This window comes from Kogia breviceps, chromosome 1 (genome assembly GCF_026419965.1).
Source record: "Kogia breviceps isolate mKogBre1 chromosome 1, mKogBre1 haplotype 1, whole genome shotgun sequence".
Lineage (NCBI taxonomy): Eukaryota > Metazoa > Chordata > Mammalia > Artiodactyla > Physeteridae > Kogia > Kogia breviceps.
This window is the reverse complement of record NC_081310.1, coordinates 92,298,354-92,553,440: the sequence shown is the minus strand read 5'-3', so window position 1 is coordinate 92,553,440 and position 255,087 is coordinate 92,298,354. Positions and strand designations below refer to the sequence as shown.

Here is a 255,087-nt window from a genome sequence, read left to right as displayed (position 1 = left end):
CAACAAAAAGAATAAAATATCTAGGAATAAACCTACCTAAGGAGACAAAAGACCTATATGCAGAAAACTATAAGACATTGATGAAAGAAATTAATGATGATACAAATAGGTGGAGAAATATACCATGTTCTTGGATTGGAAGAATCAACATTCGGAAAATGACTCTACTACCCAAAGTAATCTACAGATTCAATGCAATCCCTGTCAAATTACCACTGGCATATTTTACAGGACTAGAACAAAAAAATTTCACAATTTGTATGGAAACACAAAACACCCCGAATAGCCAAAGCAATCTTGAGAACGAAAAATGGATGTGGAGGAATCAGGCTCCCTGACTTCAGACTATACTACAAAGCTACAGTAATCAAGACAGTATGATACTGGCACAAAAACAGAAACACAGATAAATGGAACAGGATAGAAAGCCCAGAGATAAACCCACACACATATGGTCACCTTATCTTTGATAAAGGACAGAAGGATATACAGTGGAGAAAAGACAGCCTCTTCAATAAGTGGTGCTGGGAAAACTGGACAGCTAAATGTTAAAGTATGAAATTAGAACACTCCCTAACACCATACACAAAAATAAACTCAAAATGGGTTAAAGACCTAAATGTGAGGCCAGACACTAACAAACTCTTAGAGGAAAACATAGGCAGAACACTCTATGATATAAATCACAGCAAGATCCTTTTTGACCCACCTCTTAAGGAAATGGAAATGTAAACACACACACACAAAAAAAACAACAAATGAGACCTAATGAAACTTAAAAGCTTTAGCACAGCAAAGGATACCATAAACAAGACCAAAAGACAACCCTCAGAATGGGAGAAAATATTTGCAAAGGAAGCAACTGACAAAAGATTAACCTCCAAAATTTACAAGCAACTCATGCAGCTCAATAACAAAAAACAAACAATCCAATCCAAAAATGGGCAGAAGACCTAAATAGACATTTCTTCAAAGAAGATATACAGATTGACAACAAACACATGCAAGGATGCTCAACATTACTAACCATTACAGGAATCCAAATCAAAACTACAGTGAGATATCGCCTCTCACCGGTCAGAATGGCCATCATCAAAAGGTCTACAAACAATGAATGCTGGAGAGGGTGTGGAAAAAAGGGAACCCTCTTGCACTGTTGGTGGGAATTTAAATTGATACAGCCATTATGGAGAACAGTATGGAGGTTCCTTAAAATACTAAAAATAGAAGTACCATATGACCCAGCAATCCCACTACTGGGCGTATACCCTGAGAAAACCATAATTCCAAAAGAGACATGTACCACAATGTTCATTGAAGCACTATTTACAATAGCCAGGACATGGAAGCAACCTACGTGTCCATCGCCAGATGAATGGATAAAGATGTGGCACATATATGCAATGGAATATTACTCTGCCATAAAAAGAAACGAAATTGAGTTATTTGTAGTGAGGTGGATGAACCTAGAGTCTGTCGTACAGCATGAAGTAAGTCAGAAAGAGAGAAACAAATACCGTATGCTAACACATATCTATGGAATCTAAAAAAAAAAAAAAAAAAAGATTCTGATGAACCTAGGAGCAGGACAGGAATAAAGCTGCAGACATAGAGAATGGACTTGAGGACATGGGGAGGAGGAAGGGTAGTTGGGACAAAGTGAGAGAGTAGCATTGACATTTATTCACTACCAAATGTAAAATAGACAGCTAGTGGGAAGAAGCTGCATAGAACAGGGAGATCAGCTCGGTGCTTTGTCACCATCTAGAGGGGTGGGATAGGAGGGTGGAAGGGAGATGAAAGAGGGAGGAGATATGAAGATATATGTATACATATAGATGATTCATTTTGTTATACAGCAGAAACTAACACAACATTGTAAAGCAACTATACTCCAATAAAGACATTAAATATATATATATATACTTGAAGCAAATAAAAGAAATATTATTAACCTTCAAAAAAAGCAATGTACGTAACTTAATTTAAAAATATTTTATTGCTAAAAATAGTCAAGGTATTATAATAGTAACATCAAAGATCACTGATAATAGATCACCCTAACAAATATAATAATAATGAAAAAGTCTGAAATATTATAAGAATTGCCAAAATGTGACACAGACATAGGAAGTAAACAAATGAACCCATAGACTTGCTCAACGCAGAGTTGCCACAAACTTTCAATTTGTAAAGATGCAGTATCTGCAAAGCACAATAAAGTGAAACAATAAAATGAGGTATATCTGTACAAGGAATGCAAGTATTTATCATATGGTCCTCACCTCAAATATGGCTTGAGATATGGCCCCCTTGAGATTTATAGGAGGAAAGATTTTACCTAATTAGATGTAATATGAACTATACTCCAATATTCCCAACTTCCCACCACTTGTTTTTGTTCATGTGTTGCTGCTCTGTGTACTAAGAGTAGGCATCAATCAATTAGAAACTATAAATGAAATGTAATATAATTAGTTCAGTTAGTTTGAACTGCTCATGTTTAATTCCATTAAAGATGTACCATGAAACTGGTAATAAAGAAACCTTCCCGGTGAAAGAAGAACACATAACAAATATACACAAAGACTCCAAACACGCTTAACACATGTTGCTTGGAATCAAAACCAATACCAGGGGTTTCCCTGGTGGTGCAGTGGTTAAGAATCCACCTGCCAATGCAGGGGACACGAGTTAGGGCCCTGGTCCGGGAAGATCTCACATGCTGCAGAGCAGTTAAGCCTGTACACCACAACTACTGAGCCTGCGCTCTGGAGCCCGCAAGCCACAACTACTGCGCTCACATGCCACAACTACTGAAGCCTGCATGCCTAGAGCCCGTGCTCTGCAACAAGAGAAGCCACGACAATGAGAAGCCCGTACACTGCAAGCAGAGAAAGCCTGTGCACAGAAGACACAACACAGCCTTAAATAAATAAATAAATACCAGCATGAACTCTCTTAGCTCAAAATTATTATTAATAAAATATTATTTCAAAAATGTATGTTAAAGAGAAAATGTATGCAAGCTACATAAAAAGATATTTAGTTATGCAATTCACGACTGGGAAATTTTTGAACACTTTTGCTGAGGACTATTTGTTCATATCAAGGCAAAAGAAATGAGACAAAGGGCATAGACAATGTGTTCTAAAGCAAAGCACAAAAGCTAGCACTGCTAAAACGAGTGACTGAAATGTCTTACAGTGGTGGTGAGAGCAACAGAAGCAGACAAGCACGTGCCTGCAGAGCCATCCCTAAGTCCTCAGCCTGTTTCCCTCTTACCTTGAGCTCCAGCAAATAGGATAGTATGAAAAGAATCACTAGTGATTCCAATCATTATTTTGATTATTTTGCATAGATAATTAATCTCTTTTCTAATTGAAGTATAGTTAATTTAAAATGTTGTTTTAGTTTCAAGTGTACAACAAAGTGATACAGTTATACATATATATTCTTTTTCAGATTCTTTTCCATTATAGGTTATTACAAGATATTGAGTATAGTTCCCTGTGCTATACTCAGGTCCTTGTTGTTTACCTATTATATATATGAGTGTGTATATATTAATCCCAAACTCCTAATTTATCCCCACCTTTCCCTTTGATAACCATAAATTGTTTTCTATGTGAGTCTATTTCTGTTTTGTAAATAAGTTCAATTGTATCATTTTTAGATTCCACAAATAAGTAATATCATATGATATTTGACTTTGTCTGATTTACTTCATTTAGTATGATAATCTCTAGGTCCATCCATGTTGCTGCAAATGGCATTATTTCATTCTTTTTATGGCTGAATAATATTCCATTGTATATATAAACCATATCTTCTTTATCCATTTATCTGTTAATGGACATTTAGGTTGCTTTCATGTCTTGGCTATTGTAAATAGTGCTGCAATGAACACTGCATGTATCTTTTTGAAGTAGAGTTTTCTCTGGATATATGCCTAGGAGTGGGATTGCAGGATCATATTATTTTAATATTATTAAATAAAAGATCAGATAGACTTTTGTAGAATATGTATAAGCATTCATATTTGAATGATATTTTTCTTAAAGGATTTCCCTCATTTTCTTTAGGGGTTACACAACACACAAACACACACAGTAGTTTCCTCAAAAACTGGCTATGAAAGGTAGGTGCCCCCATGTTCTCAGATGATGGTTCACCACAAATGTTCACACCCACAATGTAGCAGCTCTCAGGATATGAGTGGGAGGTTATCATGTTTCAGAAAGCTCCATCTCCAGCTTAGATGTGAATAGTTGCCATAATATGTTTTTCAAGTTCCAGCAAATTTGGTACAATTTTTCAGTAGTGTATTCATCCAGGTCCATCTGGAAATAAAAGCAAAACTAAATATAATTTGGGTCTTAAAATTAAAGGAAAATTAGATTTTTAAAATTTGGATTAAGAGACATTTAACATGCATAGCAAGAAGATTAAAAGTTAAGGATGGAAAGAGACTAGCAAGATAGGGCTTCTCCGGGAACTGCTGGGAATGTGAGGACATGTTATCTCATAGTCCAAACTATGCCTTACCAAGTCTATGGAAAGCTAACAGATCAAGTTTTGCTGGCTCCTAATACTACTGTCCTTGTAGCAGAAGCACTAACTACTAGTGTCATGACCAAATAACAAACAAGTACATGCATTAAAAACAGAACAAGGACCTCAATTCTAAAATCAAGACTCTTTCGTAATTATCTGTGCAGCCATAAGATGAGTAGCTTTTTTTCTCCTATTGTAACAACTAATTCCCCAGGGATATTCCTTCATTATAGAAAATAATGAATGATTATTCATCCATACCTAACCTTACTTTTACCTCATAGCCAACCTTACAGAGATTGCAAATAATTCACATTCAGGAGAATATCCTCTCTGAAATCTGGTTCAGAGTGTTCAGAATCTCTAGGTTAAAGAGTTCTAGAGCTTACCCCTACTTTACCATTTCATCCTAACTATCACTAAAAAATAAGCAAGCCTGTTTTTAGTAATATGGAAATAACCATCTTGTTTATATTAGTCATCTCAGAGTTTTTCTGCAAGATATTTGAGATGATAAAGGCTTTAGGGATTAACAAGTTCAGCCTCAAAGTGTGAAATGACTTCTTCAAAACATCGGTAAATGAAAACACTTGTTTTCAGTGAGTTCCCACGATTGATGTTGGTTTAGACGTTGAAAGTTTGTTCACCCTGTGTAAACCAATGACCCTCCTTAGTGGTGAAGATGGGAGGTCCTAGCAAGTAACCTTGAGAGCAAAGAGATTAGTTATGAACCTAAATTTCCCAAAGGGTATTCCAAAAGACATTGCTAAGTGCTATAGGAAAGAAAGATTCTGGGCTAAAACAAGTTTGGAGAAATCTGGGCTAAAAACGGAAAACAAATTACTATGGGACCCCTCTAAGTCTTTAATATGCTAAAGTTGTAGTGAATGTATACAGGGAAATTATGTCATGCTGAATTTCCCTAAATGAGATGACCCTGAAAACTTTGTCCATAAATCATCTTCAGGGACTATGATGATTCACTAAGCACACCTTAGAAACACTCTCTTGGAATAGAAACTAGATTAAGATAAGTTTTATCTCATATAGGTCAAATAATCAGCAAAGGTCTTACAAATTCCAGATGGTGATAGCAGGAATGGCATTTTTCTTAGAGGGCATTTTCCTTATAGGTTCCCCACATGCACATAGATACACACATTCACACGTGCACATATACACACACAAACAGGCAACAGCCTCACAAGAATTCTTGGGGTAAAATGACAGAAATAGTAAGAAGATGAGGAAATATTTGTGGCTGTTCAGCTGCTTTATATATGTTATATGTGTTATCAGGAGGTAATCTTTTCTTCATTTGACAGATGAGAAATGTGAAGTTTAGACATCCAAATGCAGCTGGATCCTGCAGAGACAAGTACGGAGTTGGAGTCAAGGTTGTTTCTTGAGCAATCTCCAAAGCCTGTGTTTTCCCCACTGCATTATACCACCTTGTTTTCTTCCATCCAAAAGTTCAATAACAAAACAATTGACAAACAAATCAATAACAAAAATTACTAATGCCAAGCACTGTGCTAGGAGCTTCAGTAGAGTTCCTGACCTCAAGGAGTTTGAGTCTAGTGGAATAAATACACCCAAAGAAAAAGTCAATTAAAATTGATGTTGCAGTCACAACTGTTGTCTATTTCCTAACATCTATTCCACCCCAACAGATCAAACAAATCCATGAAGGCAATTCTGTTCTGCTTACAAGTGACTCATTTAGGAAAGGGCATGTGACTCAATACTTGCCAATTACACATGAAGGGAGGTAAACCGTGGTGTTCTGGGAAAAGTATTCCTATTCTCAAGAAATCAACACAGAGAAAATAGTTGCTTGCACCATTTATGCACTGTCATATCCAGATGTGATTCCCTGAAGTGCTGTCATCATCTTGCTGCAGGAAGTGCAGCAAGAGGGAGTGATGAGCAGGAGATAGAGCTGGAGAGGTAGATAGCAATCAGATTTTCATAAAGGGCTTTATATTTAGGGTGACTATACAATTTACCATCCAAATTGAAACACTTCTGAGAGTGAAAAGGGATGCTACTAAAAAATAAGCTGGGACAAGAAGCATAAAATAAATGAATCTACTTACATAACATGCTAAGGAGTTTGGGCTTTTCTGGGTCTAGCTACTTCATGAGTTTTAAAGAAAGAAAGGATGTAGCCCATCCATATTTTAGATACATCTTTCTGGCCACAATGGAGAGAAAGAATTCATAGGGGCAGAAGTAGAATCAGAGGATGAAACAGGAGGCATGGTCCATATGAGGGAGGTTGAGGGACTAAGTAAGGGAGGGCAGTGAAGATAAAGAAGAGAGATAGATTTGAAAAATGTTGAAGAGGCAAATAATTAAGAGGACCTGGTGACTGATTAGGTTCTGAAGGGAGAAGGTAAGATGGGATTCTGAGAGAGACTCAGGTTCCTGTTTTGGATATCTGCCAGAAAGATGTTGCCATTTCCCAGGACTGGGAACACATGAAAAGCATTATCTTCACCTCATCCTGGGAACACCTAGGCAACTGAAAATCTAAGACTTGGGGAAGCTAAGCTCACTTGAATCTGCTGAGTGGGCTTGTACATGAGATGCTGTCTTGATGGGAATCACAGAAAGTAAATTAGCGGTGGGAGAGATCATTAGTTCTCCTCTCAATCTCTCTGGCAAAGATTAAGAATGAGAGAAAAATTTGAAGGCAGAGAATCATTTAGTGGCTAGAGGCACAGAACAGGTAAAGGAGACAAAACCTCACCCTTGTCTGCAGGAGCTCCTTCATGCCTGGATTCTAGACAACAGCCATGCTGTAGCTCTAGTCAAATCATTCCCTTCCTTCCAATAATCGAGCTCTCCCTCATTTTACCTCCTTACTATTTTATCAGTTTTAATATAATTAGGGGGCCTGACTTTTATTATGCATTCAAATACATGGCTAAGATAGTATTTAAGATATGGTGGCTGCCAGCCAGGGAATAAAACATCCACTGTCCTATTGTTTGAGAATTCATTCATTCATTCATTTATTCATTCATTCATCCAAAAAATATCTTAAATGAGCACAATTAAGTGATAGATGTTATCCTTTTATTCCAGAGGAGACAAAAAGTAAGGCATGATCAGCGCATGGACAGCCAACTTCATGGCTATTTATTCATGTCTGTGAATCTAATCTAATAAAGACATCTGATAGTCTAGTCTGTCAGGAAAACACACCACTCTCTCTCCCCTCCCAACTTCCCCTTGATGACTTCATCATATACCTTTACAAGAGCCAAAAGAGCAAAAAATGAGGAAGCTTACCTGAAGTAAGCTCTGAATGTGACCAAGATTAAATCATACACAGTTTCTGTAGGTTAAAAATGAGTTTTCTCCTTTCTTGTTATAGAACTATTTTGGAGAAGATTGCTCTCAGTCTTAGAAGACTTTCTTTCTGTGCTCCAACTTCAGTGCCTTCAAAACAACAGTATTTATTACAAACTTATAGTTGGTAATGATCAAAGTGAGCATGGCCTTAGGATGACTTAAAAAGTAGTTAATCTCTTAAGGGAAAACTACCTTCAGTTAATACAGAACTCTCCTTTATTTTGTCATTCATTCATTGCATATTTATTGGGTACTCTATCCAAAGTCCCCATCTCAGGTGCGGGGAACACTGAAAATGTGCATATAAAACCCTCCCTCTTGGAGCATTTACTCTGGCAGGGGAGCCAAACAATAAGAAAGTAATTATTCTATTAATTTGTAATCACGTTTATGATGAGTGTTAGAAAGAAGTACAGGTGCTAAGAAAGCCTAAAGCATATGTGCTTACCTAGTCTGGAGAGTCGAGGAGGCTTCTAAGAGGGCAGATGATCAAGCTGAGATCTGATGGGAAGGAGAAATCGGCCAGGGAAAAGGAGGGGTGAGGTAGAGAGTTTCCGGAAGGAAGAAGAACCTGCGTGAAGGACTTTAGGAGAGAAGCTGTGTGGGGTGATGGGGGTCCTGAAAGAAGAGCAGTAAGGTTGGAGCTTAGAAAGAGAAAGGGAGGGGCTGGGAATGAGCTGAAAAGGTTTGTAGAGAAGGCAGGGGCCTCGCTACTGAAAGTTTTCAGTTAAGCAATATTAAAATAACATACTCTGGGATAGTTATATAATTATTTCCAAGGCTCAAGACTCCACGCTTCCAATGCAGGGGGCAGGGGTTTGATCCCTGGTCAGGGAACTAAGATCCCTCATGCTGTGTGGCCAGAAAAAAAAAAAAGAAAGAAAGAAAGAAAGAAAGCCAACAGACTCTTCAGAAAGGAATATTCTATCATTAACTTATTCCCAGTTTATAGAACACTGAGTCTCAAACGTCCTTTGGCAACTGTGGCTTAAGTAAAAGTCCAGATACCCTCCAGGACAGAGAATGAATAACATTTTCTGACCTCAACCAGCACAAGCCCAGTTTGTACAGGCTAAGCAAGAGTGACTGAAATCAAAAAAACTGACCAGAGAAAGAAAGGGAAACAAATGAAAATGACACCACCACCACCCACTTCAAGCTACAGAGAGTCTATTATACGTGCATGTAGGAGAACTAAACCTTAAAGACTGTGAACAGCAGTGCTAGATAATTACACAAAATGGAGATAGATCTGAAAGGAAGATCAGCATAAAAAAAAAAGCATCAATAGGCAAATTTTAAGGTGACAATAACTGGAGATGGTGATATTATTACAGTATATACCTTGAAGGAATATGCTTAGGAACGTACAAGGAGGATGAAATATATTGAAGAGGAGGCACAGAAGCCAACAGACTGGTCCAGGACTGGTTAGGTGTTGGAAAGACCCAGCTCACAGACATGAAGGTGGAAAGATTAGTTGGAACAGGTAAGTAGCTTGTGGCAGACCCAGGACTCACTGCTCTTATATCTTACTAGAAGGGACCCCATGAGATAAAATCTAGAGAAGCATGTCAAGAAAACAAATATCTGGCCCTGAAAGCAAACAGAAAATAAGGCACTAAGATCCTACAAATAGTGTTAGTTCTACATGTGGTGAAGGAAAGGGACAAAAATCGGGAAACAGGCTAAAATTTTAAAAGCTCAGCAGAGCCGCCTAGGAACAGTAAAACCTCAAAGTAAATATAACATTTACTAGCATAAATTATACAAAGCTTCCAACATGCAAACAATGAGAAAGGGTAGTTTGAGGAATGCTTGGCAGAACAAGAATTGGTTTTCACTGGGTCCCCTGAAGCCAGAATCTGGAAGCACTAAGAGCAGCTTCAGTTCAGGTATATGTTAAGGATGATTTTCTAGCTGAGATAAATCTATGACAAGGGGGAAACTCTCCCTAGGATGAAGTTTACATAGGGCTAAAGAAATTCCAGAGCAAGAGACAGTGGCAAAGGCCACCATGGCATCAGGCTAAAAATGTCTTGAACCCTTTTGGGATGGAGAAACCCAAAGGAAGAGCAAGAGATCAGGACTTGGAGAAGGCCAGACAATTAGCTGGGTGCTTGGGACACACCTACCACAAATATGTCACTAGACAGAGCCCAATGTAACAGTGCAGCTGGGGACGCAGCACTTAAGGGGAAAAAGAAGTGAAAAGGTCTTAAATAGGCACAGAAGGAAAAGAGGGAGTTTCAAGCAAAGGCCAGGTGACTGGCCACTATTGTAAACTTTTTAATTTGCAAGATTAAATGCTTCAAATGCTCCTCTCTGACAAAATATGCTTAGGTGCATTTTCCTCCATATATGGTGAAATGTCTTAATGAAGCTCATGACAGGTTATTTCTTCCATAAGTTAAACTCCAGATAGCTGACAGAAAGCCCAGCATCCGGTGAAGTTGAAAACTACAAGATTTTCTCTACTTTCATTTTTTCACTGTCTACTCTATTCTCCCCATTTACTACCAAGTCCTCTGCTACAATCTTTGGTGGGAAAAGCAATGTGGGTCCTGATGTTTGTTTAGGATGGTTGTGACAGGGGCTCAGGATTTGTTTGTAGTTTCTAAAGTGTTTCAATAGGGTGGAAATGATCAACTGTGCTAACTGCTACTAATGGATCAAGTAAGATGAGGATCATTGCAAGTAGCAATGAAGGTCATGTTGTCCATGATAAGAACTGTTTTGGTAAAGGGGTGAAAGTGAAAGTCTGACTGAAGTAGATTTAAGAGAGGAAGAGAGGTGAGGCATTGGAGACAGAGACTAAAGACAGGTCTGAGTCTTTCTACAAAGAAGAGCAAATAAATAGAATAGTAAGTTGCTTAGGGAAATGGGATAACAAAGAGTTTATTGTTTGATTGATTTTTTTGTAAAGAAGGAAGACACTGACACATTCATTCATTCCAGGAATTACTAATTTCCTATTCCATCCTGAAAAACAATCCAATTTTTGTAGTGTCCTCGAGACTTTGAATCCCATTAAAACATCCATGTCTAGCAGCATTTCTCATAGTAGAAATTGTCCTTTCATATTATGGCAATACCTATACCTACTTATTCACCCTGTCCAACATCCCCTCCCTTTTATCACCATTATTTCCTAAGTCAAGGACAAAACTAGGCCATAAAATGAAGACTTTAACTCCAATGAATACATCTAGAATACAAAAGTTATCTTGAAAAGAGGTCAGGAAAAAATGTTTCATATTCGGCAGAGGATTAAACATGATTCCAGCATTTAGATATGCAGTCTGATCTCCTAAAACTGTAAGTGAAAAATAAACATGGTATTGTTAGCTACAGCTAGAAAGTCATCCAAGATTATGACAACAACAACAAAAAAGAAACAGCATTCTTCATTTCAAAAGAAGATAGCCAAAGGAATTGAAATACAGTATCATCAGGTTGTAATAGGGAAGAAACTTTGTATTCTATTACAAGTTAATCACTAAAAAGATGTTGCCTATAAGCTTAAATTATACATAATGGCCCATCTCTGTGAACCCTGTCTCCCAGGTAATGAGTATTAAGCTCAAATACTTTTCTTTGTCTCACAGAAAACCTCCTGTGAGGCCCACCTGTGACTGGCTGCAGGATGAGCAAAATTAACACAGCCCCTCCCCTGTTAGTAGAAAAGAAGCCTGACTTCTAACTTAGGGAGGATGGTTGTTTGAGACACGAACACTTTCTCAGTCTGCTGGCTTTCCAAATAAAGTCTCCATTTTTGGCCCCAGCAACTCGTCTCTCAGTCTATTGGCCTGTTGTGCAGAGAGTAGTATGAGCCTGGACTCTGTAACAAATTGAGGTGAAGCCAGCCAGGAACCTTGCTGCCCATGGCTGGCCAGCCCTAGTCAGGGAATTTTGGGGTAAGGCCCTAGCAGCAGCTGCCAGGACCACTTGTCTTGAGGATCTTCCTCTCAAAGTTCCCCCGAAGTAGCACCGGCCGCCCCAGCACCTGGCAGTAGAAGAAAGGAATCGATGTTTGGGAGCCGACGGGCTCCATACAGCAGGGTAAGTCGCTCTGGTGTGGACAACCAGAAACTTTACTCCTCTCTGAGGCTTTTTTCTCCAGAATAAGCCAATTTGTTTTGTATTTGAGTGACATACCCTGTTGGAGAGAGGAAAGTACTTTTACCCTATTTGTGAACCAGTTTGTTACATTGGTTGCTAGCATTTGTGTGTACCATTTGGGTTTTGTCTTTGTGTTTCTGTTTTTTAAAAATGAGGAATGTGGGGCTTCCCTGGTGGCGCAGTGGTTGAGAGTCCTCCTGCCGATGCAGGGGATGCGGGTTCGTACCCCAGTTCGCAAAGATCCCACACGCCGTGGAGCGACTGGGCCCGTGAGCCATGGCCGCTGAGCCTGCGCGTCCGGAGCCTGTGCTCCGCAACGGGAGAGGCCACAGCAGTGAGAGGCCCGCGTACTGCAAAAAAAAAAAAAAAAAAAAAAAAAAAAGAGGAATGTTTCAACTATCCCTAAAGAAATTCTTCTGAGGCTCATTTGGGATCAGTGGTCTGATTACATCTAGGAACCCATGACTAAGAGGAAGATGAACATGTGTTGGCCACAGTTCATGTTAGGATCTCCACAAAGGGTTTAGGCAGGGTTAACCTGGGACCCCGTGTACCACGTACTGCCACTGCTGCTGTGCTAATTACATTGTTTGTAGTCTCCTGTGTTGTTGGTATATGTAAAACCCCAAGACCAAACTTGAGGGTTTATTTCAGGTTTTATGGGGTTTCTTGTTTGTTTGTTTCATTTTGTTTTGGTACTATTTCTCCAGTTACAGCCAAATCAGTTTTGTGATTTTTAAAACCTTTACTGATGTCAGATGGAGGAAATGAGCAGAAAAAAAACTCTGTTCTTGTCTGAGAGTGGGACATGCCCAGAGAGAAAAGTCCCATTTGGTTCCTAAAATCACCAAAAACCCCAGCCCAGAATTCAGCACAGTTGGTTGATGCCAAGACAAAATGGTTAGAGAGGATCAGTTGCTACCTGTGGTTTTACAATAAAGCACTGAGGAATGGTGGCCTTTGAATGGCTCTAAACAATCCTGCAATTAGAGCTAGTCTGTGAAAAAGCAGGGAAGAATGATAAAATCCACTGTGTGCAAGCATATGTGCTGTTACATCAGGGAACAAGAGTGAGGATATGTTGCTTCAAACCTTAACTCCTAAGGCTGAGCTAGCTGTCACAGCTGCTCCGGCTGTTATGCCAACATATCCAGCCCCTTCCACCACCTCCCGTTTCCTGTTCAGCCCCAATTCCCAACACTGGGGCTCAGGAAGTGTTCAGACTGACTCCCTTCCTTATAAGGGTCAATCAGAAAATCCTGTTAGTTCCTGGAACAGAGGGACATGGTCTGGTATCATCATCTAAGACTCAACAGGGCACCCAGTTGGGGCGAGGAGCCCCTCCTGGGGCAGGGCAGTTTCCCTTATGCCATTATCCCATAGGAGGCCTAAATGCAAACTGACAGCCAGCTGGGATTCTATGGATGCATAGTTCTTTCTCCACCTCAGACGTTTAATTGGGAAGATCACAACCCTCCTTATAGAGAGGCTCCCCTCTGAATTGTTCACTTCTATTTTTGCTACCCACCACACTTTATGGGCAGACATACACATTCTTAGTAATATGATGCTTACAAGAGACAAAAGGAAAATGGTCATTGATAAGGCCAGGAGAGAAGTGTACCAGCTCCACCTAACAGACCCAAATGGTACACCTGAAACTTGGCAGCACCCACAGCTGAACCAAACTGGGGTCCCAATGAGGGAGAAATGAACTACTGTAAGTGCATCTTGGCAGGGCTTTCAAAAGGGGAAATGAAGTAAAAGAATTTGAACAAAATTCAAATTCAGCAAAAGCCAAATGAAGACCCCTCTGGATTTTTGGAAAGGACCTATCAGGCCTACACACATTATACTGATTCAGATCCCAAAGCCCCTGAAAATACTAGAATGATAAATCTGAACTTTTTGGGACAAAGCACCTCCGATATCCCTAGAAACTTGAAAAACATTTGATGGTACATTTGGAACAAACTCTTCTCAATTGGTAGATGTTGCTTTTAAAGTATTCAACAACAGGGAACAATGACAGAAGAAAGGCAATGCAAAATGAAATGCCGTTTTGCTGGCAGTGGCATTAGATTCCCAGAAGGTAAGTAACATGAAGAGGTAAGCCACCATTGGGGAAGGAATGATGCACTTACTGTAAGGAGGAAAAGCATTGGAAAAAATAATGCCCTAGGCTTAATAGAAAAGAAAGCAATAAAAGAAAAACAGGAGCCTCTCATATGGTAGAAAGAGAGGAACACTGATGATAAATGAAGAGGCCCGCAGACTTCCTTGGACTTAAGGCACCCAATTCCAATTTCCCCACAGGAGCCCCAGGTAAAATTGACAGTGGGAAATGAGCTTCTTGACTGATTGGTATGGGTGCATCATACCATAAACACCAAGGTGGCACAGAAAACATCTCAGTCCATGCCGGTCACAGGAGTCTCTGGAGAAGTACAAAATCGTTTGTTCTTAAAGAGGACCAAATAGTGGGGTTTCACTCTTTTCTGAATTTTTAATTGAGATATAATTCACATACCATAAATTTTTCCTTTTTAAAGTACACAATTCAAGGTTTTTTAGTGTATGCACAAAATTCACTATTTAAATTTAGAATATTTTTATCACCCCGCAAAGAAACCCTGTACCCATTAGCAGTCATTTCCTATTCCTCCATTCCAACAAGCCCTGGAAACCAGTATTCTACTTTCTGTCTCAATGGATTTACCTGTTTTGAACATTCCATATAAATGGTATCATAAATGTGGCCTTTTGTATCTGGTTTATTTCACTTAGCATCTTTTCAAGGTTCATCCATGTTACAGCAAGAATTAGAACTTCATTCCTTTTTTTATTGACGTATAGTTGATTTACAGTACTGTGTTAGATCTGGTATACAGCAAAGTGATTCAGTTATATATATTTTCCATTATAATTTATTATAAGATATTGAATATGCCTCCCTGTGCTGTATAGCATATCCTTGTTTTTTATCTATTTTATATATAGTAATATGTATCTGTTAATCTCAAACTCATTTGCTCCTTCCCAACCCTTTCCCTTTTGGCAACCATAAGTTTGATTTCTATGTCTGTGAGTCCTTCTGTTTTGTAAATAAGTTCATTTGTATCATATTTGAGATTTCACATATGAATGATATCATATGATATTTGTCTTTCTTACTTCACTTAGTATGAGAATCTCTAGGTCCATCCTCGTTGCTGCAAACAGCATTATTTCATTCTTTTTTACGACTGAGTAATATTGTGTATATATACACCACATCTTCTTTATCCATTCATCTGTTGATGGACATTTAGGTTGCTTCTGTGTCTTGGCTGTTGTAAACAGTGCTGCTATGAACATGGGGTGTATGTATCTTTTTGAATTCAGTTTTTCAGCTTTTCTGGGTTTATTCCCAGGAGTGGGATTGCTGGATCACATGGTAGCTCTATTTTTAGTTTTGTAAGGAACCTCCATACTGTCTTCCATACTGACTGTACCAATTTACATTTCCACCAATGGGGTAGGAGGATTCCCTTTTCTCCACACCCTCCACAGCATTTATTGTTTGTAGACTTTTTGACAATGGTCATTCTGACTGGTGTGAGGTAGTTTTAATTTACATTCCTCTAAAAATTAGTGATGTCCAGCATCTTTTCATGTGACTTTTGGCCATCTGTATGTCTTTTTTGGAGAAATGTCTATCCAAACTATTTTGAGTAAAAGTGGCAAGAGTGAGCATTCTTGTCTTGTTCCATATCTTAAAGGGAATGTTTTCAGCTTTTCACCATTTAGTATGATGTTAGCTGTGGGTTTGTCATATATGGCCTTTATTATGTTGAAGTATGTTCCTTCTATGCCCACTCTGGAGAGTATTTATCATAAATGGGTGTTGAATTTTATCACAAGTTTTCTGCATCTGTTAACATGATCATATGATTTTTATTCAATTGTTAATGTGGTGTATCACAATGAATTTGCAGATATTGAAAAATCCTTGCATCCTTGGGATAAATACTTGATCATACGGTATGATCTTTATTTTTTTTTTACATCTTTATTGGAGTATAATTGCTTAACAATGTTGTTAGTTTCTGCTGTATAACAAAGTGAATCAGCTATATGTACACATATATCCCCATATCCACTCCATCCTGCATCTTCCTCCCACCCTCCTATCCTACCCCTCTAGGTGGTCACAAAGCACTGAGCTGATCTCCCTGTGTTATGCAGCTGCTTCCCACTAGCTGTCTATTTTACATTTGGTAGTGTATAAATGTCAGCTACTGTCTCACTTTGTCCCAGCTTACCCTTCCCCCTCCCCGTGTCCTCAAGTCCATTCTCTATGTCTGTGTCTTTATGCCTGTCCTACTCCTATGTTCATCAGAACCATTTTTTTATATTCCATATATATGTGTTAGCATACGGTATTTGTTTTTCTCTTTCTGACTTACTTCACTCTGTACGACAGACTCTAGGTCCATCCACCTCACTACAAATAACTCAATTTCGTTTCTTTTTATGGCTGAGTAATATTCCATTGTATATATGTGCCGCATCTTTATCCATTCATCTGTCAATGGACACTTAGGTTGCTTCCATATCCTGGCCATTGTAAATAGAGCTGCAATGAACATTGTGGTACATGACTCTTTTTGAATTATGGTTTTCTCAGGGTATATGCCTAGTAGTGGGATTACTGGGTCATATGGTAGTTCTGCATTTAGTTTTTTAAGGAACCTCCATGCTGTTCTCCATAGTGACTGTATCAATTTACATTCCCACCAGCAGTGCAAGAGTGTTCCATTTTCTCCACACCCTCTCCAGCATTTATTGTTTCTAGAGTTTTTGACGATGGCCATTCTGACCAGTGTGAGATGATATCTCACTGTAGCTTTGATTTGCATTTCTCTAATGATTAATGATGTTGAGCATTCTTTCATGTGTTTGTTGGCAATCTGTATATCTTCTTTGGAGAAATGTCTATTTAATACTTCTTCCCATTTTTGGATTGTGTTGTTTGTTTTTATGTTATTCAGCTGCATGAGTTGCTTATAAATTTTGGAGATTAGTCCTTTGTCAGTTGCTTCATTTGCAAATATTTTCTCCCATTCTGAGGGTTATCTTTTCATCTTGTTTATGGTTTCCTTTGCTGTGCAAATGCTTTTAAGTTTCATTAGATCACATTTGTTAATTTCTGTTTTTATGTCCAGTTCTCTAAGAGGTGGGTCAAAAAAGATCTTGCTGTGATTTATGTCATAGAGTGTTCTGCCTATGTTTTCCTTTAAGAGTTTTATAATGTCTGGCCTTACATTTAGGTCTTTAATCCATTTTGAGTTTATTTTTGTGTATGGTATTAGGAAGTGTTCTAATTTCATTCTTTTACATGTAGCTGTCCAGTTTTCTCAGCACCACTTATTGAAGAGGCTGTCTTTTCTCCATTGTATATTCTTGCCTCCTTTGTCAAAGATAAGATTACCATATTTATGTGGGTTTATCTCTGTGCTTTCTATCCTGTTCCATTGATTTATCTTTCTGTATTTGTGCCAGTACCATACTGCCTTGATTACTGTAGCTTTGTAGTGTAGTCTGAGTCAGGGAGCCTGATTCCTCCAGCTTCATTTTTCTTTCTCAAGATTGCTTTGGTTATTCAGGATCTTTTGTGTTTCCATACAGATTGTGAAATTTTTTGTTCTAGTTCTGTGAAATATGCCATTGGTAGTCTGATAGGGATTGCACTAAATCTGTAGATGGCTTTGTGTAATATATTCATTTTCATAACGTTGATTCTTCCAATCCAAGAGCATGGTATATCTCTTCATCTATCTATATTGTCTTTAGTTTCTTTTATCAGTGTCTTATAGTTTTCTGCATACAGGTCTTTTGTCTCCTTAGGTAGGTTTATTCCTAGGTAGTTTATTCTTTTTGTTGCAGTGGTAAATGGGAGTGTTTCCTTAATTTCTCTTTCAGATATTTCATTGTTCATGTATAAGAATGCAAGAGATTTCTGTGCATTAATTTTGTATACTGCTACTTTACCAGATTCACTGATTAGCTCTAGTAGTTTTCTGGTAGCATCTTTAGGCTTCTCTAGGTATAATATCATGTCATCTGCAAACAGTGACAGTTTTACTTCTTTTCTGATTTGGATTCCTTTTATTTTTCTTCTCTGATTGTCATGGCTAAAACTTCGAAAACTATGTTGAATAATAGTGGTAAGAGTGGACAACCTTGTCTTAGAGGAAATGGTTCCTGATCTAAGAGGAAATGGTTTCAGTTTTTTTACCATTGGGAACACTGTTGGCTGTGGGTTTGGCACATATGACCTTTATTATGTTAAGGTAGCTTACCTCTATGCCTACTTTCTGGAGAGTTTTTATCATAAATGGGTTTAAAACTTGTCAAAAGCTTTTTCTGCATCTATTGAGACTATCATATGGTTTTTATCCTTCAGTTTGTTAATATGGTGTATCATACTGATTTGTGTATATTGAAGAATCATTGCATTCTGGGGATAAACCCCACTTAATCGTGGTGTATGATCTTTTTAATGTGCTGCTGGATTCTGTTTGCTAGTATTTTGTTGAGGATTTTTTCATCTATGTTCATCAGTGATATTGACCTGTAGGGTTTTTTTGTGTGTGACATCTTTGTCTGCTTTTGGTATCAGGGTGAAGGTGGTCTCATAGACTCAGTTTGGGAGTGTGCCTCCCTCTGCTATATTTTGGAAGAGTTTGAGAAGGATAGGTGTTAGCTCTTCTCTAAATGTTTGATAGAATTCACCTGTGAAGCCATCTGGTCCTGAGCTTTTGTTTGTTGGAAGGTACATGGGCCTCTCACTGCTGTGGCCTCTCCCGTTGTGGAGCACAGGCTCATTACCTGTCTGGAGCCTGTCACAGGCTCAGCAGCCATGGCTCACGGGCCCAGCCGCTCTGCGGCATGTGGGATCTTCCCGGACCAGGGCACGAACCCGTGTCCCCTGCATCGGCAGGCAGACTCTCAACCACTGTGCCACCAGGGAAGCCCTGTTGGAAGATTTTTAATCACAGTTTCAATTTCAGTGCTTGTGATTGGTCTGTTTATATTTTCTACTTCTTCATGGTTCAGTCTTGGAAGGTTGTGCTTTTCTAAGAATTTTTCCATTTCTTCCAGGTTGTCTATTTTATTGGCATATAGTTGCTTGTAGTAGTCTCTCATGATTCTTTGTATTTCTGCAGTGTCAGTTGTTACTTCTTTTTCATTTCTAATTATGTTGATTTGAGTCTTCCTCTTTTTTTGATGAGTCTGGCTAACGGTTTATTAATTTTGTTTATCTTCTCAAAGAACCACCTTTTAATTTTATTGTTATTTCCTATTGTTTCCTTCATTTCTTTTTCATTTATTTCTGATCTGATCTTTGTTTTCTTTCTTTCTGCTAACTTTGGGGGTTTTTTGTTCTTTCTCTAATTGCTTTAGGTGTAAGTTTAGGTTGTTTATTTGAGATTTTTCTTGTTTGAGGTAGGATTGTATTGCTATAAACTTCCCTCTTAGAACTGCTTTCGCTCTATCCCATAGGTATTGGGTCTTCGTGTTTTCATTGTCATTTGTTTCTCGGTATTTTTTGATTTCCTCTTTGATTTCTTCAGTGATCTCTGGGTTATTTAGTAGTGTATTGTTTAACGTCCATGTGTTTGTATTTTTCACAGTTTTATTTTCTGTAATATCTAATCTCATAGCCTCATGGTTGGAAAAGATACTTGATACAATTTCAATTGTCTTAAATTTACCAACTCTTGATCTGTGACCCAATTTATGATCTATCCTGGAGAATGTTCCATGAGCACTTGAGAATAAAGTGTTTTCTGTTGTTTTGGGATGGAATTTCCTATAAATATCAATCAAGTCCATTTGGTCTAATGTGTCATTTAAAGCTTGTGTTTCCTTATTTATTTTCATTTTGGATGATCTGTCCATTGGTGAAAGTGGGGTGTTAAAGTCCCCTACTATGATTGTGTTACTGTCAATTTCCCCTTTTATGGCTGTTAGCATTTGCCTTATGTATTGAGGTGCTCCTATGTTGGGTGCATAAATATTTACAGTTGTTATATCTTCTTTTTGGATTGATCCCTTAATCATTACCTAGTGTCCTTCTTTGTCTCTTGTAAAAGTCTTTATTTTAAAGTCTATTTTTTCTGACATGAGTATTGTTACTCCAGCTTTCTTTTGATTTCCATTTGCATGGAATATCTTTTTCTATCCCCTCACTTTCAGTCAGTATGTGTCCCTAAGTCTGAAGTGGTTCTCTTGTAGACAACATATATATGGGTCTTGTTTTTGTATCCATTCAGCCAGTCTGTGTCCTTTGGTTGGAGCATTTACTCTGTTTACATTTAAGGTAATTATTAATACATATATTCCTTTTGTAATTTTGTTAATTGTTTTGGATTTGTTTTTGTAGGTCTATTTTTATCCTTGTGTTCTCTTCTCTGTGATTTTTCGACTATCTTTAGTGTTATGTTAGGATTCCTTTTTCTTTTTTTGTGTGTATATCTATTATAGATATTTGGTTTGTGGTTACCATGAGGGTTTTGTAAAGCAGTCTATGTATATATGTGATTGTTTTAAGTTGCTGATCTTTTAATTTTGAGTGCAGTTTAAATACCCTGCATTTGCACTCTCCTCCCTTCATAATTACTATTTTTGGCATCATATTTTACATCTAATTGTCTTGTGTATCCCTTATATGCTTACTGAGGATACAGACGATTCTACTACTTTTGTCTTTTAACCTCCCTAATAGCTTTGTGTTTGGATGATTTCTTACATTGACTGTCTGTTTTCCTTTACTGGTGAGCTTTCCCATTTCATAATTTTCTTGTTTCTAGTTGTAACCTTTTTTTCCACCTAGAGAAGTTCATATAACATTTGTAGTAAAGCAATGGTGCTGAATCCTTTTAGTTTTGTTTTTCTGTAAAGCTTTTAATTTCTCCATCAAATCTGAATGAGAGCCTTGCTGGGTAGAGTATGCTTGGTAGGCTTTTGCCATTGTTAACTTTTAAAATATCATGTGACTCCCTTCTGGCCTGCAGAGTTTGTGCTGAAAAATCAGCTGATAACCTTATGGGAGTTCCTTTTTATGTTGTTTGTTGCTTTTCCCTTGCTGCTTTTCGTATTCTCTGATTTTTGTCATTTTGATCACAATGTGTCTTGGTGTGTTCCTCTTTGGGTTAGTCCTTTTATAGAACTCTCTGCACTTCCTGGACTTGGGTGACTGTTTCCTTTCCCAGATTATGGAGGTTTTCAGCTATTATCTCTTCAAATATTTCCCCATGCCCTTTCTTTCTTCTCCTTATGGGACCCCTATAATTTGAATATTAGCGTGCATGATGTTGTCCCAGAGATCTCTTAAACGGTACTCTTTTCTTTTCATTCTCTTTTCTTCTTTCTGCTCAGTGGCAGTAATTTCCATTACTTTCTTCCAGCTCACTGATGCATTCTCATATAGTCTACTATATTTCCAGTGTATTTTTTCATTTCAGTTATTGTAATCTTCATCTCTTTGGTTGTTCTTTATATTTTCTAAGTCTGTTAAAAACTTCTAAGTTCTCATTCTGTGCATCCATTCTCCTTCCAAGTTCTCTGATCATCTTTACTATCACTACTCTAAACCCTTTCTCAGGTAGATTGCTCATCTCCACATCACATAGTTCTTCTGGTGTTTTATCTTGCTCCTTAGTCTGGAACATATTCCTCTGCTACCTCATTTTGTCTCAGTTGCTATTTGTATGTTTATGTATGCGGTAAGTTAGTTACATTTCTTGACCTTGGAGATGTGGACCTCTGTAGGAGGTGTCCTATGCATCCCAGCAGGATAGTCCCCTCTTGTCACCCAAGCTATATGCTCTAAGAGTTCCTCCTAAGAGAGCTGCATGCATCAGTCTGTTATGGTGGGATATGTGGACAATCTGTTAAGTTTGGTTGGCCCTTAGTCTGGTTTGTTGCCAGGCCCTGCCTTGTGTGGATGTTGCTGGCTGCTGTTCAGTGGAACCTAGTCACCAGGTGGTTGGTTGCAGAAACATAGGGGGCCCCAGGGCTAGTGCTGGTGCAATAGTGGGCGGAGTCAGGATCCCAAAGACTCTGGGACTGTTGCCCACCAGCTGGCAGGTGAACCAGATCCTGGGGTTACTGCCAGACTACTAGCAGGCACAGCTGGCTCCTGGAGTCTTTCTGCAGGGCCCAGGGACCCCAGAGCTTATTTCAGATTGTTGGGGGGGTGTGTGTGATTCCTGATAGAGTTGGGAATGGGATCCAGGGTATCCAGAAGATTGTGTTTGCCTGCTAGTAGGCAGGGACAGGGCGCAACTTGTCCCAGGGTAGTGTCTGGCCTGCATCACAAGATCATAATTTTCTTGCTTCTGGCATCTGCCCCTGGTGGGTGAGGCTGGTTTAGAGGCTTGTTCAGGCTTCCTGGTGGGAGGGGCCGGTGCCTATCCACTGGTGGGTGGAGCTGGGTCTTGGCCTTCTGGTGGGCTGGACTGTGTCTAGGGACTGTGTCCATAATGGCCCATCTCTAGTTACCCTGTGTCCCAGGTAATGAGCATAAAGATGGCTGCAGGCTCTTTAGTCTTTAAGCAGCCTGTCTGCTGACGGGTGGGGCTGTGTCCCTGCTCAGTCAGTTATTTGGCCTCAAACTTCCCATTGCTGGAGCATACAGGCTGTTGGGTGGGGCCAGGTCTTGGTACTAATGATCCAAGATGTCAGCTGCCAGGAGTATTAACACAGCTGAATGTTCCCCAGTATACCTGCCACCAGTGTTTATGTCCTCAGGGTGAGCTGCAGCTACCCACCACCTCTCCAGGAGACTACAAGACTAGTAGGTAGGTCTGACCAAGGCTCCTATCAAATCACTACATTTTCCCTGGGTCCCAGTGCACATGAGATTTTGTGTGTGCCCTTTAAGAGTGAAGTCTATTTCTTCCAGTCCTATGGGGCTCCTGCAATTAAGCTCCACTGGCTTTCAAATCTAAATGCTTTCAAGGCTCATCTTCCTGGTGCTGGAAGCCTGGGATGGGGACCCTGACATGGGGCTCAGAACTCTTACTCCTGTGGCAGAACCTCTGCAATATAATTATTCTCTAGTTTGTGGGTCACCCAACCCGGAGGTTTGAGATTTGATTATGTTGTAAGTCTGCCCCTCCTAACCATCTCATTGTAGTTCCTTCTTTATGTTTTTACCCAGAGAAGATCTTTTCTAGTAGGTTCCAGTCTTTTTCATTGATTTCTCTTCTGCAGATAGTTGTGATTTTGGTGTGCTCATGAGAGAAGTTGAGCTCAGGGTCTTTCTACTCAGCTGTGGTGCCTGCTTTCCTCTATTTGTTTGATTTGTTCAAGTAAACAGCACAGGAATTTATTATCTATATTGGGAACTAGAACAAAATCCCAAGTTCATCTACAAATTAGACAACAAAATGCTAAGGAGTTTCATCAGGTTTAAACAGTTGTAGATAAAAGGGAAAGAGGACTGTACTATTAAAAGATTCTGAGGAATATTTCCTGTATAAGGCTGACTGATTCCAGTCTAAAATCACCTCTTCATCACTCCATTGCTTCATTGTTCTGCAGGAAGTACTCAGAGCAGTCTTCATCTCTTTTCCCACAGGATAGTGGAATGGATCATTGACAATGAGAAATTGTAATAGGGAAGAACCTTAGTATTCTATTACAAGTTAATCACTCAAGGAATGTAACCTGTAAGGTTAAATTATACATAATGGCCCATCTCTAGTTACCCTGCCTCCCAGGTAATGAGCATTAACTGAAATACCTTTGTTTAGCTCACTGGAAACCACCTGACCAAGCCCACCTGTGAATGGCTGCAGGAAGGACAGAATTAACACATCTTCTCCAGAGTCTGGCCAGAACCAGGACTTTACCCCCTCCTCTTTTAAATAGTATAAAGGAAGGCTGAATTCTAACTTGGGGAAGATGGTTCTTTGAGACACTAGTCCACCATCTTCTCATTCTACTCACTTTCCAAATAAAGTCATTATTCCTTGTCCTAACCACATGTCTCGATTTATTGGCCTGTTGTACAATGAGCAATATGAGCTTGGACTCAGTAACAAGGTTTTCTGTTTGCCTTTTGTCCAGATAAATTTACAATATCTGGCTGAAGGGACCTCCCCAGAAGGGAAGACCCTTCCAGAACTTCTAATCAATGTATTTGTTACCACCTTTCCATGGCTCACACTCCACATGTCCTCACTGCCTCCCTTACCCAGGTGAGATTCCATGATTTATCATAACCTTTCCCATTTGACTGCTCACTCTCCCCATCACTTAACACCCTCACTTTGGGATGCTGTCAGGTAGGGGTATTTCTCTCAGGTTCAGAAAACTGACCATTTTGGCTCTAATCAGTAGCCCAAGGAGATTTTTTTTATTTTAAAAATTATTTCATTCAAGGGAGGAGGGAGACCATACTGTCATCAAATGAGAGTTGCTCTTTTCCTTTTCTCTATCAAGTTTATCTTGAGGTAAATTATCCTGCACATACTATGCAACTGATACCTGTGTGTGATTAAAACCACCAATGGCAGATGTTAAAGACAGCAGGCTCATTAACCAGTTTTTAAGTTCTTTGGGACAAATACAGTATCATCATTAAGTGTAATCAATGCAGTTAGGAACAAACAGCAAATATTTTCTGCATGAATTACTGATTGAATTAATTTTTACTATTCAGTATGAGGAAATACCTAACAGAAAAAGGGAGTCTGGTGTAGGAAAGTATGTGTTTGGTTTTGTGACACTGTATTTCCTTGAACAAATTAGAAGTTTAGAAGGAAGAGTAGAGGAAATACAAAATAGAGACCAGGAAGGAGAAACTAGGAAGAGTAGGATATGCAAGGATACAGGTGTTCAAAGGAAGCCAGGTCTTCAGAGGAAGAAAACAGGACTGTGTATTTAAAAGACAACAAGGGCTTCCCTGGTGGCGCAGTGGTTGAGAATCCGCCTGCCGATGCAGGAGACACGGGTTCGTGCCCTGGTCTGGGAAGATCCCACATGCCGCGGAGCAACTAAGCCCGTGAGCCGTGGCCGCTGGGCCTGCGCGTCCGGAGCCTGTGCTCCGCAATGGGAGAGGCCACAACAGTGAGAGGCCCACGTACTGCAAAAAAATAAAAAAATTAAAAAAAAAAAAAATAAAATAAAAGACAACAACCCTGACCTCTCATTGAATGTCTTTGCTGTCTCCCTCCCACACGGTGACAAAATGTTTCAAACGTGTTCTACAATGTGTTCTGAAGTATAACCTTAAGCAGCTGTCCTAAAAGCACAGAACTGAATACCTTCATTGTGTATTCTTCCTTCACTGAGAAAGATTGTCTTGCCTTATTTTTACATACATTCACACACACACAGAGAGGTTGGGGTGAGAATGGGAGGGAGAGAGATTGAGAATGCACATACTGTGACCTTGTGAGACAATTTTAGTGTAGTAGTTATGAGTACAGAATCTAGAACTAGATGGTTAAGTTTGAGTCCTGACTATTGCTTGCTAGCTCTGAGCCTTAGGCAAGTTACTTAACCTTTTTGCCTCATATATAAAATGAGGATAATAATTGTGCCTGCCCATAGCATGAAGATTACATGAAAAACATAATACACTTAGATCAGTGCCTGGCACCCAGTTAGTGCTATTTAATTTTTTAACGTAGTTTAATAACAAGATTCTATCTTGTGTGCATTATCTAGGCACTGCTGGGTGGAAAGATCTATTGCAGGAATTATTAAGGAGATAGATGAAAAGGGAAATGGTGAAGATTCACTGGGCATGGCAAAGCTTAACTCAAGCACCTAAAAATCTATTTCAGTTAATAGAGAGTGTAGGTAAATACCATCAATGCTATGTAATTTTAATTGAGACCTTTAAATCTAGTGCCAGCATAGACTATAAATGCAGATTCCAAAAGTAGCAAAAGGGGTTTGTTAATGTCTACAGCCATTTCTTTCCATGCCCCTGCACTAGAAAGGCAAATAAAGTGAAATATCCAGAAACAGAGTCAGTATGCTGAGACATGGAGAGTTCCGGTTGTCTTTGATCCTTCCCATATTCAAAAGGAAAATGATTCTTCCTTCCAATGGGTTAGTCATCAAATAAGAATTGACAGATGCTATCATTCGGTCACCACAAGCTCTGAGGGGAGGTTGCCCAGTTCCTATTCTGCATGGTAATTATATTTGGTTGGGAGAAAGGCTCTACACACATCAAACAACTAGAACCATTACATGGACATATGGGTCAGGACCACCGGCTCTGAGTGGGGTTAGGGACAGTTGGTTGCTTTTGCCCATCACACTTGTATCTGTGTGATGGCAGGACTCCAGTTCCTGGAGTCTGGCTTGATTCAGTTGTGCATTCCCCATGCATTCAGGGAGGGGAGCTGAAAGTGACAGGACCTCAGCCCTGGCAGGTGATGCAGCCACTGGTTACAGGGTCCCCCGACTCAGTTGGTGCTTCCTTTGAGGTCCAGGAGAAGACGCTCACCTCCTCCCTGATGACCACAACCGCCTTCACATCAGCGTGGTGGTTATGAAAACCAAGCACCCAGCAGCAGGACCACAGACCACAGTTTACTGAATAGTACTTATTTCTGCACCCTGACTGACCCTGTGGTCCGGCCTGTGGCTCAGTCCTTCATCCTTGCCACACCTGAATTGGCAGGACAGGTAACATGGGCTGCGGGCCCCCTCCACTCTCCTGCTGCCCACTGCACCTGTTCAGCCCCATGCTCACTGCTCAACACCTGGCCTGGTGGCTGCCCCAGGAGAGAGGCCCTGGTTGACCATGAGGCAGTGCAGGGCTCAGGACCTGCCACCTGTCACCCTGGACTCCACATGGTTCCATGTAGTTCCTCCATTGTTTCCATGCACATCTTCCACCACAGGCTTGAACTATTTCTAAAGCTTTTTCCCAGGAGCTACAATGTTGAATCATTATTCCACTTGTTCTCTTATCTCATTTTGAATGCAAAGATCAGCCCACTATGTCATTTGAGTTCACATTCCAATCCTTCATTTCGTCTTCTCTCCCTCTGTTGCCATTACACTACTAGTCATGACATCTTAGAGAAAATTCTTCATTTGTCTTGATTTATTTGTTTACAGGCTGAAGCAGAAAGTCGATTTTGATAAGGAATTGTATGTACTATCACAATATATATAATTTCATGGTGTGGAAGAGGTCATTCACTTCAACTGCCTATGCATAAAACTGAACATCCATAAAATATTTTGATTGGTTTCTCTTTTTATCCACCTCTCTGAACCATCTTGCTAAATATCCACCATCAAGGGAAGTGACAACTTCATCGTAGGAGGCCTGGAGACAGAACTAAATATAAACCAATCATTTAATATCCTAGAGATTTTTTTCTTTTGGAGCAATATGCACTGGAAAATAAAACAAAATATATAAACTAAAAAATTCAGTACAAGGGGAATGCAAAAACAGAAGCCTATGACCACTCTTCTTGTCTAGTTAATCTTCAAAGGACAGCCAGTTACCCTCACAAAACCCAGGTTTTTTATAGGTCCTTCCAGAGATTGTGTGCATGTGTGTGTAATACAAATGAAAACAAAGTGTACATACTTCACAGTATCTTGTTTTTATTCACTTTGATAATAATTTGATAGAGATCATATTAAATCTGTAGATTGCTTTGGATAATATGGTCATTTTAACAAGACCAATTCTTCCAGTAAAAGACCATGTGCTATCTTCCCATTTCTTTGAATCATTTTCAGTTTCATTTATCAATGTTTTATAGTTCCCAGGATATAAATCTTTTAAACTTGTGGTCAAGTTTATTCCTAAGAAATTTTTTGATGCAATTTTTAAAAGGATTGTTTTTGAAAAAGATATTGCTGTGATTTATGTCAAAAAGTGTTCTGCATATGTTTTCCTCTAGGAGTTTTATACTACCTGGTATAACATTTAGGTCTTTAATCTATTTTGAGTTTATTTTTGTGTATGGTGCTAGAGAATATTCTACTTTCATTCTTTTACATGTAGTTGTCCAGTTTTCCCAGCACCATTTATTGAAGAGACTGTTATATAGTCTTGCCTCTTTTATCATAGATTTTCTCCATTATACAGTCTTGTCTCTTTTGTCATAGATTAATTGCCCATAAGTGCATCGGTTTATTTCTGGGCTTTGTATCCTTTTCCATTGATCTGTATTTCTGTTTTTGTGTCAGTACCATACTGTTTTGATGACTGTAGCTTTGTAGTATAGTCTGAAGTCAGGGAGACTGATTCCTCCAGCTCTGTTCTTCTTTCTCAATATTGCTTTGGCTATTTGGGGTCCTTTGTGTCTCCAAACAAGTTTAAAATTTTTTTGTTCTAGTTCTGTGAAAAATACCACTGGTAATTTGATAGGAATTGCATTGAATCTGTAGATTGTCTGAGGTAGAATAATCATTTTGGCAGTATTGATTCTTCCAATCCAAGAACATGGTATATCTTTCCATCTGTTTGTGACATCTTCAATATCTTTCATCAGTGTCTTATAGTTTTTGGAGTACAGGACTTTTGCCTCCTTAAGTAGGTTTATTCCTTGATATTTCATTCTTTTTGATGTGAGGGTAAATGTGATAATTTCCTTAATTTCTCTTATCTTTAATTATTAATGTACAGAAATGCAACAGATTTCTGAGTTTTAATTTTATAACCTGCAAATTACCAAATTCATTGATGAACTCTAGTAATTTTCTGGTAGTGTCTTGAGGATTTTCTATGTATAGTATCATGTCATCTGCAAGCAGAGACAGTTTTACTTCTTCCTTTCCAATTTGGATTCGTTTCCTTTCTTTTTTTTTTCTTTTTCTTCTCTGATTGATGGGGCTAGGACCTCCAAAACTATTTTGAATAAAAGTGACAAGAGTGGGCATCCTTGTCTTACTCCTGATCTTAGAATGCATTCAGCTTTTCATCATTGAGTATGATTGTTAGCTGTGGGTTTGTCATATATGGCCTTTATTTTTGTTATGTTCCCACTATGCCCACTTCCTGGAGAGTTTTTATCATAAGTGGATGTTGAATTTTATCAAAAGACTTTTATGCATCTATTAAGATGATCTTATAGTTTTTATTCTTCAGTTTGTTAATGTGGTATATCAGGTTGATTTGTGGATATTGAAAAAACCTTGCATCCTGGGGATAAGTTCCACTTGATCATGGTGTATGATCCCTTTAATGTATTGTTGGATTCAGTTTTCTTATGTTTTCTTGAGGATCTTTGCATCTATGTTCATCAGTGATATTGGCCTATAATTTTCCTTTTTTGTGTGTGATATTTTCATCTGGTTTTGGCAGCAGGGTGATGGTGGCCTCATAGAATGAGTTTGGAAGTGCTCCTTCCTCTGTAAGTTTTTAGAGTAGTTTCAGAAGGACAGGTGTTAACTCTTCTCTAAATGTTTGGTAGAACTCTCCTGTGAAGCCATCTGGTCCTGGACTTTAGTTTGCTGGGAGTTTTAAATCACAGATTTAATTTGAGTATTTGTAATTGGTCTGTTCATATTTTCTATTTTTTCCTGGTTCAGTCTTGGGATATTGCACCTAAGAATTTGTCCATTTCTTCTAGGTTGTCAATTTTATTGGCCTGTAGTTTCCTGTAGTAATCTTTTATGGTTCTTTGTATTTCTGTGGTGTCGGTAGTAACTTCTTTTTCATTTACAATTTTACTGATTTGCATCCTTCCCCCTGCCCTTTTTTTTTGATAAATCTAAGGGTTTATCCAGAAAAAAAAATCTAAGGGTTTATCAATTTTATTTATCTTTTTAAAGAACCAGCTTATAGTTTCATATTTTCTATTGTCTTCTTAGTCTCTATTTCATTTTTTTCTGCTCTGTCCATTATGATTTCTTTCTTTCTACTAACATTGGGTTTTACTTCTTTCACTAGTTGCATTAAGTGTAAGGTTAGGTTGTTTATTTAAGATTTTTCATGTTTCCAGAGTTAAGCTTGTATTGCTATAAACTTTCCTTTTAGAACTCTTTTGCTGCATCCTGTTCGTTTTGGTTCATTGTGCTTTTATTTTCATTTGTCTCCAGGTATTATTTTAATTTATTCTTTGATTTCTTCAGTGATCCATTGGTTGTTTAGTAGCATATTGTTTAGCCTCCACATGTTTTTTGTTTTTTGCAGTTTTTTTCTCATATTTGATTTCTAGTCTCATAGAACTGGGGTAGGAAAAGATGCTTATATGATTTCAATTTTCTTAAATTTACCAAGGCTTGTTTTGTGGCCCAGCATATGATCCATCCTGGATATTGTTCCGTGTGCACTTGAAATGAATGTGTATTCTGCTGCTTTTGGATGGAAAGCTCTTAAATGATCGTAAAGATCAATTAAGTCCTTTGGTCTAAAGTGTCATTTAAGGCCTGTGTTTCCTTGCTGATTCTCTGTCTAGATGATCTGTCCATTGATGAAAGAGCATTAAAATCCCCTATTATTACTGTGTCATTGTTAATTTCTCCTTTTATGCCTGTTAACATTTGCCTTATATACTGAATTGCTCCTGGGTTGGGTGTATATATATATATATATTTAAATTTGTTATATCTTCTTCTTGGATTGATTCCTTGATCATTATGTTGTGTCCTTTGTCTCTGGTAACATTCTTTTTTTAAAGTCTATTTTGTCTGATATGAGTACTGCTACTCCAACTTTCATCTGATTTCCTTTTGCATGGAATAACTTTTTCCATCCTCTCACTTTAAGTCTGTATGTGTCTCTAGATCTGAAATGGGTCTCTTGTAGACAGCATATATACTGTTCTTATTTTTGTATCCATTCAGCCAGTCTGTGTCTTTTGGTTGGGGCATTTAATCCATCTAAATTTAATGTAATTATTGATATGTATGTTCTTATTGCCATTTTGTTAATTGTTTTGGATTTGTTTTTATGGGTCTTTTCTCTTTTGTTCTCCTCTCTTGTCATTTGATGTTTATCTTTAGTGCTGTGTTTGAATTCCTTTTTTTCTTTTTTGTCTATATATCTATTATAGATTTTTGGTTACCATGAGGTTTTGATATAGTGGTGTCTCTCTCCCCATATATATATATATATATATATATATATATATACACACACACACGCATGACTGTTTTAAGTTGCTGATGTCCTAAGTTCAAATGCATTTCAAATATCCTGCATTTGTACTATCCTCCTCTCACAATTACTCATTTAGATATAATATTTGTGTGTGGATGATTTTCTACCTTTACTGTATATTTGCCTTTGCCACTGAGCTTTTTCCTTTCATAATTTTCTCTTTTCTAGTTGTGGCCATTTATTTTCCACCTAGAGAAGTTCCTTTTAGCATTTGTTGTAAAGCTGGTTTGGTGATGCTGAACTTTTTAAACTTTTGCTTGTCTGTAAAGCTTTTTATTTCTCCATCAAATCTGAATAAAAGCCTTGCTGAGTAGAATATTCACGGTTGTAGGTTTTTCCCTTTCATCACTTGAAACATATCTTGCCACTCCCATTGGCTTGCAGAATTTCTGCTGAAAAATCATCTTATAACCTCATGGGGATTCCCTTGTGTTATCTGTTGCTTTTCCATTGTTGCTTTTAATATTTTCTCTTTATCTTTAATTATTGTCAGTTTGATTACTATGTGTCTCTGTATGTTCCTCCTTGGGTTAATCCTGTATGGAACTCTCTGCACTTCTTGGACTTGGGTGACGGTTTCCTTTCCCATGTTAGGGAAGTTTTCAGCTATTATCTTTTCAAATATTTTCTCAGACCCTTTCTCTCTCTCTTCTCCTTCTGAGACCCCTATAATGCAGATATTGATGTGTTTCACTTTGTCCCAGAGGTCTCTTAAATTGTCCTTATTTCTTTTCATTCTTTTTTCTTTATTCTGTTCCATGACAATGATTTCTACCACTCTGTCTTCTAGCTCACTTATTCATTCTTCTGACTCATTTTTTCTGCTGTTGATTCCTTCTAGTGTGTTTTTCATTTCAGTTATTGTATTCTTGAGCTGTGTTTGGTTGTTCTTTATATTTTCTAACTCTTTGTTAAAACTTCTGGTAACTTCTCATTCTGTGCATCCATTCTTTTCCTGAGTTCTTGGATCATCTTTATGATCATTACTTTGAACTCTTCCTCAGGTAGATTGCCTATCTACATGTCACTTACTTGCTCTTCTGGGGGTTTATCTTGTTCCTTCGTCTGGAACATATTCTGCTGCCAACTCATTTTGTCTAAATTTATTTGGATTTTCATGTATGTGGAAGGTTAGATTTTTCTCAAGCTTGAAGAAGTGACCCTCTGTATGGGATGTCCTACTTGCCCCAGCAGTACACTCCCCTCTCATCAACCAAGGACCAGGCACCAGCTGGTCCCAGGGTACTTTCTGATCTACATTTGCAGCCTTGTTCATTAGGCTGCAGGATTGTAGTTTTCTTGCTTCTGTTTCTGCCCCAAGGTAAGTGAGGTTGGTCTAGAGGCTTGTGGAGGCTTCCTTCTTGGAGGGGCTGGTGCCTGCCCACTGGTGGGTACAGCTGAGTCTTGGCTCTCTGGTGAGCAGGACCATTGTCAAGGGGGATGTCTAGAGGCAGCTGTGGGCTCAGGAAGTTTTTAGGCAGCCTGTCTGTTGATGTGTGGAGCTGTGTTCTTGCCCTGTTGGTTGGTTGGGCTGAGGTGTCACTGGAGCCTACAGGCTGTTGGGTGGGGCCTGGTCTTGGTGCCAAAATGATGGCTCCAGGAGACCTCATGCCAATGTATACTCCCTGGTACCTCCACCAGCAGTGTCCTTGTCCCCACAGTGAGCCACAACCATCTTCCAACTCCTCGGGAGACCCTTGAAGGCCAGGAGGTAGGTCTGGTCTAATCTCCTATGAAGTCACTGCTTTTGCCCTGAGTCCCAGTGTGCATGAGAACTTGTGTTCTCCCTCCAAGAGTGGAGTCTCTGTTTCCTCCAGTCTTGTGGAGCTCCTGCACTCCAGCCTCACTGGCCTTCAAAGCCAAATGCTCTGGGGGTTTCTCCTTCCAATCCAGAATGCCAGGCTGGGGTGCCTGCAATGGGGCTCAGAACTCTCACTCCTGTGTGAGAACTTCTGTGATATAATTGTTCTCCAGTTTGTGCATCACCCACCCAGGGGGTGTGAGATTTGATTATATCACAACTGTGTCGCTCTTCCCATGTCATATCTATTATTTTCAAATGCCCGTACATCCATCTTGGCTTAGAACTAATGTGTGAGATAGGATTTTTTTAATAATATTGTTTTACATGATAAGTAGTGAATTCTTACTCATAGGCCCCAAAGAAAACATATTTTTTTTTCTTTCTAAAAGTTTCAGAAGTGAGAAAATGAGTGTTTATAACTATGCTTTTTTTCTAAATACAGAATGTAAATGATAGCCATAAATGGAAATCATTTTGCAATCAGAGAGAAAATATAGCACCATTACAGCTACTAAATAGAATAAAGTGGAATAGAGTTACTTCCTTGCCCAGAAAAGAAAAGAAATCTAAACATTGCCTATAGCTAAAATTGTATTTATAGCACCTATCCACATTTAAACCCATTCATGTGTCACTACCAAAGAAAAATGTGTGTTTCTTGAACACCAAGAGTCTCGGGGATTTTTCTTTTCCACTACAAATCCTCCAGAAAACCTCTTAGAATTCCTGTCCTTGAATAAGGAGTCGAATTAGACACTGAGAAATAACCCTCAATGAAGGTGAGATGGGGCCTCTCTAATCTAATGGTTTACTGTCCATTTCTAAAGTACCTGTCTCTATTCTCATAGCTATAAAAAATGAGATTTATCAGATAAAGAAAATCATTCAGATTTTCAGGTGCCAGATAAGAAACATGGTTATTCTCTGGAGTTTCTTTACTAGGAATAAAACTAGTATTACTAGGAAAGACTAATTTCTTTACTAGGAATAAGACTCATTCTACATTCTGGTGGTTCTCAGTAATTTTTATTTGTTTTCCATGAGAAGGAATTGTATGTATCAGAACAAGGCAGTCTTCTGAGATGATGGTAACAGCAGACAGAGTCTCAATAAACTCTGGCTTGGTACTCCCAACACCATTCTAAATTAAGAGCATGACATTGTCATACAGAAATTTTTTTCTTTTTTTAAAAAATAAATCAAGTAAGGCTATAAAACAGACATATCAAAGAGCAAGATATTTTTATTCAAATAAACCTGTTTAATGAATTGCTCAGATATTTATTTATGCAACAAGTATGTATTCAAGAAACTTCTATATGCCAAACATTGATTTAGTGGTGGGGATACAATAATGAACAATGAAAAAAAACCCCACACAAGTCCCAACCCTTTTGGAGTGCATTCTTTGGTAGGGTTGACAGGCAATAAACGAGGTAAATAAGTGAAAAACACATGATAGTAATACGTGGTAAAAGAAAAAAAATGTAGATGAGAAAACTTGAGGGCCATGATGAAATTTTAGATTAGGTGATCAGAGAGGACCTCATTGAAAAGTGAAGAAAATGAAATGAGAATCAAAACACTTCAGCTAACTTCATAATTACCCCCTCTCCCACCTTCAAGGAAACAATTGCAAGGGAGAAGAAAACTATAACACAACATACTAATTTGAACTATGCACATGTGTGCACAATCCAACTTAAGAAATAAAAGCTTACAGATACTAATATAAAATCCCATATAATTAATGTTCTATCACTGTTTTATCCCACATTAAAAAGTAACCAGTATTCTTAATTTGATGTTTATCACATCTATAAGTTTTACTTTTTCTACATAGGATTGTATTTCTAAACCACGAGTGAAATCAAACTGTATGCATCCTTCTGAAACTTGTCTTTATTGAACATTACATATTTTCAGGCTTATCTCTATCGACAAAAATATTTCTAAGTCATTAATTTTAAACTGCTCTATAGAATTTTGTGGAATGACCATCTATTCTCTTGTTAGTTAATGGTCATTTAACTGTTTCTTTCTGATATAGAGAGTGCAGTTGACTTACTTGGAAAGGTAATATGTATATCTACCTTATTGATCATTTTAATTTTCAGTATAGACAATCATGTCATCTACAATACTTTGTTACTTCCTTTCTGATCATTAGACATTTTATTTATCTGTCATGTTTTACTCTTCTGGCTAAAACTTCCAGTACATTATTGAAAAGAAATGGACATAACAGTCATACATGTTTTGTTCCTATCTTTAAAAGAAATGCTTCAATATTTCATCATGTGATGCTATGGTTATTTGCTAGTTATATTTGGTTTAGGAAGTTCTCTTTTTTGAATTGAAGTATAGTTGGTTTACAATGTTGTGTTAATTTCTGCTGTACAGCAAAGTGACTCAGATTATATATATATATATAATTTTTCATATATTTTTTCCATTATGGTTTATCACAGGATATCAAATATAGTTCCCTGTGCTATACAGTAGGACCTTGTTGTTTATCCATCCTATGTATAATAGTTTGAATCTGTGAACCCCAAACTCCCAATTCATCCCTGCCCCAGAACCCCCTTGACAACCTCAAGTCTGTTCTCCATGTCTGTGAATTTTTTTCTGTTTCATAGATAGGTTCATTTGTGTCATATTTAGGTTCCACATATAAGTGATATCATATGGTATTTATCTTTCTCTGACTTATTTCACTTAGTATGATAATCTCTATGTCTATCCACATTGCTGCAAATGGTATTATTTCATTCTTTTTTATGTCTGGGTAGTATTCCATTGTATACAGATACTGCATCTTCTTTATCTATTCATCTGTTGATGGACATGTGGGTTGTTTCCATGTCTTGCCTATTGTAAATAGTGCTGCTATGAACATTGGGGTGCATGTATCTTTTGAATTATAGTTTTATCCAGATATATGCCCAGGAGTGGGATTGCTGGATCATATGGCAACTCTATTTTTAGTTTTTTAAGGAACCGACATACTGTTTTTTATAGTGGCTGCACCATCTTACATACCCACCAACAGTGTAGGAGGGTTCCCTTTTCTCCACACCCTCTCCAGCATTTGTTATTTGTAGACTTTTAAATTATGGCATTCTGACTGGTGTGAAGTATTACCTCATTGTAGTTTTGATTTGCATGTCTCTAATAATTAGTAATGTTGAGCATCTTTTCGTGTGCCTATTGGCCATCTGTATGTCTTCTTTGGAGAAATGTCTATTTAGGTCTTCTGACCTTTTTATTTTTATTTTTTTGATTCAGTTGTTTGATTTTTGCTATTGTTGAGTTGTATGAGCCTTTTGCATGTTTTGGAAATTAAGCCATTTTCAACTGCATCATTTGCAAATATTTTCTCCCTGTCTATAAGTTATGTTTTCATTTTGTTTATAGTTTCCTTTGCTGTGCAAAATGTTGTTTAATTATGTCCCATTTGTTTATTTTTGCTTTTGTTTCTATTACCTTGGGAGACTGACCTAAGAAAACATTGCTATGATTTATGTCAGAGAATGTTTTCCCTATGTTCTCTTGTACGAGTTTTATGGTGTCGTGCCTTATATTTAAGTCTTTAAGCCATTTTGAGTTGTGTGTGTGTGTGTGTGTGTGTGTGTGTGTGTGTGTGTATGGTGTGAGGGTGTTCTAACTTCATTAATTTATGTGGGGTTCTCCAGCTTTCCTACCACTACTTGCTGAAGAGAATTTTTTCCCATAGTATATTCTTGCCTCCTCTGTCAAATGTGAACTGACCCTATGTGTGTTGGTTTATTTCTGGACTCTATTCTGTTCCATTAATTCCTATGTCTGTTTTTGTGCCAATACCATTCTGCTTTACTTAGTGTAGTTTTACAGCATTGTCTGAAGTATGGGAGGGTTATGCCTCCTGCTTTGTGCTTTATCCTCAGGATTGACTTGGCAATTCTGGGTCTTTTATGGTTCCATATAAATGTTAGGATTATTTGTTCTAGCTCTGTAGAAAAACATCATGGTTAATTTCATAGGGATTGCATTAAATCTGTAGATTGCTTTGGGTAGTACGACCATGTTAATGTTGTTAATTCTTCCTATCCAAGAAAGTAGAATATCTTTCCATTTCTTTGAATCATCTTCAATTTCCTGTATTAACGTTTTATCATTATCAGATCTTTCACCTCCTTGGTCAGGTTTATTCTTAAGTATTTAATTTTTGGATGTGATTTTAAAAAGGATTGTTATTTTTCATTCCCTTTCTGATATTTCATTGTTAGTGTAAAGAAATGCAATCAACTTCTGTATGTTAATCTTGTATCCTGCTACCTTTTTGAATTTGTTTATCAGTTCTAGTGGTTTTAGTTTGGACTCTTTAGGGTTTTCTTTATATAGTAACATGTCATCTGCATATAATGACAATTTTACCTCTTCCCTTCCTATTTGGATAAATTTTATTTCTTTTTCTTGTCTGATTGCTGTGTCTCAGACTTCCAATACTATGTTGAATAGAAGTGGTGAGAGTGGGTATCCTTGCCTTGTTTCAGATTTTAGCAGGAAGGCTTTCAGCTTTTCACCATTGACTATTATGTTGGCTGTAGGTTTGTCATAAATAGCTTTTATTATGTTGAGATATGTTCTCTCTATACCTACTTTGGTAAGAGTTTTTTTTTTTTTTTTATCATGAATGGATGTTCGATTTTATCAAATGCTTTCTCTGCCTCTACTGAGATTATTGTGTGGTTTTTGTCTTGTCTTGATGTGGTTCATCACATTGATTGATTTGCATATGTTGAACCATCCTTGTGACACTGGGATGAATCCAACTTGGTTGTGGTGTATGATCTTTTTTATATGTTGTTGGATTCAGTTTGCTAATATTTTGAGGATTTTTGTATCTATATTCATCAAAGATATTGGCCTGTAATTTTCTTTTTTGATAGTGTCTTTGTCTGATTTTGGTATCAGGGTGAAGGTGGCTTCACAGAATGTTTTTGGAAGTGTTCCCTCCACTTTAACCTTTTGGAAAAATTTGAGAAAGGTCAATATAAGTTCTTTTTTATCTGTTTGGTAGAATTCGCTTTTGAAGATATCTGGTCCTGTACTTTTGTTTGTAAGGAGTTTATTTTTTTATTACAGATCCTGTTTTACTTCTAGTGATTGGTCTGTTCACATTATCTATTTCTTCTTGATTCAGTTTCGGTGGGCTCTTATGTTTCTAGAAAATTGTCCATTTCTTCTAGGTTGTCAAATTTGTTGGCATTAATTGCTCATAATATTCTCTTATTTTTTTTGTATTTCTGTGATATTGGTTGTTATTTCTCCTTTTTCATTTCTTTTGTTTATTTGGGTCCTCTCTCTTTTCTTCTTGTTGAGCCTGGAGAGAGTTTTGTCAATTTTGTTTACTCTTTCAAAGAATGAGCTTTTGGTTTTATTGATTTTTTTCTATTGTTTTTTAAAACTCTATTTTACTTATTTCCTCTCTGATGTTTATTTCCTTCCTTCTGCTGACTTTAGGTTTTGTTTATTCTTCTTTTTCCAATTCTTTTAGGTGGTTGTTATTTGGCCTGTGTCACTATGGACTTCTCTCTAAGAACTGTCTTTGCTGAAACCCATACATAGAGTTTGTATGGTTCTGTTTTCATTGTCATTTGTCTCAAGGTAATTTTTAATTTCCTCTTTGATTTCGTCGTTTACCCACTGGTTTTTTACTGACATGTTGTTTAGTCTCTATGTAATCATTTTTTTATCATTTCTTTTTCTGTGGTTGATTTCTAGTTTCATGCAATTCTGGTCAGAAAAGACGATTGAAATAATTTCTATAGTCTTAAATTTATTGAGGCATGTTTTATGTCCTAGTTTGTTGTCAATCCTAAAAAATATTCCATGTTCACTTGAAAAGAAAGGGTATGCTGGGGTTTTATTGTGTGTGTGTGTGGTGGGGGTGTGGATGTGATGTCCTGAAAACATCAATTAAGTCTAACTTCTATTGTGTCATTTAGGATCTCTGTTGCCTTACTGATTTTCTGTCCAGAAGATCTCTCCATTGATGTGAGCAGGGTGTTAAAGTCTCCTACTATCATTGTATTCCCATAAATTTTTTCCTTTATGTCTGTTAGTATTTGCTTTACTTATTTTGGTGCTCCTATATTGGGTGCACATATGTTGACAATGGTAATATTCTCTTTTTGTATTGATCCTTTTATCATTATACAGTGTGCTTCTTTATCTTTCTTTATGGCCTTTCTTTTAAAGTCTACTTTGTCTGAGTATTGCAACTCCCACTTTCTTGTCATTTCCTTTTTATGAAATATCTTTTTCCAACCCCTAATTTTCAATCTATGCATGTCATTTGTCCTAAATGGAGTATCTTTTAGGCAGCATATTGTAGGCTCTTTTTTTTTAAATCCAGTCTGCCACTCTTTGTCTTTTTTTTTTTTTAACATCTTTATTGGAGTATAACTGTTTTACAATGGTGTGTTAGTTTCTGCTTTACAACAAAGTGCATCAGTTATACAAATACATATGTTCCCATATCTCTTCCCTCTTGTGTCTCCCTCCCTCCCAACCTCCCTATCCTACCCCTCTAGGTGGTCACAAGGCACAGAGCTGATCTCCCTGTGCTATGTGGCTGCTTCCCACTAGCTATCTATTTAACATTTGGTAGTGTATATATGTCCATGTCACTCTCTCACATCGTCACAGCTTACCCTTCCCTGTCTCCATATCCTCAAATCCATGCTCTAGTAGGTCTGTGCTTTATTCCTGTCCTACCACTAATCTCTTCATGACATTTTTTTTCTTAGATTCCATATATATGTGTTAGCATACAGTATTCGTTTTTCTCCTTCTAACTTACTTCACTCTGTATGACAGACTCCAGGTCTATCCACCTCATTACAAATAACTCAATTTCATTTCTTTTTATGGCTGAGTAATATTCCATTACATATATGTGCCACATCTTCTTTATGCATTCATCTGTTGATGGACACTTTGGTTGCTTCCATGTCCTGGCTATTGTAAATAGAGCTGCAATGAACATTTTGGTGCACGACTCTTTTGGAATTATGGTTTTCTCAGGGTATACGCCCAGTAGTGGGATTGAGGGGTCATATGGTAGTTCTATTTGTAGGAACCTCCATACTGTTCTCCATAGTGGCTGTACCAATTTACATTCCCACCAGCAGTGCAAGAGTGTTCCATTTTCTCCACACCCTCTGCAGCATTTATTGTTTCTAGAGTTTTTGACGATGGCCATTCTGACCAGTGTGAGATGATATCTCACTGTAGCTTTGATTTGCATTTCTCTAATGATTAATGATGTTGAGCATTCTTTCATGTGTTTGTTGGCAATCTGTATATCTTCTTTGGAGAAATGTCTATTTAATACTTCTTCCCATTTTTGGATTGGGTTGTTTGTTTTTATGTTATTCAGCTGCATGAGTTGCTTATAAATTTTGGAGATTAGTCCTTTGTCAGTTGCTTCATTTGCAAATATTTTCTCCCATTCTGAGGGTTGTCTTTTGGTCTTGTTTATGGTATCCTTTGCCATGCTAAAGCTTTTAAGTTTCATTAGGTCTCATTTGTTTTTTTTTGTTTGTTTGTTTTCATTTCCATTTCTCTAGGAGATGGGTCAAAAAGGATCTTGCTGTGATTTATGTCATAGAGTGTTCTGCCTATGTTTTCCTCTAAGAGTTTGATAGTGTCTGGCCTTACATTTAGGTCTTTAACCCATTTTGAGTTTATTTTTGTGTATGGTGTTAGGGAGTGTTCTAATTTCATACTTTTACATGTAGCTGTCCAGTTTTCGAAGCACCACTTATTGAAGAGGCTGTCATTTCTCCACTGTATGTCCTTCCCTCCTTTATCAAAGATAAGGTGACCATATGTATGTGCATTTATCTCTGGGCATTCTATCCTATTCCATTGATCTATATTTCTGTTTTTGTGCCAGTAACATACTGTCTTGATTACTGTAGCTTTGTAGTATAGTCTGAAGTCAGGGAGCCTGATTCCTCCAGCTCGATTTTTTGTTTTCAAGAATGCTTTGACTATTCGGTGTCTTTTGTGTTTCCATACAAATTGTGAAACTTTTTGTTCTAGTTCTGTAAAAAATGCCAGTGTTAGTTTGATAGGGATTGCATTGAATCTGTAGATTGCTTGGGTAGTAGAGTCATTTTCCCAATCTTGATTCTTCCAATCCAAGAACATGGTGTATTTCACCACCCATTTGTATCATCTTTAATTTCTTTCATCAGTGTCTTATAGTTTTCTGCATACAGGTCTTTTGTCTCCTTAGGTAGGTTTATTCCTAGATATTTTATTCTTCTTGTTGCAGTGGTAAATGGGAGTGTTTTCTTAATTTCACTCTCAGATTTTTCATCATTAGTGTATAAGAATGCCAGAGATTTCTGTGCATTAATTTTGTATCCTGCTACTTTACCAAATTCATTGATTAGCTCTAGTAGTTTTCTGGTAGCATCCTCAGGATTCTCTATGTATAGTATCATGTCATCTTCAAACACTGACAGCTTTACTTCTTTTTCGATTTGGATTCTTTTTATTTCTTTTTCTTCTCTGATTGCTGTGGCTAGAACTTCCAAAACTATGTTGAATAAGAGTGGTGAGAGTGGGCAACCTTGTCTTGTTCTTGATCTTAATGGAAATGGTTTCAGTTTTTCACCATTGAGGACGATTTTGGCTGTGGGTTTGTCATATATGGCCTTTATTATGTTGAGGAAAGTTCACTCTATGCCTACTTTCTGCAGCATTTTTATCATAAATGGGTGTTGAATTTTGTCAAAAGCTTTCTCTGCATCTATTGAGATGATCATATGGTTTTTCTCCTTCAGTTTGTTGATATGGTGTATCATGTTGATTGATTTGCGTATATTGAAGAATCCTTGCATTCCTGGGATAAACCCCACTGGATCATGGTGTATGATCCTTCTAATGTGCTGTTGGATTCTTTTTGCTAGTATTTTGTTGAGCATTTTTGCATCTATGTTCAACAGTGTTATCGGTCTCTAGTTTTATTTCTTTGTGACATCTTTTTCTGGTTTTGGTATTAGGGTGATGGTGACCTCATAGAATGAGTTTGGGAGTGTTCCTCCCTCTGCTATCTTTTGGAAGAGTTTGAGAAGGATAGGTGTTAGCTCTTCTCTAAATTTTTGATAGAATTCGCCTATGAAGCCATCTGGTCCTGGGCTTTTGTTTGTTGGAAGATTTTTAATCACAGTTTCAATTTCAGTGCTTGTGATTGGTCTGTTCATATTTTCTATTTCTTCCTGTTTCAGTCTCGGCAGTTGTGCATTTCTAAGAATTTGTCCATTTCTTCCAGGTTGTCCATTTTATTGGCATACAGTTTCTTGTAGTAATCTCTAATAATCTTTTGTATTTCTGCAGTGTCAGTAGTTACATCTCCTTTTTCATTTCTAATTCTATAGATTTGAGTCTTCTCCCTTTTTTTCTTGATGAGTCTGGCTAATGGTTTATCAATTTTATTTATCTTCTCAAAGAACCAGCTTTTACTTTTATTGATTTTTGCTATCATTTCCTTCATTGCTTTTTCATTTATTTCTGATCTGATCTTTATGATTTCTTTCCTTGTGCTAAATTTGGGGTTTTTTTGTTCTTCTTTCTCTAACTTCTTTAGGTGCAAAGTTAGGTTGTTTATTCGAGATGTTTCCTGTTTCTTAAGGTAGGACTGTATTGCTGTAAACTTCCCTCTTAGAACTGCTTTTGCTGCATCCCATAGGTTTTGGGGCATCGTGTCTCCATTGTCATTTGTTTCTACGTATTTTTTGATTTCCTCTTTGATTTCTTCAGTGATCACTTCGTTATTAAGTAGTGTATTGTTTAACCTCCATGTGTTTGTATTTTTTACAGATCTTTCCTGTAATTGATATCTAGTCTCATAGCGTTGTGGTCGGAAAAGATACTTGATACAATTTCAATTTTCTTAAATTTACCAAGGCTAGATTTGTGACACAATATGTGATCTATCCTGGAGAATGTTCCATGGACACGAGAAAAATGTGTATTCTGTTGTTTTTGGATGGAATATCCTATAAATATCAATTAATTCCATCTTGTGTAATATATCATTTAAAGCTTGTGTTTCCTTATTTATTTTCATTTTGGATGATCTGTCCATTGGTGAAAGTGGGGTGTTAAAGTCCCCGACTATGATTGTGTTACTGTCGATTTCCCCTTTTATGGCTGTTAGTATTTGCATTATGTGTTGAGCTGCTCCTATGTTGGGTGCATAAATATTTACAATTGTTATATCTTCTTCATGGATCAATCCCTTGATCATTATGTAGTGTCCTTCTTTGTCTCTTATAATAGTTTTTATTTTAAAGCCTATTTTGTCTGATATGAGAATTGCTACTCCAGCTTTCTTCTGATTTCCATTTGCATGGAATATCTTTTTCCATCCCCTCACTTTCAGTCTGTATGTGTCCCTAGGTCTGAAGTGGGTCTCTTGTAGACAGCATATATATGGGTCTTGTTTTTGTATCCATTCAGCCAGTCTGTGTCTTTTGGTGGGAGCATTTAATCCATTTACATTTAAGGTAATTATCGATATGTATGTTCCTATTACCATTTACTTAATTGTTTTGGGTTTGTTCTTGTAGGTCTTTTCCTTCTCTTGTGTTTCTTGCCTAGAGAAGTTCCTTTAGCATTTGTTGTAAAGCTGGTTTGGTGGTGCTGAACTCTCTCAGCTTTTGCTTGTCTGTAAAGGTTTTGATTTCTCCATCAAATCTGAATGAGATCCTTGCTGGGTAGAGTAATCTTGGTTGTAGGGTTTTTTCCTTCATCACTTTAAATATGTCCCACCACTCCCTTCTGGCTTGCAGATTTTCTGCTGAAAGATCAGATATTAACCTTATGGGGATTCCCTTATGTGTTATTTGTTGTTTTTCCCTTGCTGCTTTTAATATGTTTTCTTTGTGTTTAATTTTTGACAGTTTGATTATATGTGTCTTGGCATGTTTCTCCTTGGATTTATCCTGTATGGGACTCTCTGTGCTTCCTGGACTTGATTGACTATTTCCTTTCCTATGTTAGGGAAGTTTTCAACTATAATCTCTTCAAATATTGTCTCAGTCCCCTTCTTTTTCTCTTCTTCTTGGACCCCTATAATTCGAATGTTGGTGCATTTAATGTTGTCCCAGAGGTCTCTGACACTGTCCTCAGTTCTTTTCATTCTTTTTTCTTTATTCTGCTCTGCAGTAATTATTTCCACTATTTTATCTTCCAGGTCACTTATCCATTCTTCTGCCTCAGTTATTCTGCTATTGATCCCATGTTAAATATTTTTAATTTCATTTGTTGTGTTGCTCATTGTTGCTTGCTTCCTCTTTATTTCTTCTAGGTTCTTCTAGGTCTGTTAAATGTTTCTTGCAATTTGTCTATTCTATTTTCAAGATTTTGGATCATCTTTACTATCATTATTCTGAATTCTTTTTCAGGTAGACTGCCTATTTCCTCTTTATTTGTTAGGTCTGGTGTGCTTTTATTTTGCTCCTTCCACTGCTGTGTGTTTTTCTGTCTTTCCATTTTGCTTACTTTGTTTGGGGTCTCGTTTTCACAGGCTGCAGGTTCGTAGTTCCCATTGTTTTTGGTGACTGTCCCCAGTGGCTAAGGTTGGTTCAGTGGGTTGAGTAGGTTTCCCGGTTGGGGGGACTAGTGCCTATTTTCTGGTGGATGACACTGGATCGTGTCTTTCTGGTGGGCAGGTCCACGTCTGGTGGTGTGTTTTGGGATGTTGGTAGCCTTATTATTTTAGGCAGCCTCTCTGCTAATGGATTGGGCTGTAGTCCTGTCTTGCTATTTGTTGGGCATAGGATGTCCAGCACTGTACTTTGCTGGTCCTTGAGTGAAGCTGGGCCTTGGTGTTGAGATGGAGATCTCTGGGAGATTTTTTCCGTTTGATATTGCATGGAGCTGGGAGGTCTCTTGTGTACCAGTGTCCTGAGGTTGGTTCTCCCACCTCAGAGACACAGCCCTGACACCTGGCTGGAGTGCCAAGAGCCTTTAATCCACACAGCTCAAAATAAAAGGGAGGTAAAAATAGAAAGAAAGGAAGGAAGGAAGGAAGGGAAGAAGGAAGAAAGGAAGGAAGGAAGAAATGAAGAAAGGAAGAAAGCAAGAGAGGAAAGGAGGAAAGAAGGGAGGAAGGAAGGGAAGAAGGGGGAAAGGAAGGAGGGAAGCAAGGAGGGAAGAAAGGAAGAAGACAAAATAAAGGAGGATAAAATATAGTTATTAAAATAAAAAATAATTATTAAGAAGAAAAATTTTATTAAAAAAAAAAAAACAAAAAAAACGGGTCGGTCAGAACCCTAGGACAAATGGTGTAAGCAAATCTATACAGACAAAATCTCAGACAGCAGCACACACATACACACTCACAAAAAGAAAAAAGGGAAAATAATAATATATCTTCCTCCCAAAGTCCACCTCCTCAACTTGGGATATTTTGCTGTCTATTCAGGTTTTCCACAGATGCAGGGCACTTCAAGTTGATTGTGGAGCTTTAATCCGCTGCTTCTGAGGCTGCTGGAAAGACCTCCCCCTCTCCTCTTTGTTGGCACAGCTCCTGGGGTTCAGCTTTGGACTTGGCCCCGCCTCTGCGTGTAGGTCGTCCGAGGGCGTCTGCTCTTCACTCAGACAGGAAGGGGGTTAAAGAAGCAGCTGATTCGGGGGCTCTGGCACAGGCCGTGGGGAGGGAGGTGCACAAATGTGGGGCAAGCCTGCAGAGGCAAGAGGCCGGCGTGACACTGCACTAGCCCGAGGCACGCCGCGCGTTCTCCCTGGGAAGCTGTCCATGGATCCCGGGACCCCGGCAGTGGCGGGATGCACAGGCTCCTGGGAGGGCAGGTGTATTGAGTGACCCGTGCTCACACACAGGCCTCTTGGTGGGGGCAGCAGCAACCTTAGCATCCCACACCCGTCTCTGGTGTCTGCGCCGACAGCCGCAGCTCGTGCCCATTTCTGGAGCTCCTTTATGCTGTGTGCTTAATCCCCTCTCCTCGTGCCCCAAGAAGCAAAGAGGCAAGAAAACGTGTCCTGTCTCTTTGGCAGCTCCGCGCACGTTTCTGGAGCTCCTTTACGTGGTGCGCTTAATCCCCTCTCCTCTCGCACCAGGAAACAGAGGCAAGAAAAAGTCTCTTGTCTCTTCGGCAGCTCCGCGTCCATTTCTGGAGCTCCTTTAAGCGGCACGTTTAAACCCCTCTCCTTGCGCACCAGGAAGCAAAGAGGGAAGAAAAGATCTCTTGCCTCTTCTGCAGCTCCAGACTTCTCCCAGACTCCCTCCCGGCTAGCTGTGGTGCACTAACCCCTTCAGGCTGTTTTCACACTGCCAACTCCAGACCTCTCCCTGGGATCCAACCAAAGCACGAGGCTCAGCTTCCAGCCCCCGCCCACCCCGGCGGGTGAGCAGACAAGCCTCTCGGGCTGGTGAGTGCCAGTCGGCACAGATCCTCTGTGCGGGAATCTCTCCACTTTGCCCTCCGCACCCTGTTACTGCGCTCTCCTCCTCAGCTCCAAAGCTTCCCCCCCATCCGCCACCTGCAGTCTCCTCCCGTGAAGGGGCTTCTAGTGTGTGGGAACCTTTCCTCCTTCACAGCTCCTTCCTGCTGGTGCAGGTCCCATCCCTATTCTTTTGTCTCTGTTTATTCTTTTTTCTTTTGCCCTACCCAGGTACGTGGGGGTGTTTCTTGCCTTTTGGGAGGTCTGAGGTCTTCTGCCAGCATTCAGTGGGTGTTCTATAGGAGAAGTTCTACGTTTAGATATATTTCTGATGTATCTGTGAGTAGGAAGGTGATCTCTGCATCTTACTCTTCTGCCATCTTCTCTCTTCCCCCACTCTTTGTCTTTTGATTGAAGCATTTAGTCCACTGACATTTGAGGTAATTATCAATAGATATGTATTTGTTGCCATTTTATACCTTGTTTTCCAGTTGATTCTCTATTTCTACTTCTATCCCTTTTGTTTTTCCATTTGTGTTTTAATGACTTCCTTTTGTATTATGCTTGTGTGCTCTTCTTTTTGGTTTTTGTGAATCTGTTATATGTTTTTGATTTGTGGTTATGCTATTTTTCAAGTATGCTAACCACTTCCTATTTCTACTGGCTTTAAATTAGTCACTTAGGCTCAAACGCATTCTAAAAAAAAGAAGAAAAAAAATCTACATTTTCTTACTATCTTCCTCCAGATTATATTATCTTGATGTCTTGTTTTACATTTTCATGTTTATCCTTTTGCTGTTCATTGTGATCATCATTGCTTTCAAAAAATAAATTTATTTAAGAAAAATCTGTATACTGGCTTATTTAAGAGATTTACTTTCCAATTGTGATTGTCTCTTTCCTATAGCTTCTTGCTTCTTTTCTGTTTAGAGAAGACCTTTCATTATTTCTTTTAGGATAGGTTTAGTATTGCTGTATTCTTTTCATTTTTGCTTGGCTGAGAAATTCTTTATCTCTCCTTCTATTCTAAATGATAATCTTCCTGAGTAGAGTATCTAAGTTGCAGATTTTTTTCCTTTCAGGCCTTTGAATATATCTTGCCACTCCCTTCTGGCCTGCAACATTTCTGTAGAGGAATCAGCTGATAACCTTATGGGGGGGGGTGCCTTTTAATTAACTCTTATCTCTTGTTGACTTTAGAATCCTCTCTTTGTAACTTTTGCCATTTTAATTATAGCACATCTTGGTGTAGGTCTGTTTGGGTTCATTTTGTTTGGGACCCTCTGTGCTTCTTGTCCCTGGATATCTGTTTCCTTCTTTAGGTTTGTGGGTTTTCAGCCATAATTTCTTCAAATACATTTTCAATCCCCTTTTCTCTTCTCCTTCTGGAATTCCTATTACACACAGATTGACCCACTTTATATTATCCCATAGTCTCCTACGTTGCTTTTTTTTTTGGCTTTCTGTCTGCTGTGATTGGGTGATTTCCATTATTCTATATTCCATATCACTTATTCATTCTTCTGCATTATTCATTCTGCTATTCATTGCCTTTAGCTCAGCTTTCATTTCATCTCAGCAAGAGTTTTCTAATTCTTCTTTGCTCCTCTTTATAGTTTCTAGTTCCTTTTTATAATAATCTGCATTTCTATTGATAGTCTTTCTTAATTCCTTCAATATTTTCATTATCTCCTTTTCAAACTTGGTGTCTAGCAGACTAAAAAGGTCTGTTTCATTGTATTTTTCAAGGGAGTTCTCTTGACCTTTTAACTTGGAGTGGTTCCTCTAATTCTTCATTTTACTTATTTCTCTCACTCTGTGATTTTAAGAGAAATGGTTATCTACTGTGGTCTTAGAGGGCTATTTATATGTGGGAGCATCCCTGTGTAGCCTCTGTTGGTTTAATATTTTGGTGCAAGGGCTGTTTTTAGTATGGTTTTAGTATGGTTGCTTTCAGTATGGTTGCCATCTCTTTCCTCAGTGTGTCATGGCCATTATCCCCTTGATAAGGGGGTATGACTGGTGTTGTGGTGACCAGAGCCTACACTAGATGTTGATCAGGTCATTCTCTTTGCTCTGTCGTTTTCACAGCCCTGTCTCAGGCAGGGTCTGCTCCCTAATTGTTGGAGTAGAACCCCCCAGATTCATTTCTGAGCTGTGTTTCTGATCTGCAGTGTGAGGTAAGTGGTATTGGAGGGCTCCCACTGGGAAAGAAACCACTGAATATTCCTCCACCGGAGCTGTCCACTGGGGAGTGCACTCTGCTGTGCCACCTGTCACGAAGTACAATGTTGGTACTGACCTTAGCCCCTCCTCAACTGTGGGAATGCCAACAGTTAGCCCTGGTGTCACTCAGGTATTGTTTTCACAAGGCCGCCAGTGAAGATCCGCTGATGTCAAGTCCCTGGACTGCAGTCGTCGTGCACCTGGACCCACTATGGGAGCTATGGAAGCAGCTCAGACCCTGGCCCAGCCCAGCCCCCATGTGCACACACCCACAGTGTCCACACCTGCTAAGGCCAAATCCATCTTAGCCACAGGAGCACATTTTGTCTGCTCTGATGCCCCACAGGCACCGAGTTCACAAAGCCAGTGGTGGCTCACACAGCTGTGGGGAGAGATTTCAGTTCTGCTTCCTAAATTGTGTGGCCCCTGGGACTCAGCTATGATTTCATCCCAGCCTCTCTGTGTGGGCCACCCGCTACCACCTGCTTCAGGAGCCCGCTGAGGCGGCAGCTGGCACACACACTCCCAGAGCCCACTGAGGTGGCGACTGGTGTGCAAAGAGGCTGCTGTCATGGGCTCCACCCCTCCCTTCATGTACCACTTAACAGTGGTGCTTCATTTCTGTTGCAGGCCCTGGCTTCTTCCGTGTACACCCCTGGTTGCAGCCATACCATGCTCCAGCCTCTTCAGGCTGTCTCCGTGCAGCCAACCCCAGTCCTCTCCCTGGGTCTGTCCTCTAAACCCCAAGTTTCAGCACCCAGGCCCTGCCCTTACCAAGTGGATGCACATCTGGTGTTGGGAGCACAGGAGAGTGGCACAGACCATCTGTGCAGGTCTCTCTTGTTCTGCCTTCTGCAAACTGGTTGTTGTGCTCTCTGCTGAGCCTCTGAAGCTCTCCCTCTGTCCTGGTTGATCTCCCTGCCAGTGAGGGAACTTCTCAGTGATTGGGAAACTTTCCTCTTTCTCAGCTCCCTCACAGGGGAGCAATACCCATCCTGCTTCCTTTTTCTTTTCTTTCATCCTATCCAGTTATGTGGAGACCTTTCTTGTCCTTTCAAGTTTGTAACGTCTTCTGCCTGTGTTCAGTAGGTATTCTGTGAGAATTATTCCATATGTAGATGTATTTTTCATGTATTTGTGGGAGGAGGCGCGTTCCACATCCTTCTACTCTATCATCTTGATTTCAATGCTGGGAGTTTCCTTCTATTACTGATTTGTTAAGGTGATTTTTATTATACATGAATGTAGAATCTTATTAAATGTATGTCTGCATATACCAAAAGGATCACATTACTTTTCTTCCTTATTCTTTCAACATAATAAATTATATTATTAGCTCTTCTGGTGCTGAGTTATCCTTGCATTTTTAGTACAACTTGGTCATGTTTAGTTGTGTTTGTTAATATATTGCTATATTCAGCTATGAGACTTTGTATTAAGTAAATTTAGCCTACAGATTTCTTTTAAAGTATTATATTTGTCTGGTTTTGATATAAAAGTTATGCAAACTTCATAAAATGATCTTGGAAAAAGTTACTCCTTTAAAAATGTCTGGAATAGTTTGTGCAGGATTGAGATGGTCTGTTTTTGATGTTTGGAGGAACTAATCAATAATTCTGACATTTGGTGATGATGTATATATTTTAATTGAAATTTTTATTGAGATAATTGTAAGGTTGTAGGAAGGAGTAAGAAACAGTAGAGATCCCAGATACTCTTCTTCCAGTTTCCCCCACTGATAACATCTTGCAAAACTATAAATCAATATCAACCATAATATTGACATTGATACAATCTTTTTCAGATTTCCTGTTTTGCTTGTATGCATTTATAAGCCCGTCTGTGTATGTCTATGTGTTTTTTTGTTCTACAGACAATTTATCATATTTATAGGTCTTATGTACCCACCACAATAGTCTAGATACAGAACAGTCCCATAATCACAAGGATCTCTTGTATTGCCCTTTTATAACCACACAGAATATGAGTGTATTCTTAAAGCATGGTATTTCTTTAATGGTTGTAGGTCTATTCAGGTTTCCTATTTCTGCTTGTGTCCATTTTGGAAGAATACATTTTTTTCTAGGAAACATTTTCCAAATATTCCAAACAGTTGTATGTTTTTCATAGTTTCCTCTCATTTTAAAAACCTCTACTTCTGTAGTTATGTTCCCCTTTTGGACTTAAATTGTTATTAGTGCCTATTCTTTTTTCATATATCCATCTCACCAGAAGAGTGCCTATTTTTCTTCAAGTGATTCAATTCTCATTTAGTTCTTCTCTTTTCTAATTCATTATCTTCTGCTTTTTATATTTTCATTCCTTCTACTTGTTTTGAATTTGTTCTTTTCTCTAACTTGAGTAGAATGAAGTCAATTTTCAGTCTTTTTTCTAAGCTATTCATGTAAAAAATTTCTCTTAGTCATTCTCAGGTGAGTTTCACTCATTAATATGTAGAATTTTCATTGTTGTTTAGTTGCTAATATTTTCTAATTTTCAATATTAACCCTCCCTGGACCCATGAATTAAAAAGTGGTAAAACAGGAGGTTTCATTATCACTTTTTTTTCTTTTGGTTACCTTTTCAGAAATGATCTGTGGTCAGAGAAGATGGTGTGAATAATACACATTCTTTAATACTTGTTGAGACTTACTTTGAGGCCTAGTATTCTATTAGTTCATAAATTGTTCCATGATAATTTGAAAATAATATGGTTATCCAACTGGTGACTTGTGGCTACATATTCATCAGATCAAGCTTATTAACTGTGTTCTTATCTTCCATATGCTTACCAATATTTGTGTGATTAATAAAACAATAAGTGATGTCTATTACCTATTAAAATTGTGGAATTGTCCACTTCCGCCTTATAATTCTGTAAACTGCTTTTTATATTCTAAGCATTAAAGGTACATATGAATTTATAGCTATAATACCTTCACGGTGTTTTTTTCCTTGTCATTTAGTCCTTAAAAATGCTTTTGCATTTTATCTGGTATCACTATTGCTATACAAGCCTATTGACTTTCATTAATATTTGCCAAGTGTATATTTTCTTATCCTTTTACTTTCAACCTTTACATATCCTCATGTTTTAGTAGTTGGCCATGTATAAAAAAAAAATTTAACCAGCTCTAGTAATTCTTCCTTTAACTAGTTTATTCCATTTATATTCATCTTGGTCTATTTGAATATATATGTATATATTTTTTACATTCTTGTAGCTTTTTTTAAAAGTTGAGGCTATTGTTGTACAGTATTATGTTTCTGGTATACAGTATAGTGAGTCATAATTTTTAAAGGTTATGTTTCATTTATAGTTATTATAAAATATTGGCTGTATTCTCTGTTGTACAGATCTCCTTGTAGCTTATTTTATACATAGTAGTTTGTTCTCTTAATCCTCTACCTCTATCTTGACCCTGCCCCTTCCTTCTCCTCACTGGTAACTACTAAAACTAGCAGTTCCATATCCGTGAGTCTGTTGTTATAATCACTAGCTGCTTTTTTTTTTTAGATTCCATATATAAGTGATATATTGTATTTGTTTTTCTCTGTATGACTTATTTCATGTAGTATAATACCCTCTAAGTCCATCCATGTTGTTACAAATGGCAAATTCTCATTCTTTTTTATGACTGAGTAGTATTCCATTGTATATATAGCCACATCTTCCTTATCCATTCATCTGTTGATGGACACTTAGGTGGCTGCAATATTTTGGCAACTGTAAATAATACTGCTATGAACATTGGAGGTGTAGTATCTTTTTGAATTAGTGTATTGGGTTTTTTAGGTATTTACCCAGGAGTAGAAATGCTGGGTCATATGGTAGTTCTATTTTCAGATTTTTGAGAATATTTGAATATATTTTAAAAATCAAATTGGGGGATTTTTATTTATCTGTATTTTTCTATCATCATCTGCTTCTCCTCTCCATTTTATTTTTTTGGATGGCTTGGGTATTTTTTTATACCTCTGTTGGTTTCAAAATTGTATATTTTACTTCTGTATTGTAATGTTATGATTAAAAATGTAATAAGTACATCAGATATGTTAATGTCTAAAGGGGCTATGATTTGTTCTCTATTTTAGGGAAATTGGATGAAATGACTCAGAAAATATATAGAGCACCAACCTACTGACACATCATAAATGACTTGAAATCAGGATTTAGTTCATGTTTAAAATCTCCTTTTGTGTACTTCATGTGGGACAGAATTAAATAATATATTAACTGAGTACATTAGGCTATAATATCACAATTCTGCAAGGTAAGCATCAGTATTTTTTATAATTAAGTTGAGGTATAAATTGAAGCAACTTGCCTGAACTCATGCTAGTTAATGGCTAAAATTTGATTCAATGTCTGCCCAGTCCCAGAGCCCACACTCTTCCCCTCACACGCTCATACTTGACCTGATGCTGCTCCTAGGTGATGACTCAATATTCGGAAAACAGAGTCGGGAGAGTGGCCACGATGGAAGAATACAGAAAGAACCTGAGCTCACTTCCTCTCACAAGCACACCAAAATCACAACTATATGCAGAATAACCATCAGTGAAAAAGACAAGCACCTACCAGAAAAGATATTCTATAACTAAAGACATAAAGAAGGAACCACAATGAGACAGGTAAGAAGCACAAGCTCGCAATGTAATCAAATCACATAATGCCTGGGTGGATGACTCACAAACTGTAGAATTATATTGCAGAGGTTCTCCCACAGAAGTAATAGTTCTGAGCCCCACATTAAGCTCCCCAGGCCAGGGTTCTGGCACCAGAAAGATGAGCCCCCAGAGCATTTGGCTTTGAAGGCCAGCGCAGTTTAATTGCAGGAGCTCCACAGGACTGGGGGAAATAGATACTTCACTCTTAAAGGGCACACACAAAATCCAGCAAGCACTGGGACCCAGGGCAAAAGCAGTAATTTGATAGGAGCCTGGGTCAGACCTGCCTGCTGGTCTTGGAGAGTCCTGGAGAGGGAGGGGGTAGCTGTGGCTCATCCTGGGGACACAGACACTGGTGGCAGCCATACTGAGGAGCATTCAGCCACATTAACACTCCTGGCAGCTGACATCTTGGATCATTAGTGCCAAGACCTGACCCCGCCCAAAAGCCTATAGGTTCCAGTGCTGGGACGCTTCAGAGAAAAACAACTAACTGGGCAGGGACCCAGTCCCAGCCATCAGCAGACAGGGTGTGTTAAGACTAAAGAGTCCACAGCAACCTCTGGACATGCCCCTAGACACAGCCCAGCCCATCAGAGGGCCAAGACCCAGCTCTACCCACCAGTGGACAGGTACAGGTCTGTCCTGCCAGGAAGCCTGCACAAGCCTCTAGACCAGCCTCAACCACCAGGGGGCAGACATCAGAAACAAAACTATGATACCACAATGCAGGCCCTACCCTACCCTGGGACCAGCTGGACCTGCCCACTAGCAGGCCAAAGCAAACTTCCAGACATCCTGCTGCATCAGGAACATCCTCTCCCTGCAACAATCTGAAAAAAGCTCTGGGATCCCTGGGACCTGCAGCCAGACTCCAGAAACCAACTCTGCCTGCTAGTGGTCTGGCACTAACCCTAGGATCTGGCTTCACCTGCCAGTGGATTGGCAACAGCATCAGAGTCTTTGGGACCCTGCCTCGCCCACCAGTGAGCCAGCACTAGCTCCATGGCCCCCTAAGATTTCACAGCTAGTCACATCATGACCAGACCCCCACTAAACAACAGCCAGCAGCACCTGCACAAGGCAGGTCCTGGAAACGAACAAGACTAGGGGCCAACCAAGCCTACCAGACTGCCCACAAAGTCAGCTGCCACAACAGAAGGACCCATGCAGACCTCTTAGGGGGAACCCCCAGAGCATATAGCTTGGGTGACAAGAGGGGAGTGCACTGCTGGGACTCAAAGGATGCCTCCTACAGAAGACCACATCTCCAAGGTCGAGAAACATAACTACCTTACCACATACATAAAAAACAACTTAGACAAAATGAGGAAGGAATGAAGATAGAACTCCAGAAGAACTACATGGAGATGGGCAATCTACCTGAGAAAGAGTTCAGAGTAATGATCGTAAAGATGATCAAAGAACTTGGGAGGAGAATAGATGCATGGAGTGAGAAGTTAGAAGTTTTAAAAGAAGAGTTAGAAAATATAAAGAACAACCAGAGATGAAGAATACAATAACAAATGAAAAATAAATAAACTAGAAGGAATCAATAGTAGACGAAATGATTCAGAAGAAAGAATATGTGACCTGGAAGACAGAGAAGTGGAAATCACTGCCACTGAAAAGAAAAAAATGAAATGAGGGCAATTTGAGACCTCTAGGACAACATCAAGTACACTAATATTTACATTAGAGAGTCCCAGAAGGAGAAGAGAGAGAGAAAGGGCCTAAGAAAATATTTGAAGACATAACAGCTGAACACCTCCTTATCCTGGGAAAGGAAACAGTCACCCAAGCCCAGAAGTGCAGAGTCCCATAGAGGAACACACAAAGACACATTGTAATCAAAATAACAAAGATTAAAGATAAAGAGAGAATACTAAAAGCTTCAAGGGAGAACAACAAATTACAGGGCAACTCATAAGGCCAGAACAAAATCTACAGGCCAGAAGAGAGTGGCATGATATACTTAAGGTGATAAAAGGGAAAAACCTACAATCAAGAATACTTACCCTGGGCTTCCCTGGTGGCACAGTGGTTGAGAGTCCGCCTGCCGATGCAGGGGACACGGGTTCATGCCCTGGTCCAGGAAGATCCCACATGCTGTGGAGAGGCTGGGCCCGTGAGCCGTGGCCGCTGAGCCTGCGTGTCCGGAGCCTGCGCTCCGCAACAGGAGAGGCCACAACAGTGAGAGGCCCGCGTACCATGGAAAAAAAAAAAAAAAAAAAAAAAAAAAAAACTTACCCAGCAAGGCTCTCATTCAGATTTGATGGAGAAATCAGAAGGTTTACAGACAAGCAAAAGCTAGAAGAATTCAGTACCACAAAACCACTTTACAAAAAATGCTAAAGGAACTTTTCTATGTGGAAAAGACAACATCACAGCTAGAAACAAGAAAATTAGGGAAGGAAAAAGCTCACCAGTAAAGGCAAACATACAGTCAAGGTATGAAATCATCCACACACAAAACTAGTAGTGAGGTTCAAAGACAAAAGTAGTAAAATCTGTATCAACAAGCAGTTATGGGATACATGAAACAATTAGATGTAAAATATGATATCAAAACAGTAATAGTGAGGGCAGGAGAATACAAATGTAGGGTATTTAAAACATCTTTGAAATGAACAGACCAGCAACTTAAAAACAATCACATATATAGAGACTGCTATATAAAAACCTCATCGTTAACTACAAACCAAAAATATGATATATAGAAAACAAAAAGGAATCCAAGCATAACACTAAAGTTAATCAACAAATCACAAAAGAGAACACAAGAAAAGGGAAAAAAGATCTACAAAAACAAATCCAAAACAATTAACAAAATGGCAATAGAAATATACATATCGATAATTACCTTAAATATAAATGGACTAAATGTTCCAACCAAAAGACATAGACTGGCTGAATGGATACAAAAACAAGACCTGTAAATATGCTGCCTACAAGAGACTCACTTCAGATCTAGAGACACATACAGATGGAAAGTGAGGGGATGGAAAAAGGTATTCCACACAAATGGAAATGAAAAGAAAGCCGGAAGAGCAATACTTATATCAGACAAAATAGACTTTAACATGAAAACTTACAAGACAGATGGAAGAACACTACATAATGATCAAAGGATGAATCCAAGAAGACATAACAATTATAAATATATATGGACCCAACATATATATTTACATATAGGTCCTTCTGGGACTCTCTAATGTGAATATTAGTACACTTGATGTTGTCCCAGAAGTCTCAAACTGTCCTCATTTCTTTTCATTCTTTTTATCTGTTCAGTGGCGTGCACCTTAACACACAAGGCAAATATTAACAGATATAAAAGGAGAAATTGACAATAAGACAATAATAGGGGCCTTTAAAACCCACTTACATCAATGGACAGATCATCTAGCCAGAAAATCAATAAGGAAATGCAGGCCTTAAATGACACATTAGGCCAAAGAAGTTAATTGATATTTACAGAGCATTACACCAGAAAGCAGCAGATTACACATTCTTTTCAAATGCATGTGGAACATTCTCCAGGATAGATCACAAGCTAGGACATAAAGCAAGCCTCAGTGAATTTAAGAAAATTGAAATCATATCAAGCATCTTTTCTGACCAAAACACTATGATTCTAGAAATCAACTACAAGAATAAAACTGCAAAAAAAAAAAAAACCCTAAGAACACATGGAGACTAAGCAATATGCTACTAAACAACCAACAGATCACTTAAGAAATCAAAGAGGAAATAAAAAAATACTTAGAAATAAATGAAAATACTACAATCCAAAACCTATGAGATGCAGCAAAAGCAGTTCTAAGAGGGAAGTTTATAGCGATATGAGCTTACCTCAGGAAACAAGACAAATCTCAAACAATCTAACCTTATACTTAAAGAAACTAGAGAAAGAAGAACAAACGAAACCCAAAGTTAGTACAAGGAAAGAAATCATAAAGATCAGAGCAGAAATAAATAAAACAGTGACTGAAAAACAATAGTAAACATGAGTGGCATTAAAAGCTGTTTCTTTGAAAAGAAACAAAATTCATAAACCTTTATCCAGACTCAACAAGAAAAAAAAGAGGGCCAAAATCAACAAAATCAGAAATGAAAAAGTTACAAATGGACATAAGAGACTACTTCAAGAAATTATGCCAATAAAATGGATAACCTAGAAGAAATGGAAAAATTCTTAGAAATGTACAATCTCCCAAGACTGAACTAGAAAGAAATCAAAAACATGAACAGACCAATTACCAGTAATGAAATTGAATCGGTAATTAAACTCCTAACAAACAAAAGTCCAGGACCAGATACCTTCATAGGTGAATTCTACCAATCATTTAGAGAAGAGGTACCACCTGTCCTTCTGAAACTATTCTAAAAAAAACTTCAGAGGAAGAAACACTTTCAAACTCATTCTGAGGCCACCATCACCCTGATACCAAAACCAGACAAAGATGCCACAAAGAAAATTACAGGCCAATATCACTGATGAATATAGATGGCAAAAATCCTCAACAAAATATAAGCAAACTGAATCCAACAATACATTAAAAGGATCATACACCATGATCAGGTGGGATTTATCCCCAGGATGCAAGGATTTTTCAATATCTGCAAATCAATCAACCTGATATACCACATTATCATATGGTTTTTATCCTTCAATTTGTTAATCTCAATAGACACAGAAAAAGCTTTCGATAAAATTCACCATCCTTTTACAATAAAAACTCTCCAGGAAGTGGGCATAGAGGTAATATACCTTAACATAATAAAGGACATATATGACAAACCCACAGCTAACATCATACTCAACTGTGAAAAGCTAGACGCATTCCCTTTAAGATCAGGAATAAGATGATGCCCACTCTTGCCACTTTTATTCAAAATAGTTTCGGAAGTCCAAGCCACATCAATCAGAGAAGAAAAAGGAATAAAAGGAATACAAATTGGAAAGGAAGAAGTAAAACTGTCTCTGTTTGCAGATGACATGATATTATATATAGAAAATCCTAAAGATGCTACCAGAAAACTACTAGAGTTCATCAATGAATTCGGTAGAATTACAGGATACAGAATTAATACACAGAAATCTGTTGCATTTCTACACACTAATAATGAAATATCAGAAAGAGTAATTAAGGAAACAATCCTATTTACTATTGCATGAAAAAGAATAGAATACCTAGGAATAAACCTACCTAAGGAGGCAAAAGTCCTGTACTCCAAAAACTATAAGATGCCGATGAAAGAAATTGAGAATGACACAAACGGAAAGATATAATGTGTTCTTGGATTGGAAGAATCAATATTGTAAAAATGACCATACTTCCCAAGGCAGTCTACAGATTCAATGCAATCCCTAGCAAATTACCAATGGTATTTTTCACAGAACTGAAACAAAAATTTTTTTTAATTTGTGTGGAAACATAAAACCCTGAAATGCCAAAGGAATCTTGAGAAAGAAAAACGGAGCTGGAGGAATCAGGCTCACTGACTACAGACCATACTACAAAGCTATAGTCATCAAAACAGTATGGTACTGACACAAAAACAGACACATAGATCAAGGAACAGGATAGAAAGCCCAGAAATAAACCCACGCAGCTATGGTCAATTAATCTATGACAAAGGAGGCAAGAATAAACAATGGAGAAAAGACAGTCTCTTCAATAAGTGGTGCTGGGAAAACAGGACAGCTACATGTAAAATAATGAAATTATAACATTTTCTAATACCCTATACACACACAAAAAAACTCAAAATGGATTAAATGCCTAAGTGTAAGAGTGGATACTATAAAACTCCTAGAGGAAAATATAGGCAGAACACATAAATTGCAGCAATACTTTTTTGTATCCATCTCCTAAAGTAAAAAATAAATAAAAGCAAAAATAAACAAATGACACCTAATTAAACTTAAAAGCTTAAAAGCAAAGGGAACCATCAATAAAATGAAAAGACAACCTACAGAATGGGAGAAAATATTTACAAACGATGTGATTGACAAAGGGTTAATTTCTAAAATATACAAATAGCTTATACCGCTCAATGTTGAAACAAAAACCAAATGCCCCAATCAAAAAAAATAAACAGAAGACCTAAACAGACATTTCTCCACAGAAGACATACAGATGGCCAAAAAGCACATGAAAAGATGCTCAACATTGCTAATTATTAGAGAAATGCACATCAAAACTACAATAGGTATCACCTCACACCGGTCAGAATGGTCATCATCAAAAAGTCTACAAATAGGGACTTCCCTGGTGGCGCAGTGGTTAAGAATCCGCCTGCAAATGCAGGGGACATGGGTTCGATCCCTAGTCTGGGAAGATCCCACATGCCATGGAGAAACTAAGCCTATGCGCCACAACTACTGAGCCTGCGTGCCACAACTACTGGAGCCTGTGCTATGCAACGAGAAGCCACCGTAGTGAAAAGCCCACACACCGCAACAAGGAGTAGCTCCCGCTCGCCACAACTAGAGAAAGCCTACGCACACAGCAATGAAGACCCAATACAGCCAAAACAAATTAAAAACAAATGTCTACAAATAGTAAATGCTGGAGAGGGTGTGGAGAAAAGGGAACCCTCCTATGCTGTAGGTTGGAATGTAAATTGGTAGAGCCACTATGGAGAACAGTCTGGAGGTTCCTTAAAAATGTAAAAACAGGGCTTCCCTGGTGGCGCAGCGGTTGAGAGTCCGCCTGCCGATGCAGGGGACACGGGTTCGTGCCCCGGTCCGGGAAGATCCCACGTGCCGTGGAGCGGCTGGGCCCGTGAGCCGTGGCCGCTGCGCCTGCGCGTCCAGAGCCTGTGCTCCGCAGCGGGAGAGGCCGCGGCAGTGAGAGGCCCGCGTACCACAAAAAAAAAAAAAAAAAAAAATGTAAAAACAGTTACCATATGATCCAGCAATCCCACTCCTGGGTATATAGCTGGAAAAGATGAAACCTCCGGCTGGAAAAGATACAAGCACCCCTATGTTCATAGCAGCACTATTCACAATAGCCAAGACATGGAAGCCACCTAAATGTCCATAAACAAATGAATGGATAAAGAATACATGATACACAGACACAGACACAGACACAGACACACACACACACACACACACACACACACACACACACAAAATATATAATGGAATACTACTCAGCCATAAAAAAGAATGAAATAACGCCATTTGCACCAACGTGGATGGACCTAGGGATTATCACACTAAGTGAAGTAAGTCAGACAGAAAGACAAATATCACATGATATCACTTATACTTGGATTCTAAAAATATGATATAAACGAACTTATTTATAAAACAAATAGACTCACAAAACAAGCTTATGGTTACCAAAGGGGATAGCAGGGCTGGGGGAGATAAATTAGGAGTTTGGGATTAACAGATACATGCTACTATGTGTAAAATAAACAAGGAACTACTGTATGGCACAGGGAACTATATTCAATATCTTGTAATACCTATAATGGAATAGAATCTGAAATATACATATATATAAATAACTGAATCACTTTGCTGTACATCTGAAACACTAAGTCAACTGTACTTCAATTTAAAACAAAACATTCAGGAAACAGAACCAACTCTCAGTCAGATGGGACGTGGTCACTCAGTGCCTTACACAGTAATATTTCAACTATGACACTCTGGCTTATTAATCTCTAATAAAAACTTTGTAGTCATCACTCTCAAAAAATGCTCTTTATTCATTCACATATATTATTGCATTTAATTCTCACTTCATACCCATGAACAGAGGAAGTAGAAAGATAATTCCTTCACAGATGAAGAGTTTGAGATCCATAACAGTCTTTCTTCCCAATTAACAGCGAGTGAACAGAAGATCAAAAACTAGCTCTGCTTTCAGCTCTCCAACTTTACCCTTCTTAACTTTACCCTTCTTTCTTGAAGACAGTGGAGTGTTCAGCCCTCATTTTCAGGTTTATTGTTATTAAAAATATCTTTAGCAACAAACTTAAAGTATAACCAAAAATCCATACTTTAAAATGTAAAGAAATTCTATTTACATATAATTTTTCACATTAACTCATTCAAACTGTAACTGTTATATTACAGGTGTTGGTTGAAACATCTAGGCATCTTAGCATTTTGTCTCATATCATGTAAACTAAGTCCTAACCACTTTCGACTACTACTGATACCAGGAGACATTCCACCAGTAATTATTCAATTGGAAAATTTCATTGAAACAATCTGAATAAATCATTTTTGCTGCAAGATTACATCCACTAAAATGTCATGAAAACAAGTGGGTCAGTAATAAACAAATTTGCAAATTGTGTTAAAGGTCAGGCCCACTATTAACATGGACTAAATCAATCTCAATAAAAGACATTTTTAAAATAAGAAACAAATAATTCAAGTGGCCCCAATACATATACTTTTGTTACTGTGATTAATTACACAGGAATCTGTATTAGGATTGGTAAAAGCAGCATGTGGAAGAAGAAATAAGGTACAAGACCTAGGAAAACTACTCAAAAGGAACAAGGCTAAGATGGTCACTCAGAGAATGGGCAGTATTTCCTCCTGCTGGGGCAGGTGAAAAGGAGAACCAGTGTGTGTCTGTGTCATGATTATTCAAGTCTACACCTCATCCTATGAAGTGTAGCTTGGGCTGCAGTTCGCAGAATAAACAAATTGTGACTAGCACAATTTTGATATAACACCATTCTTAAGAATATATGATATTTAACAATCTTTTTCTCACGTGCACAAACACATGCACAGTCATAGAGGTAATTCTGAAACAAAGAGACAATCAGAGCTCACAGTTTACCACAAATGCACATCATCCAACTCAGTAGAAACCCACGTGCTCCAGAATCCACAGAAGGCATGAAAATGGTGCTCAGAGAGCACCATTTTCAGCTCTGGTTTTTGGTTTTTTGCATGGTGACCCTAATATCCTTCTCCAATTCCAGTAAGTTTTGGTAAAATTTTTCAGCAGTGTCTTCATCTAGGTCTATCTAGAAAAGAAACAAAGATAGGGATGACTACGAAGGAAAAATGAAATGAATAGTATTTGAATAAAAGGGATCCATTTAAATAACAAAGGTAAGAGAACCCAAAATAGGGCCAGTTGGAATGGGCTGTGGTGGCAGCCATGTGGGGAATGCTAGGAATCTTGAGGACACATTAACTCTCCATCCAAACTCCAACACTCACCAAGCCTACTGATGCTTCCCTTAAATAGCAAGACTGAAAGATCTGAGCTTTGCTGTCTCCCCTAACTGCTGTGTACCTAGTAACAGAAGACACCAAACATCTGTGATATAAAAAATGGCCAAAAGAAGAAAATCAAGAAATTTTTAAAAAAATTCCAACTGCTACTTACTTCCTAATATCTACCTTCTTTAGTAAAAGAGCCCTGATCTTAGCTGAGCTCACTGCCCTGCAGATGAAAGACTACATTTCCAGCCTCCACTGAAGTTAGTGGTACCAGGTGACTGTGTTCTGGCCAATGAGATGCAAGTGGAAGTGTTGTGTGGTACCTACCCAGGACTCTATTTAAAAGGAATGGGGCACCCCTTTCTCCCTTCTTCCATGCTGCTCCCCTGAGCTATAAGGATGAGGGACACACCTCAGGGATGACAGAAGGAACCTGGGTACCTGACAATTTGCAGAGCTGCCAGGCCAGCCTAAGATGGCCTCTCCAAACTGCTTTACATGCGAGAAACCTAAGCTTTTATCTTGTTTAATCCACTATTATTTTACACTCTTCTGTTTTATGTAGAAAATCTAATTTTAACATACACACTGTATGTAAAAGCAAACTTTCAGCCCCCATAAAGTGTTATCTCTTTCCAAGTCAACACAGAGCCTAAACTTAAAAAAAAGGCTCTTTCTTTATGAAGCTAAAGGGCTAAAAAATGAAAGAAAACTTTATAACTTTTGGAAAAAATATTTATATTCATTCAATCATATTAGTGTTTTTTCATGTTGTAACCGGAAGAGACATTATAGGCCTCTTTAGTTCAACCCAACCTTTAAACAGAGCAGAGAGCTGACTTCCCCAAATTAATAAAAGGTTAAAACATATACTGCAATGCATTTCCATGAAATGCTAATAAAATACTTTGGTTTATAGAATTAAACATTTTCTTCCCTTGGTAAACCAATCATTCCTTCGAGATCAATAGATAATAAGTCCAAACAAATTCTGAGGGCCTAAAAGTAAGCTCATTAGTTTACAATAGAGTTCCCAAAGTGTGTTCTTTGGGATGATGTTAAGCATTATGTAAAATTTAAAGAGAAAAGAAAAAGTTGTACAGTCAAGAACAGCTTGCAAACAGCAGGATGAAACATGTCACACATATTTCTTAACTGTATCGACTTCTCAAAGCCTTTACTGGGCTAATGTGCATTGTGCATGTCTCTGAAAGAGGGAAATATAATATGAAGCATTTCTCAAACTTACTTGGCTGACAAACTGCTTTCTGCAAATCTTCTCAAGGATCTATCCCACAAAAGGTATTTTGGAAAACACTGGAGGTTCATTTTCAGTAAACATATACCACGGGAAGCAGAGAGCCTGGTTCCCCTTAGACCTCAAGCTACTGATATAGACAAGATCACTGACAATTTTGACTCTGACTTAGCTAACTTATTTGCTTCAATCTAATTTTATTTTATGCCGATTCCTCCTCACAATAAGATAGGCAGTGAAAAATGAGAGGCTAAATTAAACCTTACTCATGACAAAAATACAACAAAATTAGGACTTCCCTGGTGGCGCACTGGTTAAGAATCCGCCTACCAATCCACCTACCAATACAAGGGACATGGATTCAAGCCCTGGTCCAGGAAGATCCCACATGCCTCAAAGCAACTAAAGCCGTGCGCCACAGCTACTGAGTCTGTGCTCTACAGCCCATGAGCCACAGCTACTGAGGCCCGTGCACCTGGAGCCCGTGCTCTGCAACAAGAGAAGCCACCGCAATAAGAAGCCCGTGCACTGCAAGGAAGAGTAGACCCCGCTCACCGCCAACTACAGAAAGCCCGCGTGCAGCAACGAAGACCCAATGCAGACAAAAAACAACAACAACAATAAAATTAATCCTTACAGGTTCAAAATAAATATTTTTTCATTTTTCTAATATGTAACTATGTTTATTTTTATTATTTATCTGGCTGTGGCAGGTCTTGGTTGCAGCAGACAGAATCTTCGTTGCCACGTGTGGGACCTTTAGGTGTAGCATGCGGGATCATTTTTAGTTGTGGCATGCGAGATCTAGTTCCCTGACCAGGGATCGAACCCGGACCCCCCTGCATTGGGAGTGCTGAGTCTTAACCACTGCACCACCAGGGAAGTCTCCTGTAACTATGTTTAATTTCATTTTAGGTTACACAGAGTCTACAAAACACAGCATTCATTTATTTTCCAAACTCCATCCCGTACCTCTTCAAAACACCAGTCTATGAAAGCTAATAGTTGTCATAAGCGGAACTGAACACTCAAAGGGAAGCTAACTTCACTTAGAAGGATGCTTTATACTTCATCCAACTTGTGACACATTTCTTGAGCACCTGCCATGTGCAAGGGAGCATGCTAGGAAAGGGGGTGCAATCCCCCCCACTCATGGAGCTTATCCTTGGACAAGGGAGCCCGCTACTGAATGAATACTACACAGAACTGGCATAAGAGGTCAAAAAAGCCTAGCACGAAAGCATCTGACCTGATGTAAAAGGTCACATGAAAGCTGTGATCTTAAGGATAAACAGTAGAAATGAATCAGTAGAAAGAAGAAGGGTAAGAGCAGTTTAGGTGGAGAGAAGGTGTGCCATGGCTGAGAGGCAGGAGAGAGCAGAAAGAAATGAAAACAGGCCCATGTGATGCCAGAGAGCGGAGACAGGAGAGCCCCAGGAGAGAGAAGCTGGGCAGTTGGTAGGGCTGCTCAGGAACGCAGCAGCAACCTCTTCAATGAAACAAAGGAAAGATTTACCTTTTCGGACGTTACGTAATTGCTTCCAAAGCCAGTGGTGGCACTCAGATATTTCACCAGAGGATTGAGAGACTCGGGCTTTTGGTGGAAAAGCCAGACCTGGAAAAGAAGAGGGTGTCAATGATTCTTCTCTTCTGCCCAAGGTGAATGAGGCTGGAGGGGATGTACAATCAGCACTTTACAGAGCCCCAAATTCTAAAAGTCCTCCTGAACAGCATCAGCTAATTGTGATGCCTTCACGAACCACTAATGTAATTCGAAGGAAGACAGTACGGCAGCCTGCTTAATAGCATCCTGTGAAAATTTTATTTAAAGCAAAAAACCATACTTTAGCTGTCTCTTTTCTTCATCCCCAAATTAAAGTTCATGGCATGTGATCTTGAGCTTATTCAGAGTGGATACTCAGCTCACGCCACAGTAAAGTATGGGTCAAAGATGTGATATTTTATTAATAGATAAGCACACACACATACAACTTTCAAAAGATGTACATGGTAAAAAGTCTTCCTCCCCAATTTTCTAGCCACCCAGTTCTCCTCTCTGGAAGCAAACACTCATGCTAGTGTTTTGTATATTCTTCTAAGAAAATCTATTTGCTTAAAAACATATATATCCATTTCTCTTATGCAAATGGAAGCAAAATATACACACTACTCCACACTTTGCATTTTTCACTTGAACAGGCCTTGGAAATACTTTCAAATCAGTATATGAAAATTTTATTCTTGTTTAAAGTAACACAGTATTCCATTTCATGGATGTGCCATACTTTATATAATCAGTTTTCAACTGCTAGACCTAGAGGTTCTTTCCAGTTTTTGCTATTACAAACCTCACTGTGATGAATGATGAATACATCATTCCATATAAGTTTGAGTACATCTATAAGATAAATATCAAAGATGGAATTGCTGGGTTAAGGGTATGTGTGTTTATTATTTTGAATGATCTTGTCAAAGATCATTGATAGAGGCTATATCAGTCTCTCCCCCAGCAATGTAGAAGAGTGCTTACTTCCCTAGACCTCTGCCAATGTAGTACATTATCAAACTTTCTAATCTTTGCTAATCAGAGTTGAAAAACAATTTTTCATTATAGTTTTAATTTGCATTTCTCTTAGTAGTACTAAGATTAGGCATCTTTTCATATGATTAAAACAGTTTCAAAACTCTCTGTTCATGTCCTTTGCCTACTGTTCCAATAGGTTGTTTTTCTTGATTTGTTGAAGCTCCTTAAATATTAAGAAAATGTAACCCTTTATCTATGGTATGAGTAGCAGGCGTTTTTCTTCCATTTTGTGGTTACTCTTTCGAGTATATGTGTAGTGAGAATTTTAGTCATGTAAAATTTTTTTACCTTTATTTAATCAAAATTTTCAGTCTTTTCTTTTATGTTTACTGGGAGTAGCTAAGCCTCCACACTCTTAAATTATTTTATAACTTCCTCATTTTTGGTTTTTTTTTTTTGGCAGCACCAAGCAGCTTGTAGGATCTTAGTACCTGCCCGCCCCATATTTTTTTCTAGTAACTATATATTTTAATTTGTATGGATAAATCTTTCAAATTACCTAGAATTTTATTTGACTGTAAGGTATGAAGAAAAGATCCTATTCTATTATTTTCTGAATAAGCCATCTTTTCCCCATTGTTTTGGAAGGCCATCATTATCATATACCAAATCCCTGTATGCTATGGGCCTATTCTCAACTTTCTATTCTGTTCCATTGATCTGTCAGTTCACATGCCAGAACTGTACTTTTTTCATTAAGATGGTCTTCTTTAAAATCTTAAATGTTGAAATACACAGAATCCTTTACAATAAGCCTTCTCTCATTTACTCCTATAACTCCTATTTTATAGTTAACAGTAAAAGGCTTATTAGATGAGTGAAAAAAATGTGCCCAAGGGTTCTCAGGCAGAAACTGGAGAAATGGAATTTGAACAGACTTACTATAATTCTATAATAACAGAATTATATATAGCACATTCTTAACCACTGTGCTTTAGGCCACTCAGGTTCAAACCGTTTAAGGAGGTAAAACTTATCCAAAGATGGAAGAGATTCTTGCTACACATGTGGTGTGCTCAAACCCTCATCTGTATCCACCAGCATATGTAGCCATCACTAAGTGGTAATTACATCCTACCCATCCACACTGAAGGAAATTACAGCAGGGTCACAACAAACTTTTTAAACTGTGACTCTGGGGTCATGCTGCTCATCTCATCCAAATGCAACCTATCCTTCAGAGCCAGGATTAAGCCTGACTCAGCAAGCAAAGCCTCCTCCAACTAGTCCAGCCCCACTGTGATCCTCCTTTCTGATTACTCCTACAGTACATACCTCCAGATGACAGAATGTCCTACTTTCTTGTCTATTTTCTCTATTCATTCTTTTTCTCTAAACATGACTCTAACCTCCTTAGTAACTTCTAACTATTTTGACTTCTAACTAGATTTTGACTTCTATTTCCACACCACCGACACTCAATATATACTTGACCTCTAGACTTGATTTTCAGTGACATAAATGTGCGGAATGAGTACCTTAAAGGACTATTCATTATCTTAAATAGTTTGACATATACATTAAGAAATAATTAAAATTAGTTTAAAAGTACTTGCTTCTACTATGTTTGTGTCTCTACAATAAATGCATTTGTTTCTGCAATGTTTACCAAAAGAAGAGTGCCAAGTCAATTCCCTTAACGTTTGCCTTAATTTTAATTCAGCTATGACTTAAGAATCTGTTCAGTATGAGCGCTACAGTGCTAGGCTCTTGGGTTTTCAGGATGCCTAGCAAAAATCCTGAGGGAGCTAAGTGGAGTGAGGGAGACACACACACACAGAACTGACTTTAATACAACAGAATTTCAACCAGATGGTGTAAAGCACAGAGGACAAATAAATTTCATCTTGTATGACGATTCTGATCCATTAGTAGTGGATGTCTTGGGGCCTTGAGTTGAAAAACACTCAGAGACATCATTTATGCAAACAGAACAGAGTATTATGATCCGTTAGTAATGTCTGCCATTGATGAGGAAACACATGCAATCCACACATGTGCGATTTAAGGAAACGAACTTGTTTTCTAATAAAGTAACAACTCGATTCTCGAATATTAACAGAGAAAAGAGAATCTTCCCATAAGGAAATGGAGCTGGACTTCGTTGCCTCTACTCTTGACCCATGAAACACACCTTCTCCACAGGAAATCTCACACTGACTGCCCAGCCACCATCTTGCTTTGCCTGCCGCTGCAGTATTCCACGCTGTGCTCTCCTCTGGCTGCTCATGTATTTTGCTTCTACAGAAGTGCTGTCCCCACAACCATGGTATCCAGTGCCATGAAACATACTAAACTTTCAAAGTTCACTCTTAATGCTCAGAACTTAGTCCTAAACAGGACCTTGATTATTCAGAGCTTGTTCTCTTATCTTTTCTGTTAAGATTGTTTCTAAACCAGTGAACTTACAGTCTACATCTGCGAAGTGAATACAATATGTTAAAACTCTAGTAACATACCAGTGCTTCTGCTCCATTGTATGGTGTCAACGTGAAAGCATTTGCAAAAAAGCGTAACTAAGAGAAAGAAAACCATAGTCATTTCGTAGTGGTTTAGAGTCACAAAAGCATTATTCATTTAAATATTTAAAAAGACAACCTGCATTTATTATAGAGCATTTTTGTAAGTTTCAAAAAAAAAAAAAAGAAAGAAATCTAAATAAGAAATATCACTTAATCTCCATTACTCCAATCAACCACTTTTAACATGAAGGCATATTTCCTTCTCATCTTTTTTCTCTGCCTGCTATAATGGAGGGATATTTTTTCCTGAGCTCTACAAGGGAGGGCCATTTCCTAAAAGCAACATTTTCTAATGTGTGCTGGAGGACACTGGTCCTGCAAGATGTTCAAAATACAAAACAAACAAGCAAAAACATGATTCTATGATCATACAATGCAAATCATACACTTTTGGGGAACTTTTAATGCATCTGACTACATCAAAAGCTCAGAAAAATCCAGTTTGAAATCGTTTAACTCGTTATTGACCAGGGGATTTTTGCAGAAACTAATGCCTATAGCCGGTAATTTGTTATGTGAATGATATTGAAACGTCTCCAGTCAATAACGTTTGAGTAACAAAAGACATATTAATACGCCTTTGAGACATATATATTATTGAGACATAATATACGTCTCAATAATATGTGAACACAGGTTTCCCACAATTATATAATCATAGAACTCTTGGGATCTATGGTGCATGATCAAAGAAACATTCCCTTAAAGAAATGTGGACACTCAGATGGTGGTACAGTCAGAATATCAGGTAGTATGAAGCAGAGATTACATACTAAGTAACGTCAAAACGCTTGAAGGAAATGGAATTCTGCCACCTTCAGATTCAAATTCTTATTTCCCAACCCTTAAACACACTTTTTGGTTCCAACTCAAACAGCTTAAGTAAACTAAGACAAGAAGTATTCATCACTTACCAGCCATATGATTGGCATGATCAGTGTCCACACAAAGGGAGGTATAATTCCATATGTCAAATTGGTCAACACCGTACCTGGGCACGCTACACTGGAATACAGACCCTGGGAACACAGAGAGGGGTAGCAATTAATTTTAACTCAATATACTTTGAGTCACCTATGTGCTAGTTAGTTAATAAAGGAGATACACAAATGAGCCAGCAAGCCAGGGCATCAAGGATTTATGTATGCTCTAAGTTGTCCTTAAAGCTGGGCAGACCATTTCAGTTTAAGAATCATGTACCGAGAACTCACTATGAGAGGCACTCAGGATGCAAAAAAATAGTAAGATAAAGTCTCTATTCTCAAGAAACTTAGAGAACAAAGGATAACCAAGCTTGAAGCTGGATGAGAAAAGCAGGACCCGGTTACCTGAGTTTTCCATGTTATTGGCTTAACTGAAGATCAGTTGACCAATCAAAATAAGCAGTTAAGATAAAAAAAGACATACACAGTAAATTCTTTGCCTGCAAGAAGTTTCTGATCTAGTAAATACAGACAACTAAACCTCAACTGTGTCTCTGTTTCCCTGCAGGTATATAAGGTCCATATCTCTAGCTTGAGTTGGGAGCTCCTGGCATCAGAGAGGAATGAGGGCTGTGTGTGGTTCCACAAACTCCTCCTCCAACTGAATATCTCTAAATCAGGTTCTTAGCCCAGGACTCATCATTTTAGAAAGATTTGTTCTATAAAGAGAGCCGCAGTTAACATACGGCACATATTGGTAATAGAAGAAGCCCTGGGTGGTCTTTAGTAATCCTTGGATCACTGGGATTTGTTTTACTAGTTTATTTGGTTTAATTTTCACTGCATTTTACCTTATTTTGATGTTGACCATTTTAATTATTTTTATTACTTTTAATCTTATTATTTTTCTTTTAAGCAAAAATAGAAAATGCCAGTGTAGCACAGTCAGTTCAGTGGACAGAAAGCACCCTGAGCATCAAAAGGTGGAAGGTCTTCTTCCTTTATTCAGTGCTGCAAGGGCCTGGAGGTGCGTGACACGGATAATCCAGCCCCCGAGAGTCCCCCTGATTTACCAACAGTCCTCTGAAAAAAGTCAGGAGTCCAAGAGACTAAAAATTCTTCCCAAGAATATTTTGCCCCAAAGATAGCTAAGGAAAATTTCTTATTCTGGGAACTAACCAGGAACAGTTAGGGCCTTTTCAGCCCTAAATGAAGACATCTGTGAACTAAAATCCAGGGCTTCCAACACATACAACTTTCTGACATTAAGCAACAAAAGAAACAAGCAAGGAGGCCGTCTTATCCAAGACTACAGTCACCCCACATGTTTAATCCTAGGGAATGAGTGTAACAAAGCTGAGTACTTCCACAAGGCCTGTGTGAGGGGTCATTCATGGATGGTTAGTCTTTCAGGTATCTTGTACAGACCTAACAACATTTCCAGTCATACAAGTCTTCAAAGGGAGGTAGTTCTTTATTAGCTTCTCTATTCATAAAAGCCAAGGAGAAAAATCACAGGCTGCAAAACAATCACACAGATTTTAGAAGCCAGCAGCATTAACTAAATCTCCCTTTTCTGTAAAAGATGAAATCCCAAAACTTATTTGACAATTGAGACAACCAAAATCCCAGAGCTTATTATGAAAAGAGAAGCTAATCCACTCTGACCTTACCCTTAAAAGGGAGTTTCCAGAGGACAAGCAGTTGTGACAAGTTTTTAAACACCTCAAGAAATCTCAGGAGGAGGCTCACAACTGGACCAACACATTGAGCTCAAATAATAACAAGAAGAACAGTCAACACACAAACACACATAAGCACATGCACACACAGGTGCAGACCACATGACCACAGACACCCATACCCAAGCACACATACCACATATACAATCACATTCATATACATATGCACACACCCAAAAAACCCACACATGTGCATGTGGATAGGCACACTCACGTATGTATGCATGCACATAAGCACACACCCTCCCACCCATTCACACCCATGTGTGCAGACACATGCACGCACGCATGCGCGCGCACGCGTGCACACACACACACACACACACACACACACACATTCTGAGCACAAAGCATGGCTGTGACTGCTTCGTACCAATCCCATCATTCAAGCCTCCCAACAAATCTATGAGGCAGGCACTATTATTATCCCTGTTTCTCAGATAAGGAAACTGAAGTACAAGGAGATTAAATAATTTGTCCAAGTTTACAAAGCTGGTGACAAAGCAAGGATTCAAATGCGTTTCTAGAGAATATGCTCATAGCTTCTACTTTTATACCACCCTCTTCATTAAGAGGCTTGATTCTAAGAGCCAGTTCTCAGAAGTGAGAATTCCACCTGATGAAGGTCTCCATTGCAGAATCAACCAGGTCTAGACAATTACATAAGGCTTAGATTGCTGTACCTGAAGTGTGATCAAAGAACGTCCCTTAAGGGCAGAGAGTTTCTGCACTGTCTTTTTATTTTTCCTTCCTCCTCGATTCTAAGCCTGAGCCAGTACACTAAAAATGGTCAGTCTTTTGTAAATATTAGTGGAATTAAATTTCTACCCAGTCCCACACTCAAAAAACACAGTCAAAGCAAAGGAAAATGCCCATGGGAGAGACCGGAGATTTCCAGTTAAGATTTTGGACCTGGGCAAGAGACACACACAAAGAAGCACTAAGCTCCAGACCACAGAGGACACAAGGAGCCAGCATGACTGACAACAGCTGCTCTCAAAATCCAGGTCCTCACAGAGACAGAACTCTGCAGCCTCACCAAAGGTCACCACTCTCCAAAAGGCTTTCTAAGTACCAACTGTCCTATAACATCAGATATAATAAACACTGGGTAGCAGCATGGCTTAGTGGGAAAAATCCAAGCTATGAAGTTAGCCATGGGTTCAACTCTGAGCTCTACCCTTTACTAGCTAAGTGACTTCTGGGTAAATGACTTAAGGGCTCCAATCTTTCGTGTCCTCATATGAAAGTGGGAATACTCAGACCTACCTCACTATGATGGGAAAGGTATTAAATGACATACATAGATAAAAAGGACAGCACCTAAAACATAGCAAATGCTTAAAAGTAACTACTGACATTGTTAGTAGTATCATTGTTATATAAAATATAGCTCTTGAAGAGCTATGGAATGGTGAGTGAACCCCCCATATATCTAAAAGGTCAAGAGCTAATTATCCCGGCCCTAAAACTTTCCTATACACCAACTATCTGTCTTCATCATATCTTATCTTGTCCTCATAGCAATCCTGCTCAAGAAACAATATTTCATCTTCTAAACTACAATAGTTAATAGAAAGCCAACCATCTTACTAGGAAATCAATGGTAGTTCAGAAATCACTGCCCTGCCATTTCCATATCACTGAGACAGGCCTCACCCGCTGGTTGAAGTTCCTGTTCAAAGCCACACTCAGAAGGTCGATAGCATATTTGGAAGAGCTGTAGGGCTCCTGGCCTTTGCTGTGCTGGATGTCCTCAAGGCTGAAATTAGATTTCACTGCATTACGAGATGATGTCCAGATGAGCTGAGATGGACTGTCACTATGACACAGGAGAGATTCCAGTTCCCGAATCTGAATGAGGAATAAAAGAAACAAAAAAATTATCAAAATATACTGGGGGAGTACAAGATAACAATTTTGAAATCAATATAAATGTACACTAGAATTGAACAGGTACATCATTGGTAGAGTGGGACACAGGTATGCAAGAGAAGGAGACTAGACTGATCTATGTGGTAAGGGATTAGAGTCAGAGACATCAATGTGAACTCATGATTAGCTTAATAAAGATTCAGATGGTTACATACAAAATATTTACAGATATTTATACATAAATGGGTTAGTATGCACATAGATACATCCTTGCTCTGTTAGCTGAGACAGCCTAGAAGTAAATACTATCTCAACAGCAATAAGCAGCCAGACCTTGGTTTCTAATACCATTCTCCAATAAAAGGAAACAGATCTCCTTCGGAAAATGGCTGATTCTAAGACTGGGATAGGAAATACATAAGATGAGTCTTAAATATCATGTGCTGCCAGAAAGGATGTGCTCGAAACAAAACCAGAAAGCCATAATGATGAGGGTATGTCAAAGATATAGAGGTTCCACAGGACAGAAAGCCTAGAAATAAACCCACGCAGCTATAGTCAATTAATCTACGACAAAGGAGGCAAGAATATACAATGGAGAAAAGACAGTCTCTTCAATAAGTGGTGAGGGAAAAACTGGACAGCTACATGTAAAAGAATGAAATTAGAACATTCTTTAACACCATACACAAAAATAAACTCAAAGTGGATTAAAGACCTAAATGTAAGACCAGATAGTATAAAACTCCTAGAGGAAAACATAGGCAGAACATTCTCTGACATAAATTGCAGCAATATCTTTTTGGATCCACCTCCTAGAGTAATAAAAATGAAAACAAAAATAAACAAATGGGACCTAATTAAACTTAAAAGCTTTTGCAAAGCAAAGGAAACCGTAAACAAAACAAAAATACAACCTACAGAATGGGAGAAAATATTTGCAAATGATGCAACCAAAAGGATTAATTTCCAAAATATACAAACAGCTCATACAGCTCAATATCAAAAAAAACAAACAACCCAGTCAAAAAATGGGCAGAAGATCTAAATAGACATTTCTCCAAAGAAGACATACAGATGGCCAAGAGGCACATGAAAAGATGCTCAATATCGCTAATTATTAGAGAAATGCAAATCAAAACTACGATGAGGTGTCACCTCATACCAGACTACAAATAATAAATGCTGGGGAGGGTATGGAGAAAAGGGAACCCTCCTACACTGTTGATGGGAATGTAAACTGGTACAGCCACTATGGAGGAGCTCTACTAAAAATAGAGCTACCATATGATCCTGCAATCCCACTCTTGGGCATCTGGAGAAAACCATACTGCAAAAACATACATGCACCCCAATGTTCACTGAAGTACTATTTACAATACCCAAGACATGGAAGCAATCTAAGTGTCCATCGACAGATAAATGGATAAAGAAGGTGTGGTGTACATATATATATATATATATATATATATATATATATCACAATGGAATATTATTCAGCCATAAAAGAGAATGAAATAATACCATTTGCAGCAACATGGATGAACCTATCATACTAAGTGAAGTAAGTCAGAGAAAGACAAATATCATATGATATCACTTATATGTGAAATCTAAAAAAGTGATACAAATGAACTTATTTATGAAACAGACTCACAGACATAGAAAACAAACTTATGGTTACCAAAGAGGAAAGGGTCAGAGGGAGGGATAAATTAGGAATTGGGGAATAACATATACACACTACCATATAAAAAATAGATAACCAACAAGTATAGCACAGGGAACTATACTCAATATTTTGTAATAATCTATATGGGAAAATAATCTGAAAAAAAAAAGATGTGTGTACGTATAACTGAATCACTTTGCTGTACACCTGAAACTAACACAACATTGTAAATCAATTGTAATTCAATAAAATTTTTAATAAATAAATTGTTAAAAAGATACAGAGGTTCCAACTGAAAGAGCTCCCAATGGCTCAAACTAAAGTAATTTGAGCAAGAAAATAAAGTAGTATTTATAATACAAAGGAGAAAATATATATCCATGAATCTGCATGGATATGACAAATGATTTTTTTCAGTTTTACTGAGGAATAATAGGCCAATAAATAAGTGATTGAATAAAGATTTAAGTAGAGGAGAATAGACAAATCTCCCTTGCAGAAAAATTCCAAATGATTCATATAGCTAGCTACTCTACTCTTAAGTAGGTCAAGCACAACCCCTTAAGTGTGGGCTACACATAGTGACTCTCTTCCAAAGAGTACAGTATGTAAAGGGAGAAAGAAACAAGTAACTTAATAGTGGAAAAACCTGACAAACACTGATTCAAGTCAGAGGATCAAAAAGAACATCAATATACCTAGAGTCTGTCATACAGAGTGAAGTAAGTCAGAAATAGAAAAACAAATACTGTATGCTAACACATATATATGGAATCTAAAAAAAAAAAAGGTTCTGATGAACCTAAGGGCAGGACAGGAATAAAGACGCAGACGGGGCTTCCCTGGTGGTGCAGTGGTTGACAATCCGCCTGCCGATGCAGGGGACACGGGTTCATGCCCCGGTCCGGGAAGATCCCACATGCCGCAGAGCGGCTGGGCCCGTGAGCCATGGCTGCTGAGCCTGCGCGTCCGGAGCCTGTGCTCCGCAAAGGGAGAGACCACAACAGTGAGAGGCCCGCCTACCACACAAAAAAAAAAAAAAAAAAATAGACGCAGACGTAGAGAATAGACTTGAGGACACGGGAGGGGGAAGGGTAAGCTGGGACAAAGTGAGAGAGTAGCACTGACATATATACACTACCAAATGTAAAATAGCTAGCTAGTGGGAAGCAGCTGCATAACACAGGGAGATCAGCTCAGTGCTTTACAACCACCTTAGAGGGGTGGGATAAGGAGGGTGGGAGGGAGACGCAAGAGGGAGGGGATATGGGGATATACGTATGCATATAGCTGATTCACTTTGTTATACAGCAGAAAGTAACACAACACTGTAAAGCAATTATACTCCAATAAAGATGTTAAAAAAAAAAATCAATACTGATAAAACATATTGATTGGATGTGTGATGAGAATGGCACTCCATCTCTTTGGTCTTCTTCCTAAAAACACATTTTCTCAAATCTAAACATGAGGAAAACAGACAAATCCCAATCAAGGGACCATGTACAAATACCTGAGCAGTAATCCCCAAACTGTCAACGTCTTCAAAAACAAGGAAAGTGTGAGAAACTATCACAACCAAGAAGAGCCTAAGGAGATTTGACTATTAAATGTAATGTGGTATCCTAGAAGGGATGCTAGAACTGAAAAGGGACATCACACAAAACTAAAGAGTTCTGAATAATGTATGGACTTTCATTAATAGTAATGTATCAATATTGGTTCACTAATTGTGACAAATCTACCATACTAATGTAAGATGTCAATAATAGAGGAAACTGGGCATAGTGTATGCAGGAACTCTCTTTGCAATAATTCTATAAATCTAAAATTATCCTAAAACTAAAATTTTATTAAAGAAAAATCTAGGAAAGCTTCCAGATGTGCAATGAACATGTACATCAAACACAATCAAGAGAACTCATGAACATGAGATTAAATCAGTTACTTGGTTCCACAACTGTAATACTGCACTGTGCCTGGAACTTTACAGAATTTCTCTCTACTCTTTTAACAGCCCTAAAAGTTTGGTCATTTATAATCAAGCTGGGGATGGATCCATTTATATAATGCATTTACATCTGGACATAGAATCCAAGTTTGTGATCCATAAAAAGTTGTAAGATTCCTAAAACTAATTTGGAGAGAGTGGAAGGCATCATAAACCTTCCTATCATTTTGTTTGATAAATCAATCCCAAAACCCCTGCTGATAGGCCTACCTATATAAGGATACACAAGGATAAGTCATGTCACAAGGACACCTGTAATAACTGTGCCTTTGGCCACAACTCTCCTCTGCCGTTCCCCCAACCTGGATTACCCCAATACTAGATTTCCTTAACTTAATTTTTTAAACAATAGATTCATCAAAAAATTAACAGACTATTAACAGCAACAATTAACTTACCCTCTATCATTGCCAATTAATTTAATAATTTGAAAAAAGAGCAAAGAGGAGAGGATTATGAAAAGATAAAGGAAATATGAGATAATGAATCCCTGTAGAGTTATAAAACATGACCATATAAGAATTCAATCCCATCCTGAACTTGGCACCCCAGTTCAAAGGTATCCACTGTTCCCAATTTCATCTGTATCATTCTAGAAATAGTATATACGTGTATATACAATGTGTAAAGATATATATTTTTCTGTTTGTTTATACAAATGAGATCACACTATACATATTACAACCTATTTCTTCTCAATAATGAAATACTAGAGGCTATCCCATGTAAGTGTAAAATATTTCTTATTTCTTTTCATGATTTCATAATATTCCAATGTTTATGTATATCTTAAATTATGTATATACAGGCTAGTCCTCAAGGAGGTCCAATTTTGAGGGAAATTAGGTTTAAGGTGAAAAAAGTGACCATGAATATAAAAGTGTCAGAGATACAAGTTCTATGCAAACAAACCCAGCATTAGAAGGAGTTCTTCTAGCACCAAGGAATTAAAAGCAACTGGCAACAGATCTGGCCATTACTTAATCTAGATATTAAGGCTGTCCTATGAGATTAAACCTGAGGCAAAAGCACAGAACAACCTAGACAAGTTACACATCCCTTGCTTAACTTTATAGTTGCCTGAAATTGTCACACACCAGACCGTATGCTTAAAAAAATCACAAATCAAGATAGTAAAAGATTAACCATGAAGTACTGTTTAATAATGCCTTCCCTGTCACCGCATCCTATCTGATGCAAAGCCCAGTTTCAAAGACCATTTAGAACAGTACAGGTGCACTTTCTCAGTTCTGTACATTGTTTCTGAAGGTGCTTGTGTTTATACCTTACTTTCTCTCTGATCTCTAAAGCTGATGTCAAAAGAAAAAATATACCAGTAGGCTGCTTTAAGCAATGTCTTCAAAGAGTGGAGTCATCACCCTATTTAAACACGCAAAGATTTAATGCTAGCCATAAACTAATGAGCTTAACAAAACAGCACTGTGATCTAACTGTGCAAGTGTTTAGGATCACAGTACTAAGTGTTGGCTTATTAAGCCCGAAGCCTTTTTACCAGGATAAAGTGGCCAAAGACATTGGTTTCAAACACCTCCTGGAGGCCATCGGCAGTAATCTTTTCACTCTGGGTCAGCACTCCTTCAGCTGTGGAGAATATATGAATCGCTTTTCTGAAACAGCAGAAGACAATTGCATGACTTTTTAAAGCTTCTTTAACTGAAGATACTAAACAGACACCCCCTCCTGCCTTCCCCCACCCCAAAACTACATTTTCCTTGATTCTGTAATAACAGGAACAAAAATATCTATTTCTCAGAGTAGGTTATCATGAGTACTAAATCAAATGCAAAAATGCTTTCTTGCCCCAATTCACAGAAGGACTTACTTAGTTATAGCTCATACTACCAATAGGAACCTGAGTCTCTCAAAAACCTGCTGCAAAAACTCTCATCACCTCTTTCCAAATCAGATTACAAGTCAACCGCCCTGGGGGAATAATAGGTACACCAAGAAGAAAAAGTCTTCCCCTGAACACTGATGTTTAACTGCTGAACAAAGTTAAACAGGCTGTTTTATTATCAGGAATTCTTGAAGCATCGAATATACTAATTGATTTGCTGTGAGATCTATGTCGTAGGTCAAGGCCAGCGTGGAATTTTGTGTGCAGGGCTGTGTTTAATGGCAGAGAAGTAAAACAAAAGTAGCAGCATAGGAAATAGCATGCAGTGAGAGTAATATCTTTTTATGAATAAGTACCCTGGGTCACAAAATAAGATTTATTTCTTACTGTAGGCTGTAGTTAAACATTTTTGGAAGCCACTATAATAATGCATATAGAGAATCTCCCAGGAAGGTATTTAGGTCTGTACATTTCCCGAGCCTACTGGTCAGGACACCTGACATACAGCTGAGAAATGCTTCTAAAGTTGCCTTCCTGGGTGTTAGAGTCTCACTGACAACTCTGCCTAGTTCTGAAATGTTCTTGCTAACAGACACAGTCAGGCAGACCAAAATTGACCTGCCAAAATGTCCAACCACTCAGAATGTCCTGGGGACCAAGAATACAATAAGAATCACGACTTGCAACATTCCTCACAAAGATGAAACCTTCTTTCATGACATGGCTGCAACACGCCCTTTCTGTCTTCATTCTTCTCAACACCCCCTCATCTCCTCAAGTTATCCTACTGGGGGCAAAACTAGGCAAAATAATAAACACCTTCCTTCTAATCAGTTCACCTAGAAGATGGAAATTACCTTGAAAAGAGGCCACAGAAAAGTGCTTTGATATTTAGCTGTGGATTAGGCATGATCCCAGCATTTAGATATACATAGTCAAATCTCTGAAACCTGCAAGGAAAACCAAGAAAAGATTGTTAGTTATCTCTCTGAGCAACTAGAATAAAGAAGGCCTATGAAGGACAGAAAGTACTTTCTGAACCAAAAAGATAGCCATAGCAAGCTAAAGCATCAGTATTACTTTCTCACCAGTTTTTCTTTAGCCATGGTAAATATTTGAGTATTCTTTTTTTTTTAATGGTGGCTTCAAACAGAATTTGGAGAGCTATAACGGGCTTTGAAGTCAAATCTCTCTGATCAATACTCCCTCCAGCTTAGTCCTCCCAACAAGGCACTGAAGCAACTTTCTATTAAACCCACAGTCCTTCTGGTCTTAGAAAGATTTTTGCGTTTTTTTTAAATTCACATCTTCCCTCATTGACAAGTAAAATCTATATAATCTGATCTATCAGTGCTGGAATCTGAATGCCAAGATATCCACTAGAGCATTAGATCCATGTGGAAACCTCTCCTTGTTCATGGTCAGGTGCTCTGTATCATAAAATGATGAAAGCTCACAAGAATACACTGAGATTATAGAAGCTGAATGGGGGTAAGGTGCTCGCGATAGGCTCCCTCCAGGACACGTGTGAAATGCTGACTTGCGAAGCCTTTTTTACCAACATAAACCTTGATCTAAGTGTATTCTTTTTGAACTAGGTTCAAGGTAAGTAGAGCCTGTGCTCATTATACTTACAGACACCATGAATATTCAAAATGTCGCCTAGAATTCTGTGCACCACACTGTCTCTATGTCCTCAGTATAACCCAGGACAACAAGGGCCACAGCTACTAAAGCTGGTACCTCAGGATCATACATGGTTACCAATACACACCACACACGACATTTCCTGATCATCCTATAAGTACTCAACAGCCACATGGTTCTAATTATAAACTGTTTAAATTGCTCATATTGATTCAGGTTATCCATGTAAGAGCCTCAAAGACAGTATGGGTCCAGCTATTGCTAGTTGTTCCATTATCTAACTTGCAAACTTTCATCTATGTATACTAACAAATCTCGCTGGGAATGGAGAGGGAATATTTAGCACAGAGTGGAAATGGCAAATTTCCAAATTCAGGTCTGGCTGCAATGAAATGGCATAGTACCCTTGAAAGCTTAAATGATTGACACAATTGCTCTATTCTGGATAAAACGGAACCACTATTCCTTATCAGTTTTCAGCGGCACAAATCTAATAGAACAGAGTATCACAGGTGGAAAGACCAGCATCAGGAATGGTTCTGCTTCAGCCAACTGGAAAGGGCCCTTCTCAAGCTCTCTTCACCTCTAAATTTAGGTCCATAGTCGAAGATATCCATTTGGGCCATTAAGTTCAAGACATCCTTCGTATAAGCAAGAGATCTATCTGGACACTGTCACATATTCCCAAATTTGTCAGTATCACTACAACCATCATTTCCTAAATTCAGATAATACAACCCACCTCAAAGAGAGCTGTTTTGAGGATTAAATAAATACATCAACACTGCACTTAAATGCTGACAGGCAGCTGGGACAACTCATCATCTTAGTGCTGCCTTCTTCCCCACAGCCTCCCCCCTTACGTTTGGGTCGAATTACTAAATATCTTACTAAATACTAAATTACTAAAACTGTGATAACCTATCCTGAGCCTTTGAAGGCAGTTGAGAATAGTCAGTACTATGAATGTCGCAACTTGAAATCTCAAAACTGTACTGAAATGGGCTACAACTGAGGATGAAGGTTCTATTCTGCTAAATAAGGAAATAACTAAATCTATACAAAACAGGATGAGAGAGCCAACTGGCTGAGAAGGTTTGGGGATAGAAAGCCTGCAAACATGACTTGAAACTCATAACTGCTCTCCCGACTTGAGGGTTTTAAAATCAGTAAGGACACTGTACAGTTTCACAGACTTGGAGACAAGTTATGGAAAAGTAGATGTGAAACCTAGAAAAGCTCAGTTTTTAGAAAGATAATGTGACAGAAAATTCTAGGAGCTCAGCAGTAGAGAGCAAACCCTCATTTACAAAGGGCTAAGGCTGCAGGGAAAACTGTGGTGAAGAAAACCAGTTTCACTTTTAACTTGTACATGTGGAACAGGGTAATGCAAATTGCTATCAATAAACATATATAAAATGCAAACTATTATTCTTCAGCCAACGCTTTAAACAAGAAGGCCTTCCTTATGTATACTGAAGTTCATTTTATTGTCCAAGGAAATAAAGAAGCTCTTGCTTTGTAAGGGCCTCAATTACAAAAATGTAATTAATAATTTATTGATTAAATTAAATGACTGATTAAATTTAATTATTCCAGATATTGCTAGGACTCAGCATGGACTAGTGCAGGGTTCTTGACTTTTTGATCATAAATTCCTCTTAGAATTTAATAAAAAGCATGCCCTCTCTCTCTCCAGAAAAATGCATTGTGCACCCATATGCAATTTATTGTATACACTTTCTGGGAATTTATACATCCAAGGACTCTATCCCTTCATATACTAAATATTTATCAAAAGTTTATTACATGCCAATTACTGTCCAGGTATGAACAAATTTTTAGTGGCCTGGGGAAGTTTCTTCACTTGTCAGTACCTGCCCTACCACTTAATGAAGTTCTTATGTGAAGGAAAGATGCAAAAAATGCATTCAAACATCAAAGGAGTTGCACTAACATAAAGCTTCACAACTGACCACACGTCAAAATACACTGATAATTAATCTTCATGGAATGGTCATGATTATGACTGAGAATGAAATGTTGGTACTGAGGCAAGGCAATAATGGGTCACTCTATACAGATTTCCTCAGCGTAACTTCTTTTTATACTGCACCTATTTCTTTTTTAGGTTTTCCTATCCTTTCTTATTCTATTAGCTGTTGTGTTGCACAATCACATGAGAGAAAAGCCATCCACAAGAGGCATACCTTTGCTTGAGCTCCTTGGAGGCCTGGAACACTGAAGGCAGGCTGCTGACATCCACCTGCACGGTGGAGACCTCGGCAGTGGGGTGGGAGGCCAGCAGAGCAGTGCGGACGGCTTCCGCTTTGCTCATGTTCCTGCACGCCAAGCACAGGTGAAGCTCATGGTCTTCCTCCAGCAACCGCCTGCAGAGGGCTAGGCCAACGCCACTGAAAGGACAATTCAGATATAGAAAATGCATTAAATGAGATGGTGCCAAACAGAAGCATTTCTCCCTGGCTCAGAAGACTGATTTTGTCAACTTGAGCCCCAACCAGGAGCCCAGGTAGACAGAAAGAATTCAAAAATCATGTAAAGGGGGAACCCTCCAACTCTAATAGTCACTGGCTCAGGATGCTGTCCCGTTTGTGTTTCTTTCATTCTGCAAAAGCTTGATGACCCAAATAACTCGACTGCAAATCAGAGTTCTCCTTTAGCATGTCTTTTAAGACAGAGTTTATCCTGCCAGTGGTTTTCATTTTACACTGATTATGACACTCATGAAAGTGATTCAGTACATCACCAGCAAATGTGGAAAAGAACATCTTATTAGTGTTTTCTGGTGTGCATGTTTTACTCTGCTGTCTAAGTTCCTCGAGGGCAAGGGCTCTACTATCTGTTGGTATCATGGCCACTATCAGAAGCACCAGAAATTCCTGATAAGGAATAGATGAATCTTTCAAGGAAAGGTATAAGTCACATGGCAGGAGATACAAGTCCCTCTCAACTACTACGATTGAATAACCAACAGGAAGAGAAAGAACTCAACATGATTAAGTAGAAGATAGGAATGGGACATATAAGATGGGTACCAGGAGAGAGAAGCAGGAATGAGTACAAGTGTCAAAGATAAATGACCTCCTTCAGAAACAGCATTGTGAAACCACATAATGGAGACAGCATCCAGACCAGGTTGGCTGATAACAATGAAAACCTGGCTAAATGGGTTTTCTTCTAAGACTTAAGCTGATTCCAGGCAAAGAGCCTAGTACCATCAGTAACCTGAGCATCGAATATAGTTATGTTTATTCATCCCCACTTGAGAATAGGCCTTTACTATAAATATACAATTGCACGTATCACAATATTTGTAAAAGAAACAAACACACAAAATCAAGTCTGACTTATTTAAGCAACTTCCACATAGGAAGCACCGAACCAGTTGTTAAAGTTACTCAGGTGAGGGCACGCTAAAATTCTGCCCATTACAGACATCTGCCAGGTTTGACTTAGGTAACATGTACATGGCCAGATAACTGAAAGTGAACTAATGTTAAATGACATTTAACATATCCTCAGTCTTAATCCCCCCAAAACTCTAAATGAAACAATTAGAAAAATGGTTTGGTTACTTTCATCCTCCACACACTGTTCACTTAATAGCAAATGAGAAGTAAAACAGGCACTAGAAAAGGCTGAATCCAAATGCCCAACCCTGGAGTATTACTCATTGGCAGTATGGTTACTTGCACTCCTCCCATGCCTTAACAGGAAAAAGTTGCTTTTCTCTGAGTTTCTGAAGAGTATATATATATATATATATATATATATATATATATATATATATATATATATATATATATATACACACTAGGTGTCTAGCACTGTGTTACATGGAATGAGATTTTCCCCCCAGTGTTCTAACGCTCATGGACGCTGAAATTTACCTAGGGCCATAAGTCTAGCACAGAAAAAACAGCTGGAGTACAAAATATGACGACCTGGTCACGATTAAATTACCAGTGATGAAAAAGTCAAAGACGGGAAGGAGGCGAGGTCTGCGTGGGAAGAGCCCTTTCCCTGGATACAGACAGTATCGTCACGGAGACACTCATCTCTTAGTGGCGCTCTAGTTTTCTTTCCGCTGTCATGTTTAATTCAAAGTACCAGTTACTGAGCCCCTCACTGGGCCGACAAGTCCGGTACCTCGCGCAGTGGGGGATCCAGGGAAGAGCGGGCCAGGGTCTCGGTCATAGTCCCCATCGAGGCAGGGCCAGCGACGGGAGCTCCCGGGGTCAGTCGGTGGCAGGTCGTCCTGGCCCGGTACTTCCTGCTCCCTCGGACCCCCGCCCCGCCGTCGCCAGTATCGCGATGGAGCCCTCACCTGCTCGCCCCGGTGATCAAAACCACTTTCCGCATGGTCGCGCACCCTATCACCACGCACCCTGAAGCAGGTACCGCGCAAGACTTCTCACGAGTATTATACTCTGACCCGTATCCCCGCCCCGGCCGCGCCCCCAGCCCTTCAATCAGGGCCCGGCGGGGCCCCGCCTCCCTTTTGCGTCATCTACTTCGCGCTGGGCCCTTCCTCCATCGCAGCCTGCCTTCCGCTCGCGGCGCCGGGGCGGGGATGGAGTGAGATAGGCCGAGGGGCGGAGCCGCATTTCGCCCAAGGCCCAAGCCAATCCGGGCTCTCCCCGCCCCTCGGCGGAGCAGGTGTCCCGCCCCAGACCCTGCGAGCGCCGGTGGTGCAAGGCGTTTGTCTTGTTTGGGCTGTGCTCCCAGGAGAGCGCTAGGGTTCGGGCTTCGTGGTATACACAGGGTCGATACCCTGGCGCCTCCGATTGGCGCTTCACTGCAGGAAGACCTCAGGATATTTGTACTAGAGCTCCTTATTTTAGAGGAATCTAGGAACTGAAGTTTGGGAACTATCATCTACTTAGTTTTCCGTCCAGGCACTGTGCCACTTAACAGCCCAGCTTCTGGTCCCAGAACTCCTCCTCCTCTAAAAAAATCATCTTCGCTAAAATGAACATTTGTTTTATTAAGAACTTTACGTAGAATCATGAATGAAGTACCAATTTTCAAAACTTGGGATATGGTATGTAACCAGAGAACCTCAGAACTCTGTAGGACGCAATGGGTCGTCGTGTACTGTAACCTATTTCAGTGTGTTTCAAACTCTTTGTGGTAAAAGACCCGCTTTGTTTTTCAAAGCCATCCCAGATGGGTACTTTTGTAATATACAATAAAAATAAATTACTAGAAAAATGAAATAAAATGCAAAAAGCATACAAGCCCCAATTTTTTAAATTAGCTTCAACAGATGAGTACTCTGCCAAACTGCTGTAAAAAGCGTACTTTAGGTTTCTGGATTATTGTGGACTGGTAACAATGTGACCATCACCAGTCCCGGTCCACACTAAGGAATACTGTGTATCGTGTATCAAACTCTGTGGAGCATACTTTATTTCATACCTTCTTTCAAAGTTTTAGTTATTTATGAACAGCAAAGATCTCTGAAAGATATGACTGAGATTATTTATATTGGCTTTTGAATACCCTAGAGGTTTTGATTAATTTGCTATCAGTTTAGTATGAGATAAATCTTATACCAATAAAATTAGACTGAAAGAATAAATGTGATTATTAAAGATTCGATTCCTAAATTATCAATTCTTCTTTATTATTTGGGTGAAACTCAGCTCCTATCCTTAATCCCACTTTCAACTATCTAAGAGGCCACAATTTAATAATGTTTTCTCAAAGTCCTGGGGTAAAATTAACCCCATGTTGGGATGCACTCTGCAGTCTTGCAGTCCTTGCAACTGCCCAGTCGCTAGACCAGAGAAAGAACTGGAAGTCAGCTACAGAGATATCAATGATTTATTGCACAGGGAACCTTACAAGTCAGAGGCAATGATCCTGGAGTGACACCCCACTGTGTATGGCCAACAGCAGGCAGGACAAGGCAGCAATCTTCGCTACACAGTGGAGGAGAAGGTTATCAGTAATAGGGGATTTGACATCGAAAGAGCTCCTCGATTGCCATGGGGACTGCTGGAAGGTCTTCTTCTTTGGGTTAGCAACCATTGCAAGGGCCTGATTTTCTTGCGGATGATCAAACATACTGGAGTCATTCTGGTCCTCCAGCTAGAACAATAGTTAGCTAGGGGTTGGGCTGATCATAGAGGTAGTTACTAATTAAACTTTCAGCTTAGGAGAAGGAGGCAGTCATGTACATAAGGTAAGGGTAAGGTAGGGCCAGGTAGGGCAGGGCTGTACAGAGAGCAAGAGAGTGGCCATCTTATAAGGCCTGACGGTACACCCCAAATTTTAGAATCTAGACCCAAAGTCTCCTTTTAGAGTGTCCTAGAGCTCAGAGATGACTTGGAAAACGAATAAGAGAGGGGACACAAGGGTTGTGTGACTATCCTACGAAAAACTCATTCCTACAAATAAGGTGAAGATGCAGCATCTTCACAATCTTAGGCTGACAACCAGTGTAGGACTGACTGTGACTTAAGTGAAGGCCTGAAGACTTCAGAGCAAGACCAACAGTCTCTCCTTCCACCATGATGTCCATCCAAGCCAAGTGAGGAAACCTCGGTCTCCTCTTCCTTCTTTCAAATAAAGTTGCTACTTTCAAGGTTCTGCAACCTTTGAAAGACAGGCTGAACTGCTAGGGGTGCCAGAGAGACAAAGAGAATAGAACTCTGTTGATGACAGATATTTAATTTTGTATTTTAAAAATATTTTAACACATGTAGGATACTACTCAATAAGAGTCATGATGCATTTTTATTTACAAGTAAATGTAATTTTTTGTATCATATCAAACTAGTCACCTTGAGTTTGTATTGTTCATGGACTATTTTCCTGGAAATACCAGAAGGAAACATGGTACACAGTGATCCCATTTATCCCAATCCTTGGCCCCATGATTGGAAGAGTAAATGTAGCCACTTTACCTTTGACTGTCTATTCACTACTTCATATAATAAATCTGCCTTTACCCTAAACCCTGAAACTGATCTCTGATTTCTTTTATCGTGCCTGAAATAGCTCTTAAATAGATAAAGATGAGTAAAGTTATCTTTAGCCTCCATAACAGAGCTCTGTTCTGGGCCCTTATAATTCTCTCCCCAGAACTAACTTCCCTCTGGTTTGCAAACAGGGGCAAAAGAACAGCTGCCAGTGGGGTCATGTGACTTTTCTTGTAGATATCTTTCATCTCTTTTTTTCTTCAAATCACTATACAACCAGCCTGGTGCAAAACTACTTTGAGAGTGGGATTTTACCCATTTCATTAGATAGTAAAAGGTCATATGTTGCTTATACATAAGAAGCTATTGTTCTGGAGGACTCAAGGACCAGAAGATATTATAAGTGTATACATTACTTTTTCAAATACAAATGAGTATAAAATTATAAATGGAGATATATCAGTTTTCTAGTTCTTAGCACTTGAAAAATGCAGTGCCCTTCAAGTTGTTAGTTAAAATGTTAAAGAGCAGACATAATCTCCATCCTCAGTAACAAATTATATTTTCAGATATGTGCATAATATGTATCTATGGCCTATCACGTATGGACGCAAATGCATCACTCATGTCTACCTTTAAACTTAGGCAATAGATGTTGAGAATAGAATTGTACCTCTTTGAGCATCTCTGCTGTTCCTGTTTATTTTTTTTCTCCTTCAACCCCAATATCCCACTCTCACTACACAGATACTTGAACATCTGGCCTTTAGTCCTGGAATCAAACCCGATACTCTGGTGGTCAGAGAGTACATTCATGAGTCCTCTGGTTATTCTCTGGGAATTTAAATCCATTCCCTTACCTACTATGGCTGTCACCGAAAAAATAATAAGTTCATATTACTCAGATTATTAAAAGTATAAATGTATTCTTCAGGGACCAGGTAAGACGTATGTTATTTTGGGTGGTTCCATCCTACTCTCTATTATGAAGACTGAGTCTATATTCTGGTTGTTCATAGTTTTTTGTTGCTTTTTGTATGTGTGAGCAGTCTTGAGACAGACAATATTTGGATTTAGAAGGGATTTCTATGTATCAAACAAGACAACTTTGTAACAACAATAATAAAGGATCCCTAATTCTGGACTAGATTCCCTAGAACTGGACCAATGTGAAAACATAAAATCCCAATCTCTAGTATGTTTGGATATGCCAGGGATCAAGGTGATTTTCTTCCAATAAACAATCAACGAATATATGCGAGGCCTACATAAATAACCCTCTGTTGGATAACCCTCAACAAACAGGCATCCACACCACATACACTCCTCAACTGTGTCTCCACCCCCCATCACTTCTCCAAAAAGGATGTAAGGGAGTAAGGAGTTAAGGGTAATAAAACCCAGAAACAGTGCTATTTTCACAGAAAAAAGGATCCATCAGTAGCATATTTCTTTAATCATCGTTATTTACAATTTATCATCTGACAGACTTACAGAGAATAAATAAAGAAAAGACAATATACAATTGGTATATCTCATTTCTTTTTCTAATACAGAGAATTTTTATGCATTCTATTTTGGAATGACTAAGATAGTTTTAAGCAAAAATTAAATCAGTTTGCTATTTACCCCTTGACAAGACACATCATCCTCCAAAGCCTGCAGAATAAAGCCCAGATGTTTCCTCCTCATAGGAAGAGTGCACCACATTGCTTCAGAAAGTCAATCCTCAGAAAAAGTTACCAGACAACGGGGTAGAAGAATAGGATATCATGAATAGTAAAGGACATAAAATGAATAGGCTAGATTACAAACTCTTGGTGCGTTTGTAGGAATCCACTCAACTTTCAATTATTTTCAAGCCTCTTTTCAAGAAAACAGTTTTTCACTGCAAGTGATTACCTTATCCCTTTGTGCTTTCCCTTGAGTCTCTTTGCAAATTCCTTTACATGCAATTGTGAATGTGGGTAAGCATGGGCTAGCTTGGGACTCCCATCTTTCTCCTTTAGAGGCCCGTGAAATTGTTGACAAGGTGTTTGCAAGAGAAACTAAAAATCTTGTTCCAAAAGAGCTGGGTTTGGGGCCAGGGTCGCTCCCTGCTCTTGATGGGGTGCCATGTAGACAAATACCTTGCATTTCTGTCTAAATACCTCAAAGAATAAGACATTTCCATAGATCGATTTCACCATCAGTAAACCTAGAAATGGAGAATGTAACTTATAGGTACAAGTCTGGGCACTTTTTCCTCTTTCCGCCTTTGAAAATAAGCCCTCTACATTACAGCAAAGCAATTTTCCCTAAATTCACCAGCTATGCCGGATGACAAGTTTCTGCTTCTACCTTCTTTCATTCAAAAAACAACATTCGGCAAATATATGTGGTATTCTCACTCTGTGTTAGGAACTTTACAGGACATGGGGTATACAGAGGTGAACTCAGGTATAATATTGTGACCCTTAAACAGGGCAGCTTAAAAATGCCATCACAAAACTCAAAGCTGTAAAATCCACAAAACCAGAATTTCAACTCCCCTATCCCCTCCGAACCTCTGGGCCAGGTTGCAGCTGTGTTTGCATTTGATTTGGTCCAATGTGGTTACTATTCCATTTAAGAATAGACTTTTAGGCAAATGAAACTTCTCTACTATTCTGAGAATAGTGTTTTGCTACTCACTAAGGGTCTCTACCATTGTACTCTATTCCTTCCAAAAGCTCTCCCTGGTGCCATTAATGAAGTGCCACCTTAGCTCTTGACCAAAACACTGATTTATTCTGAAGTCATCTCCTTGCCATCATACAAATCCTACTCGTAGGAACTGCAGAAACCACCTATAATTAATTTCCTTCTATCCTAGCTAGTGAGCTGTGGGTGTCTTACTGTCCTTTGTGTTGCCTGATTTTTCCAAGCTGTTCTTGTATTGTTTCAGATGCTGAATAGCCAAACTAGTCAGAAAATGTGGAAACAGTCTAGGTAGGATATTGCTTATTGATAAAGGAACAGATTAATTTGTTATATTCTCTTTAGGATTTTATAGAATTGTATCCAGACAATGTCCTTCCTGATGCAACCAAGAAGACCAGGTTACAAATCAGCAAGGCTTAAAACTATCCAGAAATGAAATGTGTACATGTGAAGAACTGGTGAAATCTGAGTAAGGTCTGTAGTTTAGTTAATGGTATTATACCAATGTCAATTTTCTGGTTTTGAAACTGGACTATGGTTATGTAAGATGTTATCAATGGGAAAGCCTGGTGTTAGGGAAAGTCCACTCTGTACTATTTTCTTGTGAGTTTTAAAGCATTTCAAAATGACAAGTTGAAAGAAAAAAAAGGATACAGCAACTAAACAAATTACCCACCATGGTCTGAGCCAAGCAATGTAGCTAATTGTAGCAGAGAACTCAAAATGCCAGAAATCCAATAAACATTAACCATTCCAGTCTCTTTCCATCTCAGTTTAGCATTCCAAGACATTTACCAAGTGGAAAAGATATTCATCTGTTTCTATAAAAATGTTAAATTTAAATTCAGAAGAAATTCCAGCATAGATCTGGATCTGTGTCTTCCAGAAACCTACCATATGCACTGCCAGAGGTCAGAGGTCTTACTGAAAAAACTAAGATGGCAAATTCCAGGTCTATAAACTCAATTTAGAATCAAAGCCTTACTACCTCTATACTGAGAGTAATTTAAGGCTTAACTGTAATTTTCTTCATTTTTTAAAATATATTTGGGCAAAACAGATGCTATTCTGTTTTAGACTATTTCCTTGGAACATCTTCATCTCTTTCGCCTTCTTCAGTTCTCCTTTACTCAAAACATACGGCTTAGCCCCACATCATGGCTTTCTTGTAGGAAGTCTGGATGAGACTAGAAAAACACATGGTTCCAACATGGCATGTACCTCTGTGCAGATATCAAACAAGATTTAGTCTAGTTTAACTTATGCCTGTTGTTCCAATGTTTCCCTGTGGCCTTTCTAGGCACAACAGTGATGAGCATTATTTTAAACGGATTTCATTAACAGAAGCAAAGCAGGGAACACAAAGTCTCATGAGCTAACATAAATTCCCCATCTCTGGGTCTTCATTTCCAAAGCAGCACTGGGAAAGCCACGTCCTGTTCAGACTAAGAGTTGATTTCTTCTCACCACCATTAAACCCCAGTACCTGAGGTGGTCTAGAACACACGTGTTCAAACTGCCTCCCTGTCCCACTTCCTGTGAGATGAAAAGGGCATTCCCTGGTGGTTACTTGTGTGTTTTTATGTTCATGCTGGGCTTCCCTTTTCTTAAATCTTGGAAAAGCTCCCTTCCATGTCATACTCGGCATCTGACTTTTCATTTTTTAAATAAATATTTTTATAATCTCTATCATCCAGAATTTCTTCTCTCTCCATATACATCTATCTTTTATTTCAACACACTTACTTTCTGTCCTCTCTCGGCTCTCTCTTCAGAGAGATCTGCTTTCATGCTTCAGAATGGATTCTCAACAGCACCCCCTGTGTCTATCTTGCTTGCCCTGACCTCCCCCGTCCTTCTCATGCACTCTCCATTATCCTTTATTATGTAGCCTTCTTTCTAACTCCCACGTGCCCCGTCCAGTCACATGCACGTTCATTTATTCATCCTTTGCTCCACTTCCATACAATGCCCTTTGTCATATAGTCTTATACATTTGCAAGTGATCCTTCCATAGCATTAAAACCACATTTCCCCCTCGGGGGCCTCTTTCTACTCCAGATCTTTTCTTAGCACGTATGTGTCTGGACAGCACATCAAGATTTGGACTTAGCTATCAGCACATTCACCAGCAAAAATATACATTTAAATCTGACTACCCCAAAACCACAATCTGGACATAAAATATTTCACATATATCATGAAGAGGATAACTTCCTAGAAAGGTAACAAGGCCCCACAGTTTCTCATCCCTTTTTCTATCTCCTTTTCTACATAATTCCTAGCTTCATTCTTCTAATTTGGATTCCAGCTACCTTTAAAGACTACATACTAAGCCTTAGCCATTGCGCCCTGTTGGGTCTCTCAGATTTGTGCTGCTAAACTCAATGGGTCTGTCTAAGGGAGAAGTTAAAACTGTATCTGTAGTACCAAAGCCTCAGTGCCAGAAAATGGTGCCTTCCTCATCTCAGAAAAAGATACCTGTACCTGACAATACACATTTGCCAGCTGCTTGGAATAGATTACCTCTATGACTCAAGGCCAGAAAAATCCAGACATACTAAGTTCATTTTAAATATGATTTTTTATGGGATCATGAAATGCAGTGTATTGACACAGAATTGTAAAAAGAAGTAAGTGGAGAGATATTAGGCGAAGGAAGGGGAAATTATGTCTCTCCTCTTGCCACACAGGAAGTTATGGCCTGGTCTGGATGTACTCCTGCCAGAAGTACGTGGATAAAGGAGAATAAGCTACAGGCCCTGATTTCAAGTCCCTGTGAGTCTACTGAAATGGAATGATTAACGTGTCAACTTGACTGGGACATGTGGCACTCAGATTAAACATTATTTCTGGGTGTTTCTGTGAGGGTGTTTCTGGATGAGATTAGCATTTGAATTGGTGAACTGAGTAAGGCAGATTGCCCTCTCCAATGTGGGTGGGCATCATCCAACCCAGTGAAGCCCTGAATAGAAGAAGAAAGTAATGGGGAGTTTGCCCTCTCTGCCTGACTGCTTGAGCTGACACATCAGTCTTCTCCTGCCCTCAGCTGGGACTTATACCATTGGCCTTCAGGTTCGCAGAACTACACCACCAGCAGCTTTCCTGGATCTCCAGATTGCAGATGTCAGATTGTGGGACTTCTCAGCCTCCATAATTGTGTAAGCCAACCCCCAAATTCCATATACATATATAGTCTGTTAGTTCTGGTCCTCTGGAGAACTCTGAATAATACATGAAGTTAACACAGATCCTGGAAACGTAGAGAGTGTGGCAGGTCCCAAGTATAAAAGAACATGTCTGGCCCTGCATATATCAAATGAGATAATGTATGTGGTACACTACATGGTAAACTTTAAAGCACTGAACAAATGACAGGTGTTACTATTACTACTATTATAGTGGCTTCCCTACATGATCTCTTTTGCTGACCCCGATCTTCAGAGCAGGAGATGATCAGATAACTGAGTCTGCATCAATTGTAGATCCAGTTATCCAATGAGCACTGAACATATCAGAACTGGAAGAGACTTCAAGACCATCTCATCTAACTTGTTCCAATAAAGAAACAAATGTCCAGAGAGGCAAAGTGACTTGTCCAAGATGATACACTTGGCTTGAGGCAGAAATAGGGTCAAAGCTCCTAAATGATGTTCTCTCCAAAGTTAGTCCTGGGAGACACTGAAGACCAGACTCACCAGACAACCATGGGGAAAGGGTATTTTCTAGGGGAAGGAAGATGACCCTCAAAATGAATCTTGGGGATTGGGGATTTATGCTTCTGCTGTGGCCTGGAGCAACGCTGAAGGCTGGACAGGGGGAAACACTCAAGTTCCTGAGAGACTGTGTAGAAGGTGAGCTGGGTGAAGGCAACAGAAGCAGACCCAAGGGGTCAAGTCTATTTCTTCTAAGTTTGGGAAGCTTATATTGTGATCTTTTCTTGTTTCTCCTCAGAGGGAATTGAGGGTTCTCTTTTCCTGTTTCCTACTGAATCTGAGGATCTGTGGAGTGTGAAAGCTCAGAATCTGTTCTGAGGGGACTCTTATTTGACAGTGTTATCAGTATCCATGGATTCTGAAACCAGAGCCTCAAACTTTCTTTTTCTGCTGGTCATACCATCTCCAAGGCAAGAGTGTGAACACCAAGCAGCAGCAGCAGATAATGACTCCTCCATGCTCAACCTGCTCCTCTCAAGGGACTCCTAGGGTTAAAAGGACATTAAACATCATCTCCCACAACCACTTATGTTTGAAACCCTATTGACAAAAGGACAGTGACAAAGGACTCCCCATCTCTGGAGGCAGCCCATTCATCCTTGCATGTTCTACCTCTGGTTATGTTTTCCCCAATAAGGAGTGGAAATCAATCTCCCTGTAACTTCCCCTCATTGGTCCTCAGTCAACCCTTTGGGAACGCTCAGCACATATCTATTCCCTATTGTATGTGACCTTCAGATTTATGCCTGAGAAATTCAATCACCAGCCCTTGGGTTCCATTGGGTATTCATCCATGAAAAGAGTTGGAAGATTTGGAGAAGATGAAACAAAAGGCCTAGGATCAAGATATCAAAAAACAACAGTTAACAGTTTGTACTGACTCAAAATCAGGCTCTCACTAAAACACACACCTGAAAATGTCTGAACAAGACAAGAGGAGGACCCTCTGCAGAAATGAATATCACATCTGTTACCTGTCCTCCACAGGTCTCTTTTCCTGTGTCCATTCTCTATTCAAGAATACTTCCATTAACGAGGCTTTTTTTTTTTTTTTTCCAAATGACGATTCCTGTTCATATAGCCTTGCAGTAGATATTCTTTCCTATGTACATCATCTGTATTTCATATGCATATAGATCTCAACCCTGATCCCTGCCCATGAACAAACAAAACACCCATTCCAAGAAGCTGGGTTTTTTCAAGCATATTAACATCTACTTTGCCAGGAGAGGAAAATGCAGAGTTCAGGACATGTTTACAAGTCAAATTAGGAAATTAAACCATTGGTGACTAGTTACTGAACACCATTTCATCAGATTCTCCACACTTACCAAGTATTTTCCTTAAGTCTAATCTCATGTTTCCTAAGACATTACTATTCTTCAAGTTTTTCTTTCTGAAACCATTTTTTTAAAAGATAACATGGAAAACATATTGTAGAATTTGCACATTCATAAACACAAGCATATTTAACCTTTATAAATTATCTCAATTATCTAGCCTTTGTTATCCAACTTTTTTAGTATATCAAGTAAGATTCTTTACTAGATTTTATCTGCCCTATTCTGCCCTAGGCTTTTTTTTTTCTTTTTTAGTTCTTTAATGTAAAAAAAGTATATATGTGTTGGGGTAGAGAGTGGGGGAGTGGAGTGGAGGGAGATGAGGGACAGAAAGAGATAAAGGCAAACAAGCCTCTGTCTCTCAGGTCCATTCAATGTCCAAATGGAGTGGCTTTGGCGTGGGTGAGTGGTAGGTCTTGTGAGGAGGACCTGTTGCCAGGCATTGACAGCATCACTCGTCCCCTTGCTGAAGAAGCAGAAGGTGGATTTCCTGGAATGAGGGACGGTGCTTGGTGTCTCTTCTCCAGCAGCTGAGCATCAGCTTATACACAGAGTCAGGGCAAATGGCAGGCTGGGGGAGGTAAGTCTTTGGAAAGAAAAATGAACAAAAAAATGAGAATATTAAGAAAAGCACAGAGAAAGGAAGAGCAGTTGCATCATAGTATGATTTGCCCACTCCCCATTTTCTTAGACTTGGAAAGTGAAATGAGTGGGGTGTCTATACTTCCTATTCATGAGAATTCTAAATCCCATCAGTCCCTTTTCCATTCCTTTTGTCTTTTCCAGTTCTCTGGAGCAGAATTTCCTGATGAGCCATCCTGTGGTCCCTACCATCATGCAAAAGATGAAACTGAAACACGAAGACATCTTAGATTGGAAAGCAAGTGATTCGAACACCAAATCCTCTATTTATAGCCTAGCCACAATGAGGTTTATTCTGATTGAGCCAATCACGGCAAGGGCAGAAAGTATATTAGTTGCCTCAGCTCCTTTATTGGAATAAAATCCTAGTCACTGAGATGTGGGATATATCCATGTAGCTCCTAACCATAACCTTCTCTGTGCTCCCTCTCTCCTGTACTGGCCCAGGGAGAGAAGATTGGATTTCTTCTTTACATTATTCACCAATATTTGTACATTTACCCCCTCTACAGCCCTTCCCTGAATTCCAGCCTAGAGTTGTATTTGGCTCTACTCCCAAAGCACCAGTTACTGACTGTTTCCACCAGCAAGATGCCACTCTACTGACTCCAGGTCATCTTCTGCTTGCCTGTAATCTGTTGCTGTCATTTCCTTACCTATGTTTTTTAACACCTTGGTATATTGACATATTCCTGAAGCAAACCTAAATTTCTCAAGCTCTTTGAAACATGGGTCCAACATTTGCAGCTGGTAAATCATTAACTATTTCCATCTTGCCTTCTCCCACACCAACACCAGCTTATGTCAGGCATCATAGGATCATAACATAGCTCTATCTTTAATTTTTTGAGGAACCTCCACACTGTTTTCCACTGCACCAATTTACATTCCCACCAACAGTGCACGAGGGTTCCCTTTTCTCCACATTCTCACTAGCACTTGCTGTTTCTTGTCTTTTTGATAACAGCCATTCTAAAGTTGTGAGATGATATCTTATGATGGTTTTGAGCATTCATTTTTTAAATTTAAACTTTATTTATTTATTTATTTATCCATTCATTTATTTTTGGCTGCATTGGGTCTACGTTGCTGTGCGTGGGCTTTACTCTAGTGGCGAGCGGGGTCTACTCTTCGTTATGGGGCGTGGGCTTCTCGTTGTGGTGGCTTCTCTTGTTGCAGAGCATGGGCTCTAGGCGTGCGGGCTTCAGTAGTTGTGGCTCGTGGGCTCAGTAGTTGTGGCGCACGAGCTTAGTTGCTCCACGGCATGTGGGATCTTCCCAGACTAGGGCATGAACTTGTGTCCCCTGCACTGGCAGGCAGGTTCTTAACCATTGCACCACCAGGGAAGTCCCAGTTTTTAATTATTTAATTCCATTTAGACCATGAGCTTTTAAGAAAAGTGCTATCTGAGAATTCTTTACAGTTTGTAAAAATAAATTGAAAACAAAAATGTCAAATACATTTTAAAATTATTGAAATTATTGTTATAGACTTCCAATTGAATACAAAAGATTTAAGATTTGCTTAAGCTGTGATCCCTAAGTATAAGATTCTTTCTAGAATTTGTGATACTGAAAAGTTTTCTTCTGCATTATATCTGCTATGTACAACAAGTTGGTGACATTGTGCCATTTGAAAACAAATTAGATCACACATGTGTAGTCTAGAGACCATAAAATCCATCTAGCAGCTGATAGTGTTGAGAAATTACTGTCCTTAATTCTAATGTCAAACTTTTAAAATTTGAATACTGAAATTTTAATAAAATTTAGGGCTTCCGTGGTGGCGCAGTGGTTGCGAGTCCGCCTGCCGATGCACGGGACATGGATTCGTGCCCCGGTCTGGGAAGATCCCACATGCCGCACAGCGGCTGGGCCAGTGAGCCATGGCCACTGAGCCTGCGCATCCGGAGCCTGTGCTCCGCAACGGGAGAGGCCACAACAGTGAGAAGCCCGCGTACCGCAAAAAAAAAAAAAAAAAATTAAAGTAATTAAATTTTGTAAATTGTAATAAAATACAAATTTAATAAATTATGTTTAGTAAGTTCATATGTTAAATTAAATAAACTTTTATCAAAAATTTAAACTTATAGATGAGAAGCTTACTCAGCATATAATGGTCATATTTGGCTTTGGCCTTTGCTTCAGTCAAATATTTGACTTTACTATTCAAATGCAAAGCAGACAGTGGACATAAAGTGGGGGGAGGGGAAGCATGCCTTTCTTGCCTGAATGTTTGATACTTCAATTTTGCCTCGTGTAAATTTTTTTTTTTTTCCATGTGGGATTTCAGTCACTGAATAATAAGATGAGGGAAACTGAAAGGTTTAAAATATTCCTCCCGGGCTTCCCTGATGGCGCAGTGGTTGAGAGTCCGCCTGCCGATGCAGGGGACACGGGTTCGTGCCCCGGTCCAGGAGGATCCCACATGCTGTGGAGCAGCTGGGCCCGTGAGCCATGGGCACTGAGCCTGTGCGTCTGGAGCCTGTGCTCCGCAACGGGAGAGGCCACAACAGTGAGAGGCCCGCGTACCACAAAAAAATAAAAAATAAAATAAAATAAAATAAAATACTCCTCCCTTTGCCTACAGTTCTAGGATGTACTCAAGTTAGAATCATTATGATAATAAAATTACACTTTCTAATTGAATGCACCACCTTTAATTGGCCACAAGAATCTAGTGGGTCAACCAGGTGGCCACAATGTGCTACTAGTCCAGGAGAAAAAACATTTTCCTTGGTCTACTCTCTTATCTCACGCACACCAGAGTAAATCTGCCCTTTGCCGAGGTAAGAAGGCAATTACCTCATAATCGAGATAGATAATTTAGATCTCCTGCTACCAAAATATCTGCAGAGTATCAAGATAAAATTCTAGGACCCCTCCTTCCTATTTTTAAGCTGCATATTGTACAATCTCTAGTCATTCCCTTATCTTTTGCTTGCTTTGATCTATTTAAGCCACAGAGGATCTACTTTTAATCTTCTGCAAGAGCCTTCTCCCTCTCCTCAACTGTTCTCATCTTCCTGCCTGAGATGCTACACTCCAAGAGTATGCTGTAGCCAGACCATTCTGGGGGCTCAGTGCTCCCACCACCAGTGAGCTTTCAATCCCACGTCTCACAGGAACCTTAAACTCTGAGTCATCCAAAGGAATCTTGTAGTATCTTAACTAGGAATTGGGGCCCTTGTAAGCTAAGAAGCCCAGCTTTTCCTGAGTCCTGAGATGCCACAGCAGCTGGGCCCAGAGGTGCCTTCCAAGAACAGCAAGGCCAGGATGCACCTGAAGGTCTCTGGACATGTAAGTCGAGAAACATTTCTAGACAGTCCAAACCAAATTTTTAACGAATGCTAATAAATCCCTTCTTCACTTTTAAGCTTACGTTTTTGTTCCTATGTTTCTCAACCAGGAAGACAAACCATACAGCCTAGACCAGGAAATAGATCAAACATGAGAGATAGGATTTTATTTTCTGGTATCTTTGAGTTGGGGAGCAGCCTGAGGGGACCCCTCATGTTCTCCAACGACCAATGGGTTGACACATGGATAAAGCAGAGTGTATGGATGCCTAGGGAGGACCTTGGTCTTTCACATCACCTGGAGAATTAGTGACAAAATTCTTGGTCTTTTACATTAGCTGGATGATTAGTGACAAACAACTATGATCCAGGTAGCCCATTTCCCAGCTCAGACCTATCCTGTTAAGTCAGAACTTTTCTTTCTCTCTCCTTCAAGAGCACCCAAGGCCACATCTCTCCACCCCCAACAGTTCTCACCTGCCTCCCTTGGTCTCGGAAGAACTCTCCAGTATTCTCGATGACCTGTTCATCTGACAGCTGGGAATAGGGCTGTTCCTGGCAAAAGGTGAAGGTCTCCCACAGAGTCACCCCGAAGGCCCACACATCACTTGCCGTGGTGAATTTGCCCTGTTTAAATAAGAAAAAGAATAATCTGTGCACAACAAGAGCTAATTAGGTTTTCATAATCTGGAGTTCTGCCACTTTTACAACACAGGGCAAGGAATACTGGGACTGCCAAGATACTCATGGGCGATCTGGAAACAACAATAGGAAGTTGTTTTGATGCCAAGCTACAGGCCCTTTTCTCACCCTCAGGATCTCTGCTGAGGTCTACTTCTCTTGGAGATGAAATCCAAGAGCTGAAAAGGATGCAGCCATAAGCTATCTGACTCTCCCAGTGCATGTTAGAAGGTCAAACTCTAGGATCTAGGGTAGCCTTGGAGAAATGCCCAGGGGAAGGCAAAATTAGAATGTGAAGCAATTGTTTCTATGTGAGAGATACAGAAATCTAGTGTAAGTGCCCAGAGTCGTCCTTGTTCGATGATCGTCACAGTCTCGAAGGATAGACTAATGAGTGACCGAGTGACAGCAATGAGATTCAGTTGCAATCAGCATGTATTAAATACTTGCATATGTTCTAGTCAATAAATACAGTGCTGACATAGATGATATTATTTAGCCTTATTTTTCAGATCAGAAAAGTGAGACAAGAGGTTTACTAAAATACCCTGGTTAACAAGACCATTAATAATGGAAAAACTGAGACTTGGACCAAAACCCTCTGAATATTGGTCTAATAATCTTTCACAACACCACACAATACCTTTAAAGGGAACAAAACTTAATAATCGCATTAGAAATGAGTAAAATATGTGATTCATCTATATAGATGATAAAGATCTTTATAAGGATTTACATAAAATGATATATATCATAGCATCATTTATAATTGAAGGAAATTGGAAAGTACTTAAATATCAAATTATAGTGACATTATTAAATTATAGGATATATCCACACAATAGAATATTATGGAGCAATTCAAATCATGTTTTTGCAGAATATTTACTGCCAGTGAGAGAGAATTGTATGTGCATAGTATCATCCCAATACGTAAAATAATTATATATATAATACATATATGCAGAGAAATACATGTATAGAAAAATTCTCAAAGGAAATACACTAAAATATTAATATTAATAGTGGTTATCTTGGTGAGAGGAAGAGGATAACTATACATTTCTTATTTCAACATTAATTATGAACCCTATAAGATATGAATAAGAAACAAACAGATTAATAACAAATTAACAAAACTAGATTGCTATCAGGCTTTTCTCTGCAATATTAAATGACGAAAGACAAAATTACACATATACAGCATTGTCGGAAGTAAAAGTTTAAAGTCTAATAATTGTGTAAATCAGCTAAGTGGTATAAAATCAACAGTAAATTGTCCCAAATATGCATGGTCAGAAGATATATTTCTAAGAGGCATTTGGAAAAAACGTATTCACTTGTGGTCCAGAATACCATGAGCTGGATAAAAATTATAAAGCAAAGAATGAGGACCTTAAAAAGTAAATGGTGAAAATCATTAAAATACAAATATAGAGATCAGTCTAAATAATTAATTAGAAACATGGTTATGAAATTAATACAGAAGAAAAATATTTTGTGGGGATAATAGTTCTTTAAATGACAAGATTTTAATACTCTAAATTAATTAAGATCAGTCAGTAGGTGGAAAGGGTAGAGATTTTAAAAATCTAGTAGATTTTTTAGTAGTAGTAGATTTAGTAGTAGATTTTTTAGTACTCTAGTAGACTTAGAATACTAAGTCTCTTGTCATTATGGGTATATTTTTAACCTTTTTCTCCAAACTTTCTACAGTAAGCATGTTATATTTTATCAGCAGAAACAGGCAAGTATTAAAAATAATAATTAGTACACAAAGTAAATCATCTCAAGTCAGAGAAAATATCAAAGTCTATTTATTGTCTGCCTCCCTCTGTCTCAGGTGCACCCCTACATGCCATCTGCATCTGCCTACATGCCAGTTGCTAGGGTAGAGCTCAAAAACACAGGAAACTCACCAGCAAGATGCTCTCCCAAGACATCCAGCGGATCGGGAGCACTGCCCGGCCCTGGATTCGGTAGTAGTCACCACTGTACAGGTTTCTGCTCATTCCAAAGTCAGCTATCTTGATGGTATAGTTCTTACCCACTAAGCAGTTTCGTGTGGCCAGATCTCGATGAACAAAATTAAGCGAGGAAAGGTACTTCATGCCAGATGCAATCTGGGTAGCCATAAACTTCAGGTTGGCATAACTGAGGAAATATAAAGGAAGAGAGAAAGTAGCCTCTGGAAAGAGGAAGCTGTGAAAGGTACACACCCTATAGTTGGTACCAACAAACTAGGGCTCCAACCTCAACATCCTTTCTCTATTCTTTATGAATCTCTTTGCTTTCCCCTAAAGGGCAACTGCTTTATTATTCCCTGCATACAAACCTCCCCAACCATTCAGAGCAATGATGAACTTTAAGGCTCACTGCTCCCCACCTTCAGATCCCAGCTTAGTCTCATGAACACAGGGAAGAGACAGAGGATCCGGCATATTTACCTGACAGTGGGTACGTTGCTGAAGGAAGAACTGGGGGGCTCATGGCGGGAAAGAAACTGATTGAGATCTCCATTCTCCATGTACTCAGTGATCATGCAGAGAGGATCGTCAGTGATACACACAGCTAAGAGACGGATGATGTTTGGGTCCTTGAGCCGGGACATGATCTTTATCTCCTTAAGAAAATCATTCCTTTGGAGGACAGAGACATAGATAAACCCAGAGGTTGCCAGAGTTAGAATCAAGAGGGGAAAGAAGACACAGCGAAATCTAGTCCTAACCATTATACTGAGTCTTGTTTCCCTTTGGATAACCTTTGAGAGAACAGAGAAATTGGTACCTGGAAACTGTCTCATTCTACTCATCCTGGAATGCGATGCACCCTTATTCAACTATAATTTGGTGGGGGGAACATGGACCATGACATTCACATTTGCATCCCTAGTATCCTACAGAAGGCCTGCCACATAGAAAGTGATTAATATTTGCTAAATCAAATATATGTTGCTAAAAACTAGTCTTAAAAATAAAACCTTCAACTGAAAGTCATATCTTAAGTGCACTGGGGTCTTTACCTTTTTTAAAAGCCATGGAGGGACTTCCCTGGTGGCGCAGTGGTTAAGAATCTGCCTGCGAACGCGGAGGACACAGGTTCGAGCCCTGGTCCGGGAAGATCCCGCATGCCACGGAGCAACTAAGCCTGTGCGCCACAACTACTGAAGCCTGCGTTCTAGAGCCCGCAAGCCACAACTACTGAGCCTGCGTACCACAACTACTGAAGCCTGCGCTCTAGAGCCCGTGCTCCACAACAAGAGAAGCCACCACAACAAGAAGCGCACTCACTGCAGCGAAGAGTAGCACCAGCTCGCCACAACTAGAGAAAGCCCACGTGCAGCAACAAAGACCCAATGCAGCACCCCCCCAAAAAAGAAAAACAAACAAAAAGCCGTGGGCTCACTCTATAAGTAAAGTGAAGGCACTTTTTATAAAGTGAATAACCACCCTCTGGGTTAATCTGATAATTTTTTTATTTCCTCATACTGGCTTCTTTTAATGTAGGGTGCACCAGCAGTCAGTCACAACACATATTTAGTAGCCTGTTCAAAAGAGCTGTTTAAAGTTCACGGTGGTAATGCAGCATCATTTCAAAAGAAGTACTCACTTGGCCGAAACTAATAACTGTGTGAATAGATGGTGACAACCACCCTTGAGTCACAAAGTGGGCTATAACCTTCCAAGTAGTGATATTTGGGTTAGTGAGACCACTAGCCCACATTCTCAAAACTATTGAAGCAGACCTGTTATAAGTCTCCTGTGAGTTTTCTAGGAATCCTGGGCTGGAAGTCATACTATGTCAATATAAAATCCTTGAAATCAGTGTGGTCCTCATACAGCACCTCTCCTCTTTCATTACCCCTTCAATCTCAAACCCGGTGGGGGGTCCATGGCTTGGGAGAGCTCAGAGCCTAAGCCATCCATCATTGCTAAATTGGAGTGGGCACAGGTGGGACACCAAACGTCACCAAAAAAAACAATGGGCAAAGGCTTTGTCACATCCCATAGTTTTTTTCTTTCATCTTGCCACCTTCTCCAATCACGTGCTAAGATTAATATCAGGAATATTCTATCTCTCTATGGGACCCAGAGGATGTCCCTTTTCACTCATACTAGTATCCTTAAGATTGAAATTCTCACAGTTAAAATTCCAAAACCTCCACAGTTCTGTTCCCTTGCCTTTCTTTCTTCTTCATGCCATATCCTGTCAATTGCAAGACTTTTAATAAAACCCTATCACCATTCTTGGAATTTATGATAATTTAAGGAATAGGGATCATAAACTTTCTCTAAATTTGAATATCAATGAGACACATCAAGCCAACACAAATGGGGAAATACATATGTTATCCAGATGTGCAGATTTCTCTGAGACACATACAACCAGCTTTCAACCAGCATGCCTCTCTGGGTGAGGATTAACTCACCATTACTGTAATGGAAAGGCTGTCAGACAACGGAGTGTGGCTGGAAACTGCAATTTATGTAGTAAAGGATCCAAGAGATTATTAGCCAGTTTGGGAAACTGCTAAAGGACTGTGGATCCTTTTGCTTTGAGGTCCATGGATACTTTTCCAAGTAGAGGTAGCTTCTCATTTGGGGGGTGCTGGACATAGAAGAAAAGGAGCATAAAAGAGAAAAAAGGGGATGAGAAAGTAAATAGAGATGTGGGGAAAAAAGGAGAATGGGAGAAACTTAGCAAGAAAGATGTGTGTGATTGTGAAGTCTGCAAGGGGAGGTAATGACATTCAGGAGTGTGTGTATAAGGATTGAAGAGGTACGTATTCAAACTTTAGTGTACGTTGGGGTGTACACTGCTGTGCAAAAGGGGTTAGGAAGTAAATGTGTAGCATATCCAACAGAAAATGTACATTTGTTTTTGAGAGAGATAAGAATGAAGCTGAGGACTACTGGTCCATCAGAAAAACAAACCACAACAATGGAAATGTGAGGTAGCTCACAGACCTTCCCATCTCAAAAGAAACAAATTGCTCAGAAGTTTCCAGGAGGGTTCCTGATCCTGAAGATGAAACACATAAAGGAAAATTTAAAATGCAGACCACAGACCTGGCATTCTTGTTGGCATCTGCTCGGAGCATTTTCACGGCCACCAGGACAGGCTGGTTGGCACTGACATCTAGGGCAAAATCTTTGTCTTTGAATTTTTCCATTCCCTCCACTTCACAGAGATGAACCTAGACAAAAGTCATCTAGTCTCAGCATCATCATTTCTCCTGAAGATGTCTCAGTACTCTTGCTGGGCATTTCCTGGAGATAAACTAACTCTTACAACTCAGGCAAAATAATCAAAAAGACCAGTAAGAAGATATGTGTAACACATCTTTGACTCAAATAACTGATTTAAGAAAATGGTAAGGAACCCAGCTAATGTCATATGTTACTGCTTTATACAAGAAATAAATTGATTGGAACATTAAATAAGTGAATGAATCTATAACATGGTATTTTATTGCAGCATAGCCCACTATAAAATGTCATTCGGTATAAATACTTGAACTTTGATTCAAGGAAGTTTAGTTATGGGATCGTGCAAAACATAAGGCAATTTCTTCTCTAAGGTAAGCCCTTAGCATGGGATTAGCATTATCAGGGACCTCTAGGCATTAGTAACTGTATAACAAGCCTGTGTTTTCAACCCAGGATACAGAATGAGTGTATATAACACCACAGACAGATGCCATGGACCCTTCTGCCTCCACCACCACCAAACCTACCCAAGGTTAAAGCATGCCACCCATGCTGGAAACCAATAACATATTCTTATGAAACCAAATTACATTTGGAATTTAGATGGTGGTGTTGAAGAGCTTCTGTTGCCACTTAAATCATTGCTTTGAATTCTCAGAAGGCTCATGTGACTGATGTAAGAGTGAAAAGTCAAATATTACATGCATCACTCTGAGGGCAATTGAGAAGTGTGTTCCTCCTTATCTTGGTTAGTGATTAATTCCCTAGTGGCTGGTTCTGGGACCAAAGGCAGGGGCGAGGTTGTTTTTGACCATTTTACATGTAACTCCAATTAAAAGGGAAAAAACAAAGTGGCTATCCAATAGCAGGATGTTCTTGGACAGTTTATAAAAGATGATCACATCTTATGGGTCCCCACCCTTTGTAACCTGTTGTAAAAATTTTTGAAAATATTAATGTTTTTTGGAATATCTAAGTCTAGTGACTTTCCTGCTTTAAAAACTCTTATATAGAAATCAGAATTCCCAGGATTTCCACAGCTATTTGACAAAGAGGAGGCTGACCAATACTAGTCTTCTAGACAACAATGCAAGGAGAGACAAGTGGAGGAGACATTTGGTGTGAATCCACTTTGGATGGGACACTTTGCTCTACTGACCATTTTTATTCAACCACTTCCTTTGAACTACCAAGGACTGGAGGCCCCACTCAAAGAATCAGCTCACCTCCCCAAACTGGCCTTCTCCCAGCTTCTCCTTGAAAGTTAAGAGTTTCCTGGGGAACTCTTCCACAGCCACGTCTTTCCCCGAGAGCAGGTCCATGGTAACAGCAGGTACGGAGTAGGTGTTGCCTCCAGTCACCCCCTGGAGGTTCACAATGTCAGCCTCTGCATAGTGGGGCACACCCTCAGGCCCACTGGGCTGGACTGGCTTCACAATGCCGCTGCAGCCTGCGAAGACAAGGACAATGGGTCTCATTCCAAGGGTCCTCTTTGGAGATATCTTCAAGAAAGGAAATCTGAGAGGAGAGCTAAAACATGCCGCCAAGACAGCCTAACCTACGCCATGACATTCTTACTTGGAGAATGGTTCCTCTGGAGATTCTTTCTTGTGGCCTCCAGAACGTAGGCACCATTTTATCTCTTATCTTCTCCTCATAACTACGTGATCATTAATAACCTCCTTGGTTAATCTTGTGGAATCGTGGGGAAGCTCCAGGAAGGCTCGCTATACTAGTTAGGGTAGGAGTATTAAAATTTTTGGATTTAATGGCATATTTCCTGGATTTTAAGATATAATCTCTGATTTTAATAACCTATTTCAGGGATTAAAAACTGTGATTAAATTTATATGATCTAGCTTAAGACACATCCTAACTTTAAAAAATATTAAAATATGAGGGGGGATGTTTTAGACTTCAGAAAGTAGGTAGATCACTTTGGTTCGGCCTAAGAAATAAATTACATCCCTATTCTTGCTGTCTCTGTAAAATTCCCGTAGTTCAATATGCTCCTTCAATGTTTGCTATCCAATGAGTGGTAAATACACATTAGTTTCCTTTCTTCCTTTGGAAGGACTCCAGTGAAAAGCCTCTGCTCTCATGGTTAGTCCTGCTACATGCTACTTCTCCAATCAGCTCTCCCCTGAACACCATCAGTCCTCTTCCACTGATTGGGGTCCCTCCTCGGATGCTGACATTATGGACAGAAAAGCTGCTCTGAGCCTCAGCGATGACCCCAGCTTCCCCTCTGATGTCACTCTGCAGCCCTTTTTTAAAAGACACTGGGATGTGAATCAATTGGCACCGTTTTACTGAAGCAACGTTTTATTGAGAAAAGACAAGAAATATTTGCTCTCATAATAAAATCTTGTATTAGTCAAGTAAATTTTCACCAAAGAGAAATGAACAAAAGTTAAATAACTCAATTATCTAGGTGACTAAAACCCGGGAATTCTAGGATCTCTTTAGCATCGTTTTTTTCTCCAAGTGAAATTCTAGTCCTGAATTTACCCGTATTGGTGTTTGATGTTGGGTGAGTACCTTATCTGGGACTTCTCACTTTCCTTCTATGAAAAATGAGAAGGTTGGATTAGTTGTACTGTTTAGGTTCTTCTGGTGTTAATACCTTAGTCACGCATTTTATTTATTTTTCTTCTTCTGACATGGGGCTCTCTCCAAACATCTGCTACATGCAATAGCAAAGGAGAGATGGCCAGATTCAATTAGGAACAACAGTAGACCAAATCTAGAAAGACAGTGTGGACTTCCCAGGAGAAGGTGGACTTCTCTAGGCTAAAATTAGACTTGGTTGAGTAGGAGTAACAGTGTCACACCTTCATAAATCTTGTCCCTCAATTTTCTGCTCACTGTTTCATCCTCACCTGATTCTTCCTCTCCTGGAGCAAATTCTGGGAGTTTCCGTATCAGCCTGGATGGCTCCTGGTAGTCAGGGCGAAGCGGAAAGATGCGATCGTAAGTGGAGTTGGACTCCTGCTCACTTGGTGATGAGGAGCGGTTATTGTTGAACATGCTGGACTCGCTTGGCAGGGAAAGGCTGACTGTCATTTCATCATCCAGCATCCTCCGGGAAGCCTGAAAGAGAAGGACAGGGGAGAAAGGCATGTTGACACCAAAGGGATCATCACTCCCTCCTCTTCTTAAAGCCAGCTCTTCCACTCAGATGAAATAACTCTTTAATACTCAAACTCCAGAAGCAAGGCAAGTGACAGGGGTTCAGTCTGGTTCCACAGATGCCTGTGTTGTAGAAACTCAGAATCATCTTTCATTGCTTCAAGGCAGAATTTGACTTCCAAATTTCTGCACTGCCAACGTTAATTAACTTCCATTGAAACACTTACAAGCATTATTCACGTGACACCATTAGAACATATCAGTAGCAAATCAAAGAATTTCTCAGTCTTAGAGTTTTCAATGTTCTGTTAAATAATGGGTTTTCCTGACACCACTCAACTGACTGATTTTTAGGCATAAATTAAAATGCTTATTAATGCAACAAATGTGCTGTAACATGATGAATCTGTAGTTCACCTGACTGCTCTGGCATTGTAGATTAGGGTAATACCCCCTTGACCCCGCATTTTTATTAACCAAAAATAAAATGGCTACAAAATAAGAAAGGAAAGCCCTAGGTGCTAGGGATACTAACATGAATTATACCTAACACAGGATTAAGAAGAATAAAACAGCTAATTGTTCCGTCATTCTATTTAATATGACCTGCCTGCTCCTTCAAAAGGAAAATCTCATAATCTAAGTATATGTTACTATTTGGATTTAAACACATGAAACGTTCTATTCCAACAAACACACTTTGGGTGCTCAGTGGAGAAACTTAGATGTCTGCTCCATACCCTAGACTGAGAGTTCCTTTGTTGCAGTAATATCCTCAATACCAAGCATGGAGCCCAGCACATAGTAGGCACTCAAGAAATATCTCTTGACTCTCTCAAAGAGAGAATTCTGAGGACACCACTGTAAGTATCCTGCAGATAATGCTACAGCATAAGGCTATTTTGAGCAATGTATTTGGAATACATAGGTATGCTTAAGTGTCTTCTACAAAAAAATTCTTTCCCCCAGAAGAAATCCTGTGTCATTCCAGAGCATCTTGAGTTATCTTACTCAGGATGTACAGGGACAGAAAGAATTTCTTGAAGGACCAAGTTAAATATTCAAGGGCAAAATTTTTGTTCTCCCTTTTACCTGGAGAGTCTCCAATCCAAAATTCTTCTCCCAGCCCATGAATATATTCCAGTGGGACTCAGAAGAAAGACTCAAAGAGTGGTAAATTCTGGCTCAAATGAAGAGAAAAATAGCTCACAGAGTAGAGAACACAGACTCTCCCCTCTCAACTAAAATGCAGTCATAACAGACTGTTCAGTAAGAACATAGCTTCAAGATGTCCAATGAACCATCAGATCATCAGCTGCTACCACCACCACTCTTTGCTACCCTGCATCCTGGAATTTAGATACCAAGTGTGTTCTAGCATTCTAAAAGACAAAAGGTTTTGATGTTGCCTCATTATGCCACTGGGTGGGCTCTCTGTGGATTCTGCCTTTCAACCTTCAGCCACTATTTATGGATTGAAAGCTTTAATTTAATTTTTAGACTAATGTTAGAAGTCTCTATGGGAAGCAAAGAGACCCTCTCTTCTGTGAAATATTCCTGCCTAAAGTCCTTAAAATAAACCTCGATCATCTCAGAACTTGAATGTGTAACAGATCAGAAGGAATTGCATGCTACTTGTCTGGGTCATTCCCCTCACTTCTCTGATTTCAGCACCTTCCTCTTGTCCTACTCACAAAGAGTTCAGAAGGTTCCAGTCCATTCTCACAGTGCCCTTTCCCCTCTTCTGGTATGTACTCTACATAGGCACTGGTCTCCTCTAAGATCCCATCCCCAAATACATAAGCTATAAACACAATCAGCCTATACCCTCCCTCCTGTTCCCTGCCCTCGGTGGGCACCTCAAAGCCTCACAGCCCAGAGTATCTATGATCTCTCACAGTCCACATGCATTTGAGCTCATTGACCAGGGATAACGTCCGTGACCAAAGGTAGAAACACTTTAGCATCAGCAAACCCCAAGAGTATCACACATTTAGCAGCAGTGCCCAGAATTGCTATCTGGCCTAAGACACCAAGAAAAGTCATAGATATTCCATCCGTGGTGAAAGATATATATTTTCAAAGAAAAGAAGTCAACAAATTTCAAGACTATCATAGAAAGCAGGATATTAACTGTATGACCTTGAGCACATCACATTTTCTCATCAGCAAAACAATTAAATATAACTACTCTGCCCAACTCACAATTATTCAATGAGGTTCAAGTAAAATCAAGGAAGAAGTCTTTGCTGACTGTAAAGTGTTAGACAAATGTAATAGAAATTATATAGATCATTTGGTCTAGACTAAAAGAATCTGAGGAGGCACTCAGAAGGATGCATAACCATAACTTTCTTTTTTTTTCCGCCCGTACCACATGGCATGCAGGATCTTAGTTCCCCAACCAGGGGGAAGCATGTGCCCCCTGCAGTGGAAGCACGGATTCCTAACCACTGGACTGGCAGGTTCTCCCCAACCATAACTTTCAAGTACAAAAAGAAGTAGGAATAGAATTGTGAGAAACTTGGCTTGGATATTAATGAAGCAGCACGGGAAAGGATGGAGCAGCTTCCTACTCCATGATTGTCCTGCACTTCCTCACCTTCTCCAGCATTTTCTGCCAGAACTGCCTCCAGAGGATAATGACAATGATAGCCAGGAGGATGAAGATTATGGCCACTAAGCAGCCAATCAGGATTCGAGTGTTGCTGTCATCAACTTTAAGCATTGGATCTGTAACCAGGAAAAGAAGGACGAAGAATATTATCATCTCAAGGGGCAAGGAAAAGCATAAGGGCTTGGACTAGAGATAAGAAGGCAGAACCTATTCCTTCAGGATAATTCCACAAGATGCCACTTAACACTTGGTCTTGCTACTCTTGTATTACTGTGTTCCTATATCCTACAAGTCCTCATCCATGGGACAGTAGCTTCCTCTTCCTCATGTATGAGACTGGATAATGGAGAGGTTTTCCATTCCTTCCAAAATTTTACTCCCTTTATACCATGGCCCCTAATCACACCTCATGAAAAACAGGTGAAGAATCAGTTTCAGTCTGCATTGAGACATGCCAAGGCAGCTGAGAGTCCTCTTTGGAGACACTTGATCACGTGTTTCCCAGATTGCTGACTTATACAGCCAGTGACTGTTTGAAGCAATGCATTCACTTTTCCATATTTCTCTCCAATTGGAGAGACTAGCTTTGTGTTCCATTCATTCATTGAGATCCCTACAATGGGTCTCACCTAGAAATATCCCTTTCCCTGTTTTTCCTCCAAGCTTCCCAAACTTCTAAGAAGCAGTTGGAACAGCTCCACACTCTGCCTCAGCAGAAGAATCACATGGACCAGCAGGGAAGAGAGTGAGGTTGGGCCCTTAACTTTGGAGGTGGACTGTCATCTCTTTCCAGAGCTACTCTTCATTGAAAGCCACCTGGTATCAAGCCTGCTACCCAGTCAAGCCTTTGCAAATCTCCACCCTTCTTCATCCTCCAGGAGGTCCCTTCAACTTAATTTTTATAACCAAGAAGCATACATACCATAGGTTGTTGGTGCCACAGGCGATGTAGGCAGGGCTCCAGAGTTGTTGTACATAGCAGCATCTGTCACAAAACAAGAGTTATAGAGCTGGGGAGGATACAGCTCGGTAGTGGCTTTTCTGAAGGCAGGTTCTAAGCTAGCACTTTGTGAAATCGATTTACTGGGTTGCTACAAGCCTTTCTTAGAAATGAAATCATATAATATATTAAGTAAAAAATATCGCCATTCATCTAAATAGTAAGGGTAACTTTTCTTTTGTAAAAATTTTGTTTCAATTATTACCTACTAAGTGTCATGGTACAAAAAAGTTAAAGAGAGTGATCAGAGGGCTGTGACCACACATTATCATAAATCATGCATAGGAAGTGAGATCCAAATTCAATAAAATGTAGAGAGAATACAATGGGTAAGTAGACATAGGACAGACATAGGGTTAAGATGTGCTTTCCCTTCAAGGAAATTACTGTGTTTTACAAAAGAGTTTTCACTATGCCTCATAGTCCTAGCTCTTTAATTTATAAATTAAGACTTCATCCTTAGAAATAAGTTAGAGTATCCTTTACAGTGATGTTGAAGCTTCTAGGACTAGCTCCCCAAAGTGTATATGACAGATTGATGTTGGTAACTAATTTTTCCCTCTGACTTGTCTAATAAAGGGGGTCAAGAATTAGAATATGCAAAGTCTATCAGTAATAATAAATAACAATTAGTCAGCAATAATAAGTTATTGGAGTATTTGTTACAGTAGCCTACCCTACCCCAAATAATATACTCCTGCCTCAGTCTGATTTGGATTTACTTCTTCTTTGGCTCCGTAGTACCCAGTGCGTATATCATTAGTACATACCACAGTGTTTCATATTTTACGTTTACTCATCCGTCTTCTATGAAACATTGGGCACCTTTAGGTCAAAGGACATTATCTTATTTGTCATTGTAACCTAATAACTAACACAGTGCATGGTACCTAGTAGATGCTCAATAATGTTTTATGCATGAATGCACACATGTTCATTGTAAGTAGTATATGGTATAAAGAGGAAGTAACAGTGAAGGAGATATACAAGGAACAATCAGATAAGTGCTGTAAAGTCAGACCCTTAAGACTGAGATTCAAGACAGTGTCTAAAAGGACTCTGGTCAGTAGAATAAAAAAGAAGAGGTTCTCAGGAAGAAACTGTATTGAATTAAGTAATTATATTCCTCTTTGAGATGTACCATTGACCCTTGAACAACGTGCAGGTTAGGGGCACTGAGTACTCTGCGCAGTGGAAAATCTGCATATAAGTTAAAATCAGCCCTCCATACACATGGTTCTTCCATATACAAGGTTCTGCATCCATGGATTCAACCAACTGTGGATCATGTAGTACTGTAATATTTACTATGGAAAAAATCCATATATAGATAGACCTATGAAGTTCAAACCCATGTTGTTCACGGGTCAACTGTACATAGGATACTTAGTGACTTCTATTTTGAATAAGAGATGGACGCTTATCTAAGGCAGGTAAAGAATCCTGTCATAAGATTTAAATCCTCAGAGAGGGAACTTCCCTGGGGCACAGTGGATAAGACTCCACACTCCCAATGCAGGGGGCCTGGGTTCGATCCCTGGTCAGGGAACTAGATCCCGCATGTATGCTGCAACTAAGAGTTCACATGCCGCAACTAAGGAACACATGTGCTGCAACCAAGGAGCTGGCGAGCCACCACTAAGAAGCCTGCAAGCTGCAACTAAGGAGCCTGCCTGCTGCAACTAAGACCCAGCACAACCAAATAAGTAATTTTTTTTTAAATCCTTTTTTTAACACACCTCTAAAAATGTGTCCTCTTTAATGTTAGTGAGGATGAAAAACAAAATAAAGTCTATTAGATACCACTGAAGGTTGCTAGAGCATTGACTCATTACTCTAAATTGATGAAAAATTAATTATGTATGCTGCCCTTCCAACATGAACTGAATTTCAGGGTTAACAAGCATATGGGGAATAGTTCTCCTATTCAGAAGAAATTCAGCTAATAAATGCAGTAGGAATAAAATAATTAGAAAATCACCATTTAGCAACTCCTAATGAAATAATTTAAGCAGTGGTCATCAATGGAGGATAAAACCTAAGGAGAAAGTTCATTGGGAACTTTTCCATGAAAGGATAACCACCTGAGCCCAGAGATCAATCTAAGCATCACTAAAAGTAAGAGATTCTAACATAACATTCCCATGATGAGGTTCAGCATAGAGTACACAGAACTATCCATGAAAAATCCTTGGCAAAAATGAAAATTGAATTTGAATCAAATTCACCTGTAGATATAACCACCAGTCTACAGGATGACAGAGGATAGAAGCTCCAGCAAAATTACGCCACAGAAAGTAATCAGCCAAACCAGAATGGAATTTTTTTTAAAAACTGTTTTAGGTTAAAAGAGATACCACCTAGTAATATAATAAAGGAAATACTACAAGAGGGGCTAATTAGTTGGATCCTAATTCAATCAAGCCAACTGTAGTAAGACACTATTAGACAATCAGGGATACTTGAATGTACACTGGTTATTTATTAAGGAATTATTTATTAATAAAATTTGTTAGATGTTATAATGGCATTATTATGAAGGTAATGTTATTTTCTCAGGTGTATTCTAAAATTTTAGTAGTGAAATCAAATAATGTCTCAGATTTGCTTCAAAATACTATACCAAAAAGGGAGGAATAAATGAAACAAGCATGACAAGAAAAAAATCAATGGTTAGTAAAGCTAGGTGATGGATGGGGGTTCATTGTTCTCTTTACTTTTATTTAGACATCTTCATTTAAATATTTTAATAATGTTTAGGTGCACTTCCCCTTAACTGGCTTGATTTACATAAAGGTTTTAACACATTGTACTCATTTTCTTTCATCCTTTATCTTACGTCTCTTTTAGACAAATGTGTGTGAGAGCCAAGTAAACAGTCTGTCCACTTCCACATCCTCATCCCTACCCTTCCACAACTACACTAGTCGCAGAAAAGAGTCCCTCTATCTACCCATGAGAAGCCACCTGTACAACCGCCCTCCTTTCAGACACCCACCAGTGAGAAGCTCTGGACACCGCCTTCCTCCTTCACCACCCTACTCCCAGTTCCCTAAAGGACTCCCAAGCTCCCAACCTGATTGGAAGGTGATCTCACTGAACATCATCCAGGTGTCAGCAAAATGGTATTGGCACTTGATGGCACTGGCCATGCGGTGGTGGAGGGGCACCGTGACGAACCGAGCACTGGGGTTGACGTCATCCAGGACAAGGGGGAAGGAGACAGCATTAGGTTCCCATTCATTGGCTTCAGAGCGAAAGTAGCACTGTACCTCCTTAAAAATCTTCACACCTTTAGCAAACATGTTGTTGCAGTGGACCTGGAAGAGAAAGAGGCATGTGAGTGACAGGGTGAACCTGTTGGGTGGCACTGGGGACACAGTGCAACCTAACCCAATAAGACCTTAGACCTGCCAAATTTCTCTGAGCACCACCCTTGGTGAATAACTGGTGCTCTGCCGTCTTGCGTTTTTCCCTTCTAGGAATCTCACGCTGGCAGTGATACCTTATAAAACCTGGGCTGCTACCCCAGTCACCTCTTTGCAATTGTGCTCCCCTGGCTACCTCACTGCATGCTGCTGGGAGTAGTGTCCTTATCTGTTAAATGAGGGCTGGACCAGCATCCTCTCAGTTCCTTCCTTGCCCTGAACACTCTCTGCTCTATAACCCAACCACTCCAGTCCTCTCAACCACGGTTGCTATCTGCCCAGAATGGAGCTATTCTGAACTACTTTCTCCTATGTACATTCCAAAGCCAGTCCACTTCTTTCAACAGGTTTAGATGAGAAACCTGAAACAATACACAATCCAATATAATTTCATCTTTCTCTTTAGAAATCTCATTTCGACGCCGGGTATTAGCATTTGTCAGCCAGAGACACAAAACTTAATTATCTCTCTTAATTAAATTCAGTTTAGGCAAAGCCATTCTGATGAGAGCCTCAAATCTTCCTCATAGATATTTCCTGAGATGAGAAAAGAAGGACTTTAGGAAGGTAGTTTTTTTGTTGTACCTTCCTTGGGATGAATTAACAGTTCTAGTTTATTAAACACAAGTAAATGGAACAAGGCTGAGAACAAAATCAAAGAAATACCAACTACAGCTTCAATACATTTTTCAGATGTTTTGAAATCTGCAAAGTGTTGGATAAGTAGCCTGTGGGGAAGGTAATAATCTTTCCTATAGATGTTTTGGTAATCCTTCTAGAATGCAAGTAAATAGCATAGGATTTCATTCTCCTGTGGACTTAACATATTTATGTAATAAATAGAATATATTTTAAAATGCATTTATATATACTTTTCAGAATCTCTTTCTTTCCATTTATTTTTTCTTGATTTGTATAATAAAATTTTTTCTATTTTATATTTTTCCAAAGAATAAGCTCTTGGATTTATGATCATTTCTATAGTTTTCTGACTTTAATTAATTGGTTTATGCATTTATCTTTGATGTTAGACTGATGGACCTAGTGGCAGGGGAGGAATAAAGATGTAGACATAGAGAATGGACTTGAGGACATGGGGTAGGGGGGAAGGGGGAAACTGGGGCAAAGTGAGAGTAGCATCGACATATATACACTACCGAACATAAAATAGACAGCTAGTGGGAAGCAGCAACATAGCACAGGGAGATCAGCTCAGTGCTTTGCAATGACCTAGAGAGGTGGGATGGGAGGGTAGGAGCAAGGCTAAAGAGGGAGGGGATATGGGGATATATGTACACATATGGCTGATTCACTTTGTTGTACAACAGAAACTAACACAGTATTGTGAAGCAATTACACTCCAATAAAGATTTAAAAAATAATAATGAAGAACGTATTCAGTACCATGAATTTTATTCAGTGTGGTTTTATATGTATCTCATTTGTTTTGATATATGTAATTTTTCATTTTCTAAATGCTCTGTGGATTTGATTTTCTTTTAAATGCTGTATTTTAACTATAATCAGGGCAGGGAGGGAAATAGGCAGTACTTTGCCTAAGAAGCAAAAAACTACGCTCTAGAAGACTTCAGTGACCTGAAAGTCATCTTTTACTTTTCATTTGTCTCAGAAAACTTAAAATATGGTAGACACCTGCTTGGCCTGTAGTCCTGAGAAGACTAGCTCTGAGTCAGCTCCTGAGAGGTTTCTGGCACCTTCTAAATGCAGACATATGCTTTTGAATAATTTTGATCTGTGATAAACTAGTTAAACAGGAGCTGCTGGGTACTCAGGAAGATCAAAGTCAATTGAGCAAATATTATAACTTTATGGGGAACTTAAAATACATTTTATTATTTGTGTGACTAGAAATTCTCCCAATGATATATAATGAATTGATACACACGTTCATAGGTACATATTGGGTATACACATTACTCAGCAATACAAATGAATTTTTCCTTGAAGCATACATAGTTTTGTTACTGTGCATATTTCCCTCCACCCCCCCATAAACCTGTAAAGAATCATGTGTTAACACACAATTGCACACACATTTTACAACTTCCCAAGAGCCATTTATGAGCAACACACAGGCAGCTTGGGAATGTGATGATCCTTCTATTCTCATCATTTAACTAATAGCTATTAATCCAATGAGGAGAGATCATCATCTTAACATGTGAGAGTGATATACTAGACATGCATTTTCTTTTTGACTCCAGGTTTGTGCCAAGAATAACAAATTTTAATTTACTGGGAACGATACAGTTTCCTTTCTTCAGGGTCCCCATGTCATTCTACATACCTTCTTTTGCAAATAAATAGTGTCTTCCCCCACTGAACTGCAAATTGCCCCAAGGTAGGGACCATTTCTTATTCATCTGTTTACCCCCAGAACCTAGAATTCAGGTTTAACATCCAATCTGGTCACTTTTTGCATGGACTTTTCTTCCATTCCTTTCTCTCTGAAACATACTTGGGATTGAGTAAGAGAAAAGGAAAAACGATCGTTTGAGCTAAGTATCAGGAAACTCACCATACCAACAGAGAGGTCCTCAACCCTTACATCCAGGGTAGGCTCTCCTGAAAGGCCCTACCCCAGAGAAAATGGAAATCAGGCCTTAAGTCCCCTCCTCCAGTTCTTCTCATGGTCTGCACTTAACTCTCCCCAGAGCACACCCAATCTGGGCTTTTCCCAGGTCTTTCAGCTTCCATCCAAGTACTCAATGAAATTTACCTACTCACTCTTAACTACTCTGTAATAATTAACTGATAAAATAACTTCTGCTATTGCATTTAAGACAGTGATTTTTTGTTGTTGTTGTTTTACACTCTCTGAGGTAAAATACTTGCATTTTAATACAGACTTCTGGGTGATGGTGTTTCAGAAAAAACAAACAAAAAACCTAATAATTTACATTTGAGGCCTTAGAAAAACCACCTCTCCTTACCCTTGAATCTCACTCATTGGATAACCAACTCCTCTGACTGGGCAAAGAGTCTCGGAGGTCCCACAGAGAAGACAAACTGAAACCCTGGCCCTGAGGTCTAGAATCCGGATCGTGGCCCAGCCAGGGGTCACAGAGATTCCTCCTGCCTGGCCCCAGTCCTTCTTCAAGTTTCTGTTTATAGTTAGGAAAATACTATTATATTTTCAGTGTCTTATTGATGTTCACCATATCTCCTCCTCCTTCTACCCCAGGTGGCAGAGATATTTATAAACATAAATGGCTAGAGTAGGCAATAAAGGATACATTCGTTCACTTGCAAACATTTATTGAGCCTGTATATATTATGTGCCAGGCGCTTGGGTACAAAGATCAGAAAACAGAGTCTGAGAAGGAGCTTGAGGTCTAGTAAAAGAACCAGACACATAGACAGATAAATGATAATAGATAGGAAACAAAGAACTCTGGGAACAGAACAGTATGGGATCTTCTATCATGATTTCTTAGTGCTGTGGGCATGGAGAAAACACTCAGGAGTGGGAAGTGGTTCAAAATACAAAGCTCCTTCTTCTTCCATTGAGAATCAGAGCTGCAATGAGACACCCTTACTGATAAGAGTGTGTCCCCTCCCTGAAGAGCGCTGGGCAGGGCTATGGAATGACTTCCAAGGGCCCTCATCACTACCACCTTTGTGGATCACTCCCTCCACAAAAAAATATGTTAAAATTATATTTTACAGCTGTTTTGTTAAAAAGGTAATAACTATTGACGTTTTAAAGCTCATTTCTTTTATTCTGACAGTAAAAGAAGTTAAACCATTTCCATGGGCCTTACAAGTATCATGGGTCCCAGACACTGTGCCCACTTTGCATAATGGATATGTCCACTCTGGTTTTTTTTGTTTTTGTTTTTGTTTTCCACTCTGGTTTTGAGACAACAACAACAGCCAAATACATTGTGAAACAGTGACCTAATCTAACATCCTTATTTACAAGTGAAGAAACAAGCCCAGAGAGATGAAGTGACTCCAGAAATGCATGCAGCTAATTAGCAGCAGAATATGTACTTGAATGTCATTCTGCTGGCACCACCCTAGGGTTCTTTCCAGTATGCTTTTTCCCTACACCATGATTTTGGCTTCTACACCTAACTCCACTGACCTTCATAGTAGTAAAATTCCTGATGCGGTCAAACTCAAACATGATCTCGATGTAACCATTGGTGGCACTCTCATTTCTCCAGCCCACGTAGTCATAGCCTGGCCACACATGGTACTCATGGGTCTGGGTGAAATCATCCAGGCCAGACACCCCATCGGTCAATTGGCCCAGCCCTTCAGTCATGCTGCTCAAGCCAAAAGAGGAGGAGGAAAAGGGAGAGAGGAACCTGGAGTTAATTACATATTCATGGAAGAGCTTTTACCCAGTTTCTTCACCCCAGGTTTTGTAAGAGCTGATTATCTTGGAGGTTGAAGAATTATGAAAAATCCAATATATTTAGTAGCACTGACTCATTTATCCTGCATCAGTGGAGAACTAAGAATTTCATATAAATAAATTTTACAAAATATTTGATGCTTAACTCTACAATAGCAAAGCTTTTAAACACCTTTTTTAAAATGATTTTATATGAAAATCTTTCTATGATCTATTGTATCCTTACCTGTTCTTATATACTTAACATAACAAGTCTTTATATAATGATTCAATATTATCAAATGCATTTGACTAATTCATCCATTAATGAGTAAATGAATGAATGCATTGAACAAATACTACAGCAGATGGTGGCACGTGCTCATCACTAAATAAATGGTCCCAGAGCTGGTTGGAAACTTTTCTGACTCTCCTTTGACTGCATGTTGTCATTGTTCAGTGAATCAAATCCAGGGAAGCCAGTCATGCCTTCTTCTACCCCACATCTCCAACAACTTGATTCGATATCGAACAAAAGGGGGAAAAAGTAACTTCTAACAAATTTAAATACTGATTTATATTTAACTTTAATTACATTTGCAGAATACTAGACTCATGGAGTAAGATGCATGGACCACATGAGAGTCTCAGGCACTGGATTTCGCTTTATTTTCTAGCTTGGCAGCCTCTTCACTTCCGAGTGTAAGGCTCTGTTTGAATGGCTGAGTTTGCCAGAAGCCTGACTGCTGGGTGGGATGGATGTGTATTGATGTTAATTTGACTATGTGAAGAACATAAAGAGACCTCCTTCCTTCTGTTTATGGAGGGACAGAACAAGAACCCATTGTGTGGAACTTCTCTCTCCTCAAGCTCTGGAAAATATGTCAAGAGTCTCCCAAATGAAGAGATTGGGATATTCACACTCAAGCAATAATCCATGTGACCCATGAGGTTATAGGCAGACCAATGTTATGTAAAATTTGTGAATTACCAAAAAAAAAAAAAAAAAAAGGATTAAGAGTGATTATGCCAGCCTTACAGGTACATTTTAAAATATATTTGTTCATTGAAAAATGTTTGGCAAATTATAAAATTTGACTGGCCTTATCCACAGTGACCAGAGCCTGGATCTCCCTTCCAAGGTTTTGCCATCTTTTTCTTCTCTCTACAGATCAGAAGGCTAGGAGAACATAAGTTTACTTGCAATGAATATATTTCCCATTATCCCCAGAAAAATAAATCCCCATGAAAATCTTCAGAAAAGCAGTACAAATTAAAAGGAATGCTTATTCAATTTCTCTTTCATCAAAATTTAATCAATAAGGAGAGAAACTTTCCCTGTTTACTTCATATACTTTAGAATTGTTAGAATTTCTACAACAGTATATATTACTTTTAGAATTTTTTTAAACTTAAATAAGTAACTTTTGCTACTATGACTATTTATTTCCTGAGAGCTTGAATTAGGTAACTCTGTATCTCATCACTTAGCCACCCCACAGCTAGATAGCTCATGACCTCAATTATTAGGTGGAAGCTGACTGTGTCTAAATCTCTGTGATTATTTTGTTATCTTTCCTCTGGGGTTCATCCAGAGCCATATTTCCAGTTACCTGCCTTATTTCTCTATTTGAATGTGCTGTCAGTCCCTTGAATTTATATTCCAAACTGAATCCATCATCATCACTCTCTAAACGAAGTCCTTCACCTAGGTCTCCCACTTCTGTCAATTATACTTCTCTTCCATATCCACTAAGAGTCCCTGGCACATGATAAGCATTCAAAATATGTTTGTTGAATGAATAAATGTCATCTCCATTGTTTTAGACTATTGTTTCATCTAACTCTTTTTCTCACATTACTGTCTTGCCCTCTGTATCCAATCAGACTAGAAATGTTCCCTAAATGAGTATCTTTCTCATTCCCATTCCCACAGTCAGCATTATGGCCTGGGTCATTTATTCTTTTCATCTGACAGAATTTGGAATTAGAAAATGTCCCCCTCATTTCCTCCCTTCCTATTCAAATCTAACCTTTGAATGCAGCTTGATTAATCTGTCTGAAGCACAGCTCCTATCATGTTCTTCCCCAGCTTTAAAAACCTTCAGTGACACATTGTGTTGATGATGTTGGTAAAGAAGAACAACTCCTCCTCCTCCCCTATTCTTCCTGGCCCCTGACATTCAAGTTGCTCCAAAATATGACAAAATCCGCCTTGCTATGCTTCTAATCTACTGCCTTGCTACATAAATATGGCCCATAGTTAATTAAACTGCTGATCTTTCCCAGACATTCCCCTAAACTTTACAACCATGATTCTTTTGTCATCATGGTATGCCCTCTGCCTAAAATGCCATTTCAAGATTCTTTGCCTGTGAAAGTTCTACCCATCCTTTGGGGTCATTTCAGATTTCATCTATTCTATTATGTTTTAACTGGTCCTCCAATCAGATAATAACTTACATGTATATAGTACTTTATCTCTACAAAATGCTTTTCTTATATACTTTTTTATCACTTCAGCCTCATAGCAAACAGAAATAATTTTATAACATGAATCCAGGTGTTTTCACTCCAAATGCTCTGTTTTCCTTCTATAGCTTCCTTGTTTCTTTGAATCCCAAAGCACTCATTGTGTATCTCTTACTCTTATGCTTGTATCATAGTAATTTATATCCTGGTTTAGTCTCCACAGTTAGTCTCCTAACTGTGAGCTTCTTAAAGGTAGGACCAATGACTTTATTAAATTTGAATCCCTACCAAATTCCTTGCACATAGTAAGAGTTGATTAGCAAAGACTTACTAAACTCAACTGAATTCAATTGAACTCTGATTTCCTCTGTGCCTCGAGTTGATGGCAGTTGGGTGTGGCTAAGTGAAATGATGCCAAGACAGATCATGTAAAAGGGGAAGAACAGTGACTAAGTAGATGGAAAGGAAGTGATTAGTAATAGAAGACTGGATGAGTCGGGCATGGAAGCTTCACACAAGGCATGGAAGCTGGAAGGCAGTAGTTTATTCTTCACACCCAAGACAATGGAGGTGCTGTAATTCCACACTCCTCTTCCTGAGACTCACTAATCTCTCTCTCAACCACCAGCAACCTCCATCATCTGGTGTGGACTTCACTGTGGTCTAACCTCTCTGCCAGGCTCAATCTTTGCAGACAAAGATTAACCTAAGAGAGAAAAGTGTTGAAGTGGGGTAGAAGAAGAACGGCAAGACTTGGAGTGAATTGGGGTAGGTGGGAACATCTCTTATCCAACCCTAAATTCATTCTGTATCTGAACATACTTCACCATGGCCCTCCCTTTGGTTCATTTCAAGTATCCATTGGTCTTCTACTGTTCCCAGTTCTAGCTTCTGCTATAGTCAGGCTATTCTGGTCATCATCCCTGACTCCCTTCCTCTGCTCCCCTCTACCTACCTCCTCTGCTCCAATTATCGTCTCATCCTAGAATCTTTCCTTGTCTATTGTAAGCCTTAATAGTCTCCTTCTTTTCACAATGTCTAAAGCATTTACATTTCTGGGGTTCATTCTTTCTGAACTTCTTTATCTGTCCAGTTTATTATACTTGTAACTTCAAATCTTCTCTCCCTTTGTCTCCATAAGTAGGCTATTATTTGTGTCAGACCACACATCTTGTCTTGAGGGTCAAAAATTATGGCTACCGTACTTAGAGCCATATCACAAAGTTTAGCCCTTACTTTGTATAATTTGTTGTTTTCCTTCTGATTACTTTGTCTTCCCAAACCAGACTCTTAGTTCCTTCCAAATAAAGACTACATATTTTACTTCATCTAAATGTATCTCACAATGCCTAGTATAAGGGCTACATAAACATTGGCTAGTTGACTGATTGAGTCATTGATTATTGTGCCCAGGCCATAATGAAATATTATTCTCTTATGGTGGCCATTGCCCCACTCTGATGATTAAAGTTTCCCAGAATTTACCTGTACCCAACAGCCCCATCATAGACAGAATCGTTCAGATAAATGATGGAGCCTCCTGGTAGTACAAACTGCTGTCCAGCTGGAGCATTATAAGACACCAAGCCATCTGCCAAAGGAAACACAGATGTGTCAATGCCTTTGGGAAGGAGATGCACCTGCTGCTCAGAACAACTATCCCAGGGAACTACCTGAGGCTTCAAGACTGCAATCTTGAGCAATGTGTCCACCTAAGACTCAATCTGGGCACACAGCGAGTACTCCTCAGCAGCAGTCAGCAAAGTGACTTGGAATGCAGTATGCCAGGTGTGGGGCACCAAGCCCTGGGTGGATGAATAATATTCCTTTCTTTACTCTAACCAAGAAGGGATCATTTCTTGGTGATTAGTAATTCTGGTGAAATTCTTGGTGTAAGTAATTCCTCTTTCTGATTTGATTACCTTTATTTCCCAGGGGCTGGGGTTTTTAATAAGGTCTACATTCTCTCTCTAGAGACCTACCTAGCCAGACACAGCCATAAAGCTCCACCCTCATGCACACATTCATGGAGTGATCAGTGACTGGGATAAAGCGGACAAATCTGGCCACAATGGGTGGCTCCAAGTCCTTTAGGAAAATGTCATAGGGGTTACTATTTCCATCCAGCACCTGAGGAGAGATAAAAGAAAGAGTGAGAAGATGTTATGAAGTTATGCTGACTCTTCTTCATTCCCCAAGTCATTATCTCTTTGATGGAAACTCTCCTTTTAATTCAAGGAGCAGAATGTATCCACTCAGCAGCCTTGATATCCCTATGTGTGCCCCCCACCCCACCCTCCTTCATCTTGGGTCACACATTTACAGGGGCATCCCAGGTCTGCGGACACACATACCTAGATAGACAACCTGTGTACTTCCTCTTCTAGCCTAAGTCAAAATATGGTCTCGGACATCCCAGGGTCTGGATGTGTCTTCTTCTCACCTGTTTCCCATGCCGGTTCCGCCAAGAGATCCAGCGAGTGCCATCCCGACTGTAATTGATCTTGTACATGGGGGCAAACTCAATGCCATGGCCCCCTGCATGGCGCCCCTGGGTCCCCACCAGAGTGATAAAGTGCAGGGTGTGCAAGTCAATCTGCAGAAACTCCTTCAGGTCATCAGGTTCCACTGGAATCTCAGGACACCAGGCTCCGTCCCCTTCTTCTGAGTCCAGCCTTGATTGACGAGGGTTGGGAGTAGAGGAAGGAAACATGAAACCACAGAGTTATTTACCAGTCCCCAGCAAGCAGCTGCCCAGTGCTGAAGAGAGACAGCAGGCTGGGAGTCCAATCCAGATGGACTTTTTGGGCTCTCCCTACCAGTCTGACTGTCACCACAGTACCCACTTGTGGTCAGTTCCCTCTTCCTGGGGCACCATGAAACCCAGAAAGACAGTCACCACCAGGGAGCTAGAGGCCTTCAGATGACTTGGAGCCTTTATTTCCCACCCTGATTTAGAGATCTCAAGGGAGGTCCCATGCAGTGAAACCCTTCCTACCCTCACCCCCACCCCACATTTTCAGTCTCAGCATAACAAGACTAACACTCCTTGCCTGGATATCAAGTTATAAGAGTGGGGAGGGAGGAATCATAAGATCTGCAGTGTGGGTTGTGTAATGTAGTGGAATTTTAACCAGCAGGGTGAGCATGGCAGCTCAGCAAAAAGCCATGGAAACCTATGGTGAAAGTGAGGGGTAAGAGAATGTCAGGGGATAGTAAATAATCTGGTTTCATTTTATTACCTCCAGGCTGAGCTACCCACAAACAAAACTGTAAAATCATTATAAAGCTTATTTTGGGACCCTCTTACCCCTTTCGCTCTTCCCTGGAATGTGCCTTCTCTCACAGATGGCACCTACTCATTGTTGCTCCCCTCCAACCGCACCAAACATCACTCTAATCTTTCATACACTAAGACAGAAATCATGGAGATGGTCTTACAGGGTTGATTTTCCTATGAATGCTTCCATTTTAACAGAAATCAATGCTTTACACCAAAAGAAGTAGATTCCAGGAAGAAGGTTACTTCCTAACAAGCTGAATAGTTTTTGACAATAATTTATGACAAGCAATAGTTTATTGCTTTAAAGGATCCCTGATATTAGATCACAAGAAACCCAATATTTTTTATTTATGGATGAGGGAGGCCCTTCTATGTGAGGTATCCTTGAGAGGAGGGAAGAATTTGTTGGATGCCTCAATGTCTATTTCAGGCCTTGATGCCTTGCACTGTGATTGATGTTTCACAGACACCCACTGAGAAGAGGACTGTGTCTCCTAACTCTCAGTGACCTACCTAATCTGCACTTTTCCATATGTACCACTGTAGTCCACTTCCTGCAGTAGCTCATGGTGAGAACGTGAGATAAATCAAGTGCACTGCATATCAATAAGCCGATCTGCTGTGGGTGGTGTGGCTGTAGGGCCCCTGTGGTTGGGGTGAGGTTGCTAGACCAGCACGTGCTGCTGGGCCCCAAATTCTCTACCTGAAAACATGCAGAGCAGGTCCACTTTGATGTCCTTCCCCCATTCCCACCAGCTCCCACTAAGTACCACGCTTCTTCCTTAGACCCTTGAGTCAGTAATTCTGTCCAACCGAGAACTCAGGTTTTCTTGAGGCATCCATTCTCACCTTCCATATTTGGCAGCTGTAGACTCTGACCACTGACTGGAAGCTGTGATGTCCTCATCCGGAATGTGGCCTCCTGACATGCCCAGAGGATAGCGGCATATGGCTAAACCAAGAGAAACCAAAGAGAAAAGAGAGGAAATCCTTTTATTTTATTTTCAGAGACCCCCAGCTACAATGCAATTGATTATTAGACAGGAAAGAGTGACTAGGCTCCTCTATGACCCCAGTTTGACCACTATGACTCTCTCAGCCTTTTCTTCCTGGCCCTGCCTCCAAACTTATTAGTGTTCAATTTTCCAAGCATTGAACCTCAGCCAACTTTATCTTATGGTCCAAACTCTGACAATACCGTTATGTGCTGATTTATTCTTTTCTTTGGTAATAACTCTATGGCCCATCCCCATTTCCTTATTAGCAGACATGCATTTCTAATCAGTTTCCCAACAGCGGTGAGTAGTGCTCATAATCACTAGGTACCTTTTATGATCCACAGCATTTTCTTTTCCTAGATAGCTGATTTCATGAAACTATGGAGCAGAGTTAAAAAAAACAAAAAACCTCTCCTATAAAGGTACTGTACACTCAGCTTTGGCCCCCTTTGGGGGGGCCAAAGTCCATGTTTTGGACTCTGGCTAAAAATAATAACCTCTGGAATTGGACTTCCTCCTCCATCCAAGATAGAGTAATAAAGACCAGATTTATTCTCCTGGGTGAAACAACTGGAAAATGGGAATAGTATATGAAAAATTGGATTTCAACATAATGAATATCAGCCAACAAAGGGCAGCAATCCCTGAAAGACAGGAAACAAAGAAGATGAACCCCACAATTGCAAAAGCTTACTTCCATGAGAGAACATCCAGGCTGTAGCACAGTGAGTGAAAACTCAGGCAGAGGCTGGAGGATTCCCTCAGCTCAGAAGACAAAGGTAAGAGTCTGTAGAGGTCAAGGGGACTAGAGCTCTCAGGACATAGGCTTGCCGATAAAATACAGGATCCCTGGCTAAATTTAAATTTCAGATAAACAATGAATAATTTTTTAGTACAGATATGTCCCATGCCAAAAAAAAAAAAAAAAAAATACCAGGCTTTAAGAGAAGCAGAGAAAAAGAACCAATAATAAGAAAAATAAATAAATCAGTTGAAACTGATTCAGAATTAATATAGAAGTTAAATTAGAAAATAACACCAAAATAGTTATAACTGTGTTGCATATGTTCAGAAATATAAGGGGAGCTATAGAGGATAGAGAAAAGAGGTAAATCGAATTTCTAGAGATAAAACTTGAATGTGTGAGATGAAATACACTGTATGGTATTAAAAGCAGATTACATATTGAAGGGGAAAAAATAGGAACATAAAGACAACTAAAGAAACTATCCAAAATGAAACAATGAAAGAAAAGAGAATCAGTCAATCAATCAATAAACAAAAAGAACATTCGTAAGATGTGAAACAATTTCAAACATCTAGATATACATGTAAATGGATACCTTGAAAAAGAGGAGGGAGGAAGACAGAAAATTATTTGAATAAAAAACGGTGGAAAATTGTTTTAATTTGATGAAAATTATAAACCCAAGAAACTTAACAACCTGAAGCACAAGAAACATGAAGAAAACTACACTACAGTATATCATAATCCAATTGCTTAGAGCATATAATAAAGAGAAAATTTTAAAAGCATCTAGAGGAAAAGGACACATTATGCACCGAAGACCAAAGATAAAGATAACAGCAAATTTCCCAAAATGGCAATTACATGGTAAATATATAAGATGATTTTTAATGTTATTTATATCTCTTTAAGTGGTAATTGGCTATTTAAACAAAAATAATAACAACATATTGTGGTGTTTACAATATACACAAAAGTAAAATATATGACAACAATAGCATAAAGGCTTAAAGGGAAAAATGGAAGTTATCATGTTGAAAGGTTCTTATACTCTATGTGAAGTGGTATAATATCACTTGAAGATAGACTTTATTTAGTTCAACCCTAAACCTTGCTTTAGGGTTTGCAGTTTGCTGGATTACATGGTAATTCTATTTTTAATTTTTTGAGGAACCTCCATATCATTTTCCATGGTGGCTGCACCAACTTACATTTCTACCAACAGTGCACAAGCATTCCCTTTTCTACACATCCTTGCCAATACTTGTAATTTCTGATCTTTTTGCTAACAGCCGTTCTAACAGATGTGTGCTATCTTGCTGTGGTTTAACTGCAAACCCTAAAGCAAGCACTAAAATAATATTTTTTAAAAGACTTATAGATAATAAGTCAAGAAAAGATAAAACAGAATCATAAAAATTCAATTAATTGAAAAGAAGTCAGAAGAAAAGGAAACAAAGAGCACAGGACAAATAGAAAACAAATAGCAAGAATATAGATTTTAAGTTAATCATATAAATACTCCCATTAAATATAAATGGTCTACATACCCTAATTAGAAAGTAGAGATTGTCAGACTGGATTTTTTTAAGAAAGCAAGTTTAAACTACATATGGTCTATGAGAAACACACTTTAAATATAAAAACACAGATAAGTCACAAGAAAATAAGTGAAAAATATACCATGAAAACGTAATCAAATGAAAGGTGAAGTGGTTATATTAATACCAGATGCAAAAAGTTTCAAGACAAGGAATAAAGATGGTATTTCACAGTGATACACGGGCTAGTTCATCAAGAATACATGACAGTCCTAAATACTTATGCATCTGATAACAGAGTTTCACAACAAATGAAGCAAAAAATAAATAAATAAATACAAAATAATGGACAAATCCACAATTATAGTTGGAGATTTCAATTATTCCTCAACTAACTTCTTTCCAAAGAAGACATATAGAAGGACAACAGGTACATGAAAAGAGCTTAACATCACTAAGCATCAAGGAAGTGCATATCAAAACCACAGCAAGATAGAACACATCTGTTAGAATGGCTATTAGCAAAAAGATCAGAAATTACAAGTATTGGCAAGGATGTGTAGAAAAGGGAATGCTTGTGCACTGTTGGTAGAAATGTAAGTTGGTACAGCCACCATGGAAAATGATATGGAGGTTCCTCAAAAAATTAAAAATAGAATTACCATGTAATCCAGCAATTCCACTTCTGGGTGTTTATCTGAAGAAAATGAAAACACTACTCAAAATGATATATGCACCCCCATGTTTACTGCAGCATTATTTACAATAGCTAAGTTATGGAACATCCTAAGTGTCCATTGATGGATGAATGGATAAATGTGATATATATATACATACATACCATATATATGGTTTATTTAACCATAAAAAAGAATGAAACCTTGCCATTTGTGACAACATGGATGGATCTTGAGGGCATTGTGCTAAGTGAAATAAGTCAGACAGAGAAAGACAAATATCATATGATTTCACTTATATGTGGAATCTAAAAAACAAACAACCAAAAAAAAAAAAAAAAAACACAGCTCATATATACAAAGAACAGATTGGTTGAGCCAAATGGGTATAGGGGATCAAAAGGGACAAACTTCCAGTTACAAAATAAATAAGTCACAGGGATGCAAGGTACAGCATGGGACTTAATAATCTGTATTACATATTTGAAAGTTACAAAGAAAGTAGATTTTAAAAGTTCTCATCAAAAGAAAAAATTATTTTTGTAACTATGTATGTGATAGATTGTTAACTTAGATTTATTATGGTGACCATTTCTCAATATATACAAATATAGGATCAATATGTTGTATACCTGAAACTAGTACACTGTTATATGTCAATTATAACTCAATTTTTAAAATTATTTTGGAATTTCCAGATAAAGCAATAAAGCAAGGGAAAAAATAGTAAAAGGCATCCATATCAGAAAGGAAGACATAAAACTGTCTTTAACTGCAGATAACAGGATCAGTTATGTAAGAAATCAGATGAAATCTACAAAAAAGCTACTACTAGAACTAAAAGATGAGTTTAATAAAGTTTCAGGACATAAGATCAATATACAACAATCAGCTGTGTTTCTATAAACTGGCGGTGAACAATTACAAGTTACAGTAGCATCAAAAATTACAAAATACGTAAGGATAAACATGACAAAAGATGTAAAAGACCTGTGCACTAAAAACTACCCAACACTGCAAAAAGAAATTAAAGATCAAAATAAGTGGAGATAATATGCTACAATGTTTATGGGTCAAAAGAATCAATACTATTAAGATGTCCATTCTACCCAATCAAAGTCTCACCAGGCATTTTTGTATAAACGAACAACTTGATTCTAAAAATCATATGGAAGAGCAAAGATCCCAGAATAGTCAAAACAACTTTGAAAAAGAAGATCTAAGAGGAAGAACTAACATTAGATTTTAAAACATTATAAAACTACAGAAATCAAGACAGTGGGATGTTGGTATAAGATAAACAAACATACCAAATAAACAGGAGAAAGTCCAGAAGTAGACCCATATATCTATACACTGATTCTGTCGTGCAGCCACTCACTCCTAGGCATTTGTCCAAAAGAAATAAAAGTGTAAGCCCATACAAAGACTTAGGAGTGTCCTTAACAGCTTTATTTGTAACAGACAATGCAAATTGGGAAACAATCATATGTCATCAACAGGTAGATGGATAAACAAATTGCGATATATCCATGCAGTGAAATACTACTCAGCAGGACTGGGATTAGAACGAAGCAAGTGAGGCACTTAGGGTGCAAAATATAAGGAGGTGGGTCATGGAAGTCCCAGTGCTGCCTTTGCAGGATCCTGCGGGTGAGCACCAGCTTGCACTTTGCACCCCAGGCACCTCCTTTGCCTCATCCTAGTCCCATCTGTGATACTAAGTAATAAAAAAGAACCCTCTATTGATACATGCTACAACACAGATAAATTTCAAAATAATTGTGCCGAGGTAAAGAAGAGTACGAACCAGGCAAAAAGAGTATATATGGTGTGCGTCCACTTATATTGTATATTATACAATTCTAGATAATGAAAACTAGTCAATCTACAGTGACAGAAAGCAGATCAGTGGTTACCTAGGGAAGGAAGGAGTGGGTAGAGGAATTACAAGGGGACACAAAGAAATTTTGACAGTGATGGATATGGTCATAATCTTGATTATGGTGAAGATTTCACAGGTTTATACATATGTCAAAACAGATCAAATTGTGCATTTTTAATGTGTGTCATTTATTGTATGTCAATTATATGTCAGTGAAGCTGTTTTTCAAAAAGTAACCTCTGGGGTGGGATAATATATTGAGATTTTTATTTGTATATTTTCACTCCCCTTTCCAAAGCAGATAGCCAAGGCCTTCCTGTTCCTTCGCCCCATGGGAGATTTATGTTTACTGGGCAGAAATAAGAAACTGCTTGAAGACTAATGGCTTCCTGGAAAGGCTGCCTTCATTAAGAGACCGTAGGATGAAGTAGAGGTGGCAGGAAGATGGGTAGGTTTCCCTAGGCTAGAGGAGACAAAGGTAGGCAACTTACAGGGCTAACAGGAACCAAGCTCCTTTTCTAGAAGTTCCCTGGAGAGGTAGCAAAACATCAAAGGGAAAATGGTTTCATGTGAGCATCGTGCCCAAGCTTGGCACAGAAAGAGCCAAACTGCTGTCCCTGAAGAACATGGAGGGCTTGGAGAATAAGGATATCCACTATAATCATGACAAGTTGAAGGCAAGAAGCCCTTCCATCCGTATCACACCCAGAAAAGTTCCTGGATTCTTGTCCAACCCTAGGAAAGGGAAGGATGACTCTGAGTCAAGGGCCAGCTGACACTTTAAGAAACAGTATGATTAAGCAAAACCATATACAGGCAGCTTTGACAAGAAACATGGCCATATACCCAACTGAAACTCTTCTATGTTACTGTCCACTGCATTTTCCAAGTCAGATTTGAAAGTATCATTTTGCCTATTCTTGTCAGATGTATAATTTCTCCATCAGAGGTGATTGGTTCTGCAGATAGATAATCATTATGCTTGAATCTGGGAGGTTCAGGAATGAAGCATCAGATTCTCAAAATCTGAAGACTCTGGAACATGAAATTGAAGGGAGGAGTAAGGATGAGGAAATACTAATACAGGATCCCAATGAGGCCAAAATTACCAATGAGTGAGGTCAATGTACATTTCAAAGTCACACACAGGGCACTGTCCTCTCTTCTGTTTCATCCCATCAGGCAGCAAAGGCCATGCCCTGACTAAAGGTCTGCTCTGGTCCCCTCCTCAAAGTTTTTCCTACATGTTGTTGCATGTGCTAAGTGTTTTAGTCCTTAGCATCAGTGACTTAATGGGCAAGGAGAGGCTTCTGGAGGCCTTTAACCCACATGCTACATGCCCCAGTCCAGTTTACCAGAGCACCTGCATTGGCATTTAGGACAAAAGCCCAGCTACTAATAAAGTAGAACTTTGCTTTCCCTTTGCCACTGTCCCCTGTGTGTATATTTCCCTCAGGGACATCCTGGGGAGGGGGCCTGGCTCGCCACGGCAGATATTTCCAGCTCTTTTGGCTATCAACCATGTCATAGTGCCCCCAATTGCCATCTTGACCCCTAAAATACAATTCTTCACAATTTGAAAAGTGCTGTCCAACTGCCTACCTCTTTTTCTAAATTTTACAGCACAGGGAATATAACCAATATTTATAATGACTTTTTTAAAAAATCAGTTTATTTATTTATATTTGGCTGCATTGTGTCTTCGTTGCTATGCGCGAGCTTTCTCTAGTTGCGGTGAGCGGGGGCTACTCTTCATTGCGGTGCGAGGGATTCTCGTCGTGGTGGCTTTTCTTGTTGCGGAGCTCAGGCTCTAGGCGAGCGGGCTGCAGTAGTTGTGGCACGAGGGCTTAGCTGCTCCATGGCATGTGGGATCTTCCCGGACCAGGGCTCGAACCCGTGTCCCCTACATCGGCAGGCGGACTCTCAACAACTGCTCCACCAGGGAAGCCTACCTACCTTTTTTTACCCTCCCAGTAACCCAATGTGGTAGGGAGGGCATGTACTATTATTTTCAAATTGTATGTGAGGAAACCAGCTGAAATCCCATGGCTATTAAGTAATGGGGGTTTGACTTAGATCACATCTCTGAGTCCTAACCCAAAGTTTGTCCCAGTGCACCAGACTGCCCTGCTCTGGTTTAGCCAAAAGAATGACCTGAAGAAAGCTGTCTCTCCCAAGATGCCAGGATGCTGATGGCAGCTCAGCTGATCAGTAAGCGAGCTGCTCTCTGGCACCCTTCATCCCTTCTGAAACCAAAGTTCATTCCTGAATCCAGTCCAATCTCAACATCACCCACAGCATGATAATCTACTTGTTTGCTTATTGCTTACCAAATCCATGTTTTTTAAAATATCCTATTGTTATTAATTCATTCACCCAATGATTGGGGGGTGATTTTTATGGGGTTACAACAGCAAACAAAGCAAAGTGTCTTCCATCACAGAGTTTACATTCTAGGGTGGGAGAGAAGACAATAAGCAAATAAAAATTTAATAGGGGAGGAGATGGTAAATGCTGTGAAGAAAATAACAGTACAGAAAGGGAATAGGTTCTCTTTTAACTAAAGAGATCAGGAAGACCTCTGAGATAAGCTGACTGAGCAGAGAGCTCAGTGAAGGAAGGCAGCAAGCCAGGTGACTCCAGAGGGGAACATGCTTCGTGTAAAGGGCACAGGAAATGCAAGGAAAGAGTGTTCTTGGCTGCTGGAGGTACAGCAAGGTCAGTGTACCTGCAGTGAAAAGACTAGCCTAAGTTATTATCTAGCACCCTCCTTTTGCAGGCTAATGAACTCATACTCAACTAAAGCAAGCATTTCTGAAGGAGGATAGTACCACTTCCAATAAATTTCTCCTTCTTCTGATTTCTGACATTTTCAACATCTCTGTTATAGCAGTAGGTACAGACTGTTATGTAATATACTTATTTCTGTGAGTCCTATCTCCCCTACAGATGCCAAACTTTTGGAGGGAAAACATAAAAGGACTGTATCTTTGTTTTTATTTCTCAGTGCACATCTGGGGAGAGAATAGGTGCTTAAAAAACATTCATCGAAAACAGAAGGTAAACATTTGAGATAGATATAGATCAGGAATAAGAAGAAAGTTGAGTAAAATATAGTCTCCCTACAAAACTCATTCCCTAGCTTTTTCCATTTCAGCCAACTCCATTCTTCCAATGACTTGAGCCAAAAATCTTGAGGCCCATCCTTGACTCCCTTCATACTTCATATCCAGTCCATAAGGTAATAGTAAATCCTATTAGCTACTCTAAAAATATTCCTGTATCGCACCTATCTTTTACAAATATTGTGCTACCAATCTAGGCCAATTCACTGTCCCCTATCACCAAGAAGAGAACAAGAACCTCCTACTGGCCTGCTTTTGTCCCATGTATCTACTAAAATGTAAATCAGATCATGTAACTCTTCTGCTCAAAGCACTCTATTAACTTCCCATCTCACTCATAATAAAATTCAAAATCCTTACACATCATCTGTGCCCTGAGTGTCCTGGACCTCATTTCCACCCTACACTTCCCGTCAGCCATGCTGGCCTCTTTGCTGTTCTTCTAGCACACTGTATGCTTCTTCTTCAGAAATCTGCATTTATTGTTGAAGTATTTCATTTAATAACATAATAACCTTCGTAGAGTGGAGGAAAGAGAATTGGAATACCACATTTCCTTTTTTTTTCTTCACATGTTAACATCTCTACAAATCTGAGTGCATCTTGCAAGCAAATAGTGAGTCATAGATAGCTTTGTTTTGTTTTGTTTTTTTCCTTAGAGGCACAGAAAGTAATGATATATCTTAGAGTCAGAAGTTTCTCAAATTCGATGAAATATGGTAAGAATAGCATCCATTTAGAAGCATTTATCAAGTGCAGGCAACGAGATAAGCATTTTGTCACTCATTATTTCAAGTTTCCCAACTATTACCCATTTTTACTGGTAAGAGTTTAAATAACTACCCAAGACCTTTCACTGAGTAAATATTAACTCAGAATAGAATCTGACTCTAGAGGCTGTGACCTCACTAAACTATACAACCTCTGAAAATCAAGTGATTTCAAATTCATTCCTGGCTCTACCACTTAAACCAGTGGTCCCCAACATTTTTGGCACCAGGGACCAGTTTGATGGAAGACAATTTTTCCATGGATGAGGGGCAGGGAGGGGGTGGGGCATGGGAGGTATAGGGAGAATGGTTCAGGCGGTAATGTGACCAATGGTTCGGGCAGTAATGCGAGCAATGGGGAGCGATGAAGAGCGAGCAACAGATGAAGCTTTGCTCAGTCACCAACCGCTCACCTCCTGCTGTGTGGCCCAGTTCCTAACAGGCCACGGACCGGCGCTGGTCCGAGGCCTGGGGGCTGGGGACCCCTGATTTAAACCATGTGGGATCTGGGCCAACTCCACACACCCTCTTTAGATCTCAGTTTCTTCCTGTGGAGAACAAGGGAGTCAGAGTAGACGTTCTCTAAGGCGGTGGTTCTCAAAAGACAGTCCATGGACCAATTACTTTAGAATCACTTGGGAAGGTTCTAGAATACATATTTATGAGCCTCCTCTTAGAGATTAGTTTTTGGCATATCTGAATCTGAGCCCAGGAACCTACATATTTCTAAAGTCTCCCGGGTGCTTCTGCTGTGCAACCACACTGCTCCCAGATCCCTCCCAGCCTGGACCCAGGATGATCCTCTGGGACTCCGCCAGACAGCCAGAGAAATCCTCATTCACAGTCCCACTGGGCTTTCATTCCTGGCTATCATGTATCTCTAGTCACTGAGCCATGAGTGTAATGAGAACTGCTTCCTGGAACATCTAAAGTAAACCAGAAATGGAGAAGGAGGGTCGCATGGGGTGAATCATGATATTGTTGCAAAGAACTTCCCCACCAAGGCACTGCTTATCCTGGGAACAGCAACCAAGTAGTTTCAACAGAGATGCTGCTGCTATAGCTGCCCTCATGGAACATTTCAGTTTCATTATATTTCCCAGGCTCAGGGATCCTTTCTATGTTGTGTTCTAACTAAGGTCTTACAAGAACTTACCCTATTTAACAGAGAAAGAGGGAGAGAGAGAGAGAGAGACTGAGATCCCACATAGGATACTCTCCTGGGTGTAAAGGAGTATCAACTCCCTCCCGAAGGCTCTGATCTCCTTATCTAGCATTGTGTTAGCGCCGTGGTCCTCAAAGTATGCTCCCAGGACCAGCAGGATCACCATCACCCGGGAACTTGGTAGAAATGCAAATTCTCAGTCCCCATCACAGTCCTACTGGATCAGACACTCTGGGGATGGAGCCCAGCAAAGTATGGTGTCGCCAGCCCTCCAGGTGACTCTGATGTACAATCAAGTTTGATAATTAGAGGAACTGGGGGAGAAGATGTGGCTTCAGCTCTCCACATAAAAAAATGCAAATGTGTCAGAGCTCCCCTCGTCCTCATCCCCTCCAGCCCTTCCATCACACCGAAGCATCACACAGAAGGGTTTAAGCCCATTGTGTGTAGACAGCAGAGTGGCAACAACATTGACGAAAACTAGAAGGGCTCTCCCTGAGTCAAGAGCAGGGTCTCTGAACCTCTACCTGGAGATGGATATAGAGTTATTGGAGAGGAGGAATTCAGGATGATAGGTGACATGTTACCTCTGCTAAGAGACAATCAAGGGGTGAGATGTAAACTTGGCCTTTGAGAATCACTGGGCCCATCAGTAAATCCCACAAATTTATCACCTGCAAATTTCTTAAGTCCAGCTATTTCTCTCCTTCCGCACACCTCCTATGCAGGGCCCAACCTCCACCATCTCACATGTGGACAACTGTAATGCCTTCTAGCTCTTCTTCCCGGTTCCCCTATTGTCCCTTCTCCATATAGCAGCACAGGTGAGCTTCCTAAAGGCTTATCCTAATATAAACCTTCTAACAGCTTCTCATTCTTCTCAGGATAATGTGGCCACATCTTGGGACATGCCAGATCTTTGCTCTCTGTATCCCAGCACTCTGGTCTTATTTCAACTTCACAACGACACAAAGGACCTTCCAGCCTCGAGGTCTCTCTAAACATGTTGCACCCTTTGCCTGAAATGTTCTTCCTTTCCCCTCGTTTACCTACTAACTCCTGCTCATCCTCCAGCTCTCAGACCATGCCTCCCTTAGGGAACTCCTCTGAGACCCCAGCTAAATTAGAAATCTCTGTTAAATGCTTATAATGCACTGCTTTTCCTTTATAGCATCTTTCACACTTGTAGAACAAATAATTGTTTAATTTCAGTCTCCCCACTAAACAGTACATGTTTCGAGGGCAGGATCCTGTCTATCTTTCCCTCTGTTGTCTCTCTAGTTTCTAGTAGGGTGTGTGGCGTTAACTGAGTACTCAATAAATATCTGTTGAAAAAGTGGTAAAAGAAGAGTTTTATGTTGTTTATTATTACAGAACTTAAAAACAAAGGCCTGGGAAGTTAGAGAAGGATAGCCCCTACTAATGACATTTTACCAGGCAGCAGACATCTGAGACTTCCTTGTAAGCCTGGGCCATTACATATTTTATTGCAACCTATCATGGGTTTATTCATGGATTTACTCATGGATTTGATCATGGATTTATTTAACAAGTTTATTTATTTAATGACTATTTGTGTATTTATTTAATAAATAAGGTTCTGCTATGTGTAAGGTACTATTCTGAAGACACAGTAGTGAACAAGATAGAGAAAATGATTTATCTCATGGACCTTACTTTCTGGTAGGGGAGACAGACAAAAGGCAATAGATTTTCAACAACCAAATAGGCAATCAGGGCTTCCCTTGTGGTGCAGTGGTTCAGAATCTGCCTGCCAATGCAGGGGACACGGGTTCTAGCCCTGTTCAGGGAAGATCCCACATGCCATGGAGCACCTAAGCTTGTGTGCCACAACTACTGAGCCTGCGCTCTAGTACCCGAGAATCACAACTACTGAGCTTGCGTGCCACAACTACTGAGCCTGTGTGCCACAACTACTGAAGCCCACACACCTAGAGCCCATGCTCCACAACAAAAGAAGCCACCGCAATGAGCAGCCCACGCGCTGCAAAGAAGAGTAGCTCCCACTAGCCGCAACTAGAAAAAGCCCACGTGCAGCAATGGAGACCCAATGCAGCCAAAAATAAATTAAATAAATAAATAAATTTTTAAAAATAGGCAATCAAATTGTCTATTTGACTATAGCTCTTATTAGCTATTACTATTTCAGGTAGTGTGACAAAACTATGGAAAACACTAAAACATGGTATGAGGATAAAAGTGATGGCGGGGAAAATGGGGGGTTCTTTTAGGTAACAACCTTCACCAGAGTTTCCATTTTACTTGTGCTTGTTTACCTGCTTATTGAAACTGTAAGCAATTTTGAGAATGGTAATCATATCAGATTCTTTCTTTTCCCCCTCACCATCTGCCAACACAGAGCACCATTAGATGCTCAACACACATTTGGCAAATAAATAAGTAGACAAAGAAGTAGAGAGATGGGTAGACGGACAGAGGATGAATGCAAGGATGGGTGAATGGAGACTGTGAACTTAACCACAAATTGAATTATTCAGAGCAGGTGCTGCAACTGATTCATTTCTCTGCTCCAGTACCTTCCAAAGTGCCTGGCCACAAAAGATACTCAGCCCATGTTTGCTGAAAAAATACCCTGCTCTGTTGCATTTCCCCAACAAGGGTCAAGGTTTGTCAGAGGGAGCGCCATCTTGTTCCCAGCTCACAACCATCTCCAGAGGACAGTGAGCAGCAGGAATGCTCTTTCAAGGGTTTTGTGGGCATTTGCAGGAAAGGAAGAGAAGTTCTGACATGAATATTAGTCAGTGGAGGATCCCCAGCTCAAGCTAGATAAGGCTCTGGGCCACAAGTGTTACAAACCCTCTTCAGACAGTGGAGTGGGGCTGGAGGTCTAGAAGTTGAGACCAAGAAATATAAAGATGAGGAAAGGGAATTCAGAGATAAGAGCCAGCAAAGCAGCCATTAGGCAAAGTGTCTTGATGAATCAGTATTGCCAGGGGACTCAGAGAAAGGACACAGGAAAATAAACAAGATGATCTTGGATGGCCTTTCTCATCCTAGTGGGTCTTTGGAACCAGGATGAACGTTGGCCCAGGGCAACCAACGTGGCACTTCTTAGCAGTACCAATGTGGTTTTCCTATTGAATATGCCTATTTTTGGTAAACTCCTTCTGTGGAAGGGATCCCAGCCAATAGCAAAGACTCAGAATTGCCAAGTCCTAATTGTCAGGTTCCCTTACTTTCCCTCAAGCCTACCTCATCGTTTATCAGAGCCCATCCATCTGCCTCTGAGCTCCACATTATGAAATATACAGCAGCATGAAAAGGCAGAAAATAGCAAGGGAAGCAAGAGACCCTGCAGCAAAGAAGTATCACCTGATTTTGCCTGCTGAGTTGTCTTGGTGGTTTCCTGATGCTTCCACTATCCACCAGTCTCCTGGACAGAGAAGCCAACTCACTTTTCCAGTTTCTCAGAGTGGAAAACTACCAGTACTGGCTGCTACATGCCCAAGCAGGAGCTCGGTCCATCCTGAGCTCTGGTAGAACCTGGCAGGCAGGCTGAGGAGAAGCAGCAGCCACCAGGCCCCAGCTTCCAAGAATTATTTTCACACTGTGCTGCCAAAGTTGAGAGCCTGAAAGGGCTGCTTGTTCCATGATGTTTACAATCTCACTGTTAGCTCCAGACCACAGGCCCCCATCAATGAGTGTCCTATATGCAGCTTCCAAGAAAACACACACACAAGGCACACAGAAGGCCTGAGGCACGAAGAGCTGACAGCTCGGCCTCTCTGGGCACAGGCAAGGTAAGATTGACAGGGGTGGAGTGCAGTTATTAGGGTCAACCAGGGGACCCAAGACAGTCTCTGGCCTAAAGGAGCATTTGTAATCATAAAACTTTAGAGCCAGGACTTTAGGAAACCAATCCCTTCAATGGCTCCATGTTAAATATCAGAATCTCTGAGGCCCAGAAAGGTGAATTGACTTACTCAAGGATGCACAGCTGACTAGGGTAGTCAGGACTGAAATTCAGATCCCCTGATCCCTGGTTCCTCTTTCTTCAAGCTCAGGCTACCATGACCTAGTTTTTTCAGCTCCAGAGAGGACAAGGTGGTCTAGTTAAAGAAGCTGTTATTTGGGCCCCTTCTCTCCATAAGCTCTACCTAGCAGGCTACTTCAGACTGGTTCACTGTGCAGGTAAATATCTACATAAAGGGATCTTGCTAGATGCCAAGGAAAATTATTTGGGTTCCTCTAGGTACAATGCAGCTATTTTGCCAAGACCTCTTTTGCCCAAGTCTAAATTTCCCTTAGGAACAGTTCTTTAGAATTGCAGTTTTCCTAAAAGGCCAAAATATTTTCCAGAAACAGTTATTGCAGAGCTCCAGAAGAGGGGTCCCCAAGCTATGCTGGATTTCCGGGTACTGAGATGAGGGTCAGACAAGATATGTTCTTCTTCCTGGTTAACAAAGTCAGAGAAAGACTCGTAGTAAAATAGTGTGCTCATTCCCTCAACAGGGAGGCAGGTTGAAGACACAGCTGGGTAGCCATGAGTCAGGAGTTGAGAAGAAAGCCGCGGCATAGTTTGGAATCAAAATAGGTCTATGCTTAAAACTTGATTCTGCCATTTCCAAATTGCAGGACCCCCAAGACAAGTTACTAAGCCACTCTGAACCTCAACTTCCTAGTTTTTTAATAATCCTGCCAAACAGCGTCGTTGTGGAGATTTAATATAATGTATGCAAAGAACTTAGCACACTTCCTGGAAGGCAATGGGGCTCAGTAAATGATATCTAGGAGAAGGAGAGGGGACATTGCATTCACATTTTCTTAAGCAATTCAAAGGTTTTATGGCCTTAGGAAGATTAATTAAGCTTTAAGCCTCTCAGTTTAACAGTAATAATACTACTTGTTTATAAGAATGTTGTAAGGAAATATGAGTTATATATGTCAAGTACTTAGATAGTAATGTTTAGAGCAGAGTAATGCTTAGAACAGTAACATTTAATAAAGGTTAGGTGTTATTTTCTTAACTATTTTTACTCTGATTCATTCTAAAAAAAAAAAAAAGATTGGAATTGGCTTCCAAAGTTGTATAAGATACTAAGTAAATAAATAAACAGACAAATAAGGGGAGAAATGTGGGAAAGGGGAAAGAGAACAGGGACAAAAAGATAAGATAGAGCTAAGGTTTATATCCAAAATATTACATTTGGTTCTATACCTTTTGCTGGTGATGGGCCTCAAATTTGTCTCTGAGCTTCCTACTAGCCAATTCGAAAAGCAAAGCATAATCAGTTAATATGAATCACAATGGCAACGAGATAAAAGTTAACCTTTTTTTTTTTTTTTTTTTTGTGGTACGCGGGCCTCTCACTGTTGTGGCCTCTCCCGTTGCGGGGCACAGGCTCCGGACGCACAGGCTCAGCGGCCATGGCTCACGGGCCCAGCCGCTCCGCGGCATGTGGGATCCTCCCGGACCGGGGCACGAACCCATATCCCCTGCATCGGCAGGCGGATTCTCAACCACTGCGCCACCAGGGAAGCCCGAAAGTTAACTTTTTATTTCTGTTTCCAGGTGGCATGGAGTAGCTTGCAGTAACCCTCCACCTGAGGATAACTGGAAGAACTGAATAAAATTCACAAATCATCTACTTGAAGGCATCTGATTGCTGCTGAGGTAGTGAGAACAGAGAAACTGAAGCTTCAGAGAAGGGAGAATCGGACAGGTGACATAACTTCTGTAGTCATGTGTAGCCCTTTGTCAACAGAGGCAAGGGCAAAAGGCTGACTCTGGGCTTTGCACTGGTTAGAGGGTCACTAGAGGATAAAATCTAAGAGCTTTTGAAGTAGACCTGGGATCCTCCTAGCAGGCAGCTTTTTTCTTGCTCAGCACATTTGCCAAATGACGGGGCTGTGTAGAGACGCAGTGGAGAAACCTAAGGAGAAACCCTCTGAAAGGCTGAACTGAGTTTTTGAGTCTGACAAAACAAAGATTAGAGTTCAGGACCCACCAGGAAGAGAGGCCACAGAGAAAACACAGGAGTTTTTAAAAAGCACTGAATAACTAAGAATCCAAGCTTATACCCTTACCAATTGCCCAGAGTGAAGAAATTCTACTCTACCAAGTAAAGGCAGATCCAACTGCTTTCACTGTTGGCCAATCTAGACTTTGGGTTCACCTCCTCTTAAGAAAATCAAAGATCCAAACACATTTCTAAAGAGATGGCCAGGGTTTCGCTGGTGGCGCAGTGGTTGAGAGTCCGCCTGCCGATGCAGGGGACGCGGGTTCGTGCCCCGGTCTGGGAGGATCCCACGTGCCGCGGAGCGGCTGGGCCCGTGAGCCACGGCCGCTGAGCCTGCGCGTCCGGAGCCTGTGCTCCGCAACGGGAGAGGCCACAACAGTGAGAGGCCCGCGTACCGCAAAAAAAAAATAAAAATAAAGAGAAAGCCACCCTAGTCTCACAGAGAAGTGGGCCAAGTCAATTTCAGGACATCTTAGTAATTATAAATAAAGAAAAATTTGTTTGAATTTATCTCAGTATTTGTAAATTTCTTACTCTTGGCACTTCAAGAGAGGAATTTAGATTCATCCTCATAAAAGAAATTAAGGATTAATTTTACTTAATCAAGAAACACAACCAGTAGCCATAGATACACCATGTCGTTGTTGCTGTTATCATTAGTAGTTGTAGCAGTAGTAGTAGTAGTAGCAGTAGTAGTAGTATAGTAGTAGTAGTAGTAGTATAGTAGTAGTAGTAGGAGGAGGAGGAGGAGGAGGAGGAGGAGGATAGCCATCCATCACTATTGAGCAAGTTCCTCAATAAGAAAAGCTATGACAAAGTCCTAAGTATTGGTCTAACCTACTAAAAACAAACAAACTAATATTATAGCTTTCTCAAGGTGGTTTTAGCCTGTCCCCATAGCCAGGGCTTCTCTTATGCCAGGATGAACCATTTCTTAAGTTAGCAATGCTTATACATAGAAGATACTCTTCATTGTTAGACCTTATATATTGACTACAGCTTACAGCACCCAAAAGAGTAAATCTGAATCCCTCCCTTGAAAAGTCAAGAGTAAAAGCTTTACACATATTTGGGTAAACTTAAGCACATTTTTCTTTATTTATAACCACTAAAATTCTCTGCCCACAGGGCCAAAGGAGGGAGACCTTAAGCTTTTAGGAATAAGCAGAGTCTGCACTCTACCTCTGCAAGGCGAAGGGCTCTCTCAGCCCTCGGACATCAGAGGCTGGACCTCTTTACTGCACATTAGTAGCTGCAGCTCAGGGAACTTCGGTGTATCACCCTTCTACTTTGCACTCCCGTCACTTAAAGGGATGATATCGAATGGCCTCTTCTCAGCTTCTGAACATCTTTGTGAGATTAAGTCTCACATGGCATAATTTAGATCCATTTTTGTAGGAAAAACAGAGAAGCCTGGGAGCTTCTTAACTTCCCTTCTTTCCTGCCTTCTTTTTATTCCTCAAATATTTATTGATTGCCTCTATAAGCCAAGCACGGTGATAGGTGTCTGTCATGAGGACACAAGAGATCGACACCACACCAAATAAGACAATAGCCAAAGTCATCAACATCTGTGAAGCAGGAAAAAAAGAAGTTGCATACTTTTTAACAACTCATCACCTCCCACTTAAGCCCCCCCACCCCCCGCTCCAAAACCCTCATTGTTTTGAATGTCTTAACTTTTGCTTTACTTTACTGTGTATGTGTCCAAACCACTGAAAAATTCTGGGAGGGCTATCTTACCACATCCATGCTCTTCAGAGGCCTGTTGGCTAAGACCAAGAGCTAAGTCAACAATCATACTATTCTCCCCAGAAAAAATACACTGTCACAGATATGCTCAGCCTGGGCACATGGCCCTGAATCCCTTGGAATTAGGATGGCCGGAGTTCAGGGTTGTTAGAAATCCCTATTCTCCAAAGGTAACTTGAGTCTCTCTTGGAGACCACAAGGGACGATAATAGTCACTAATGAACGCTTTTTCTCTTTCCTCCTCCATCATCTGCTTGATAGAAACTATTGTTTTATAGTGTTTGGGTTATTTTAATTTCCTTCTCTTCCAAAAGTAACAAATCACAACCCTTGATATTTGCATATAACTTTCCAAAGCCCATTGACTTCATTATTTCATTTGGTCTCCCTATAGTAACCCTGTGAAGTGCAGAAAGCAGAGTTTATTCTTCCCATTTTATAAGGGAGCAAAGTGAGGTGCAGAGATTTAGCTAAAGTCACTAAGCTAGATAGTGACAGAGCTGGAACTAGAATCTAGATCTCTCAGTTGCCATGGTCTCTTCACCATCTTTTTTGTCATCACACTCTGCTGTCAGCACATACTCTCCACGCTGTCTGTAATATGACCTCAGGGTCAAGAAGAAACACCAATTTAGGGGACAATCTAGAAAGAGGGCCCAAAGAAGCTTATTGCTTGTTTAGATTTTAGAATGTCCTGATCCCAGATTTGTTGAAATCTTACAGCAAAAGGAACGTGCATCCTGGGAGGGAAGACATTGGCACAGCATTTTGTTATCACTGGGTGACAGCAAAGCCTTTGATCGGAAAGCACTTGTCACATACCGAGGATCCCAAAATCATATGGTTCCTGTTTTTGGCAACACCTTGACCTCATCTTTGCCCTATGACCCCTCAGTGACAACCACCTCCACCCTCTTGTTTTTTCTATTTGTGGCTCTGTGCCTTTACTTGAGCTCAATGCTCTCCCTTCCTTTTTTCACCGAAACTGGCAAATTCCTTTATCTCTGGGTCACTCTCATACCTTCACCATCTCAGCCAGCATGACATTGGAGACTTGATGTGATTGGGTAGCACAAACATTCAATGAGTCTAACACTCCAGGAGGCAGTAGAGCACAGAGGTCAAGAATGTGCTCCCAGAGGAGGATCACATCCCAGCTCTGTCACTTGGCTAGGTCTATAATCTTGAGTTACCTAATGTTTCTGGGCCTCAATTTCCTCTCAGTGAAACTGGAATAACAATACCACCTACTTCATAAGATGATTGTGAAGATTGTATTTGTTGACGCCACTTAGAATGGTACCAGAGATATATTAAATGCTCATTAAATATTAGTTGGTATTCTTCTTCAAAATTTTCATTCTCTTTTCCCCCATTTGGCACAACTAAGAGTGCTTAGGGGCAAATGAGTTCCTATTATCCCCAGAGAAAGATCCTTTTACTGGCAGGAAGGATATCAAAGGCCACCATGAGGCTAGACTCAACAAACAAACATACAAGCAAGAAAGAGCCAATCTGGGCAGCAGCTAGCATTGCTCACTTATGAGAAATTCAACCCAGGAGTTGTCTTCCCAGGGCCCTGCTCAAGGCATATGAAGTACACACGTACACATACATACAAACACACAGCCTTAGCACCTCAGGCCTGGTTTCAGAAACCTGGAACTAGCACCACTTTCTGATTAACAGTTGAGGCCCCATAAACCCTCTCAGCACATCTCTAGAGAAAATGAATAATGAGAACCCTGGGAAACAAAAATGATTTTTCAGTGTGGAAACGTGTGTAGGTAACGTAGCAGGTATCAGCCTTGGTGGGAGATGAGGGAGTGGGGAGAAGGGGACAACTCTGTGCAGAAAGCACCAGAGCATCTCCGGTACTTTGGTTTCTTTGCAAGGGTAAGTTGGTCCTGAAGGGCTTCTAGCTCTAGCCTTGCTTGCTGAGTGTGCTAACAAGATCGAGGTTCCAAGTGTGACCTCTATAGAATCCTGTTGTCTTACCTTATTCCTTAGCTTCAGGCTGTCCCTCAAACCCAAATTACCTCTCACCCCCATAAATGAACATCAGAAGTCACAGAAAGGAAACCATGAGGCTGCCCAGCTATACATGATTATTAGAGAAAGATCATTTCCTCAAATGGCTCCCAGAGGAGTGGGTAGAAAGCAGTGGAAGAAAACTGGGGCTGGGAGACAGGAGCCGGGGGTCCCTGCTTTGCCATTAGCTATGTGTGCAGTCATGGACAAATCATTCACCCCCTTTGTGCCCAGTTCCTTTATCTGTAAAATGAGAAGGAAGTACTTAAATACCTCTAAGGTTCATTGCATCATGAATAGCCTAGGATTCTAGGTCACTAGACCCTAAGAACTCACTGAATGCAGGACTGATGCTGGAAAGAATAAAACGACAGGGATGAACCGAAAACCAATTTGGAGCCAGTAGGAGAACTCCTCTCTGAATCTCAAACCCTTAATGTCTTTGTTCCTCCTTTCAAAGTGGGAACACTCTAGATACCAAAGGAGGACTGCCCCACCCCAGAGCTCTGAACTGCTAGCAAGTTGCCTGCTTCCTATGAGGGGAAAATCCAGGATGGAAATGGGAAGTCCCAGCACTGCCCTGCCCTGGCTCTGTACCATGGATCCTAAATGCCTGGGTTGCCTGTTGGGGAGAAGAGGTGTTTCTCCCTTTTCCAACCACAAGCAGTTGTCACAAGCCAAGTCAGGAGAGTGGGGACAATTGCCCTTGTGCTCTTCACATACGCAGTTATCTAGTTGGCTGAGTGAGTCCTCAGGACTTCAGGTTTTCAGGACTAGGTTTTCAGGATAACCAAGTTACTTCTATTACTTCCTCCTACCTGGAACTCCACAAGGTTCTGGACCCTTAATGGCCACTGAAACACCGGTTTTATACATTCTGGAGGAGCCTGACCCTGGTGACTGATCAAACAACTTCAATAGCCAGGAGTATTCTTGTACTTCATTGTGGAGTCTAGAGGTGTCCATTTCCCATGGAGGTAGCCTTGGCTCTCCTATGAAGTCCAGTAGCCCTGGCCCAAGTTAAGAAAGAGGGTTCTTGACCCATGGACCCTACCGGAGGATGGAAAACTACCCTATTGGGTCCTTCGCTCATCACTCTGCATGTGTACTCTCCCACCATCCCAGCCATTGCTTGTGCTATTTCTTCTGTCTAAAAGGTTTCCTCTTGGACCCACCTCTAGAGAAAAAGATGCCCTAGAGAAGGTGGCTTCTAGTACTATGAAGCTACAGCAGGCTAGGCTGGGGCAGGGTTTCTGGACTCAACTTCTCACTAGGGAGCATTTTAGGATTTAAATTGTAAAAATATTCATCAGCTATCTCCTATGTGCTTAGCTTTAAAGGCAAGATTCTTCTGAAGTTCAGACTTTAGATCCTTGAGCCTGGGAAGTGGCAGGGAGCTGGGGACAAATGGTCTTTCTTACAAAGAATAGCCATGCAAGTTCAGGGACCCTGTTTCCAAGCCCAAAGCCTAGCAATATCTTCCAATATGGGCTGTAAAGTTCCCATACCACTAAATCATAGTAGGTTTGTGACAAAGGATCTCATACATTATCTAATCCAACTTCATTTTACTACTGGTGAAAGGATTAAGAAAGTACAAAGAAAAATATAATGACTTAGTAGTGTTATGCAACTAATTTAAGACCAAGCCAAGGGAAGCAACCTAAATGTCTTTCAACAAACAAATGGATCAAGAAGATGTGGTGTATATATACAATGGAATACTACTCAACCATAAAAAATAATGAAATTTTACCATTTCACCAACATGAATGGAACTGGAGGGCATTATGCTAAGTGAAATAAGTCAGACAAAGACAAATACTGTATGATATCATTTATATGTGGAATCTAAAAAATACAACAAACTAGTGAATATAACAAGAAAGAAGCAGACTCACAGATATAGAGAACAAACTAGTGGTTACCAGAGGGGATAGAGAATGGGGGAGGGGAAATACCAGAGGGGAGAGTAGGGGATTAAAAGGTGCAAACTATTAGGTATAAAACAAGCTACAAGCTACAAGGATATACTGTACAAAATGGGGAATATAGCCACTATTTTATAATAACTATAAATGGAGTATAACCTTAAAAAGTTGTGAATCACTACATTGTACACCTATAATATTGTACAGCAACTACACTTCAATTTAAAAAAAAAAGCCAGGATTGTAACTAGGATTGTTCTCAAAATAATTTTCTAAGTGAGTTAAATATTATTTTCCAAATGAACTGCAAATCATTCATTAGAATGTTCTAATAATATCCAAATCATTTGATGATTTGTAGAAATGTTGTTCAGAAATTGTTGGTATGATTCTTTGATGCAGATGCCAATAGCTAAATGATTCTCCTGAGACAAGATATTGACAGAGGGAACTGTCTCAGACTTTTCCAATGACTTCCTCTTTGAACTGACAGTCAGTAGGTTCCAATCCCTGATGCACTGTTGCAGCTAGAAGAGGGCTAGGCACACTTTTCACACTTCAAGACTATGTACACACACCTCTATGTCAGTATCTCCCATATGGACTTGAAAACCTTCCACAGCAGCCCATAGTGACAATACCAATTTCAACACTGCCACTACTGGAAATGCTACTAACATCACCTGACCCACTACCTGCTTTGCTGCCACTGTCAAAACTCCAGTGCTTCAGAGCAGTGAGCCACCAGCCCAACTGCCCTCATGCCTTGAACTGTATCACACTAGCACTACTCTGAAGCCTCCATGGGGGTGGCAACTGTAGGACACTTATGATCTCATTTGTAGAGAATTTCTCTATATAGCAACATTATTCACCCTCTGTTGGCTTCTGCTTCTTTGTCTAGATTGATATTTTTAAATATTCAATATCCTTATTATGAATAAGTCATACTAAGGCAGAAGGCTCACTGACTAATGGCCACAGTGAAATCTTCAAAATGAGCTTAAATCAGTGTTTGTTTTAGACTTTATATATTAATTGAATTTAATGCTTAGCCCAGTTACTATTTGCCAAACAATATTTACACTTAATAATCCATTAAAACATATTTCAATATTTAACAATAGATTGTATATAAGATTTGTTTAGAACCCAATTCTCCTGACTTAACTCCAACATTTCATCTATTTATACCAAATGGCCAGCCTGTGGGGAAGATCTAACTGGCCAAGAATTTACTCTATTACTTTCAGTCCTTCGGTGACACCCATAAGGACTTCTGAAAAGTCATCCTTAAATCAACACGCATTTGTTATGTACCTACTCTGAGCTCATCAGTGTGTGCGAGCCCTAAGCCTCCATGAGCCCCAAGCTTTGTGACTAGACTCACTGCTTCCCATTGCTTGTCTCCAGCTTAACTTGGTAAAATACAAGAAATGGTAGAGGGAAGTATTATCTTCTCAGCATACCTCAAATATTCCATGTTCCTATAAAGATCTTTGCAAGTCAAGACCCTGATTTCTTTTTCCTTGGCAGAAAGAGCCAGTAGAAATAGTTGATGCCAGGAATGGGGGGAAATGTTTTCAAGATAACTGCTTGCTGTCTTCAAACAGCCTGTTTTCTGTTCCAGGGGGCTACAGCGATGTTGTCAAACACAGATGGCTAGCTCTTTGGGTTTAGTCATTTAAATAGCCTCATGTCATACCAGTCTCTATGAGTGTGCCAAGCACCAAAACATCCTACCATTCTGTGCATTCACAGCAACTCTTCCTTGGAGACCAAAGCAGGGAGAATGACACTGCGCTTGGTAAATGTAGTAGGAGGCAACCAGACTTCAACTAGGTGAGAGGAATGCAAAGCAGAAAAATGAAAGAATGGTGTCAAAGTTCAGATCTGGGATATACCAACTAAGCTTATTATAAGAAAGTAATAAGGTGAGCATTTCACAAGTGTACACTCATGCTATATGAAGAAGAGGAAATGAAAATGCCCTCAGGAATCCAAATATAGAATGAAGCAACTGGAACGCTCATACACTGCCATGGGGTGGTATATTGGTAAAATCACTTTGGAAAACTCTTTGGCCACATGTAGAAAAACAGATTATATGAAACACATAAGCCACTTCTAGGTATATACTCAAGTCTTTTGACTTGAGTATATACCTCTATCAAAAGACCTTTACAAGAAGGGTTACAGGAGCTTTATTCATAATGATCTCAAACTGGAAATGATCCAAATTCCCATCTACAGTAGACTGAATAAATAAAATATTCAAATAAAATAATAATATACAACAATGGAAACAGTCACCAACTGCATGCAATGACATGGATGAATATCATGAACAAAGTATTGAATGAAAGAAGCCAGACACAAAAGATGACTCCACTTAAATAAAGTATAAAACCAGGAAGAATGAATTTATGTTGTTAGAAAACAAAATCATGACTACCCTTGGGGTGAGGGTGGGGAAAAGTGACTGAAAGAGAGAGTGAGGAGAGCCTCTGAAGTGCTGGTACAGTTCATTTCTTAATCTGGATACTGCTTAGATGGATGTGCTCAGTTTGTAAAATTCATCAAATTGAGCACTTATGCTATATCTACATTCCTATATTTATATTTGTGGCAAAATGAAAAAAATGACTTCAACTCTTCACCCTTCCCTTTCCTGAAGGTATTCAGACCTTCCTTGTGTAATTTTTTGTGCTCTCCCACTCTGACTCTGGGCTTGGCCACGTGACTTGCTTTGGACACTGATATCTCAGAGAACATGACTCAAGCACTGGCTCGAAACATGCTGCATGTTTCCCTTTCTGCTCTTGCTGCTGTGCAATTTCCATTAAAACATATCTATACTAATCTGCTGGAAGAGAGCACAGCAAAGTTGCCCCAGTTGTCAGAGCCAAGGCCATCCTCAATGAGCTAATAACCAGCTTACTCCCAGATATGTGCATGAATCCAGAAGAGACCAGAAGAATAGTCCAACAAAGACTAAAGACTAAATCACCAATTTTGCATAAGTTGTTAAGCGGTATTACTATGGTAATAGACAAGTGATACAATTGTATACTTCAATTTAAAGTTAAAATATGCATGTAATTTTAAAAATTGGGGGAAGGGGACTAACATACCTATTTTTTAGCATGGCCACACCCTGTAGGAAAGGGACACTGCCTGAGATCCTACAAGACCAGGGTCCCCAAAACATAACATGACATCCAAGTAAAATACAGGCCTCAGACAGCCAAACGTAACTAGAGAACCAACCTGCAGAATTTATCCAAGGCATCTAAAAATTCTCTCCTTCAGTGTCCTAGAAGATGCAGAAGCAAATATTTGCTTCTTCCACCTCCCATTTTTTAAAATGTTCCTTTTATTCTACCCTACTCCATATAAAAAGCCCTTTCACAATATGTCATAGAGAGAGTATAGTAATTTCTGTTCCTGCTATGGCCAGGTTTCACCATGGAGGGAAAAACAGGGAGGGAGGAATGACCTTTTGGGCCCCTTAGCAGTGCCTTTCCCAAGATGAACATTGATGGGCTTGAGTGTTCATCTGTCTTCCAGCGTGGGGCTGAGCACTGGCTGTGTTACCTGGGTTAACCTGAGCTTTTGCAGAACTCAAGATAGGCAGCAGCAGTAGCAGCACCGAGGGCATTCTGGGAATCAGGATCATCTCAGAAGATGGTGTTGGAACTGGAGCCTGCAGCCCACCAGAAATGCAAGAAAACAAGAAAGAGGAGAGGAAATGAGTGAGGCAGATACTTTCAGCATGAATGAACTCAACTTGCAACTTTGTGTTCTTACAGTGTTTATTTCTATATTCAGAACTTTAAATCATGGATTTTAATACTTGAATGGGACATTCAATAGTCACATACTATAAGAATTTTCAAACTCTGAGACATTCAATAGTTATGTAATATAAGAATTTTCAAACTCTATTAGATCATATACTCATGCAAGTAAAATTAGCCAAACTATAGGTGGGTAACAAAGTTTTAGTAAGATAAATACTTACCCAAATTGGGATTGGTGATAAAGTAAAACTTACATTTACAATGTTTTTTCATACTTTTAATATTGATTCCAATATTAAACCAAGAAAAGCATTCAATGATGTTAATGTGTTTGCCTTTCAAAAGATGTAAGGTCAATATTTATCCTAATTTATTAGCTCTGGAATGGTACCTGAAATTCTGTATTTTTAAGCTCCCCTAGAATAATCCATGTTATTAGTGGATTAGAGTTGAGACATCAGCATGAACTCACGTTTAGCTTAATAGAGATATAGACGGTCACATATGGAAATATTTATAGATATGTGTACACACAGGTTAGTACACACACACATATATCTATCTCCTTGCTATATAAGTTAAGAGGGCCTAGAAGCAATGACACCCCAATAACAACGAGCAAACCTAGTACCCAGATCTTGACTTCTAATACCATTCTCCTATAAAAGGAACCAGGGTTCCTTGGAGAAACTGCTAATTCCAGGACTGGGGCAGGAAATATGATGATCTTGGAGAATATTTTAGTGCCAGATGAGCCTGGAGAATCTTTTAGTTCCCCAAATTGAGAAAGCATACACAAAAACGATGGGGATATGGCAAAGGAACACAGAGCCAATAGAAGGAGTTCTCAGTGGCCAAAGCTGGAATAACTTAAGCAACAAAATGAGTACAGTAGTATTGGATTATAACTCAAGATATAAAATAAATAGTTACAAGTCCATGTTGATATAAATAAATGATTGAATAAACAAATGGAGGAGAATAGACAAATTTCTCATGCAAAAGAATTCTAAATAATTATGTAGATACTCTCTACTCTTAAAGAGGTGGTACATAACCACCCCTCTCACTTCCCCACCCCCGACTCCTTAAGTGTAAGCTGCACACAGTGACTTTCTTCAAAGAGTGCAGTATGGAAATGGAGAAGGTAATTTTTCAGTAGAGAAACATGACAAACACTACCTCAAGCCAGGTGATCAAGGTTAGCATCAACTTTGATAAGTCACACTGATAGTATGTATCCTTGATATGATGTGATGAGAATGGCACTTAGCCTCTGTGGTCTTTTTCCCAAAAACACATTACTCCAGCCTAATCATGAGAAACACATCAGACAAATCCCAATTGAGGGAAATTCTACAAAATTCCTGATACATAATCCTCAAAACTGTCATGGTCACCCAAGACTAGAAAGTCTGGGAAACTGACACAGCTAAGGGAGCCAAAGAAGACAGGACGACTAAATGTAATGTGACATCCTGGATGGGATGCTTGAACAGACAAAGGACATTTGGGGAAAACTGAGGAAATCTGAATAAAGTAGAGACTTTAGTTAATAATGATGTGTCAATATTGGTTCATTAACTATGACATATGTACTACACTAATGTAAGATGTTAATAATAGGGGAACTTGGGTAGTGGGTAAATAGGAAATCTATGTACCATCTTTGCAATGATTCTGTAAATATAAAACTGTTCAAGAATAAAGTTTATTTAAAAAAGAAATTCTCGGGCTTCCCTGGTGGCGCAGTGGTTGAAAGTCCGCCTGCCGATGCAGGGGACGCGGGTTCGTGCCCCGGTCCGGGAAGATCCCACATGCCGCGGAGCGGCTGGGCCCGTGAGCCATGGCCGCTGAGCCTGCGCGTCCGGAGCCTGTGCTCCGCAACGGGAGAGGCCACCACAGTGAGAGGCCCGCGTACCGCAAAAAAAAAAAAAAAGAAAAAGAAAAAGAAACTCTCTTCCAGGTAACACTAATAGTCAACAAACACTGGATCCACTGTTAGGAAAAATATGTAAAACAAAATTATAAAGGGAGACAAAATCCCTTTAAGCTTGAGTGATCCGAGAAGGTTTCATGAGGAAATCAGAGTCTGATCAGATTCTTGGAGGATGAATAAGATTTTAATGGGCAATAATGGGAATAGAGTAAATAATAGGATGACATAGCTAAGACACTTTTTTTAGGAAACAGGAGCTTTCTATGATGTTTTCTAGGTAATAGAATTCTAACCCACCCAAAGTGGTAAGAAAAAAAAAAAAAAAGGTATTCAGATAGTTCTGCGTGAAGAGGATGGAGCCAAAAACTAATCAAATACAAAAGACTAAAGTGGCATCATGGTAGGGGGCAGGGGCAAGTGATCCACAGACCACAAAAGGGTGATGACCATAGTTTCATGGCATTGATTTGGAGAGATAAAATATGTCTCAGTGCCTACTCACTGCCAGCAGCAGGAACACTGCGTTGCTATAAATGAGACCACCAAAAACATGCCCAGAAACACACAGGCAGACCTTGGAGACATTGATCTTGGCTGTAGTCTAGCACTAACCCATGAGCATGATCCAGGATGTCCTTCTACGAAGATCTGAGCTCTTTGTGGGCAGCCATTCAGCCTTGCGAGCACTGCCTTGGGTAACCACCCTCTCTTAGCAGCTTTTTGAAGAAGAGTGCTGCAATTCCCTTTCATGACACCTTCTTTGTGGGTTTTTGGCCATTACTTTCTCCCCTCCATGACCTTCCCCAGTGGTTCCTTCTTCAAGGACTGTCTCCTACACCTCATTCCCTTCACACACTGAATTTGCTTCTATTAGATCCTCCATAACATTGTTATAAAATTACCCGTTTAATCATTAGCTTCAAAATGACTCATTCTTGTATCTCCAAAAGAATACATTATATCTCGTACAAAGGAGATGCTCAAAAACAGATTTTAACTGAACTAAGGATTCACAAGTTGCTCAAAAAGTGTTGACTGAATTTTCTTTTGGAAACTCTTACTTGGTTGCAGGCTGTGAATCTCCAATACCAGTGATTATTTCTGCTTTGTTTGCTTAAAATTAGGGTGTCCAGCAGCTAACAAACACAAAAGAACCATTAACAAACCTAGGAGTACTATAACTATATCATGGATATCTAACACGTGCCAAGGACTGGCTCATGTAATATTCACAGTAACCCAATGAGGTTTGTTTTCATCAGTAAGGTAATTGAGGAGGAAGAGGTTAAAACTGATCTGATTACACAGCTGATAGGCACCAAAACTCATACATGAACCCAGGGTTTGTATTACTCTAAAATCCACTTAGGTCCTTTTGTTGTTGTTTATTTTGTTTTTGTCTTTGTTTTTCATTATACTACACTCTCCTTTTCTTTTTTTTAAACATCTTTATTGGAGTATAATTGCTTTACAGTGGTGTGTTAGTTGCTGCTTTATAACAAAGTAAATCAGTTATACATATACATATGTTCCCATATCTCTTCCCTCTTGCATCTCCCTCCCTCCCACCCTCCCTATCCCACCCCTCTAGGTGGTCACAAAGCACCGAGCTGATCTCCCTGTGCTATGCAGCCACTTCACACTAGCTATCTATTTTACGTTTGGTAGTGTATATATGTCCATGCCACTTTCTCACTTTGTCACAGCTTACCCTTCCCCCTCCGCATATCCTCAAGTCCATTCTCTAGTAGGTCTGTGTCTTTATTCTTGTCTTACCCCTAGGTTCTTCATGACCTTTTTTGTTTTTCCTTAGATTCCATATATATGTGTTAGCATACGGTATTTGTTTTTCTCTGACTTACTTCACTCTGTATGACAGACTCTAGGTCCATCCACCTCATTACAAATAACTCAATTTTGTTTCTTTTTATGGCTGAGTAATATTCCATTGTATATATGTGCCACATCTTCTTTATCCATTCATCTGTTGATGGACACTTAGGTTGCTTCCATGTCCTGGCTATTGTAAATAGAGCTGCAATGAACACTTTGGTACATGACTCTTTTTGAATTATGGTTTTCTCAGGGTGTATGCCCAGTAGTGGGATTGCTGGGTCGTATAGTACAGCAACTATGGAGAACAGTATGGAGGTTCCTTAAAAAACTACACTCTCCTTTGATCTGGCCTCTGCTACATCACCAGAGCTACACTCCTGCTCAACCTTTCTATTTAGCTACTTTCAGACTTCTTTAATTTTTTTCTTTAATTTCCTACCACCTCAGGGCCTCTGTTAAAAAGTTTCATTCCTCTCTTCATCTGGTTCAAATCTCCATTCAATGGTTACTTCCTCAGTGAAATATTCTCTTACCCCCTTGATTGTACAGGCACTGAAAGAATCTTATAATTCTTCTGCATAGAAATGATCATAGTTTATAATTGTATATCCATTGTTGTGGTTGTCTTATTAGTGTCTGCACCCCCATAAGCTCCATGTTTATTTTATTCACCATTGCATTCCCAGAACTTACCAGAGTGCTAGATAAATAGTTGCAGAATGAATTAATGATTGTCGTGAGCCACCTATTCAGTAAGTGTATCTGGCTATTCCAAATTCCATACCCTAAACGAAAGTATCCCCAAAGCTTGTAATAAACAGACATCACCCTTTTCTGCCTCTTTGAATGAATTTTTCCAAAGGTTCAATATTTAAGCAATGTGACATGTGAATAGAATCCATAAACATACATGGAAGAATTTCAAGAAGATAAAAGGTCCTTCTCTACCCACTTCTTTGGTTAAGAGTTCAAATTCCTTTGACAAAAAAAAATTTATTCAAACCTTAAAAATAAAAATAAAGAGTCATTGGTCTTCATTCATTCACTCAGCAACTATTTTCTGAAAGTCTATTAGGTGCTGTTCTAGGTGCTAAAAAAGGCAGAGAAGACCCCTATCATCATGGAGCTTATAATACACAAGCAAACAAGTAAATAAATAAGAAACCTAAAGAGATATACATGCCGTGAAGACAATAAAATGCTGTAATGTGATGGAGAATGGATGAGTGCTATTTCAGGTAAGGTGGTCAGGAAAGGCCTCCCTAAATACAGGATTAACAAAGACATAGATAAATAGAACAATGAAGAGAACAGACAATACTCATATACACAAGAAAAGACTCATATATAAGTGGGAACTTTCTATATGAGAAAAGGGGCATTTAGAATTAGTGAAAAGTTTCAGATGATTCAATAGCATTTTCAAAAACAAATAAAGGTATCTTCATATCTCACACAAAAATAAAGAGCCCAAAATGTAAAAATAGAACTATAAAATTATTTCTGGAAAATATTCAGAATCTGCTGTGACCTAAAGGAAAACCTGCATAAATGAGACATAGAAAGTAAAATCCACAAATGAAAAGAGTGATAAATTTTTTCATCAAAATTCAAAACATCTTTGAGGTAAATGACATCATAAACTTAATAGACAAGCAACAGGCTAAGATAAATATTTGAAATTTTAGAACAAAACAATGTGTATGTATTTTTCTGGTATAAATAAATAACCTCTATAAATCATTTTTTAAAAAACCACTAGAAAAATGGGCCAAGTCAATAAAAAGCATTTAATAGAGGAAAAAATATAATGTCAGTAAACATCTAAAAGCACTCAACCTCACTAGAATCAGAAAGACAAACATTAAAGCAGTAGTTGAATACCAATTTTATCCATCAGATTGGCAAAATTTTGTGTGAAACTATGAAATTTGGCAGTAGTGTGGAGACATAGATACTCTCATACTCTGCCACTGGGTATACAAATTGAAAGATAATTTAAATTAAAACATATCTATAGACTCTGATCCATACATTTCACTTATTATTTACCCTAGGGAAATATTTACATATGTGCACAATGAAGTAGGCACAAAGAAGTACTTTGCAATATTTTTTAAAAATTTATTTTATTATGGTAAGAACAATTAATATGACCTTCCATCAACAAAATTTTTATATTTTTATTTTTTTAATTTTTAAATTTAATTTTATTTATTTTTTTATACAGCAGGTTCTTATTAGTCATCAAATTTATACACATCAGTGTATACATGTCAATCCCAATCACACAATTCATCACACTACTCCCTTCACCCCTCTGCCGCTTTCCCCCCTTGGTGTCCTTATGTTTGGTCTCTACATTTCTGTCTCAATTTCTGCCCTGCAGACTGGTTCATCTGTACCATTTTTCTAGGCTCCACAGATATGTGTTAATGTACGATATTTGTTTTTCTCTTTCTGACTTACTTCACTCTGTATGACAGTCTCTAGATCCATCCACGTCTCAACAAATGACCCAATTTCATTACTTTTTATGGCTGAGTAATATTCCATTGTATATATGTAACAAATCTTCTTTATCCATTCGTCTGTCAATGGGCATTTAGGTTGCTTCCATGACCTGGATATTACAAATAGTGCTGCAATGAACATTGGGGTGCATGTGTCTTTTTGAATTATGGTTTCCTCTGGGTACATGTCCAGTAGTGGGATTGCTGGATCATATGGTAATTCTATTTTTAGTTTTTTAAGGAACCTCCATAGTGGTTGTATCAATTTACATTCCCACCAACAGTGCAAGAGGGTACCCTTTTCTCCACACCCTCTCCAGCATTTGTTGTTTGTAGATTTTCTGATGATGTCCATTCTAACTGGTGTGAAGTGAAACCTCATTGTAGTTTTGATTTGCATTTCTCTAATAATTAGTGATGTTGAGCAGCTTTTCATGTGCTTCTTGGCCATCTGTATGTCTTCTTTGGAGAAATGTCTATTTAGATCTTCTGCCCATTTTTGGATTGGATTGTTTGTTTTCTTGATATTGAGGTGCGTGAGCTGCTTGTAAATTTTGGAGATTAACCCTTTGTCCGTTGATTTGTTTGAAAATGTTTTCTCCCATTCTGAGGGTTGTCTTTTCATCTTGTTTATGGTTTCCTTTGCTGTGCAAAAGCTTTTAAGTTTCTTTAGGTCCCATTTGTTTATTTATGTTTTTATTTCCATTACTCTAGGAGGTGGATCAAAAAAGGATCTTGCTGTGATTTATGTCAAAGAGTGTTCTTCCTATGTTTCCTCTAAGAGTTTTATAGTGTCTGGCCTTACATTTAGGTCTCTAATCCATTCTGAGTTTATTTTTGTGTATGGTGTTACAGAGTGTTCTAATTTCAATCTTTTACATGAGCTGTCTGGTTTTCCCAGCACCACTTATTGAAGAGACTGTCTTTTCTCCATTGTATATCCTTGGCTCCTTTATCATAGATTAGTTGACCATAGTGTGTGGGTTTATCTCTGGGCTTTCTATCCTGTTCCATTGATCTATGTTTCTGTTTGTGTGCCAGTACCATATTGTTTTGATTCCTGCAGCTTTGTAGTATAGTCTGAAGTCAGGGAGCCTGATTCCTCCAGCTCCGTTTTATTCCCTCAAGACTGCTTTAGCTATTCGGGGTCTTTTATGTCTCCAAACAAATTTTAAGATTTTTTGTTCTAGTTCTGTAAAAAATGCCATTGGTAATTTGATAGGGAATGCATTGAATCTGTAGATTGCTTTGGGTAGTAGAGTCATTTTCAAAATGTTGACTCTTCCAATCCAAGAACATGGTATATCTCTCCATCTGTTTGTATCATCTTTAATTTCTTTCATCAGTGTCTTAGTTTTCTGCATACAGGTCTTTTGTCTCCCTAGGTAGGTTATTCCTAGTTATTTTATTCTTTTTGTTACAATGGTAAATGGGAGTGTTTCCTTAATTTCTCTTTCATATTTTTCATCATTAGTGTATAGGAATGCAAGAGATTTCTGTGCATTAATTTTGTATCCTACAACTTTACCAAATTCATTGATGAGCTCTAGTAGTTTTCTGGGGGCATCTTTAGGATTCCCTTTATATAGTATCATGTCATCTGCAAAGAGTGACAGTTTTACTTCTTCTTTTCCAATTTGTATTCCTTTTATTTCTTTTTATTCTCTGATTGCCATGGCTAGGGCTTCCAAAACTATGCTGAATAATAGTGGTGAGAGTGGACATCCTTGTCTTGTTCCTGATCTTGAGGAAATGCTTTCAGTTTTTCACCATTGAGAATCATGTTTGCTGTGGGTTTATCATATATGGCCTTTATAATTTTGAGGTAGGTTCCCTCTATGCCCACTTTCTGGAGAGTTTTTATCATAAATGGGTGTTGAATTTTGTTAAAACCTTTTTCTGCATCTATTGAGATGATCCTATGGTTTTTCTTCAATTTGTTAGTATGGTGTATCACATTGATTGATTTGTTTATATTGAAGAATTCTTGCATCCCTGGGATAAATCCCACTTGATCATGGTGTATGATCCTTTTGATGTGTTGTTGGATTCTGTTTTCTAGTATTTTGTTGAGGATTTCTGCATCTCTATTCATCAGTGATATTGGTCTGTAATTTTCTTTTTTGGTAGTATCTTTGTCTGGTTTTGGTATCAGGGTGATGGTGGCCTCACAGAATGAGTTTGGGAGTGCTCCTTCCTCTGCAATGTTTTGGAAGAGTTTGAGAAGGATGGGTGTTAGCTCTTCACTAAATGTTTGATAGAATTCACCTGTGAAGCCATCTGGTCCTGGACTTTTGTTTGTTGGAAGATATTTAATCACAGTTTCAATTTCATTACTTGTGATTGGTCTGTTCATGTTTTCTATTTCTCCCTGGTTCAGTGTTGGAAGGTTATACCTTTCTAAGAAGTTGTCCATTTCTTCCAGGTTGCTCATTTTATTGGCATAGAGTTGCTTGTAGTAGTCTCTTAGGATGTTTTGTATTTCTGCAGTGTGTGTTGTAACTTCTCCTTTTTCATTTCTAATTTTATTAATTTGAGTCCTCTCCCTCTTTTTCTTGATGAGTCTGGCTAATGGTTTATCAATTTTGTTTATCTTCTCAAAGAACCAGCTTTTAGTTGTATTGATCTTTGCTATTGTTTTCTTTGTTTCTGTTTCATTTATTTCTGCTCTGACCTGTATGATTTCTTTCCTTCTGCTAACTTTGGGTTTTGTTCCTTCTTCTTTCTCTAATTCCTTTAGGTGTAAGGTTAAATTGTTTATTTGAGATTTTTCTTGTTTCTTGAGGTAGTTGTATAGCTATAAACTTCCCTCTTAGAACTGCTTTTGCCGCATCCCATAGGTTTTGGATCATTGTGTTTTCATTGTCATTTGTCTCTAGGTACTTTTTTATTTCCTCTTTGATTTCTTCAGTGATGTCTTGGTTATTTAGTATCATATTGTTCAGCCTCCATGTGTTTGTGTTTTTTATATTTTTTTCCCTGTAATTCATTTCTAATCTCATAGCGTTGTGGTCAGAATAGATGCTTGATATGGTTTCAATTTTCTTAAATTTACTGAGACTTGATTTGTGACCCAAGATGTGATCTATCCTGGAGAATGTTCCATGTGCACTTGAGAAGAAAGTGTAATCTGCTGTTTTTGGATGGAATGTCCTATAAATATCAATTAAATCTATCTGCTCTATTGTGTCATTTAAAGCTTCTGTTTCCTTATTTATTCTCATTTTGGATGATCTGTCCATTGGTGTAAGTGAGGTGTTAAAGTCTCCCACTATTATTGTGTTGCTGTCAATTTCCTCTTTTGTAGCTGATAGCAGTTGCCTTATGTATTGAGGTGATCCTATGTTGGGTGCATATATATTTATAATTGTTATATCTTCTTGGATTGATCCCTTGATCATTATGTAATGTCCTTCCTTGTCTCTTGTAACATTCTTTATTTTAAAGTCTATTTTATCTGATATAAGTATTGCTACTCCAGCTTTTTTTGATTTCCATTTGCATGGAATATCTTTTTCCATCCCCTCACTTTCAGTCTGTATGTGTCCCTAGGTCTGAAGTGGGTCTCTTGTAGACAGCATATATATGAGGCCTGGTTTTGTATCCATTCAGCAACCCTGTGTCTTTTGGTTGGAGCATTTAATCCATTCACGCCTCAACAAATTTTTAAGTGTGCAACACATTATTGTTGACTATAGGTATAATGTTGTACATCAGATCTCTGGAACCTACTCATCTTGCTTAACTGAAACTTTATGCCTGTTGATTAACTCTCCATTTCCTCCTCCCCTTAGCCTCTGGAAACCACTGCTCCACTCGTTAATTCTATGAATTTGACATTATTGGTATCATGTACTATTTGTCTTTTTGTGACTGACTTATTTCCCTTAACATAATATCCTCAAGGTTCATCCATGTTGTTGCATATTGCAAAATTTTCTTTTTTAAGGCTAAATAATATTCCAGTGTATGTAGAAGCCACATTTTCTTTATCCATTCATTTGTCAACATTTAGTTTATGTCCACATATTGACTATTGTGAATAATGCTACAATGAACATGGGAGTGCTAATATTTCTTCAAGATCCTGATTTTAACTATCTTGGATAAATGCCCAGAAGTGGGATTGCTGGGTCATGTGGTAGTTCTATATTTAATTTTTGAGGAATCTCCATACTGTTTTCCATAGAGGCTGTGGCCAACTGATCTTCAAGAAGGATGCCAAAATTATATAATGGGGAAAAATGAGACTCTTAAATAAATTGTATTAAGAAAACTAGGTACCCACATGAAAAAGAATGAAATTGAACCCTTATCTTACACCATACACAAAAATCAACTCAAAGTGAATTAAAGACTTAAATGTAAGACCTGAAACGTTAAACTTCTAGAAAAAAACACAGAGGAAAAGTTTCACAACAGTGGCCTTGGAAATGACTACATTGATATGACTCCAAAAGTTCTGGCAGCACAAACAAAAATAAACAAGTGAAACTACCTCAAACCAAAAAGCTTTTGCAGAGCAAACAATCAACAGAATGAAAAGGCAACCTACAGAAAAGGAGAAAATGTTTGCAAACAATATAATAAGTGATTAATATCCAAAATATATAAGGAACTCATATAACTCAATAGCAAAAAAGAAAAAAAAAAGAAACACCCACACAAACAGAAAAACAAACAAACAAAAAAACCTAATAAAATTCCTTAAAATGGGCTAAGGACTTGAATGGACATTTCTCCAAAGAAGACATACAAATGGCCAACAGATATATGAAAAAGTGCTCAACACTGCTAATCATCAGGAGATACAAATCAAAACCACAATGAGATATCACCTCACATCTGTCATGATGGCTATTATCACAAAAGAAAAAATAATGAAGGACAATAAATGTAGACAAGAGTGTGGAGAAATTGGAACCCCTGAATACTGTGGGTACAATATTTTTTGAAATAACAAAACTTGGAAAAATTTCTATCAATAAGGGAGTACTATAAACTGTGGCATATTCCTGCTATGAAATACTATGCAATAGCTTAAAAGTATGAGTTAGAGCCACATGTAATTGCATGGTTAGATGTCCATGACATGGTTTTTAGGTGAACAAACAGGTTTCAAGCACACTGCTTGAAAGTATATGAAGCACACTATATACTTTTGTGGATATACACACACACATTCACATACATTTATATATACATAAAAGATCTAGAAAGTTAAACACCATGCTGATAACAAACTTTAATCTAGTGTACACTCCACTGCTCAAATAGGTTGGTATGTGAGGATAGAGTAAGGAACCTTAGAAGGCAAATGTTGATAATACTAGTTCCCTTAGAGATCATAGTATTTGGCAGGGGAGATTGGAAATGGTGATCAAAGGGAAACTCTAGCCTTATTTGTGATGTTTTGATTTTAACAAAGAAAATATGTTCCCTGTTAATGTCATTCACATTGGTTTCTCTGACAAAAAAAAATTCCTGTGGGCAGTCTATCAGAATCTCAAGGGTGCTTTCCAACCAATCATGCATATCCCACAGGTTCAAGGTATTGGGTGAACCTGTCATATTTTGAGAATCACTTGCAGTATTGAGAGATATTATTGATTGGTAGATCTTGCAGATAAATAGAGAAGCAAAGGAAAAAATGTTTGAGAGTTGCTACTTATACCTTTCTTTTTTTAGAACACCTGCCCCTTAGTACATACCTACAAATGCATAATCATCAAGCCTTACAATAAGCCTGAAAGGAGAGATTACCACCTGCCTTTACAAAGCAGGAAAGTGAGTCCCTAAGTCACTTTATCCACAGCCTAGGCAGACTTACCTGGTCTGGCTGCTGGTTCCCACTCATCATGCTGAATTACAATTCTGTCTTGTCTTTCAAGCCAGACTGTGAGTCATTTAAGGTTAGGGATCTTGCTTCTCTCTGCATCAAAATCAGATTAATTCTAACTTGCCTGGTCACAAAACTAGAGACAGAGTTAAAACTTTTCCAGTTCCTCTGACTCCACAGCCAGTGTTACTTCACCCACAGCCCAATAGTTTCCAAGGAATGTCAAATGACTATGTAGCTCAGAGAGTATATATCCTGTGTAATGAGAACCCCACTTCCCACTTCACAGTCAAAATCCCCTGCCCTAGCCAAGCTGGATGAACAGTCCAAACTGACTCCAAAGGAGCCACGACTCAGGACCTCCCAGATCCGATGGGAGATGGTTGACTCTCCATCTCAGGACTGCCCAGACCAGGATCTAGACAGGCCATGGATCAAAGGCATCAGAAAAACCAGGAAGTAAATGGAAGCGTAGGCAGATGGGAGTGTGACAGACACAGCCAGAAATTATCAGGAATTTTTTAAAAAAGAACCTAAAATCAAACTTCTTACCAGTTATTTCTGTATTTGTGTGAGCTTCAAAGGCCTCTTTCTGAAATACAGTCAGGGCCACATCATGGTTTAAGAGCAAGTCATCAGCACATCCTGCCTGATACCATCCCATTCTGTGGAGAGTTCACACAGATAGGGCTCGCTCCTGGTCAGTCCTGTGTCTCCTGCAGCTCCAGGTTATACACAGCTGAGGCAGTAACAAACTCCTCTTTTCCAACTACCTTAAAAAGTCAGACCATTTCCTACTTTATGCTATCACTTATATGTGGAATCTAAAAAAGCCGAACTCAGAGAATCAGAAAGTAGAGTGGTGGTTACCAGGGGCTGGGGTGGGGTGGAATGGAGAGGTATTGATGAAAGGGTACAAACTTCCAGTTATAAGATGAATAAGTTCTGGGGATCTAATGCACAGCATAGTGATTATAGCTAATAATACTATATTTTGTACCAAAGTGTAGATCTTAAATGTTCTTACTACAAAAAGGAAATGGTAATTATGCGACAGGATGAAAGTGTTAGTTAATGCTATGGTGATCATAATTTTGCAATATATAAGTGTATCAAATCAACACTCTGTACACCTTAAACTTATACAATGTTATATGTCAATTATATCTCAATAAAGCTGGGGGGGAAAGTCAGACCACACCTGAGTAATAAGCTCTACTCTAGTGCTCAAATAGGAGAGTGAGTGAGGATACAGCTGCGAACCCTGGGAGATGAGTGCTGAAATGACTTTTGAACCACTGAGTGAGAAAGGGTGAGCAGGAAGCTAAGGTCTCTCACCTAACTCAGACACCCAGATATCTCATGGTATGAGGCTCTCTGTACTAGTGGAGCAACAGCTTTCTGTGCTCCAAAACACAAACCCTGCTACAGTGTCTGTTTTTTACTATAGGACTGATAGATGGTAGATAGATAAATAGAGAGAGAGAGAGAGAGATAATAGACACATGGTAGATAGAGAGGTAGATAGAAGATATAGATTTAAATGTAAAAAGAAACACTTTTATAAGTGTTGCTATAATAGTTAACTGCATTTATTTGGAAAAACAGCCCCATCATTCCCTCTCGGTGATAAGGAAAGTAAGCAAAGCAGGCAACCCTTCAGATTTCTTGCCTTAACAAAATGGAAAGTTTGAGTTCTTTGTTTCTCCCAAGCCCCTTTGAAGAGACTGTAACTTACAGATAGTAGAGCTCTCATTTCTCCCCCAGGTCTGATTATTAGTAAAAAAACACCTCTTTCTCTGAAGCAGTGCTAGAGGTATATCCCACTTTAAGAAATGTCTGAACTTGCCAAGCTCATAAATCATGAAATGTTTTTCCACATTACGGAATAATTCTTTGAACAAGCCTTCAGTGCTGGGTACCTTTGAATAACAAGTTTCCACACAATACATTTAAAATAACATTCAGCATAATGTTCCATCTACTCACCAAACTCATAAATCATTGAGGGAGTCTCCACATTACAAAATAATTCTTCACTTCACAAAGGGATCCACGACTGGGTTCCTTTGACAGCAAATCCTTCCAGTAATTCAGAATATGATTGAGTATACCTAAATCCAGTTTGTACTTAACTTTTCAGGAGTACAGTTTCTATACAAAGCAGGGCACATCTGATTTGGCAGATAGTCATTTTCCCCAGACAATCCATCTTTCCAGGTCCAAAAGCTAGAGACAATCTGAGGTGCCCACAACTTTGTCGAAGAATAAAAAGTCTCAGATTTTCCTGAGGGATCTTCACACTGAGCCCGTGAAAGGGGCCAAACAGGAAGTGCCTGCCCTTCTGGAAAATCAGCAGTGGCCTGAAGCCAGGTCCCTCCACCTAAACTCGGACAGATCTTCCTACAGGAAAGGGTAGGGCCCTGGAAAGGCTGGAGTGGGAAGGGAAATGAGATAAAGGGACTTGGGTCAAACTGGAGCTGATTCGAGATGTGGTGTTTGCACAACTGTGTGTGGTACTTGTGCTTGTGTGTGTGTTGAAGGACTTGGTGGGGAGAAGAAAAGCCACATGCTTTACAGCCATAGATTTTCATTCAGAGGCCATTCAGGGCATTCAAGGCTTGTTTTCCTCTCTGCTGAGTCATTTTTCATTTCAGATTCAACAAATAGAAAGAGCAATCTTTGGAGTATTTAATACTCAGCAAACAAATATGCAGAAATGAGCTTGGTTTTGGCAGAAGATGAGCCACACCGACACCCCCCTACACACACACACACACACACACACACACACACACACACACACACACACAGAGCATCACTGTACCAAACACCCTCATGTTTTATCTTGATTCCCAAGGATTTGTTGATGTCTTTATCATTCCCAGCTTTCCTCTGGGAGTCCCAATCTCTTGCTTCTCAAAATGTAGCTGCTCAGTGCTGAGCCAAAGGCCCAGACTGGCCCAATCTGTTAAGTGTTTAAGCACAAAGGATGACCCAAGGTGACCTTCACTGCTCAGAGGAGGATGCAACAGCAAGCTCTGCTCCTGCCTTTGTTAGAAGAGCACTTTGCTTTCCTCACTCTTTTCACCTTTTTTTTTGGAGGCAACTAGAGTTTGCCAAAGCAGTGGAGGGTTGTGGGGGAAGAGCCAGACAGCTATCTCATCCTCTCATTTGCCATCCAGGAAGAGTAGAGGACGCTGAGGGAAATCACTGTCACAGAAGACACTTCCCGTGCCGGTTGCAGAATGGACAACAAAACATCCATGGTGTGGCATCATTTGCCTGTTATCCTTTCTATAGTATAAGCACTAGGGATGTCAAATCTAATGCCATCCTGAGATTAGTGGGAAGAGGAAGGAGAGTAAATACAAAGTGAAGGCAAGACATTTTCCAAACACAAAAGGGTCCGTTAGAAGCTCAGTATCCCTGGGCCTGCTAAGACCTTGGGCAGCTCATTTAACCTCACTGAGCTCTAGCAGCCCCGGGCTCTTCATAGGGATATTTCACTCCCACCGCTGACTTCCACTATCCCACACTTGGGCACCTGTCCCACCCAGCCCCTCTCATTTTCTTTCTGCATCCCCCACTCTACCCCAGGCTCCTCAGAGCCCTGATGCATGTGCTGATGATCAAGGGCTGCCTGCATCACTATTGAGCACACTGAGGTCAGCAGGAGGGCCTACGGTCGGAGGGTTCTGGAGGTTATGAAATGAAGACATTAGTCCTCAAAAGTATAGACCCACCACCACGAAAGCTTGAAGGCACCTGAATGCCCATATTTCTCAGTCTCTGTGGTTAAAGGTGAGGAAGGTAGGGCAGCCCCCAAAGCAGACAGGCCTCCACATGGTCAACAGCTGGTCAGAGGCAGGGCCAGGCCTCTGGTCACCCAGGTTAGCACTGGTTCTCTGGTGACACTGCCTCTCCCTGGCCCAACCTCCTGTTTTTCTTTCCTTAAACTCTGAGTTCACACACCTTCTTTAGGCCCTGTCCATCTCAGTATCTGATTTCTTTAAACCAGAATGAAGTTATTTGGAAAATCTCTGTGATGGTTTTCAAATTTGTCCACAAATTCTCTGACACTCTCCCATGGAGAGCTAGGATCTAATGTCCTTTCTCTTGAATACAAGCTCGACTGAGTGACTCGCTTCTAACAAAATGAATACAGTGAAAGTGATGGCTGTGAAACTCCAGAGCCAGGTCCCAGAAGGCGATACACATCCACTGGGCTCTCTCTCACTCTCTCGCTCTCTCTCTCTCTCTCTCTTAGACTTGCCCTGGGAACCCACTGCCATGTGACAAGGGAAGCCAGGCCATGTGGAGAAGCCATGTGCAGGTCTTCTGGCCAATACCGTTGCTGAGGTCCCTGCAGACAGCAGCAGAAACTCTCACACTTGTGAGTGAAGAAGGCTCCCTGGTGGCTCTGGTCCCAGCCACCAGCTGTGGCAACCACAGGAGAGACCCCAGGCAAGACAGCCTAGCTGAGACCAGTCACCTCAGAAACATGAGCGATGATAACAATAACATGATTGTTGTGTGTTAAGCCACTACGTTGTGAGGTGATTTATTACACGGCAAGAAATAACCGGGTATAATAAAATAAAATAAATAAAATAAATAAAATAAAATAACTCCTTGGGTAAGTAAGGTACAGCCTCCTTGCAAACGTGAGTGCTGGGTTTTGAACATTGCCAAGTTGTTACTTATCACCAATCTGTCCATTGCCTCAAAGCCTAGAACGAAAACTTAGGCCACACAGTAAAGGGGTCAGATGGAAACAATGGTTAGCAAGAGACACAGCTCTCTCAATAAACCCAGAAGTGAGTTGAAAGACTAACTGTCTACAAGTACAAGACGCCTTTCCCTTGAGGGCTTGGCAGTGAATCCAGAAGAAGCATCTTGCTCACTGGATCCCCCCTTCCTATTGCACCTGGGCCCCTACCCCAGAGGTAGGACTAGCTCTCCAGCTTCTCAGCCACCATGGCCAAAGCCAGACTTGCTGGGTTTGAATCCTGTCTCCTCCTGCACCAGGTATGTAGACCTGGCCACACACACTCCTGAACCTTGGCCTCTCTGTTTCCTCACCTGTAAAATGAGGGCAATAATGGCACCTGCTCCTGTAGAATGTCGTGAGGACGGAATGAGTTATTACACAGGAAGTACTTAGAACAATGCCCGGCTCACAAATGTTCACGTATATTTGTATTTCTATTTTATTTTTACTGTGCCTAGGCCTTGTCTCCTCAATAAATTTGCAAGTTAGGGGCAAAAAGCATGCCTCCCCCATCCATCTCCTTATATTTGTATAAGCAAACACCTACACAGTGGGTGCCAGTTGATTGGCAGGTCATTTCAATGGTAATACAACAGGCAAGAACAACAATACAAACTCCTCGCCTTTGACAAGCACACTAAACCTTGCTGGTTACATCCTGAGTGATGCTGCCTCTGGAGAAAGTGACTTGACCCTTTATGTACAGTCATTCAGAAGTCATGAAAGACTCATGCACTTAACTATGAGCCAGCACAGCAGAAACCAGCCTGGGTCTGAGGAGAGAAGGGCGGTGGCCACGTCTTGGGGGACAGTGATGTGATCACACTGCTAGATCGAGTGCTATTCTGTTCCCGCATGAGAGAGCACACACACACCCCAAGACCTTCCAATCCAGCCGCCCAAAGCCGCGAGGGCCAAGAACTTGTTCCGGTCATGCCTTTTCCACCAGGACTACCCTATTTTTGTGGTCCGTGGCCGTGCTGGCCTCTTAAGAATACATGACTCTATCAGGCTGCTTACTAATTTGCACAGGCCCCATCAACATGGGCTTGAAGCACCTCTGGGACAGGAATAAATTCAATCTCATCCAGCCATTGGAAACCCTCCTGAACCTCAGAAGAGATTTGGTGTGATGCCAATGAACACTGCTTCCAGTTCCCTGCAGGAGGAACTCCAGGGAGACACTAGGATCCACATTGCCAGACACCAGCCAGCATCTGCCCTTTCAGCAAAGAAACCTAGGTGTCTTTCCCTTAACATATTCAGAGTCTCCTGTATATGAGGGTTAACACCAGTGCTCTTGCCACGAAGAGAAGGGAGACCCCTCACCTTCTCTGAAACGATCAGCTGAACGAGGAAGCAAGGATTTCACCTTTTAGGCCTTTGCAACCATATTCTGCAGCGAACATTTTCAGCAGTGATACAGGTCATTGTAAAACAGCCAGAAACTTATAAACCTCTGGATTGCAAGACACTTTTCTTTCCTTTTTCTGCTGGGCACAATGTTAATTCTTTTTAACTTTTTATTTTATATTGGAGTATAGTTGATTAACAATGTTGTGTTAGCTTCAGGTGTATGACAAAGTAATACATATAGATACATATACATGTATCTATTCTTTTTCAAATTCTTTACCCAATTAGGTTGTTACAGAATATTGAGCAGAGTTCTCTGTGCTATACAGTAGGTCCTTGTTGGTTGACCATTTTAAATATAGCAGTGTATACATGTCAATCCCAAACACCCTAACTATCCCTCCCCACACCTCCCCCCCCCCACCAGTAACCATAAGTTCACAGCAACATGGATGGACCTAGAGATTGTCGTACTGAGTTAAGTAAGTCAGACAGAGAAAGAGAAATATTCTATGATAATGCTTATATGTGGAATCTTAAAAAAAAAAAGGACACTTTTCTATAGATCTGGAAAGTATGAAATATGGGTAAAAGTAGAAAATGGTGTCACAATTAAAATTAATTGAGATGATACATATAAAGGACTTAAAGCACCGGTGCCTGGAAGATAGTAAGTACTTATTAAGATTTAGTATGCTAACACATATATATGGGATCTAAAAAAAAAATGGTTATGAAGAACCTAGGGGCAGGACAGGAATAAAGAGGCAGACAGACGTAGAGAATGAACTTGAGGACATGGGGAGGGGGAAGGGTAAGCTGGGACGAAGTGAGAGAGTGGCACGGACATATATACACTACCAAATGTAAAGTAGATAGCTAGTGGGAAGCAGCCACATAGCACAGGGAGATCAGCTCGGTGCTTTGTGACCACCTAGAGGGGTGGGATAGGGAGGCTGGGAGGGAGACACAAGAGGGAGGAGATATGTGGATACATGTATATGTATAGCTGATTCACTCTGTTATAAAGCATAAACTAACACACCGTTGTAAAGCAATTATACTCCAATAAAGATGTTTAAAAAAAAAAGATTTAGCCATCAGTAGTGGTATTATGAATAGAATGGTGCACAGGAAGAAAAAAAAGATCAGTAGTCAAGGTGACATGTATATATTGGGCATCTATTGTGAGCCCAGGATAGGTTGGGTCACCTGGAGGTAATACAACAAAAAAAAGCATCAGGATATTTACATGGCTGGCACACGTGAACATTTGGAAAAACAAAGATAGCAGGCAAGCAAGTTCACAGCAGGCCATGGCTGCAGGGATGGTGTGATAGAGGAGGAGATGTACAAGTGGACCAGGACAAATAGACTTTAGGAAAGACCAAGAAGGAAAAGTACAAAATAAGGAACCATGAAAAATTGCCAACGTTTGAATGGTCTGGCCAATGAAAGAGGCAAAGGCTCACAAAGACATTCAAGGTTGAGAGAGAAAAAGAGAAAGAGGAATTCAGAGCTGACCAGCTTATTTGCCATCACTACCAGGCTCGGACACATTGTAGACCCTCTCAGGGACTTGGAAGATCTTTTTAGACTCAAAAGTCTTAGGAAAAACAAGCAGGGCAAGGACGTGGAGCAGTAGTGGTAAATTTAATCTTCTCATTTTGCTCTGAGTTTAGGAGTAGCAGAGCAAAGTGGAAGACGGGGTGTTATGCAACTATTGGCATGGGGACATATAGACACTAAGAGTGAAGGCTCATGGGCCCCAAGACCTTGGGCAAATACAGCTCAGGAGTTCCTGCCCAAATCCCAGAGCCTGAAAACTTCATTTGGCAATTGGGTTAGGACCAAGTGTCTGGGATTCCTTTCCTGGATGCTACCGTTTTCTTCAAGCAAGTCATACTCCCTCTGCACCTGCAGCTCCTGCAATCCTTGCCCAAATAATAATGTCACTGATGGAGAGAAGTTCAGCCTCTAACCATTTCTATTTCATGCTTCCTTCACGTTGCTAGCTGGACATTCCCTTCTATGTTACTTTCACTGGCAGCCTCTGAACCAAGAGGTGCAGAAAATAAAAGTTTATTTAAGGCTATGAAACATCTGCAGACTTCATCTGACTTCAGGAAGTTTCCCTTTGCATCACCAGTTCCTGGCACTTACTCTTGATGTGTAAAGAGCCTCCTCTCTCCAACCTGCCAGGCCTAACCCTCTCCAATTCCTAGCCCAGCTCAAAGACCCTTCATTGTCACAGCCAAGTGGGAGACCAAAAGCCTGCCCGATCCTGGCCTCAAAGCTTCCCCAGTCTCAGTCTCAGAATGTTCTAGTCAACTCCACCTCTCCTGCAGAAAGACTCACTCCTACCAGCTCTTTGAATAAGACCTCATGGCTTTTGAGTTGCCCCTTTTCACCAAGTAGATCCATGCTTTCCTTCAAACTCTTGTTCTGAACACCTGTCTGACTCTCCCCATCCCACCTTTGGGCTCAGATGATTGGCTTGGAGATATAAATAGATATGAAAGTAACATTTGTTAGTTGCAATATTTCTCTGCATGCTCCCTCCCTAGCTAGACTGTGTAAGCTCCTGCAGGGAGGGACCTTTTCACTCCTTCTTTGAATTCCCAGTGCAGAGTCTAGAGATAATCAGTGAATGCGTTGGGCGGATGAATGGATGACCAGAGGGGTCCTTAGAAGCCAGGAGTGGCAGTTGCCCATCCGTCTCACTGCTAACAGCTCAGACATGGAGTTCGTCGGCTTTTTCAACTAGTCTCTTACCTCCTCTTTGGCACTTCTTCCAGGTCATAATGGAGTCTCCTCTCTCGACTCCATCACATCTATACTCTGTAACTTAGCAGATACCATACAGTAACTTACATTGCTTCCTAGTTGTGCTTGTATATGTCTGTAAAAATCTTGTCTCCACAGTAAAACTGTGAGCCCTGAAGGGCAAGAATATTTCTCATCTCTCAGTGCTTATGAGGGTAATAATAAATATTTCTGGAGCACGTATTATATACCAGGCAATATGCATTTTCTCATTTGGCCCTCATAACAACTCTCTGAGATTTTTATTATTATTATCCTCATTTTGCAGATGAGAAGATGGAGACACAGAGTGTCGATAATTTGCCCAAGATCACACAACTAGCAAATGCAACAGCTTTTGGTTACTTATGGTTACTTATGGATGGTTGATGAGGTTTAGGGGCTGGGTCCTGCCACATTCTCCCCACCCAGTCCCGTTTAATTGGACATTCTCTTCTGGCACAGGTATGCTCAGCTCTCCTCTACTTGCGAGATTTCTATCACGTTGCCAGCAATTGAGTCTGTCTTCAGGAGGCAGTCCTTACCTGCCTCCACCTCTTTTGTAAACTAAAGTAGAGTTGATTTACAATTTGTGTTAGTTTCTGGTGTACAGCAAAGTGGTTCAGATACACACACACACACACACACACACACACATATATATATTCTTTTTCATATTCTTTTCCATTATGGTTTATTACAGGATATTAAATATAGTTCCCTGTGCTATACAGTAGGACTTTGTTGGTTATCTATTTTATATATAGTAGTTTGTATCTGCTAATCCCATACTCCTAATTTATTGCCCCCATCTCCTTCCCCCTTTGGTAACCATAACTTCATTTTCTATGTCTGTGAATCTGTTTCTGTTTTGCAAATAAGTTCATTTGTATCATATTTCAGATTCCACATATAAGTGATATCATATGATATTTGTCTTTCTCTGACGGACTTCACTTAGGATGATAGGTCCATCCATGTAGCTGCAAATGGCATTATTTCATTCCTTTTTACGGCTGAGTAATAGTCTGTTGTATACATGTACCACATCTTCGTTATCCACGCATCTGTAGCTGAACGTTTAGGTTGCTTCCATGTCTTGGATATTGTAAACAGTGCTGCAATGAACACTGGGGTGCATGTATCTCTTCTAATTAGAATTTTCTCCAGATATATGCCCAGGAGTGGGATTGCAGGATCCAATGCACCTGCCTCCAACTTGTGCTCCTTGTTTCTCATTGGCTGACCTGGAGCCTCTCAGGTACCGGACCTCAGAGCTGCGTTTGGCCTCACAGCACTGGGACAGCTCAGTGTTCACATCTGCCCCTTCTGCTCACACACACAGGCGTTCAGTGTAGTTGAAAGGTCTGGGCAGGGGCAGATGATTCTGTGGCTCTTGAAGCTTAGACCATTGGAAGGGTCCATTTTATTAAGAAATGTAATATAAAATTACAAATACAAAATTAAGTTCAGGGCCTCACACGGATCTTGAAGTAATGAGGAAAAAGGCAGAAGCAAAAGCTGCACCCACTATCAGCAAACCCACCTCAGGACCCGAGTTCTAGTCCCAGCTCTGCAACTAACCGCGCTACTGCCTGAGCGATCACTTTCCCTGACCTCTTTTCCCTCCTGGTTCAAATGAGGGGGCTGGGATGAGCCAGAGTTGGGGAACTCTGCGGCCCCTCTCAGCCCTGGTGCTTGAACTCTATCAGCCATGGCTCCAAGCACTTTCCCAGGCCCTTCACTGCAACATCGCAGAACCGCCCCTGATCCAGGAGGGAAGCTGCTCCCCCCTCCAGCCCAGGCACATACTGTATTACAGTAATGAGAGCTTAGGTTGCTTTAAATATCACAAAGCAAAAACAACAGGCAGCCCGGGTTCATCATCATTCCCTGCCCAGACCACAGAGGAGAGTGCCACCAGACAGAGGCCAGGGCAGAGATGGTGAGGGGAGCCCACACACCCCTTTCAGGAATCCATTGGCTCGTGTCTAGAACGAACATCACCGACGACGGCAGGGGCTGTGAAGAGCCAGTCGGAGGGAGAGCCTGCGAGGTCACTCTGGGACACAGAGGCCCTGGCTGGAGTGAGGTTGGAGACCAGGGTCCTAGATCCACCAGAGACGAGCTGGTGCCAGGCCTGAGGCTGCAGGAACCGCTGTCTCTCACCTCTAGGAGAGCCAGAGGAGTCCAGCCAAAGGTCTCCACAGAAAGGAGGCTGGTCTCCCCGCAGGGCCCCAGGAGGCATTTGCTGAGCAGGACAGCAATCATTCATCAGAAGGGAAGGGGCTGTGGCGACATGGAAAGGACTTTCTCCCTCGGGGCTTCCCCAAAGCCAAAGGGCAAATACTCAGGGGAACCTGGTAGACCCTACAAGGCCCACTCCTTGAAGCAAGAACTAAGCTGTTCAGCTCACCATAGAGTCCCTAGTCACCCCAAGTTCTGTAAAATGGTCCATGACTGAGGCCCCATCAGAGAGTTGTTTGATGTTGGCATGTGTCAAATTATGGTGAAGGACATGCACACAAGAAATCCTCCATAGAGACAGAAAAAAAGGCCCATGCACATACTCTGCAAACCTGGCTCCCCTGCCCCTTACAGCTCTCAGGCTGTGTGACTCCACTGCTCCAAGCTTGTCCCCGGAGGTTAGGGATCATGGCACTTAGGACAGATGGGGGTTAGGGCCAGGGAGGTGCCCTTTCTACACCACACTAATCCCATGCCCTGAACCCTAAAATACATGGTGCCTCCACCCGAAAAGGAAGTGAAGATGAGAATTGCCAGTGATTTGTGTTTGACACCAAACACACATGGGCACCTCTTTTCTAAGCTTTAGGATCTTTTCAGGCTGAGGTGTCTCAATAACTATGTCAGTCAGACATTTTCAAAGGGAAGTAGAAGGTCTGAAGTTAAATGAAGGATTGAGCTCCTTTTGCCAGGACCTCACTCAGCAGTAACTACAGGAATGTGCATCGAGCAAGACATCCAATGGTGGGTGGTGTCACCAATCCGTGGGGATCCCAGCATGCTCACAGAGGATAGAACTAGGCCTGGGAAAGACAGAGACTCGGCAGAAGGCCGGCGCAGGGTGGAGGGAAAGAAGCTACTGCAAAATCCATTAAACAGGGAAACCAGAACCTGGAATAGCTGGTTCCTAGCACACAGCCTGAGTGGCATTTGAATTTATGTTCCACAGAAGCAGAGAGAGCATCTCCCTTGACCATTGCTGAATCCCCAATACCTAACACACTGTCTGCCATGGAGCAGGTGCTCAGGAATTAATGTATAGTAGGTGCCCAATAAACTCTTTTTCCCTTTTTTACATTCTTAATCTCTTCTGTCTCAGGAACGTAAGCTGACTGTGGGTTTGTGGTCTGTTTGCCACTAGTGGATGGAACTAAATGGATAATACTGTTCTGGAGCACACCTGTTTCTCGCTTTCCATCTGGCCTCCCTTCCTTCCTCACACTCACCACCCTTCCAACAAGAACATAATAGTAAGCCCTCTATTACTTTCGCTTCTCTGAGCTCCTCATTGATCTTGACATATTCTCTCTTGGACTGGAAGTTAATTTTTTTTTCATACAATGCAGTCTTGTCGCTATTTTTATCCCATTTGTATAGTGCTAATTATATTCCTCTCATTATAAACTCACTGAGATCAGGGACTGAGTTACACATGCTTTGTAGGCACAATGGCACCCAGCATGATGCTTTATCTATCTCTGAACAAACTCAAATCTCTCTCTCCCAAGACACAACTTCCCTAGTTATACTTAATTCCTCATTACTCAATATGGTCTCTTCCTCTTAAACACCTTCCCAACTTTCAAAAGAAAAAAAAAAAAAAAAAAACTTTAACCATTTGTTAACCAGCATTTTTTTAAAAAATTAATTAATTTATTTATTTTTGCCTGTGTTGGGCCTTCGTTTCTGTGCAAGGGCTTTCTCTAGTTGTGGCAAGCGGGGGCTACTCTGCATCGCAGTGCGAGGCCCTTTCACTGCCGCGGCCTCTCCCGTTGGGGAGCACAGGCTCCAGACGCGCAGGCTCAGTAGGTGTGGCTCATGGGCCTAGTTGTTCTGCGGCATGTGGGATCTTCCCAGACCAGTGCTCGAACCCGTGTCCCCTGCATTGGCAGGCAGATTCTCAACCACTGCGCCACCAGGGAAGCCCTGTTAACCAGCTTTTAATGAGAACTTACCATATATCAGGCAATGTGCTAGGTGGCAAAAGGGAAAAGATGAACACACACATACACACACACACACACACACACACACACACACACACGTGCACACAATAGAGGTCAGAAATATCACAGTTTAAGCCTCCTTCTCTACTAAAGTCAAAAGAGTTAGCTAGCTAAGTGGTCTAGCAGAAAAAGTATCTGACCAGTTGCTCAACTAATGATGTAACCTTGGATGAACCAAATATTCTCCCTGAGATTCTGTCTCTTAATCTGCAAAACAAAGGGAAGGACTGCCAAGGACATGCTCTCTCTCATATTCTGTTCCTTCTTGACAATGAGCAGTACCAAAGTTTATGTGATTACATTCTATGGTACAAAGTAAAAGTGCTATAGCTATTGAGAGGAAAATGAGAGCCATGAGGTTGAAATAGTTTGGAGGTAAAATTTAAACTACCCATAGAAGCAACTACTGTTAAGCCCACATCAACAAACTGCATACCCAGAGACTTTTGTAGTGATAGACACTCGACAAATCATCTATACTGAGTCACACACATGAATCTAGTTGGGTAGACAACATCCAAGCACAATGAGAGTGAATATAGGACTTTACATTGTTCTTGGTCTTTTTGAACTCATGGGCTGCAAATATAATCCAGTTTTACAGCTGGAGGAGAAAGAAAAGACACTAAAGATATCTCTTTTTTCTGCAGATTATGAAGAAGTTAAAAATTTTCAAAGGACAATGGAGGAAATAATCCAAGAAGGAAAGCAGAGTGACAATAACTGCAAAGGAGCAAAGATAAGAAAAATGATTCAGTACTCGATGCACAATAATGCCTGTGTGATAAGAATGCTGAGAAGAAAATAAGACAAAGAGGATCAAGAGAAGAACTCAAAATTGTACAACTGGAACTAATAAGAAGAATGAGACTTTCCTCAGACAGGGTGTATACTTTGTGGAAGTCCAAGGAAGCAGAACTTCCAGGATCCACAGATTCAACTAGTTTAATACACAATGAGTGAAGAGGGGAGAGGTTATTTCTCTACAAAGCAAACAAAAGGATTCACTGAAGGAGACTTTGGAATGTTCCAACTGGAAAAATAGAAGACTCCATTGGGAGTTAATGGTCTTCATATACATGATACACTGTCCTGAATTAGAAGGATCCAGGCTATACAACAGACATTCAAAATCATAACTAAGGAAGTTTCAGAGAGGAAGACTTTGACCAAAACTAAAGTGGAACATCCTAAAAATTAGAACCATCCAAAATTGGGGTGTATTTCTTTGTGAGGATATGAGCTCCGCATTACTGGAAGTGTTCATTCAAGTGAAGGCTGAATAATCATGTTTAGGAGACTGTAGGAAAGAGTCCTTCTCTGTGCAGGAGATTGTGCTAGCTAACTTCGAAAAGCCCTTCCAATTTTTTTTTATAAATTTATTTATTTTACTTATTTATTCTTGGCTGCATTGGGTCCTCATTGCTGTGCGCGGGCTTTCTCTAGTGGCAGCGAGCAGGGTGCTTCATTGCGGTTCTTCTCGTTGTGGTGGCTTTTATTGTTGCAGAGCACGGGCTCTAGGTATGTGTGGGCTTCAGGAGTTGTGGCATGTGGGCTCTAGAGCGCAGACTCAGTAGTTGTGGCACACGGGCTTAGTTGCTCCGCGGCATGTGGGATCTTCCCAGACCAGGGCTTGAACCAATGTCCCCTGGATTGGCAGGCAGATTGTTAACCACTGTACCCCAATGGAATCCCTCCCTTCCAGATATAGACTGTTTCTGAGAGGTACCCATGAGTTGAAAGAACGACTTATTTATGCTGACACAGATTGAAAGTCTCACATAATAATAACTTCCGGCCCAAGAGTCATGTGGCCTGTAGACATATGGACTCTCTCACATGCTCACACCACATACACATGCACACATTTGAGCTGCTCATTGTCACTTTTCTTATTATGCATATACCATCTGGTCCAAACTCTGTGGCAAAAGTAGCATAACGAGACTTTAGTGGCGTAACAAGACTACTCTCTACTACAGCCAAGTCGTTTACAGCAACTTTGAGCTTCAGTCAGAAGTGGATGTGGAAGGTAAAACTGATCACTCTTCTAAGAAAATATGGTCAACCTATTTCATGCCATTTAATAGTTGTAAAGAATAATTAGATTTATTGTAGTCCATCATAAAATCCTAGTTATTCAAGTGTTTTAATTTGTAAGTATACATTGGTAAATTATCTTTGTTTTTTAGTTCCCCCTCTCATGTCCTGATCTCCCTAAATCCTGAATTATTTATCAGGGTCTTGAATACCATTGAAATATAAGCCAACACTGCCCAGTGTTTCTCTTATTTCATTTCACTACAACATATGTAGAAGACAGAATATGGGAAGGTAAATATTGGTTTAATTACACAGAGTATGGTTTCCTTTTCTGTCTCTACACAGTAGCTATAAGCAATTTGAGGGCATGGACTCTGTCCTGTTCCTCATAGTGCCCTGTAAGAAATTAATGTCTCTGAGTAACACCTCAGAGCTGCATCATCTCAAGAATATCTCTTCCAATGGCTTGTCATGGTCCCAAATCCCAATGTTAGAGTCCTGGAGTGCCATTGCTTCTAAAATTTTGGTTAGAATGTACATTTAAACATGTTTAGTGAAAGAATGACCCAACTCAAGCATGCTCATGATTCTATGCAAATAACTTCCTCTTGTGTAGAGATTTGCATGTACTAAAGGATCCCAACGCTGAAATCATATGACAAAAATTCTGAAAGCTCAATACCATCCTTACAATCCTGGAGTCTCAGAGTCTCAGGCTGCCCAGAACAAAATATTCACCTGGGTGTAAATCTTCAATATAGCACTCAAATGAGATTCATGATGTCCTTGACCTAGCTCCCTGAAAAGGGGTGTAGCATACACAGGGATCTAGGTCATGGCTGTAGGGTCCACGATATCCCAATAGGCATAGCACTCACAAAGTCCCAAGCCTGGGTAGAGGATCCAGGGCTGATAGGAAGGAGCACATTTGCCCAAAGTGGCAGAAGATAGTGTTCCCAGTGGAAGCCAGGGTATTGCTACCGAATGAACATCAAGTGAAGGGTGAGCTAAGGCTGAAAACAAGAAAGCAAATCCTAAGGTTTGGATCCTACAATATTGCAAGCAAGAAACATAGTGAGAGATAGGCTCACAGTAAAGTTACAGTCACTGCAAATGTGCTGGATGCCACCTCTGTGTGGTCCATGGCAGTTTAAAGGAGCTCTCTCATGAACGGACTTATGGTTACCAGGGGGAAGGGAAGGGGGAAAGGGATAGTTAGGGAGTTAGGGAGTTTGGGATTGACATGTACACACTGCTATATTTAAAGTGGATAACCAACAAGGACCTACTGTATAGCACAGGGAACTCTGCTCAATATTATGTAACAACCTAAATGGGAAAAGAATTTGAAAAAGAATAGATACATGTATATGTATAACTGAATCACTCTGCTGTACACCTGAAACTAACACAAAATTGTTAATCAACTATACTCCAATATAAAACAGAAAGTTAAAATAAAAAGCTACAAGGATATATTGTACAACATGGGAAATATAGCCAATACCTTATAATAACTAGATATGAAATATAACCTTTAAAAATCACGATGTTGTGCACCTGAAACTTATATAATATTGTACATCAACTATACCTCAATAAAATAATAATAATAATAAATAAAAGATTATTAAAAGGTAGGAGAAAAAAATAAAAAAGCTCTCTCATGAGTAACAGTATCTGTTTGAAAATGCCTATGATTGTACTCAGGGCATGTGTGGGACATCACTTTCCTGACTCACTGAACCACATACCAACTGACATAACAGGCCAAGGTGAGAATGGAAGCTAATCAGGAAGAAGAGATCTTTCAGAGTGTTATCTAAACTCTTCGCAAATCCAGAACTCTTGGTATTGATGTTTAAGAATTTTAGTATAGAACTTTTGCTCTTATTCTTATATCCATGGTGTTATGAAACTAAAACTGGGTTTTCACTTGCATAAAATTGATGGCATTTGTAGAAATAATGATTCTTAGAGAAAGGAAATAAAAACAAACTTAAGAGAAGTTGAACACGTTGAAGATACTCTACATTTGGCTTTTATTTTCTCATGCTCTAAATGAATCACACACAAAATAGAGAATGACATCCTGTATCCAGCCACCAGCCTGACAGTTTGTAGGAACCAGATCACACAACCACATTCAGCCTCCAACTGTTCTCCAGCAACACCCCATACTCTTCAAAGCCAATGTCCATAAAAGTAACCAACCCCAAGTTAGAGCAACTACGACAGTCAGTTTTTCACAGAAATTGCATTTACAGCACAGGACAGGGTAAACATTATTTTTCAAACAACTGACATCAGGGAAGTGTCCAAAATTAATGCAGAATTGAAACGATGGGATGTAAATGAATGTGAGTGGAACCAACATAGATCTTAGAAGGCAATCATTAAATCGTTATGGCCTAGCAAGGCCTGCATTTAGAATTATAACACTAATGAGACAAGTTTCAATTCAATTCAGCAAACAGTTTTTTAGACGGCATTGACAAATCCAAATGCCTCTAGTTAGTTCTCAAAATCTCCTTGCCCTCTGCCCATGTTCCCAGGCATCATGGTGCATTGATGTAAGTTAGCAGTCTACGCTGGCCTTCTCCTGCATTCCCTGCCAAGGGAGTATCCTGTTGCAGATAATTCTGGTTAAATAAGGATATGGAGAGCCTCAGAAAATACACTCACAGCACCCGCAAAGCCCCCAAAGGATTACATATTAAAAGTTCCTCACCCTGTGAATCAAACAGAGCAATTTCAGGCTTGGGAGAACCTACTAATCTCTCCTCCTTTTCCTCTGAAAACTCAGGACAGGCCTTTAGGAATAAAGCATATTATTTAGGAGCCCATGACTGATGGGAGAAGCCCTCCAAAGCTAGCAATGGGAACAGTTAGGGAGGAGCCCTCTGAACAGGCTCCTTGGACGCCCTTATAGTTCAAGAGGAGAGCTGTGTGTTGCAAGGTGCCTACGAGCTTCCCAGCAGTCAGCCTCTGCTGGTGGGCACATTCCTCACCACCATGACCCTCTCTGGCCCTGAAGATGCGTAAGCTGTACCCACACAGCAGGAGGCGGGGGAGAGTTGGGAGGAGAATAACCCGACCCCAATCATTGGGCTGGACCTCAACCCGGCTTGAGATAAGTACTATTCTTCCTTCTCCCATGAAAAATAATCACCACAGCACATCCAGGGTGAAAATACAGGAGATGGAAGGGTAAATTAAAACATCCTCGTACTGGGCAGGCCTAAAGGGGTAGCAGGATTAGACACCTTGAATGAGTCAGAGACCATGCCTCCCCTGATGTGGTGGATTTTTTAAAAATTCTTTAATTGAAATATAGTTGATTTACAATATTGTGTTAGCTTAGGTGTACAACAAAGTGATTCAGTAATATATATATTTTTCAGATTATTTTCCCTTATAGGTTATTACAAGATATTGAATATACATCATTCCCTGGGCTTTGAACAGCATCAAGCGTGCACACAGCAAGGGGCTAATTCCCTCTGGCAAGCAGAGCATCTACCTGGACAACTTCTGAGAACTGAATCCCTGGACTGCTCTGCTTGGACACAGTACCCCCACAGAGCTTTGCCATTTGTCTGATATCTCCCCCTTCTCAACTCTCCAACCTTCTGGGTTTTCCCCTCAGTCAGCTGTCTCAGTGTTCAGTTTCCTTTAACAAGGTGTCCTGAGAAGACAGTTCTAAGGCACATGGACAAGAAGATAAATGACAAATATCCGTCACCAACAAATTCCTAGATTTCATTCTCGGTCTCACAGAAGATTTGTTTAATTGGCACTTGCTAGCATTCCAATCAGTAAGTCTAGATCCTCAGGGCTAGAAATGGAGAACCCTAGACCGTCTAAGGCTGTAACCCCTCCTTCAACAATCATAACAAGCAGCATAGCTCCATGCGTGAGCCGCAGGCCCTGGAGCCAGATCGCCTGGCTTGAAACCTCTACTCTGATCTTTACTAGCTGTGTGATTTTAAGTAAGTTATGTAATGCTTCTGCCTCAGTTTCCTCATCTGAAACATGGGATACTAACAGCAGAACTTCCTAAAAGGACAATCGTGATCTAATACTTAGAACAGTGCTTGGCTTCAAATCTTAGCTATTATTATCACAACTGGAGATGTTTAAACGACTGGAGCATGTCTTGTCTCATAGTAAATATATTTCGACTATCCCTAGTACCTGGCTAGGGCTCATCCATATAATAATAAATAATCATGACATTACAACCCCTTGGCAGAAAAAACAAACATACCAAAAACAAACAAAAAGCTCCGCCTCCTTTGCCTTAACAAAAAGCAGTCCAGGTTAGCATGCAAAGTTGCCAGATTCATTCTCTCCCTGGAATATATTCCTCCAAGTATGTCTAATGCTACATTAGTTATAAAGTAACTGGGATACTTCAGCTTTCAGCAAATGATTATGTGAGATTTTGCAGTTTCAATTTCTTCTTGTCAGGGGGTCTCACGACCTGGGTTCTCCGACCTTCCCAGGAGACCACTTTGTCTCCAATAGCTTAGCTGCTCTGTGCAGTCCAGGAAGACAGTCCTTGGTTCTTCTTAAAAACAGTCTCTAATTTCATCTTGTCTAAGAAACACACACTCTAACCAATAAACTTAATCCATGAATTCTATGAAGTTCAACAAAGAAATTAGCAGAGAACGAGCTGCTTATAAATGTGTTGTTAATTCTCTTCTGTGCTTTCGCCCTAAGATGATGCTCAGGCGCCAGATGCCTGAGTCCCCACGAATCTTACCTTCACCTCCACCCAGAGGGGTGATAGGGGATTCAGCAAGAGGAGGAGTGGAGGCACAAGGAGAGGGCTTTGGGTCGGCCTCTTATGGAAACCTCAGCAGGGAAATGGAGATTCTAGGCAGCTAAGTACAGGGACGCAAGGTCCAGAAATCCAGAAGTGAATTCTGGAGCCTGAAGCAGAGGCTTAGCCCAGTTAAATAAGCGGGGGCTTTCTGTCAGAGGAAACTAGTGGCTGGGCAGAGGACAGAGCAGGGAAGAAGGCTGTGAAGCACATGGCCTACCTCTGATTTCAGCAGGAAGAGCTGGGCAAGCTGCAAGAGTGTGGGTGGGGAGGAGAGGGAAGGGGCCTCTCTTAATAAGGTGGTGGTTTGGGCCCCAACCAGGAGGGCGTAGCTGTCAGTTTCACTTTGGGCTGGGGATGGGTGAGGTGCTTGTCCAGCAATCACCCCCATCAAATGTGCATCCAATCAGTGTCATTTTTCAAACCCTCACCCTACTTTGGCCAAGGAGGCAGGGATGAAAGCCAGGGGCTCAGGCTGAAACAGGCGGGAGCCTGAAGCTCTGTGGCAGGCTCTGGCCCTCGAGCTCACGAAATATGACACCTAGAGAGGGAAACTGCAGGAAAAGAGTCACAGCCAAACAAACACACCCTCAGCCAGAGCTCTGAGCCCAGAGGCCAGAGAGGGGGCCGCTGGCCCTTCGGGGAAAGATGGCCAGCCGTTCTCTCTCTTTCTCTCTAGGATCAATGTTCCCCCAAAGAGGAGGGACTCTTTTTGCTCAAAGAGTATACTCACCTGCCCCACCCACAATTTAAGAGATCTCCTTTTATGAATCCTTGCTTGGTGAATTTTTTTAGTGTTTTTTGGTGAAAAAGATGATGCTTCAGTGTCTTCTGTAGTTCAGATGCCCACATTTGCATGGAGTTTGCAATTGCTTCTCTCCTACCCTTTAACCAGAACAGGAACATAATGGCTGGATTATGCCATGGATAAGCCATAGGAATAGATAACCTAAAGTAAAATGCATTTTGCTTTAAAATGAGTAGTTGGTTTGTCTTTTGATATGGGAGGCAATAGAGCCTAGTATTTAGGACCCTTGCACATTTCCAGCCAGAGAGAATGGGTTCATAGCTCAGCATGACTACTGACCTGCTGTGTAACTTAGGGCAAATCACTCAACCTCTCTGAGCCTTACATTCTCATCTGCAAGATGAGGATATAATGGTATTGATTCCACACAAGTGTTATTAGAATTAAATAAGATTGTCTACTTAAAGCAGTTATAGGGCTTCCCTGGTGGCGCAGTGGTTGAGAGTCCGCCTGCCGATGCAGGGGACACGGGGTCGTGCCCCGGTCTGGGAAGATCCTACATGCCGCGGAGCAGCTGGGCCCCGTGAGCCATGGCCACTGAGCCTGTGCGTCCGGAGCCTGTGCTCCACAACGGGTGAGGCCACAACAGTGAGAGGCCCGCGTACCGCAAAAAAAAAAAAAAAGAAAGCAGTTCTATTGCCTGTCATATAGCAAGCACTCAATAAATGGCAGCTATGAGTGTTTCTGATGCTCAAATATTTATAATTCTGTAAATAATCCTGTTAAAACAATTTTAAAAGGTCAATTTGAGAGGCTTTAGCACAGTGCCCCATCCCCGTTTTAAGTCCCAGCTCAACTCTCTTCTAATTCTCATGCCTCAGGGATCAGTAGCATTACTTGTCACCTAAGGACAAACCATCAGCAAAAGAAGAACTACTTTTGATGTTTCTATTATTTCTTTCTCTTGCCTCTCCCACTCTCTCATGTTAAAAGCTTTCATTTCCATACGTGATAAATTGGAAAGAACGGCCACCTACCAGTCCCAAAACGTGACAAAACTAATACAGTTTAACTTGGAAATTTCTTCTAGAAATTCTCAACTCTAGAAATAAGTCACAATAATGATACTGCTCTGCAGCCGGAGCAACACATTTGGGTCTCAACATTTGAAATTTTTTGCAAATAGATTCAAAGCTCTCTGAATTGAAGTTTTAGATGGGATTGAGTGAAATAAGATAATCTTAACATTTGAAAGATAATATTTACGTGTTTGAGAAATTATGGAACACAAAATTACCAGGAACAAGAACTTAAACACAAAGCTGGTCTGGCTTTTGAGAGTTAATGAAGATTGTTTTGACTGTAAACTATTTCTATCAGTGACTAATAAAAACACTCCTAGACTGTTGTCATATCATAGGGATCTAGTTCAACACACATTCATTCATTTAGTATTTATTGTGCAATTTCTAAACTTCAGGAACTGCACTCAGCACTGGGACACAAAACAGAAAGAGTCACTTCCCACCTGTGTCTTAGAGTTTATTGAGAGGTTCAGAAAACTAAAAGGCAATTACAGAATGACATAAGAGAGCAATGAGTGGGAGACACAGGGTGCTATGAGAGCCCCTGGGGAGGACACCTGGCCAACAGTTAAGGGGCAGGAAAAACTTCCCAGAATAAACAATATCAAGGCAAGACCTGAAGGATGTGCAAAGCCTGAAATAAGTAGGTGGGGAGGGGAAAGAATGCTGCAAAAGAGGAAGCACCCTCATGTGGAAAGTCCCAGAGACCAGAAGCTCAGAGGGAATCTGGGGAAGTGAACTCATTTTGGTTGTTGACTGGAACATGGGGTACAAGGCACAAGCAGCAAGAAATGAGACCAGAGAGGAAAGCAGGAGTCTTGTAGGGCATTTAGTCTGAGCACAAGGGGCACCCCATCAGAGGACTCAAAAAAAAAATGGGACATGAGAAGGCAGATTTAAGAAACCATTGCCCGAATAGGAGAGAATACTAAGGATGGATAAAAAGTGAAAAAATTAAGAGATGTTTCCATATGGAATTAAATGGATTTGTGTTTTGGTTTGAATAAGAGGGTGAAGAAGAGAGAAAGAAGCCAAGAGTGAAGCCCAAGTTTCTGGCTTGGGAAGCTGGGGGTCTCACCACAGGGCCTTTGCACTTACTCTTCTCTCTGCCTGGAATACTCTTCACCCATATACCTCCCAGGCTCCTCTGTCACCTCATTCAGGCTCCTGCTCAACTACTGCCTTATCAGTCTTCTTCACCCTATACTAAACTTAATCAGTACCCGAATTCTACTCCCAGCCCCATTACTCTCTATACTCTTAACCCCTAATATTCCTTCATAGCAATTACGACCACCTGACATTTTATGTATTTGTTCAACTGCCTTTCTGTCCCCATGAAAATGTGGGCTCCGTGATAGCATCATTTTTTCTATTTTGTTCCCTATATATCCGCAGTATCTAAAATAGTTCCTGGCATATGGTCACTCTCAACATATCTTTTAATGTTTAATGATTAAATTCACAAAGATAGGAAACGCTGAAAGAGAAAACACAAAAGTGGTTTAAGAAAACACACACTTGCCTCTATTTCTAACACTTTGGTTCAGAAGCTCCTTTGTTTTTCAATGAAACTCTAAGACATACAGAAAGGTACACAAATCAGACATGTATAGCTCAATGAATTATAATCAAATGAATATACCATGTTACCAGCATGCAGAGCAAGCAAAAGAACATCATCAGAGCCCCCAACATGGCCCTCCCAATCACTCACCCCCTTGTTCCTCCCCAAAGGTAACCAGGAAACTGACTTCTAACCCCATCAATAGTTTTACCTGTTCTTGAACTATGTATAAATGGAATAATTTCATTTGTATTCTTTGTGTCTTGCCCCTTTCACTTAATATTAGATTTGTGAGATTCATCCATGTTTTTATACAGAGCAATACTTCCTTCTCTTTTGTAGCTGTATGGGATTCCACTTTATAAATGGTGCACAGCTTACTTTCTACTATTGATGAACATCTGGTTGTTTCCAATTTGGAGCCATTACTACTGACACTGCTATGAACATTCCAGTACATACCTTTAGGTGACCATATGTATTTGGGAGGGTAGGGAGGGTGGGCTATATATCTAGGAAAATAGTTGCTGAGTCATAGAGTATGTATATGTTCAGTTTTTTGGGGTTTTTTTCTTTGTGTTACGCGGGGCTCTCACTGTTGGGGCCTCTCACTGTTGTGGCCTCTCCCATTGTGGAGCACGGGCTCTGGACGCGCAGGCTCAGCGGCCATGGCTCACGGGCCCAGCCACTCCACGGCATGTGGGATCCTCCCGGACGGGGGCTCAGCAAGCGGACTCTCAACCACTGTGCCACCAGGGAAGCCCTATGTTCAGTTTTAAAAAATACTACCAAAAAGTTATCAAAATAATTGTATCATTTCCAAATCTCATCTGCAATGTATGTTATTTTCCATTGTTCCAAATCCTCAACAATACTTGGTAGTGCAAATCTATTTCATTTTCGTGGTGGGTGGGTGGTGGTATCTCACCTCCCCAATGACTAGTGAAGGTAAGTATATTTTCATATATGCCATTTGGGGATCCATGCTTGTGAAGTTCCTGTTCAAGTCTCTTTCCCTTTTTCTGCCTTTGTCTTATTGACTTGTAATGGCTGTTAATATGTTTTAAATACAAGCTCTTCATTGGTTAGAAGTGCTGCAAATATTTTCCCTGACTCTGTTGTTTGCCTTTCACTTTCTTAACACTGACTTTTGATGAACATAAATTCTTAACTTTGATGCAATCTGCTTTATCAATCTTTTCCTTTATGGTTCACACTTTCTAAGACTTGAAAGAGTTCATAAAGGAGGGTGAGGAAAGCAGGGAAATGGAGACAAAGGGAAAGTGTTTTGCAAAGGAGGGATATACTGTGAGCTAAGGCAGGGATGTGTTCCCAAGACCAGAAGAAAAGGTTAGCCAGGAAAGGTGACGCTACACTGAGAGGGGCCTCAAAATTGGCCAAGGTGTTTCCTTTTGACCTGAAGACAATGGCGATGTTTTAAGGTCCTGTCTCCACCTACCCATCTGCCTCCCTTACACATCTTTCCTGCCCCTGCAGCTCAGGGGAGGTGCCAATCACAGAATTTAATCACCATCTCCCACAATAACTTTCTACCTTGTACGTACTTCTGTCTCTGCCCTTATCATACTGCATTGTAATTTATCTATGTTCCAGTCTAAACTGACAACTTCTTGAAAGCAGTCATTGGCAACAGAGTACAGGACCAGCTTGTACAGACGCATGAGAGCTGACTATTAAATTTTCAAGAATTCTGCAAGCCAGTTGACATTATGTCAGTAGCTTGAAATCAACCATGGTATTTTAAATCAACCAAGAGTATTTTTACAGTGTGGAAATCAGCAAATGCTCCACATTAGGGCTCCTCCCTCCCGCACAGAGTGCGTTGTTAATCATTTGCCAGCACACCACTAGACACTGGTATTATTCATCTCTATACGCTTGTCACTGAACATAGGCCTGCACCAACATTTATTGAATTAAATTGCATTTTTTCACAACACCTATCACTCCTTATAGAACCCCAAGTAAATAAATTCTCATTATAATTGGACATTATGCTACGTGAAATAAGCCAAACACAAAAAGACAAGTATTACATGATTCTATTTACACAAATAATATAAAATAGTCAAAATCATAAAATCAAAAATGGGAATGGTGGTTGCCAGGGGCTGGAAGAGGGGGGAAAGGGAAATGGGGAGTTATTAATCAACAAGGCATAAAGTTTCAGTTAAGTAAGAGGATTATACTCTGGAGATCTCCTGTCCAACATGGTACCTACAGTCATTAACAATGTCCTGCACACTTAAAATTTGTTCAGGGGATATATTCACATTCTGGTCAAAACTTAAAAAAAAAAAAAAGGGACTTCGCTGGCGGTCCTGCAGTTAAGACTTCACCTTCCAATGCAGGGGGTGCAGATTCAATCCCTGGTCAGAGAGCTAAGATCCTACATGCCACAGAGCCAAAAAAAACAAACAAACAAAAAAACCATGAAACAGAAGCAATATTGTAACAAATTCAATAAAGACTTTAAAAATAGTCCACATCAAAAAAATATTTAAAAATAAATTTTGGAAGAATCCTGCTCTCTGCTTCTTCAGTACAACCAGCATATTTGTCGTGCTCATTTACTATGCATGCTGACACCATACCTGAGAGTTTATATGTGAGTCTCCAAAGCAATAGAGGGCAGCACAGGTAACGCATAAGCAAGCACAAGGCAGTATGTTAGAGAAGCCCATCCTTCCAGAGCCCATTTCTCAAGAGGCACTTATAAGCCACTTGGTGTTCCTAAGAGGTCTGTAAAGCATCGTTCCCATGCAAATTTCAAAGTACAAACAGCCCAGACATTTCCTAGAGCCAAAAGCTTCATCTAACAGGGCCACTGAAAGAGGAGGAGCCTGTGGACCTCTGTGTCAGACACATGGGCGTGTTCCTTGGTGTTCCCTCCATAAACAAGATGATGAAACATCAGATGGTGAGAGAGCCCATGACTCACGACAATGCCCTGGTTGGGGAAAGGGGTTTTCAGTAAAAGGAATGAGTAAAGTTTTACGTGCCACACAAACCCAAGAGCGTAAACTTGGCGAAAGAATGAACACAAATTAGACACAATGCCAACGTTTCAAAGCAACGGAAAATTTAACTGTAGATCCTTTGTTGTTAGAGTGAGAATACCATCCCAATGATTCTTCACCGAAAGAATGCCAAGGGTTGGGGGGTCAGCATATAAGAATATCCCTAGGGGTAGGGATGAGGGCTTGTGTTTTTCCAAACAAAAATTACTCAGTATTATAATTGCTTTAATTTATTTTTAGTCATGGTAATTCACTTACTTGGAAATCTCAAAAACCAGTAGGGAAGGCGTAATACTTTATATTTATAAAAAGAGGCATGGGTTTTTGAAAGGATGAGAAATGTTGTTAATGTATTTTAATTCTTGTCTTTTACAGATGAGGAAACTGAGGATTCAACGGTAAACTCTACAAGAGCATGGACCAAGTCTGTCTTATTCACCAGGATTTGTCCAGCACTAACCACGCCTGGCACACAGTAGGTATGCTATAAGCTATAAACAGTTGCTGAATGAATGAATGAAAACTGGAGAAACAGCCAGCATTACACATGGTGATATTTTGGCAGAGCTGGCATGACTGTCCTAACCCCAGTGATCTTTCCACCCTAAAGTGGTGGTTAATTAAAAGCATGGACTCTGGAGCCAGACTGCCTGGGTTCCTAGACCAAGCCCTACCATTTACTAGCTGTGTGACTGCAAGCAGTTTATATAACACCCCTGAACCTCAATTTCATCTTCCATAAGATGGGAATAATCATAGTCCACTCCCAGAAAGCAGTTGCGAGCATAAGGTGAGAAAACACACATAAAGTGTTTAGGAAGTGCCCAGATCACAGGATGTGCTCAATATACAATGGTCATTATCGACCACAGATAATAAGGTGGGACTAAATGATCTTATGCCCTAATGGCTCAGCATTGCCTTCTGTATTCTTGGGAAACCCTTTGGAAAATTTGCCTGAGACAAAACCTTGAAGCATTACTTATAAATGACACTTTATATTTCTTCCAGAAGTCCATCAACTTAATGTAAACCCAAAGACTACCAAAAACCTAAATAAAGGAGGCCAATGAGACAATCTTTGAGGGAAGGTCCTGTGTTATTTGTCACTTCATCCCCTATGAAGCCTAGCAGAGGGCAGCTGGGATAGCCTGGTGGTCAAGAGCACAGATGCTGGGCCTCAACTGCTTAGCTTTAAATGCTAATTCCTCCATTTGTTTACTGAGTGACCCAGGCCAAGTTACATACCCTCTCTGTGCCTTTGCTTCTACAATTGTAAAATGAGTTTAATAACTGCACCTGCCACACAGGGTCATGGTGAGGACAAAACAGTGACTGGTACTTGGATGGCACTACAAGTATAGCCATCACCACACACAACAGACATTCATGTGAATTCACGTGCGTTGCCATGAATTCAGCTACACGACAGTGTGTTGTTGTCTTGCCATTGGCTGTCTTTGCAACTGTTGATCATGTTACAGCTGGCACCAGAACCATGGCCCCAACTCATAGGGCAGCCCTGACACTGGCCTGAAGAGATGCACAGAATAACACATATGACAACACTGATTACTGGAACAAAGTCCAGTCGATCAGACTGAATTAAGGAACCGCATCACACAACAAAATGTGGATGATTCCCTGACAGAACACTGTAAGGGAATCCCAGGGGAAACAAAGCTGCCAAAGTACCAACTCATTGACAAGACTCCGAGGACAGCCAGCACCACAGACAGAACCAGCCGAGCCATGGATTGGCAGGTGCCCAGGGGCTCCGGGGAGCTGAGCATTCTCCGGTTACCTTTCCATCATTTGTAGTTTCCTGGACCTTCTTCAGCCAGGGTTGTGGCAGCCATAACAGGTGAGTTCAACCTAGGACAGCTTTTGGATTATCTTGTCTACTGACACCCCCTGGCAGAGTCTTCCTTGCAGACAGATCTATAACCCACACACAGTTCAGATATTTAATAGAAATAGAGTATAAATGCTTTGCAACTAACAGAGTTTAAACTCAATAACCTTGCAGATTTTATAGAGACAGTATAACATTGTGGTTAACAGCCTAGACTCTAGAGCCAGGTGCCCCCTGAGTTCAAATCTTGGCTGAACCATTTCCTTACCTTAGGTAAGATATTAACCTTTCTGAGCCTCGGCTGCCTTATCAGTAAACTATAACAATGATACCTATGGCATATGACTTCCGTGAGACTAAATGAGGTAACATAAAACACTTAGGAAGTATCTGACAAATGTCTCACACTGTACAGAACGAGAGACTATGTTCATTTGTGTGTGCTGGCGCTTGACGGGACAATTATGTTAGTCTCACATGTTTCACGCTTAATCCATGTTCAAGTATTCCCTTTGGTTAAAGTCACTTAGAATGTGTCCAGAGCAAAAGTTCTTTCAACTGCCTTCATCCCTTCACTTGCATAACACCAGAGTCGCTGAACCAATCTCATTCAAATTTTCCAAAACAGTCACCTTTGCACTGAGTCAGCCTGGAAACTTTTAGTAGATTGGGTTGCCTTTTCTAAAAGCTGTGAGTGAAAACACCAGATGCCCACCTACATCATGTCTTGTTTCTCTGGTTTTACCACCTTATAAAAGGGGACCCACAAAAATGATCCACTCAATTACCCCATTAATGCTTGGTATGTGTACTCTAAATACTCATTATTCATCATGGGATCAGGTTAGTAACTATATTGGGGCCCAAACTGATGAGGTCAAGGTCTTAGAATTCAAACTCTTCCCTGTCCCCAGTCTGGTCCAGGCAATATCACCTCTGGTTTAGTGCCTCAAGCATTTCCTCCATCCCCACCAGATTTGTATCAGCATAGTCAACGACAAGAATGATAAATGTTTACTGAGGATCTATATGAAGCTCCAGATATTCTCACAAAGACCCTCTCCTTTAATTATTATTTGCCTAGCACTGCCTAGTGCTGAATAAAATGCAATCATGTGTACTCTCCATTATCTGGATATGAATCCCAGTTCTGATACTTAATAGCCACGTGATCTTGGGCAAATCATTTAGCCTCTCTCTGCTTCAGTTTCCATATCTGTAATATGGGAAGAATGATAAAGCCTTCTTCATAGGATTGCTGCAAAGTTTAAACAGGTCAAAGGGCTCAGAAAAGTGGCAGCTACAGAAACAGTGCTCGATGAATATCTACCTATTATTAAGCTTCCATAGGAAAACAATCTCTTCATCTAAGGAGCACCCTGTCTCTTCAGACATTAGAGTTAGAAAGGACCTCAGTGATCATACAGTTCAGCCTCCTCAGTGTACACATTAGAATGAGGTTCAGGGACTACAACGGATTTCTCTACAATTATAAACTTTATTAACAGGAGCCCAGAGATTAGACCCAGGCCCCTAACCCAGGTCTTCAAACTGCCTCTCAGTCTAATAAGCTGGTTTATAAATCATTCCACCGACCTGCCTCAAAAAAATCTTTGTATTTAGTGACTCAAACAAAGAAATGAATAATGTTGTAGGAGTATTGTGGCAACAGTACCATGACAAGATATATGGAGAAATTATTTTAGGGCAGTGGGCCTCCAACTGTCCCTCTCCATTCATACATTATACGAAAGAACACAATCATTTCTGTTTTACTCTGTTCTAAATGTGTTTTATGCATAAGAGCTCAGCATAAATTATTTCTTCAAATCCTCACAGCAATCCTATGAGATAGGTATTATTCCAGTTATACTGAAGAGCAAACCAGGCACAAAGTAGTTAAATAATATGTCTAAAAACATAGCTAATAAATGGTGAGACTGCGATTTCAACCCAGGCAGTCTGCCTCTAGAATTCATACTTCTAACCACTATACTGTACAGCCTCAGTAGCATAAGAAGGAAAAGTTCTCATGGCCCAGTTAAAGTTTGGGTGTTAATGACATCTATATATTTTAAATTTTCTTACTTGATTTTAACCAGGAGTATTTATGGTACTAAACACAGAAGGTGGCATAGGTGCTAAGGGTGCTATTGCTGTGTGTGTGTGTGTGTGTGTGTGTGTGTGTGTGTGTGAGAGAGAGAGAGAGAGAGAGAGAGAGACTGTGTGTGTGTGTCTATCTGTGTATCTGCATTCCATGTATGTGGCTTTCGAAGCTCCCACACAACATGAATTTGCATATAATACTCTTTGGGTGCTTGGCTGATAGTTGATTGAATTATTTCAAGATCTTTCTGCCCACACAAGCAGAAGTATTCTACTGGGAAACACGCATCTATCTTTGAACCTGTCTTAAATTACTATAAATGTCTTATTCACAGACATTCTCAGGAGTTTATGACATAGCCAAACCCAGAACGTTGGGCCCTGGAGAACTCCAAAAACATTTCCACAAAAATGAGTCCCATTCCTCACATGCTCCTTAAGAAGTCCAGATGAGGAAGTGATGATGTTAGAAAGAAAGAAAGAAACCCAATTAACAAATTACACTAAAGTTCTTGGCATTTGACTTTGGGGGCACAGAGTCAAGTCCTGATGGTGTTGAGGTTTATTAAGAATTCAATCAATGTTGGACTTCCCTGGTGGCATAGTGGTTAAGAATCCGCTTACCAATGCACAGGACACTGGTTTGAGCCCTGGTCTGGGAAGATTCCACATGCCGCAGAGCAACTAACCCTGGGAGCCACAACTACTGAGCCTGCTCTCTACAGCCCGTGAGCCACAGGTACTGAGCCCACATGCCACAACTACTGAAGCCCACGTGCCTAAAGCCCGTGCTCCAAAACAAGAGAAGCCACCACAAGAAGCCCGCGCACCACCACAAGGAGTAGCCCCTGCTCTCTGCAACTAGAGAAGAGCCTGTGTGCAGGAGCAAAGACCTAATGCAGCCAAAAATAAATAAATAAATAAATTTATTTTTTTTTAAAAAATAATTCTTTTGGCTTGTAGAATCCTTGATACATAAAGGAGAAAGGTATTTTGTCCCCCCCACCCCTGTAAACAGAGGGTTGGAAGAAAGAGGACAGGATGTCCCCTTTAAATAGTAGAAGGAAACTGAGACAGAAAAAGTTAAGTGATTTAGACCCAAAGAATCAAAGACTTTTAGAACTGGAAGAAGTCACTGGTCCAAGGCCACACAGCAAGTGAATAGTAGTCCTGGGACCTAAACTTGGGCCTCCTGACTGGATCTAGAGGTTTTTTGCAAAATAAAGCCACACAGAGCCATGTTTGTGTAGGTCTATTTCTGGATTCTCTATTGTGTTCCTTTGATCTGTGTGTCTATTCTTTCTGCCCGTACCCACAGTCTTGACTACCATAGCTACTTAAGTCTTCAAATAGGGTAGACTGATTCCTCCCACTTTATTATTCTTTTTAAAAATAGTTCTAGTTATTATAGTTCCTTGACCTTTCCATGTAAATTTTAGAGTAATCTGGTCTGTATTCATTTTTAAAAAATTGCTAATATTTTGATAAGAGTTGTACTAAACCTATATATCAATTTGGGGAGAACTGGCATCTTTACTATATTGAGTCTTGATCCATGAACATAGTATATTTCTCCATTTATTTTGTCCTGATTTCTCAGGTTTTATAATTTTCAGCTAACAAGTTCTGTCCATGTTTTATTAAACAGATATGTAAGTATTTTTGAGTGATTATAAATGTCATTGTATTTTTAATTTTGGTTTCCACATGTTCATTGCTAGTATATGGAAATACAACTGATTTTTGTATCTTATGAGCTTGTTGAGTTTGTATCCTGTGACTTTGCTGAACTGCTTTATTAGTTCCAGGAGGGGGGTTTTTTGGTAGGTTTCTTGGGATTTTATAAGTAGGCAATCCTGTCATCTTTAAACATAGTTGTATTTCTTCTTTTCCAATTCCTTTATTTCTTTTTTGCAATGAACTTTTGCTAGAACTTTCAGGACTATGTTGAATAAGAGTGTCAAGAGGAGACATCTTTGTCTTGATCCTAGTCTTAGGGAGAAAGTATTCAGTCTTTCATTATTAAGTATGCTGTTTGCTATAGACCTTTTATAGATATTCTTTATCAAGTGAGGCAATTCCCCTCTATTCCTAACTTGCTGAGAGTATTTATCATGAGTGGGTGTTGGATTTTGTCAAATGACTTTTCTATATCAATTAATATAATTATGTGATTTTTCATATTGAACTATCCTTGCATAGCTGGAATAAATCCCACTTGGTTGTAGCATACAATTCTTTAAAAAGAATGTATAAATACATTGTTGTATTTAATTTGCTAATATTTTGTTGAGGACTTTCACATCTATTAATATAGCCACTCCAGGTTTCTTTTGGTTCATATTTTATAATATAGCTTTTTTCAGCCTTTTTCTTTCAACATGCCTATATCATTATATTTGAAGTAAGTTTAGTAGCATATAGAAGTCATGTTTTTAAAGCACTCTGCTAGGGACTTCCCTGATGGTCCAGTGGTTAAGACTTCATCTTCCAATGCAGGGGGTGTGGGTTCAATCCCTGGTCAGGGAGCTAAGACCCTACATGCCTTGTGACCAAAAAACCAAAACATAAAACAGAAGCAATATTGTAACAAATTCAATAAAGACTTTAAAAGTGGTCCACATCAAAAAAAAAATCTTAAAAAAAATAAAACACTCTGCTAATCTTTGTTATGTTTATAGGTTTACAACAGTTAAAATATCAGCAATTACATATGCTTCAATCTAATGCATTAGCTCATTTAATCCTCAATACAATATCCTCAAAACCCTCAAAATACACCCATTTTACAAATTAGCAAACTGAGACACGTTTGCCTAAGTTAACAAATCCAGGTAGCAGTGGAGTTGACATTTGAACCCAGCCTAGCTCCAGCATGCTTACTTGCATCCACTATGCTTCATAACCTGAGCTAGGCAGCAAGCAGGCTACCCTGCTCTTGCCCCAGGAGTAGCTTGGCACAGACTATGTGTATTCTAACAGGTCCACCTACCCAGGAGCTTCAGCCCCAGTAGGGAGAAAAGTGAAGTTCTAGTTCACTGGCTAGACCTTTGACCTGATAGTACTTGTAGCCATGCAGGCTGGTCATAATTGACTGCTATTAGATTTGGGCAGGCAGGGAGAAACAGTGCTCTCCTTATGATCCCAGAGGACCTGGGCAGCAGGGGTCGAAATCATCGGCAGAACAAGTTCAGGGGAGAGAGTTCCTGAACAATTAAAAAAAGACAGGTATACTTCAACCTGAGCCACGAAAACAGCAGTGTCCAGTTCAAGTGAGGTCTACCAAGATAAACATTGACCCCCATCCTCCACCCTCACTGTGGATAGGACACAGGGCAGCACCTTGGGTCTGGTCCAAAGCAGACACACAGACACATCCAGGGGCCTCATGAGGTTACCGTTCAAGGCTATCCTGGATTTGGCAAGAGTCCCCTGAATGTTCCAAAGGGGACCCAAAATTAACCTTCCTCTCTTTAAATGAAGCAGCAAATAAGATGACTCAGGGCAGAGGAGTGGAGTTCTGCACACAGCTCATGGCTCCCTTCAGCTGTGAACATCTCTGCACTGGGAACATTCACTCTCCTACCACCCCCATCATCTACGCAGGGTCTCCTGGGATCTGGGTTGGCTTAAGTGAATTAATTAATGAAAATAGAAGGACAAAATGATCTGGTAAATGAACCCTGTTGCCACAGAGAGGAAAGGATCTGGCGCATAGAAGAAAAACAGATACTAAAAGCTCTCAATCAATCCACAATTACAAATAATATAAATCAATCAACTAAATTACAGTCAAAGACCACACAGATGAGAATTTACCCTGAGTCCCTGGCAACGTTTTGCCTGTGTCAAGACTGAGCACAGTACACAGTAAACCAGCTGGTAACTATCACCGTGCATCAGGAACCTATGTTATAAAAGCTAGAAAGTAAATCCAGAAAGGTGAAGATACTTTCTCAAGGTCATCCAGCAAACACAGAAGCAGAGCTAAGGCTTAGAGTCTGGTTTCCACTGCATCCATCACAGAAATAGACTCCAATGCTCCCATTTGTAAGGATGCAAAATTTTCCTCCCCCAAAAGAAGCCAGACTGACTACCCTGAGAATAGTCAGCAAGAGCAGGATTGAGTTTTCTTAGAAATGTTTAGCTCTATAATTTCAACTTTATAAAACATTGTGTTTATAGAAAAAGACTCAAATGTGTTCAGCTAATAGGATGATGAGTAAAGTCCTCTCCGCCAGAAAAAAAATCTTCTCTAAGGTTGGGCTGTATTATTTTTATACTTTTTTTCTTAAAGGAGTCCATTTTCCCCAATGTCATTGTAAATATGTCTAAGACTAGTGAACTGAGGCCTTTAACAAGAAAGAAATGAGCTAGGGAGCATCATTTTTGTTAAGAACATGCCTCAGCATTGCAGGAACCATCACGACAAAAATTTCCCAAGTCCTCGACTCAGAAATAAGATGTTCAACTGTATCTTTGAGAACTTTTGTGTTCCTCATTCCCTATCAAAGACTTCTTTACACACAGGCCTCCAGGATACTCAGACTCCACTGAACTCCCCTCACCAAGTTCAATCCGGGAATCAGTGGCTGGGGCAGTTTCTCTACCTCACTGGTCTTTGAACACAACCTATTATACCATGTTATCTGAGAGACTCCCATAGAAATTGTGCCACTGTTTGAGGGGAGATGGCTTTACTGGGAGATATGAGGTCACACCTGGAGGACTGGTCCTTCTGTCCTCCAGGCCGATGATGGACAGCTCTGTGAGAAGAAACATGTTCTGGGCAACAGACAGGACACTGTCTGCTAATGCCTCCATGACTCACTCTGTGATCTTGGGCCTACATTTCCTCAACTACAAAACAGAGTCTCTAAGTTTCCTCCCACCTCTAACTTTTTGCAAGCCTAGGTTTCTAATGCTAAATCCCAGAGGGTTTATTTGAGAGACACTGACAAACCAGGTGGGGCAGACTTTATTTAGATAGACCAAATATTAATAATAGCTCATTTTAATGAGTCTTTACTGCGTGTCATGTACTATTCTGAGTTTTCAACATGTATTGCGTTATCCAATCCTCGCAGCAACACTATGAGGTAAAAATGATTATTATCACTAAGTTACATACAAGTAAATAAGGCTCAGAGAAGTTCCCTAACCTGCCCAAGGCCAGAAAACTGGTAGGTAACAGAGTTAACTCTCGAACTCAGGCAGTTTGGCTGCAAGGCCATGTTCTTAACAGTTATAACTATATATATCTTACATAACTACTAGATGTTGGAAGATCTGTCTGCAGAACTCTGGATCTCCCAAATGAGTGATCTTTACTGACTTCAGGTCTCACTAAATTCATCCTCTCCCTTCCCTACAAGTTGCCCAAACTCTTCATGGATCCCCTTCCATAATTTTTTTTAAACCCTTGACCAAACCCCAACACATAGGTATAAATACTATGAAATGAGAGAGGTGATTAACAGTGTGTCTAAAGTAGAGATCTAAGCCTAAGGGAATGAAGCTAATATCCAGCAGATGAGGGAAGTGGTTTTGGAAGTAGGATACCTCCTTGCAACCCCCAAATCCCTGACTGCCCGAAATTTGCAACCTCCCATGTTCATTTCTGCCCAGTTCCCAGGGCTTAGGGCTCCCTGGGAGGTGCTATTCAGTCCCTAGATGCTAAATAAAAAGACTGTGTGGATCAGTCATCCAAACTGGAGAGTGTAGAAAAGTCAGGCAGAAAGAAAACAAGCTAAAACACCTCCCTTGGATACCCCCACCTGCCCATGTGGGAGAGCCTCCTCTGTGCTTCCTCTTTTTCCCTGGGTTACCCACGACAATGAGAAACCCACTGGGAAATGAGCTAAAGAGCCTGTAAAGACCAACTGTGATTTATCCATGAATGGAGCCTTGCAAAGACTAACCAGCCAGTTAGGACCCATCAACAAACAAAATATTAATAGAATACTAACTACATGCAAGGCAATCTGGAGATAGGGATTCTTTGCCTTTCTGTTTGAATCCACCATAGTAACTAGAGTTGGAAATAGCAAACCCTCAGTAAAGTTGGAGTTTGCAACCCAGTAGCAGCAGAATTTGGAAGTGACCCACCCGGAGTAGAAAGCATCCTGCCTGAACGCTAGGGGAAGAAAAGAAAAAAGCCAACATTCGAAGGAAGGGGAATCTTTATCCTCAACCCGCCATGAGCTTGGAATTCAACTGAACGATTATCATTCCTCCTGTGCTCCTGGGAACCAGCTCCCAGCCTCCAGCGCTGGAGTTAACCCAAACTGGCCACATATCTGGGATAATATTGTTTTTGGTTCCCTCTCTGCAACTGGCCAAACCTCCTTGAGCACAGAGGAAACACTGTTTCCTTTGACAAGATTAAACCTTTCATTTCTCACAGGAAGGGCAGTGACTTTTGCCATCATGCAAGAAACAGAGTGCAGGGATGGGGCACCACAGGGAATGGCAGCCCGCAGGGCACAGGAGTTAGGGGGCCAGGCTTTGATTCCAGCTGTAGCTCTGTACTTTCTAGCTGTGTAACTTGGTAAGTGGCTTGACCTTCATGAGCCTCCCTCTGTCATCTGTGGAAGGCAGTTGATAATATTCATCTCCTAGGATTTTTTAAACTCCAAGGACCTCTAAAAACATTGCACATAATGTACCTGGCATCGTAACTAGCACATAGCAGTTTCTTTAAAGTTGGTAACTATTATTAGTATTGTTTCCAAAATTCAGGAGGCAATAATGAGACTTTGCTTTGGAGATTTTAGGTTTTGGCTAAGTAAGCTACAACACTGCTGATTTTCCTTTAGCTTATTCAACAAACATTAGAGAACCTACTATGTGCCTGAATAAGTTAGGCTCTGGGGAGAGAAAGATAAATGACGCACTTTCCCATCCATAAGGATTTCACAGGCTAACAAGGAGAAAGTATTATATAAACTCGTAAAAATTGTGGTGTGACAAGTGTAATGGAGGAAACTGCTGTGTGAGCATAAGGGGGGAGTGATTAATTAAGTTGGCTGGAAACAGCTTAGTGTGAGTCAGGGAGGAATTACTGGGCTGAGCTGTTCTGCCCATTTCTGCATGTGACCTGGAGCATGTGATCGGGAGTAAGGCATAAGGAGTACTTCATGAACCTTTAGGCCAAATAGATAAGCAATAGTAGGAATCATTTTTGACTGCTCACTTGTACATTCCTACATGTATGTGTGTGTGCGTGCACACACACACACACACACACACACACACAGTTTCCAACTTTCTCTCTCTAATGCACACATGCAACTTAATTGTGCCCACACATTCCAATCAGTTCCCAGATTGTGGCTTTCCACCTGCCTGTCTCTACCTCTCCACATTGCTCAGCCAGCCCCAAGCCTTCTCCCTGGATTATATAACCATCTCTGAGTGCCCTTCTTATCCACACTTTCAGCTCCCACCTAAAGCTATGACCCTTCCTGTCTGTGCTTATGGCTTCAGTCTCATTCTCTCCAATACATCCTCTGTTCTGCAGCCAAAGGGATTTTTTAAAAATTGCAACTCTCTTCCCTGCTTAAAGAAGACTCCACTGGCCACCTCTCATCTCCCATCAGCAGCCCTAGCACAGCATATGAGGCCCTCCATGACCTTGCCTCTCCCAATGTCTCTGGCCTCCCCCTGCCACTTTAATCCACTCATTCATTTACTGACTATTAACTAAGTGCCTACTATGTGCAAGTCTTTGGGCCAGGCACATTCTCTTTGAAACACACACTTCAGCAGGTCAAAGTGCAGTTCCTTGAAAGCCCCAGCCTATCTTCAGCCTCCAAACCTTTGCTCATCTGTTCCTTTTGACTGGTAAACTCACCACCAAGAGTGACATGATCACCAGCCTCCCCTTTCTCACCATAATGCCCTCACAGAACTGACCACATGTCCTCTGTGGTCCCATCCACTCTGCTGTGTGGTGAGTGCTGTGTCAACACCAGCATCCCTTTCTTCCACTCATTTGTTTACATTCTCATCCTCCCACTAGCCTGTAATCCCTGTATTATCCCATATCCAGAGGGTCCAGCGTCGTCTCTGGACCACGAGAAGCCCTTAGGAAGTGCTTGTTGAATGAAGCAGTGTCTCTCCTCGGTTCCCAATTGTGAAAAATTGGTTTGCAGTATTTATCCCTCACTGCTAAAGTGGTTCTAGAAAGGAAACTCCATATGGGTTTCCAACATTGATATTAGCTTTAGTAATAATAATTACAAGGTAATTAGCAAATGATTTGTACAATATTATCCACCAGAATATGAGTGAGGGGGCAGAAATAGGACTCAAATTCAGACTTCTGACTGAATTATGTGTTCAGAAGAACTGGTGAAAACAAAAGTGGGATCAGAGAGACAGAAAGTAGAATGATGGTAGCCAGGGGCTGAGGGGAGGGAAAAATGGGGAATTATCATTTAATGGTTATAAAGTTTCAGTTTTACAAGATGAAAAGAGCTATGGAGATGGATGGTGGTGATGGTTGCACATTATGAATATATTTAATATCACTGAACTGTATACTTAAAAATGGTTAAAATGGTATTTTTATATTATGTGTGTTTTATCACAAGAAAAAAACTGGAAAAAAGGGAGATTTGTTGGTGAAATAGTAAAGCAAAAGGCATGGTCTGCTCTCACCAAAAGTAAATGTCACACTTTACCCTGTTTGTTGACTACCTATGAAAATGCACTAATCCTGCTCTGAATTATTCATTCCTAGGAGGCAGTGTCTGTTACTCATTCGTTCATTCCTCACTATATATTATCCAGTATAGAATATGTTCCAGGTTCTGTGTTAAATGCTGGATAGCCTCATCAGTGAGTATATGAATTGGTGCCCTAGTGGAATTTACATGTTGGGGGAAATAATTACAAGGCATGCTGAGTCCCGGGACAGAAATGTCCAGCACACAGGCATTGAGAATAATAAGGGTATCTGCAGATAGAAGGCCTTCCCTGAGAAGGTGAAAGCTCAGATCTGAAGGGTAAAAAGGAATCACCAGGAGAAAGGGCAGAAGCAGGGGGTGATGCTAGTTGTTCCAGGCAAATAAAATAGTTTGCATAAAGGTCCTAAACAGAAAAGAAATTAACCTGTTCAAGAAACGAAGAAAGGTTAAGAGTGGCTAGATTGAAGATGACCATGGTAAGTGGAGAGTACCACACCATAGAAAGTTTCAAAGCCAGGGGCTATAGACAGACTTGTGTCTCCCCCAAAATCCATATGTTGAAGCCATAACCCCTAATATGACTGTATTTGGAGATAGGGTGCATAGGGAGGTAATTAAGGTTGAGTGACATCATAAGGGTGGGGCCTGATCTGATAGGATTAGTGTCCTTATAAGAAGAGAACTCACCCGAGAGAACTAACTTTCTTTCTCTATGCCACGTGCAAGAAGGCAGCCTCTGCAACCCAGAAAGGAAGCTCTTACCAGAAACTAAACCCTGCCGGACCTTGATTTTGGTCTTTCCAGCCTCCAGAACTGTGAAGAAATAAATTTCAGTTGTTTAAGCCATGCAGTCTGTGGCATTTTGTTATGGCAGCCCGAAATGATTAATACACCATGGTAAGAGATTCAAGTTGTACACAAAGGAAATCCATAAAACTTTTTAAGCAAGGGAGTGACATGAACCAATCTGTTTTGTTTTGTTTTTTATAACAATTGCTTTTGCTGGCATTGGGGGAAAGATGAAGAGGGACAGGCACTGAAGAGGAGAAAACAAGAAGCTATTGCAGTCAGCCAGGTGAGCAGTGGTGGCAGCCTGAACTGGGACGCTGGCAACAGAGAAAGAGGGAACTGGACAGATTTAAGATACTTTCTGGAGAAAAAACAAGCTTTGCTGATGGCTCACGTGTAGAAAGAGGGACCACTGAGGATGACTTTGAGGGTTCTGGCTTGGCTAGCTGAGTGAATGGTGTTGTCATTTACCGAGTCTAGGAAGAATAGAAGAACACAGAGTTTTGGAGAAAAGTAAATTCAGTTTTGGTCACATCAAGCATAAAATACCTATGAGTCATCAGAGTGGGAATATCAAGAGTTCTAACTGTTATCTGAATCTGGAGCTCAGAGGAGAGGTTGAGGCTAGAGATATAAATTTGAAGAACAAAAGCATATAATCAGCATTTAAAGTATGAGACCAGTGAGATGAAATAGAGAGAGTCTATATATGCAAAAAGAGAAGACAAAAGGGCCAGGACCCTTACTAAGGCTCTTTCTACTCTACCAAATTCCTCTTTTTGCTTAAATTTATAAATAGGGGCAACTTGATAAATATGTAAAATATATAGTATGGCCCATAGGGAAAAACCCTATCTTTTAGGTCTTTTTTTAAAGTACAGTGCTATAGCTAGAGAAAGAAATGAAGAGAGATCTGAATTATTGAGAGTTCTTATAAAATAAATTCTAGTTTAATTAAGGTCTGTGCTTGTTAAAAATGAAAGGCAATTGTACTCTCTCTCTCTCTCTCTCTCCCTCTCTCTGATGATACAGAGATGATAGATTGATAGATAGAAACATAGATAGATAATCAGCTGCCCATACACAAATAAAAAATATAAACTTCATGAATCTAAAATGCCTTTTCATCTTCAATAAGTGACAAGAACGTACTGTATAGCACAGGGAACTCTACTCACTACTCTAATGCCCTATATAGGAAGAGAATCTTAAAAAGAGTGGATATATGTATATGTATAACAGATTCAATTTGCTGTACACTTGAAACTAACATAACATTGTAATCAACTATAGTCTAATAAAAATGTTTTTAAAAAACAAAGTTAAAAAAAATAATAAGTCACAAGAGAAACGAAAAGCCAGGGTTGCTCTAACATTAGTTCCTTCCTCTCCTGAGATTCATTAAGAATTGATGTCACCTTAAATAATCCAGTCAAGAGAAATTGGTTCTATATAAATAAAAAGAGTTCTCACTGCCCTAGACCCAGCAAGGTCTCTCTGACATGAAGCTGCACAGTCTACAGGGAATATAATCAGGGTAATGCTCCCATATCCTTCCCATGAAAACACCCACTGGCTCCCAAAAGTTGCCCTCTGAGACGCTCCTTCTGTGCACAAACTTTTTAATGATATATTAATTTTCTTTGAAAGGTAGGGTGGGAGAATCTGGAAGTACATTTGAGCTGATTGTAATATCTACAAAATTAACATCTTTATATCTAATTACAGAACTAAAATAGGAAATTAGAGCCCATAATTAAAAGATGTACATAATGATGAAATTACAGTGTGCAATGAGTCGGGAAAAATCCTAACTATACTCTGTGAACCTGAAATCCCTGGCACTACCTCACATTGCTATTTTCGTCACAGAAACCATTTACATGAGCTTATCTAAGGAAGGTTTTCTGTGTCTCTTGAGTGGATCCATTTCACAGGGACAGAGAGTCCCTGAGAACATCACCCCTGATAATTTTCACTAAGACCAGTCAGAAAATCCTTATCAGAAAGATTGGGACATTGAAAAAATGTATATATATATATATATATATATATATATATATATATATATATATATATATAAAATGATTAATGGGATGGAAAGCTATTCTCTGGACAGTCTTGAAAAATTAATCTTTCACCATCACACATAAGTCTTTTTCTTTCTGAAGCATTATAAAAACATTGAGTCAGTTAATTAAGAAACAAAGAAGAGAGTATATGTGAATCTATATATATATGTGTATGTTTGTACAGTTCAGTACATATATGCATATATGTGTATACGTGTGTTATAGTTTAGTATATATGATATATTTATATGTATACCTGTGTGTGTATGTGTGTGTGTGTGAGTGAGAGAGAGAGTTTTCAGGGAAATGTGAAGAAAAACAAGTATATCATGTATCATGCAGTTCATGTAGGTCCAGCCATTAGTCTGTGGACTACTTTGTAAACAATAATTTAGAAATATAATAGATAATGAGAGTTAGAAAAGCAAAAAGTTAAGGAACAAGAGGAAAAACATGGAGAAACAAGGGGTCAGAGGATGTACCTGGATGGAATGCTGATATTATATCAGGCACTTTAATAAGCACTGCACACGCATTGACTCATCTAACCTTTATCACAACCTTATGAGATGGACACGACTCGTTTACAGATGAAATAACTGCAGCACAGTGGTTAATAACTTGCTCAGGTACTAAGGGTAGGGCTAATTGACTGCCAGGTGTGATAGAGAGGGTAGGTCAAAGGTGACTAAGTTTTTAACATAATGAAAAAAAAGAATTGTGATAAAATTCTCAGAGACAGAAAAGGGAAGAAAAAATAATGACAACATTGAGTTCTTCCACAGATGTCATGCTTTTTTTTTTTTTTTTTTTTTTTTTTTTTGTGGTATGCGGGCCTCTCACTGTTGTGGCCTCTCCCGTTGCGGAGCACAGGCTCCGGACGCGCAGGCCTAGCGGCCACAGCTCACAGGCCCAGCCACTCCGCGGCATGTGGGATCCTCCCGGACCGGGGCACGAACCCGTGTCTCCTGCATCGGCAGGCGGATTCTCAACCACTGAGCCACCAGGGAAGCCCTTAACAACACAGTTTTTTTTTCTTGTTTTTTTTTGCGGTACGCGGGCCTCTCACTGTTGTGGCCTCTCCCGTTGCGGAGCACAGGCTCCGGACGCGCAGGCTCAGTAGCCATGGCTCACGGGCCCAGCCGCTCTGCGGCATGTGGGATCTTCCCGGACCAGGGCACGAACCCATGTCCCCTGCATCGGCAGGCAGACTCTCAACCACTGCGCCACCAGGGAAGCCCCAGATGTCATGCTTTTGAAATGCCTGAGGGTTCCCATGAGGAGGTGTCCATCACGCAGCTGGAGATTCAAGACAAGAGCCTGAGCAAAAGGTCGGGCTAAAGAGGATGATCAGAGAGAGGTCTTTGAAGAGAGTAGACAAGCCTGGGGGTGGCCCGAAACAGCCTGGGACAAGACACAGAGCAGAGGAAAAGAGGTCAGAGAAAGGACATGAGTCCAAAGTAGGAAAAGCATTAATAATTAGTTATCTTCTTCCAGAGTCTCCCCTGACCTTAACGTACACTACCTCCCTGCTTCTTCCATCATAACCCACATGCTTGGGACAGGATAACCCTCAGTAAGTACTAAGGATAGGATCATTATTACTCATAGTATATGCTCGATAGTAAGCTCTAAAAGGACAGGGGTAGATCTGTCTTGTTCACTATTCAATTCTAGAAGGCTATGGCTTAGCCTGCCACTAACTCAGTATGTCCTAGGTAATGAAGGAATGATTAGAGGATTGGAGAAACCTCACAGAGGAGAAGTGGTAGGAATTCAAGAGCAGTAGGCACTCCTTCCCAGTCCAGTGTTGTTTCCACCACGCTTCACGGCCTCCCCTCCCTTCCCCCAGACCACTGCCCACACTTTCTCTGGAGCAGCCCCCGCACGATGCATTCACGTGTTACAGAATACGTGTGTGTGCTGACAGGGTGCACAGTGGCCAAGCCACAGCCACTTTCCCCTAACAGACCACACCCCTCATTTACTGTGAACCTCCTGGCACATAAATAAAAGATCACATCCAGCATTTCAACCACCATAACAAGCATAAAATGTTTACCGAGGCCAAAGGCAAAAGCATCATCCTACCCTCTGGCCCCGCAGAACTTGTACCAGAGTCAAATCACTGAAATTAGCATGCTGGCTCCTCAGCTAACATAACCACTCGATGCTGGCAAATCAGAGAGGAGCCACTTACCCTTCCAGACCACTCGAACCTTTGAGCATCAACAGATGACAGAAGCAGCTCAGGGTTTGCACTTTTGGTTAAAGCAACTGAAGTCAGAGGGAGAGCAACAAAGCTGAATTCAGTCAACATCATCAATAGTATTCAGGTTGATATTAGCTACGCTGTCGATGCCCAAGAGGAAACTAGAGGGCAGTTTCTTTAATCACCAGTTCATAGTCATTTTGACCTGTCATCTTGGCTACGCTCTAGGGTCCAGTTATTCAAATACTAATCTAGGTGTTATTGTGAAGGTGTTTTGTAAATTGATTAAAATCCATAATCAGTTGACTTTATGTATGAGAGATTATCCTAGATAATCTGGATGGAGCCAACCTGATCAATAGGAAGGCTTAAAAGCAGAGCTGAGATTTCTCTGAAGAAGAAATTCCACTGTAAACAGCGGCTCCAGCCCACCCTTCCTAATGGTCTGCTCTATGGATTTTGGACTTTCCTAGGCTGTCGCCACCATCGTCCAAGCTAAATCCTTGCAATAAACCTTGTAATATATATCTCCCACTGGTTGGGAGATATATATATATTATATATATATATATATATATTATTATATATATATATATATATTATTCTCTGGTTGAACCCTGAATGACACAATCTGGAATCACCTCTGAACAGATGCACCCAGTCAATAAATATCTTTTGAGCATTTACCAGGTGCCACGTCCTGTTCTAGATGGCAGAGATGCTACAGAACAGAATAAAGACAGGTGAAGGGGGCTGCTGACTGTATCTCGTGGTGTATGAGGGCCAGAATGCCTGCCTCACCAGAGGTGCCTCTCACACCAGCCTGAAACCCCACTTTTGGTGCTGGTGGTTGCCGCAAACCCTCTTAAATGCATGTACAGTACCTGGAACTCCCCTTTCCCAGCTGTCTCATAGAAGTGGATTCTAAAGGAAATAAGGGAATAGGATCCATCTGATAGACGTAAAACCTCTGAACACTTTTTCCTAAGATGAGGGAGAACTCTACAAAAACAGCAGGTTTCTAAGCAGTGAAGTTAGGAGGGGTGGCCAAGAGCAGTCCTGGGCACAGGGCTCAGGGAAGTAGATTCTAAGTCACAAAAGGATGAAGGAGCCCAAAGGGAAAACAGGGCATCCAACACAAACTCTGTCTTCCACCACCCAGCCTAGGTCAGCCCTTTGAAACCTCAACCCCGCCACTCACCCCACCTTCAAATGTTCTTTTCACAGTTGGGGGTGGGGAATATAGTGCAAAGGTGGATTTTTTTTTTAGCCTCAACGAAGGCATATATTTTAGAGGTTATAAGTTCGAGAGTATACACTTGAACTCCTGACACTTGGAAACTCAGGCAAAATGAGAACAGAACAATCATTTTCATATGCGTTCAGCAATTCTGGGTCTCCCACAGATTTTTCACCTGAAACCAAAGGTCCGGCTGGGATTCCACACTGCACACATGCAGCAGAGAGCCTGTGTGGAGTTCTCTGTGAGATTCAGATATGTCCTAGCCTGGGTGGAAGAATTTTGATATGGAATTTTCTAGAAGTCTGTCTGATGAGGGACCGAGGCTCCACCAGGGAAACTGCTCATCCTAAGGAAGAGAGAATCAAGATTATAACCTTGGGCCACTTGACCCACCTCCGTGTTCATGGAGAGGATGGCAATGAGTTCAGTGCAGTGTGTCATACTCACGCCAGCCACTGCTGACACACCTGGTGTCTGAGCACCTGGGAGAGGGATCCTCAACCTAAGGCTGAAAAAAATCTGTTTTCATTTTAAATATATATACACACACTCACATACATATATATTCTCTGTGAGGCATTGGAAACACCAGACAGACTGGATCCTGGCATTAAAGTGGGATGAAAATGACACCTCCTTCTCAGTGAAAAGCCCAGATGGTGGTATCAAGAGGATCGGGTTTGGGCAAAGACTCGGCAGGTGGGGTCCAGCAGAGTCGTCTCAGTGCGGCTTTGGTGCACCTGCCAGGGGTGGACATTCATGGGTGATTCCTTGGTCTGGGTTGGGGCAGGAGGTGTGGCTGTAGAGGAAACAGTGGTGGCAACACAGGAGCTGAAAACTTCCCCCCTGCTGTGCAGGCATCAGAGCCCTCAAGGGCAGATGTGGGAGTGGGGAAAGAAGAGGAGAAAAATGGAGCTGCCTCGGGGTAGATGAGAGGGCCGTGTTCCTGAACCACCAGAGAGACGTCCCCTAAGGATCCCTGCAGCTCTTAGAAGAGATGTGAATGCCATGAAAGGGAAAGAGTTGGTGGTTCTCTAATTGGGGATGCAGACAGTCAGAAAATACTTTTTTTCTTTTTTCACTGTTTTAGTAACTCAAGTTTATCCACACCAGCCTAAAGAAACAAAGGTAAAACAAGAGAAAAATATGTAACTATGACAGTCAAAAAATTGAGGTAACATCAGCACTGTGGCAAGAAGTGCCCTGTACAAGCCAGTAGCACTCTGCCACAACAAAAGGCCCAGTGGCCCTGTATTCAGTTTCTATTGTTGCTGTAAACAGATTATCACAAATTTAGTGGCTTAGAACAATGTGAATTTATTCTCCTGAGGTCATAAGTCCTAAAAATCAATGTATTGGCAGGGTTCTCTTCCTTATGAAGGCTCTAGGGGAGAATCCATTTTCTTGCCTTTTCCAGCTTCTAGAAACTGCCTACAATCCTGGGCCCACGGTCAGAAGTATAGCATCTTCTCTCCTCTCTGACCTCTGCTTCCATCTTTACATCTTCTCTCTTTAACTCTGATCTCCTGACTCCCTCTTTTAAGGACCCTCGTGATTACATCAGGCCCACCCAGATAAGAGAATAATCTCTCCATTTCAAGGTCAACCTTAATCCATCTGCAAAGTCTCTTTTACCATGTAAGGTAACATATTCACAGGTTCCAAGGATTAGGACATGGACATCTTCAGGGGGCATCATTCAGCCTACCACAAGCTGCTTGCCCTCTTCCACTAGATTACCTCCGCTCTCAGCCATCCCAGGCCAAAGAGCAACCAGGTACAGTTGCCCACTGCTCCTTATGCCTGTTCCATAGTGCTAGGCTGCAGGGCCAAGCTAGATCAGCATCCAGATGAGCTCTCTGCCACAGGACTCCCTTATGCTTCTAGGGCACTTTGGAGTTTACGGGGAAGTTTTCCATTCCCTCTCTCTTTCACTTTCTCTCTCTCTCTCTCTCTCTCTCTCTCTCTCTCTCTCTCTCTCTCTCTCTCTCTCTCGCTCACCGCTGAGATCAATCACATGAGGCAAGAGGAGAGATGCTATTCATCTCATTTTACAGACAAGACACACAGAGGTTGATCAGACTAAGGTCACACATTTACAAAGCAGCCAAGTGCAGATCAGACGCCTGCCTCTCTGCTCCAACTCAATGTACATTCTGATGCCTGCACACTACCGTGGGTGAAGGTGGACAGCAAAGTGTCGTCTTAAGTAAGTGAGTTATGCAATGGAAAACTTTACAGCTTTTTCACTTCTTTCCTATTGACCCATCAGCCATCTATAAGGCCACACCCTGCTATCTCACACACACACACACACACACACACACACACACACTCCTAATACAGCATCACACCCAACACACCCAAGCCCTCATGAACTCACAGATAGAATCAAAAATGAGAAGGGCCCAGCAGGGTTCCTCCAACTCAGAATTTCTTAACCCATGGAACTTTTGTGCCATGGACCCTTTTTCCAGTCTGGTAAATCTTCTGAGCCTTTTCCAGGAATAATGTTAAATGCATTAAAAAAAGAACATAGGATTACAAAGAAAATGAATGATACTGGTTATAAAATATTTGAAATACAGTTATCAAAATATTTTAAAATGTATAGTAGAATAATAGATCTTATTAATCCATTAAATAATGAGATCTAGTCAAGGGCTAGTTTCAAAGGGCTGATGAGTATATACAATATTTTGAGATAGTTGCTAAAATTATAATGTGATATAAAAATACTATAAATTTCTACTAATTGGAAGAAATGCTAAATTTTGGTCAGAGTTTAGAAAAATAAATACAGAATTATTTTTTTCCTATCCAAGGTTAGAACACCCCCCTCCAAATTCTACCCAGATACCTTGTGTGTGAACCTCAGATTTACAAATCTTTATTTTAGTCCCTTCTCCTGCCTCAAGACAAGTGCATATTTAAAGGAATTAAATGTTGGGTATTTAAACAAATTTAAATTTTCAACAGGAATGGAAAGTCAAAAAACTCCTTTAGGAGCTGTTACAGTGGAGGATTACTAGACTGAATGTCAATATTATGACACAGTATGAGTGTGTTTTGTGTTTGGTAATTGCAATCATTGTTGCTTTTGTTGTGGTCATCCATTTACAATGCTTGGTGTCAGTTTATTTATCTCTTGTAAAAATAAAATACAGTGTGTGTGTGAAGAAAAACAACAAAAAAAAACTCCTTTAGTCACTTAATTCAAATTCTGGGACTTCATTCTTTAGATACTTTCTAAAATTATGTATTTATTTAGTTTCTACTCATTTTAGTTTATAATGAGGGATAAACTGAATTAAAATAAAATAAGTTCAATTTTACCTTTGTACTATTAAAAAAATATTTACAAAGCAAATCAATCACTTCTACAAACTACACTGCAGAGAGAAGTTTAGACTTTTTGAAAAAGCAAACTCTTTTCAAGCTCTTAAAAAATGTTTTAGTAGTTTAATGAATGTATCAACAATGTGCATGTTCATGACAACTGATTTCTCTCTGTTCATGACAGCAGGACTCAGTCCTTCACCAGTGCCAGCAGCCCTTGCTGGCCATGCTTCCTACATGTTCAGGTTAAATGCTCTCTTATGGAAAACAGCCTATGTGCAGAACTATCTCTAAATGGGCTAGTGATCCTTGACAAAAGGCAGAAAAAATATGTAGGCCATTTCAAACCCAAGTAAACAGAATACTGTTCTTAAGAAAGAATTACTGTATTAGTAAGTGAAATAATGCACATAAAGGGATCTATCCCTGTGTCTGGTACATAAAAAGCACTCAAATATTAGCTATTATTAATGAATCATTAACTTAATTATGATACATTTATTGATTATATAATAATCATGGATTGATGATACAATAATCAAAATAACTAATATTATTATTATTGTTGATACAGCTAATTGTACCTATACTTTATGTAGCATGTTAATAACAACAATGTTCACAAAAGGCCCCATTTATGTTTTGGAACTTGGCTGGGATGTGTCTGAAAAATGGGAGGAAACCAATTTGGTTCCCATGTACATCTCAACTTATTTAAAATTCAAATGATATCCAAAGATCCCCACTGTTTTACCACCTTCTAGCAGGTCTTAGAGGCATAGTAGCTGTATTTCATGAACCAAAAGTCAGGATGCTAAGTCTGACAAAGGATTTTTTTTCCTCTAGTTTGTGCACTTATGTGAAAAATCTCTAAAAGTTATCATATTCATATCATGAATCCATATTATACTCATAATAAATTAGTAACTTGCTTTTACAGAAAAAAATAAAATGTCAACAAAAGAAATATAAAATTGAGCAAAAAGATTTTCCAGTCACTATCATTTGAATATTTGAAATCAGGACTACTCTTAAAAATCCTGCACCAATTTCTCACCATGTCCATTAGCAGAGGTTATAACATATGTACCCCAAAGAAACCGAACTGTATTTCCTTAAATATTTCCTTAGGTATTTAAATCATGGCAGGCATTGGCCCATGCCTCAGCTGCCAGATTCCTACAAAAAGATAATATGTTTCTGCTGCATCTAAGTTAACTGCTCCCACAGTGCTTAATAGTGTAGTAGGTCAAATGGTGTCCCCCCACCCCAAAGAAGAAGACCTAACCCCTAGTACCTATGAATAGGGCCTTATTTGGAAACAGAATCTTCACAGGTGTTATCAAGTTGAATCGAGGTCATACTAAATTAGGATATCATCCAATGACTGGTATCTTTAGAAGACAAAGGAGAGGGAGGTTCAGGCACGAGACCTAGAGACACGCACAGAGAAGAAGGCTAAGCGACTACAGAGGCAGGGTTTGGAGTGATGGCAGGAGTCACCAGAAGCTAGAAGAGGCAAGGAAGGATGCTTCCCTAGAGCCTTCAGAAGGAGCATGACCCTGCTGACACCTTCATTTTGGCCTTCTAGCCTCTAGAACTATGCGACAATAAATTTCTGTTGTCTTAAGCCAACCAGTTTGTGACAATTTGTTAAGGCAGCCCTAGGAAACGAACAGAAATAAACCCACTTATTCTTTTTCTTCCAGAGTATTTTTTCTGTAAATTACAGCCTAAGTAAGATTGATATGTCTAATATCCACATGCTTAACCAAGGCTTTCACGTGTCAGAGAATTAGCTTGGATCTCCCTTGCTGCTGTATTTTAATATGGTGTTATTTATATTGATCACTGGGTGTCTAGACCCCCTTTAAAGTTCTACCGGAAGTGAGCACCTCCCTGCCTCACCCCGTCTCCAGCCCTGTTCCCCTAAGCCTTTTCCCACTGTATCCATTAGTCTGCATTTTTCAGGCTGAATTGTGCTCCTTCCTGCCAGCTTCCCAACAGTCTTGATGCCTGTGAAACAATTCTTGGTCTCCAGTGACTCTGACAATCGACTGCATCTGTGAATTTTAATAACATACTTGATATTTCCTGCAGATAATTGAGGAAGATGTCAATTAAGGCCAATCCTAAGCTGAAGCCTACAGGTCCTTTCTAGATACTTCCCTGGGGTAGGGTGGGGTGGGAGTAATGTCATTGTTGGAACTGTTGGGGTGTCCTTTGTAATTCTCCTGCCACATCTCTGCAACCTAAGCCTCCCTCACCTTTTCGATGTCATCTGGAGAATATTTCAAAAGAGATGATAGCTAGATAAGAACAGGTCATCATATGCTGGTCCCCCAGTCACTGCTAGTGCATTTCTTCCAAATAATGTATTTTAAATATGTTCGGCCTTGAGTTTTTTTGTGTGTTTCTTTCTTTCTTTTTTTTTTTAATACACTTTAATGCAGCTGCCTGCTCACTGACTCACTCTTCTCTGTCTGGTTGTGGCTGTTCCCTCTTGACTAGGGCTTTATTTGAGTGCTTTGTCACACCTGACTGTTTGATAAGAGGAGTTCTGAGCTAGAATTCAAGGCACCGGTAACTCCTTGCTCTGCCACAATTCAGCTGTTACTTGTTCTCCTTCACCCGTAAAGGAGAGTAACAATATCTACCCTTCCTTCTCATAGTGGTTATGAGTCAAGAGAATAATAAAGGTTTAAGTGCCTTATTGATAAAGTAAGTGCTTTAAACAAAAGCTTATAAATGTATACGTACAAGGAAGTTCGTTGCAGCATTGTCTGTAATCTCAAAACAGTGCAACTGTGGCCATGGTGGTACATTATGGTATATTCAAACAATGAATAATTCTGCTATCATTCAAAAAATAATCAGCTTAGAGATGATAAATGATAGGTAGGTAAATGACAGATAGAAAGAAAGAAAGACAAATAGATAGATAGATAGATAGATAGATAATTGATAGGCAAATAGATATAAATAGTTCCATGTTGAAAATGTGGGTATGTGTGCATATAGATATGCCTATGCAACTTTGCAAAAGTATCAGGAAGGATGAGCATCAACCCTTAAATGTTAAAGAAAGTAGTTATCTCTGGGGAATTAAAAGAGATGGCTGAGAAGGGAAATTTTACTTCTCATTTCACAGCATTCTTAAATGATGGGATTATGGGTTGTGTTTCCTGAGTGATTTTCAGGTTTTTTAATTTAAAAATATTTAAGGAAAAACAGTGCTACGTAAGTGCCTGCTCTTTAGCCACAACCATGTGCCACATGACTTTGCATATACTCTCCTTAAGGTACACATTTGCCATCACAAATAACAAACCACACACACACACACACACACACCTCACACTTTTTCAACAGCTGGGGGAACTAACCTCACAGTGATGAAGGAGCTTGCCCAAGGTTACATAACCAGTAAGTCAGAGCAATGACCCATCCACCACTCTGACTATGACCCTGTACTCTTTCCATAGTTCACACTGCTCCTGTCACCATCAGAGTCTCTCTCTCCTTCATTTGCTCTTTCATTCATTCTACTAACACTTACTAATGCCTACCCTGTGTTTAGCACCACACTTGGTTCCAGAAAAAGCTGCAAAGATGAACAAGGCAAAATTTTTGCCCTTCAGCAGTTCACGGTCTCTTTTGTTGTTTATACGAAACGTTAGGAAAAGGAACGCTTCATGGGCAGAGAGAGAGTAAACAGTGGGGAACTGTCCATCTGCCCCGGCTACTCTTGTGAAGTTGAGTCAGAAGGTGACTCTTCTAAAGTGCCCTTTTGTGCTGGAACATGGCAAAGATGCTCTCGACATTTGGGCATATCTTCAGTTTTCTCAACAAACGTCTTATTTTTGTCCCGTGTGAACATATAGTGAGTGGAGAGAAAGGAGGGGAGCAATGTATTTGTAGAAATTTGAAGGGAGTGGAAGGCTCTTGTTGTGGAAGAAATGACACATGAACTGAACGTTAAACAAATGGTTGATAGAAGCAGGGAACTACTCTCTGATGGCTCCTGTGAAGTTCACATTTATATGCTGGTGAAAAAGGAAAAAATTCCTCTGAGTCGAAATAAAGAAACACAGACTTACTGTGGGCTCATGGGTGATTTTTCTTAGGATTTTCAGAAATGTTGTAAATAGTCTAAATATTGCAAATAAGTCTCTTTCCTTATATATATGGGAATCACAGATTGGGCCCTTTGGACCATAAACAAAGGATTTAGAGAAGTGTGCACCTTCATCTCAAAGTTCACTTAATTTGTCTTTCTTCCCCCATGGAGTTGAATTTTTTTCAAATGATAGTATCTTTTATATCCTTGGCATGCAACATGGTTTTCATAAGAGACAGTACCTATGAGTGGCCAAAGGACTGGTACCCACACTCACTGTTAATTGGAACTGCTGGGGACATGTCATGAAGGACCAGTCACATGAGCCAGGAAGTGTAGACTCTGACAGGTGCAGAGGAGGGCCCTGGACGCATACAGCAGCAGTCACAGCCCAAGACAAGGTGCAGGCATATGAATGAGAACACCTAGGACCATGAGGGAGCAAGACTCGCCAAGCTCTAGAGCTGCAAGGAACCTTGGCAACCATCGATCACCCTCCCTCATGTCACAGGTGTGCCACCTAAGGTCCAGAGAGGTGCAATGCCTTGTAAAAACCACACAGCAGTACCATCCTGGTCATGTTGAAAGAGGCCCCTGGTCTGCTTGACTGTTTAATATGTGTTCTGTGAACATGTCCCCAGGAACCTGAAGTAGAGGTTCAGCAATGGGAAGTTGGGGACACAGGCAAGAAACAGCAAGTCTGAGAGGGGTTTTGGCTTGAGCAGAAAATACAGGTAGGAATAAATGAATCACGGGGATGAAATGTACAGCATGGGGAATATGGTTAAAAATATTGTAATATCTTTGTATGGTGACAGATGGCAACTAGACTTATCATAGTGATAATTTTGTAATGAATAGAAATATCGAATCACTATGTTGTAAACCTGGAACTAACATAATGTTGTAGGTCAATTATATTTCAATAAAAATAAGTAATCAATTAATTTAAATACATGTAGGAAACTGAAGGGAAATGAAGTTGGAAAGATCGGGTGGGGTTTTGTTCTGAAAGACCTTGAATACCATATCAATGTGTTTACACCTTTTTTTCCCATGAAGGTAACACAGAACTACCACATATATTGGAGCAGAGCTCAGATTGCAAACTCGCTATTTTTCATCCCCAGAAACAGACTGCCATGTGAGGATAATTTAACTAAGAGCAAGGAAAGATCTTCCTGAGAATAAAAATAATCTCAGAATCCCAGGGAAGGAAAGAGGGTACCTAGATTTTTCATATATTCTCTCTGAAAAGAACAAATACTCTTTTATAATATCTTCCTTTCTAAAAAATTACATACCTTCTTTTCTATATTTTTCTGATATAAAAGTAATGCATGCTTATTTATGCAATTTCAGTTGTATGAAGAACCAAAAATGAACCTATAATCTCCTCATCTAAAATCAAACATGGTTAATCTTTTGGTATATTTCCTTTAGAGGTTTTTTCCTGTGCATTTTTTATATAACTGATCCCATACCTTTATATAACTTTGTGACTTTTAATTTTACTTCATATAAAACCACAAATACCTTCCTGTGGTGTCTAAAATCCTCAAAACTATCATTTCAAAAGCTTAAAACCTATATACTTAACCATATCCTCAATTCTGGCCACTTACATTATTTCTTTTTTGTATCTAATGCTTCATCTTTGTGTATACATTTTGTCCCTTTCAGGATGTTTTCTCAGAACAGAGTCATAAAAGTTAAATTCCTACAACAAATAGCATGGACATATTTTTAAGGTCATTCATTCATCTTGTTGAATTGATTTATAATTCTGGGGGGTCTTTATATATAGAGAGAATTGCTAGAGTTTTTAACTGAATGAAAGCAGTTTCTCCTTTTTAATGGCTCTTCTCTAATTACAAAAATATATCATATTTGAAGAAAAGAACAATCTCCATAAAATTAGACTGCTGGGGCAGGGCAGGGGGCGGCAGGGGGTTTTTACATGAAATTTAATGTCTACTCACCCTTGGGCATTTCTCGTATTGCTGATTTCTCCTGTCTTCTGATTAGGGCTATGCCCCTCTTCCCTTCCTCACAACCTACCTCACCCCTCTCCTCCCCCAGCCTCTCAGATTCTTGGATATGATCAGTTCTGCGATTTATCAAGGGAGACTCCATCTTGTATATCTCAGTAAAGAGGCCAAGTTCACACACAGAGGCTTCTGCTCCCTTGCCCAGGGCTTCAGGAAGTAAAGTTTTGCAAAAAAAAAAAAAAAAAAAAAAAGATTAGTGGTGCTTTCCTGATCTTCATGGCCTGTGTGTTTCTCATTATCTTCCCTTGGATTCAGTCATTGGTTTTCGTTCCAAAGCCACTGGAGGCTGGGCATTGCTCCTCCCAGAGCAGGGAGACTTCTCTAGGGCTAATGGTAGGGAGAGAGATGAGTCACCAGCCTCTCGTATAATCAGACCCCCTCCTCTCCGTCCCTCCTGGCAGAGCTCTGCTTCAGACTCCCTCACTGCCCACCTGCTCTCTTGCGGGGCTCCCCACCTCCACCTCCTTCCTTCCCCTTCCAATCTTTCTCAAATACCAGCAGCAAGGTCAGGTCTTCCCGGAACAGAAGTCATATCATGTTACAACTCTGCTCCAACATCTGCAGCAGTTCTTTGTTACCGACATGGGAAACAGGGCCCAACAGTTTGCGGTGGATCAATAAATGTTTAGCACGTGCTTGTTAATGAGTGAGCACCAAGCACCATGGGAGCTATACAATGAGCTCTGTGTCTGGTTCTGGGAGCTGAAACAGACACATGAAAAGTTAAATAACAAGGCTCCACCTCCCACCGACTTCCAGTTCTCCAGCCCTGCATATTTGATGGCTGGCTCTCACACTCAACTTGTTTCAAACGGAACTTACTCTCTTCTCCCGCAGTCTACGTTTTCTTTCGAATGGTCCCAATATCCAGGTTCTCAAGACAAGACAGATACAAGCCAGGAATATAGGGAGATATAGGGGTCAAGAGATTTTGGCCTTGTAGTGCCCATCAAAATCCAGCTATCTGGGACTTCCCTGGTGGGTCAGTGGCTAAGACTCCACACTCCCAATACAGGAAGCCCGGGTTCCATCCCCGGTCAGGGAACTAGATCCCATGTGCTGCTATGAAGATCCCGTGTGCCACAACTAAGACCCAGTGCAGCCGAACAAATTAAAAAAAAAAAAAAATGCAGCTATCTACTTAATCACTTCCCTAGTAGTGAGGGCTTAGGAACACAGAAGGGTACAGAAATAAACAAGGCATGCCCCCCTTGCATAAGCAGATAATCTAGTGGAGGAGACATTGAGTTTGCAGGAGCGTGTCCCCTGTCCAGTGTCAACTCATACACCCAAACCGTGCCTCAGAAACCTAAGTCTCCAGGTCCTCCCCCATTCAATCATCTAGTTTAGGAAAAATGGACTAGGACATCCCCATGTACCCTCATGATTCTCTTGGACTGGTCTTCTACCAAATCCCAATCAATCCAGACATTAGAACAACCACAATACTGCATACACTTTATATTTACAGAAGACTCTTTCAAACATTCAGAACTCTTCACACAATACCTTGTTGTGATTTAACCCTCACAACAAAATCACGAGGTATGTTCTTATCATGTTCATTTTACAGATGAGAAAACCACGCTTTAGGGAAGTTATGTCACATAGCCTGTTCTTTTCTGTGCTACAGACATATGTTTAAATTCTAATGTGTGTCAGAAATTAAGGGTGAACAAGTATTCACAAAGATCTCTGCCATCAGTGACTTTACAATCTGGGGAGAGAGACAGATACCTAAATGCATAATTTCAACGTAATATGGTGTGAGGACAGATTATGCAGAAGTTGCACCAAAAGTAGAGAGAAGACATCATCCAGCCCAACTCACAGATTCAGGGAGATTCAGGGAAAGTGGGTGAGGAGGGAAGAAACATGTCAACTAAACTACAACTTGACTGAGTCTTTGGCTCACAGACGGGAAAACTAGAATTTGAACTCAGGTTTGTCTGACTCTCCAATTCATGTTTTTCCCACCATCCTGTGACATGGTAGGTTTTCAATGGATATTCATTGAGTAACAGAAGAAATGAATGAATGAATGGATGCTTCTTCCAGTGGAGAGAATGGCTGAAATGTCAGCCCAAACAGTAACTTTGGATTTAAAATTCCCACATTCTGACCAGCTGAGCTAATCAGCTAATGCACCTTAGGGAATTCCAGGAGGGCACCCTGGCAACAAGGCAGATGGTTCTCAACATGTGGGGCCCGAATTCACTCGTACAATCCCTCAGAATTGGTTGATAGATTCTAGAATTGAGGAGAGGACTCACCACTTTTGTCTACTCCACTGCCTCAAAAAACCTTTTTTAGTGTCCTGGGCTTTGCAGACAGAGGGAAAAGAAACTAAGTAAGGCCAGAGTTCCTAGTGCTACAGAAAAGATTCCCACAGAATCCCACACTAAACCCCACTGGCTCCAGATAACTCTGCATAAGGAAAATGGATCCTAATTCTCCTACGCCTACCTCCTTTGAAATTTGGTTCTGGAAGGAGAAGAGCCAGGATCTCCAAGACTTGAAGATCAGAGCAATGCACCCACATCCTCAAGTGTTTACATGGGGCTGCCTGTCTCCTCCCACAACCTCCTGTTCCACTGTGTTTGTGGAACAGATGTCTCCGTGCCAGCAACCCCCCTTCTGTACTTCCTGCTTCTCGGCCCAAATCTCTGCCTTCTGTCTTCGTGCGCTTGGCATACACATGCAGCAAGCTTGGAGCTTGTGTGTGCCATCATTGCACAATTCAAAAACCCCAAATAAGAGACAGGTGGTAGGATTCTCCCAGGGAATTAAAAGAAGGACTCCAAGCCAACGCCATCCGAGTCTGGCTGCCCAGTGAGCAGCCTAATGGTGGGTTGGGCTAAGGCTACTGGTTCAGTAGTTAAAAGGCAGATTCTACCAAACCCATACAAGGCTGTCTTTATTCCTTGGTCCCAAACATTTCTACTCAGAATTTCCTCTTGGTTCTTTCCAATTCTTGAGGAAAGTCTAACTTATTTTGAACAATTAATGGAGTCAGTTTGTGGAGGGGAGTCATATCAATAAAATCACAGTCATTTCTTTAAAAAGGGAGATATGAAATGGGCCTTGGAAAGTCACAGACTCTTTGGTACCATTATTTGGATCAGTTTGGGGCTCACGAGCCTTCACTGCCTGCTTGGGAATTAAGATTTAATGATTCAGCTACTCCATGATGGATTAAAATGGGCTTGCAAATTTTGCCACTGGGGCAAAAGATCACAGCTACTGTCCTTTCCTTTAAGGAAACAGGGTTCATCTCATATGCTGGGGGTGGGGGCGGCCAGCAAACTTGTTTCTGTAAAGGCCCAGATAGCAAATATTTTAGGCTTTGTGGGCCATAAGAATTCTGTTGCAACTATTCAACTCAGTTGATGTAGCACAAAAGAATTCACAGACAGTATGTAAATAAATGAGCACAGCTGGGTTCTAATAAAACTTTATTTATGGGCTTCCCTGGTGGTACAGCGGTTGAGAGTCCGCCTGCCAATGCAGGGGACGTGGGTTCGTGCCCCGGTCCAGGAAGATCCCATATGCCACGAAAACCTTATTTACAAAAACCGGCCTACTTGTTCTACCATTACCTAAATTACCCTTAAAAAACAAATCAGAACCTACATTTAACACGATCTCCAGGTGACTTGTATACAGTACATCTGGAAACCAATGTGTCTCAAATACTAATCAAATTATATTGATAGATTCTGAGGCCTGAGGTTCTGTATTTTCAACAAGCTCCCAGGTGATACTGATGCTGTGTGGATGATGTTTAATTAGCAAAGATCTATTTTGATGATTCTCTACAAAAGCCAATACTGGGGTAGAACATGGGAACTGGTGGGTACCAGCAGCCCACCACTACCCACCCAGTTTCTCTACCTCCAAACAGAATAATGCATGCATAATACTATGCTAAATGTTATGCCAAAGCAAAAATATCTGACAGCAACTGAGACCTTGACTAAGAGGGTCTCACAATCTTTTGAGGGGGGGGACCTCATATAAATAAAAAAGTAATCAATACAAGAGGTTGTATGAGTGTCTCTTGTAAGACAATACGACATCAGTGAAAAACCCTGACATATGCTATGAATGTCTAGCAGGAAGACCCTCAATCCCTCCTATCCGTCATAAAGGGAGGAACCAGGGGCTCTGTAAGCCAGGAAACAGGAATTTTGAGTAGATTCAGAGTCAGGAGAAAATTCAGTGAACATTTCCAGCCAGGAACACAACACGATTCCTTCAGCCCACAATCTCTGAATAAAAGAGCTGATGTAATATGAGAAATTATAAGGCATTGAATATTAAAACAATGGAAATAAGATTCTACCAGACTTAGGTAAACTCTGAGGGCAATACAGTTTGTGGCTGACCCTTAAATCTACTCTTAAAAGCTACAAAGATCAAAGCAAAAACAAGAGACTGAGATTTTAGAAAACAGGCTCAAAGTGCTTCATACATAATGTATTTTTAGGCCTCCAGATACTTCCCCGGAAAGCTTATTATTACAACACCTTAAATCTGGTTCCGAACTGCACCCACACTCAGCGAGAGGGGCGTCGGAAATGAGCATCTCCCAAAGCAACGTCATCTCCCACTCCTAGAGCATGTACCACACAGATGCTCAATCCCGAGGGTGGCATCCAGATGTCTCAGCCCAGCCAGCAGGCAGAGTTCTCCCTAGGCTGGCAGCCTCCCTCCTTTCCAGCTTTATCTTCCACCGCTCCTCGACCCCAACACTCTGCTCCCAGGAGATTGCTATTTCCTCCTTCCCCTCCACACATGTGCCTAATCCGATCCTTGTTTACTGGTCACTCTGCATCTTTGTTGCCTTGGTCTGCTCTGCCAAGAATGACTGACCCACACCTTTCCGAGTATCGAATCCCTGCCTGGCCTCCAAGGTTTGGCCCAAGCTCCACGCCCTCCATAGTCAAGGCATTTGTTCTCTGACCAGCCCAGCCACAAGTGCTCTCTCCTTCCTTCAACCTTTCATCACCCTCGTGACACATCCTTACCTCTCTGGAGCGTACTTCTCCTTTGTGCTCCTTCCCTCTCCTAGTAGCCATGAGCAACTTAGGCTGGGTTCTCTCTCGTTTATATTTGAATTCCTTCAGGTCACTTCCAGAGTCCCTTACACATCACAGGTGCTCCGTAAACAACGTTATTATGTTAGTAAGTAAAAATACTATGCAAAGTCCTTGGATAACCATGAACAACAACAAAAAAAGAGCATGTTGTCTAGCCCATTGGTTCTTTTTCAGATCACCATGGTCCGTTCTCAGTTTCTGCTTTTCAGAACATTTTCGGAGCTCTGTTCATCCAGAAACGTCCAAATCAACCTCTGGCCCATCTAACCCCCAGTTCCCTGTGCCAGGTTTGCTTCCTCCATTTCTACTGGGCTCCCCCCCGTCCTGTGGTGGCACACCCACCATACCTGTGGTTCCCTGATTAGTTAGATGCTGATCCAGACCTTGCCTTCCCTAAAATGATCCTGGCACAGCCCAAACTCCAAAATCTCAGACGTTCGGGTTTATGCAGCATCACGATCACAGTGTCTCACGTGTCTCAACTGTAATCCATTCTATGACAAGCAGATGCTTCCCAGGTTTGCTCCTGTCACGGCCCCAACTTCCCCCCACCCCCATGGCCTCCCGCCTCCAACACCCCCCCATTCTGTCTTCATGCCCTAGCACACATGTCCCACAGGACACATGAAACCAGAACCTTCCATCAGAGTGGCTCGTGAGAAACAGACCACTTGCAAAGGGAAAACAGTTGGAAATACAAGCTTTTCCTTTAAAGGAGAAAGTAACATTGGCAGCAGTGCTCTTCTCAGCTGCCCTCCAGCAGTGTTGAAAGAGCCATTTTGGGAGACAGAGGGAAAGGAAGGAAGTGTGAGTGACAAACGGAGAGCAGAAAATATTGAAAGAGAGGGAGACAAAAGAGAAAAGAAGAGGGAAGACAGATAAGGGCTGGGGGCGGGGGGCACAAACCTGAAGGAGGTGGGTGGGTGGCAGAGCAAGAAAATGAGGGTCAGAAACAAAAGGAGGATAAGGGAGCAGAGGAGGAGGTGGAAAAGGCAGCGGAGGAGGGAAGGAAAGGGCCGAGGAGGACGGGCCTGCGCCACTGGGTCTCACGAACACAGGCCACCAGCTCTGAGGCAACCCTACCGCTCTCCCCCAGGAGCTGTGTCATCCACCAGGGGACAGGCTCTCCACTGGCTGATTAGAAACACTCAGCACTCTGAAGTGTATGTCAGAGTCCCCTGGGCCCAAAACAGACAACTGAATAGAATTCAGGGAGTCTGTCCCCAAAGGCTCTTGTTCACCTTCTGCACTCAGCCTTCATCAGAGATGCAAGATCTTTGAAAAGTCGGTGAGCATACATACAGACGAAGCCTCATGTTCCACAGTTTCTGTTAATAACGTCCCCTTTCCCTCACAAGTGTTCCCATTTAGATGCTAAATTACTTGCTCTTCCTATTAATAAGAGACACAGGAAGCTGAAACTTATTAAGTCTCTAAACAGACTGAAATACTTAGTCTCATCATTCTCAGAAAAGGAGGAAGCCTGCCTTAGGGACCAGAAGAGACCAGAAGAAACCAGGACTCCTTCCTGGGGGAGCCAAAGTACTTGAGATAATTCTAGGCATAATACTATGATGGTAAGGGTGGGGAAGGCACCCAGATTAGGCTTCTCAAGCCAAGGCTATTTATAGCACGTGCCTTGGATATTGAAATAATAATTTCTAGGGCTTCCCTGGTGGCTCAGTGGTTGAGAATCTGCCTGCCAGTGCAGGGGACACGGGTTCGGGCCCTGGTCTGGGAAGATGCCACATGCTGCTGAGCAACTGAGCCCGTGCACCACAACTACTGAGCCTGCGCGTCTGGAGCCTGTGCTCCGCAACAAGAGAGGCCGCGATAGTGAGAGGCCCATGCACCGCGATGAAGAGTGGCCCCCGCTTGCCACAACTAGAGAAAGCCCTCGCACAGAAACGAAGACCCAACACAGCCAAAAAGAAATAAATAAATAAATTTAAATCATATGGGCTTCTAAGAAGACCACTGCTTAAAAAAAATAATAATTTCTAGAACTAGTCATTTAAGGTTGGGTGGCAGGGGAAGAAAAGACCACAATGATAGGTAACTTTACCCTTCTGAAAGGTAAAGCTGAATGAGTCATAGATAAATAATGTTTGAGGAGTCAAATGGAATAGAGAAACTCTGCAGTAACCTTCAGTAACCTCTGGTTAGTGGTTAAGTGTAGCTATGGATTATTCATTCTGAAATGTACACCATGAAGGCTCAAATTAAGACTGCTTAGCTCTCCAGTATCAAGAGTCTATTGGAAGGAAGGAAGGGAGGGAGGGAGGGAGGGATGAAATTAGTTTCAAGGCAATCTATGGGAATAAAGGGACCCAAGATATTTTATCACCACAAGGAAGCTAAGGAGTAATGCGGAGGGAGGGTAGGTAGGATGACCTAGATAATAAACAGAAAGGAGTATATAATCCCAGGAGCATTTGATAGTGAGAAGAAATCTCCTGGGGAATGTGAGGAAATACTACTTTACCCTCCAGTCCTCATCCTTCATTTCAAGGATGGTCCACATTATTTACTCAATTGCGCATTCATTTAACAAGTATTACGGAAGCTGTGAGCGATGTAAGTCTAAATCAAGGCACTGGGTCCTCAATGAGCATCTTCCACATGCCAGACCCCATGCTAGATGCTAGCGATGCAGGCATGAAGGAGACATGGTTTCTGCCTTCAGTAAGCTCCAGACTGAGAAGGTCTCAGACACGTGAAATTGCTACAGTTCCAGTTTTTTGATGGGATTTGAGTCTCCTGAAGAATGAACTGAGAAGTCCCATTCAGACCAAAATTCACCTACAGCAGACCACCTAGACCTGTGCAAATGCTTTTGGTTTCCTCATGAAAGCTCTGCAGTGTATCATGCTTCTCTTTCTGCCTTGGGTCCCAGAGTTAAGTAGTACACTTAACTGCAATAAGCATCCCTGGGCTAGGTTTTCTTGCACATTTAACTCTCCCAATACTTATTTCAGGGCTTGGGTTCTCTTACCCTGATTTTAGTAGTTCTGTTAAGTATTATTTTTCTCTAAACCACATCAAATTATTGCTGGAAGAGGGCAATTTATTTAAAAATTTATAAATGATATTTTCTATTAGAAGAGGCCCAGATTGATCCAGGAACTCCAGAGATTCCAATGGGTCTTATAGGGACAGGGAAGGCCTAGAGATCCTGGGTCACTCGGAGCTGGGGACACAGGACACCCCAGGATGGGCCTCTACTCTGGGCTGGCTACAACTGGATCAATGAAGTACAAAGAGGAAACAGACATTCAATATCAGGTTCCCTGTACAATCAAATCCATGATCTTTTCATTTGATATCAGCTCTGGGACAGAACCCGAGGCTCACCTTTCCCCGTGACACCTACCAGGGTAAGTGAGGGGCTCAAGGGGAGCCACACTGTCACCCCCAATCTCCTGTGGCGACCCAGCTTCAGTGACTGGCCCTACTTACATCAATGGGTGCAGAACATCCTCTGAGGGGCAGGATCCTCAGGAACAGCTGGCCTCTGCTTTGCTTCAATTATTGTAGCTTCTTTGCTTCAAGCTACAAGTCTCAGCACTTTCTAGAGCATTGAACCCCCGACTAGTTGTAGATCTCCCTTTACAGAGGGGGAAAAAAACAGAAAGCAATGTTTTATTACAAACTTTTTCTTCATTCATGTTTTCTTTCCTGTTTGACATTTCTGCCCACCACTATCAAACAGAAGCCTCCCAAGGACCCCTGGCACTGAAGGAATTTGACAAATCCTCAGAGTTTTTCTTTATGGGGGTTATGCTATTGATATTTATCAATTTAGAAATTAAAAACTGAGAATTTTTAATTTATTACTTATTAATTCATTAAAATAATAATTCCATGTTAACACAAATTTTTAATAAAAATTTTTCAAAAATCATTTAGTGAGAAGAGTGACATTGTTTTACATTTTTAAAAATCTCTTTGATATCTGGCTTAATCAAACAGATTCTATCTGCTTATGGATTCAATTTGCTGCAATAATAGCACATGTCATTTAATCTCTGGAAAATTCCACCATACAATTGGGGGAGAATGAGAGTGAAATAAGGAAAAACATCCTAGTGTTATTATGAAAATAGTTTTTATCCTGTGGACCCCCTGAAAGGGTCTCAAGAACTCACAAGGATCCCCTGAGCACACAGGAACCAGTGCTCCATATGGTCAAAAGAAGTCACGCTTCCACCTCGGACTATCAGTCCCCTTCTTCAGATGCAGCTAGTTATCAGTTACCTAAGTAGTCTTCTAGAACTATCCTACACATATGTAAAAATATATGGATGGACAGGACTTTTTTAATTTAAAAAAAATCAAGTATTAGCATCCCATATATTTCACCTTGGGTTTTCTGTTATACATGTTGGGAGCAGTTGCATTTTAGCATATGTAGTTACATCATTCCTTTTCACAGATCTATAGTATTCCACTCAATGGATACAATGATATATAACTCTACATAGTGCCACAGGGTCCAGGTGGGTTGCTGAACGGCTACCGTAAGTTACCAATTTCATCAGTGAAGTATTTAGAAATTAATGCAAATAAAGTGGCCACATGGAGCAAGAATGGATGTCACATATATTAGTACAGCTTTCCTCTGACTTCTAGTTCCCTAACAAGGCATGCAGCTGAAGTCTTCAAAATTTGAGAAAATATCCCAACTTTGGCAATACTACTGTCCTTTTATACTCGGGGCTTATCTCAGTGTTCCAGAAACACTTGTACTAATATCTCTGTACCTGTTTGTACCAGAATGTTTACAAACATCAACCTCTTTTGAAACATACTATCATCAGTGCCACATCATCATGGGGGAAGAAAGCAGGATCAGGGTCCAAGTGTCCCCAAACAGTATTTCTGAAAACTATTTCCCTGTGGTACTAAGGTCGCAAAGTTTAACCCTGTTAGATCACAATTTCCCTGACATGTAAAACCTGTCACCTAAAGGAAACCCTCACCTCAGATGGCTAATTTGCTCTAATTACATTGCAGGCTTCAAATGCTAAAAGGTATGCAGACTACCTGTGTTCATTTCCTCACTCTGAGATTTACTAGCTGTATAATCTTGGGAGTTACTTAGCTTCTACTTACTTGTAAAATGGAGGTAATGATAATTATCTCACATAGTTATGAAGAAGAATAATTGTAATTCTTTATTAATTGTGCCTGCCACATAGTAGGTGCTCAATTCTCAGTAACTGCTAGCCCTCTCCCTTTATTGTTCTATGAGCAGAAATAATGTGTGAGACTGATCTTATGTCCTGGACTGAGCTGGCTTTTCAGGGAACCCCAATAATCTAGTCTTTTAGGAAGTCTGGAGCTATAAGAGACTGGGACAAGAGAAGATGATGGAGATTTTTTTTTCCTCTTGTGAGATGTTTGTCATCTGTCTGATTCAAAATGAGAGACACAGGTCTGCTTTCCTCCTCACTAAGCCAGGAAAACTGGCACCAACATTTCCAGCATTTCTGTTTCAACTTTCCCGTCTGTCTCTGAAATTATATAGGCCAGTGTGATTTGCACTTTTAGGTCCACAGAATCTACAGAAAATCCATCAGGTTTGGGGGAGCCCCTCAGGTGAGGATGAGCAGAGATTTACTTCTGAACAATTCCCAGGAGTAGAACCAGCACTTACAATGATTACAGACAGATCTATTATGACCTCCATTTACAGATGAGGAAACTAAGGTCTGGAGACATTAGGTAAATTCCTCAAGGTAACACAGCTAACAAGGGCAGGGTGGGAACTCAAAACCAGGTTTGTCCTACTCCAAAGCTCAAATTTTTAACCACATCATCATATGATGCTCCAACTAGAAAGGAAACAATCCCTGTCATGACATAGCAAGGCCGGCAGCCTCATAGAAATGGTCTCACAAGAGAGAGAAATTATCCTTAACTGTAAGTTAAGGATTTACTAACCCAATAGTGTAAAAAATCAAAATCAAAATTCTTCAGAAAATCATACCTCAACTAGATGCAAATTAGAATGGCAGGAAACCAAAACCAATATTTTATTAGTTTTGGATTTTTACATTATCTTATTTTATTTGCATTTGATTAGATCAATTATTAAGATTAATAGGTTGCTTCAATTCATAGATTATTATTTTTAAAAATAGATTAATAATTTAATATTAATTTAGCCAATAATATTTATAGCTCCTAGTATATACATCAAGTACAATAAGTGTTAAAGATGAATAAAACATGTTCCTTGGCCTTGAAGAAGAAGATACAGTGGATATTATAAGAAATAATAGATATAACTACTATATATATTTTATATATATATACATAATATATATATTTGGGTTGGTGAGATAATAAGATAGAAAAGAATAAGATACTAAAAGAAGGAGAAATCAAGCCAGTGGAGTGTTCAGGGAAGACTTGAAGGAGGGAGAAGGCATCATTTGAGCTGACTCTTGAAATATAACTAGGATTTTGTCAGAAAAAGTAAAATAAAAGTCTAAGAAAAGGGAACAATTTGAATAGGCAAGTTATGGAATGAGGATATCAATAAATAGTGGCTGGAGGACAGGAACAGCTCAGTAATTGAAGCTAGATCTGGAAGATGGTTGAGGCTATGGATGCTGGCAAGAGGTGAGCACAGGCGACCTAGGAAAAGCTTTGGAAGAGGAATGGAAGGGTGAGGGAGGCTCTATAAGGCTTAACCTGGCATGTGGGATGCTTTAGAGGAGAGAGAGGGGCAGAGTGACCTAGAACAATGACATCAGGAAGGGAAAAGAAATAACGTGGAGGTATGATAATAATCAGGTGGAGAGGACTGGATTGGTCAGCGACTAGCAACAGCAGCGAAGAAGGAAGGAGTCAAGGAAGCCTGCATTTCCAGCCTGCAAGTGACCAGGAGTACGTCACTATGTATTAACGAAACATGGGAAAACTGGAAGAGGAATTGGTTCACAAAGGATGACTGTGAGTTTGGTTTTGAACATAAAGAATTTGGTTTCCTCTCAATGGAAACAGATTAATACATCGAGCAGAGGAGTAGAAATCTGAGTCTGGCCTTCAAGAGAGAGTTTGGTTCCATCAATAGATGAATGGATAGGGCTTCCCTGGTGGCACAGTGGTTGAGAATCCGCCTGCCAATGCAGGGGACACAGGTTCGTGCCCCGGTCTGGGAAGATCCCACATGCCGCGGAGCGGCTGGGCCCGTGAGCCATGGCCGCTGAGCCTGTGCGTCCGGAGCCTGTGCTCCACAACGGGAGAGGCCACACCGCTGAGCCTGTGCGTCCGGAGCCTGTGCTCCACAACGGGAGAGGCCACAACAGTGAGAGGCCTGCGTACCACAAAAAAAAAAAGATGAATGGATAAAGAATACACACACACACATACACACAATGGAATACTACTCGGCCATAAAAAGGAGAGAGTTTGGTGTTATGGATTCATATCTGAATGTCAAGTCCATAAAAGCAATAATTAAAATCTGAGAAGATGAGATGATCTGGGAAGAAGGAAAAGAAGAAAACTAAAGACAGAACCCTGGGGCCTATCTGCACTGACTGGTGGAAGAATGTCTCTGCTTCCCCTACTACCCTCTGGGTGAGACTCAAGACAACTTAAAAACAGTTCCTCCTCACAAAACATCAGGACTCCCTGATCTAACCCAGCTCCCTTCGTTCACAGATAAAGAAGACTGATTTATCCAAGGCCTCACAGCTGCTTATCAGCAAAACTGAGACTAGATGAATGAAGTGACTGTTGGGAATTAGTCTTGCCTTAGCAATTGGACACTTGCATGTGCACCATATGACATGCTTGGATTCAGAGAAGCCTGAGAGCAAACCAGAAGCTTCATTTACCTCTGCTCCATCAGTCCAGCACTGTGACCCTGCCCAACCATATAATCATCTTAGGGATTCAAACGACATCTTACTTATCTTGTTGTCACTGGCCCTCTGTCCTCACTTTCCTTACCACTGTCCCCGCCACCAGCATTATTACAGAGTAGAAAAATCAGATTATTTTCCTCTTTTGAATATGCACATGACCACTGACTTTCAGAATTGAAAGAACTTAAGAATTCATCTAGTATTAGTATAGCCCCTGTGCAAACAGACCCAGAGAAGTTCAATGACCAGATGACCAGTTAGCAGTAGACCCCAGACTAAAATTCCAAACTTTTTCTCTTTCTATTACACTACCAACCTCTAGTGTAAGAGACTTATTTTTAAGACAATGTTTCTTGTCTTTAATTTCTTGAAATTATGCTATGTAGCCCTCTCCCCTCAAGGTGCTTCTTTAAAAAACGAGCTCCATGGTTCAAAAAGTTTGTGGAGTGCTATAAGCTATACCTCTCTTGGACGGTCAAAATGCTTATTACCATATTAAAGACGTTGGGAAGTCCTTGCAGTAAAGAAACCTGCTCAATTCTCTAAGAATACTTCCCAAACTTATTTGGCCACAGAACTCTGGCCCTGGCCCTGCCCCTATCATTCTCTATTTTAAAACACACTGGTTTCCAAGGATTGTACTTTGGGAAGCACCACCTTTGCCCAGTTAGCAAGATTTCCTTTGTTAGGTCCCAAGAAGAAGTGCCAATACTGAGAGGTCCTCCCTGTGTGAACCGGGTGGGGTAGCAATGAGAGACAGAGAAGGAAAGAGAAACAACAAAGAACCCCAGTCTCATCCAGAGTCATCTGCCCTGCCAACATCAAAGGGCGAAACGGCTACTTGAGAAGTTTTAACTCAGGATCCTGGTTATAAGCTTAAGGCAGTTGAAGTTGAAGTCATCTCCAACCTAGACTTCTTGTGGGAAAATGGGTTTCCAGGTTCTCAAACACTCCACATCAGCTAGCGTGCGAGTTTCACCCTGCCTCTGCCCCACCATCAGTAGCAATACTCTCTCATCAGTGTCCTTCAAGTTACATCCACAGTGGCTCTAGCTTGTCCTTGCTCCTTCCACCATCCTGGTCAAAACCCTGTCACTTCACATCTGGAGGACTGACAGCAGCCTTTGGATGAGTCTCCCTGACTTAACTCCTTCTCCCCTGCAATTTCCCTGACATGCTGCAGTCACATTAATCTTCTTAAAACAACACTGCACCTGTTTTAAGATAAAGGAAAATGTTCAAAACTCCACGACATCCACAGCTCTCCTTAATGTAATAAAACACATCTATACAAGGCTATTTCTCCATGCTCTCCAGTGCAAATTTCCACCACCCCAGGCTCACATCCTCACTGTTCAGAGCCGGCCAGTCATAAGCAGTCTGACTACCAAGCCTCTGCTCTTCCTGCTCTTTGCTTCCTGCCTATCTAATTCCATCCAATTCTTACTCCACTTCCAGCATCCAGCCCAAGTCCCCTGACAATACAACCCCTTCCCTGCACTCTTGTGCTTGCAGACACTGAGCAACTAGCCCCACGTTTCCTTTACCATTTCCTGAATTTTCTAACTGATAACAAACTCAGGAAAAGACTGTGCCTTATGACAGTCAAGGCACTTAGTAAATGCTCAAAAAACAAAACAAAACAAACCTTTCGCTGCATAAAGGAATAAATCCTTTATTGACCGCAGAACAAAGAGTTAAGCAGAAAATTTCATGCCTACAAAACACTAGGAAAACTAACCCCTTTCTGGGCCTCAAAGGCATTTATACCTTTTTAGTTCAATTGGTCTTAGTTTTAGGAAAGGGGAAGAAGATTGATTCTACCCCATCCTGGGGCAGCTGGCGAGTTTTCATTCTCTACAGACAGAGCTGTGCTTTCTTGCCCCCTTCTCATAGGCTCCTTGCAGTGCTTGGCCTCCAGGAGAGAGAACCTAGACTGAGTACATTAAGTGATATTTAAACATGTATCTCTAAATTTTCCACGGGCCTAGCCAAAAGAATGTTCTTTCCAAGAACATATCCTCTACTGACAATTGTTCCTTCCTTCATTCATTCTTTGAACTATTTGACAAACATTTACTGAGTGAATCCTTGAGCTACATAAAAAACAATCATGGTCCTCGAGGCACCCACAGTCAAATGCAGTTTTACTCTAAATGCAGGCAGAGGAACACCTGCAACAGAATCACCCAAGGGAGGTTGTTAAAAAAACACAGGCTGTCTGGTGCACAGAAAATTTCTAATTTAACCAAGTCTGAGGTGGAGCCTGGGATCTGCGTTTTTAGAAAGAACTCCAGGTGATTCTGATGTATACTGAAGTTCAAGACTCACTGGTTCCGTGGAAGAACAGGCATATAAGAAGATTATAAAACAGTGGCGCCTACTTGCAAAAAAAGAGACATCCACAAGGTATGACACAGGCTCAAGGAGAGTAACCAAGTAGTGGTAAAGAGTTAGGTGTTACAGTGAGAAAGACCTAGGTTCAAATTCTTATTCTGCTACTTATTCACTATGCCAGTGATCCTCTCTTAGTGTCATGTGTTCTCATATATAACATAAGAAAAAAACCCACTTCACACAATTATTATAAGGTTTCAATGAGATCAAGTATATAAAGTGCTTAACATAAATCTTGGTACACAATAAGCACTCATCACTATGTTGTCATGATAGTTTTTTTATATATATAAATTTACAAATGGATTTTTTTTTCTTCTTTTTTTTTTTTGTCTTGCAGGATCTTAGTTCCCTTGACCAGGGATTGAACCCAGGCCCCAGCAGTGAAAGCTCTGAGTCCTAACCACTGAACCACCAGGGAATTCCCTAGACATTTTTGATTATTAATGAAATTTAAAGAAACAAGAGCAGATCAGAAAGCTTTTCCTGAAAAAACTAGTAGCTTGAATTTAGTTTTAAAATAGAGCATCTCCAAGTGTAAATGTATTCTTTCAGTCCTCAACATTTCTAGAATTTTTAAAAGTTTATACCTTTGATTCTATAATTTGGAACTTTTCATACTAATGGTAACCAAGCACTGCCATGCGATTTCAGGACCTGCCTTTCCTTTGTGTTTACAATTGTCCAAATGCCAAATGAAAGCCAGAGCAAGTCAAAGCTAGAAACAGAGGAAATGGCCGTGGGACAGTTGAGTCATGGGGTGGTACAGGGCAGTTTAATCCGCTCAGCCATTGTGGTCAGTGCCGTTTTCATGCAGCAAGCAGCTGTGTAATGCAGAGTTTGACTCTATATACCAAAGCCTATCAGTTTATAGGCAGAAACCTATAAGGTATAAACACACAAAGCACAGTGGTTCTGTAACTAATTCTATTAATAATTAGATTAGATACCCATTTTGTAGAAACTTCATTATCACCCCCATGCTAACCTTATCTTCAAGTGAATAGACAATTTAACAAATTATCTAATGATACAAAGTTAAAACTAACATTTGACTGTTGCCTACCAGCAGAGCTTTGGTTAAGTAAGTATGAGGTCTGATTGCCACCCCCCCAACGCATAAACCCTTAAGGCTATTAATAACTATCTGTTTAACTCACTCCAATAGGCATTTTCTGCATGAGTATTAATTACTTAAACAGACCCAAATTAAATATAGACAAGGCCCTGGGGCCACATCTTTAACCTCCACACTAGTGGTTAGTTTCAACAAACCAAATCATCTCACGCATTAAAATAATGTTTTATTATTTTGTTGAGTTTATAACTATATTTGATTTCACTTATAAATCTGCTTTGGCTTTATAGTTGCAGAAGAACTAAAGCATAAGAGATGTTGTGATATTGTGATTTATAAGAAATATATAGTGTAACTGATTCACTTTATAAAGTGGAAACTAACACACTATTGTAAAGCAATTATACTCCAATAAAGATGTTTAAAAAAAAAGAAATATATATCTGGTCATTCAGAGGACCAAAATATATTTCTCATATATATCTGGCCTTCATCCACAGATACAGGCTCACAGAGCTCCCAAAACCCTTGGAATTTCCTAAGTGACAAGAGCCATAAAGGTCTTTTGTTAGGTTAATGAGGTGATTCTAGGACCCCACCTAAGGATGGGAGCTGGTTGCCAGGGAAACCAACCTTGTGATTAGAGGGTTGGAACTTTCAGTCCCACTCCACTGAGCTCCAGGGAGAAGAGGGGCTGGAGGTTGAATCAATCGCCTAGGGCCAATGATTTAATCAGTCATGCCTGTGTAATGAGGCCTCCATAAAAACTCAAAAGGACAGGGTTCAGAGAGATTCCAGGTTGAAGAATACACGGAGATTTGGGGAGAATGGTGCCTAGTTAAGGGCATAAAAGCTCCTCTCCCTTTCCCCATACCTTGCCCTATGCATCTCATCATCTGGCTGGCCCTGAGTTAAATCCTTTTACGATAAACCTGTCATCTAGCAAATAAAATGTTTCTCTGAGTTCTGTGAGCCGCTCTAGCAAATTAATGGAACCCAAGGAGGGGGTCTTGGGAGCCTCGGATTTGTAGCCAGTTGATCAGAAGCACAGGCCTGCAAATGGCCTCTGAACTGAGGTGTAGTAAAGGGGTGGGGGCGGTCTTGTAGGACTGAACCTTTAACCTGTGGAATCTGATGCTATCTCTGGGTAGTGTCAGAGCTCATTTGAATCGTAGGACACCCAGGTGGTGTCCAGAGAACTGTTCGGTGTTGTGTGGGAACACCCCCACACACATGCACACAACACGCACGTGGAAATTGGGTCCAGGAACCTCATTTAAGTATATACCTAGCTTTACGTTTGTACATGTTTTAATAGTGTCCAAACAATCCATCATCCTAAGGAGCTGAAAAAAAATTTCCCTATAAAATTTGTCCATATATTGTTCAGGTTTGAGAAATACCAAATTAGATAATCCTAAGGGAAGTTTTTTAGAGCACTGAGTCTATTCTGTCTCTCTTGAAAAAGGCGGTCCTGCCTTTTCACAAAGGGAAGCAGTAGAGAACCTGCTCATTTAGAAACCCATGACTAAAACCATCACTACAAGATGTCAGTTTCCTACAGCCTCAGCAGCTGTCTATCTTTCCAGTGGACCCGACATCAGCAGCAGCAAAGCTACTATGTTGGGGAGGTGGGGGGAAGATAGTACTTCGTTGAAAGTGGAACACCATTTACCTTACACTTGAAGCCATTTACTTTGCCTTAAGAAGTGTTGTTAGTGATGGGGGGGAGATTATTGACCTGTGCTGAAAGGAAATGACATGGGTCTAAATATCTCAGTGCTTTGTCACCACTCTCACCTAACATTCCTTTATTCATGAGAAAGTATTTTAACACCCCATGATCAGTGGGGTGGATATTTTTCCCAATACCTATTACTGAATCATGCAGTGGTAACCATAATAACATCCTCATGGTAAGGATGGACTTGAACGTATTTTTGAAGAGCATCATAGTACTTTTCCCAGTAGCTCTGAGGAATGGTGACTGAGTACATTTAGGAACAAGTTGTGGATGACAATAGCCTCTGTTCCTACAAAGGGCTGCATTAAGACCTTTAGAGGCTCCAAGCGCTGAAAATATTATAGCAACCTCCCCATTCCACCTCACCAAGTACTCTGTTATAAAAAATAATGCTGGGCTTCCCTGGTGGCACAGTGGTTGAGAGCCTGCTTACCGATGCAGGGGACACAGGTTCGTGCCCCGGTCCGGGAGGATCCCACATACTGCGGAGCGGCTGGGCTCGTGAGCCATGGCCGCTGAGCCTGCGCATCCGGAGCCTGTGCTCCGCAACGGAAGAGGCCACAACAGTGAGAGGCCTGCGTACCGCAAAAAATAATAGTAATAATAATAATAATGCTAAATGTAGCATTAACTATAAGAACATTCAGTAAAGTTCCTATTTTTTTCATTATGACTGACTGTTTCAATAACTTTTTTGGAACACCCAATTTCAATTTATTTCCAAAAGAAATTGGAGGTGTCCCTGCTAGTGCCTTAAACACCTTCGTGTAAAGCAACATTGTAAGTGAATTCAGGGTCCTTACTTGCATCATTTCACTTGAAACCAAGGCTCATGTGTTGCATCCAGTCTGCTGATAACAAATTTGCAGCCATTTTTTATGTGTCACACTCTTTTCTTCCTATTTAACTGCCCAAGAACTTCTTCACCAGACTTCTCTTTGCCCTAACCTACCCAACTCAGATAAGGACTTAGATCTAAAAAATTGGAAATTCATTTCAATATCCGTACTACTTAGTAACTTAGAGCTGGAAATTAGAACTTCTGCCCCATTTAAAGCAATGCTCCTTTTTGTTTCTTCCAGACTACTTATGCCCAAGGCAAGAAGGTACTTGTTGTAGGATCATCAGGAAATGCAGAGTCACTGAAGTTCACATATATATATGGGATAACATTAGACAGCCTGAGGTCTTTGACAGAATATGTTTTGTAAATGTTGGCAATACTTGATCAGTTGGAAAATCAAAGTGAGGAGCACCCGGGAGCCTAGAAGCGGAACTTCCTACAGCTGAGCAAAAGGCATGGCACAGCCCCCTTTTTATAGAGGGTGTGGGGTGCCTGTGGATCTAGGAGAGGGCAAGAAGTTAGCACCCTAAGTCATGAAAATGAAAGATGTAAGTAAACATCACAGTTGTGAAGGAGAGATAATGGGAAGAGCTTCAATCAACTTTTACCCTGCAGAGGCCAAGTCCGTCACCGAAAATACAGCAGAAGGATTAGAAAGTAGCTTTTCACACTCCCTCGAGGGATCCACATAAGTCTAGAATTTACATCCTAGCTTGACATCGAAGCCTGACACCCCTTTGCTAATAAATGACTGAACAAAAGGCTTAGAAAAATCTTCACCTCCAAACATGATATTAAGTAGCAATTAATTTACTCTTTATATGACACTAAATGATCAAATGAGGATTTTTTTTTAATGAAAGTGGTCTCAGGGAAGAGTGACCACTCAATGTGAGAGGGAAGAGTGAAAGGTAAGCACTTCTATTATCAGAGGTCTGGACACACCTATAAGGAAAGAAGCATGATGAGGAGAAAGACACCAGCTCTGCCCATGGTCAAACCAGGAAAAACCACATCTGCAGCTGTATCCTAAAACCTAGAATGACAATCATCACCCTCTGGGAATAACCATTTTCTATTTATTGCTTAAAGAAAAATAGCCCTGTGTGCATTTTATACCCAGTACACACCAAGTATTCATATGTGGGCTTATCTATTCCTTCACATTTGTACTCATGAAGACTGCCTTCAATTTTCACAACTAAAAATAGTACGATCTGAACCCAGTGCTTCTGATAGCAAACTTAGTGCTTACACCGTTTCTCCATGACCTGCTCTTGAGATTCCAATCTTACAGAATAACCAAGTAATAGAAAATTTTGGGGCCCCATTAAATCCACAAAAAGGATAGTATGTGAGGCTGCAATTACTCCCCTCTAAGAATTTTTCTGGTAACAAGTAAGCACTATGCGAGGCATCTAATAAGTCTTTAACATACTGTATCTTGAGAACTCAGTAAATATTTATGGGTTATGTTCTAAGATGAGTTATAGAGATCACCCAAGACATGACCTTTACTAGACTAGGTGATACTGACCAAAAGAACTAGAGATTCCAAGAAGTAAGATCTGAGTTGGCCAGAGGATTGGAAACTTAATCTAACCTTTAAGGAATGGTGGTATTTGGCTAACATGAGAGGAGAATACTTACAGTGGGGGTGGGGGAGGGGAGTGAAAACTGAAGTGGAGACGAATGATTCAACACTTAACTATGAAAGTGAATATGGGGGTATGGATGCTGGTATAGATAGTGATTAGCATAATTGAACTGGAAAATGTAGAAATTTTATATTGCCCTTTACAGATGAGAAAATTGAAGTGCAATTAGGTTAAAAAATATAGTTGCACAAAGTTCAACTGCTAGTAGGTGGCAAAGTTAAAATTTAAATCTCACCCTGTTAACTCCTGGCCCATCACTCTTTCCACCATACCATGATTTTAAGTTAGAATGTTTGTATGTTGCATTAGTTAAAACAATTTCAATGAATATTCTTTCAAGTGATAAGTTATTCTAATTTGAATGATGTGACAAAGAGATTTCCCAAATATCTGCTATTAACCTGTTGAATTAGTCTTTCTCGATAATTTTAAGTTTCTGCTTCCATTAGATTTATTAAATAAAATAATATTATTAAAGTTTAGGATAAACTGGCAATACTTAACTGAAAAACAAAATTAATAATTATGACTCTATTATATAACTATATTACAAGGTCTGACATCAAATAAGAAAGGAATAGCCAGGATAAAATCAGAGTTTTGAGAATTTGGGATTTGGGACTTTTTTAGAGCAGTTTTCAGTTCACAGAAAAATTGAGCAGAAGGTAGAGAGTTCACATATATCTCCACACATACACTCACAACCTCCCCCAATATCAACATCCCTCACCACAGTGGTACATGTGTTACAATTGATTAACTTACACTGATACATTATTATCACCCAACGTCCATAGCTTACATGAGGGTTCACTCTTGTTATTATACATTCTACGGATTTGGAAAATTTTATGACAGGTATCCACCACCAACAGAATAGTTTCATTGCCCTAAAAATCCGCTGTGCTCTGCCTATTCATCCCCGCCTCCCCTGTAACCTCTTGCAACCACGAATCTTTTTACTGTCTCCATAGTTTTGCCTTTTCCAGAATGTCATATAGTTGGAACCATATAGTATGTAGCCTTTACAGATTGGCTTCTTTCACTTAGCAATATGCATTTAAAGTTCCTTCTTGTCTTTTCATGACTTGATAGCTAATTTCTTTTTAGTGCCAAAAAATACTCCATTGTCCGGATGTACCACCGTTTATTTATCCATTCACCTACTGAGGGACATCTTTGTTGCTTCCAGGTCTTGAATTTACGAGGAGTAAAACTGCTATAAACATCTGTATGTAGGTTTCTGTGTGAATGTAAGTTGTCAATTTGTTTGGGTAAATACCAAGAAGCATGATTTCTTGATCATGCATAAGAATATGTTGAGTTCTATAAAAAACTGCCAAATTATCTTTCAAAGTGGCTGTACAATTTTGCACTTCCACCAGCAATGAATGAGAGTTATTGTTGCTCTATATCAGCACCAGCATTTGGTGTAGTCAGTGTTCTGGATTTTGACCATTCTAACAGGTAGGTAGTAGTAATTCATTGTTGTTTTAATTTGAAATTCCCAAATGACATATAATGTTGAACATTGTTTCATGTTTACTTGCCATCTGTATATCTTCTTTGGTGAGCTGTCTGTTCAGATCTTTTACCCAGTTTTTAATCAAGTTGTTCATTTTCTTACTGTTGAATTTTAAGAGTTCCTTATATATTTTGGGTGACAGTCCTCTATCGGATGTGTCTTTTGCAAATATTTTCTCCCAGTCTATGGCTTGTAGTCTCATTGTCTTGATACTAGCTTTCACAGAGCAAAAATTTTTAATTTTAACATAGTCCACTTTATCAATTTTTTCTTTCAAGGATTGTGCGTTTGGTGTTGAAAAGTCATCACCATACCCAAGGCCACCTAGGCTTTCTCCTACGTTATCTTCTAGGAGTTTCCTGATTTTGCATTTTACATTTAGGCCCATGATTTATTTTGAGTTCATTCTTGTGAAGGATGTAAGGTCTGAGTCTAGATTTGTTTTTTTTTGCATGTGGATGTCTAGTTATTCCAGCACCGTTTGGTGAAAAGACTATCTTTGCTCCATTGTATTGCCTTTGCTTCTTTGACAGAGATCAGTTGACTATATTTATGTAGATCTATTTCTGTGCTCTCTATTCTGTTCTGTTGATCTATTTATCTATTCTTTCAGCAATACCACACTGTCTTAATTACTGTAACTTTATAGTAGTCTTAAAATCAAGTAATTTCTGTCCTCTGACTTTGTTCTTCTCCTCCAATATTGTGTTGGCTATTCTGGATCTTTTGCCTCTCCATATAAACTTTAGAATCAGTTTGTCATATTCACAAAATAACTTGCTGGGATTTTGGAGGGGGATTAGGATTTATTTTTAATTCCCTTTGATATTATTTTAACATTGTTATCTCAATTTTAAAAATCTATATAGTGTACACATTCTAGAATTAGAACTATATCTGTCTGAGGAACGATTAGCTACTCTTGAGTGAATTTAACTCCCACTACTCTCTCCTCTAGATCAACTTGTTCCCCCGAATCTCAAGAGAGTACATCCTAAAGGACAAGCCCCAGCAGCCTTTGTAACCTCCACCACTCGTCTAAGTTTTATATGCTTCTGGGAAGTTACAGTCCTGCAAGGCATGTTGTTGGTATAGCTCCCATGAACACTTCCAAGGCAACCTTGCACACAGTAAATTTTGCTGGATTAGCTACCTATGAAATGCGTTCCAAAGGGCATCCCCACCTACCATCTTCATAGGCACAGTGCTTTCCCCTTTACAATGTTTCTGACACGTTACCTTTTCTGAACACAAAAGAAGGATATAAAAGTACATGAGGGAAACAGATGAGGAAATTGAGGACCACTGAAGGTAAAAGACTTCTTTGAGGTAAAAAATCTAGAAAATGATGGTGCTGAGACCAAAACTTACTGCATATTCTCCTCACTACCTTTTGCACACAAGGTTCTATTCTTATAAGCCCTCCCAGTTACACCCACACCACGTAGCACACAGCATTAACCTCTGACCAGTAGGTACAAGGGACTCCTCAAACATTTCTTTGGGGTCTCACTAGGCACAAAACACAAGCCATAAGACAGTTAAATGAGTGAATCCATTATAGACAATGCCAATCTCCTGGAGAAGCCTAGCTGAACCCAGGAGTTTCAAAGTAAGTTTAAACACCATTTAGAAACCCTCTGCCTTTTCACTGCTCTTCCAGGCCTCAGTGATACTTGGGCTGGCTCAAACCTAACCTTTCTCGGTGCTTAGAGACCAAAGTGAGATTCCATTTAATAAGTATACAACTTGCCAAATGCTGGGATCTCCATTGCTTGGAGAATTACAGAACTTGGAAACATCAAATAGTTCCATGCACAACAGGAAGGACAGAAAGCAAAAATAAGAAAGAAAATCAAAATAAGAAGAGAATTATTTTCAGCCAAATCATATCTGAATAACATAGGCTCAATCATAACAGGTCCAACTGCATGCAAATAAAATTTAAAGAGATGGAGAAAGTTTAGAGAGACCATCACTTTAGCCATTAGGTGACTGGTGTTTTGATGAATATCCCCAGGTAGGCATCTGGACATCTCAGTTCCTTTATTAAGCTATTGTTATTAGAAAATGTTAAGCAGAGTACCTTACACTAGGAAGCAATAAATCCTTGCTAAATAGAATTAAGCCAAGTAAAATAAAATTGAATTGCCAAGTGATTCCAGAACAATCAGGGAGAGAAACAGGTTAGAAACTACTGAGAAATGTAGCCAGATGGGGAAAAGGGACAGAGACTTGGGCATTAGGAGTAGGCGAGGAAAAAAATGGTGAACATAAGTCAAGGCCAATTTTCCCCCAGTGGTCCCTCTAACTTGGAGGCCTTGGTGGGACGAGCTAGTTGCTGGGTGACTTCTACAGAAGCACAAAACCTGTATTTTTCTTTTGTTAACTCATCTGTCCCTTTCCTGAATGCATTTCGCATTTAGTTACAACAGCAGTAGCAATTGTGACCCGTACTGATTTATACTGCCCTCTAAATCTTTCCACTTTAATAGGATTATCTTGTCTAATATATAATATATAGTATCCCTTCTTCCCTACCTGCCCCAAACTGCCAACTCCTTTTTTTCTTCTGGTATTGTACAGACCCCTAGCCAAGTAATCCACTCTTGTGTTTAGTTCCCCTGTAAAGATAGCATTATGCACAAGTGTGTTTTAGCATTAAGAGAAAGGTTGGGTAAAAGTGAGGTGGGAATGGATGAGGGAGTGGAGGCAAGGAGATGAACTGACAGCTGTCTTTTCAAATCAGAGGGCAAATTTCCAATAGATAGCATCCATGATCAAACCAAAGTGTTCAAATGAAAGGGATCAATCCAAGATAACAATCTCGATGGTTCACACATGATCGGCTTTTAAACCACAAAGCATTGAAGATTCCACCAGAAAAAGTAAGAGAAGTGACACTGAGTGAGCATTCACTTACTCAGAGCATCTACTACATATGAGGCTCTATGTTGGCCACTTTGCATATCTAATGGCACCTATTTCATATACCAAACCTATGAGATAAGAAAAATGAGACTTGGAGAGGTTCAAGATCTCGTCCAAGGTTACAGGGCTAGTAAGTGGTGGCAAAGTCAGAATTTAAACCCATATCCTTTCCACTGCAAAAGTACTTTGAGGAGCATTATTTGTAGAAGGGGATTTTGGTGGGTGAACATTGCTGCCTGGAAGAATGTTTCTGGACTAAGGATATGGAAAAATAGCTGAGCTGGTGCTATGCGGCTGAACAAGCCAAAGCATCTGTGCCAAATTAATAATAAAAACAATCATCAACAACTTCATTTATTAACTACTTGCCAAACATTATGCTATGTACTCACAAGAGGTATCTGTAATACCTATTAGATGGGAATTGCGATCCTTATTTTACAGAGTAGAAAACTGAGAGAGTTGAAGTGGCTTGCCCGAGGTCACACAGCCAGTGAGTATAGAGCTGGGAGTGGAAATCAGGTCTGTCTGATTTCACATCACAAAGAGTCTGAGGCCTGGGCAAGTGTCCACTTAAGGGGAAAAGGCAGGTTGTGGACACCATGAGGTGGTCTTAACCAAGCTCAAAAAAGCCAGCTAGAGGAGGGAGGCACTGACCGTTAAATTCTTTACAGGACAGCGTGAGTGGGGTTGTCCTATAAAGGGCGCCCTTACTCCCCACTGAGGAATGGCTGAGGCAACAAACTTGGAGATTCATTAGCAGAGGTTCAGGTTGGAATCACATCAAAATACTGAAGTGTATTCACTTCAACCCCTACCCTCAGATACTCTTATTTAATTGATCCTTACGGTCTACCCGAGCTTCCTAACGTAGTGATGAGCAGCCCTCACTGTGGATGGTTGCTGACTTCAGAGAAGCTGAGGCCTGGGGATGTACGACACATATCTGGACTGAGTAGTCAGTGTTAGGAGAGGGTCAACTCATACCTTGTGCAGCTTCAGACAGGGCAAGGGGCATAAAGAATCGAGCGTGTCTGAGTTGTGGGCAGGTCACCATTTATATCAGCTGGCACATGACATCAGCAGATCTGTGGAGGTCCATTTTCAGAGGGGCATTAGCTTTCTGAATGCCCATGAGATGGATATACAATAAGTATATTGTATGCCTAGAGCCCATGCTCCGCAACAAGAGAAGCCACCGCTACGAAGAGTAGCCCCTGCTCACTGCAACCAGAGAAAGCCCGCGTGCAGCAACGAAGACCCAATGCAGCCAAAAAATAAATAAATAAAATGCTTTTAAAAAGCAACAACAGGGCTTCCCTGGTGGCGCAGTGGTTGAGAATCCGCCTGCCGATGCAGGAGACACGGGTTCGTGCCCTGGTCCGGGAAGATCCCACATGCCGCGGAGCAACTAAGCCCGTGAGCCATGGCCGCTGAGCCTGTGCGTCCGGAGCCTGTGCTCCGCAACGGGAGAGGCCACAACAGTGAGAGGCCCGCATACCGCAAAAAAAAAAAAAAAAAAAAAAAGCAACAACAACAATAATACTGAAATATCGCTATTTTTACCGTGTAATAATACTGAGTTTGGGTCGTGTGTTTGAGGTGAGGGTGATGTAAAGTGCCTGAAAGTGGACCTTACAAAAGAACTTGGAAAGAAGTGCCAAAGAAGAGTTAATGCCAATTTAAAATGGTGTGACATTAATATAAGGGGGGGAACCTCTAATTTTTTAGTGTGTCTATTAAAAATGTAATCATATGGAAAGGTCTGAACTAGATTTGTTGCATGTGATAGACAATTCATATGGCAAAGTCTGGGACGTGACTATATCAGAAGGGAAGAAAACAGTGAGTTAACAGAGAGGCTAGGGGAGAGTGAGAAGGTGACGAGACTCCTTTGGACAACCCTCCCACTCTGTGCTTGGACATCCTCTAGGAAAAACTCACTTTTTTCCCCTGCTAACACACTCACTGCCTGGAGCTAGTGCAGACCCCACAGGTTAAGGGCTCGGACCCACAAGACCGTCCCCACAGCACAGACACCAATTACGAGTAGTAGGTCCCCAAGTTCCCCACAACTTCTTTCCAACTTGGCTACAAATCAGAGGTTCTCATGACCCCTCCCCTACTCCCAGCCTTAGATTCAATCACTTGCTAGACCAGCTCACAAAACTCAGGGAAACACTTATGTGTACTAGTTTATTATATAATAAAGGATGCAGATAAACAGCCAGACAAAGAGATATATAGAAAGTCTGGAAGGATCCCCAGCAAAGGATTTTCTGTCCCTGTGGAGTTGGGGTGCACCAGCTTCCTAACACATGGATGTGTTCACCAACCCAGAAGCTCCCCAAACTTGATACTTTGGAGATTTCCATCATGTAGGCATGATTAATCATCAGCTCAGTCTCCAGCCCTGCCTCCCTTCCTGGAAGGAGGAGGTGGGGCTGAAAATTCCTAGCTTCTAAGCATGGCTTGGTCTTTCTGGGGACAAAGCCCCCATTCAGGAGCCCACCCAAAATCACCTCATTAGAACAAAAGACACCTCTCTCACCCAGGAAATTCCAAGGGACTTAAGAGCTCTATGTCAGGAACGGGAGTCAGAGACCAAATATTAGAACAAAAGATGATCTAGTGCTCTTATCACTTAGGAAACTACAAGGGTTTCAGGAGCTCTGTGCCAGGAACCAGGGGAAGAGACGGATATATATTTTTTGCATATGTCACAGACATGGATACTGTTGGAGTCACAACTCGTGGATTCTGAGTAAAAGAATCTGGAAACACCTTCCCCACTTCCCTTCCCTTTAGTGTTTATAAAGCAAACAGATCTTAAGCAGAAGCAGAGGCAGGGTCCTCCCCACTGCCTCTAGGCCTCCAACCCCACCCGCAGGAGCAGCTTCATTCCTTCTGATGACAGGCACAGAGGAGGGGACATGAGGAAGGTGCAGGGTCAAGGATCTGCCCTCAACTAGATATGAAGCTCCTCGAAAGCCATCTCCTTTGAGGAGAGACTTGTGGACTGATCTTAACTAAACCTTTCTTGTTCAAAGACTGCACAGACACCGACAAGGGAAGCTTGAACACCATGGTGTCCTTCAGCTTCCACTGAGCTCACTGGATGAGGGAGCATAGCCAAGCCAGGCACCAGAGGAAAGTTTCAGATAGAAAACCTGGGAACAGGGCTTCCCTGGTGGCGCAGTGGTTGAGAGTCCGCCTGCCGATGCAGGGGACACGGGTTCGAGCCCTGGTCTGAGAGGATGCTACATGCCGCAGAGCAACTAGGTCCGTGAGCCACAACTACTGAGCCTGTGCGTCTGGAGCCTGTGCCCTGCAACAAGAGAGGCCGCGATAGTGAGAGGCCCGTGCACCGCGATGAAGAGTGGCCCCTGCTTGCCGCAACTAGAGAAAGCCCTCGCACAGAAACTAAGACCCAACATACCCAAAACTAACTAACTAAATAAATAAATAAAAAGAAAACCTGGGAATATTCCCCGTGAGGAGGGATTGCTTCCACTAAAAAGAGATGGGCACTAAAACCAAGGCCACCCATTCCAGGGTTTCACACAGAGCCCAATACAGCCACCCTCCTGCCAGCATCAGTACCACCTGCTGCACCCAGCATGGCAGACGCTGCCTCACATTTTGTTCCAGTGTTCAGGGGTCACGGTCACAAGAACTGGTATGGGGAAGGCCTTCACAGCCTTCAGAACGTGTTCATGTCCAATGTCTTTTAAAACAATAAAACTGGGAACTTCCCTGGTGGCGCAATGGTTAAGAATCCACCTGCCAGGCTTCCCTGGTGGCGCAGTGGTTGAGAGTCCGCCTGCCGATGCAGGCGACACAGGTTCGTACCCCGGTCTGGGAAGATCCCACATGCCGCGGAGCGGCTGGGCCCATGAGCCATGGCCGCTGAGCCTGCTCGTCTGGAGCCTGTGCTCTGCAATTGGAGAGGCCACAACAGTGAGAGGCCCACGTACCACAAAAAAAAAAAAAAAAAAAAAAAGAATCCACCTGCCAATGCAGGGGACGCAGGTTTAAGCCCTGGTCCGGGAAGATCCCACATTCCGGGGAACAGCTAAGCCCGTGTGCCACAATTCCTGAGGCTGCGCTCTAGAGCCCACAAACCACAACTGCTGAAGTCCGTGTGCCTAGAGCCCGTGCTCCACAACAAGAGAAGCCACCGCAACGAGAAGCCCGTACACCGCAACGAAGAGTAGCCCCTGCTCGCTGCAACCAGAGAAAGCCCGCGTGCAGCAACGAAGACCCAACGCAGCCAATAAATAAATAAATAAAATTCTTTTAAAAAGCAACAACAACAATAATACTGAAAGTATCGCTATTTTTACCGTGTAATAAATACAGAGGCCTAGGTGCAGGAAGGTAAAGCAACTTTGCCAAATAATAAAAGGTAGAGCCAGAACTTGAACTTGGGACGTTGGAATCTAAATCCCAGGCTCTTTGCAGAACAAAGGTAAGTATATACCAAACACCCAGAATTAATGCAGACAGCTGCCCGCCCGCAGCCCCTTTCCGGTATCCAGATAAATACCCATCCAAGTGCGGAAGTGGCCTTCAAGGGAGGATCTGCACTGCTCCCCTAGCCTGACACCTTCACCTCTTAGTCACCAGTCACCAAGGGAAACGTGAAACTTGACTCGGAAAGTAGTCAAACGCGTGTGTGGAGTGGGGGAGGACGGTGTTATTGCAGAGTGATTCAGAGCACAGAGTTTAGAGTCAGACATGCATGAGTCTCAACCTTACTAGCTGTACTTCCTTAAGCAAATCATTCTTCTCTAAGATTTTAATGCCCTTATTCATAAAATAGGAATAATGCCTCGGGAACTGTGAAGGTTCAATCAAATTATGTATGTAGAGCTCTGAGCACGGAGTCTGGTGCAGAGCAAGCACTTAGTTTTTTTAAATTTTACAACCAAATATGACCACAGACACCACCTGCTGATGAACCACCATTAGCATCCTCTCTTGCTGATAACTACCGACCTTGTGGTGACTTGTTAATTAAACTGCCACTATCACCTCAGTCTCGAGAGAAATGAACTTGAACGTAGAGGTATGGAATGGAAAGAGCACTGATTAGCAGTAAAGAGAACTTGGATTTCATCTGCAACTTCACTACTAAGGTGCTGTGTTGACCGTGAATGTGTCAATCCCCCTTCTGTCACTTCCACCGCCTGTGAAATGAGGAGGTCAGAAGAGACCTCGAAGGCTCTTCACAGATTCTGACTCTGTCGTTCCTCCAGGGAAAGAAGGCAGAAGGCAAGCAGTCAGCAAAATGGTGCTGAACCCCTCCTGGCTTGAACACTGCGAACTCCTGCCTCAAACGGCTGGCCTGAGAGTTTCAGCCACTTGGAAAAATTCTCTTTCCCCTTGGATGGGACTCTTGAACCTCAGCCAGGACTCAGAGGTCCCAAATGCAAACAGTCCCAAGTCATTCGGTAACAAAGGGAAAGACACCCAGGCCAGCGAAATGGAGAAGATGAGGATCATCACCAACTGAAAAATGCCCCATCCACCCCGGCCCCCAACCACCCCAAACCTCAAGGTGAAGACACCCGTCACCCAAAGTTGTCCTTCTCACAATTAAGTCAACGACTCCCCTGAAAAATCAAACATACAAAAAGCTGTCCTCTCCCAAACTCAGGACCCTCGAACGCTGCTACTAAATGCCGAAAACCTAACCAGCTCTGCGATCGGCCTGTCTTGCCTGCCAACACTTTTCAACCCTGCGAACGTTGTTTATTGTATCTTGCAGCTGCGATGGATTCGTTTATTTTGCTTCAGTCTTCTTTGGTTAGCAGTGCTTTATTCTTCTCTCCATAACATAAATCCAGCCCCCCCAAAACGTGAAATCTTGGATTTCTCGTGCCTAGGGTGACCCATTCCCTTCCCTTCCTCGCCTGACTTGAAACCCCCTTCTGCCTCCTTTTTAAAACTTTTCCTGAGACACCAGGAGAAGGATACTTAGAGCTTTCGTTTTCGGAAAAGAAAGAAAGAAAAAAAAAAAAATGAAGGGAAAAAAACCCCAAAACACACAACTTACGTTCATCCAGGAGTGCACAGTTTTGGAAAGAAGAAAACAGAGCTATAATCCACTGCGTTCCCCCAACCCAAAAAGAAGAATCTGTTGTGAAACTCTTCTTTTTCCACTTTGCCGGTGTAGGAGCCCGGTGGTAGGCATACATCCACAGGCTGATGCAAGATGCCTTTGAGAGAAACCTCACATTCTGAGGATTCCTGGGAAAGAGCCAGGGATCCCAGCATCCAATATATTGCACATTTGGTTTCAATTAGGAAGGGGGTTGGGGAGGGAAGAAGGAAAGTCACCAATCAGAGCTGTTTTCTGTTTAGAGACTATTTCTTTTGACCCAAGGGACCACGGGCAAAGCTATAATTTACAGCAAAACCCATTCATAGAAGAAAAAATATGTATAACCATAGGACAGACTTAAAGACATAGCTCCCTTCCGCCTTATCCCCACCACATCCATCTCCAAGCCCTCCCCTTCTTCCATCTAAGACTTGGTCCCCACCCTGTGACCCCCACCTCATTTTTCTTACTTGAGCTGAAGCTATGAGCACAACTTAAGGTTTGGATTCTCTTCCAATTGATGCTTCCAGGACAGTTGGGTCACACACATGGAGTTGATCTTTAGTGTTTTATCCATGAAAGCCCAGAGCTGAGCCCTTCCCCTAAAAGATTTGATTTAATCCTCCCCCCTCCGGAACTATCTCCCCCACCAAAAAAACTGGATAGTTTGAGAGTCTAGGATTCCTATTTTTTTCCACTCAATTCCCAGTTGGTTGCTCCCTCTAAGGGTCTGTGGCTGTCCTGAATCCATGCTGCTAAATGAAAACACAAGCGTTTGTGAGGACTTTCTAAATTATTTTGAAACTTTTTTCATTTTCTTTTTTTTTTTTTTCCTCTCCATGGCCATGAAGAGAGATCATGTGAAAGGGGAGTGTAAGTGACAGGGAGGAACCCTTCCTTGGCTCTTTAAAAAGAGTAACTAATAATCCTTCCCATCCATCAAGGCTCCTGGCATTAACCCTTCCAAGCCTGGATCATTCTTTACCAAGCACAGGCTTGGTCTGCCCTAGAGGTCTGGATTCTCTGTGAATACAGGAAATGCAGGGTAAGCAGAGACTCAAGTTCAGGAGATCTGTGGAGAAAGGTAGATGGCAAAAGAGAGGTTAAGAAGACCTAACCCACCTCTGAGAGTTGGCCTCCTCATAAAGAGACTTCCTGCCTCTGGGCTCTTAAGCTATCCCCAACTCTTCTCTGCTTGTACTTTGGCAGGCAATCTGGGATTGCATGCCCCCATGAGGAAGAAGAAGAGAGGTGTGACAAACAGGAAGAGGAGAGTGGAAAGAGATCATGGAAGGATATCCCCATGGTAAGTCTGGAGCGAGAGGTACTTCAGGAGAGGAGCAGGGAGGCAAGAAGACCTCCAACTGGGATGGCCATGAGAACACAAGCTGCCAGTGTTCAGTCCCTAAAAAGCCCTTAAGCTCAGTCAGAAAGTGGCCTTTCATATCTGTACTTTCCAGATAGAAGAGGACACAGAGAATCCAGAGAGTCCTTAGAGGGCAGCCACAGAGATGATTAAAGGTAGAAAACAAGACCTAAGAGGAAACACTAGAACTAGGGTTATTTTACAAAGAGAAGAAACAGTGCAGAGATAAACCTATTAAGAAGATTTCAAATAACTTAGAAAGCCCAAAGTTGGCTGAGGGTGACCAACTCAGCTCAACTCAATAAATATATATTGAGCATTTATCAGGCACTTTACTGGGTGCTTGCCTGAACCAACTACAGACATCTTGTTATAGAAATAGTCCTAGAATCCTCCCAAATATCTAGCCCTGTAATTGCTTACCTCTTTGGCATGACCATGAGGAATGAACTGATAGCCTGACCTATAATTTCACAGATTTGGTGAGACTATAAGTCAAATATGGAAAACAGTATAATAATTTCATAAAGCCAGAAGCTAATAAAGGACAGATAAAGTATGTATCCTCAAACACCTGTGTTTAAGGTGGTTCTACTCCATAGTCAGGGTTGGTTGTTTGTCTGTGTATGTGTATAACTAGGAATCCAGCTTGAGCCAGTGATGCTGACTCCAAAACTCAGACACACTGGGATCTGTCTGAGGAAGGATAGGTAGCCCTGTCAAGAGTCTATTGGTATGCAGACCAAGGAGAATTTTGGGAAGAACTCGCTCAATGAAGAAAGAACCAAGGGACAAAAGACAGGCACCAAGTGCAACCAAGCTGTGTCAAAAGTAAGGAGAAGCTCTAAGAAAAATACCATGTCTATAACTCAGGTTATTCTTAGGCAAATCTGGGGTCTAATCATGAACTCTAAGAAGAAGATGCTACCAAAAATAGAGTAAGGAAAAGCTCAAAGCAGTATTCTACTAAAATTTTGAGGGATACTGAAAGCATCAAGAAGGATCATCAGATTTGAGTCTACAGCTCTGGTTGGGGGAGAGGGGTATGCTCCTTCAGATATGACAACAGCCACTGCTGCACGAAGCCACAGCTGAAAAGAAAGACAATGGCAAATGCCACTTCAAAGTTGAAAGCAGTGATTCGCAGAATACACAGAAAACATTTCCTGGAGATTCTCATAATTATTTGACAGAATTTTGAGTAAGGCTGGAATTCTTAAAATTGTGGGAACAGATGTGGAGAAATATGATTTCGTTACTCTTTTGTGAACAGATTTTGCCCCCTGGACTGGCTTGGGAAACATGAGTCATTGCAATCAGAATTATTTACGTTCAATGGGAGGTAACATATCCTAGTTATGAGGACTGTTTCACACTAGAAACAAATTACTGACAAACAGTATAGAATTCCATTACCTGGACTTCACTAAAAATAAGATAGATCTATCTGGAATGGTCAGGATGCAGGACTAACTAGAAGAAATGTGCAAGATTACTTTTCAAGATCTTTTCTAGTCTACAAACCAAGGTTCAAGTAAATTCAAGTGTTAAGAGTTGAAATAACTATAGTATTTCTGTCTCCAAATTCACAAGGGTTGGATACATTTGTGGTGCCTTAGGCAGTCAAATAAAGGATGGAAATAAAGGAATGTAACTAACTCAGTTTAAGAAATACACACACACACACACACACACACACACACACACACACAAATCTTAAGAGGCTGTATGGGTATTCACAGAAACCAAACCCAGTTGGTACATTTAAGCTTCACAAGGAATTAAAATCAGAAATTAGCCACCAGTAACCTAATGCCTAATTAATTGTCTTCTCTTTTCTCTTTCTTTTCCTTCTCTTTCTCCTCCTTCTTCTTTTCTCCCTCTCCTCTCTCTCTTCCTCCCTCCCTCCCTATATCTCTCTCTCTCATTCATTTCCCATCTCTCTCTCCTTATCTCTACACATCTTGCTTTAACCTATTCTTTTTCAGCAGACCAGACTTTTCTACTTCTTTTCACACATTATTAAAGGTGGTTACCCTAAAATGATGTCTTATCTCTCAAATATATATATATCTCCTCACTTCAAGTGAGTGAGAAAGAATGACTAGGTTTTTGAAGCCCAGTTCTGGAATCCTGAGATGAAGAATTTGATTGGTCAAGTGTGTTTCATGTATTCATCCTCTATCTCTAAACTGTGAGGGCAATGGGTCATGTAATATGAAAATTGCTCCATCACATTCACAGGTGGGTCAATTCTCGGAAAAGGGGTGTCATACATTGAAAGATAAGCCAGTACATCTGGGCAAAACTATAATTCAAAAAGATACATGCACCCCTATGTTCATAACAGCACTATTCACAATAGCCAAGACATGGAAACAACCTAAATGTCTATCAACAGATGAATGGATAAAGATGTAGTACATATATACAATGGAATACTATTCAGCCATAAAAAGGAACGAAATAATACCATTTGCTTCAACATGGATTCAACTAGAGATTATCATACTAAGTTAAGTAAGTCAGAAAGAGAAAGACAAATTCCATATGATATCACTTACATGTGGAATCTAAAATATGACACAAATGAATTTATCTACAAAACAGGAAACAGACTCACAGACATAGAGCACAGATCTGTGGTTGCCAAGGGGGAGGGGGTGGGGGTGGGAGAGAAAAGGACTGGGAGTTTGGGGTTAGTAGATGTAAACTATTACATATAGAATGGATAAACAATAAGGTCCTACTGTATAGCACAGAGAACTATATTCAATATCCTGTGATAAACCATAATGGAAAATAACATATAAAAAAGAATGTATATATGTGTATATAAGTCACTTTGCTGTACAGCAGAAATTAACACAACATTGTAAATCAGTTATACTTCAATACAAAATAAATTTAAGAAAAAAGAAAGACAAGCCAAAAGTATCTGCTACATCAATAATTAACAAAGCCTGACAATCCCTGGATCTTAAAGAAATTGTACCTCACCAAACAAAATAAGAGAACAAAGAATACATTGAAGTCATATTGTGTACATATTTAACTTAAGTACCAACTTTAGAACCTAATCCTTAAAATAAGATATCTTTTTATTGGTTAATCTGTCCATAACAGATAAATCCATTGACATGTATTAAGTAAGAAAGGCTTAATTTTTGAAAAAATGAGTACAGAGGAAATCTTGTAGGCAATAGAAATACTTTGATTTTCTTAAAAGCAGAATGGTCTTAATGTCCAGATAGCTGCATACAGACTTTCATTTGGTTTCTTCCTGAGTTTAGCTCATGATTCAAGAATCTTTGTGTGTTTAATAGTTATCCTATGGAGTTGTATCCACAAAAGCATGAATACTACATTTATGAGTGATTTGAAGTCTCGAAGATAATCTTGACCCTAAGAGATCTTTCC

General features: G+C 40.3%; 2 protein-coding genes across 6 annotated transcripts; both read right to left on the bottom strand.

The window, feature by feature from the left end:
- Positions 1 to 61,077: 61,077 nt before the first annotated feature.
- HSD17B7 (hydroxysteroid 17-beta dehydrogenase 7) lies at positions 61,078 to 85,286 on the bottom strand. 4 transcript variants are annotated; one of them, XM_059042388.2, is made up of 9 exons: positions 85,024 to 85,286; positions 82,886 to 83,089; positions 79,886 to 79,978; positions 78,684 to 78,798; positions 73,272 to 73,466; positions 69,862 to 69,966; positions 68,885 to 68,941; positions 65,358 to 65,456; positions 61,078 to 62,381 (listed from the first exon to the last, which is right to left on the bottom strand). In XM_059042388.2, the coding sequence occupies exons 1-9, from the start codon at positions 85,056 to 85,058 to the stop codon at positions 62,280 to 62,282; spliced, it is 1,005 nt and encodes a 334-aa protein (XP_058898371.1). In that variant the 5' UTR covers positions 85,059 to 85,286; the 3' UTR covers positions 61,078 to 62,279. The 4 variants fall into 4 exon arrangements, 3 of the variants coding, with proteins under 3 accessions (XP_058898371.1, XP_066892171.1, XP_066892201.1); XM_067036070.1 differs by having other exon boundaries at positions 84,846 to 85,188; XM_067036100.1 differs by having other exon boundaries at positions 84,660 to 85,179.
- An 8,799-nt stretch (positions 85,287 to 94,085) lies between these two features.
- Positions 94,086 to 250,492, bottom strand: DDR2 (discoidin domain receptor tyrosine kinase 2). 2 transcript variants are annotated; one of them, XM_059042350.2, is made up of 18 exons: positions 250,254 to 250,492; positions 227,592 to 227,739; positions 151,715 to 151,823; positions 126,342 to 126,444; positions 124,653 to 124,884; positions 124,192 to 124,339; positions 123,695 to 123,800; positions 119,483 to 119,666; positions 115,020 to 115,263; positions 111,866 to 111,928; positions 110,929 to 111,059; positions 108,077 to 108,287; positions 106,421 to 106,644; positions 105,054 to 105,181; positions 102,432 to 102,623; positions 101,904 to 102,138; positions 99,781 to 99,930; positions 94,086 to 95,949 (listed from the first exon to the last, which is right to left on the bottom strand). In XM_059042350.2, exons 3-18 carry the CDS (start codon positions 151,794 to 151,796, stop codon positions 95,815 to 95,817), a joined length of 2,568 nt encoding a protein of 855 aa, XP_058898333.1. In that variant the 5' UTR covers positions 151,797 to 151,823; positions 227,592 to 227,739; positions 250,254 to 250,492; the 3' UTR covers positions 94,086 to 95,814. The 2 variants fall into 2 exon arrangements, with proteins under 2 accessions (XP_058898333.1, XP_066896156.1); XM_067040055.1 differs by lacking the exons at positions 227,592 to 227,739; positions 250,254 to 250,492 and adding an exon at positions 166,037 to 166,369.
- Positions 250,493 to 255,087: the final 4,595 nt, after the last annotated feature.

Excerpts from the sequence above, each read along its gene's own strand:
- HSD17B7 (XM_059042388.2), bottom strand. The coding sequence starts at position 85,058 with ATGCGGAAAGTGGTTTTGATCACCGGGGCGAGCAG. Across the intron at positions 79,979-82,885 it reads TCCAAGGAGCTCAAGCAAAG|GTTTCAGAGATTTGACTATG; the intron begins GTATGCCTCTTG and ends TTTTCCTTGCAG. Across the intron at positions 69,967-73,271 it reads ACAGGAACTTCAACCAGCGG|GGTCTGTATTCCAGTGTAGC; the intron begins GTGAGGCCTGTC and ends CTGTGTTCCCAG.
- DDR2 (XM_067040055.1), bottom strand. Across the intron at positions 126,445-151,714 it reads AAAAGCTCAGGTTAACCCAG|CCATATGCCGCTATCCTCTG; the intron begins GTAACACAGCCA and ends CTCTTGGTTTAG. Across the intron at positions 124,885-126,341 it reads ACAGCTGCCAAATATGGAAG|GCTGGACTCAGAAGAAGGGG; the intron begins GTGAGAATGGAT and ends TCGTCAATCAAG.